Source organism: Ranitomeya variabilis, chromosome 2 (genome assembly GCF_051348905.1).
Source record: "Ranitomeya variabilis isolate aRanVar5 chromosome 2, aRanVar5.hap1, whole genome shotgun sequence".
Taxonomy (NCBI): domain Eukaryota; kingdom Metazoa; phylum Chordata; class Amphibia; order Anura; family Dendrobatidae; genus Ranitomeya; species Ranitomeya variabilis.
Window position 1 is genome coordinate 526,668,490 of NC_135233.1, and position 288,358 is coordinate 526,956,847.

Below are 288,358 nucleotides of genomic sequence, written 5' to 3' on the forward strand. Positions count from 1 at the left end.
TGTACCTCTTCTCCACCTGTTTGTACTGATAACATTTTTGACGTTAAGGATATTGTAGCCCAGAAAAAGGTTCGTGGAAAAGATTTTTTCTTGATTGATTGGAAGGGTTTTGGTCCAGAGGAGAGGTCTTGGGAGCCTATAGAGAATATCAATGCTCCTCGTATCCTAAACAAGTTTCTTTCTAGTCGGGGTAAGGGGAGTAGTAAGGGAGGGGGTACTGTTACTGCTCCTGTCCCTGAGTGCCGCCGCAGCTCCTCCTCCAGGTTCCAGTGCACCAGTCTCTCTTCCTGTGCAGCGTCCCATCCTCCTGCCGCTGCGCGTCCCGGACGCTCCTCTTCCTAGTCACAGTGCGCTCGTCCCCAGATGATTCCGTCACTTCCGGTACCTCGCTCTGTCAGGGGCGTCCGGTGTTTGCGCAGGCGCTCTGGGATCATCAAAGGACGCATGCGTTCCTCTGCTTTTCCTCCTTCCCCGGAACTCTCCAGTGACAGCCAATCCGGGTAAGACTTCTCCCATAAGAGGCCGGTCTTCCAGCTTTGCGATGCCTAATCGTCATATAGCCTCCGCTAGTGCATCTGGCCCGTTCGCTTTACCTTTGCTCTCAGTCTTTTGTGTACTGCGTAGTCCGTGCTCTTGTCCTTGCCTTGCCTGCTTCCTCCCTGTGTTGTTAGTCCTTCCTCAGCTACCCCACCATATTTATTTAGCTCTTCTCTGTTTCCTTTTCCCTGCAGCCTTCTCCTGCCTCGGCTCCTTGGTCTTCCTGGTCTGACGTCCGTCTCCCTGGTCCTGAGGTTTGGTCCTGCCTTCCCAGTTTTCCTTTTGTTTTTTCACCCATCTTCTGCCTTTTCTCCTCAGTCCTTGTTTTCCTCTCTCTAGAGCCGCCCCTCTTGGTATGGCCACTGTGGTTTTGGCTCCTCTGGGCTTGCCCCTGACGGTCCCTGTATAGGGGTCGGTTCCATTAGGTCAGCTCGCCTGGAGGGTAGGTCTCTTCCACGGTCCAGAGGGTCCACTCTCTTTCCAACACCTTCGCGCTACAGATCGCGTCATACCTACAATGATTAGTCGTTTATAGTGTTGAGCATTCCGATACTGCAAGTATCGGGTATCGGCCGATACTTGCTGTATCGCAATTTCCGATACCGAGATCCGATACTTTTGTGGTATCGGGTATCGGGTATCGCAACAACATTAATGTATTAATGTGTAAAAAAGAGAATTAAAATAAAAAATATCGCTATACTCACCTGTCCGACGCAGCCGGGACCTCAGCGAGGGAACCGGCAGCGTTGTTTGTTTAAATTTCGCGCTTTTACTTGGTTACGTGAAGTCCCGGCTTGTGATTGGTCAGGGCGGCCATGTTGCCGGGACGCGGACCAATCACAGCAAGCCGTGACGAAATTACGTCACGGCTTGCTGTGATTGGTCCGCGTCCCGGCAACATGGCCGCCATTAACCAATCACAAGCCGTGACGTCACGGGAGGCTGGACATGCGCGTATTTTGAAAAGCGCGCGTGTCCAGCCTCCAGTGACGTCCCGGCAACATGGCCGCCATTAACCAATCACAAGCCGTGACGTCACGGGAGGCTGGACATGCGCGTATTTTGAAAAGCGCGCGTGTCCAGCCTCCCGTGACGTCACGGCTTGTGATTGGTTAATGGCGGCCATGTTGCCGGGACGCGGACCAATCACAGCAAGCCGTGACGTAATTTCGTCACGGCTTGCTGTGATTGGTCCGCGTCCCGGCAACATGGCGCCGTGACCAATCATAAGCCGGGACGTCACTGGAGGCTGGACACGCGCGCTTTTCAAAATACGCGCATGTCCAGCCTCCCGTGACGTCACGGCTTGTGATTGGTTAATGGCGGCCATGTTGCCGGGACGCGGACCAATCACAGCAAGCCGTGACGTAATTTCGTCACGGCTTGCTGTGATTGGTCCGCGTCCCGGCAACATGGCCGCCCTGACCAATCACAAGCCGGGACCTCACGTAACCAAGTAAAAGCGCGAATTTTAAACAAACAACGCTGCCGGTTCCCTCGCTGAGGTCCAGGCTGCGTCGGACAGGTGAGTATAGCGATATTTTTTATTTTAATTCTTTCTTTTACACATTAATATGGTTCCCAGGGCCTGAAGGAGAGTTTCCTCTCCTTCAGACCCTGGGAACCATCAGGAATACCGTCCGATACCTGAGTCCCATTGACTTGTATTGGTATCGGGTATCGGTATCGGATTGGATCCGATACTTTGCCGGTATCGGCCGATACTTTCCGATACCGATACTTTCAAGTATCGGACGGTATCGCTCAACACTAGACTCGTTTAGCCACCACCAATTACCAGAATGCGTTTCATGCCTGTCAGAAGATCGGTGTAAGAGATGCGCGTGTTTGACTCGGCCAAAAAAATGCCTGTCAAAAATATGTTGCCAAACCAAAGACACACGTGTCTGTCTAAAGGGCAAAGTGCAACATGTTCATGAGATGCTGAATTATAGAAAGCAGATCAGTGTTGGAGGAAAATCAAACAACCGGACGACATAGGAGGGAAGGAGGGAGGGAAAGTGTAGAAAGCTCTCCACGTTGCGAATTTCAAGTCCATATGTCAGCCGGGATCCATCCTGAGGGTACCGCACCCATTGGTGATCACAAGCAAATGAAGAAAAGAGAAAAGGGAAATCCACCGGCACGTCCAACAGGAGAATAAAAGTTACTATTTATTAGAATAAACTTTAAAACATGATAAAAAATGAAACCTCAGAAACCTGCCCCTCAGAAGATCGGTGTAACAGATGCGCGTGTTTGACTCGGCCTAAAAAAATGCCTGTCAAAAATATGTTGCCAAACCAAAGACACACGTGTCTGTCTAAGGCTGGGTTCACACTGCATTAGTGTGACCCGTTTAACGGACTACATTACACCGCTGCATAACGCAGTGTAACGTAGTCCGTTAACGCTGACATTGAATGCAATGGCGGACGCATCGCTAGCGCACACCCACAATGGGCGTGCGCTAGCGATGTGCCGTCATTGAGTGACGGACCCTGAGACGCGGGCTGCAGCGTTTCCGGGTCCGTCACTGCTAGCGCAGATAGAGCTAGCAGAGCTCTATCTGCGCTTGCGGGATGCAAACGCCGGCACTTGCGCTAGCAGCAGCCCGTTAGCGTATGTGCTGAACGGGCTGCTGCTAACGCAGTGTGAACCCAGCCTAAAGGGCAAAGTGTAACATGTTCATTAGATGCTGAATTATAGAAAGCAGATCAGTGTTGGAGGAAAACCAAACAAACTGATGGATGCTTGTGAAAAACTAAGTTTAAAGAGGTGTGCACCGTCCGTAACTATAAACACACCCGTGTCACAAGCTTCTTCATCTTCACCCATACATATTACCAATAATATCCAAATGTCACAGTCGAAAATTATTTTTTCTAGTGTAACGAATACTGTTAAAGGAATGCCACGAAACGTAGATAACCACGACCCTGGGAAACACCAGATTTCCTCTAGATATGGACGATGATGGTATTGATGACGACTTTGAAATTTACCACATCAACACCAAAAAGATGAAGATCACAGCTGAAAAAATGTGCAAAAAAGGCCGTGAATGTCTGGAAAATCATTTTCTCTTGGGCAAACATTCCCTCTTACTAAAGTGGTACCGAATGATGCTTAACGCAGCTTTCATGTCTATTTAGCATGAGATGGTTGAAAGATGTATTCTGTTTTGTCCATGGCCACTTTTTGAAAGGGAGCATAAAAGAAGGATAAAATATTGGCAAGACGTGATTTTGGTCAGTAAGGAGGTAATGTCAGATACAGATAGGTAGATCTGCATGTCAACGGCGTACTGATGATATTGCAAACCCTGCCATTACATCAGCTGTCCTAGGCCAAAGGTGTAGATGGAGAAGAGTACGGGTCCTACAACTGAGCCTTGGGGAACACCAAAGGACAGTGGTCGAGGTGAGGAGGTGGTGTGGGAGAGGGAGACACTGAATGTCCCCGTAATATCCTGGTTGTTTTTTAAAGACTGTGCCGATAACCCCCAAAAGGCCATTTGCACCAATGGCCATGCCCACATCAGCAGGGGTAGCAAAACTCACATCCTAACCACTAGAGTTGAGCGATTTTTACTTTTTGGGGATCGAGTCGGGTTTCGCGAAATCCGACTTTGTGAAAAGTCTGGTCGGGTGAAATCGGCCGATTATTGCGAAAAGTCGGGGGCTGACTGAAACACGAAACCCAATGCAAGTCAATGGGGATTCAAAGTCGGCAGAGAGTGGAGGACAGGAAAACACCTACAGTGCCCATTTTAATGCCAAAAACATCAATTTTTATTACTGAAGCTTGTCAATGTTAATTTACTTTGTAATAATAGTTAGGCATTGAAAACTGGGGGTCATTTGGCTAAAGTTGTGGGGGGGTAGGGCTGGCTCAAGTTTGTCGTGGGCCCAGGAAACACGGAATACGTCACGGCGGTGGAGCAGGGAGAGGTAAGTATTTCAACTTTGGAAGTGCTGTGATCCTGAGCAAGCAGTGGGGTCCCACTCGTTGGCATTGGCACTGGCACAGGGCCCCTCATAGTACGGCACTGTGTTTGACGGCGGGTGGCGCCTCCCACTGGCAGAGACACTTTTGTGTACTATGAGGGGCCCTGTGCCAGTGACGTCGCCAACGAGTATGCCCCCCCACCTGATGAAGGAACCTGCACTTTCATCTGCACCTTCCTCTTTGTCCCCGTGTAAGGTGGTATAGTATGCGGGAAGGGGAACCTGACTTTCAGCAGGGTCAGATTCTGGCTGTGTAGAGTGCAAGGCGAATGTAGTGGTCTGGGTCAATGTACCAGCAGACTCATCTAGCAGTGGCTGGGCAATGAGCAGGATGAGGAGGAAACACAGATATAGGCCCAAATAATAAAGTGGGCTAAATGCAGTTCAAAATTGGTAACAGGACTAAACGGCCGGCATTGCTTTGTTCAGCAGAGGACAATTGTAAGGAGTGGCTGACACAGTGAGTAGTCCCAAATAACAAAGTAGGCTAAATACAGTTCAAAATTGGTAACAGGACTAACCAGGCAGCATTGCTTTGCTCAGCGGAGGACAACTGTAAGGAGAGGCTGACACAGTGAGTAGGCCCAAATAAGCAAGTAGGCTAAATGCAGTTCAAAATTGGTAACAGGACTAAACTGGCGGCATTGCTTTGTTCAGCGGAGGAAAATTGGAAGGAGTGGCTGACACAGTGAGTAGTCCCAAATAAGTAAGTAGGCTAAAAGCAGTTCAAAATTGGTAACAGGACTAAACTGGCGGCATTGCTTTGTTCAGCGGAGGACAATTGTAAGGAGTGGCTGACACAGTGAGTAGGCCCAAATTAGCAAGTAGGCTAAATGCTGTTCAAAAATGGTAACAGGGCTAACCAGGTGGCATTGCTTTGTTCAGCGGAGGACAACTTTAAGGAGTGGCTGACACAGTGAGTTGGCCCAAATAAGTAAGTAGGCTAAAAGCAGTTCAAAATTGGTAACAGGACTAAACAGGCGGCATTGCTTTGTTCAGCGAAGGACAATTGTAAGGAGTGGCTGACACAGTGAGTAGGCTGTTGTGAATTCCGTTCTTGGGCTCCATCCTGTGGTTGCAAATAGTATTTTTGGGAGTTCTGCTCTTGGGCTCCCTCTGGTGGTTTCAAGTGGAACTTAGCAGCTGCTCTCACTAATCGGTTCCCTGGCCTTGTTATTTAACTGGGCTTTTGGCTGTAGCTGATGCCAGCTGTCAATGTTCTCCTGTGGATTCAGTCCTTTTCTGGAAGTTCTCCGTTGGCCAGTCCATTTCAGCTCAAGATAAGTTCTGCTAGTTTTTGGGTGTTTCCCTGCTTATGACCTTCTGTTCAGTTTAAGTTATGTCTCTTTTGTCCAGCTTGTCATTATGAAATATTCCGGCTAGTTGGAAGCTCTGGGGTTGCAGATTTGCCCCTCCACACCGTGAGTCGGTGTGGGGGTTGTTTTTGTAAACTCTGCGTGGACATTTAGTTTTTATACTGACCGCACAGTAGCCTTTTCTATCTCTGTCTATTTAGATAGTATTGGCCTCCTTTGCTAAAATTCTAGTTTCATTTCTGAGTTTGTCATTTCCCTCTCCACTCACCATCAATATATGTGGGGGCTATCTTTCCTTTGGGGGTTTCTCTGAGGCGAGATAGTTTTCCGTTTCCATCTTCAGGGGTAGCTAGTTCTTAGGCTGTGAAGAGGCGTCTAGGCAGAGATAGGAACGCTCCACGGCTATTTCTAGTGTTGGTGTTAGGAGTAGGGATTGAAGTCAGTAAAGTTACCACCTCCTCAGAGCTAGTTCATTATTTGTTTTTCCCACCAGGTCATTTCAGTGCTGCTCCGTAATCACTAGGTCATTTCAGTGATTTCTGTCTGTGGAGCTGCCACCTCCTCTGAGCTTGTTCATGATTGGTTTTACCCACCAGGTCATCTCAGTACCGCTCCGTAACCACCAGGTCATAACAGTACAGCTGGCCCGCAATGTGTTAAATGCATCTCAAAAGAGGGAAGAGAAAGTTCTGAGTCATTGTTTTTTTGTTTTTTTTTCTCTTGTTGCTTGTTTCGGCCTTTTTTTTTCCCCTTGATTTTTGGATGGTGCAGGAGTTTGGTGCTGATATGGAGGTTCAGGGTCTGTCTGCGCGTGTTGATCATCTTGCTGCAAGGGTACAGAGTATCCAAGACTATGTTGTTCAAACTCCTGTTTCTGAGCCTAGAATTCCTATCCCTGATTTGTTTTCTGGGGATAGATCTAGGTTTTTGAACTTTAAAAATAATTGCAGATTATTTTTTGCTCTGAGACCCCGTTCCTCTGGTGACCCCATTCAGCAGGTGAAGATTGTTATTTCTCTGCTGCGTGGCGACCCGCAGGATTGGGCATTCTCCCTTGAGCCAGGAAATCCTGCATTGCTCAATGTAGATTCATTTTTTCAAGCACTTGGATTGCTTTATGACGAACCCAATTCTATGGATCAGGCAGAAAATTTTTTGCTGGCTCTGTGTCAGGGTCAGGAAGCGGCAGAGATATATTGTCAGAAATTTAGAAAGTGGTCTGTGCTTACAAAATGGAATGAGGATGCCCTGGCGGCTATTTTCAGAAAGGGTCTTTCTGAAGCTCTTAAAGATGTTATGGTGGGGTTTCCCACGCCTGCTGGTTTGAACGAATCATTGTCTCTGGCCATTCAGATTGATCGGCGCCTACGTGAACGCAAGGTTGTGCATCATATGGCGGTGTCCTCTGGGCAGAGTTCTGAGCCTATGCAATGTGATAGAGTTTTGACGAGAGCAGAACGGCAGGAGTTCAGACGTCAGAATGGGCTGTGTTTTTACTGTGGTGACGCTACTCATGCTATCTCTGACTGCCCGAAGCGAACTAAGAAGGTTGCTAGGTCGGTTACCATCAGTACTGTACAGCCTAAATTTCTCTTGTCTATTACCCTGATTTGCTCATTGTCGTCCTTTTCTGTAATGGCATTTGTGGACTCTGGCGCTGCTCTGAACTTAATGGACCTAGAATTTGCCAAGCGCTGTGGTTTTTCCATGGAGCCTTTGCAGAATCCTATTCCCTTGAGGGGGATTGATGCTACGCCATTGGCCAAGAATAAACCTCAGTACTGGACACAGTTAGCCATGAACATGGCTCCAGCACATCAGGAAAATATTCGCTTTTTAGTGTTGCATAATTTGCATGATGTGGTTGTGCTGGGGTTTCCATGGTTACAGGTACAAAATGCAGTGCTGGATTGGAAATCTATGTCTGTGACTAGTTGGGGTTGTCAGGGGATACATAGTGACATTCCTCTGATGTCAATTTCCTCGTCCCCTTCTTCTGAAGTTCCTGAGTTTTTGTCGGATTTCCAGGATATATTTGAGGAGCCTAAATCCAGTCCTCTGCCTCCTCATAGGGACTGTGATTGCGCTATTAATTTGATTCCTGGCTGTAAGTTCCCTAAGGGTCGACTTTTCAATCTGTCTGTGCCAGAGCATGCCGCTATGCGGACTTATGTAAAGGAGTCCTTGGAGAAGGGGCATATTCGCCCGTCTTCGTCACCGTTGGGAGCGGGGTTCTTTTTTGTTGCCAAGAAGGATGGCTCCTTGAGGCCCTGTATAGATTATCGCCTTCTCAATAAGATCACGGTCAAATTCCAGTTCCCTTTGCCTTTGCTCTCTGATTTGTTTGCTCGGATTAAAGGGGCTAGCTGGTTTACCAAGATTGACCTTCGAGGGGTGTATAATCTGGTCCGCATCAAACAGGGTGATGAATGGAAAACAGCATTTAATACGCCCGAAGGCCATTTTGAATATCTTGTGATGCCTTTCGGGCTCTCTAATGCTCCATCTGTGTTTCAGTCCTTTATGCATGATATTTTCCGGGAGTATCTGGATAATTTTATGATTGTATATTTGGATGATATTTTGGTTTTTTCCGATGATTGGGAGTCTCATGTGAAGCAGGTCAGGATGGCATTTCAGATTCTTCGTGCTAATACACTGTTTGTGAAGGGGTCTAAGTGCCTTTTCGGAGTCCAGAAGGTTTCTTTTCTGGGGTTCATTTTTTCTCCCTCGGCTATTGAAATGGATCCTGTTAAGGTCCAGGCTATTTATGATTGGACTCAGCCCACATCTGTGAAGAGCCTGCAGAAATTTTTGGGCTTTGCTAATTTTTATCGCCGCTTCATTGCTAATTTTTCTACTGTGGTTAAACCTCTGACCGATTTGACCAAGAAAGGTGCAGATGTGGTGAATTGGTCCTCTGCGGCTGTGGAGGCCTTTCAGGAGCTTAAGCGTCATTTTACTTCTGCCCCTGTGTTGCGTCAGCCAGATATTTCTCTCCCTTTTCAGGTTGAGGTTGATGCTTCTGAGATTGGGGCAGGAGCTGTTCTGTCTCAGAGAAGTTCTGATGGCTCTGTGTTGAAGCCGTGTGCTTTCTTCTCCAGAAAGTTTTCGCCTGCTGAGCGTAATTATGATGTCGGCAATCGGGAGTTGTTGGCTATGAAGTGGGCGTTCGAGGAGTGGCGACATTGGCTTGAGGGAGCCAAGCATCGTGTTGTGGTCTTGACCGATCATAAGAATCTGATCTACCTTGAGTCGGCCAAGCAGATGAATCCTAGACAGGCTCAGTGGTCTTTGTTTTTCTCCCATTTTGATTTTGTGGTCTCGTATCTTCCGGGATCTAAGAATGTGAAGGCTGATGCCCTGTCTAGGAGTTTTTTGCCTGATTCTCCTGGAGTCCGTGAGCCGACTGGTATTCTCAAGGAGGGGGTGATTCTTTCTGCTATCTCCCCTGATTTGTGGCAGGTGCTTCAGAAGTTTCAGGCTGACAGGCCCGACCGCTGTCCTGTGGGGAAATTGTTTGTTCCTGATGGATGGACTAGTAAGGTGATTTCTGAGATTCATTGTTCGGTGTTGGCTGGTCATCCTGGGATCTTTGGTACCAGAGATTTGGTTGCCAGGTCCTTTTGGTGGCCTTCTTTGTCACGGGATGTGCGTTCCTTCTTGCAGTCCTGTGGGATCTGTGCCCGGGCTAAGCCCTGCTGTTCTCGTGCTAGTGGGTTGCTTTTGCCTTTGCCTATCCCTGAGAGGCCTTGGACGCATATTTCCATGGATTTTATATCTGATCTTCCTGTTTCTCAGAAGATGTCTGTCATCTGGGTGGTTTGTGACCGGTTTTCTAAAATGGTCCATTTGGTCCCCACAGATATATAGAAAAAAGCTGGCGCACTACACTAATGCACTAATTATGTTGAGGGGGTGCAAGACTGATGGCTGATATACAAAGTTACCAAAACACAAGAAACAGAAGCCACCAAAAATGTCCGCACACCACCAAAATAGTACGTAGAAAATACAAAAGCTTTTTTGGTAACATCATTTAAAAACATTTAAAACCACGTACAACACCCTCCGTACACATTTAGTTATTACCATTGTGTGCCACTAGACAGTTTACATACACTAATAAACCAAGTGCAAGGCGTGTATAAATCCTACAACATATAGCTATATAAAGTGTCTAGACAATGTTAAGCAAGCTGTATTGTATATCAGCATCTGCATACACAGTTCAAAATAATCAAGACCCGGTAGCAAGTGCCGCCCCACCAATATATATAGCCCCCAACACTGTCCCTATAGATCCAAAGGAGCATATATTAGGATAATGCCCTAGAGAAGAGAACAATTGTCTCAATCCTGAATCAACATACCCTGTATGGTTATGAGCCAAGGAAAAAAATGCAGAGGCAAGCAAAAAATATGCTATTAAGGGCACCGAGGAGCAAAAGCTCATGAAGGAGGCCGTGAGGCTGAGCTACCGCAGGACAAATGTGGCCGGAGGGAGAGCCCAACGCGTATCGCTGTACAAAGACAGCTTCGTCAGGGGAAGTAGCTGTGTCATAACCAATGAGGCTTTTAAATACCTGATCATTCTTTAATCCGCCTAATCCGATCTGCAGCTGGCCGGAAGTGGAGACCGGAAAACCGGAAGTGATGCAGAGAAGGGCAAATGAGGATACGTCCTGAATGCAAAGTAGCGCATGCGCCGGCAAGAAGGTAAGAACAGCATAAGGAGCAGGGAGGGACTGGACAAAAGTAAGTGCAGCCCATGCCGAGTTTGGCTAGTTCGGCTACCTTGGTTTCGCCTTTTTTTTGTAATTTCGGTTTTCATCCTCGCTTTTCTTCAGGACAGGTTGAGCCTTCGGACTGTCCTGGGGTAGATTCTGTGGTGGACAGGTTGCAGCAGATTTGGACTCATGTGGTGAACAATTTAACATTGTCTCAGGAAAAGGCTCAACGTTTTGCTAACCGCCGTCGGTGCGTTGGTCTCCGGCTTTGGGTTGGGGATTTGGTCTGGTTGTCTTCTCGTCATGTTCCTATGAAGGTCTCTTCCCCTAAGTTCAAACCTCGTTTTATTGGTCCTTATAGGATTTCGGAAATTATCAATCCGGTGTCTTTTCGTTTGCTCCTTCCAGCTTCGTTTTCCATTCATAATGTGTTCCATAGATCTTTGTTGCGGAGATATGTGGTGCCCATGGTTCCCTCCGTTGACCCTCCTGCTCCGGTGTTGGTTGAGGGGGAGCTGGAATATGTGGTGGAGAAGATTTTGGATTCTCGTCTTTCAAGGCGGAAACTTCAGTATCTGGTCAAGTGGAAGGGTTATGGCCAGGAGGATAACTCTTGGGTTTTTGCCTCCGATGACCATGCTGCCGATTTGGTACGTGCTTTTCATTTGGCTCGTCCCGATCGGCCTGGGGGCTCTGGTGAGGGTTCGGTGACCCCTCCTCAAGGAGGGGGGACTGTTGTGAATTCCGTTCTTGGGCTCCATCCTGTGGTTGCGAATGGTATTTTTGGGAGTTCTGCTCTTGGGCTCCCTCTGGTGGTTTGAAGTGGAACTTAGCAGCTGCTCTCACTAATCGGTTCCCTGGCCTTGTTATTTAACTGGGCTTTTGGCTGTAGCTGATGCCAGCTGTCAATGTTCTCCTGTGGATTCAGTCCTTTTCTGGAAGTTCTCTGTTGGCCAGTCCATTTCAGCTCAAGATAAGTTCTGCTAGTTTTTGGGTGTTTCCCTGCTTATGACCTTCTGTTCAGTTTAAGTTATGTCTCTTTTGTCCAGTTTGTCATTATGAAATATTCTGGCTAGTTGGAAGCTCTGGGGTTGCAGATTTGCCCCTCCACACCGTGAGTCGGTGTGGGGGTTATTTTTGTAAACTCTGCGTGGACATTTAGTTTTTATACTGACCGCACAGTAGCCTTTTCTATCTCTGTCTAATTAGATAGTATTGGCCTCCTTTGCTAAAATTCTAGTTTCATTTCTGAGTTTGTTATTTCCCTCTCCACTCACCGTCAATATATGTGGGGGCTATCTTTCCTTTGGGGGTTTCTCTGAGGCGAGATAGTTTTCCGTTTCCATCTTCAGGGGTAGCTAGTTCTTAGGCTGTGAAGAGGCGTCTAGGCAGAGATAGGAACGCTCCACGGCTATTTCTAGTGTTGGTGTTAGGAGTAGGGATTGCGGTCAGTAAAGTTACCACCTCCTCAGAGCTAGTTCATTATGTGTTTTTCCCACCAGGTCATTTCAGTGCTGCTCCGTAATCACTAGGTCATTTCAGTGATTTCTGTCTGTGGAGCTGCCACCTCCTCTGAGCTTGTTCATGATTGGTTTTACCCACCAGGTCATCTCAGTACCGCTCCGTAACCACCAGGTCATAACAGTAGGCCCAAATTAGCAAGTAGGCTAAATGCTGTTCAAAAATGGTAACAGGACTAACCAGGCGGCATTGCTCTGTTCAGCGGAGGACAACTTTAAGGAGTGGCTGACACAGTGAGTAGGCCTAAATAAGTAAGTAGGCTAAATGTCTGCCAAATTTTTTTTCATAAATTAACAGGTGGCATAGCTAGGTACAGGGGTGGGCTCCGCTGCTGAGTAGCAGACAGTGGTAGTAGGCGCAAAGTATTAACTGGTCTAAATGGAGGCCAGGGCCCCGGTATATTTTAACTATCATCTATCATTTCAACAAATTTGTATTGGCAGTGCCATTGAAGGATTTAACAGCACAGACTACACAGTGGTGGAGCAGGGAGAGGTAAGTATTGCAAGTGGTAGAGCACTGTTCGAGCTGGGGGAGAACACTCTCTCGTGGGCGGCGGTACTGGCACAGGGCCCCTCATATTACGATAGTGTGTCTGACGTTGGTTGTGCACCACCACCATCAGAGACACTTCATTGTACTATGAGGGACCCTGTGCCAGTGCCGTCGCCCAAGAGTGGGCACACCCACCTGTCCAGGCAAACGGCACTCGCACGGGTGCTTGCGCCAGATGATGAACACGGCCCTGTGGGGGGAGTCAGCCCATTTAGGGAGGTATAAAAATGGCCTATGGTGGACATTCAGCAGCTGCAAATGGAGGAATTGGAGCAGTCAGTAAGAGGAGGCCAAAAGCAAGACATTTTTCAGGCAAGCTACGTGTCAGCAGGGGAAGGTGGGGCAAAATAATTTGAAATCCATGATTGGTTCATTTTAATGAAGGTTTGATCATCAACATTTCGGGTAGCCAGACGTGTCCTTTTTTCCGTCAGTATTGAACCAGCAGCACTGAATACTCTTTCTGATAGCACACTAGCAGCAGGGCATGAGAGCTCCTGTAATGCATATTCTGCCAATTCAGGCCAGGTGTCTATTTTAGATGCCCAATAATCAAAGGGGAATGACCTGTGAGGGAGAACATCGATAAGGGCGGAAAAGTAGTTCGTAACCATACTGGAAAAATGCTGTCTCCTGTCACTTTGAATCGATGCAGCAGTACCTGTCGTGTCAGCGGTCGTTGCGAAATCACTCCACAGCCTGGTCATAAAACCCCTCTGTCCAACGCTACTTCGGATTTGTGCACCTCTGACACCTCTGCCATGTTGCCCACTACGGCTCGTGTGAAAACCATCACCGCCGCTGTGTGCTGGGAATGCCTGAACTAAACGGTCTACAAGAGTTGATTGTTTGGTAGCCAATATTTGCTCAAGGTTCTCATGTGGCATGATATTTTGTAATTTTCCTTCATATCGTGGATCCAGGAGGCAGGCCAACCAGTAATCGTCATCGGTCATCATTTTGATAATGCGGGGGTCCCTTTTTAGGATACATAAGGTATACTCAGCCATGTGGGCCAATGTTCCAGGTGTCAATTCACTGCTTGTGCTGGGTTGAGGAGCACTTTCTTGCAAATCAACATCACTTGTGTCCCGCAAAAACCCTGTACCTGACCTTGCAACGCCACCAGTTTCTATTGCCCCTGAGAAGCATCCTCCTCCCATAAATATTCATCCCCATCATCCTCCTCCTCCTCCTCTTCGTCCGCCACCTCATCCAGGAGAGTTCCCTGAGTTGACAATCGCTGACTGTCATCAAGGCTTCCCTTCTCTTCGGCTGCAGATGCCTGCTCCTTAATGTGCGTCAAACTTTGCATCAGCAGACGCATTAGTGGGATGCTCATGCTTATGATGGCGTCGTCTGCACTTACCAGCCGTGGTAAGTACTCGGCCAGTACTTCCGCGGTGTGTCTGTTGTCGCCCAAACACTTCATTTGTAACACAGCCTGCTGACGCTTACCACTAGCTGTTCGATAATGGGACACCTCATGTGCAACACTGGCAGCTGCGGATGGAGTGGTCGTGTGACTGCGCTCTGTGGACGAGCTTTCGCTTCTGGAGGAGGAGGAGGGGTGGCGAACGCCTACAGCCAATTGTTTCCTAGACCGCGGGCTAGGCAGAATTGTCCCACTATGGCTGTCCCCAGTGGACCCTGCATGCACCACATTAACCCAGTGCGCCGTGATGGACACGTAACGTCCCTGGCCATGCCTACAGGTCCATGCATCTGTTGTGAGGTGCACCTTTCCACTGACTGATTGCCTCAGTGCATGGACAATGCGGTCTTTGACATGCTGGTGGAGGGCTGGGATGGCTTTTCTCGCAAAAAAAGTGCAGACTGGATAGGTCATAGCGTGGTACTGCGTAAGCCATCAGGTCTTTGAAAGCTTCGCTTTCAACCAACCGGTAGGGCATCATCTCTAACGAGATTAGTCTAGCAATGTGGGCGTTCAAACCCTGTGTACGCGGATGAGAGGATGAGTACTTTCTTTTCCTAACGAGAGTCTCTTGTAGGGAGAGCTGGACTGGAGAGCTGTATATGGTGGGACTAGCGGTGGTGGTGGACATGGCGGATTGAGAGAGGGTTGGTGATGGTATTCTTGATGTTGGCCTACAGTGTTTCCTACAAATAACCTTGTGATTCCCTGACTGCTTTGGCCTTGCGACGATACCTCCACATTTGCATGCACGTTGTATTTAAATTTTGAAGATTCTTCCCTCTGCTAATGGTCTTTGAGCATTTCTCACAGATAACTTTTGACTGATCATTAGGATCTTAGTTAAAAAATTGCCACACTGCACTCTTCCTACTATCGAATACCTTTTCAGGCATTGCACGCTGTGCTACTTTCACCGGATGGCCACGCTGTCCTAAAACTGTTTTTGTTTTTGACACACGTTTTTGGCCTGATACGGGCCTGCCAGATGACAGTTGTTGCGATATTGATGGCTGCTGCGGATCATCCTCCTCTGCTTCTGAGCTACTGGCAGTGACACCCTCTTCCCCAATGGCTGCCAATCTGGGTCAACAACTGGGTCATCTATCACCTCCTATTCAATGTCATGTGCACCTTCCTCTGTGTCACCGTGTATGGTGCTATAGCATTCGTGACGGGGCACCATAGTCTCATCAGGGTCAGATTCTGGCTCAGTACACTGCGAGGGCAATGTAGTGATCTGAGTCAATGGAACAGCATAATAATCTAGCTGTGGCTGTGTATCAGTGCACTCCATGTCCGATTCATCTTGTAATGGGCAGTTAACAATTTCCCTTTCTAACCCAGGCACGGTAGGTGTAAAGTGCTCCATGGAGTAACCTGTGGTGTCGCCTGACGCATCCTTCACTTTTGGTTTGGGTGAAGGACACAAGGAAACGTTTTGTTCCTGATCGGGAGCATCTGGAGCGCCCCCACGTGTAGGGCAATGGGGTGCTCGGTACCAGGTCTATCTCTCTCAGTTCTGGGGATGTCACGGTGGCCCGACCCCGTCCGTGGCCCTTCTGAGGGGCGTCCAACTAAAAGTGAAGTAGTTTGTACGGTGTTCGTGACGCCGCCTGTGGTATTCGGTCAGGGTGACCGACGCTGCTAGGGGTCCGCTGGGGTGATGGAATGGCAGCTAGATGGTGTACCTTCCCACAGGTGAAGTATGTCCCCAGGGCTTCCCAGATGTATAGGTGGTGGTGGTGGATGTTGTAAGGCGCAATGAAATACGCAGACACAAAGGTTGCAGTCTCTTTACCTTTTACTGAAGACTTCAGCGTCCACAGTCCAGAGCACAGATCACAGGGCAGGTTGAGTCCGGCCTGTCCGAAGTCACATCCAGAGTTCCCTTATCCAGGTGGAAATCAGTAGCCTTCCTACTAGCGCCTGTGTGTTGTAGTACCTCCCTGCTGAGCACCACGGGATAGTCCTCACAACTTTCGTGGATGTTTCTGATGTTCTCTCTCTCTCTGTCCCCCAGATGGTATGGATAGGACAACCCGTATGACGGGGTAGGCCTGGAGCTTATTTATAGGGACCCTAGAGATGCCCCTCTCCCACAATTTGCCTCTGTGTCTTCATAGGTATTAAGGTCGGACAGCCAACTTGGAATCAACTGTCCTGCCGGTCTCTGAAGTAATGCGTAGAGCCTATTACTCCCTCGGTGTTCCGGCCACCGGCTACGCGCCTCAGAAGGAGGCTGCCGATCTTGGGGCAGAACTCCTCCTGGTATTATCTCCTTGTGCTGTGACTTCGTTTCTCACTCTCCACAATACAATTCGCTTTGTGTCCTTTCTTAGGATGCTGCCGCAATGGGTGCAGGCGCAGCTCTGTAACGTTCTATCTCGTGCTTGACCTCTGTCAGGATCCCACCCCTGACAGGGACCCTCTGTCTGCAGCTCAGATGTTCCTCCTTTCCCCCTGTCTGCCTGACAGGTCCTCTCTGGGTCAAACCCAGGTAGCTTCTGACTAACTTCCTATCCAACCCACCAGTTTTACCCGTGTGTGAGGAGTGGCCTAGTAAATAGTACCTTTGCTCCCCCTGGTGGACTGGAGTGTGAAGTGTAGTGTGTGACTGTGATACCTGGCAAGGTGAACTCCTTTAGTACCATCAGACGTAATATCACTCCCCCTGGTGGAAGAGCGACATTACTGCAATGACCAGGACTCTGGGGAGCTGCACATCCACTGACGACTCGCTGCTTTTATATTTTGAACTTTCTGAAGAGGAGGCGAAAGAGCTAGAGGCTGAGTCAGCAAGGAAAGCCAAAACTTTTTCCTGCTGCTCCGGCTTTAAAAGCGGTTTTCCTACTCCAAGATAAGGGAGCTTTCGAGGCCTTGTGTAGCCAGACGATGACGCTGGCTCAACACCTCCAGCCTTAGGTGCTATTTTGCTTTTCCCACTACCACCAGATGCTCCACCACCACCACCACCATCAGTACCAGCTGGCAACGACCGCCCACAGCCTCTTCCACCAGACTTTCTCATTTTTGGGAAAATGTAACCAAAATAACAACCGTTATATGGTACTGTAAAACAAGGTAGAAGGTGTATATAAACTTGTTGAGAATTTAAATCTCCCTTTTTATTTTGGGGAGACTGAACCAAAACTCAGGCCCAGTGTATAAAACATCGCAATGTGAGTGGCAGCAAGTGGCTGGCTGATATATGAAAAAACTAAGAGGACTGAGGTATATCCACTTTGTGAGAATTTGAATCTCACTTTTTTAGGGGGAAGACTGAACCCAAACTCAGGCCCAGTGTATAAAACAACACAATGTGAGTGGCAGCAAGTGGCTGGCTGATATACGACAAACTAAGAGGACTGAGGTATATCCACTTTGTGAGAATTTGAATCTCACTTTTTTTGGGGGGAGACTGAACCCAAACTCAGGCCCAGTGTATAAAACAACGCAAGGTGAGTGGCAGCAAGTGGCTGGCTGATATACGACAAACTAAGAGGACTGAGGTATATCCACTTTGTGAGAATTTGAATCTCACTTTTTTGGGGGGGATAATGAACCCAAACTCAGGCCCAGTGTATAAAACAGTGCAATGTGAGTGGCAGCAAGTGGCTGGCTGACATACGACAAACTAAGAGGACTGAGGTATATCCACTTTGGGAGAATTTGAATCTCACTTTTTTGGGGGGGAGACTGAACCCAAACTCAGGCACAGTGTTTAAAACAACGCAATGTAAGTGGCAGCAAGTGGCTGGAAGATATATGAAAAAATACAAGGACTGCAGTACAATTTCAATCTCCCTGCAATGATCTCAGGACTAAGTATGGCAGCAATAAAAAGAACTGCTGCACACAAAAGTGTGGACAAATAAACAAGATAACTGTGCAGAAAGGAGCAACAGGATTTTTGCTTTTAAAAAAGCAGTTGGTTTGCACAGCAGCGGTGCAAACAGCAATGCAGCTATCAGGGAGCCTTATAAGGCAGCCTAATAAGCTACAGAGCTGATGCACAAAGATATAGCCTCCACTGTCCCTGCAAAAAAAGGTGGTGTTGGACAGTGGAAATCGCTACAGCAAAAGCGGTTTTGGGGTTATTGTTCCCTCCCTAACTATGTCCCTTCTTCTGACGAAGCTGCAGCAACCTCTCCCTATGCTAAGATCGGCAGAAGTAAGATGGCGGTCGGCGTGCACGCCCCTTTATAGCCCCTGTGATGCCGCAGAAAGCAAGCCAATCAGAGTCATGCCCTTCTCTAAGATGGTGGGGACCGAGACCTATGTCATCACGCTGCCCACCCTCTGCGTCCTCCTTCATTGGCTGAGAAATGGCGACTTTGGCGCGAAGATCGCCGACCTCATGGCCGATCCCACACTAGGATCGGGTCGGGTTTCATAAAACCCGACTTTGCAGAAAGTCGGCGATTTTTGAATTTGTCCGATCCTTTTCGCTCAACCCTACTAACCACCACAAGCATGATCAGGCACATGGCAGCATAGCACCCGACTTTGTTGGTTGTACACAAGGCTCCATGAATAGTGTCTGAGGGTGATACCACTGCTTCTTCTGATGTTCCATGCAAAGATGCCTCCTACCCTGCATCTGCAGTTGCACACAAACTCAACTAGCACCATCAACAAGCACGTCCACGTCCTTTTCCCAGTGCAGCATTCAGTTGTCCATACCCAAGTCTTTGGAATGCAAGCGGAAATAAGCAGCCAATGTCACAGTACTAAATTCACACATTTCTTGTCTGCTTGCGCTCGGAATGTTGCATTTTAGGCCCGTGGGAGATGTAATTGCAGCGCCCCAGAGTCCTGGTCGTTGCAGTACTGACTCTCCGCCGCTAAGGGGAGTGATGGTACGTCTAATGGCAGTTAAGGAGTTCACCTGACCAGGTATCACAGTCACACATTACACTTCACATTCTGGCCACCAGGGGGAGCAAAGGGTTCTGTGTATTAGGCCACTCCTCACAATCTGGTAAAACTGGGGGCTGGATTGGAAGTTAGTCAGAAGCTGACTGGGTTGGATCCAGGCAACATCCTGTGGCAGAGGGTGTTGCAGGGGAAGATTCAGGGGGGTCTCTGCCAGGGGTGGGATCCTGACAGTGGCCTAGAGAACAGAACAGAACGTTACGGAGCTGCGCCTGCACCCGTTGCGGCGGCATCCTAAGAAAGGAAACGATGCGAGGTTTATTGTGGAGAAGTGAGAAACGAGATCGCAGCAAAAAGGAGATAAAGCCAGTAGGAGTCGTGCCGTAAGATCGAGGCAACATCCTACTGAGGTGCGTAGCCGGTGGCCGGAACGCCGAGGAAGTATTAGGCTCCAAGCAGTACTTCAAACAGCGGCAGGACAGTTAATTTTAGGTTGGCTGTCTCACCTAAATCACCTAAGCAGACATAGGGGGCAATTGTGGGAGAGGGGCGACGCTAGGGTCCCGGAAGAACTCCAGGCCTACCCGTCATACGGGTGCGTCCTATCCATATCATCTGGGGGACGGAGAAAGAACATCAGAACAGATACGAGTTGTGAGAGAAGAACATCAGAAACAGACACAACAGTTGTGAGGACTATCCTGTGGTGCTCAGCAGGGAGGTACTACAACACACAGGCGCTAGAAGGTAGGCACTGATTTCCACCTGCAAAGGAAACTCTGGATGTGCCTTCGGACCGGCCGGTCTCAGCCAGCCCTGTTAGCAGTACTCTGGATTGTGGATCCTGAAGCCTTCAGTAAAGAGGTAAAGAGACTGCAACCCTGTGTCCTCGTTATTCATCGCGACTTGCACCACGCACCACCATCACACCTTTCATTGGACGCCCCTTAGCAGGGTCACGGACCGGGTCTAGCCACCGTGACAACCTCAGGACTGAGACAGAGAGGCCCGGTACAGAGTACCCCGCGGCCCTGCATTTGGGGGCGCTCCAACTTGGCGTCACGAACAGGATCTACTTAAGCCTGAAGAATCAGGTCATGTGTGCCTTGGAACAGTGTCTGAATCGTGCTTGAACTGGGACTTATTGCAAAGACTGTGTATTGCCACTTCCCGCCAAAATCGCCGCCATTACAGCGCCAAGGGGAGCGCAGGAGAAGAAGAAGGGCGTGGAAGTAGGCGTACGCAAGCTGAAGAGCGTGAAAGACAATGGCCGCCCAGTCTAAGTATTGCTGTATCCTGAGGACGTGTCCGTCAGCGGCTGAGGTCCGCCTTCTTATTCTCTTCGGAGGGTGGAGACCATGGAGACGGGGCCACCCACGAAAGAGAACACAGGAAGACGATCGAGAAGAAGGGACAGATATGGCGGCCTCCAAGCAGCCATGTGGGGATTACCCGACCCGGCACAGCCCGCATCATTGGGGGTGAGCCAGGACCCACCGCTACAGCGGGCGCTGACCGCTGCAGAGCTGCTTGAGAGAGGAGGACCCAGCAGCCGCTCGCCGGATGAATGGGTGGTTGCGCCCGAAGCCCGGCAGGAGGAGCGGTGCTGAGAAGCCCACGCCCAAGTGAGTTCCCGGCTGGTCCACTCTGCAGAGATCCACCTGTCTCCTGCGTTCTTCTCTTCACCCGACCCGACCGTGGAGGACTCACGGACCCCGTCACCGGGCCGTGAACCATGGGAGCGAGATCTGAAGCTGATGCCATGGATGGAGCACCGGCGGCGCCTAGTGGCCGCGTGGCGAAAGGAGAAGGAGAGAGAAGCCTGACCTGTGGCCGTGATCGATCTGAAAGCCGAAATGCAAGATCCTCCGCTGAAGTGGGGTGTAGTGGTCACCTTTAACTCCCAGGAAGGACGGGGAGTTATTCAGGAAATCGGGGAGCTGCTGAAGGTACATGTCGCCCGGGGCGGGGTGGTACCCTGCCATGGAGAAATTGACGCGGACCACGATCTGCAGCCTGGAGATGCCGTAGTCTACACCCGGTGGCAGCGAGGGACTGGTTGGAGGGCTCAGGATGTCCAGCGGTGCGCAGCTCTTCCAGCTGCCCCTGAGGCCCAGGAGACCGGGCCCCTTGTTGAAGGGCCGATTATCACCTGCGTTATGGATCATCCGGCGGTCTCGACCCAACGTGTGACCTTGAGTCCCACCCGTCCTCAGCTGAGAGGGGTGGACTTGGGGCCAAGCCTCCCTAGGCCCCAGAGGGCTACCTGTGAGGTAAGGCCCTGGTGGAAGACACCTCCTGATTTATGAGCCTAAGCTGCTGAAATTGTATATAGTTTGTTAACTGTTCATCTTTCGTGTCTTCTGCTGCTAATACCCGACCAGGGTTATTCTTAAAGGGATCCCCTTGTTTACCCGGGATCCCTATTGCTTTTTGTTTTTGCTTTTGCTTTCATTTTTGCTTTTGTTCCACAATGTTTCAAAGACTGCTGAATCATGGACGGTGAATGGTTCACAAACTGTATTGTAAATAGTTCGCACTTTCTTAAAGGTGCCCTTTACTGGTTTTACAAGAAGGAGAGCTTTGTGAAGAGACTGTTCCTGAGTACAGCATGGAAGCTCTTGCCTTAACCGGACTTGCAGATAGAGAGAGTCTGCATTACCTCAAAGAGACTTGGTTCAATCTTAAAGGGAACGTTCACTAGTTGTACTTAAAGTATAATGTTGCCTTAAAAGAAAGTAGATGGTAATAATGTTTTACATAGGAGTAATATGTAGTTAGCTAGATAGTTATAGAGAATGTTTAATAATGTTACTAGAGAATGAGGACAGGAAAGAGTTGAAAGCCGAGTTTCAATAAAGTAAACCCGTAGGGGTTAGTTAGTGAAGTCCTCCTGAGAGCCATAAAGAGATGGCTCAGTGATCCTGTACTAAGAAAAGAGGCAGTAGACCTGGGCAGATAGACAGGAGGTCCTGCATATGAAAAATCAGAGAGTAAAAAGAAAAATGTCGCACTTAGAAGAGAGAAATAAAGAAAAAGTTAATTTATATTCTAGAGTTTTATAGTAAGCCTTTAGAGGGTTCAGCCTATAGACCCTTAAAAGAAAAGTTAAATTATTGTTCAGAATTTGCACTTAGAATACCCGGCTGGGTAATAGAAGTTATTTATAGTATGTTATTTAAAATATTTAACCATGTTTTGTTTGTAACGTTCAAGAGTCCTCACCTCCCATAAAGGGAAGCACTGTTATAATTACTTGTTCATAGCATTTCAAAATTTGCATGTCTTTTGCTGACATGTATTGTTGTTTTCTTCCCAGTTTGGGAGTACTGCATTTAACCGGGGGGGAGTGCAGCGCCCCAGAGTCCTGGTCGTTGCAGTACTGATGCTCCGCCGCTAAGGGGAGTGATGGTACGTCTGATGGCACTTAAGGAGTTCACCTGACCAGGTATCACAGTCACACATTACACTTCACATTCTGGCCACCAGGGGGAGCAAAGGGTTCTATGTATTAGGCCACTCCTCACAATCTGGTAAAACTGGGGGCTGGATAGGAAGTTAGTCAGAAGCTGACTGGGTTGGATCCAGGCAACATCCTGTGGCAGAGGGTGTTGCAGGGAAAGATTCAGGGGGGTTTCTGTCAGGGGTGGGATCCTGACAGTGGCCTAGCGAACAGAACGTTATGGAGCCGCGCCTGCACGCGTTGCGGCGGCATCCTAAGAAAGGAAACAAAGCGAGGTTTATTGTGGAGAAGTGAGAAACGAGATCGCAGCAAAAAGGAGATAAAGCCAGTAGGAGTCGTGCCGTAAGATCGAGGCAACATCCTATTGAGGCGCGTAGCCGGTGGCCGGAACACCGAGGAAGTATTAGGCTCCAAGCAGTACTTCAAACAGCGGCAGGACAGTTAATTTTAGGTTGGCTGTCTCACCTAAATCACCTAAGCAGACATAGGGGGCAATTGTGGGAGAGGGGCGACGCTAGGGTCCCGGAAGAACTCCAGGCCTACCCGTCATACGGGTGCGTCCTATCCATATCATCTGGGGGACGGAGAAAGAACGTCAGAACAGATACGAGTTGTGAGAGAAGAACATTAGAAACAGACACAACAGTTGTGAGGACTATCCCATGGTGCCCAGCAGGGAGGTACTACTACACACAGGCGCTAGAAGATAGGCACTGATTTCCACCTGCAAAGGAAACTCTGGATGTGCCTTCGGACCGGCCGGTCTCAGCCAGCCCTGTTAGCAGTACTCTGGATTGCGGATCCTGAAGCCTTCAGTAAAGAGGTAAAGAGACTGCAACTCTGTGTCCTCGTTATTCATCTCGCCTTGCACCACGCACCACCATCACACCTTTCATTGGACGCCCCTTAGCAGGGTCACGGACCAGGTCTAGCCACCGTGACAACCCCAGGACTGAGACAGAGAGGCCCGGTACCGAGTACCCCACGGCCCTGCGTTTGGGGGCGCGCCATAATATTTCCGCAACCTGATGCCGGTGACCATCACAAGGTACTCGTTACTCAGCTGCCACAACTTTTACCGGTCTGCCATCACGACATTACCGAAGCAAGTACATGTCTCACAACATTACCCAGGCCCTCTACAATGCTGTTACAGGGAAAGTGCACCTAAACACGGACACTTGGACAAGTGCATGTGGGCAGGGATGATACATCTTGCTGACGGCACACCGGGTTAGCGTAGACGAAGCCATGACCCAGTCAGACATTGGGAGACCATGTTGCACATGTATGGAGACAGGTTGTGGAAGACTTTGTCAGTCATAGGTAGGGTTTTGAACTGTAGCCTCTGGGCAATTGGAAGGCACTGAAGGGCCTGGCAGAGAGGAGAGGCTGGGGAATAACAGAAGGACAGTTGGATTACTCGGGCATCAGACTTTAGGATAGATTGGAGTGGTGCAAGAGTGGTAGAAAGGAGGCCAGAGAGTAGAAGGTTGCAATAGTGGAGGCGGGGATCATGAGGGCGTGCGCAAAAATATTTGCAGTTTCTTGGAATGTACAGATCCTGGAAATGTTTTTGAGTTGCAGTGGGCAGGAGGAGGCAAGGGCTTGGATATGTATCTTGAAAGAGAGGGCAGAGTCAAGGATCACCCCGAGGCCCTGAACATGCGGGACTATTTGTACCGGTGTGCCATCGCGGTATTACACAGGCACGTGTCCCACAACATTTCTTGTGCCCTCCACAATGCTGTTATTGGGAAAGTCCACCTAACCACAGACACGTGGACACGTGCTTGTGGTCAGGGATGGTACATCTCACTATCGGCACACTGTGTTAACATAGTGGTAGCCGGGACCCAGTCCGACCTTGGGATGGTGCATGTCCTCCCAACCCCGAGTATTGCGGGCCCTACGTCAATCTGGGTTGCCACCACAGACTACATCTCCTGCACCTCCTCCTTCGCATCCTCTTCGTCCTCCATCTCCGAAAGTAACACATCAGTCACAAGCTGGAAGCACTGCAGCACTGCCTCAGGCAAGCGGCAACAGGCTGTGCTGAAGCTAATATGCTTAGGTAATAAACTGCCCAATGATGAATAGTTGAGGACAGCTCTGAAAGAGCAGGCAGATCTGTGGCTGACACCACTGAACCTACAGCCAGGCATGGTCATGTGTGGCAATGGCTGGAACCTGGTGGTCGCTCTGTGTTGAGGCGAGCTCACACACTTGCCATGCCTGGCCCATGTGCTTAACGTCATTGCTCAATGTTTTCTGAAAAGCAACACGGAGATGCCAGATCTGCTAGGAAAAGTACGAGGCTCTGTGTACCCATTTTAGAAAGTCAGCTAGAGCTTCATCCGCCCTTGCCATGCTTCTGCAGCGCTTGCAGCTTCTGGCTCACCGACTGGTTTGTGATGTCCTCCCCATGCATTGGAACTATACACTGCATATTTTGGAAAAGATTTTTGAGCAGAAGAGGGCAGTTGTTGACTACCAGCATCAACAAGGCCGTTGGTATTCAGTTCGGATTTCACACATAAGATCTCAAGAGTGTACATGGATGTCAGACATATATACCATCCTCCAAAACTTTGAGGATTTCACCAAGATGATGAGCGGCAATGATACCATAATTAACATCTCCATCCTACTACTGTTTGTTCAATATTAATATTTATAGTTATTTATTAGTGATGGGCGAGCACTAAAATGCTTGGGTGCTCATTGCTCGGATCGAGCAAATTGGAATACTCGGGTACTCGGCGAGCACAACGAACCCATTGTAAGTCTATGGGAGACCCGAGTATTTTTACCGCAATCCCATCAAGGAGACCACTTAATGTCTAAAAACATCTGAAAATGATGGAAACACTGCTCAAACCACACAGGGACATCATGGGGATCACCCCTGGAAGCATTTCTGACTCCTAGTTCACAGTTTAGTTTAGTTTAATTATTTTTTTCCGAGATTCATGCCATTTTTCCCAGTGCCAAAAAAAACACATGGAAACGAAACCAAAACGGGTTTTCCTTGGAAATATGTCAAGGTACATCCTTTGCAGGTTAATGACTTGCCTGTAAGGCCAAATATTTAACCCCAGACTGAAAATGTTCTCTCCCACTTAGGCTTAGTTCAGACGAATCGTTTTTGAAGCGTTTTTCAACTTTAACATTGCTTTCAACCACTACAAATGCATTCACTGGGAAATGCCATTGTAACATTTACCAACCCTAGCTGGCCATGTGGTGTGTGACACATAAGCAGACCCATCTTGTTTCATTTACGAAGGAGGGACTCTTAAAGTCACAAAGCCTATTTTTACTGTTGTATCAGGCGGCTTTAATCTTCTTAAAGGGCCATTATTAAACTGTGGGTCTCCTAAACTGTTGTAGCCTTCGCTGTGAGTGGATGGGCTGCCAACAATTACTATGCACCACAATAACCCTTTAATAAGATGTCCAGGATGGCCTCCTGAAAAAATGTTGCATTGAATGCAAGGCCTGCCCTGCTACCAATTCATATACCCCCCTTATGCCTTGGAACCCACATACTGGATGGGCCCATGAAAATCCGCTTCAGAATATGCATTTAGTGCTCCATAGTCCTTTGTTTTATACATTAGAAGCAAGACAAGCTTTGCTGCATAGTCAGTCATATGCACCCCATTAGGCCTTGGAACCCACATATTGTATGGGCCCATGAAAATCCACTTCACTATATGCATTTTGTGCTGCATACTCCTTTGTTTTACACATTGGAAGCAAGGGGAGCCCTGCTGCATTGTCAGTCATATGCACCCCATTAAGCCTTGGATCTTACATACTATATGGGCCCATGAAAATCCACTTCACTATATGCATTTTGTGCTCCATACTCCTTTGTTTTACACATTGGAAGCAAGGCGAGCCTTGCTGCATAGTCAGTTATATGCACCCCATTAGGCCTTGGATCCCACATATTGTATGGGCACATGAAAATCCACTTCAAAATATGCATTTAGTGCTCCATACTCCTTTGTTTTACACAATGGAAGCAACGCAAGCCCTGCTGCATAGTCAGTCATATGCACCCCATTAGGCCTTGGAACCCATATACTGGATGGGCCCATGAAAATCCACTCGCATTTTGTAATGGTATGATGTTCCCTCTTTGCTCAATTATTTACAGGAGAATTTGGCAATTTTAAGTTTTAGATACGGCTTTAAAAAAGGCGAATAATTGCAATACAACGCAATTTTATTGCTAACAACAAAATTCTAGGAATAGTATGATTGAATAGTGTGAATGCGTAAATTTTTGTATATGTTAATATACATAGGTTAATAAGTACATATAAGGATTTACTAAATATAGTGATTATACGTATATATGAAGATTAACTCCATACAGTACACTTTGATCATCACCAAGAGGTTTTTAAACATCAACCGTCTGGAATATCAGAGAAGCAACACCAAGACAGAAAACCCCTGGGAGATTACCTACACTGCATGGGCGTCCCCAATTATGCAGGTATCAGCACTCTGTACATGTACAGGTACCCCAGTTTTGGCATCTGTCTTCGTCATGTTTCTCTGGTTTTATATAGTGATTTACACTATGTAGTTACTCTAGTTTCACCCAGACCTTCAAGTGGCCACTTTTCAAGGTTGGATGAAACTGAGATATCATGGACTTATCAGACGAGGGGCCATAAACCCCTAGAAAATAAAAGCCACAAGGATTTAGATCAAACCACCACCGGCATAGTTTCAGTAAACCATAATGTTTTACAATGACAAACAGCAAACATATAGAGCCTTAAAACTGTTTGTGAAGTGAACAAACATTTATCAAGATTGTGTCAATATGATCATTGTCTGTCACATCTGTAAATGTTTTACAAGAAATACAGCTATATGATTGTCTGAATGCACTCGGTATACAGTATTTAAATCTTGGTTACAAATCACCATTTGTATATTTGCCATTTGTACATTTGAGGCAGCCAAAGTAATGGCTCTCAAGGAGAGAAACTAATGTCGTCGACAAAGAAATATTTGTAATGACCTACTGAGCCAAACTAACAGCATTGCTTTACCAAATTTATATGAAGTGTTTTGTGTCCAATGTGAGCAATCAGGCAATACAAAAAGGAGCTTTTTAAGGGAGCTCTTTAAGGTACAGAAATGTTATGAAGTCTTTGCCAATAAGGATGTGGTTTCACCAATGTGGGGTACCTTTTTGAAAAATATACTAGTGCCATCGCAGGCTCCTTGCCAAAAATTCACCGGCCTATAACAGTACAGAGCACGTTGACCCTGGTGATCTAGCGGCAGTTGAAGGACACATTGCAGGAGACAGAGTTAAGAATTAGGCCCAATGTAGTGGTGTGTGTCTCTGAGACTTGTAATGCAGTGCATGATCTGCCAAACAATTCCCCAATGGGGTTACCTTTTTTAAAACTAGACTAGTGCCATCACAGGCCACTTGCCCAAACTTCACCGGCCTATAACAGTACAAAGCACATTCACCCTGCTGATCTAGTGGCAGTTAAACAAGAGACATTGCAGGAGACAGAGTTAAGAATTAGGCCCGATGTAGTGGTGTGTGTCTCTGAGACTTGTAATGCAGTGCATGATCTGCCAAACAATTCCCCAATGGGGTTACCTTTTTTAAAAGTATACTATTGCCATCGCAGGCCCCTTGCCCAAACTTCACCGGCCTATAAAAGTACAAAGCACGTTCATCCTGGTGATCTAGTGGCAGTTAAACAAGAGACATTGCAGGAGACAGAGTTAAGAAGTAGGCCCAATGGAATGCCATGCCCAATTCCCCAATTTGGGGTCCTTTTTGGACTGATTAATATAGTGCCATCACAGGCCACTAGCCCTAAATGCACCGTACAGAGCACGTTCACCCTGGTGATCTAGTGGCAGTTAAATTACACATTGCAGGAGACCAAGTTAAGAAATAGGCCCAATGGAATGCCATGCCCAATTTCCCAATGTGGTGTCCTTTTTGGACTGATTACAATAGTGCCATCACAGCCCCCTAGCCCAAAATGCACCATGCAGAGCACGTTCACCCTGGTGATCTAGTGGCAGGTACATGACAGATTGCAGGAGACCAAGTTAAGAAGTAGGCCCAAAGAAAAGTCATGCCCAAATCCCCAATGTGCTGTCCTTTTTGGACTTAAAAATCTAGTGCCATCACAACCCACTTGCCCAAAATTAACTGGCCTATAAGAGTACAGACCACGTTCACCATGGTGATCTAGTGGCAGGTACAGGACACATTGCAGGAGACCGAGTTAAGAAGTAGGCCCAAAGTAATGTTATGCCCAATTCCCCAATGTAAATCCTTTTTTAATAAAATAATAGTGGTATGACAGCCCCCTTGGCCTAAATGCACCGTACAGAGTACATTCACCCTGTGATCTAGTGGCAGGTACAGTACAGATTGCAGGAGACCGAGTTAAGAAGTAGGCCCAAAGAAATGTCATGCCCAATTCCCCTATGTGTTGTCCTTTTTGGACTTAAAAATATAGTGCCATCACAGCCCACTTGCCCAAAATTCACTGGCCTATAACAGTACAGACCACGTTCACCCTGGTGATCTAGTGGCAGGTACAGGACAGATTGCAGGAGACCGAGTTAAGAAGTAGGCCCAAAGTAATGTCATGCCCAATTCCCCAAGGTGTTGTCCTTTTTGGACTTTAAAATATAGTGCCATCACAGCCCACTTGCCCACAATTCACTGGCCTATAACAGTGCAGACCACGTTCACACTGGTGATCTAGTGGCAGTTAAACAAGAGACATTGCAGGAGACAGGGTTAAGAAGTAGGCCCAATGGAATGCCATGCCCAATTCCCCAATGTGGTGTCCTTTTTTTGGACTGATTAAAATAGTGCCATCACAGCCCCCTAGCCCAAAATGCACCGTACAGAGCACGTTCACCCTGGTGATCTAGTGGAAGGTACAGGACAGATTGCAGGAGACCAAGTTAATAAGTAGGCCCAAAGTAATGTAATGTCCAATTCCACAATGTAAAATTATTTTTTTTTTACGTAAAAGAGTGCCATGACAGCCTCCTTGGCCAAAATGCACCGTACAGAGCACGTTCACCCTGGTGATCTACTGGCAGGAACAGGACAGATTGCAGGAGACAGAGTTAAGAATTAGGCCCAATGTGGTGGTGTGTGTCAATTAACCCCTTTACCCCCAAGGGTGGTTTGCATGTTAATGACTGGGCCAATTTTTACAATTCTGACCACTATCCCTTTATGAGGTTATAACTCTGGAATGCTTCAATGGATCCTGGTGATTCTGACAAAGTTTTCTCGTGACATATTTTACTTCATGATCGTGGTAAAATTTCCTTGATATTACCTGCGTTTATTTGTCAAAAAAACAGAAATTTTACGAAAATTTTGAAAATTTTGCAATTTTCCAACTTTGAATTTTTATACTATTAAATCACAGAGATATGTCACACAAAATACTTAATAAGTAACATTTCCCACATGTCTACTTTAAATCAGCACAATTTTGGAACCAAATTTTTTTTTGTTAGGGAGTTATAAGGGTTAAAAGTTGACCAGCAAATTCTCATTTTTACAACACCATTTTTTTTTAGGGACCACATCTCATTTGAAGTCATTTTGAGGGGTCTATATGATAGAAAATACCCAAGTGTGACACCATTCTAAAAACTGCACCCCTCAAGGTGCTCAAAACCACATTCAAGAAGTTTATTAACCCTTCAGGTGTTTCACAGGAATTTTTGGAATGTTTAAATAAAAATGAACATTTAACTTTTTTACACAAAAAGTTTACTTCAGCTCCAATTTGTTTTATTTTACCAAGGGTAACAGGAGAAAATGGACCCCAAAAGTTGTTGTACAATTTGTCCTGAGTACGCCGATACCCCATATGTGGGGGTAAACCACTGTTTGGGCACATGGCAGAGCTCGGAAGCGAAGGAGCGCCGTTTGACTTTTCAATGCAAAATTGACTGGAATTGAGATGGGACGCCATGTTGTGTTTGGAGAGCCCCTGATGTGCCTAAACATTGAAACCCTCCACAAGTGACACCATTTTGGAAATTAGACCCCTTAAGGAACTTATCTAGATGTGTGGTGAGCACTTTGACCTACCAAGTGCTTCACTACAGTTTATAAAGCGGAGCCGTGAAAATAAAAATTATTTTTTTTCCACAAAAATGATTTTTTAGCCCCCAGTTGTGTATTTTTCCAAGGGAAACAGTGTAAATTGAACCCCAAAAGTTGTTGTCCAATTTGTCCTGAGTACGCAGATACCCAATATGTGGGGGGAACTACCGTTTGGGCGCATGGGAGAGCTCGGAAGGGAAGGAGTGCCATTTGGAATGCAGACTTAGATGGAATGGTCTGCAGGCGTCACGTTGCATTTGCAGAGCCCCTAATGTACCTAAACCATAGAAACCCCCCACAAGTGACTGCATATTGGAAACTAGACCCCCGAAGGAACTTATGTAGATGTGTTGTGAGAACTTTGAACCCCCAAGTGTTTCACAACAGTTTATAACGCAGAGCCGTGAAAATAAAAAATCCTTTTTTTTCCACAAAAATGATTTTTTAGCCCCCAGTTGTGTATTTTTCCAAGGGAAACAGTGTAATTGAACCTCAAAAGTTGTTGTCCAATTTGTCCTGAGTACGCTGATACCCAATATGTGGGGGGAACCACTGTTTGGGCGCATGGGAGAGCTCGGAAGGGAAGGAGCGCCATTTGGAATGCAGACTTAGATGGATTGGTCTGCAGGCGTCACGTTGCATTTGCAGAGCCCCTGATGTAACTAAACAGTAGAAACCCCCCATAAGTGACCCCATATTGGAAACTAGTCCTCCCAAGGAACTTATGTAGATGTGTTGTGAGAACTTTGAACCCCCAAGTGTTTCACTACAGTTTATAACGCAGAGCCGCGAAAATAAAAAATATTTTTTTTACAGAAAAACTATTTTTTAGCCCCCAGTTTTGTATTTTCCCAAGGATAACAGGAGAAATTGGACCCCAAAAGTTGTTGTCCAATGTGTCCTGAGTACGCTGATACCCCATATGTTGGGGTAAACCCCTGTTTGTGCGCACGGGAAAGCTCGGAAGGGAAGGAGCACTGTTTTACTTTTTCAACGCAGAATTGGCTGGAATTGAGATCGGACGCAATGTTGCGTTTGGAGAGCCCCTGATGTGCCTAAACAGTGGAACCCCCCCAATTATAACTGAAACCCTAATCCAAAAACACCCCTAACCCTAATCTCAACTGTAACCCTAACCACACCCCTAACCCTGACACACCCCTAACCCTAATCCCAACCCTATTCCAAACCATAAATGTAATCCAAACCCTAAACCTAACTTTAGCACCAACCCTAACCCTAACTGTAGCCCTAACCCTAGCCCCAAACCTAACCCTAGCCCTAACCCTAACCCTAACCCTAGCAATAACCCTAACCCTAGCCCTAACCCTAGCCCTAACCCTAGCCCTAACCCTAGCCCTAGCCCTAACCCTAACCCTAACCCTAGCTCTAACCCTAGCCCTAACCCTAATGGGAAAATGGAAATAAATACATTTTTTTAATTTTTCGTAACTAAGGGGGTGGTGAAGGGGGGTTTGATTTACTATTTATAGAGCGTTTTCTAGCGGATTTTTGATTGGCAGCCGTCACACACTAAAAGACGCTTTTTATTGCAAAAAATGTTTTTTGCGTTACCACATTTTGAGTGCTATAATTTTTCCATATTTTGGTCCACAGAGTCATGTGAGGTTTTGTTTTTTGTGGGATGAGCTGACGTTTTTATTGGTAACATTTCCGGGCACGTGACATTTTTGATCGCTTTTTATTCCGATTTTTGTGAGGCAGAATGACCAAAAACCAGCTATTCATGAATTTCTTTTTGGGGGGGGGGGCGTTTATACTGTTCTGCGTTTGGTAAAATGGATAAAGCAGTTTTATTCTTCGGGTCAGTACGATTACAGCGATACCTCATTTATATAATTTTTTATGTTTTGGCGCTTTTATACGATAAAAACTATTTTATAGAAAAAATAATTAATTTTGCATTGCTTTATTCTGAGGACTATAACTTTTTTATTTTTTTGCTGATGATGCTGTATGGCAGCTCATTTTTTGTGGGACAAGATAACATTTTCAGCGGTACCATATTTATTTATTTCCGTCTTTTTGATCGCATGTTATCCCACTTTTTGTTCGGCGGTATGATAATAAAGTGTTGTTTTTTGCCTCTTTTTTTTTTTTACGGTGTTCACTGAAGGGGTTAACTAGTGGGACAGTTTTATAGTCGGGTGGTTACGGACACGGCGATACTAAATATGTGTACTTTTATTATTTTTTTTATTATTTAGCTAAAGGAATGTGTTTATTGGAACAATATTTTTTTTATTATTATTTATTTAGGATTTTTATTCTTTTTTACACATGCAATTTTTTTTTTTTTTTTACATTTTTACTTTGCCCCTGGGGGGTGCAGATCACCGATCTGACACTTTGCTGTGCATTGTGTCAGATCGGCGATCTGACGTGCACAGCTCCAGGCTTCCCGGCGCCTGCTCTGAGCAGGTGCTGTTAAGCCACCTCCCTGCAGGACCCGGATGCAGCCCCGCGGCCATTTTGGATCCGGGGCCTGAAAGGAGGAGATGCTCGGTACAAGGTGAGCACATCGCCTTATACCGATCGTCTCAGGGAAGCACGCAGGGTGCCCCCTCCTTGTGCGATGCTTCCCTATACCGCCGGAACACTGCAATCATGTTTGATCGCAGTGTGCCGGGGGTTAATGTGCCGGCGGCAGTCCGTGACCACTCCTGGTACATAGTGCCGGATGTCAGCTGCGATAGTCAGCTGATACCCGTCCGCGATTGGCCGCGCTCCCCCCGTGAGCGAGGCTGATCTCGCTGGACGTACTATTCCATCCTTGGGAAGTAGGGCCCTCCCCACATGGACGGAATAGTACGCCCAATGACAGAAAGGGGTTAAACTTGCAATGCAATGCATGAGCTGCCAAACAATTCCCCAATGGGGGTACCTTTTTTAAAATAGACTAGTGCCATTGCAGGCCCCTTGCCCAAAATTCACAGGCCTATAACAGTACTGAGCACGTGCACCCTGGTCATCTAGTGACAGTTAAAGGACACATTACATTAGACAGACTTAAGAAATAGGCCCAATGCAATGTAATGCCCAATTCCCCAATGTGGGGTCCTGTTTTTACAAAATAAAATAGTGCCTTCACAGTCCCCGTGCCCAAATATCACCGGCCTTTAACAGTACAGAGCTCGTTCACCCTGGTCATCTAGTGGTTCTGGATGATGAGGATAAGGAGGAGGAGTAAAGAGGTAAAGAGACTGCAACCCTGTGTCCTCGTTATTCATCGCGCCTTGCACCACGCACCACCATCACACCTTTCATTGGACGCCCCTTAGCAGGGTCACGGACCGGGTCTAGTCACCGTGACAACCCCAGGACTGAGACAGAGAGGCCCGGTACCGAGTACCCCGCCGCCCTGCGTTTGGGGGCACTCCAACTTGGCGTCACGAACAGGATCTACTTAAGCCTGAAGAATCAGGTCATGTGTGCCTTGGAACAGTGTCTCAATCGTGCTTGAACTGCGACTTATTGCAAAGACTGTGTATTGCCACTTCCCGCCAAAACCACCGCCATTACAGCGCCAAGGGGAGCGCAAGAGAAGAAGAAGGGAATGGAAGTAGGCGTACGCAAGCTGAAGAGCGCGAAAGACAATGGCCGCCCAGTCTAAGTATTGCTGTATCCTGAGGACGTGTCCATCAGCGGCTGAGGTCCGCCTTCTCATTCTCTTCGGAGGGTGGAGACCATGGAGACGGGGCCGCCAACGAAAGAGAACACAGGAAGACGATCGAGAAGAAGGGACAGATATGGCGGCCTCCAAGCAGCCATGTGGGGACGATCCGACCCGGCGCAGCCCGCATCATTGGGGGTGAGCCAGGACCCACCGCTACAGCGGGCGCTGACCGCTGCAGAGCTGCTTGAGAGAGGAGGACCCAGCAGCCGCTCGCCGGACGAATGGGTGGTTGCGCCCGAAGCCCGGCAGGAGGAGCGGTGCTGAGAAGCCCACGCCCAAGTGAGTTCCCGGCTGGTCCACTCTGCAGAGATCCACCTGTCCCCTGCGTTCTTCTCTTCACCCGACCCGACCGTGGAGGACTCACGGACCCCGTCACCGGGCCGTGAACCATGGGAGCGAGATCTGAAGCTGATGCCATGGATGGAGCACCGGCAGCGCCTAGTGGCCGCGTGGCGAAAGGAGAAGGAGAGAGAAGCCTGACCTGTGGCCGTGATCGATCTGAAAGCCGAAGTGCAAGATCCTCCGCTGAAGTGGGGTGTAGTGGTCACCTTTAACTCCCAGGAAGGACGGGGAGTTATTCAGGAGATCGGGGAGCCGCTGAAGGTACATGTCGCCCGGGGCGGGGTGGTACCCTGCCATGGAGAAATTGACGCGGACCACGATCTGCAGCCTGGAGATGCCGTAGTCTACACCCGGTGGCAGCGAGGGACTGGTTGGAGGGCTCAGGATGTCCAGCGGTGCGCAGCTCTTCCAGCCGTCCCTGAGGCCCAGGAGACCGGGCCCCTTGTTGAAGGGCCAATTATCACCTGCGTTATGGATCATCCGGCGGTCTCGACCCAACGTGTGACCTTGAGTCCCACCCGTCCTCGGCTGAGAGGGGTGGACTTAGGGCCAAGCCTCCATAGGCCCCAGAGGGCTACCTGTGAGGTAAGGCCCTGGTGGAAGACACCTCCAGATTTATGAGCCTAAGCTGCTGAAATTGTATATAGTTTGTTAACTGTTCGTCTTTCGTGTCTTCTGCTGCTAATACCTGACCAGGGTTATTCTTAAAGGGATCCCCTTGATAACCCGGGATCCCTATTGCTTTTTGTTTTTGCTTTTGTTTTCATTTTTGCTTTTGTTCCACAATGTTTCAAAGACTGCTGAATCATGGACGGTGAATGGTTCACAAACTGTATTGTAAATAGTTCGCATTTTCTTAAAGGTGCCCTTTACTGGTTTTACAAGAAGGAGAGCTTTGTGAATAGACTGTTCCTGAGTACAGCATGGAAGCTCTTGCCTTAACCGGACTTGCAGATAGAGAGAGTCTGCATTACCTCAAAGAGACTTGGTTCAATCTTAAAGGGAACGTTCACTAGTTGTACTTAAAGTATAATGTTGCCTTAAAAGAAAGTAGATGGTAATAATGTTTTACATAGGAGTAATATGTAGTTAGCTAGATAGTTATAGAGAATGTTTAATAATGTTACTAGAGAATGAGGACAGGAAAGAGTTGAAAGCCGAGTTTCAATAAAGTAAACCCGTAGGGGTTAGTTAGTGAAGTCCTCCTGAGAGCCATAGAGAGATGGCTCAGTGATCCTGTACTAAGAAAAGAGGCAGTAGGCCTGGGCAGATAGACAGGAGGTCCTGCATATGAAAAATCAGAGAGTAAAAAGAAAAATGTCGCACTTAGAAGAGAGAAATAAAGAAAAAGTTAATTTATATTCTAGAGTTTTATAGTAAGCCTTTAGAGGGTTCAGCCTATACGCCCTTAAAAGAAAAGTTAAATTATTGTTCAGAATTTGCACTTAGAATACCCGGCTGGGTAATAGAAGTTATTTATAGTATGTTATTTAAAATATTTAACCATGTTTTGTTTGTAACATTCAAGAGTCCTCACCTCCCATAAAGGGAAGCACTGTTATAATTACTTGTTCATAGCATTTCAAAATTTGTATGTCTTTTGCTGACATGTATTGTTGTTTTCTTCCCAGTTTGGGAGTACTGGATTTAACCGGGGGGGAGTGCAGCACCCCAGAGTCCTGGTCGTTGCAGTACTGACGCTCCGCCGCTAAGGGGAGTGATGGTACGTCTGATGGCACTTAAGGAGTTCACCTGACCAGGTATCACAGTCACACATTACACTTCACATTCTGGCCACCAGGGGGAGCAAAGGGTTCTATGTATTAGGCCACTCCTCACAATCTGGTAAAACTGGGGGCTGGATAGGAAGTTAGTCAGAAGCTGACTGGGTTGGATCCAGGCAACATCCTGTGGCAGAGGGTGTTGCAGGGAAAGATTCAGGGGGGTTTCTGTCAGGGGTGGGATCCTGACAGTGGCCTAGCGAACAGAACGTTATGGAGCCGCGCCTGCACGCGTTGCGGCGGCATCCTAAGAAAGGAAACAAAGCGAGGTTTATTGTGGAGAAGTGAGAAACGAGATCGCAGCAAAAAGGAGATAAAGCCAGTAGGAGTCGTGCCGTAAGATCGAGGCAACATCCTATTGAGGCGCGTAGCCGGTGGCCGGAACACCGAGGAAGTATTAGGCTCCAAGCAGTACTTCAAACAGCGGCAGGACAGTTAATTTTAGGTTGGCTGTCTCACCTAAATCACCTAAGCAGACATAGGGGGCAATTGTGGGAGAGGGGCGACGCTAGGGTCCCGGAAGAACTCCAGGCCTACCCGTCATACGGGTGCATCCTATCCATATGATCTGGGGGACGGAGAAAGAACATCAGAACAGATACGAGTTGTGAGAGAAGAACATCAGAAACAGACACGACAGTTGTGAGGACTATCCCGTGGTTCTCAGCAGGGAGGTACTACAACACACAGGCGCTAGAAGGTAGGCACTGATTTCCACCTGCAAAGGAAACTCTGGATGTGCCTTCGGACCGGCCGGTCTCAGCCAGCCCTGTTAGCAGTACTCTGGATTGCGGATCCTGAAGCCTTCAGTAAAGAGGTAAAGAGACTACAACTCTGTGTCCTCATTATTCATCGCGCCTTGCACAACGCACCACCATCACACCTTTCATTGGACGCCCCTTAGCAGGGTCACGGACCAGGTCTAGCCACCGTGACAACCCCAGGACTGAGACAGAGAGGCCCGGTACCGAGTACCCCGCGGCCCTGCGTTTGGGGGCGCGCCATAATATTTCCGCAACCTGATGCCGGTGACCATCACAAGGTACTCGTTACCCAGCTGCCACAACTTTTACCGGTCTGCCATCACGACATTACCGAAGCAAGTACATGTCTCACAACATTACCCAGGCCCTCTACAATGCTGTTACAGGGAAAGTGCACCTAAACACGGACACTTGGACAAGTGCATGTGGGCAGGGATGATACATCTTGCTGACGGCACACCGGGTTAGCGTAGACGAAGCCATGACCCAGTCAGACATTGGGAGACCATGTTGCACATGTATGGAGACAGGTTGTGGAAGACTTTGTCAGTCATAGGTAGGGTTTTGAACTGTAGCCTCTGGGCAATTGGAAGGCACTGAAGGGCCTGGCAGAGAGGAGAGGCTGGGGAATAACAGAAGGACAGTTGGATTACTCGGGCATCAGACTTTAGGATAGATTGGAGTGGTGCAAGAGTGGTAGAAAGGAGGCCAGAGAGTAGAAGGTTGCAATAGTGGAGGCGGGGATCATGAGGGCGTGCGCAAACATTTTTGCAGTTTCTTGGAATGTACAGATCCTGGAAATGTTTTTGAGTTGCAGTGGGCAGGAGGAGGCAAGGGCTTGGATATGTATCTTGAAAGAGAGGGCAGAGTCGAGGATCACCCCGAGGCCCTGAACATGCGGGACTATTTGTACCGGTGTGCCGTCGTGGTATTACACAGGCACGTGTCCCACAACATTTCTTGTGCCCTCCACAATGCTGTTATTGGGAAAGTCCACCTAACCACAGACACGTGGACACGTGCTTGTGGTCAGGGACGGTACATCTCACTATCGGCACACTGTGTTAACATAGTGGTAGCCGGGACCCAGTCCGACCTTGGGATGGTGCATGTCCTCCCAACCCCGAGTATTGCGGGCCCTACGTCAATCTGGGTTGCCACCACAGACTACATCTCCTGCACCTCCTCCTTCGCATCCTCTTCGTCCTCCATCTCCGAAAGTAACACATCAGTCACAAGCTGGAAGCACTGCAGCACTGCCTCAGGCAAGCGGCAACAGGCTGTGCTGAAGCTAATATGCTTAGGTAATAAACTGCCCAATGATGAATAGTTGAGGACAGCTCTGAAAGAGCAGGCAGATCTGTGGCTGACACCACTGAACCTACAGCCAGGCATGGTCGTGTGTGGCAATGGCTGGAACCTGGTGGTCGCTCTGTGTTGAGGCGAGCTCACACACTTGCCATGCCTGGCCCATGTGCTTAACGTCATTGCTCAATGTTTTCTGAAAAGCAACATGGAGATGCCAGATCTGCTAGGAAAAGTACGAGGCTCTGTGTACCCAATTTAGAAAGTCAGCTAGAGCTTCATCCGCCCTTGCCATGCTTCTGCAGCGCTTGCAGCTTCTGGCTTACCGACTGGTGTGTGATGTCCTCCCCATGCATTGGAACTATACACTGCATATTTTGGAAAATATTTTTGAGCAGAAGAGGGCAGTTGTTAACTACCAGCATCAACAAGGCCGTTGGTATTCAGTTCGGATTTCACACATAAGATCTCAAGAGTGTACATGGATGTCAGACATATGTACCATCCTCCAAAACTTTGAGGATTTCACCAAGATGATGAGCGACAATGATGCCATAATTAACATCTCCATCCTGCTACTGTTTGTTCAATATTAATATTTATAGTTATTTATTAGTGATGGGCGAGCACTAAAATGCTTGGGGGCTCATTGCTCGGATCGAGCAAATTGGAATACTCGGGTACTCGGCGAGCACAACGAACCCAATGTAAGTCTATGGGAGACCCGAGTATTTTTACCGCAATCCCATCAAGGAGACCACTTAATGTCTAAAAACGTCTGAAAATGATGGAAACACTGCTCAAACCACACAGGGACATCATGGGGATCACCCCTGGAAGCATTACGGCTTTAAAAAAGGCAAATAATTGCAATACAACACAATTTTATTGCTAACAACAAAATTCTAGGAATAGTATGATTGAATAGTGTGAATGCGTAAATTTTTGTATATGTTAATATACATAGGTTAATAAGTACATATAAGGATTTACTAAATATAATGATTATACGTATATATGAAGATTAACTCCATACAGTACACTTTGATCATCACCAAGAGGTTTTTAAACATCAACCGTCTGGAATATCAGAGAAGCAACACCAAGACAGAGAACCCCTGGGAGATTACCTACACTGCATGGGCGTCCCCAATTATGCAGGTATCAGCACTCTGTACATGTACAGGTACCCCAGTTTTGGCATCTGTCTTCGTCATGTTTCTCTGGTTTTATATAGTGATTTACACTATGTAGTTACTCTAGTTTCACCCAGACCTTCAAGTGGCCACTTTTCAAGGTTGGATGAAACTGAGATATCATGGACTTATCAGACGAGGGGCCATAAACCCCTAGAAAATAAAAGCCACAAGGATTTAGATCAAACCACCACCGGCATAGTTTCAGTAAACCTTAATGTTTTACAATGACAAACAGCAAACATATAGAGCCTTAAAACTGTTTGTGAAGTGAACAAACATTTATCAAGATTGTGTCAATATGATCATTGTCTGTCACATCTGTAAATGTTTTACAAGAAATGCAGCTATATGATTGTCTGAATGCACTCGGAATACAGTATTTAAATCTTGGTTACAAATCACCATTTGTATATTTGCCATTTGTACATTTGAGGCAGCCAAAGTTATGGCTCTCAAGGAGAGAAACTAATGTCGTCGACAAAGAAATATTTGTAATGACCTACTGAGCCAAACTAACAGCATTGCTTTACCAAATTTATATGAAGTGTTTTGTGTCCAATGTGAGCAATCAGGCAACACAAAAAGGAGCTTTTTAAGGGAGCTCTTTAAGATACAGAAATGTTATGAAGTCTTTGCCAATAAGGATGTGGTTTCACCAATGTGGGGTACCTTTTTGAAAAATATACTAGTGCCATCGCAGGCTCCTTGCCAAAAATTCACCGGCCTATAACAGTACAGAGCACGTTGACCCTGGTGATCTAGCGGCAGTTGAAGGACACATTGCAGGAGACAGAGTTAAGAATTAGGCCCAATGTAGTGGTGTGTGTCTCTGAGACTTGTAATGCAGTGCATGATCTGCCAAACAATTCCCCAATGGGGTTACCTTTTTTAAAAGCATACTATTGCCATCGCAGGCCCCTTGCCCAAACTTCACCGGCCTATAACAGTACAAAGCACGTTCACCCTGGTGATCTAGTGGCAGTTAAACAAGAGACATTGCAGGAGACAGAGTTAAGAAGTAGGCCCAATGGAATGCCATGCCCAATTCCCCAATTTGGGGTCCTTTTTGGACTGATTAATATAGTGCCATCACATGCCACTAGCCCTAAATGCACCGTACAGAGCACGTTCACCCTGGTGATCTAGTGGCAGTTAAATGACACATTGCAGGAGACCAAGTTAAGAAATAGGCCCAATGGAATGCCATGCCCAATTCCCCAATGTGGTGTCCTTTTTGGACTGATTACAATAGTGCCATCACAGCCCCCTAGCCCAAAATGCACCATGCAGAGCACGTTCACCCTGGTGATCTAGTGGCAGGTACATGACAGATTGCAGGAGACCAAGTTAAGAAGTAGGCCCAAAGAAATGTCATGCCCAAATCCCCAATGTGCTGTCCTTTTTGGACTTAAAAATCTAGTGCCATCACAACCCACTTGCCCAAAATTAACTGGCCTATAACAGTACAGACCACGTTCACCATGGTGATCTAGTGGCAGGTACAGGACACATTGCAGGAGACCGAGTTAAGAAGTAGGCCCAAAGTAATGTTATGCCCAATTCCCCAATGTAAATCCTTTTTAAAAAAAATAATAGTGGTATGACAGCCCCCTTGGCCAAAATGCACCGTACAGAGTACATTCACCCTGTGATCTAGTGGCAGGTACAGTACAGATTGCAGGAGACCGAGTTAAGAAGTAGGCCCAAAGAAATGTCATGCCCAATTCCCCTATGTGTTGTCCTTTTTGGACTTAAAAATATAGTGCCATCACAGCCCACTTGCCCAAAATTCACTGGCCTATAACAGTGCAGACCACGTTCACACTGGTGATCTAGTGGCAGTTAAACAAGAGACATTGCAGGAGACAGGGTTAAGAAGTAGGCCCAATGGAATGCCATGCCCAATTCCCCAATGTGGTGTCCTTTTTTTGGACTGATTAAAATAGTGCCATCACAGCCCCCTAGCCCAAAATGCACCGTACAGAGCACGTTCACCCTGGTGATCTAGTGGCAGGTACAGGACAGATTGCAGGAGACCAAGTTATGAAGTAGGCCCAAAGTAATGTAATGTCCAATTCCACAATGTAAAATTCTTTTTTTTTTAAATAAAAGAGTGCCATGACAGCCTCCTTGGCCAAAATGCACCGTACAGAGCACGTTCACCCTGGTGATCTACTGGCAGGAACAGGACAGATTGCAGGAGACAGAGTTAAGAATTAGGCCCAATGTGGTGGTGTGTGTCAATTAACCCCTTTACCCCCAAGGGTGGTTTGCATGTTAATGACTGGGCCAATTTTTACAATTCTGACCACTGTCCCTTTATGAGGTTTTAACTCTGGAATGCTTCAATGGATCCCGGTGATTCTGACAATGTTTTCTGACATATTGTACTTCATGATTGTGGTAAAATTTCCTTGATATTACCTGCGTTTATTTGTGAAAAAAACTGAAATTTTACGAAAATTTTGAAAATTTTGCAATTTTCCAACTTTGAATTTTTATACTATTAAATCACAGAGATATGTCACACAAAATACTTAATAAGTAACATTTCCCACATGTCTACTTTAAATCAGCACAATTTTGGAACCAAAATTTTTTTTGCTAGGGAGTTATAAGGGTTAAAAGTTGACCAGCAATTTCTCATTTTTACAACACCATTTTTTTTTAGGGACCACATCTCATTTGAAGTCATTTTGAGGGGTCTATATGATAGAAAATACCCAAGTGTGACACCATTCTAAAAACTGCACCCCTCAAGGTGCTCAAAACCACATTCAAGAAGTTTATTAACCCTTCAGGTGTTTCACAGGAATTTTTGGAATGTTTAAATAAAAATGAACATTTAACTTTTTTACACAAAAAATTTACTTCAGCTCCAATTTGTTTTATTTTACCAAGGGTAACAGGAGAAAATGGACCCCAAAAGTTGTTGTACAATTTGTCCTGAGTACGCCGATACCCCATATGTGGGGGTAAACCACTGTTTGGGCACATGGCAGAGCTCGGAAGCAAAGGAGTGCCGTTTGACTTTTCAATGCAAAATTGACTGGAATTGAGATGGGACGCCATGTTGTGTTTGGAGAGCCCCTGATGTGCCTAAACATTGAAACCCTCCACAAGTGACACCATTTTGGAAATTAGACCCCTTAAGGAACTTATCTAGATGTGTGGTGAGCACTTTGACCTACCAAGTGCTTCACTACAGTTTATAAAGCGGAGCCGTGAAAATAAAAATTATTTTTTTTCCCACAAAAATTATTTTTTAGCCCCCAGTTTTGTATTTTCCCAAGGGTAACAGGAGAAATTGGACCCAAAAAGTTGTTGTGCAATTTATCCTGAGTACGCTGATACCCCATATGTGGGGGGGAACCACCGTTTGGGCGCATGGGAGAGCTCGGAAGGGAAGGAGCGCCATTTGGAATGCAGACTTAGATGGAATGGTCTGCAGGCGTCACGTTGCATTTGCAGAGCCCCTAATGTACCTAAACCATAGAAACCCCCCACAAGTGACCGCATATTGGAAACTGGACCCCCGAAGGAACTTATGTAGATGTGTTGTGAGAACTTTGAACCCCCAAGTGTTTCACAACAGTTTATAACGCAGAGCCGTGAAAATAAAAAATCATTTTTTTTCCACAAAAATAATTTTTTAGCCCCCAGTTGTGTATTTTTCCAAGGGAAACAGTGTAAATTGAACCCCAAAAGTTGTTGTCCAATTTGTCCTGAGTACGCAGATACCCAATATGTGGGGGGAACCACCGTTTGGGCGCATGGGAGAGCTCGGAAGGGAAGGAGCGCCATTTGGAATGCAGACTTAGATGGAATGGTCTGCAGGCGTCACGTTGCATTTGCAGAGCCCCTAATGTACCTAAACCATAGAAACCCCCCACAAGTGACTGCATATTGGAAACTAGACCCCGAAGGAACTTATGTAGATGTGTTGTGAGAACTTTGAACCCCCAAGTGTTTCACAACAGTTTATAACGCAGAGCCGTGAAAATAAAAAATCCTTTTTTTTCCACAAAAATGATTTTTTAGCCCCCAGTTGTGTATTTTTCCAAGGAAAACAGTGTAAATTGAACCTCAAAAGTTGTTGTCCAATTTGTCCTGAGTACGCTGATACCCAATATGTGGGGGGAACCACCGTTTGGGCGCATGGGAGAGCTCGGAAGGGAAGGAGCGCCATTTGGAATGCAGACTTAGATGGATTGGTCTGCAGGCGTCACATTGCATTTGCAGAGCCCCTGATGTAACTAAACAGTAGAAACCCCCCATAAGTGACCCCATATTGGAAACTAGTCCCCCCAAGGAACTTATGTAGATGTGTTGTGAGAACTTTGAACCCCCAAGTGTTTCACTACAGTTTATAACGCAGAGCCGCGAAAATAAAAAATATTTTTTTTACAGAAAAACCATTTTTTAGCCCCCAGTTTTGTATTTTCCCAAGGATAACAGGAGAAATTGGACCCAAAAAGTTGTTGTCCAATGTGTCCTGAGTACGCTGATACCCCATATGTTGGGGTAAACCCCTGTTTGTGCGCACGGGAAAGCTCGGAAGGGAAGGAGCACTGTTTTACTTTTTCAACGCAGAATTGGCTGGAATTGAGATCGGACGCAATGTTGCGTTTGGAGAGCCCCTGATGTGCCTAAACAGTGGAACCCCCCAATTATAACTGAAACCCTAATCCAAACACACCCCTAACCCTAATCTCAACTGTATCCCTAACCACACCCCTAACCCTGACACACCCCTAACCCTAATCCCAACCCTATTCCAAACCATAAATGTAATCCAAACCCTAAACCTAACTTTAGCCCCAACCCTAACCCTAACTGTAGCCCCAAACCTAACCCTAGCCCGAACCCTAACCCTAACCCTAGCAATAACCCTAACCCTAGCCCTAACCCTAGCCCTAACCCTAGCCCTAACCCTAGCCCTAACCCTAACCCTAGCTCTAACCCTAGCCCTAACCCTAATGGGAAAATGGAAATAAATACATTTTTTTAATTTTTCGTAACTAAGGGGGTGGTGAAGGGGGGTTTGATTTACTATTTATAGAGCGTTTTCTAGCGGATTTTTGATTGGCAGCCGTCACACACTAAAAGATGCTTTTTATTGCAAAAAATGTTTTTTGCGTTACCACATTTTGAGAGCTATAATTTTTCCATATTTTGGTCCACAGAGTCATGTGAGGTTTTGTTTTTTGCGGGATGAGTTGACGTTTTTATTGGTAACATTTCCGGGCACGTGACATTTTTGATCGCTTTTTATTCCGATTTTTGTGAGGCAGAATGACCAAAAACCAGCTATTCATGAATTTCTTTTTTTTGGGGGGGGGCGTTTATACTGTTTTGCGTTTGGTAAAATGGATAAAGCAGTTTTATTCTTCGGGTCAGTACGATTACAGCGATACCTCATTTATATAATTTTTTATGTTTTGGCGCTTTTATACGATAAAAACTATTTTATAGAAAAAATAATTAATTTTGCATTGCTTTATTCTGAGGACTATAACTTTTTTATTTTTTTGCTGATGATGCTGTATGGCAGCTCATTTTTTGTGGGACAAGATAACATTTTCAGCGGTACCATATTTATTTATTTCCGTCTTTTTGATCGCATGTTATCCCACTTTTTGTTCGGCGGTATGATAATAAAGTGTTGTTTTTTGCCTCTTTTTTTTTTTTACGGTGTTCACTGAAGGGGTTAACTAGTGGGACAGTTTTATAGTCGGGTGGTTACGGACACGGCGATACTAAATATGTGTACTTTTATTATTTTTTTTATTATTTAGCTAAAGGAATGTGTTTATTGGAACAATATTTTTTTTATTATTATTTATTTAGGATTTTTTTTTTTTTTTACACATGCAATTTTTTTTTTTTTTTTACATTTTTACTTTGCCCCTGGGGGGTGCAGATCACCGATCTGACACTTTGCTGTGCACTGTGTCAGATCGGCGATCTGACGTGCACAGCTCCAGGCTTCCCGGCGCCTGCTCTGAGCAGGTGCTGTTAAGCCACCTCCCTGCAGGACCCGGATGCAGCCCCGCGGCCATTTTGGATCCGGGGCCTGAAAGGAGGAGATGCTCGGTACAAGGTGAGCACATCGCCTTATACCGATCGTCTCAGGGAAGCACGCAGGGTGCCCCCTCCTTGTGCGATGCTTCCCTATACCGCCGGAACACTGCAATCATGTTTGATCGCAGTGTGCCAGGGGTTAATGTGCCGGCGGCAGTCCGTGACCACTCCTGGTACATAGTGCCGGATGTCAGCTGCGATAGTCAGCTGACACCCGTCTGCGATTGGCCGCGCTCCCCCCGTGAGCGAGGCTGATCTCGCTGGACGTACTATTCCATCCTTGGGAAGTAGGGCCCTCCCCACATGGACGGGATAGTACGCCCAATGACAGAAAGGGGTTAAACTTGCAATGCAATGCATGAGCTGCCAAACAATTCCCCAATGGGGGTACCTTTTTTAAAATAGACTAGTGCCATTGCAGGCCCCTTGCCCAAAATTCAAGGGCCTATAACAGTACTGAGCACGTGCACCCTGGTCATCTAGTGACAGTTAAAGGACACATTGCATTAGACAGACTTAAGAAATAGGCCCAATGCAATGTAATGCCCAATTCCCCAATGTGGGGTCCTGTTTTTACAAAATAAAATAGTGCCTTCACAGTCCCCGTGCCCAAATATCACCGGCCTTTAACAGTACAGAGCTCGTTCACCCTGGTCATCTAGTGGTTCTGGATGATGAGGATAAGGAGGAGGAGTAAAGAGGTAAAGAGACTGCAACCCTGTGTCCTCGTTATTCATCGCGCCTTGCACCACGCACCACCATCACACCTTTCATTGGACGCCCCTTAGCAGGGTCACGGACCGGGTCTAGTCACCGTGACAACCCCAGGACTGAGACAGAGAGGCCCGGTACCGAGTACCCCGCGGCCCTGCGTTTGGGGGCGCTCCAACTTGGCGTCACGAACAGGATCTACTTAAGCCTGAAGAATCAGGTCATGTGTGCCTTGGAACAGTGTCTGAATTGTGCTTGAATTGCGACTTATTGCAAAGACTGTGTATTGCCACTTCCCGCCAATACCGCTGCCATTACAGCGCCAAGGGGAGCGCAGGAGAAGAAGAAGGGCGTGGAAGTAGGCGTACGCAAGCTGAAGAGCGCGAAAGACAATGGCCGCCCAGTCTAAGTATTGCTGTATCCTGAGGACGTGTCCGTCAGCGGCTGAGGTCCGCCTTCTCATTCTCTTTGGAGGGTGGAGACCATGGAGACGGGGCCGCCCACGAAAGAGAACACAGGAAGACGATCGAGAAGAAGGGATAGATATGGCGGCCTCCAAGCAGCCATGTGGGGACGACCCGACCCGGCGCAGCCCGCATCATTGGGGGCAAGCCAGGACCCACCGCTGCAGCGGGCGCTGACCGCTACAGAGCTGCTTGAGAGAGGAGGACCCAGCAGCCGCTCGCCGGACGAATGGGTGGTTGCGCCCGAAGCCCGGCAGGAGGAGCGGTGCTGAGAAGCCCACGCCCAAGTGAGTTCCCGGCTGGTCCACTCTGCAGAGATCCACCTGTCCCCTGCGTTCTTCTCTTCACCCGACCCGACCGTGGAGGACTCACGGACCCCGTCACGGGCCGTGAACCATGGGAGCGAGATCTGAAGCTGATGCCATGGATGGAGCACCGGCGGCGCCTAGTGGCAGCGTGGCGAAAGGAGAAGGAGAGAGAAGCCTGACCTGTGGCCGTGATCGATCTGAAAGCCGAAGTGCAAGATCCTCCGCTGAAGTGGGGTGTAGTGGTCACCTTTAACTCCCAGGAAGGACGGGGAGTTATTCAGGAGATCAGGCTGCACTAATTGGGAAACAGACAATGGAACGGTATGAGGCACTGATACACCTTGAGCTGACTACAACCGGCTGTGGCTGCAGACAGACTACAGAGCGATGTGCACTCACACAGAGACCGTGCAGACAGCCATAAATGGCGCTGCAAGGCCAAAAAAAGCTGCTCTATGTAATCCTATGTAGTGTTTTTCCACAATTTAGCTGGATACGGATGGAAAGCCACTAATAGGAAATATTTGAAAAAATGTGCAGCAGGCTGCACTAATTGCAAAAAAGGACAATGGATAGAACAGTATGAGGCAGTGACACACTCTGAGCTGACTACAACCGGCTGTGGCTGCGGACAGACTACAGAGTGAGCTGCACTCACACACACAGAGACCTTTCAGACAGCTGTGAACTGCGCTGCAAGGCAAAAGCAAGGATCTCACACAGCGGTTGCTAAATTAGCCTTGGTAAAGCACAATGAAGCAAATCGCTATCTCTAAACTGGCCCTCAGTCAGAACACAGCTTCCTGTCCCTAACTGAATTCACAGCAGAGTGAGCCCTAAATGGCGGCAGCGACTTTTATAGTGCATCATGACAATTTCTGCAGCCAATCACAGCCATGCCAGTACTTACATGCCCACAATGCAGAACAGGATGTGCCCACACTTCTAATCATTCCTCATTGGCTGAATTCGGGCACTTTGAATTGTGGGAACTTCCGATTCCGGTATCCGATATACTGAAAATATCGGAACTTGGTATCGGAATTCACTCAACACTAATAACAAGCTGAATGCTCTGAACACAAAGCCGAACCAATGAGAAAGTGACAGGGAATAATTAGAAAAATCAATTTTATTTAATAGCAATAGTGACAGACCATTTTAAAATATAAGGTAAAAATGTAAATATATATATAATATCCAAATGTGCACACATCAGGTTGCACATAATAGGGCAAGCCAAATTCCAGTTGTATCTCAGAGAAAGGGGCAATCTATCGCATATGCTATCCAAGGGTTAAAATTATAATTAACCCTGGGGTGCACACTATCAAGCCGCTGGCAGTCTGGGAATATTCCCCTTATAAATTGTAAGTAATTGGCATATCTATTGCGATTGCACATAGCACTTTACTTCCTTTCCCGCATGTTTTTTGCACTATATGCTCTTTTAGTGGCAATTAGTATTTGGCTTACAGCACATGGCACTTTTTTGGTACTTTTTCACCATGATTTTTTCTTGAGATATTGTCGGATTTGCCTTTACTGTTTGTACACACGTATTCTTATAATTTTAACCCTTGGATAGCATATGCGATAGATTGCCCCTTTCTCTGAGATACAACTGGAATTTGGCTTGCCCTATTATATGCAACCTGATGTGTGCACATTTGGATATTATATATATATTTACATTTTTAACTTATATTTTAAAATGGTCTGTCACTATTGCTATTAAATAAAATTGATTTTTCTAATTATTCCCTGTCACTTTGTCATTGGTTCGGCTTTGTGTTCAGAGCATTCTTCTTCCTTTTAGTGGTTTTTCACTATAACTTTGGCACATGTGGTGACTCATTGATTATTTTAGAATTTTTGGCTATAATTTTGGACTTGCTACATTTATCATCTAGGTGTTATTATTGTGTGCTTTTTACTAATAACAAGCTGTATAGCGTTAGTCACAAAAAAAAATAATTCTTTGATTTTGGATAAGGCCTGTATGACAAAGATGATATGCTACAAACAATTTGAAAGTGAAATGTCCCCTACTGTATGATGATAGAACACAAGATTTTTTTTGTGGCCTCTGGATCAGGCCTCTATAACACACTAGATGCTACAAACTATTTTAAAGTCAGGTGCTCTACTGTATGACGTTAGGAACACAAGCATTTTTTTGTGTCCTCTGGATCAGGCCTCTATAGCACACTAGATGCTGCAAACTATTTTAAATTCAGGTCCCCTACTGTATGACACTAGGAGCAGAATAATTTTTTGTGGCCTCTGGATCAGACCTCTGTAACACAGTAGATTCTACAAACTATTTTAAAGTCAGGTCCCCTGCCGTATGACAAATTGCTTTGTTATGTGCATGAGATCCGCAGACAGCTTAATTTCAACACAAAATGACAAAGTGTGGCCAGCTGCAATATGCAAACATAAAGTTAGTAAAAAAATGTTTACAAGAACGATGCACCACTGAGCTCTGCAAACCCCCTCCTCTTATCAAACACATGCAAAATGCTCATGATACACCACCATTATCATTGCAAAAGTACTGAAAATCCTGTGGCAACGCAAATATTTCCCAACACTTTTTACCAAATGTTACCAAATTTTACTGATTTTATATAATTTTGTTTGTGCTTCTGATTATGAATCCGAATGTGCCATATTCGTGTCGAATTTATGTTTGGCGATCATTTTTCAAACAAATTCGCTCATCACTAGTCAGGACCACCCAGCCAACATGTTGTTCTCCAGAGTAGAAACTAAAGAGGGTAAAAAGACTGTAGTCACACCCAGGCCTGGACCCTTAGGGTATGTCTCCACGTTCAGGATTGCATTGCATTATGCAAGTAAAATCCTGACCAAAACTGCACCTGAGGTCACTGGCAGGTCACCTGTGGTGTACCTGCGTGTTTTGCTCATAGTAGCAACATGCAGCGTTTTGAAAAAACGCACAACGCATGCGTTTTCGCGGCAAAAACGCATGCATTTTTAAACGCATAGTGGAGTCTGGATTTCATAAAATCCCATCCACTATGCTGTAACATCTGGACGCTGCGTTTTTGACGCAGCAGAAAAACGCAGCGTCAAAAACGCAGCGTTTCCTGAACGTGGAAACATACCCTTAGGGGGTATCAAATGTCCATCTGCCACTTAGGGTATGTGCACACGTTGCGGATATTGCTGCGGATCCGCAGCGGATTGGCCGCTGCTGATTCACCTCAGTTTTCCATGCGTTGTACAGTACCATGTAAACCTATGGAAAACAAAATCCACAGTGCCCATGCTGCGGAAAAAAATTATTTGTGTGGATTCCGCAGCGGTTTACACCTGCTTCATAATAGGAATCCACAGGTGTAAAACAGCAGGTGGAATCCGCACAAAATCCACATAAAAAAGCGGTAAATCTGCGGTAATTCTGCACATAATCCGCAGTGCGGTTTACCTGCGGATTTACCAAAATCAGTCTGGAATAAACAGCACCACTTTCCGCAACGTGTGCATGTGGTCTTATAGTGACACCGAGACTATAAGCAATGTGTGATAATTGAGGACCCTTTGCATTGGACCCAAGATCTTCAAGCTACTCCTCAAATAAATTGGAAAATGAAGGGATGCACTAGACAATCAGGTCCCAGGCAATGAAGCAGCAATGAACCCAATTAAGGTGTTAGATGAATGGGAATAGATTTTCCAAATTATTTTTCTGCTCAGAGCTTGCAGCACATAAACAAATTCAGTCGAGACTTGTCTCACTAACAAACCACTGCATTTTAAACATCACTCATACAAAATAATGGGAGGGAAAATCTGGAAGGAGTTATGGAGGTGCTTCTTCAAATCACATTTGCAAGGTTGGAAAAAATCCTGGAGGAAGGAACAGAGTTGCTGGACCACTACCAAATTTTCCCCACCAGAGACAGGAGTCCATCTGCTAAGCCTTGCATCATAACATAAACTACCATTCCACTCATGTCTCTGCAGAGTCAGTCTGTGGAACTGGCAGATGGACCGATGTTTCCCTGTGTTCCTGCCTTATTTGTTTAATAAATTTAATTAATATCCACACTGCTCAGGATTGTGCCCAGAGAGTGGTTGATGCCATGGGTCTTCTTTTTTTCCGGTGGTTACTTGATGAGCAATTTTACCAGAAAGCACAACCCTTAGGTGTTGAGGACATAACAAATAACATGTGGATACATTAACATGTGTGTATTAATTATATCTGTCCTCATCGACATAGAATTTTTTTTATTCACGCTTTTTCAGCCGTACATGCTAAGCCAGCGGGACTAAACTTCTTAGCTGAAAACGAAGGAGACAAATGGATTTACTTGTAAGGAAATGATTGCAGCAATGTACATTAATTTAAACTGTCATGTACAAAGTTGAATTAAGAGGGACATTGAGTCTTTAATGGAGTTGACCCGGATGAGAAAAAGGTCTATTTTTTTAAGATACACTATTGTCCTTGGACTCTGACTGGTAGTACAGTTTTATTCTATTCACTTGAATGTGGAATAGCTGTAATACCATATGCTGCCTCAGGACAAGAGTGGCACTATTCCTGAAAACAGAGCAGACCCTTCTTTTCTAATCCTCAATAACCCCCTTTTTCACAGAGGGACATTCACATCACTTAATGGGGTTATTGGGATTATTGTTAAAAATCACTTAAGGTACAGTTATTACCGTAAATTTATCGTAATTACTTTACTAATGTAGCCATATAAATCTCATTCTACAACCACATGATTATCAGCAGTTTTGGCTAATTTTCATTTAAAGATTTATTCTCTTGTTATGGATTAATATAGCTATCTAGACAGCAATCAAGCTTACAATTCATTTTCTCTTTCAGTTGTCATTTTTCTGCTATGAGATCTTTGGTCTTACAATGTTTATAACTTGTTACCCAGGAGACTGACCACCAGAGTGTGGTTGAACTTGAGCAGTAGCTACATTCCAGGCAGTGGAGTTAAAATATAACTGTACGGCCAACAAATTTTGTCTACATTAAGACTATAGGGGATTAAAAAACAACAACTTTGTAATATATCTTATCAGTGAAATCAGCTTCCTTCTCCTGGTTTCAAACACTTCTTCCTTTCCTCCCTTCTGCTCCCATAAGTTTTTATCCTCTCTGAAAAAAGGCGCAAATTTGTCTTGCTCATACTAGATGGATTGCATGTTCAATATGGTATAATATAACACAGCCCATTATATTCATTTTACTCTATGGTGAGGGTAGAAAGGAGAAGGGGTGAGGAGCAGGGAAAGGAAACAGCCAGAGGAAAAAATAGAAAGATTGTGGTGAGCTTTCTAACAACTTTTTTACCTCTCCCCAGAGCCGATTCACATCCACACAGCTGAGTACCGATGTATCATTTCCTACATACTGCTGCAGCAGCTTGTATCTGTGTGATAAAACAGCAGGCATTCCTCTCTGTGTAATGACAAAACCAGAAAACATCTTGAAAACATGGAAATTTAAACTCTAAATAGTGCAAAAAAGACCCAAACCCACAAGCAAAAGGGCAACAAACTCCATATCTAGATCAGAAGAGGAGGACACAGGAGTGTATAGGTTAGAAAGTAATAAATATATTATTTCACATACTAGATATTAATACATAATGCATACAAATTTATACAAAAAAAATTAAAGTGCATTTAGGATAGTTAAAAAAGAGCGGACATTCCCCGGTGTATAAAGTCAGTTATACCAATACAAATCCTGGCAGTGAGCTGCTAAAGTCTTTTGTAGAAGTCACCCCCCAAAAAATCAAATATGCAGGCAGCACTTACCAATAGATAAGACAATAAAACACCGGGTAGGATCCAGAAGGAAAGACCCCCGATGCGTGTTTCGCTTCTTATCAATAGCTTTCTCAAGGGGAAGTGGATACACAGTGTTAAAAGGACCTTCAAATACGATTGGTCAGCATACATGTGACTTAGTCACATGCTCGGCCGCAGCCAAAGAGTTCGGGACTCCCGGCGCACGCACGCGCGGAACACCAGACCCCACATCGGGAGACGGCGTCAAGCATCACCACACGCGAGCAGGGAAAGAGATGCCCCAGTCACATGTGAGAGGCAAAAAGACACCACCCCCGATGCGGGGTGAGGAGACCGCATGCTGCATGCGCACGGCCAATCAGATATAGCAAGGTGAGGCCAGGATAAGACCGTCACAAACATAATGGGTATCATTATAATGAACAGTTCACAGACAAGAAAAAGGCAGAAAAGGGCACAATACCATGTAAACATCTATATATCTATAGCAAATATAAGCCTAATACAAGGGGTCCTCTTCAGTCCAGGAGAGTGAATACCAAATGCACGATTAGTGGTCATATGAATGCTTATATTAAAATATGTAATCCAGTCCAGCCGCAGAAGGTAAATGCGGAGCAGGTCCAATGTAACTTGAATAATGAATAAGCCCATAGGGGCTTAGATGAACGGTAAGGGGGAGAACAAGCAGAGAGAACACCATACTGACAAAAGACTGCTTCCATCAGCCTCTGCCTGTTGCCGCTAATAAAAGCGAGAGCAGGAACGGCTGATGGGAGTATTCAATTTAATGAATTGAATGAAAAATACCAAACATACAAATATATATGCAGCGCCCCAGAGTCCTGGTTGTTGCAGTACTGTTGCTCCGCCACTAAGGGGGGCTATGGTACGTCTGATGGCACTGAAGGAGTTCACCTGACCAGGTATCACAGACACCAATACACTTCATAGTCTGGCCTCAAGGGGGAGCTAACGGTGCTATGTATTAGGCCACTCCTCACAATCTGGTAAAACTGAGGGTTAGATAGGAAGTGAGACAGAAAGCTGACTGGGTTGGAACCAGGCAACATCCTGTGGCAGAGGGTGTTGCAGGGGAAAATTCAGGGGGGTCCCTGTTATGATCTGGTGACCTTGGAGCCGCATGAAAACATTCTCTGGAGTCGGTGGAACCTGTACTGACCGCAAATCCTGAACTAACACCGCAACTAGAAGTAGCCATGGGGTGTGCCTAACAAACCCTAGACACCTCGACACAGCCGAAGGACTAAATACCCCTATAGATGGAAATAGGAATGCTATCTTGCCTCAGAGCAGACCCCCAAAGGATAGGCAGCCCCCCACGAATAATGACTGTGAGTAGGAGAAGAATAGACACACGCAGGTAGAAAACAGGATTTAGCAAAAGAGGCCACTCTAGCTAAATAGGAAAGGATAGGACAGATTACTAGGAGGTCAGTATTAAAACCCTTCCAAAAATATCCACAACAGATAATACAAAAAGTTCCACAATCTAACTAAAGACATGAAATGTATATCTGCCACTCCAGAGAATCCAACAAGACGGAGAAAATACTGACACAATCTAAGCTGGACAAGAAAACACAAAGAATAGCACTGAATTGTGAAGCACACAGCATGTGTGCCACAGGAAAAAAAAAACAGACACTTATCTTTGCTGATTTGGCAGAAAGGCAGGAGGAACCAGGCAGAGGTCCTACACCTCCCAACAACAATTGACAACTGGCAAGGACTAATGAATCCAGCACACCTAAATACCCCAGACAGAACTGAAATCAGCAGAGACACCTGACCAGGACTGCAACCCAGGTACAACTGCATTGCCACCTACTACCACCGGAGGGAACCCAAAAGCAGAATTCACAACAGTACCCTCCCCTTGAGGAGGGGTCACCGAACCTTCACCAGCACCCCCAGGCCAATCAGGACGAGCCAGATGAAAGGCACGGACCAGATCAGCAGCATGGACATCAGAAGCAAAAACCCAAGAATTATCCTCCTGGCCATAACCCTTCCATTTGTCAAGGTACCGAAGCCTCCGCCTCGAAAAACGAGAATCCAAAACCTTCTAAACCACATACTCCAACTCCCCATCAACCAAAACAGGGGACAGAGGATCAACAGAGGGAACAACGGGCACCACATATTTCCGCAATAAAGATCTATGGAAGACATTATGGATAGCAAAAGAGGCTGGAAGCGCCAATCAAAAAGACACCGGATTAATAACCTCAGAAATCCTATAAGGACCAATAAACCGAGGCTTAAACTTAGGGGAAGAGACCTTCATAGGAACATGACAGGAAGACAACCAAACCAAATCCCCAACCCGAAGCCGGGAACCAACACACCGACGACGGTTAGCAAAACGTTGAGCCTCCTCCTGAGACAACACCAAATTGTCCACCACATGAGCCCAAATCTGCTGCAACCTGTCAACCACAGAATCCACACCAGGACAGTCAGAAGGCTCAACCTGCCCAGAAGAAAAACGAGGATGAAAACCAAAATTACAAAAAAAAGGCGAAACCAAAGTAGCCGAGGCCACCCAATCATCCTGATCAGCAGACACAAAGCATCTCAAATAAGTCTCCAAAGTCTGATTAGTTCGCTCGGTCTGGCCATTTGTCTGAGGATGAAATGCAGAAGAAAAAGACAAATCAATGCCCAGCCTAGCACAAAAGGCCCGCCAAAACCTAGAAACAAACTGGGAACCTCTGTCGGACACAATATTCTCCAGGATACCATGCAAACAAACCACATGCTGAAAAAACAACGGAACCAACTCTGAAGAGGAAGGCAATTTAGGCAAAGGCACCAAATGAACCATCTTAGAAAACCGGTCACAAACAACCCAGATAACCGACATCCTCTGGGAAACCGGAAGATCAGAAATAAAATCCATAGAAATATGCGTCCAGGGCCTCTCAGGGACCGGCAATGGCAAAAGTAACCCACTAGCATGGGAACAACAAGGCTTGGCTCGCGCACAAGTCCCACAGGACTGCACAAAAGAACGCACATCATGTGACAACGAAGGCCACCAAAAGGACCTACCAACCAAATCTCTGGTACCAAAAATACCAGGATGACCAGCCAACACAGAACAGTGAACCTCAGAAATCACTCTACTAGTCCATCTGTCAGGAACAAACAATTTACCCACTGGACAGCGGTCAGGTCTATCAGCCTGAAATTCCTGAAGAACCCGCCGTAAATCAGGGGAAATGGCAGAAAGGACCACCCCTTCTTTTAGAATGCCGACCGGTTCAAGGACCTCAGGAGAATCAGGCAAAAAACTCCTAGAAAGGGCATCAGCCTTAATATTCTTAGAACCCGGAAGATACGAAACCACGAAATCAAAATGGGAAAAAAAACAAGGACCATCGAGCCTGTCTAGGACTCAGCCGTTTGGCAGACTCAAGGTAAATCAAATTCTTATGATCGGTCAGGACCACAATACGGTGCTTAGCTCCCTCAAGCCAATATCGCCACTCCTCAAACGCCCACTTCATAGCCAACAACTCCCGATTGCCGACATCATAATTGCGTTCAGCAGGCGAAAACTTGCGGGAGAAGAAGGCACACGGTTTCATCAAGAACCAACAGAATCCCTCTGAGATAAAACGGCCCCTGCCCCAATCTCAGAAGCATCAATCTCAACCTGAAACGGAAGAGAAACATCTGGTTGGCGCAACACCGGAGCAGAAGTAAATCGGCGTTTAAGCTCCTGAAAGGCAGAGACAGCCGCAGAGGACTAATTCGCCACATCAGCGCCTTTTTTCGTCAAATCAGTCAAGGGTTTAACCACGCTGGAGAAGTTAGCAATGAACCGGCGATAAAAATTTGCAAAACCCAAAAATTTCTGAAGGCTCTTCACGAATGTGGGTTGAATCCAATCATGAATGGCCTGAACCTTAACCGGATCCATCTCCATAGATGAGGGAGAAAAAATAAAGCCCAAAAGAGAAACCTTCTGCACCCCAAAGAGACACTTAGACCCCTTCACAAACAAAGCATTGTCACGAAGGATCTGAAATACCATCCTGACCTGTTCCACATGAGACTTCCAATCATCGGAAAAAATCAAAATATCGTCCAAATATACAATCAAAAATTTATCAATATAAGTCCGGAAGATATCATGCATGAAGGATTGAAAAACAGATGGAGCGTTAGTGAGCCCGAATGGCATCACAAGGTATTCAAAATGGCCTTCGGGCGTATTAAACGCAGTTTTCCATTCATCACCCTGCTTAATACGAACAAGATTATATGCCCCCCGAAGGTCAATCTTCGTAAACCAACTAGCCCCCTTAATCCTAGCAAATTGGAAAGCAAAGGTAAAGGGTATTGAAACTTGACCGTGATCTTATTCAAGAGGCGATAATCAATACAAGGGCTCAAGGAGCCATCCTTCTTAGCAACAACAAAAAAACCTGCTCCCAACGGTGAAGAAGATGGCCGAATATGCCCTTTCTCCAAAGACTCCTTAACATAACTCCGAATGGCGGTATGTTCAGGCACAGACAGGTTGAAAAGTCGGCCTTAAGGAAACTTACTGCCTGGAATCAAGTCAATCGCACAATCACAGTCCCTGTGCGGTGGAAGGGAACTGGACTTGGGCTCATCGAATACATCCTGAAAATCAGACAAAAACTCTGGAATTTCAGAAGAGGAAGAAGAGGAGATTGACATCAAAGGAACATCATTATGAACCCCCTGACAACCCCAACTAGTCACAGACATAGATTTCCTATCCAACACAGGATTATGTACCTGCAACCACGGGAAACCCAGCACGATAACATCATGCAAATTATGCAACACCAGAAATCGACAATCTTCCTGATGGGCTGGCGCCATGTGCATGGTCACCTGTGTCCAAAACTGGGGCTTATTTTTAGCCAAAGGTGTAGCATCAATCCCCCTTAAAGGAATAGGGTTCTGCAAAAGCTGCAAGGGAAAACCACAACGCCTGGCAAACTTAAAATCCATTAAGTTCAAGGCGGCGCCTGAATCCACAAACGCCATGACAGAAAATGATGACAATGAGCAGATCAAGGACACCGATAACAGAAATTTAGGTTGTACAGTACTGATAGTAAATGAACTAGCGATCCTTTTTGTCCGCTTAGGGCAGACTGAAATGACATGAGAAGCGTCGCCACAATAATAACACAACCTATTCTGACGTCTGAATCCTTGTCGTTCCGTTCTAGACAAAATCCTATCACACTGCATTGGCTCAGGACTTTGCTCTAAGGGCGACGCCACAGCGCGCACAGTTTGACGCTCCCGCAAGCGCCGATCAATCTGAATGGCCAGAGACATAGAATCACTCAGACCGGAAGGCGTGGGAAACTCCACCATAACATCTTTAACGGATTCAGAAAGACCCTTTCTGAAAATTGCCGCCAAAGCATCATCATTCCATTTAGTCAACACAGACCATTTTCTAAATTTCTGACAATACAATTCTGCCGCCTCTTGACCCTGAGACAGGGCCAACAAGGTTTTCTCCACTTGATCCACAGAATTAGGTTCATCATATAATAATCCTAAAGCCTGAAAAAAGGAATCTACATTAAGCAAGGCTGGATTCCCAGATTCCAGGGAAAATGCCCAATCCTGTGCATCGCCACGCAGCAGGGAGATGACAATTTTAACCTGCTGAATGGAATCACCGGAGGATCGTGGGCTCAGAGCAAAAAACAGTTTACAATTGTTTTTAAAACCCCAAAATTTGGACCTATCACCAAAAAACAAATCAGGAGTAGGAATCTTCGGCTCTAAAGCAGGAGTCTGAACAATATAATCAGAAATACCCTGTACCCTAGCAGCAAGCTGGTCTACACGAGAAGCTAATTCCTGAACATCCATGCTGGCACAAGACTTCACAGCCACCCATAAATAAAGAGGGAAGAAAAGACAGAACAGACTGCAGAAAAAAAATGGCTCAACACCTTTCTTCCCTTCTTCTGAGATGCATTTAACTCATTATGGGCCAGTTGTACTGTTATGATCTGGTGACCTTGGAGCCGCATGAAAACTTTCTCTGGAGTCGGTGGAACCTGTACTGACCGCAAATCCTGAACCAACACCGCAACTAGAAGTAGCCGTGGGGTGTGCCTTAACAAACCCTAGACACCTCGACACAGCCGGAAGACTAAATACCCCTATAGATGGAAATAGGAATGCTATCTTGCCTCAGAGCAGACCCCCAAAGGATAGGCAGCCCCCCACGAATAAAGACTGTGAGTAGGAGAAGAATAGACACACGCAGGTAGAAAACAGGATTTAGCAAAAGAGGCCACTCTAGCTAAATAGGAAAGGATAGGACAGATTACTAGGCGGTCAGAATTAAAACCCTTCCAAAAATATCCACAACAGATAATACAAAAAGTTCCACAATCTAACTAAAGACATGAAATGTATATCTGCCACTCCAGAGAATCCAACAAGACTGAGAAAATACTGACACAATCTAAGCTGGACAAGAAAACACAAAGAATAGCACTGAATTGTGAAGCACACAGCATGTGTGCCACAGGAAAATAAAACCAGACACTTATCTTTGATGATTTGGCAGAAAGGCAGGAGGAACCAGGCTGAGGTCCTACACCTCCCAACAACAATTGACAACTGGCAAGGACTAATCAATCCTGCACACCTAAATACCCCAGTCAGAACTGCAATCAGCAGACACACCTGACCAGGACTGCAACCCAGGGACAACTGCATTACCACCTACTACCACCGAGGGAACCCAAAAGCAGAATTCACAACAGGTCCCTGTCAGGGGTGGGATCCTGACAGAGGCCTAGCGAACAGAAAGAACGTTACGGGACCGCGCCTGCACCTCATTGCGGCAGTACCCCAAGAAAGGACAAGAAGCGAGGTTTATTGTGAAGAGTGAGAAACGAGATCAACGCAACAAGGAGAAAACACCAGTAGGAGTCATGCTGTAAGATCGAGGCAACATCCTACTGAGGCGCGTAGCCGGTGGCCGGAAACGCCGAGGAAATACTGGCTCCAAGCCTTACTTCAAACCTACGGCAGGACAGTCAGTTATAGGCGGGCTGTCTCACCTAAATCACCTAAGCAGACATAGGGGGCAACAGTGGGAGAGGGGCGACTCTAGGGTCCCGGAAGAACTCCAGGCCTACCCGTCATACGGGTGCGTCCTAGCCATATCATCTGGGGGATGGAGAAGAACATCAGAATCAGTTGTGAGGACTATCCCGTGGTGCTCAGCAGGGAAGGACCACAACACACAAGCGCTAGAAGGAAGGCACAGATTTCCACCTGCAAAGGGAACTCTGGAGGTGCCATCGGACCGGCCGGTCTCAGACAGCCCTGTTAACCGTACTCTGGACTGAGGATCCTGAAGCCTTCAGTAAAGAGGCAAAGAGACTGCAACCCTGTGTCCTCATTATTCATCGCACCCTGCACCACACATCATCACTAGTGTTGAGCATTCCGATACCGCAAGTATCGGGTATCGGACGATATTTGCTGTATTGGAATTCCGATACCAAGATCCGATACTTTTGTGGTATCGGGTATCGGTATCGAAACAACATTAATGTGTAAAATACCACATTAATGTGTAAAATAAAGAATTAAAATAAAAAATATTGCTATACTCACCTCTCCGACGCAGCCTGGACCTCACCGAGGGAACCGGCAGCGTTCTTTGCTTAAAATGCGCGCTTTTCCTTCCTTCTGTGACGTCACGGCTTCTGATTGGTCGCGTGCCGCCCATGTGGCCACGACGCGACCAATCACAGCAAGCCGTGACGTAATTTTCAGGTCCTTCTAGGCATTCAGTATTTTAAAATTACGTTCCGGCTTTGTGATTGGTCGCGTCGCGGTCACATGGGCGACGCGACCAATCACAAACGCCGTGACGTCACGGGAGGCAGGAAACGCGCGCATTTTTAAAATTACGTTGCGGCTTGTGATTGGTTGCGTGCCGCCCATGTGACCGCGACGCGACCAATCACAACAAGCTGTGACGTAATTTCAGGTCCTGAATACAGAAATAGGCATCAGGACCTGAAATTACGTCACGGCTTGCTGTGATTGGTCGCGTCGCGGTCACATGGGCGGCACGCAACCAATCACAAGCCGTGACGTAATTTTAAAAATGCGCGCGTCTCCTGCCTCCCGTGACGTCATGGCTTGTAATTGGTCGCGTCGCCCATGTGACCGCGACGCGACCAATCACAAAGCCGGAACGTAATTTTAAAATACTGAATGCCTAGAAGGACCTGAAAATTACGTCACGGCTTGCTGTGATTGGTCGCGTCGCGGCCACATGGGGGGCACGCGACCAATCAGAAGCCGTGACGTCACGGAAGGAAGGAAAAGCGCGCATTTTAAGCAAAGAACGCTGCCGGTTCCCTCGGTGAGGTGAGTATAGCAATATTTTTTATTTTAATTCTTTATTTTACACATTAATATGGTTCCCAGGGCCAGAAGGAGAGTTTCCTCTCCTTCAGACCCTGGGAACCATCAGGAATACCGTCCGATACATGAGTCCCATTGACTTGTATTGGTATCGGGTATCGGTATCGGATTAGATCCGATACTTTGCCGGTATCGGCCGATACTTTCCGATACCGATACTTTCAAGTATCGGACGGTATCGCTCAACACTAATCATCACTCTCAACTTTTACTGGACGCCCCTTAGCAGGGTCACGGACCGAGTCTAGCCACCGTGACAATCCCAGAACCGAGACAGAGAGGCCCGGTACCGGGTACCCCTCGGCCCTGCGACAGTGGGGGCGCTCCAATTTGGCGTCACGAACAGGATCTACTTAAGCCTGAAGAATCAGGTCATGTGTGCCTTGGAACTGTGATTTATTGTGCTTGGACTGTGACTTATTACAAAGACTGTGTATTGCCACTTGAGTTCCCGCCAAAACCGCCGCCATTACAGCGCTAAGGAGAGCGCAGGAGAAGGAAAAGGGAGTGGAAGTGGGCGTGAACAAGCTGAAGAGCGCGGAAGACAATGGCCGCCCAGTCTAAATATTTCGGCTCCTTGAGGACGTGTCCATCAGCAGCCGAGATCCGCCTCCTGATCCTCAATGGTGGGCAGAGACAAAGAAAACGAAACCGCCCACGGAGTAGAGAGCGGGAAAAGGACAAAGAGGAAGTCAGTCACGTGGAGGACGCCATGGCGAGCCACCCGGAGCCAGAGCGTGGGGTCGGAGCAGAGGACTCCCCCAGCTACCCAGAGGGGCACCGTAACCAGGCCTCCACCGCTGATGCTAATTTCCTGCAGGCCGGCGTGGAAGAGCTCAGCGACCAACTCCGATGGACGCCACTGAGCACCGAGGCCGGGTGGAAGAAGATCTTCATTGGGAGCCTCACCAGACGCCTGTCGGCAGCCTCGTTTGGTCCAAAGCCGGAAAGCAAGGCCCTGCCGGAAAGCGGGATGCTGCAAGCAGAGATGACGACGTCGCAGCACAAGGCCCCGCAACCTGCGTTCCAGACCCCAGCGGAGACGGAGCAGACCGGCACCGGAGGGACCACGTCTGAAGCAGGTATGAAGGACGACCCTGCCCTGATGACCGACATTACTCCAGTGACTGCTAGTGCCACAGCTGCTGACTCCGTTCCAGTGACTGATCTTGCAGCAGGCGATACCTCTGCTGCAGCAAATGCCCATACTCAAGTTGCGCAGACCGCCATCGCTGCGCATGATTTAACCATACATGAAAGACGGATTAACAGCGTTTGTCCAGCACTGGGTGTAACCCTGGACCTCACTTTTCCCAGGCCAAGAAGGGTTAAGTGCCAGGTGCAGCCCTGGAAGCCGTCCAACTAAACCTCGGAACCACGAGTATGTAAATAGTTAACTGTTTGTTTCCCTGCTTTTTGCTGCTAATACCCGACCTGGGTTATTCTTAAAGGGATCCCTTTGTTTACCCGGGATCCCTATTGCTTTTATTTTTGCTTTTATTTTCCTTTTTGCTCCCTGTTCACCCATGTTGAAAAGAACTACTGGATCATGAACACTGCATGATTACAAACTTATTGTAAATAGTTTGCACCTTCTTAAAGGTGCCCCCTACTGGTTTTACAAGGAAAAGGACTCTTTGCGAAGAAACTGTTCCTAGAAACAGTACAGGAGTCCCTGCCTTACACGAACTTGCAGCTTGAGAAGTTGCACTACCTCCAAGAGACTTGGTTCTCTCTTAAAGGGAACGTTCACCAATAGCACTTAAAGTATAATGATGCCTTAAAAGAAGTAGTAATAAAGCTTATATGTAAAAGTTATATGTAGTCAGTTAGTTGATTGTAGGAAATGTTTAATAATGTGTTAGAGAATGAGGACAGGAAGTGAACCCGTACGGGGTTAGTTGGTGACTCCTACTAGGAGCCATACAGAGATGGCTCAGTGATCTTCTGCTGAGAGAAGGTTGATAAGTCCTATACTGTGTATAGAAAGAGAAAGGCAGTAGGCCCAGACGAGGAACGAGGCGGTCCTGCAAAAGAGCGAGAAGCAGTAGGCCTGGGGCAGATAGACAGGCGGTCCTGCGAATGTAAAGTTGGAAAAATGAAGAAAAGTTGATTAGCATTGTAGTGTTTTATAGTAAGCCTTTAGTGGATTCAGCTTATACGTCCTTAAAGGCAATGTTAAATTATTGTTCAGAAATTGCACTAAGTAGACTACCCGGTTGGGTAAGAGAAGTTATCTATAGGATGTTATTTAAAATATTTAACCATGTTTGTAACGTTCAAGTGTTCTCACCTCCCATAAAGGGAAGCTCTGTTCAAATTTACTTGTTTTTGCATTTCTAGAAATTGTATGTCTTTTTGCTGACATGTATTGTTGTTTTCTTCCCAGTCCGGGAGTACTGGATTTAACCGGGGGGAGTGCAGCGCCCCAGAGTCCTGGTCGTTGCAGTACTGTTGCTCCGCCACTTAGGGGGGCTATGGTACGTCTGATGGCACTGAAGGAGTTCACCTGACCAGGTATCACAGACACCAATACACTTCACAGTCTGGCCTCCAGGGGGAGCTAAGGGTGCTATGTATTAGGCCACTCCTCACAATCTGGTAAAACTGGGGGTTAGATAGGAAGTGAGACAGAAAGCTGACTGGGTTGGAACCAGGCAACATCCTGTGGCAGAGGGTGTTGCAGGGGAAGATTCAGGGGGGTCCCTGTCAGGGGTGGGATCCTGATAGAGGCCTAGCGAACAGAAAGAACGTTACGGGACCGCGCCTGCACTTCATTGCGGCGGTACCCCAAGAAAGGACAAGAAGCGAGGTTTATTGTGAAGAGTGAGAAACGAGATCAACGCAACAAGGAGAAAACACCAGTAGGAGTCGTGCTGTAAGATCGAGGCAACATCCTACTGAGGCGCGTAGCCGGTGGCCGGAAACGCCAAGGAAGTACTGGCTCCAAGCCTTACTTCAAACCTTCGGCAGGACAGCCAGTTATAGGCGGGCTGTCTCACCTAAATCACCTAAGCAGTCATAGGGGGCAACAGTTGGAGAGGGGCGACTCTAGGGTCCCGGAAGAACTCCAGGCCTACCCATCATACGGGTGCATTCTAGCCATATCATCTGGGGGATGGAGAAGAACATCAGAATCAGTTGTGAGGGAACATCAGAAACAGACACAACAGTTGTGAGGACTATCCCGTGGTGCTCAGCAGGGAAGGACTACAACACACAAGCGCTAGAAGGAAGGCACAGATTTCCACCTGCAAAGGGAACTCTGGAGGTGCCATCGGACCGGCCGGTCTCAGACAGCCCTGTTAACCGTACTCTGGACTGAGGATCTTGAAGCCTTCAGTAAAGAGGTAAAGAGACTGCAACCCTGTGTCCTCGTTATTCATCGCACCCTGCACAACACATCATCACTCTCAACTTTTACTGGATGCCCCTTAGCAGGGTCACAGACCGGGTCTAGCCACCGTGACAATCCCAGAACCGAGACAGAGAGGCCCGGTACCGGGTACCCCTCGGCCCTGCGACAGTGGGGGCGCTCCATATACACACAAATAACAGAGGGATGCACTGGGGAGTGGGGAATGGGGTTAAACCAAAGTAAGAGAAGAAAGGGAATTATCACACATTCAAAGCCTAAGGCTAAGTGCACATGTTGCAGAATTGCCACGGAAATTTCAGTGGCAATTCTGCAGCTCCTGCAGCGAGTATATCGCATGCGAAATTGGCATGCATATTCCTGCAGAAAACTAGCATTTTGCAAGCACAATTAGCTTGCAGAATGCTAGCGTTTTCCAAGCGATCTGAAGCATCGCTTGGAAAACTGATTGACAGGTTGGTCACACTTGTCAAACATAGCGTTTGAGTGACCAAGTTTTTACTATTGATGCTGCCTATGCAGCATCAATAGTTAAAGATAGAATGTTAAAAATAACTAGATGGGTATTTCCTGAAGGAACTACAGATAGTGCTTTGGAATGGTGCCCAGGCTGCCCCTGCAAGACTTTCACACTTGGGTGCCCCTCAGGCGCTGGTTTGGTAGTTGTAGCCCCTCAGGGTTGAGGCTTGGTGGGCCGGGTCACTCTGGGTCCGATTTGGTGGGCCGGGTCACTCTGGGTCCGATTTGGTGGGCCGGGTCACTCTGGGTCCGATTTGGTGGCCCGGGTCACTCTGGGTCTGATTTGGTGGGCCGGGTCACTCTGGGTCCGATTTGGTGGCCCGGGTCACTCTGGGTCCGATTTGGTGGCCCGGGTCACTCTGGGTCCGATTTGGTGGCCGGGGTCACTCTGGGTCCGATTTGGTGGCCCGGGTCGCTCTGGGTCCGATTTGGTGGCTCGGGTCGCTCTGGGTCCGATTTGGTGGCCCGGGTCGCTCTGGGTCCGATTTGGTGGCCCGGGTCGCTCTGGGTCCGATTTGGTGGCCCGGGTCACTGTGGGTCCGATTTGGTGGCCCGGGTCGCTCTGGGTCCGATTTGGTGGCCCGGGTCACTATGGGTCCGATTTGGTGGGCCGGGTCGCTCTGGTTCCGATTTGGTGGCCGGGGTCACTCTGGGTCCGATTTGGTGGCCCGGGTCACTCTGGGTCCGATTTGGTGGCTCGGGTCGCTCTGGGTCCGATTTGGTGGCCCGGGTCACTCTGGGTCCGATTTGGTGGCCCGGGTCGCTCTGGGTCCGATTTGGTGGCCCGGGTCACTGTGGGTCCGATTTGGTGGCCCGGGTCGCTCTGGGTCCGATTTGGTGGCCCGGGTCACTATGGGTCCGATTTGGTGGGCCGGGTCGCTCTGGTTCCGATTTGGTGGGCCGGGTCACTCTGGGACCGATTTGGTGGGCGGGGTCACTCTGGGACCGATTTGGTGGGCGGGGTCACTCTGGGTCCGATTTAGTGGGCGGAGACACTCTGGGTCTGATTTGGTGGGCGGGGCACCTCAGGGTCCGATTTGGTGGGCGGGGTCACTCTGGGTCCGATTTGGTGGGCGGAGCCACTCTGGGTCTGATTTGGTGGGCGTGGCACCTCAGGGTCCGATTTGGTGGGCAGGGTCACTCGGGGTCCGAATTGGTGAGCGGGGCAATAATTATAATATGACTACAGATAGTGCTTTGGAATTGTGCTGTGCTATCACTTTAAGAGCTGATATTATCTGACAAAACTTGTGTGCTGGGCTCATGTAGAGTTCATAGGCGTTGGCATAGTAACTGGGTCTGACTGCGCTGTATACTGTGCGGCTCTGCGCTGTATATTGCGCGGCTCTGCGCTGTATACTGCGCGGCTCTGCGCTGTATACTGCGCGGCTCTGCGCTGTATACTGCGGGGCTCTGCACTGTATACTGCGCGGCTCTGCGCTGTATACTGCGGGGCTCTGCGCTGTATACTGCGGGGCTCTGCGCTGTATACTGCGGGGCTCTGCGCTGTATACTGCGGGGGTCTGCGCTGTATACTGCGGGGCTCTGCGCTGTATGCTGCGGGGCTCTGCGCTGTATGCTGCGCGGCTCTGCGCTGTATTCTGCGCAGCTCTGCGCTGTATAATGTGCGGCTCTGCGCTGTATACTGCGCGGCTCTGCGCTGTATACTGCGAGGCTCTGCGCTGTATACTGCGCGGCTGTGCAATATACTTCGTGGACATACATATTCTAGAATACCCGATGCGTTAGAATCAGGCCACCATCTGGTAATAATAATAATAATAAGACTACAGTTAGTGCTTTGGATTTGTGCTGTACTGTCACTTTAAGAGCTGATATTATCTGACAAAACTTGTGACCTGGTGGGCTGATGTAGGGTTCATAGGAGTTGGCATAGTAACTGTGTCTGACTGCGCATATCAATGAGCTAATCAGCCAGCTGGCAGGTGGCAGTTATTTTTAGAAATTGCCTCAGAAACCAGCCCATTATAAACGTATAGGAAAATTTCCCTATTGAAACGCATTGAGACACTTTTTTCAAACGCAAATTGCGCCAAAACTACAAATCCGATCGACACGAAAAATACTTAGCACATCTCTCAGGAACGCTGGCTTCGAAATGACACCTCACTGGAGTCTGTGAGTTTAGCGGTTCGGGCCGCATTACGTGCGGACTGAATAATAAGAAGAACTAGATGGGTATTTCCTGAAGGAACTACAGATAGTGCTTTGGAATGGTGCCCGGGTTGCCCCAGCAAGACTTTCACACTTGGGTGCCCCTCAGGCGCTGTTTTGGTAGTTGTAGCCACACTGGGTCCAATTTGGCGGGCGGCGCCACACCGGGTCCGATTTGGCAGGCGGCGCCACTCCGGGTCCGATTTGGCGGGCGGCGCCACTCCGGGTCCGATTTGGCAGGCGGCGCCACTCCGGGTCCGATTTGGCGGGCTGCGTCACTCCGGGTCCGATTTGGCGGGCGGCGCCACTCCGGGTCCGATTTGGCGGGCGGCGCCACTCCAGGTCCGATTTGGCGGGCGGCGCCACTCCGGGTCCGATTTGGCGGGCGGCGCCACTCCGGGTCCGATTTGGCGGGTGGCGCCACTCTGGGTCCGATTTGGCGGGTGGCGCCACTCCATGTCCGATTTGGCGGGCGGCGCCACTCTGGGTCCGATTTGGCAGGCGGCGCCACTCTGGGTCCGATTTGGCGGGCGGCGCCACTCTGGGTCCGATTTGGCGGGCGGCGCCACTCTGGGTCCGATTTGGCGGGCGGCGCCACTCTGGGTCCGATTTGGCGGGCGGCGCCACTCTGGGTCCGATTTGGCGAGCGGCGCCACTCTGGGTCCGATTTGGCGGGCGGCGCCACTCTGGGTCCGATTTGGCGGGCGGCGCCACTCTGGGTCCGATTTGGCGGGCGGCGCCACTCTGGGTCCGATTTGGCAGGCGGCGCCACTCTGGGTTCGATTTGGCGGGCGGCGCCACTCTGGGTCCGATTTGGCCGAACGGCGCCACTCTGGGTCCGATTTGGCGGGCGGCGCCACTCTGGGTCCGATTTGGCGGGCGGCGCCACTCTGGGTCCGATTTGGCGGGCGGCGCCACTCTGGGTCCGATTTGGCGGGCGGCGCCACTCTGGGTCCGATTTGGCAGGCGGCGCCACTCTGGGTCCGATTTGGCGGGCTGGGTCCGATTTGGTGAGCGGGGCAATAATTATAATAAGACTATAGATAGTGCTTTGAAATTGTGCTGTGCTATCACTTTAAGAGCTGATATTATCTGCCAAAACTGTCCTGCTAGGGTCATGTACAGTTCGCAGGCGTTGGCATAGTAACTGGGCCTGACTGAGCATATCAATGAGCTAATCAGCCAGGTGGCAGGTACATTTCAAATTGCCTCAGAAACCCGGCCATTATAACCTATGTGAAAATTTCCCTATTGAAATGCATTACAATGAGGGGAAAAAACATTTTCAAACGCAAATTGCGCCAAAACTACAAATCCGATCGACACGAAAAATACTTAGCACACCTCTTGGGGACGCTGGCTTCGAAATGACACCTCACTGGAGTCTGTGAGTGAAGCGGTTCGGGCCGCATTACGTGCGGACTGAATAATAATAAGAAGAAGAAGAAGAAGAAGAAGAAGTTATCCACGGTGGAATAACAGTATAGTGCTTTGTTCCAAAGCACTATAACTAGATGGGTATTTCCTGAAGGAACTACAGATAGTGCTTTGGAATGGTGCCCGGGCTGCCCCTGCAAGACTTTCACACTTGGGTGCCCCTCAGGGTTGAGGATTTGGTGGGCGGGGACCCTCAGGGACCGATTTGGTGGGCGGGGTCACTCTGGGACAGATTTGGTGGGCGGGGTCACTCTGGGTCTGATTTGGTGGGCGGGGTCACTCTGGGTCCGGTTTGGTGGGTGGGGTCACTCTGGGGCCGATTTGGTGGGCGGGGCCCCTCAGGGGCCAATTTGGTGGGCGGGGTCCCTCAGGGGCCGATTTGGTGGGCGGGGATACTCGGGCCGATTTGGTGGGCGGGGTCACTCTGTGTCCGATTTGGTGGGCGGGGTCATTCTGGGTCCGATTTGGTGGGCGGGGTCACGCAGTGGCCGATTTGGTGGGCGGGGCCACTCTGGGGCCGATTTGGTGGGCGGGGCACCTCAGGGGCCGATTTGGTGGACGGGGCCCCTCAGGGGCCGATTTGTTGGGTGGGGTCCCTCAGGGGCTGATTTGGTGGGTGGGGATATTCTGGGGCCGATTTGGTGGGCGGGGCCACTCTGGGGCCGATTTGGTGGGCGGGGCCCCTCAGGGTCCAATTTGGTGGGCGGGGCCCCTCAGGGGCCGATTTGGTGGGCGGGGCCACTCTGGGTCTTATTTGGTGGGCGGGGCCCCTCAGGGTCCGATTTGGTGGGCGGGGCCCCTCAGGGTCCGATTTGATGGGCGGTGCCACTCTGGGTCCGATTTGGTGGGCGGGGCCACTTTGGGTCCGATTTGGTGGGCGGGGCCCCTCAGGAGCCAATTTGGTGGGCGGGGACCCTCAGGGGTCGATTTGGTGGGCGGGGACCCTCAGGGGCCGATTTGGTGGGTGGGACCCCTCAGGGTCCGAATTGGTGGGTGGGGCCCCTCAGGGGCCGATTTGGTGGGCGGGGCCCCTTAGGGCACCACTCTGCGCTGTATACTGCGCGGCTCTGCCCTGTATACTGCGCGGCTCTGCCCTGTATACAGCGGGGCTCTGCGCTGTATACTGCGGGGCTCTGCGCTGTAGACTGCGCGGCTCTGCGCTGTAGACTGCGCGGCTCTGCGCTGTAGACTGCGCGGCTCTGTGCTGTATACTGCGCGGCTGTGCAATATACTTCGTGGACATACATATTCTAGAATACCCGATGCGTTAGAATCAGGCCACCATCTAGTAATAATAATAATAAGACTACAGATAGTGCTTTGGAATTGTGCTGTACTGTCACTTTAAGAGCTGATATTATCTGACAAAGCTTGTGACCTGGTGGGCTGATGTAGAGTTCATAGGCGTTGGCATAGTAACTGTGTCTGACTGCGCATATCAATGAGCTAATCAGCCAGCTGGCAGGTGGCAGTTATTTTTAGAAATTGCCTCAGAAACCAGCCCTGTTGTGAATTAGACTTTTTGGCTCCCTCTTGTGGTCACTAGTGGTATGACTCTGGGATTGTCTTTTTTCTGTTTGGCACTCACCTGGGTCGTTAGTCCAGGGGTGTCGCTATATTAACTTCCTGGATCCTTAGTCCAGTGCCTGGCATCGTTGTAATCAGATCCTTCTGTTGCTCCTGTCTGCTGGTCCTGGCTCTTGCAAAATTAAGCTAAGTCTTGCTCCTTTGTTTTTTGAGTTACTTGCTTTGCTACTATTTTTGTCCAGCTTGTACTAAATGTGATTTCTGACCTTGCTGGAAGCTCTAGGGGGCTGGTGTTCTCCCCCCGGCCGTTAGACGGTTTGAGGGTTCTTGAATATCCAGTGTGGATATTTTAATAGGGTTTTTGCTGACCATATAAGTCATCTTACTATATTCTGCTATTAGCTAGTGGGCCTCTCTTTGCTAAATACCTAGCTCATTCTTATGTTTGTCTTTTCCTCTTACCTCACCGTTATTATTTGTTGGGGGCTTGTATCCAACTTTTGGGGTCTTTTCTCTGGAGGCAAGAAAGGTCTATCTTTTCCCTTCTAGGGTTAGTTAGTTCTCCGGCTGGCGCGAGACGTCTAGAACCAACGTAGGCACGTTCCCCGGCTACTTCTATTTGTGGTGCTAGGATTAGATATATGGTCAGCCCAGTTACCACTGCCCTATGAGCTGGTTTTTTGTGTTTGCAGACTTGGTATTTATTCCTGAGACCCTCTGCCATTGGGGTCATAACAGTATGCCAGGCCTACATTGAATGTTTAATGCATTGCAGAAGTGGGATATAAGAAAGGAAATTCTGAATTTTTTTTTTTTTTTCCTCTCTTCCTCCCCTTTACCTCTGAGTGGCTTGAGCTTGCTGCAGACATGAATGTCCAGACCTTGATTACAAGTGTGGACCAGCTTGCTGCTCGTGTGCAAAGCATACAAGATTTTGTTACCAGTAGTCCTATGTCTGAACCTAAAATACCTATTCCTGAACTGTTTTCTGGAGATCGATTTAAGTTTAGGAATTTCAGGGATAATTGTAAATTGTTTCTATCCCTGAGACCCCGATCATCTGGAGACTCAGTTCAGCAAGTTAAAATTGTTATCTCTTTTTTACAGGGCGACCCTCAGGGTTGGGCCTTCTTGCTAGCGCCAGGAGATCCGGCATTGGCAAATATTGATGCGTTTTTTCTGGCGCTCGGATTGCTTTACGAGGAACCCAATCTTGAGGTTCAGGCAGAAAAAGCCTTGCTGGCTATTTCTCAGGGCCAGGATGAAGCTGAAGTGTATTGCCAAAAATTTCAGAAATGGTCCGTGCTTACTCAGTGGAATGAGTGTGCTCTGGCCGCAAACTTCAGAAATGGCCTTTCTGAAGCCATTAAGAATGTGATGGTGTCCATTCCTACAAGTCTGAATGATTCCATGGCGCTGGCTATTCAAATTGACCGGCGTTTGCGGGAGCGCAAAACCGCTAATCCTCTGGTGGTGTTGTCTAAACAAACACCTGATTTGATGCAATGTGATAGAATTCAGACCAGAAATGAGCGGAAAAATCATAGACGTCAGAATGGGTTGTGTTTTTACTGTGGTGATTCTACACATGTTATATCAGCATGCTCTAAACGCCTAACAAGGGTTGTTAGTCCTGTCGCCATTGGTAATTTGCAACCTAAATTTATTTTGTCTGTGACTTTAATTTGCTCATTGTCCTCCTACCCTGTTATGGCGTTTGTGGATTCAGGTGCTGCCCTGAGTCTTATGGATCTGTCATTTGCCAAGCGCTGTGGTTTTGTTCTTGAGCCGTTGGTTAATCCTATCCCTCTGAGGGGTATTGATGCTACGCCATTGGCGGAAAATAAACCGCAGTTTTGGACACAGGTAACCATGTGCATGATTCCTGAACATCGGGAGGTGATTCGTTTTCTTGTTCTGCATAAAATGCATGATTTGGTCGTTTTGGGGTTGCCATGTTTACAGACTCATAATCCAGTCTTGGATTGGAAGGCAATGTCTGTGTCAAGTTGGGGCTGTCAGGGTATTCATGGTGATTCCCCGCCGGTGTCTATTGCTTCCTCTACTCCTTCGGAAGTTCCTGAGTATTTGTCTGATTATCAGGATGTGTTCAGCGAGTCCAGGTCCAGTGTTCTGCCTCCTCATAGGGACTGTGACTGTGCCATAGATTTGATTCCAGGTAGCAAATTTCCTAAGGGAAGACTATTTAATCTGTCTGTACCTGAGCATACCGCAATGCGTTCGTATATCAAGGAATCTCTGGAGAAGGGGCATATCTGTCCTTCCTCTTCCCCTCTTGGTGCGGGATTCTTTTTTGTGGCCAAGAAGGACGGATCTTTGAGACCTTGTATTGACTATCGGCTTTTGAATAAAATCACTGTTAAATTTCAGTATCCTTTGCCTCTGTTGTCAGACTTGTTTGCCCGAATTAAAGGTGCCAAGTGGTTCACCAAGATAGATCTTCGTGGTGCGTACAACCTTGTGCGCATTAAGCGAGGAGATGAATGGAAAACCGCGTTTAATACGCCCGAAGGTCATTTTGAGTACTTGGTGATGCCTTTTGGGCTCTCTAATGCTCCTTCAGTGTTTCAGTCCTTTATGCATGATATTTTCCGGAAGTATCTGGATAAATTTATGATCGTTTATCTGGATGATATTCTGGTTTTTTCTGATGACTGGGACTCGCATGTAGAGCAGGTCAGGATGGTGTTTCAGGTTTTGCGTGAGAATGCTTTATTTGTTAAGGGCTCAAAGTGTCTCTTTGGAGTACAGAAGGTTCCCTTTTTGGGGTTTATTTTTTCCCCTTCTGCGGTGGAGATGGACCCAGTCAAGGTCCGTGCTATTCATGATTGGACTCAACCCACGTCAGTTAAGAGTCTTCAGAAGTTCTTGGGTTTTGCTAACTTCTACCGTCGTTTTATTGCTAATTTTTCTAGCATTGCTAAACCTTTGACGGATATGACCAAGAAAGGTTCTGATGTTGCTAACTGGGCTCCTGCAGCCGTGGAGGCTTTCCAGGAGTTGAAGCGCCGGTTTACTTCGGCGCCTGTTTTGTGCCAGCCTGATGTCTCACTTCCCTTTCAGGTTGAAGTGGATGCTTCTGAGATTGGGGCAGGGGCCGTTTTGTCGCAGAGAGGCCCTGGTTGCTCTGTGATGAGACCTTGTGCCTTTTTCTCTAGGAAGTTTTCGCCTGCTGAGCGGAATTATGATGTTGGCAATCGGGAGTTGTTGGCCATGAAGTGGGCATTTGAGGAGTGGCGTCATTGGCTCGAGGGTGCTAAACATCGTGTGGTGGTGGCTGATCACAAAAATTTGATGTATCTCGAGTCTGCTAAACGCCTGAATCCTAGACAGGCCCGCTGGTCATTGTTTTTCTCCCGTTTTGACTTTGTGGTCTCATATTTACCAGGTTCAAAGAATGTGAAGGCTGATGCTCTTTCAAGGAGCTTTGTGCCTGACTCTCCGGGAGTCGCAGAACCAGTTGGTATTCTTAAAGAGGGAGTTATCTTGTCAGCCATTTCTCCGGATTTGCGACGTGTGTTGCAGAGATTTCAGGCTGGTAGACCTGACTCTTGTCTGTTGTGGATTCTGTTTGCGGGCTCCCTCTGGTGGTTACTGCTGGTACTGGGTGACTTTGGTGGGTTGCGGCCTTTGGTTTCCATCTGTCCATCAGAGGCTGGGTGTTTCCTATTTTACCTGGCCTTTCTGTCATTTCCCTTGCCGGCTATCAATGTGTTCAGATGTGCTCTGTTTGGTTCCTGCCTACCTGCTCCCAGATCTTTCAGGATAAGCTAAGTGCTGATTTTCAGTTGTTTGGTTTTTTGTCCAGCTTGCTTAGGATGTCTCTTTGTTAGCTGGTTGCTCTAGTGGACTGAGGTTCTCCCCATGTGCCATGAGTTGGCACATGGGTTCTTGTAATCTCAGGATGGTTTTTTTGATTAGGGTTTTTTGCTGACCGCTCAGTCCCCTTTTGTGTCATTCTGCTTTCTAGTTTTCAGCGGGCCTCTATTTGCTAAAGCTATATACATCATCTCTATGTGTGTGCCTTCCTCTCATTTCACCATCAATACATGTGGGGGGCAACTATATCTTTGGGGTTAATTCCTCTGGAGGCAAGTGAGGTCTTTGTTTTCTCTGCAGTACTAGTTAGCTCTTAGGCTGGTGCGTGGCGTCTAGAACCAACGTAGGCACGCTCCCTGGCTATCTCTAGTTGCGTTTGTCAGGCGTAGGGCAGCGGTCAGCCCAGGTTCCATCACCCTAGAGCTCGTCCGATATTTATTATACTTTGCTTATCCTGTGCTATCCCTAGCCATTGGGGATTCATGACAGTATAGCCGGCCCACAAAGTGTTAATTGTTTGGGCTGAAGCAGGAGAAAAAGAAGTGTTCAAGGGAAATTTTTTTTTTTTTTCCTTCAGAGTTTTGCTGCCTAGCCCTTAATTGCTGTCTAGCTGCTTCTTACCTCCTCTTAACCCTTGAATGGCTCTGATCTTAGCTGTTTATCATGGATGTCCAGAGTTTGGCTTCCAGCCTGAGTAATCTCGCGGCAAAGGTTCAAAACATACAGGATTTCGTTGTTCACACTCCCATATCTGAACCTAGAATTCCTATTCCAGAGTTTTTTTCTGGAGATAGATCTACCTTCCTGAATTTCAGGAACAATTGTAAATTGTTTCTCTCTTTGAAATCTCGCTCCTCTGGAGACCCTGCTCAACAGGTCAGGATTGTTATATCGTTCCTACGGGGCGACCCTCAGAATTGGGCATTTGCATTGGCACCAGGGGATCCTGCATTGCTCAGTGTGGATGCGTTTTTTCTGGCATTGGGATTGCTCTATGAGGAACCTAACCTAGAGATTCAGGCTGAAAAGGCTTTATTAGCCCTCTCTCAGGGGCATGATGAAGCGGAAATATATTGTCAGAAATTTCGGAAATGGTCTTTCTGAGGCCATTAAGGATATTATGGTGGGGTTCCCTGCGCCTACAGGTCTGAATGAGTCTATGGCTATGGCCATTCAGATTGATCGGCGTTTACGGGAGCGCAAACCCGTGCACCAGTTGGCGGTGTCTTCTGAACAGGCACCTGAGACTATGCAATGTGATAGAATTCAGTCCAGAAGTGAACGCCAAAATTATAGGCGGAAAAATGGTTTGTGTTTTTATTGTGGTGATTCAGTTCATGTTATATCAGCATGCTCTAAACGCACAAAAAGGGTTGATAAATCTTTTGCCATTGATACTCTGCAGTCTAAGTTCATTTTGTCTGTGACTCTGATTTTTTCACTGTCTTCCATTTCCGTCGATGCCTATGTGGATTCAGGCGCTGCCCTGAGTCTTATGGATTGGTCATTTGCTAAACGCTGCGGTTTTAGTCTAGAGCCTCTGGAAGTTCCTATTCCTCTGAAAGGAATTGATTCTACACCATTGGCTATGAATAAACCGCAGTATTGGACACAAGTGACCATGCGCATGACTCCCGTTCATCAGGAGGTGATTCGCTTCCTTGTACTGTATAATTTACATGATGTACTAGTGCTTGGTCTGCCATGGTTACAAACTCATAATCCTGTCCTGGACTGGAAAACAATGTCTGTGCTAAGCTGGGGATGTCAGGGGGTTCATGATGATGCACCTCCGATTTCTATCGCTTCATCTACTCCTTCGGAGATCCCTGCGTTTTTGTCGGATTATAGGGATGTTTTTGAGGAGCCTAAGCTCAATTCGCTCCCTCCCCATAGAGAGTGTGACTGTGCTATAGAATTGATTCCTGGCAGTAAGTTCCCTAAGGGTCGTTTATTTAATCTGTCACTGCCAGAGCATACTGCTATGCGGAATTATATTAAGGAGTCCTTGGAAAAGGGACATATTCGTCCATCTTCGTCCCCTCTGGGAGCAGGTTTTTTTTTCGTGGCAAAAAAAGATGGTTCCCTGAGGCCTTGTATAGATTATCGCCTTCTGAATAAGATTACAGTCAAATACCAGTATCCATTGCCATTATTTACTGATTTGTTTGCTCGCATTAAGGGGGCTAGGTGGTTCACTAAAATAGATCTTCGTGGTGCGTATAATCTGGTGCGGATAAAACAGGGTGATGAGTGGAAAACCGCATTTAATACGCCTGAGGGCCATTTTGAGTATTTGGTAATGCCTTTTGGACTCTCCAATGCTCCGTCAGTCTTTCAGTCCTTTATGCACAATATTTTCCGTGAATATCTGGATAAGTTTATGATTGTGTATTTGGATGATATTTTGGTGTTTTCTGATGACTGGGAGTCTCATGTTCTACAGGTCAGGAAGGTGTTTCAGGTTTTGCGGGCCAATTCTCTGTTTGTGAAGGGCTCAAAGTGTCTCTTCGGAGTCCAGAAGATTTCTTTTTTGGGGTACATTTTTTCTCCTTCTACTATTGAGATGGATCCCGTTAAGGTTCAGGCTATTTGTGACTGGACACAACCTACATCTGTTAAGAGCCTTCAGAAGTTCTTGGGGTTTGCTAATTTTTATCGTCGGTTCATTGCAAATTTTTCCAGTATTGTTAAACCTTTGACTGATTTGACTAAAAAGGGTGCTGATGTTGCTGATTGGTCTCCTGCGGCCGTGGAGGCCTTTCGGGAACTTAAGTGCCGGTTTTCTTCTGCTCCTGTGTTGTGTCAACCAGATGTTTCACTTCCTTTCCAGGTGGAGGTTGATGCTTCCGAGATTGGAGCGGGGGCGATTTTGTCACAGAGAAGTTCTAATGGCTCGGTGATGAAGCCATGTGCTTTCTTCTCTAGAAAATTCTCGCCCGCCGAGCGCAATTATGATGTGGGTAATCGGGAGCTTTTGGCCATGAAGTGGGCATTTGAGGAGTGGCGTCATTGGCTTGAGGGTGCTAAACATCGCGTAGTGGTCTTGACTGATCACAAGAATCTCATTTACCTTGAGTCTGCCAGGCGTTTGAATCCTAGACAGGCTCGTTGGTCGTTATTTTTTTCTCGTTTCAATTTCGTGGTTTCATACCTGCCAGGTTCAAAGAATGTGAAGGCAGATGCTCTTTCCAGGAGTTTTGTGCCTGACTCTCCTGGAGACACTGAGCCTGCTGGTATCCTTAGGGATGGGGTAATATTGTCTGCCGTATCCCCAGACTTGCGACGCGCATTGCAGGAGTTTCAGGTGGATAAACTGGATCGATGTCCACCAGAAAGACTGTTTGTTCCGGATGATTGGACCAGTAGAGTCATCTCCGAGGTCCATTCTTCTGTGTTGGCTGGTCATCCTGGAATATTTGGTACAAGAGACTTGGTGGCCAGGTCTTTTTGGTGGCCTTCCTTGTCTAGGGATGTGCGTACCTTTGTGCAGTCTTGTGAAGTGTGTGCTCGAGCTAAGCCTTGCTGTTCACGGGCTAGTGGGTTGTTGTTATCCTTGCCCATCCCGAAGAGGCCTTGGACGCACATTTCCATGGATTTTATTTCTGATCTCCCGGTTTCACAGAAAATGTCCGTTATCTGGGTTGTGTGTGACCGCTTTTCTAAGATGGTTCATTTGGTGCCTTTGCCTAAGTTGCCCTCCTCCTCTGAGTTGGTTCCTTTGTTTTTTCAGAACGTGGTTCGTTTGCATGGGATTCCGGAGAATATCGTTTCTGACAGGGGATCCCAGTTTGTGTCTAGATTTTGGCGGACGTTTTGTGCCAAGATGGGCATTGATTTGTCTTTCTCGTCTGCATTCCATCCTCAGACGAATGGCCAGACGGAGCGAACTAATCAGACATTGGAAACTTATTTGAGGTGTTTTGTTTCTGCTGATCAGGATGACTGGGTTGCTTTTTTGCCACTGGCCGAATTTGCTCTTAATAATCGGGCTAGTTCGGCCACGTTGGTCTCTCCTTTTTTTTGTAATTCGGAGTTTCATCCTCGTTTTTCCTCTGGTCAGGTGGAGTCTTCGGATTGTCCTGGAGTGGACGTGGTGGTGGACAGGCTACATCACATTTGGAATCAGGTGGTGGACAATTTGAAGTTATCTCAGGAGAAGACTCAGCAGTTTGCTAATCGCCGTCGCCGCGTGGGTCCCCGACTTCTTGTTGGGGACTTGGTGTGGTTGTCTTCTCGTTTTGTCCCTATGAAGGTCTCTTCTCCTAAGTTCAAGCCTCGGTTCATCGGTCCTTATAGGATCTCGGAGATTCTTAACCCTGTATCTTTCCGTTTGGATCTCCCAGCATCGTTCGCTATTTATAATGTGTTCCATCGGTCGTTGTTGCGGAGGTATGAGGTGCCTGTTGTTCCTTCGGTCGAGTCTCCTGCTCCGGTGCTGGTGGAGGGAGAATTGGAGTATGTTGTTGAAAAGATCTTGGATTCTCGTGTTTCCAGACGCAAACTCCAGTATTTGGTTAAGTGGAAGGGTTATGGTCAGGAGGACAATTCCTGGGTGGTCGCCTCCGATGTTCATGCGACTGACTTGGTCCGCGCCTTCCATAGAGCTCACCCTGATCGCCCTGGGGGTTCTCGTGAGGGTTCGGTGACCCCTCCTCAAGGGGGGGGTACTGTTGTGGATTCTGTTTGCGGGCTCCCTCTGGTGGTTACTGCTGGTACTGGGTGACTTTGGTGGGTTGCGGCCTTTGGTTTCCATCTGTCCATCAGAGGCTGGGTGTTTCCTATTTTACCTGGCCTTTCTGTCATTTCCCTTGCCGGCTATCAATGTGTTCAGATGTGCTCTGTTTGGTTCCTGCCTACCTGCTCCCAGATCTTTCAGGATAAGCTAAGTGCTGATTTTCAGTTGTTTGGTTATTTGTCCAGCTTGCTTAGGATGTCTCTTTGTTAGCTGGTTGCTCTAGTGGACCGAGGTTCTCCCCATGTGCCATGAGTTGGCACATGGGTTCTTGTAATCTCAGGATGGTTTTTTTGATTAGGGTTTTTTGCTGACCGCTCAGTCCCCTTTTGTGTCATTCTGCTTTCTAGTTTTCAGCGGGCCTCTATTTGCTAAAGCTATATACATCATCTCTATGTGTGTGCCTTCCTCTCATTTCACCGTCAATACATGTGGGGGGCAACTATATCTTTGGGGTTAATTCCTCTGGAGGCAAGTGAGGTCTTTGTTTTCTCTGCAGTACTAGTAAGCTCTTAGGCTGGTGCGTGGCGTCTAGAACCAACGTAGGCACGCTCCCTGGCTATCTCTAGTTGCGTTTGTCAGGCGTAGGGCAGCGGTCAGCCCAGGTTCCATCACCTTAGAGCTCGTCCGATATTTATTATACTTTGCTTATCCTGTGCTATCCCTAGCCATTGGGGATTCATGACACTTGTCCACCTGACAGACTGTTTGTTCCTGATAAGTGGACCAGCAGAGTCATTTCCGAGGTTCATTCCTCGGTGTTGGCAGGGCATCCGGGAATTTTTGGCACCAGAGATCTGGTGGCTAGGTCCTTTTGGTGGCCTTCCTTGTCACGGGATGTGCGGTCGTTTGTGCAGTCCTGTGGGACTTGTGCTCGAGCTAAGCCTTGCTGTTCGCGTGCCAGCGGGTTGCTCTTGCCCTTGCCTGTCCCGAAGAGGCCTTGGACACACATTTCCATGGATTTCATTTCAGATCTCCCGGTGTCTCAGGGCATGTCTGTCATCTGGGTGGTATGTGATCGCTTTTCTAAGATGGTCCATTTGGTACCTTTGCCTAAGCTGCCTTCCTCTTCCGATCTGGTTCCTGTGTTCTTTCAGAATGTGGTTCGTTTACACGGCATTCCTGAGAATATTGTGTCTGACAGAGGATCCCAGTTTGTTTCCAGGTTCTGGCGATCCTTTTGTGCTAGGATGGGCATTGAGTTGTCGTTTTTGTCTGCCTTTCATCCTCAGACTAATGGACAAACGGAGCGAACTAATCAGACTCTGGAGGCTTATTTGAGGTGTTTTGTTTCTGCGGATCAGGATGATTGGGTGACCTTCTTGCCGTTGGCTGAGTTTGCCCTTAATAATCGGGCTAGTTCCGCTACATTGGTTTCGACATTTTTCTGCAACTCTGGTTTCCATCCTCGTTTTTCCTCGGGATATGTGGAGCCTTCTGACTGTCCTGGGGTAGATTCTGTGGTGGATAGGTTGCAGCAGATCTGGAATCATGTGGTGGACAACTTAAAGTTGTCACAAGAGAAGGCTCAGCGTTTTGCCAAACGCCGCCGTGGTGTGGGTCCCCGACTTCGTGTTGGGGATTTGGTATGGCTGTCTCCTGTGTCCTTTCGCTTGGATCTTCCTGTGTCGTTTGCCATTCACAACGTGTTCCATAGGTCTTTGTTGCGGCGGTACGTTGTACCTGTGGTTCCTTCTGTTGAGCCTCCTGCTCCGATGTTGGTTGAGGGCGAGTTGGAGTACGTGGTGGAGAAGATCTTGGATTCTCGTCTCTCCAGGCGGAGGCTTCAGTATCTGGTCAAGTGGAAGGGCTATGGTCAGGAGGATAATTCCTGGGTGGTTGCCTCTGATGTGCATGCGGCCGATTTAGTTCGTGCCTTTCACGCTGCTGATCCTGATTGCCCTGGTGGTCTTGGTGAGGGTTCGGTGACCCCTCCTTAAGGGGGGGTACTGTTGTGAATTAGACTCTTTGGCTCCCTCTTGTGGTCACTAGTGGTATGACTCTGGGATTGTCTTTTTTCTGTTTGGCACTCACCTGGGTCGTTAGTCCAGGGGAGTCGCTATATTAACTTCCTGGATCCTTAGTCCAGTGCCTGGCATCGTTGTAATCAGATCCTTCTGTTGCTCCTGTCTGCTGGTCCTGGCTCTTGCAAAATTAAGCTAAGTCTTGCTTCTTTGTTTTTTGAGTTACTTGCTTTGCTACTATTTTTGTCCAGCTTGTACTAAATGTGATTTCTGACCTTGCTGGAAGCTCTAGGGGGCTGGTGTTCTCCCCCCGGCCGTTAGACAGTTCGGGGGTTCTTGAATATCCAGTGTGGATATTTTAATAGGGTTTTTGCTGACCATATAAGTCATCTTACTATATTCTGCTATTAGCTAGTGGGCCTCTCTTTGCTAAATACCTAGTTCATTCTTACGTTTGTCTTTTCTCCTTACCTCACCGTTATTATTTGTTGGGGGCTTGTATCCAACTTTTGGGGTCTTTTCTCTGGAGGCAAGAAAGGTCTTTCTTTTCCCTTCTAGGGTTAGTTAGTTCTCCGGCTGGCGCGAGACATCTAGAACCAACGTAGGCACGTTCCCCGGCTACTTCTATTTGTGGTGCTAGGATTAGATATATGGTCAGCCCAGTTACCACTGCCCTATGAGCTGGTTTTTTGTGTTTGCAGACTTGGTATTTATTCCTGAGACCCTCTGCCATTGGGGTCATAACACAGCCCATTATAAACGTATGGGAAAATTTCCCTATTGAAACGCATTGAGACACTTTTTTCAAACGCAAATTGCGCCAAAACTACAAATCCGATCGACACGAAAAATACTTAACACACCTCTCAGGAACGCTGGCTTCGAAATGACACCTCACTGGAGTCCGTGAGTTTAGCGGTTCGGGCCGCATTACGTGCGGACTGAATAATAATAAGAATAATAAGAAGAAGTTTACCACGATGGAATAACAATATAGTGCTTTGTGCCAAAGCACTATAATAATAATAAGAAGTTTACCACGATGGAATAACAGTATAGTGCTTTGTTCCAAAGCACTATAACTAGATGGGTATTTCCTGAAGGAACTACAGATAGTGCTTTGGAATGGTGCCCGGGCTGCCCTTGCAAGACTTTCACACTTGGGTGCCCCTCAGACGCTGGTTTGGTAGTTGAGGATTTGGTGGGCGGGGCCACTCTGGGTCCGATTTGGTGGCCCGGGTCACTCTGGGTCCGATTTGGTGGCCCGGGTCACTCTGGGTCCGATTTGGTGGCCCGGGTCACTCTGGGTCCGATTTGGTGGCCTGGGTCCGATTTGGTGGCCCGGGTCACTCTGGGTCCGATTTGGTGGCCCGGGTCACTCTGGGTCCGATTTGGTGGCCCGGATCACTCTGGGTCCAATTTGGTGGCCCGGGTCACTCTGGGTCCAATTTGGTGGCCCGGGTCACTCTGGGTCCAATTTGGTGGCCCGGGTCACTCTGGATCCAATTTGGTGGCCCGGGTCACTCTGGGTCCAATTTGGTGGCCCGGGTCACTCTGGGTCCGATTTGGTGGCCCGGGTCACTCTGGGTTCGATTTGGAGGCCCGGGGCACTCTGGGTCCGATTTGGTGGCCCGGGGCACTCTGGGTCCGATTTGGTGGCCCGGGGCACTCTGGGTCTGATTTGGTGGCCCGGGTCACTCTGGGTCCGATTTGGTGGCCCGGGTCACTCTGGGTCCAATTTGGTGGCCCGGGTCACTCTGGGTCCGATTTGGTGGCCCGGGTCACTCTGGGTCCGATTTGGTGGCCCGGGTCACTCTGGGTCCGATTTGGTGGCCCGGGTCACTCTGGGTCCGATTTGGTGGCCCGGGTCACTCTGGGTCCGATTTGGTGGCCCGGGTCACTCTGGCTCCGATTTGGTGGCCCGGGTCACTCTGGGTCCGATTTGGTGGCCCGGGTCACTCTGGGTCCGATTTGGTGGCCCCGGTCACTCTGGGTCCGATTTGGTGGCCCCGGTCACTCTGGGTCCGATTTGGTGGCCCGGGTCACTCTGGGTCCGATTTGGTGGCCCGGGTCACTCTGGGTCCGATTTGGTGGGCCGGGTCACTCTGGGTCCGATTTGGTGGCCCGGGTCACTCTCCGTCCGATTTGGTGGCCCGGGTCACTCTCCGTCCGATTTGGTGGCCCGGGTCACTCTCCGTCCGATTTGGTGGCCCGGGTCACTCTCCGTCCGATTTGGTGGCCCGGGTCACTCTGGGTCCGATTTGGTGGCCCGGGTTACTCTGGGTCCGATTTGGTGGCCCGGGTCAATCTCGGTCCGATTTGGCGGGCCGGGTCACTCTGGGTCCGATTTGGCGGGCGGCGCCACTCTGGGTCCGTTTTGGCGGGCGGCGCCACTCTGGGTCCGATTTGGCGGGCGGCGCCACTCTGGGTCCGATTTGGCGGGCGGCGCCACTCTGGGTCCGATTTGGTGGGCGGCGCCACTCTGGGTCCGATTTGGCGGGCGGCGCCACTCTGGGTCCGATTTGGCGGGCGGCGCCACTCTGGGTCTGATTTGGCGGGCGCCGCCACTCTGGGTCCGATTTGGCGGGCGCCGCCACTCTGGGTCCGATTTGGCGGGCGCCGCCACCCTGGGTCCGATTTGGTGGGCAGCGCCACCCTGGGTCCGATTTGGCGGGCTGCGCACCTCGGGATCCGATTTGGTGGGCGGGTCACTTTAAGAGTTGATATTATCTGGCAAAACTGTGTCTTGGTACAGTTCGCAGGCATTGGCATAGTAACTGAGTCTGACTGCGCATATCAATGAGCTAATCAGCCAGGTGGCAGTTATTTTTAGAAATTGCCTCAGAAATCAGGCCCATTATAAACGTTTGGGAAAATTTCCCTATTGAAATCCATTGAAACACTTTTTTCAAACGCAAATTGCGCCAAAACTACAAATCCGATCGACACGAAAAATACTTAGCACACCTCTTGGGGACGCTGGCTTCGAAATGACACCTCACTGGAGTCTGTGAGTGAAGCGGTTCGGGCCGCATTAACTGCGGACTGAATAATAATAAGAAGAAGTTAACCACGATGGAATAACAGTATAGTGCTTTGTTCCAAAGCACTATAATAAAAAAAATAAAAAAATGGTTATACTCACCTTCCGCAAACAGCCGATCTCAGCGGCTTCTGTTCCTATAGATGGTGTGTGTGCAGGACCTTCGATGACCGTGTGACCATGACGTCATCGCAGGTCCTTCACACACACCATCTATAGGAACGGAAGCGGCCATGTGCACCGCTGAGAGGCGGGAAGCCTCTGCCATTGGGGTCATAACAGTATGCCAGGCCTACATTGAATGTTTAATGCATTGCAGAAGTGGGATATAAGAAAGGAAATTCTGAATTTTTTTTTTTTTTTCCTCTCTTCCTCCCCTTTACCTCTGAGTGGCTTGAGCTTGCTGCAGACATGAATGTCCAGACCTTGATTACAAGTGTGGACCAGCTTGCTGCTCGTGTGCAAAGCATACAAGATTTTGTTACCAGTAGTCCTATGTCTGAACCTAAAATACCTATTCCTGAACTGTTTTCTGGAGACCGATTTAAGTTTAGGAATTTCAGGGATAATTGTAAATTGTTTCTATCCCTGAGACCCCGATCATCTGGAGACTCAGTTCAGCAAGTTAAAATTGTTATCTCTTTTTTACAGGGCGACCCTCAGGATTGGGCCTTCTCGCTAGCGCCAGGAGATCCGGCATTGGCAAATATTGATGCGTTTTTTCTGGCGCTCGGATTGCTTTACGAGGAACCCAATCTTGAGGTTCAGGCAGAAAAAGCCTTGCTGGCTATTTCTCAGGGCCAGGATGAAGCTGAAGTGTATTGCCAAAAATTTCAGAAATGGTCCGTGCTTACTCAGTGGAATGAGTGTGCTCTGGCCGCAAACTTCAGAAATGGCCTTTCTGAAGCCATTAAGAATGTGATGGTGTCCATTCCTACAAGTCTGAATGATTCCATGGCGCTGGCTATTCAAATTGACCGGCGTTTGAGGGAGCGCAAAACCGCTAATCCTCTGGTGGTGTTGTCTAAACAAACACCTGATTTGATGCAATGTGATAGAATTCAGACCAGAAATGAGCGGAAAAATCATAGACGTCAGAATGGGTTGTGTTTTTACTGTGGTGATTCTACACATGTTATATCAGCATGCTCTAAACGCCTAACAAAGGTTGTTAGTCCTGTCGCCATTGGTAATTTGCAACCTAAATTTATTTTGTCTGTGACTTTAATTTGCTCATTGTCCTCCTACCCTGTTATGGCGTTTGTGGATTCAGGTGCTGCCCTGAGTCTTATGGATCTGTCATTTGCCAAGCGCTGTGGTTTTGTTCTTGAGCCGTTGGTTAATCCTATCCCTCTGAGGGGTATTGATGCTACGCCATTGGCGGAAAATAAACCGCAGTTTTGGACACAGGTAACCATGTGCATGACTCCTGAACATCGGGAGGTGATTCGTTTTCTTGTTCTGCATAAAATGCATGATTTGGTCGTTTTGGGGTTGCCATGGTTACAGACTCATAATCCAGTCTTGGATTGGAAGGCAATGTCTGTGTCAAGTTGGGGCTGTCAGGGTATTCATGGTGATTCCCCGCCGGTGTCTATTGCTTCCTCTACTCCTTCGGAAGTTCCTGAGTATTTGTCTGATTATCAGGATGTGTTCAGCGAGTCCAGGTCCAGTGTTCTGCCTCCTCATAGGGACTGTGACTGTGCCATAGATTTGATTCCAGGTAGCAAATTTCCTAAGGGAAGACTATTTAATCTGTCTGTACCTGAGCATACCGCAATGCGTTCGTATATCAAGGAATCTCTGGAGAAGGGGCATATCCGTCCTTCCTCTTCCCCTCTTGGTGCGGGATTCTTTTTTGTGGCCAAGAAGGACAGATCTTTGAGACCTTGTATTGACTATCGGCTTTTGAATAAAATCACTGTTAAATTTCAGTATCCTTTGCCTCTGTTGTCAGACTTGTTTGCCCGAATTAAAGGTGCCAAGTGGTTCACCAAGATAGATCTTCGTGGTGCGTACAACCTTGTGCGCATTAAGCGAGGAGATGAATGGAAAACCGCGTTTAATACGCCCGAAGGTCATTTTGAGTACTTGGTGATGCCTTTTGGGCTCTCTAATGCTCCTTCAGTGTTTCAGTCCTTTATGCATGATATTTTCCGGAAGTATCTGGATAAATTTATGATCGTTTATCTGGATGATATTCTGGTTTTTTCTGATGACTGGGACTCGCATGTAGAGCAGGTCAGGATGGTGTTTCAGGTTTTGCGTGAGAATGCTTTATTTGTTAAGGGCTCAAAGTGTCTCTTTGGAGTACAGAAGGTTCCCTTTTTGGGGTTTATTTTTTCCCCTTCTGCGGTGGAGATGGACCCAGTCAAGGTCCGTGCTATTCATGATTGGACTCAACCCACGTCAGTTAAGAGTCTTCAGAAGTTCTTGGGTTTTGCTAACTTCTACCGTCGTTTTATTGCTAATTTTTCTAGCATTGCTAAACCTTTGACGGATATGACCAAGAAAGGTTCTGATGTTGCTAACTGGGCTCCTGCAGCCGTGGAGGCTTTCCAGGAGTTGAAGCGCCGGTTTACTTCGGCGCCTGTTTTGTGCCAGCCTGATGTCTCACTTCCCTTTCAGGTTGAAGTGGATGCTTCTGAGATTGGGGCAGGGGCCGTTTTGTCGCAGAGAGGCCCTGGTTGCTCTGTGATGAGACCTTGTGCCTTTTTCTCTAGGAAGTTTTCGCCTGCTGAGCGGAATTATGATGTTGGCAATCGGGAGTTGTTGGCCATGAAGTGGGCATTTGAGGAGTGGCGTCATTGGCTCGAGGGTGCTAAACATCGTGTGGTGGTGGCTGATCACAAAAATTTGATGTATCTCGAGTCTGCTAAACGCCTGAATCCTAGACAGGCCCGCTGGTCATTGTTTTTCTCCCGTTTTGACTTTGTGGTCTCATATTTACCAGGTTCAAAGAATGTGAAGGCTGATGCTCTTTCAAGGAGCTTTGTGCCTGACTCTCCGGGAGTCGCAGAACCAGTTGGTATTCTTAAAGAGGGAGTTATCTTGTCAGCCATTTCTCCGGATTTGCGACGTGTGTTGCAGAGATTTCAGGCTGGTAGACCTAACTCTTGTCCACCTGACAGACTGTTTGTTCCTGATAAGTGGACCAGCAGAGTCATTTCCGAGGTTCATTCCTCGGTGTTGGCAGGGCATCCGGGAATTTTTGGCACCAGAGATCTGGTGGCTAGGTCCTTTTGGTGGCCTTCCTTGTCACGGGATGTGCGGTCGTTTGTGCAGTCCTGTGGGACTTGTGCTCGAGCTAAGCCTTGCTGTTCGCGTGCCAGCGGGTTGCTCTTGCCCTTGCCTGTCCCGAAGAGGCCTTGGACACACATTTCCATGGATTTCATTTCAGATCTCCCGGTGTCTCAGGGCATGTCTGTCATCTGGGTGGTATGTGATCGCTTTTCTAAGATGGTCCATTTGGTACCTTTGCCTAAGCTGCCTTCCTCTTCCGATCTGGTTCCTGTGTTCTTTCAGAATGTGGTTCGTTTACACGGCATTCCTGAGAATATTGTGTCTGACAGAGGATCCCAGTTTGTTTCCAGGTTCTGGCGATCCTTTTGTGCAAGGATGGGCATTGAGTTGTCGTTTTTGTCTGCCTTTCATCCTCAGACTAATGGACAAACGGAGCGAACTAATCAGACTCTGGAGGCTTATTTGAGGTGTTTTGTTTCTGCGGATCAGGATGATTGGGTGACCTTCTTGCCGTTGGCTGAGTTTGCCCTTAATAATCGGGCTAGTTCCGCTACATTGGTTTCGACATTTTTCTGCAACTCTGGTTTCCATCCTCGTTTTTCCTCGGGACATGTGGAGCCTTCTGACTGTCCTGGGGTAGATTCTGTGGTGGATAGGTTGCAGCAGATCTGGAATCATGTGGTGGACAACTTAAAGTTGTCACAAGAGAAGGCTCAGCGCTTTGCCAACCGCCGCCGCGGTGTGGGTCCCCGACTTCGTGTTGGGGATTTGGTATGGCTGTCTCCTGTGTCCTTTCGCTTGGATCTTCCTGTGTCATTTGCCATTCACAACGTGTTCCATAGGTCTTTGTTGCGGCGGTACGTTGTACCTGTGGTTCCTTCTGTTGAGCCTCCTGCTCCGATGTTGGTTGAGGGCGAGTTGGAGTACGTGGTGGAGAAGATCTTGGATTCTCGTCTCTCCAGGCGGAGGCTTCAGTATCTGGTCAAGTGGAAGGGTTATGGTCAGGAGGATAATTCCTGGGTGGTTGCCTCTGATGTGCATGCGGCCGATTTAGTTCGTGCCTTTCACGCTGCTGATCCTGATCGCCCTGGTGGTCTTGGTGAGGGTTTGGTGACCCCTCCTTAAGGGGGGGGTACTGTTGTGAATTAGACTTTTTGGCTCCCTCTTGTGGTCACTAGTGGTATGACTCTGGGATTGTCTTTTTTCTGTTTGGCACTCACCTGGGTCGTTAGTCCAGGGGTGTCGCTATATTAACTTCCTGGATCCTTAGTCCAGTGCCTGGCATCGTTGTAATCAGATCCTTCTGTTGCTCCTGTCTGCTGGTCCTGGCTCTTGCAAAATTAAGCTAAGTCTTGCTTCTTTGTTTTTTGAGTTACTTGCTTTGCTACTATTTTTGTCCAGCTTGTACTAAATGTGATTTCTGACCTTGCTGGAAGCTCTAGGGGGCTGGTGTTCTCCCCCCGGCCGTTAGACGGTTCGGGGGTTCTTGAATATCCAGTGTGGATATTTTAATAGGGTTTTTGCTGACCATATAAGTCATCTTACTATATTCTGCTATTAGCTAGTGGGCCTCTCTTTGCTAAATACATAGTTCATTCTTACGTTTGTCTTTTCTCCTTACCTCACCGTTATTATTTGTTGGGGGCTTGTATCCAACTTTTGGGGTCTTTTCTCTGGAGGCAAGAAAGGTCTTTCTTTTCCCTTCTAGGGTTAGTTAGTTCTCCGGCTGGCGCGAGACATCTAGAACCAACGTAGGCACGTTCCCCGGCTACTTCTATTTGTGGTGCTAGGATTAGATATATGGTCAGCCCAGTTACCACTGCCCTATGAGCTGGTTTTTTGTGTTTGCAGACTTGGTATTTATTCCTGAGACCCTCTGCCATTGGGGTCATAACACAGCCCATTATAAACGTATGGGAAAATTTCCCTATTGAAACGCATTGAGACACTTTTTTCAAACGCAAATTGCGCCAAAACTACAAATCCGATCGACACGAAAAATACTTAACACACCTCTCAGGAACGCTGGCTTCGAAATGACACCTCACTGGAGTCCGTGAGTTTAGCGGTTCGGGCCGCATTACGTGCGGACTGAATAATAATAAGAATAAGAAGAAGAAGTTTACCACGATGGAATAACAATATAGTGCTTTGTGCCAAAGCACTATAATAATAAGAAGTTTACCACGATGGAATAACAGTATAGTGCTTTGTTCCAAAGCACTATAACTAGATGGGTATTTCCTGAAGGAACTACAGATAGTGCTTTGGAATGGTGCCCGGGCTGCCCCTGCAAGACTTTCACACTTGGGTGCCCCTCAGACGCTGGTTTGGTAGTTGAGGATTTGGTGGGCGGGGCCACTCTGGGTCCGATTTGGTGGCCCGGGTCACTCTGGGTCCGATTTGGTGGCCCGGGTCACTCTGGGTCCCATTTGGTGGCCCGGATCACTCTGGGTCCAATTTGGTGGCCCGGGTCACTCTGGGTCCAATTTGGTGGCCCGGGTCACTCTGGATCCAATTTGGTGGCCCGGGTCACTCTGGGTCCAATTTGGTGGCCCGGGTCACTCTGGGTCCGATTTGGTGGCCCGGGTCACTCTGGGTTCGATTTAGAGGCCCGGGGCACTCTGGGTCCGATTTGGTGGCCCGGGGCACTCTGGGTCCGATTTGGTGGCCCGGGGCACTCTGGGTCCGATTTGGTGGCCCGGGTCACTCTGGGTCCGATTTGGTGGCCCGGGTCACTCTGAATCCGATTTGGTGGCCCGGGTCACTCTGGGTCCGATTTGGTGGCCCGGGTCACTCTGGGTCCGATTTGGTGGCCCGGGTCACTCTGGGTCCGATTTGGTGGCCCGGGTCACTCTGGGTCCGATTTGGTGGCCCCGGTCACTCTGGGTCCGATTTGGTGGCCCCGGTCACTCTGGGTCCGATTTGGTGGCCCGGGTCACTCTGGGTCCGATTTGGTGGCCCGGGTCACTCTGGGTCCGATTTGGTGGGCCGGGTCACTCTGGGTCCGATTTGGTGGGCCGGGTCACTCTGGGTCCGATTTGGTGGCCCGGGTCACTCTGGGTCCGATTTGGTGGCCCGGGTCACTCTGGGTCCGATTTGGTGGCCCGGGTCACTCTGGGTCCGATTTGGTGGCCCGGGTCACTCTGGGTCCGATTTGGTGGCCCGGGTCACTCTGGGTCCGATTTGGTGGCCCGGGTCACTCTGGGTCCGATTTGGTGGCCCGGGTCAATCTCGGTCCGATTTGGCGGGCCGGGTCACTCTGGGTCCGATTTGGCGGGCCGGGTCACTCTGGGTCCGATTTGGCGGGCGGCGCCACTCTGGGTCCGTTTTGGCGGGCGGCGCCACTCTGGGTCCGATTTGGCGGGCGGCGCCACTCTGGGTCCGATTTGGTGGGCGGCGACACTCTGGGTCCGATTTGGCGGGCGGCGCCACTCTGGGTCCGATTTGGCGGGCGGCGCCACTCTGGGTCCGATTTGGCGGGCGGCGCCACTCTGGGTCCGATTTGGCGGGCGGCGCCACTCTGGGTCCGATTTGGCGGGCGCCGCCACTCTGGGTCCGATTTGGCGGGCGCCGCCACTCTGGGTCCGATTTGGCGGGCGCCGCCACTCTGGGTCCGATTTGGCGGGCGCCGCCACTCTGGGTCCGATTTGGCGGGCGCCGCCACCCTGGGTCCGATTTGGTGGGCAGCGCCACCCTGGGTCCGATTTGGCGGGCTGCGCACCTCGGGATCCGATTTGGTGGGCGGGTCACTTTAAGAGTTGATATTATCTGGCAAAACTGTGTCTTGGTACAGTTCGCAGGCGTTGGCATAGTAACTGAGTCTGACTGCGCATATCAATGAGCTAATCAGCCAGGTGGCAGTTATTTTTAGAAATTGCCTCAGAAATCAGGCCCATTATAAACGTTTGGGAAAATTTCCCTATTGAAATCCATTGAAACACTTTTTTCAAACGCAAATTGCGCCAAAACTACAAATCCGATCGACACGAAAAATACTTAGCACACCTCTTGGGGACGCTGGCTTCGAAATGACACCTCACTGGAGTCTGTGAGTGAAGCGGTTCGGGCCGCATTAACTGCGGACTGAATAATAATAAGAAGAAGTTAACCATGATGGAATAACAGTATAGTGCTTTGATCCAAAGCACTATAATAAAAAAATAAAAAAAATGGTTATACTCACCTTCCGCAAACAGCCGATCTCAGCGGCTTCTGTTCCTATAGATGGTGTGTGTGCAGGACCTTCGATGACCGTGTGACCATGACGTCATCGCAGGTCCTTCACACACACCATCTATAGGAACGGAAGCGGCCATGTGCACCGCTGAGAGGCGGGAAGGCTCCGGAGCCATCAGAGGGTGAGTATATCACGATTTTTTATTTTAATTCTTTTTTTTTTAACAATTATATGGTGCCCAGTCCGTGGAGGAGAGTCTCATCTCCTCCACCCTGGGTACCAACCGCACATGATCTGCTTACTTCCAGCATGGTGGGCATAGCCCCATGCGGGAAGTAAGCAGATCAATGCATTCCTAGGTGTGCGGAATCCCCGCGATTCCGCAAATTTAATGAACATGCTGCATTTTTTCCTGGAATGCGATTCCGCTCAGGAAAAAAATGCAGCATGTGCACAAAAAATGCGGATTGCATTTTATTAAATAGGATGCTTAATGTGAGCGTTTTTTTCGCGGTTTTATAGCGTTTTTACAGCAAAAAAAGGCGAAAAAAATGCGAAAAATCTGCTACGTGTGCACATAGCCTAATAGCCACCAACAACAACCTCCAGCCATGTGGCAAAAGCTATATCTGACAATGGGTGCTAGAGAGGACTGATGTATGCAGTCGGGGAAAAAAAGTTTTAGTCAGACACCAATTGTGCAAGTTCTCCCACTTAAAAAGATGAGAGAGGACTGTAATTGACATCATAGGTAGACCACAACTATGAGAGTCAAAATGAGAAAACAAATCCAGAAAATCACCTTGTCAAATTTGGCAAGATTTATTTTGCAAATTATGGTGGAAAATAAGTATTTGGTCATCTAAAAACATGCAAGATTTCTGGCTCTCACAGACCTGTAACTTCTTGTTTAAGAGACTCCTCCCAGGCCCAGGAGGGGGGACCTAGTGAATGACCTGCATAAAGTTGGGTCCACTGTAACAAAAGCTAGCATCAGTAACACACTATGCCTCGAGGGACTCAGATACTGTAGTACCAGACTTGGTCCCCTGCTTAAGCCAGTACATGTTCAGGCCCGTCTGAAGTTTGCTAGACAGCATTTGGATTATCCAGAAGAGTATTGCAAGAATGTCATATGTCATATTTTGATGAAATCAAAGTAGAACTGTTTGGTAGAAATAAAACTCATTGTGTTTGGAGGAGACAAAATGTTGAGTTGCATCCAAAGAACACCATACCTACTGAGAAGCATGTGGGTGGCAACATTATGCTTTGTGGCTGTTTCTGTGCAAAAGGACTAGGATGACTGATCCAAGTACATGAAAGAATGATTGGGGCCATGTATCATAAGATTTTGAGTGCAAACCTGCTTCCATCAGCAAGGGCATTGAACATGAAACGTGAATGGGTCTTTCAGCATGATAATGATCCCAAGCATACCACTAGGGCAACGAAGGAGTGGCTTCAAAATAAGTAAATGAAGTTCCTGGAGTGGCCTAGCCAGTCTCCAGATTTCAACCCCATAGAAAATCTTTGGAGGGAGTTTTGTTGCCGAGCGACAGGCCCAAAACATCACTGCTCTAGAGGTGATTTGCACAGAAGAATGGACCAACATACCACCAACAGTGTGTGCCAACCTTGTAAAGACTTACAGAAAACGTTTGACCTCTGTCATTGCCAACAAAGATTATATAACAAAATATTGACATGAACTTTTGTTAATGACCAAACACATATTTCCCACCATAATTTGCAAAATATATCTTGCCAAATCAGACAAGATGATTTTCTAGATTTGTTTTCTCATTTAGACTCTCATAGTTGTGGTCTACCTATGATGTCTATTACAGGCCTCTCTCATCTTTTTAAGTGGGAAAACTTGCACAATTGGTGGCTGACTAAATACTTTTTTTCCCCACTGTATAGGAGATGGGAGTGACTAACAGTGCACAGCTGAGAGCCTAAACTCTCCAGGTGCTCTCAGCTGAGCAGATTAACCCCTTACACTGTTTAATATGAAGGTGAAGTGCTTCTAACCAGTATAGGAGTGGGAGAAATCAGACGCTACAGTCTTCTGGCTCTTCTCTGTCATGGTAAACCCTTGACAGCACATCTATTCTGGCACTTTGCCTGCCTCCTCCCATTTGACCTATAGCAGTGGCATGTGGAGCAATATTTGTGGGGTTGATGTCACCATTGTATTGTCTGGTGACATCAAGCCCATGGGTTAGTAACAGAAAGACTCCTATAAGACACCTATCTATTACTAATCCTATAGATATATGGTAAATAAAGACACAGCAAGTATAAAGTCCTATATTTGAAATAAAAAAACACACTTTTCCAGTTTTACTTAAAAATAACAAACACAGTTATACTCCCCCAATGCCCATTCCATTGAAGCCCTCATCTCCTGCAATTAAATAAAAATAAAAAACAACCATATCCCTCACCTGTCCATCGTTCTTTTCCACATCGTAATCCATGTCTTGGGATAAATAGTTTCAACCTGGACGGCTGAGAACCACTGATGAATGAGCTGCTGAGAGCACAGCCTCAGTGATCAGCAGTGATCTCATTGAGGTTACCACTGGTCACTGAGATAGCGTTCCCAGGTGGGCTGAACAACAGTGACCTCAGCACGGTGTGAAAAAGTCACTGAGTTCACTGCAGTTCAACTCAATGAGTTCACAGCAGATCTTTGAAACCACTCCTTTTTTTTATTTATCATTCATAGTGCAGGCGGTGGCTGATGAATACTCCCATCAGCCAGGCACCTGATCTCGCTGTTATTAGCGGCAGCAGGTGTAGGCTGATGTAAGTAATAGTCGCATCAGCTGCTGCCTGCTGTCGTTATCAATTGAATATAACTCTCAACATTTTTCCCGCGGTCCATGGAAACACAGTGACCTGTGCAAAGACCCATTCACTTGAATGGGTCTACATGTATAAGTGTCTTAGGTACATGAGAAAACTGTCACCACACGTAACGGACAGACTGTCGTGTGAAAGAGGCCTAGCAAAAATGCTCATAGCAGTTTGGCAATGACAACCACAGGGGTCTCCTGCAGACCCTGGGTTGTCATGCCTACCTGTCGGCGCTCAGCATTCATAGGAAAGGGGCAACGATGGGTGAAGCCAAGGTGCGCATTCGGTTTGCGCAAGTTAAATGCCACTGTCAGAAATTGACAGCGGCGTTAAAGTAGTAAACAGCCGCGAATGGATCGCGATTCCACCTGCAGCAGTTAGAGGTACATGACAGCTGATCAGATCAGCTATCATGTGCCAGAAAAGGTGTGGGCTCCAAAGGGGGAAGTGACCTTTGAGGGATATACACATTATAGGTTGTTAAGGGGTTAATTGGAAGTATTTACTAATTTTATTATTATTATTAATAATAATAATAATAATAATAATAATACTAATAATAAACCTACTACATATTCCGATAAGATCGTGGAGATGGAAACATCTTTATAAGCTCAATGGCTCATGCTGACTAACGCAGCATCAGTGCTGAGCTCAGTGGTCTGCTGTAGAAGTCCCATGCATCACATGACATTACCAAGGCTGCTTTTATCGCAAGACACAAATAATATAAAAATTTGAATCACCCCTTTTTTGCATTAATAATAAAAAAATAGATATTTGTTAAAAATACAATCTATAAAAATATAAAATGTATTAAGTAAATGCTGTAAAAACATAAATGGCAGTATTCAGGTTTTTTTTATTTCTACGGCTCCCTAAAATGCAATGAAAAATGTCAAAACTTTGGAAGTACCCATAATTAGTATTAATAAAAGGTCAGCTTACAATGAGAAAAAAAAAAAGCTTTTACTGTCATGATTCGACTACTCAGTGTCCTAAGGACATTTGTGGGGTAAAATTCCTGTTTGGGCACATGGCAGGTCTTGGAACGGAAGTAGCACCATTTAACTTTTTGAACTCAAAATTGGCTGCGATCATTAGGGGATGCCATTTTGTATTTGGAGAGCCCTTGATGTGCCTAAACAGTGAAAACTCCACACAAGTGAACCATTTTGGAAACTAGACCCCTTAACCCCTTTACCCCCAAGGGTGGTTTGCACGTTAATGACCGGGCCAATTTTTGTAATTATGACCACTGTCCCTTTATGAGGTTATAACTTTGGAAAGCTTCAACGGATCCCAGTGATTCTGACACGGTTTTCTCGAGACATATTGTACTTCATGATAGTGGTAAAATTTCTTTGATATTACTTGTGTTTATTTGTGAAAAAAACGGAAATTTGGCGAACATTTTGAAAATTTCGCAATTTTCCAAATCTGAATTTTTATACAATTAAGTCACAGAGATATGTCACACAAAATACTTAATAAGTAACATTTACCACATGTCTACTTTACATCAGCACAATTTTGGAACCAACATTTTTTTTTGTTAGGGAGTTATAAGGGTTAAAAGTTGACCAGCAATTTCTCATTTTTACAACACCATTTTTTTTAAGGACCACATCTCATTTGAAGTCATTTTGAGGGGTCTATATGATAGAAAATACCCAAGTGTGACACCATTCTAAAAACTGCACCCCTAAACGTGCTCAAAACCACATTCAAGAAGTTTATTAACCCTTCAGGTGTTTCACAAGAATTTTTGGAATGTTTAAATAAAAATGAACATTTAACTTTTTTACACAAAAAATTTAATTCAGCTCCAATTTGTTTTATTTTCACAAGGGTAACAGGAGAAAATGGACCACAAAAGTTGTTGTACAATTTGTCCTGAGTATGGTGATACCCCATATGTAGGGGTAAACCACTGTTTGGGCACATGGCAGAGCTCGGAAGGGAAGGAGCGCCATTTGACTTTTCAATGCAAAATTGACTGGAATTCAGATTGGAAGCCATGCTGCGTTTGGAGAGCCCCTGATGTGCCTAAACATTGAAACCCCCCACAAGTGACACCAATTTGGAAAGCAGACCCCCTAAGGAACTTATCTAGATGTGTGGTGAGCACTTTGACCCATTAAGTGATTCACAGAAGTTTATAATGCATAGCCGTAAAAATAAAAAATCATATTTTTTCACAAAAATGATATTTTCGCCCCCAATTTTTTATTGTCCCAAGGGTAAGAGAAGAAATTGGACCACAAAAGTTGTTGTCCAATTCGTCCTGAGTACGCTGATACCTCATATGGGGGGGTAAACCACTGTTTGGGAGCATGGCAGAGCTCGGAAGGGATGGAGCGCCATTTGACTTTTCTATGCAAAATTGACTGGAATTGAGATGGGACGCCATGTTGCGTTTGGAGAGCCCCTGATGTGCCTAAACATTGAAACCCCCACAAGTGACACCATTTTGGAAAGTAGACCCCCTAAGGAACTCATCTAGATGTGTTGTGAGAGCTTTGAACCCCCAAGTGTTTCATTACAGTTTATAACGCAGAGCCGTGAAAATAAAAATTCTTTTTTTCCAACAAAAAAATTATTTTTTAGCGCCCAATTTTGTATTTTCCCAAGGGTAACAGGAGAAATTGGATGCCAAAAGTTGTTGTCCAATTTGTCCTGAGTACGCTTATACTCCATATGTGGAGGGGAACCATTGTTTGGGCGCATGGGAGAGCTTGGAAGGGAAGGAGCGCCATTTGGAATGCAGACTTAGATGGAATGCTCTGCAGGCATCACGTTGCATTTGCAGAGCCCCTGATGTAACTAAACAGTAGAAACCCCCCATAAGTGACCCCATATTGGAAACTAGACCCCCAAAGGAACTTATCTAGATGTGTTGTGAGAACTTTGAACCCCCAAGTGTTTCACTACAGTTTATAATGCAGAGCCGTGAAAATAAAAAATATTTTTTTTTACACAAAAAGTATATTTTAGCCCCCAGTTTTGCATTTTCCCAAGGGTAACAGGAGAAATTAGACACCAAAAGTTGTTGTCCAATGTGTCCTGAGTACGCTGATACACCATATGTTTGGGTAAACCCCTGTTTGTGCGCACGGGAGAGCTCGGAAGGGAAGGAGCACTGTTTTACTTTTTCAACGCAGAATTGGCTGGAATTGAGATCGGACGCAATGTCACGTTTGGAGAGCCCCTGATGTGCCTAAACAGTGGAAACCCCCCAATTATAACTGAAACCCTAATCCAAACACACCCCTAACCCTAATCTCAACTGTAACCCTAACCACACCCCTAATACTAATCCCAACCCTATTCCCAACCGTAAATGTAATTCAAGCCCTAACCCTAACTTTAGCCCCAACCCTAACTTTAGCCCCCAACCCTAACTTTAGCCCCAACCCTAACCCTAACTGTAGCCCTAAGCCTAGCCCCAACCCTAACCCTAACCCTAGCCCTAACCCTATCCCTAACCCTAGCCCTAACCCTAACCCTAGCCCTAGCCGGAAAATGGAAATAAATACATTTTTTAAATTTTTTAATTTTTCGTAACTAAGGTGGTGATGAAGGGGGGTTTGATTTACTATTTATAGCGCATTTTCTAGCGGATTTTTGATTGGCAGCCGTCACACACTAAAAGACGCTTTTTATTGCAGAAAATGTTTTTTTTGCGTTACCACATTTTGAGTGCTATAATTTTTCCATATTTTGGTCCACAGAGTCATGTGAGGTCTTGTTTTTTGCAGGATGAGTTGACGTTTTTATTGGTAACATTTTTGGGCACATGACATTTTTTGATCGCTTTTTATTCCGATTTTTGTGAGGCAGAATGACCAAAAACCAGCTATTCATGAATTTCTTTTTGTGGGGGCGTTTATACCGTTCCGCGTTTGGTAAAATGGATAAAGCAGTTTTATTCTTTGGGTCAGCACGATTACAGCGATACCTCATTTATATCATGTTTTTTGCGGGACAAGATGACGTTTTCAGCAGTACCATGATTATTTATTTCTGTCTTTTTGATCATATGTTATTCCACTTTTTGTTCGGCGGTATGATAATAAAGCGTTGTTTTTTGCCTCTTTTTTTTTTTACGGTGTTCACTGAAGGGGTTAACTAGTGGGACAGTTTTATAGGTCGGGTCGTTACGGACACGGCGATACTAAATATGTGTACTTTTATTGTTTTTTTTTATTTAGCTAAAGGAATGTATTTATTGGAACAATATTTTTTATTATTTTTATTTAGGATTTTTTTTTTTTTTTTACACATGCAATTTTTTTTTTTTACATTTTTACTTTGCCCCAGGGGGTGACATCACAGTAAAGTGACAGATCGCTGATCTGACACTGCTGTGCACTGTGTCAGATCGGCGATCTGACGTGCACTGCTGGAGGCTTCCCGGCGTCTGCTCTGAGCAGGCACTGTGAAGCCACCTCCCTGCAGGACCCGGATGCAGCCCCGCGGCCATCTTGGATCCGGAGCTAGCAGGGAGGAGACGCTCGGTACAAGGTGAGCACATCGCCTTGTACCGATCGTCTCAGGGAAGCCCGCAGGGAGCCCCCTCCATGCGCGATGTTTCCCTGTACCACCGGAACACTGCGATCATGTTTGATCTCAGTGTGCCGGGGGTTAATGTGCCGGGGCGGTCCGTGACTGCTCCTGGCACATAGTGCCGGATGTCAGCTGCGATAGTCAGCTGACACCCGGCCGCGATCGGGCTGGACGTACTATTCCATCCTTGGGAAGTAGGGCCCACCCCACATGGACGGAATAGTATGTCCAATGGCAGAAAGGGGTTAAGGAATGTATCTAGATGTGTGGTAAGCACCTTGAAACCCCAGGTGCTTCACAGAAGTTTATAACTTTGAACTGTTAAAATGAAAAATCACATTTTTACAAGGGTAACAAAAGAATGTGCACTATAATATTTGTTGTGCAATTTCTCCTGAGTATGACAATACCCCATATGTGGGGGAAAACTATTGTTTGGGTGCACGGCAGGATCACTATTTGACTTTTTGAACACAAAATTTGCTAGAATAATTAGTGGGTGCCATGTCCCATTTGCAGAGCCCCTTATATTCCTAATCAGTGAAAAATCCCCACAAGTGACCCTCTTTTGGAAATTACACCCTTAAGGAATGTATCTAGATGTATATTAAGCAGCTTGAACCCCCAGGTGCTTCACAGAAGTTTATAAGGTCGATCTTAAAATGAAAAATTCACATTTTTCACACAAAAATGTTATTTCAGTCCCATTTTTTTTATTTTCGCAAGGGTAACCAGAAAAAAATGGAATGCAAAATTTGTTGTTGTAATCCTCCTGAGTCCGCAAATACCCAATATGTGGTGTAAAACTATAATTTGGTGCATGGCTGGGATCAGAAAGGAAGGAATGGCATTTTGGAATGCAGATTTTGATAAAATGGTATTCATGTGTTATGTCGCATTTGGAGAGCCCCTGATGTGCCTATACAGTGGAATTCCCCCCAAAATTACCCCATTTTGGAAACTAGATCCCTCAGACAATTTATGTAGATGTTTGATGATCACCTTGATCCCCCAGGTGCTTCACAGAATTTTACAACGTTGATCTGTGAAAATGAAAAAAATATATTTTTCCTACAAAAATGTTGTTTTAGCCCCAATTTTTTTAATTTTCACAAGAATAGCAGGAGAAACTTGACCCAAAAGTTTGATGTGCAATTTCTCCTGAGTAAACCAATACCCCATATGTCAGTTAAAAGTACTTCTGATGCTCAATGCAAAGCTCAGAAGGGAAGAAGTGCCATGCTGGTTGAATGGTTTGAGAGTGCCATGTCACAGTAACTGCTGAGAGGAAAGCAGCTTGTGGTCACGCAGTCAAGGAGGCAAACATAAAATCTCCTCACCGGAGGAGCCAGTATTCTAGGTGGCTTATTTCAGCCAGGTCCCTGAATCTACACAAGCGTGACCACATAGGCGCAAAACACATAACTTGCATTGATACTAGCGCATGGCCGTGAGGCCATGCGAACCTTATATAGCTGCAACAAGTACAAGACCTTCCTAGAAGGACCAATGAGAGGCTGCCACAGAGCCTGAGCACCTTTAGGACCTTCCTGCAGAACCAATGGGCTTTTCTGCAGTATCCAAGCATGTGACCCTCGATCTCCAATGAGAGATCTTACCCTGGGCATGCTCAGAAGGAGAAAAGCAGGACTTAGTCCCAAAAGCGTCTGCTCGCCGCTGCCCAGCACTGGCTTCAATGACAGAAGCTGGAAAAGCAGCAGTAACCCTCTGCACAAAGTCAGACTGAGCGAGACGCTGGGACCAACATCTCCGCTGAGCAGGCTCCACAGTGGTAGGAGAAGAATGGGAGACCCCTAACACATGTGACCTCATTTTACAAACTATAGCCCCAATGAATTGATATAGAGGTACAGTGATCATATTGACACCACATGTGCCTGACAGAATTTTATAGCATTGGTCGGTGAAGAAATAATATTTAAATTTCCAAGTTTTCAAATTTTTCTAAGGAGTAATAGGAAGAAATGGACTTCAGTTTTGTTGTAAAAATTCTCCTAACTGTGCTAATACCTTACATCTAATGGGGTAATACTTTTCAGGCACAGTGCAAAGCTCAGAAGGGAAAGAGCGCCATAATGTAGTGCAGATTTTACTGTTATGGTTTGCGGGTGCCATGACTCACTGGGAGAGCCACTGAGAAGCCAGAACATCAGAGCCCCTCATAAGTAAATTTTACAAACTACACCTTTCAGTGAATTCATCTAGGGGTCCGTTGATCATATTGACACCACAGAGTGAGAGCTGAGCAGAGCCGCAGAGCGGAGCTGCAGAGTGCAGAGCAGAGCAAAGCCACAGAGTGCAGAGCTGAGAGCAGAGCAAAACTGCAGAGTGCCTAGCCGAGAGCAGAGCAAGGCCGCAGACTGCAGAGATGAGAGCAGAGCAAAGCCACAGAGTGCGGAGCCAGAAGCAGAGCAAAGTCACAGGATGCAGAGCATAATGCAGAGCAAAGTCACAGGAGGCGGAGCAGAACCACAAGAGGCGGGGCTGAGAGTAGAAGGAGTGAACACAAGGAAACACACAGAGAGATAGGTAAGGCTTAAGACTGGGATAAAAAAGGACACAGGAATAGGACTAGGCTAAGACAGGGTCAGGACGGGACAAGGCACAGAAACAAGGACACAGGCCAGGGTACAAGTCCCCACTGGGTGGCAGACATGGGAGTAACAGAACACAGGTTCAGACAAGGGTAGGATGCCTCACTGGGTGGCTAACACAAGAGATAGAGACGGGACCTGGCACCTCAGCAGCGAGAAACTGACTGAGGAAGTAAGTTACTCAAGCCTTCCCCTAGGGTTGGAAATGCCTTAAGTACTTGAAGCCTCTTTGCAATTGGCTGGGGACACCTTAGGAAGGTGCACACTGACACTACAAAAATCAGGAAGAGCCGGGGCCGCCGCCCTAAGCACCCAGCCAGGAAGAAAGCAAAGAGCAGGCAGGAATAATGAGGCACCCGGCATGGAGCCAGTAGCAGACAGAATACACAGCATGGTCCGGAGTAGTGAGCAAGTAGGTGTGTAAGGCAGGTGGGGGATGGGAGGCCATGCAGTCATGCCAGCAGAGTTGTTACAACTGGCCTGTCTCCTGGTAGCGCCTCCAGCCTCTGGACACTATGCTGACTGACACAGCACACCTTCTTGCCACAGCTCGCATCGATGTGCCATCCTGGATGAGCTGCACTACCTTAGCCACTTGTGTGGGTTGTAGAGTCCGTCTCATGCTACCACAAGTGTGAAAGCACAACCAACATTCAAATGTGACCAAAACATCAGCCAGAAAGCATTGGTACTGAGATGTGGTCTGTGGTCCCCACCTGCAGAACCAATCCTTTATTGAGTGTGTATTGATAATTGTCAATTTCCATCTGTTGTCTATTCCATTTGCACAACAGCGTGTGAAATTGATTGTCAGTGTTGCTTCCTAAGTGGACATTTTGATTTCACAGAAGTTTGATTTACAAGGATTTTTATTCTGTTATTTAAGTGTTCCCTTTATTTTTTTGAGCAGTGTATATACTGTATATACATATATATGTGTGTGTGTCACTGATATCTATATATACTAGAAATAGGCCAGATGCTATCGCATCGGGAGTGTGGTGAAATTAACATACTGCGCGGGTACACTGGGTACAGCATGCAGTTGTGGCTGTTACTACGCATGCGCGGGAATAGCGGTGAAGTGAATGTTTCTTGCGCAGGTGCAAGTGACACTGCTGCAGTGCCTTATGGGATTCGGGAAGAGTGGACGGAAGTCCCAACTGGCGATTATTATATTAGATGTATTCCATGTATATATATCTATTCTATTGACAGCTTTTCAAAGGACATTGGTGCATAAAAATCAGACAGCACTTGCATGGTAAGAGTGCTGTGCGATTTTCTTCTCTCACCTATAGACTTGCATTGGGGAGTCTCGGCCAAGTCTTGGTGACAATTGCAACAATTTTACATGCACTCTGAATACAGCTGAATAAATAAACACTGATGTGAGCTGCCCAATAGATTAACTCTGGGCCGAGTGATATGCGATGTTTTCTCACATAGCATTTGCCCGTATTCTATGGTAGTGTGATGCCGGCCTTCATCAGCCGCTCCATCTCTGTAAATAAATAATTAAAAAAAAAATACCTGCATGGGTTCCCCTGTATTTTTGATAACCAGCCAGGCAAAACCCCATTTGGGGGCAGCAACCATCAGCTGTCAGCTTGAGCAAGGTTGGTTAACAAGAATAGAAGGGTCCCCACGCCTTATTTTTTAATTATTTAAATAAATAATTTAAAAAAATGGCATGAGGTCCCCCCCATTTTTTACAACCAGCCTTGCTAAAGCAAACAGCTGGGGGCTGGTATTCTCAGGCTGGTAAGGGGCCATGGATTTTGCCACTCCCCCAGCCTAAAAATAGCAACCCACAACAGCCTAGAAAAGGCATATCTATTATATGCGCCAATTCTGGCACTTTGCCCAACTCTTCTCACTTACCCTGTAGATGTGGCAATTGAAGTTCATATTTGTGGGGTTGATGTCACCTTTGTATTGTCAGGTGACCTCAAGCCCACGGATTACTAAAGGAGAGGTGTCTATAAGACACTTATCCATTGCTAATCCTCTAGTTACATGGTAATTAAAGACACAGGCAGAATAAAAGTCCTTTATTACAAATAAGACTAAACATAGTTTTCCATTTTATTTAAAATTAACAAACACAGTTATACTCACTTAATGCCTAATTCCATCGAAGCCCTCATTCTCCTGTAATAAAACTAAAATAATAAAACAACAATATCCATCACCTGTTGTTTTTTCTGTCCCACGCCGTAATCCATGTCTGGGGGATTAATAGTTTTCAACCTGGATGGTGCCAAGATGCGACCGTCCATGCTGAGAACCACTGGTGAATGAGCTGCTGCGAGCGCAATATCCAGTCTTGGAGGATGCATTCCCAGCAGGGGTGAACTGCCATGACCTCAGCACTGTGGGAAAAAGTCAGTGATGAGGTCACCGCAGTTCAAGCTCAGGGACTTCACCGCACATTACAGAGAGAATTTCTCACCCCTCTATTTCTAATAACCAGACTTGCTAACAACTGAGGGTTGCAGCCCCTAGCTGTGAGCTATGCCTGACTGGTTATCAATAATATAGGGGAACCCACGCAGGTTTTTTTTAAATTATTTATGAATACATCCATCAGCCGCTCCTGCACTTGCTGTTATTAGCAGCATCAGGTGTCGGATGATGGGGCCTGTGGATTAGGCCTGTATGACAGACTAAATACTACAAACATAAAACCGAAAAAAAGTTCCCGATTGGGTCTGGGCAGAGTAATAAATATAATACAAAAGGATTAATGAATAAAAATAATTATATATAGCTACCCAGAAATACCAATAAGGAAAAAGACGGGGTATAATTAAACATATATAATTTTATTGCATGAATATCAAGTATATTTTACAGACAAACAGGTAGTACGGTACATAGACAGCTGAAGAGAGTCGGCAATATAAAGATGGATAAATGCCGATCGGAGAAAAAAATGAAACACTGCGTGACCACCGGCATAACAGCATAAGGTGCAGGAAAAACCTATGTATGCACCTAGAACACTGCACATATACACGTCTGCCGTCAGGAGTAAATGGGGAAATAAGGTCCTCGTATAATGAGAGTAACAATGGTAAATATCCAGTCACAGAAACCCAAATTCAGCTAGCCCAGTTAGCATAATAGACCTAAGGGCCACTAGATAAGGTACTCTAGGGTAACTTGTAGTGAACGTGCAGTGGAATAAGCGCTGAATAAAGCAATTGCACAGATCATTTACCTTCAGACATGGTGCTAGCTGTATGCTGGAACGCCGGTGAGCCACGCAGAAGCCTCGACGCGCGTTTCACCGTCCTCGGCTTCGTCAGGAGGCCTTATTACTCTGCCCAGACCCAATCGGGAACTTTTTTTCGGTTTTATGTATCTAGCTTCAGGGGTACGGTCCCAAGTAGCTATGGTGACCACTTTGTAGGTTTAAATACTACAAACAATTTGAAAGTGAGATGTCCCCTACTGTGCGACATTAGTAACAGAATAATTTTTTGAGGCCTGTATATTAGGTAGATATATATATATATATATATATATATATATATATATATATTCAAAAAAGAGGCAGCACTCCATTGTAAGGTGAAAACATGTGGCAGGTTTAATCGACCCACATAGCCGGGCGACGTTTCAGCTCTATCTGAGCCTTTATCAAGCTTGATAAAGGCTCAGATAGAGCTGAAACGTCGCCCGGCTATGTGGGTCGATTAAACCTGCCACATGTTTTCACCTTACAATGGAGTGCTGCCTCTTTTTTGAATCTCTGTGAACCTAGTGCAATCGTTGGACTGGTTGCTTGGGGCCTTGCACCCGAAGATAAGTATAAGTAGTGCTGTTCCTTTTTCTTTTATTATATATATATATATATATATATATATATATATATATATATAACAGACAAGATACTACAAACAATTAGAAAGTGTGATGTCCCTTACTGTACAACGTTATTAACAGAATAATTTTTTGGTGCCTGTGGATTAGACCTCTATAACAGACTAGATGCTACAAACAATTTGAAAGTCCGATGTCCACTACTGTATGAAGTTATTAACATAATCATTTTTTTGAGGCCTGTAGATTAGGCATCTATGACAGACTAGAAACTGCAAATAATTAAAAAGTGTGATGTCCTCTGCTGTATGATGTTAGTAACAAAGTAAATTTGGGGGGCCTGTGGATAAAGCCTCTATAACAGACTAGATGTTACAAACAATTTGAAAGTGAGATGTCCCCTACTGTACAACGTTAGTAACAGAAGAATTTTTTGGTGCCTGTGGATTAGACCTCTATAACAGACTAGATACTACAAACAATTTGAAAGTGAGATGTCCCCTACTGTAAGACATTAATAACAGAATAATTTTTGAGGGGCTTGTGGATCAGGCCCCTGTAACAGACTAGATGCTACAAAAAAATTGAAAGTGAGATGGAACAATGTTAATAACAGAAGAATGTTTTTGTGTGTGTGTGTCCATGACGCCTATATAACTTAGAAGATATGCTCCAAACAATTCCAAATTCGAGATTTAGACTGCTGTATCACGTTTGTAAAACCTGAAAAATGTTGTTTTTCTCTATTTGCAACAGCTATGCACACACAACAATTTCACCACCACGAAATTACAATGTGGGATATGGCGGGCTATATCACGTTTAGCAACAGAAACATTTTTTTGTCATGTGTGTAAGGTCTGCAGACAGCTTAATTTCAACCCAACACAATGACATCATGGGGTACATCAGGCTGTGTCACGTTTTGTAACAGAAAAAAATATAATTTTTTTTAATGTGCATTATGTCTGCAGACAGCTCCATATCACAGCCACAAAATTACAACATGGAATACGGCAGGCTGTATCACAATTAGCAACAGAAACAAAATAATATATTTTTTTAATGTGCATCAGCTATGCACACTGTGGAATTTCACCACCACTAAATAACAAGGTGAGATATGGCATGGTGAATCATAGTAGCCACTGCCCCTAAAAAATATTTCTTCATGCACAACAGCTGAAATCACAAAACAATGTCACCACAGCACTAAATGACAAGGTGGGCTAAGGCATGCTGTTCCACATTTAGCTAGTGAAAAAAGATTTAGAACTCTATACTCGTGCATGGAGTACAATAGAAACAGTGCACAACATACTTGTAGTACATGTTTCCTGCTGTCTTTGTCTGTGGACCTCAGTAATGGCAAAAAAAAAAATTGCTAGAAGGTTGCTTTCACAGCCACATAGGACAATACCTGGCTTAACTATCTGAGTAAGAAGCAACCACCTGGCTGAACTATCTGAGTAAGAAACAACCACCTAGCTATCAAGCTAAAATCTAGCTGCTAACACTGCCAGCATCAAAAGCAGCCTCTCTGGGCTGTTACAGTGTCAAAATGGCGCTAAAACAAGATGTCCACTTTTTATATGGAGAGGGACTGGGGATTTCAGCAAACAATGACACAAGCCATTGTGTCAGGACATTGTGAATGTTTCCTGCGCCCTGATTGGCTAGCCGCAATGTGCACACGTAAAGTTAGGGGAAAAAAATGACAATTTGCAAGCACCTTCTTCCCTCATCAATCAAGTGCCCCACCATTATTGTTGCTAAAGTGATGAAAATACTTTTGTGGCAACACAAATATTGTCACACACTTTCTACCGATTTTTACTTTTATTTCTGATCATGAATCCAAACGTACCATGTGTTAGGTGTCCATTTCCTGCCACTGCACAGGGGGAATCTCAAACCATGTCCGCTGTGGTCTCCCATTACTTCTCCAGCCACAGTAGAACCTGCTCAGCAGAGACGTCGGTCCCAGCACCTGGCTCAGACAGATACTGTACATTTGGTTACTGCTGCCCTTCCAGGTTCTGCTGTTATAACTAGTGTTGAGCATTCCGATACCGCAAGTATCGGCTATCAGCCGATACTTGCGGTATCGGAATTCCGATACCGAGTTCCGATATTTTTGTGATATCGGAAATCGGAATCGGAAGTTCTCAGTGCATGGTTCCCAGGGTCTGGAGGAGAGGAGACTCTCCTTCAGGCCCTGGGATCCATATTCATGTAAAAAATAAAGAATTAAAATAAAAAATATGGATATACTCACCCGTCCGGCGGCCCCTGGACCTTTCCGATGTAACCGGCAGCCTCCGTTCCTAAGAATGAGGAGTTTAGGACCTGCGATGACGTTGCGGCTTGTGATTGGTCGCGTGAGCGTCATCGAAGGTCCTAAACTCCTCATTCTTAGGAACGGAGGCTGCCGGTTACATCGGTAAGGTCCAGGGGCCACCGGACGGGTGAGTATATCCATATTTTTTATTTTAATTCTTTATTTTTTACATGAATATGGATCCCAGGGCCTGAAGGAGAGTTTCCTCTCCTTCAGACCCTGGGAACCATCCAGGATAGCTTCCGATACTTGTGTCCCATTGACTTGTATTGGTATCGGGTATCGGTATCGGCGATATCCGATATTTTTCGGGTATCGGCCGATACTATCCGATACTTTCAAGTATCGGAAGGTATCGCTCAACACTAGTTATAACCAGTACTGTTCGACAGCGAGCAGGTGCTCCTGGGACTAAGTCCTGCTTTTCTCCTTCTGAGCATGCCCAAGGGAAGAACTCTTATTGGAGGTCGGGGGTCACACGCTCAGGTCCTGTAGCAGCTCCTATTGGTCCACTAGGATGGTCTTGGAGAGCTACAACTATAAAAGGTTTGCATGGCCACACGGCCATGCGCTAGTAACATTTGTGTTTGGCTGTTGCCAGTTGCCAGTGGATACTCTACCACTCAGTCTATATGTGGTGTGAGTCTGTTTAGCTTTGGGGCTGTACACTCAGGCAGGCAGCTAGCATCAGTGGGGGCAATTAGCCTTGGCTTAGCATCTGGTTCCTTCATGTGTGTGTGCGGTTAGCACAGAAGAGTTCCAGAGCAAGCACAACCCTAGTTAGGGTATTATTCCCTGTGTACAGCGCAACTCTGTGAGGCAACAGAGCTCGCTTTCATTTCACACAGGGTGAAATTTAACCCACATGTGAGCTCAGTATTCATCCGAAAAATCACCAGTACATAAGCAGAGATGCTTACCTGTCCAGGGCCTCCAAACAATTGCACTAACTAAGGTGCAATGGACCCAAATAAAGATGGCAAATACACAGGTGCAATAATACCAATAAGGCAGCCAGCCTACAATCAAGAATTGACCGCTTGGTACACCTGTGCAAAAAAATAATCTGTATGTGGCATGTTCACACAGAAATGCAGAGCATATGGCTCAAAGCCTATTAATGACTCTATATTAGTTCCAGAGCAAGCACAACCCTAGTTAGGGTATTATTCCCTGTGTACAGCGCAACTCTTTGAGGCAACAGAGCTCGCTTTCATTTCACACGGGGCGAAGTTTAACCCACGTGTGAGCTCAGTGTCCATCCGCCATTACTTGGCAGCAGGTATCTCTGCACAGTGGACCCTGGGCTGCGAACGCACCTTGTACCAATCTCTCTATTACTTGGTGCGTTCCGCCAGCCCTAACAGTATACTAGCGTCAGGGTCTGGCTAGTAATGGCGGACAAACAGCAACTGCTGCGGTACATCCAGCAGCTGGAGGACAGGTTGGCGGCTCTTGAGCGCACAACCTCAGCTGTGGATGTTACCGCCATAGCTGTTCAGGCTGCTAGCGTGGCTGCAGCAAGTTTGTCCACTGCCACCCCTGCTCTGACCGCTTCCAAGGTTACCTTCTGCATAGGCCTTGGCGGCATTGTTCATTAAACATGTTTTCTGTCTACAGGGCATGCCTGACAAAATTGTCAGTGACCGGGGTCCCCAGTTTGGATCTCGATTTTGGAGAGAGCTCTGTCGTTTACTCAGCATTGAAGTTAATCTCTCTTCTGCGTACCATCCCGAGATGAATGGGTTGGTAGAGAGGGCCAACCAGACTCTGGTCACATACCTGCGACATTTTGTCTGCGCCAGGCAGGATGACTGGGCATCTTTATTACCTTGGGCAGAATTTGCTTTGAACAATGCCGTAGCCGACTCCACCGGGCAGACTCCATTTCTCCTTAATTACGGCGAGCATCCATGTGTCCCTGTGCCCATGCCCATGTCATCCACCGATTCTAGGGTAGCAGACTGGGCGGTGGAGGCTCAGGACATTTGGGACCGCACACAGGATGCCATCTGGGCCTCCAAGGAGAGAATGAGGGTTTCTGCCTATGCACACCGGCGCCCTGCTCCGACCTTTGCTCCTGGCAACTTAGTGTGACTCTCCGCCGGTAACATCAGGCTGCGAGTTGAGTCCACTAAGTTTGTGCCTCGCTACATAGGCCCTTTCAAGGTTCTGGAACAGGCTAAACCTGTGGTCTACCGTTTGGCTATTCCTCCGCGCCTAGGTATCACCGACACCTTTCACGTATCCCTCTTAAAGCCCATCTATATTTCCCAGTTTTCCGAGTCACCTGCCGGGACATCGGGTTCGTCCACGGATGAGTACGAGGTGAACTCTATCTTGGAGTGTTAGGTGGTATGTGGCAAAAGATACTATCTGGTGGGCTGGAAGGGCCACGGCCCAGAGGACAGAACCTGGGAACCTGTGGAGCACATTCTGGCTCCCTGCTCATTGCAGCCTTTGAACACAGTGAGGCCCAAGGAGGGGGGCCCTACGAGGGGGGTAATGTTAGGTGTCAACTTCCAACCACTGCACAGGGGGAATCTTGAACCATGTCCGCTGCAGTCTCCCATTCTTCTCCAGCCGCAGTGGAACCTGGTCAGCGGAGACGTCAGTCCCAGTGCCTAGCACGGACAGATACTGCATGTTTGGTTACTGCTGCCCTTCCAGGTTCTGCTGTTAAAACCAGTACTGTTCAGCGGCGAGCAGGCGCTCCTGGGACTAAGTCCTGCTTTTCTTCTTCTGAGCATGCCCAAGGGAAGACCTCATTGGAGGTCAAGGGTCACATGCTCAGGTCCTGTAGCAGCTCCTATTGGTCCACTAGGAAGGTCCTGGAGAGATACAACTATAAAGTATCATTTGAGTTTGGCCGTTGCCAGTGGATACTCTACCACTCAGTCTATATGTGGTGTGAGTCTATTTAGCTTTGGGGCTGTACACTCAGGCAGGCAGCTAGCGTCAGTGGGGGCAATTAGCCGTTTCTCAGCATCTGGTTCCTTCATTTGTGCGGTTAGCACAGAAGAGTTCCAGAGCAAGCACAACCCTAGTTAGGGTATTATTCCCTGTGTACAGCGTGACTCTGTGAGGCAACAGAGCTCGCTTTCATTTCACATGGTGTGAAGTTTAACCCACGTCTGAGCTCAGTGTCCATCCGCCATTACTTTGCAGCAGGTATCTCTGCACAGTGGACCCTGGGCTGCGAACGCACATAGTACCATCTCTATTACTTGGTGCGTTCCGATAGCCCTAACACCATATTTGTGCCAAATTTATGTTTGGCAATCGGTTTCTGAACAAATTCTCTCATCACTAATCATGAGACTTGAACTTGAAATCTGTAATGAACGAAATCAAGAAGCGATTAGTTTTCATCTTATTTCCTATCCAAAATTACCACTTATTTTAGGAATTCACAGGGTTTCAATCCATAATCCTTCTATCAACTGGCCATCAAGGACCATTACCTTTCCCTATGAGTACTGTAAGAACAATTGCCAAGAAAGCCGATCAACTGCCTCCTCATCGTTCTTACAACTGTCCCATTGAATTGCTTCCTGGAGTAGCCATTCCGTGTGGGTGAATTTAGATGTATGATAGCAGGAAGCTGAAGAGGGGGAGAGAGAAAACAATAGAGCAATATCTAAGCTCAGTAAAAACTTTAAAATGACAAGGGTAAAGTGTTTGTATATGCTCACAACTCTATGAATGATTTTGTTAAGCGTTGGATTCCAACTTCGTGGCTTGCTGCCCATCCAAATAGATTGGAGAAGTGTTGGTCCTGTTTCGTTCATGGCTCCAAATTGAAATACAGTGGAAAATGCTTTTTAGGAGGTGCTTCCCTCTAGTAGCTGGAATCCCAAAATGACCTTCATTATGGTCCTGGTCTTGATTTTCTGTGGGACTTTTTCCTGCAACTACTTTTCCTCTATGTTTATGCAAGTTTTCAATCTTTCTGAACCAGAATTGTAAAGACTAAAAGAATTTCTAAACAAAAATGTAGAGCAAGGCTTCATTCAATCCTCTTTTTCGCCAGCTGAAGTACCCTTGTTTTTTAAGAAAAGAAGGACTCAACCCTGCAGCCATGTATTGATTACATAGAAATAAATAAGATTATAATTAAAACTCGCTACCCACTCCCCTTAATTCCTGAGTTTACTGGAGAGTCTGTGTTCTGACAAGATTTTTACCAAACGCCATCTAAGAGGGGCTTATTATCGCATAAGGAGTGGATGAGTGGAAAACCAACCGCCTTTAGAACTAGATAGGGTCATTTTGAATTCCTGGTTATGCCTTTCAGCATTACCAGCACCAATGCCACATTTCAGCACTTCATTAATGATGTTTCTTGAGATTTCTTTGATCAATTTGTTGTTGTTTATCTCCATGACATTCTTATATTGCAGATACCTTGGAGGAGCATCGCAGACATATCCAGTTAGCAATGAAATGTCTACTGGAAAACCATCTATATAACTCGAAAAATGTGAATTTGAAAAAACCAGGATTCAATGCTTTTGAAATCAGTGGCGTATCTAGGGGGGCGCAGCCGGCAGGGGGGCTCAGTCAGGCCGCCTAATTTGGCGGTCCGCAGTGTCTCCCCTGGCGGCTGCATTCTGCCGCCCCCGGTAAGGGAGTCAGCTGTTCTCTGTGCCGACTGTCAAGCTGACAGCCGGCACAGAGAAGCTGCAGAGTGCCGGCTCCCAATGTGTGCAGAGGTGGAGGGGGGCCCCTGCAGAGTGGCTGCGGCGGGCAGGGAGAAATCCCTGCAGCTCCGCTGCCCAGCGATCTGTCTTCCTGCTTCCTCTCACACAGACGCGCCGCTGGATGACGTCATCATTCAGCGGCCGGCTGTGTCAGAGGAAGGCAATGGAGATGCTGCGGCAGACCGCGAGGAGAGGTGAGAGGTGTGAGTGAATGTGTGTGTGTGTGAGTGAATGTGTGTGTATGTGAGTGTGTGTGTGTGTGTATGTGTGTGTATGTGTGTGAGTGTGTGTATGTGTGTGTGAATGTGTGTATGTGAGTGTGTGTGTATGTGTGTATGTGTGTGTATGTGTGTGAGTGTATGTGTGTGTGTGTATGTGTGTGTATGTGTGAGTGTGTGTGAGTGTGTGTGTGTGAGTTTGTGTATGTGTGTGTGTGAGTGTGTGTGTGAATGTGTGTGTGTGTATGTGTGTGAGTGTGTGAGTGTGTATGTGTGTGAGTGTGTGTGTATGTGAGTGTGTGTGAATGTGTGTGTGTGTGTGTGTGTGTGTGCGTGTGTGTGTGTGTGAATGTGTGTATGTGTGTGTGTACTGTATGTGAGTGTGTGTGTATGTGTGTGTGTGTGGCTCAGTATTGGGTGTGTGTGTGTGTGTATCGTGCTGCAGGGGAATGTGCAGAGAAGTGAATGGTGTGTGTGGGGGGAGGAGAGGGCAAAGATGGGGCTGACGGGGAGAGAGCAATGATGGGGATGGTGGAGGAGGAGAGGGCAATGATGGGGCTGATGGGGGGCATATGTCCTTGGGGGGGCACCAAAATGAATTCTTGCCCCGGGTGCCAGAAACGCTAGATACACCTCTGTTCGAAATGTTATCTTCCCAGAAGATCTGAGCATGGATTCCAGTAAAATCAGAGCGGTAGTTCACTGGCCTGTTTAAAGTCATTAAAAACTTTTCAAAAATCATTTTACCAATTATTTCATTCACTAAGAAAAACAAAGCAAACTAAAGACTCTTTTTACTTCGGCACCATTACTAGTCCATTCAAATCCTGAACTACTGTTTGTTGTCAAAGCAGACGCCTCAGACTCTGTAGTGGGAGCCGTGTTGTCACAGCGTGTTGGAGACAAGATGCAGCCTCATCAGTATGCACTCCTTCCTCATACCATGTCATCTGTACTATGACATGGAAAATGTAGAGCTATGAGGCTGTGTGCACACGTTGCTGATTTTTCACGTTTTTTTCGTGTTTTTTCGCTATAAAAACGCTATAAAACTGCAAAAAAACAGCATACAATATGCATCCCATCATTTAGAATGAATTCCGCATGTTTTGGGCACATGATGCGTTTTTTTCAGCGAAAAAAATGCATCGCCGTAAAAAACGCAGCATGTTCATTAATTTTGCGTTTTTGTGCAGATTTCCCACTATAAAATGCATTGGGAAATGTCCGGAAAAAAACGCACCAAAAACGTGGCAAAAACGTGTCAAAACCGCGGCAAAACCGTGGCAAAAACGCATGCAGATTTCTTGCAGATTTCTTGCCGAAAATTTCAGGTTTTTCTCAGGAATTTTCTGCAAGAATAATAATAATAATAATAATAATTTTATTTATATAGCGCCAACATATTCCGCAGCGCTTTACAACTTATAGAGGGGACTTATACAGACAATAGACATTACAGCATAACAGAAATCACAGTTCAAAACAGATACCAGTAGGAATGAGGGCCCTGCTCGCAAGCTTACAATCCATGAGGAAAAGGGGAGACACGAGAGGTGGATGGTAACAATTGCTTTAGTTATTTGGACCAGCCATAGTGTAAGGCTCGGGTGTTCATGTAAAGCTGCATGAACCAGTTAACTGCCTAAGTATGTAACAGTACAGACACAGAGGCTATTAACTGCATAAAGTGTATGAGAACATGATGGAGGAACGTGATTATGTTGTTGTTTTTTTATTAATAGGCCACACAGGGATAATTAGGTTAATGCGTTGAGGCGGTAGGCCAATCTGAACAAATGAGTTTTTAGGGCACGCTTAAAACTGTGGGGATTGGGGATTAATTGTATTAACCTAGGTAGTGCATTCCAAAGAATCGGCGCCGCACGTGTAAAGTCTTGGAGACGGGAGTGGGAGGTTCTGATATCCTGACGTGTGCACATAGCCTTAAAGTCACCTTCTCAGAATGGAGACATCTTTTGGAAAGGGACAATCATTGGTAGACTGTCATTTCTTACCACAAAAATTTAGAATTCATCCGTACCACTGAGAGGTTGTCTGCAAGACAAGCATGTTGGGCCTCATTTTTCTCCAGGTTTAATTTTATAATTTCTTATCAGCCTTGTTCAAGAAACAGCAATGCTGATGCTCTGTCCAGAATATTTATTGAACCGCAGGAGAGGTCTAAAACTGACTGTACCAATCTATGCCTTCAAAATATCTTGGGGCTACTAGATACTAAAGAATTTTTTAACAAAGATTAAAGATGGATACCAAACTGACCTTTTCCTTAACGATTCTTCTAAAGATGTTGATGATCTTTCTTTTAAGGAGGGGTTTTGGATCCTGAACCTCCAAATATATGTCACGGAATTTGCTCGACTTGAAGTCCTCAAACTTGTCCATGATTCTTAACTTGTAGGACACCCTGGAATCATGAAAACTCAAGAACTACTTATTCGTTCTTTTTGATGGCCTAATTGTAGTAAGGATGTGAGAAAATATGTTTCCTCCTTTTTAACATGCACACAGAACATTGATACCTTGGGTATCAATCTCAATGGATTTTATAGTAGATCTACCTCCCTCTAAAGAAATTACTGTTATCCTTGTGGTGGTGAATCAGCTCACAAAGATGACTCATTTTATTCCAACTAAAGGGATTCCTACCGCTGAACTAACCACAGAATTAAAGGTCAGAGAGATATTTAAACTGCATGAAATTTCTGACAATGTAATTTCTGATAGACGTGTTCAGGTTACATCAAGATTTTGAAAAATCTTCTGTACAGCTTTAGGAGTAAATGTTAATTTGTCTACTGCCTTTCATCCACAATCCAATGGCTAAACTGAAAGAATTAACCAATCTCTCCAACAATACCTTCGCTGTTTTATTTTTTACCTGCAGGATGACTGGGTGGACTATGTACTAACAGCAGAATTTGCCTATAATAACTCCAAACACAGTTCTACATCCCAAAGTCCATTTTTTAAAAATTATGGCTTGCATCCAGTATTTAATCCTACTTTTCCATTTAATACTTTGGTTCCTGCTGTTACTAACAGACTTGCAAAATTGCAGAAAGCTCAGATAGAACTAACCGAGATGTTACAAAAGGCCTAGGAAGATGATAAAAAACAGCAGATAAACATCGCAAAGCCCCTCCTATCTTTCAGGTCAGTGACAAGGTTTGGCTATCTACAAAAAATCTGAAAACGAACGTACCATCTTCTAGATTGGGTCAAAAATTCCTAGGACCTTTTCACATTTCTGCACAAATTAACCAAGTTGCTTTCCGTTGAAAACTTATTAACAGCCTGAAAATTCACCCTGTGTTCGATGTATCCTTGCTCCAACCGTTCAGTGAGGACTAGTGTTGAGCATTCCGATACCGCAAGTATCGGGTATCGGCCGATACTTGCGGTATCGGAATTCCGATACCGGGATTCCGATACTTGGCGCGTATCGGATACCGGAATCGGAAGTTCCATGATTCAAAATTCAGAAATTCAGCCAATGAGAAAGATTCCAAGTGTGGGCACATCCTGTTTAGCATGGAGGGCATGAAACTACTGGCAAGGCTGTGATTGGCTGCTTAAATGATGTCATGATGCAGTTTAAAAGTCGCTGGCGCCATTTTGCGATCACTCTGCTGTGAATTCAGTTAGTGACAGGACGCTGTTTGCTGACTGAGGGACAGTTTAGAGATAGCGATTTGCTTCTTTGTGCTTTCCAAAGGCTAATTTAGCAACCGCTGTGTTCACCTACTAATCACCTTCCTTTTGCCTTGTAGCGCTGTTTTCACAGCGATCTGCAAGGTCTCTCTGTGTGTGTGTGTGAGTGCAGCCCACTCTCTAGTCTGAGTGCAGCCACATAGGCCATCCATAGCTGGTTGTATTCAGTTCAGGGAGGGTGGTTCATTGCCTCATACTGTCCTTTTTTTTTTTTTTTTTGAAGTAGTGCAGGCTGCTGCACATTTTTTCCAAAAATTCCTATTAGTGTCTTTCCACCCGTCTCCAGCTAATTTGTGGAAAAACACTACATAGGATAAAGTAGAGGAGGGTTTTTGGGCCTTGCAGCGCCGTTTACGGCTGTCTGCACGGTCTCCGTGTGACTGCAGCTCGCCCTGTAGTCTGTGAGCAGCCGTAGCTTGGTTGTCTCCAGCTCAGGGTTGTTCACTGCGTCATACCGCCAAATCAATTTTCATTTTGTTTTCAAGTAGTGTAGTCTGCTGCTAATTAATTTAAAAAAATCCTATTAGTGTCTTTCCACCCGTCTCCAGCTAATTTGTGGAAAAACACTACATAGGATAAAGTAGAGGAGGGTTTTTGGGCCTTGCAGCGCCGTTTACGGCTGTCTGCACGGTCTCCGTGTGACTGCAGCTCGCCCTGTAGTCTGTGAGCAGCCGTAGCTTGGTTGTCTCCAGCTCAGGGTTGTTCACTGCGTCATACCGACAAATCAATTTTCATTTTGTTTTCAAGTAGTGTAGTCTGCTGCTAATTAATTTAAAAAAATCCTATTAGTGTCTTTCCACCCGTCTCCAGCTAATTTGTGGAAAAACACTACATAGGATAAAGTAGAGGAGGGTTTTTGGGCCTTGCAGCGCCGTTTACGGCTGTCTGCACGGTCTCCGTGTGACTGCAGCTCTATCCGTTGTCAGTTCAGCCCCAAAAAAATAAATAAATAATAAAGTTCACCAAACACACCAGTTACACCACTTTACATTTGTGTAGGCCACATTAGCTCATATTCAAGTCTAGTCCACACTTTAGAAAATTAGTGTGTCTTATACCTGTTAGGAGGAGTTGCTCAGGAATAAGCACACAAAGCCGTTAGTACTTTTCTGCTTATCTTTATCAGTCAACCAAGATGAAGAAGGCAGTGAGTAAGGCACGTGGGCGTGGGCGTGGGCGCGGAGCAGGGAGGGGACGTGGGGATTCTGTGCCTGCTGCGGGCACCGGTGAGTCATCAGCACCCACTTTCACAAGGGAACAGTCGTTCATGCGCAGCTTTGTCGCCGAGCGCCGTACACCGCTGCTGCGTCAAGACCAAATTGAAGCCGTTGTGGGATGGATGGCAGCTAATGCATCAACTTCCATTAGTGCCACATCCTCTCAGACACAGAGCACTGGAGAGCAGCCATCTGTCTCTTCACCACCTGCAAAATTGCCCAGGCAGACAGAGATCCCAGGACAGGAGCAGTCTCTACTTCTGTTCTCTGAATCATCTCTTGGCTTGGAAACAGGGGGCCAGCCAAGCAGCATTGGAGAAATGGAAGAAGAGGCAGGGTGCAGTGATGCCCAACCGCTTTTTCTGTCTTCCTCTGAAGAGGCGGGTGGGCCAGTGGCTCCGGTCACCACCTCGCAGGCCGCATCAGCTGATGATGACACTCAGGTGCCACTTACTGGTGCGTGCTCTGCTGCTGAGACTACCCAGGAGGAGCAGTTGGGGGCAGAGGGTAGTGTAGATGATGAGGTCCTTGACCCATCTTGGCGTCAGGGACAGGAAGGTGGTGGGAGCAGCTCTGAGGAAGAGATTCCCCGTACGGCCCAAAGAGGGAGAGGGAGGGGGAAGACTGCGGATCCTGCAGCCTCCGCTTTGGCACCCGTAAGGAGCATGTCTCTTCCAAAAGTCAAAAGGGGGGCTCCCAAGACTTGCAGTGCCTGGTCCTTTTTTGACACAGTTGCAGATGACATTTGCTATGTCAGATGCAAGGTGTGTCATCAAAAAATCAAAAGAGGTCAAAAAGTCGCCAACCTCAATACCTCCAACATGTGGAAACATGTGCGCAACAGGCACCCGGCGGAGTTAGACAAACACACTGAAGAGCTAGGCCAACCAACAGCGGCAGCTACCACCTCTTCAGCTCGTGTTGCCTCTTCCTCTAGCTCACACGCAGCTGGTTCGGCTTCCTCCCAGGATCGCCGTGGAAGAACCTCTGGCCCTGTTGTCCAGAGACCCGCTGTCATTCCACCCGCAGCACCACTTTCCCAGTCAACCACACACTCCCAGCCCAGTCTACAGCCATCGGTAGTACAGGCATGGGAGAAAAGGCGGCCTTTCTCGTCAAACCAGCCACGAGCACAGGCTCTGACTGCAGGCATTGCCAAACTTCTGTCACTGGAAATGCTGTCATTCAGGCTGGTGGAGACTGACAGCTTCCGTGACTTGATGTCATTGGCAGTCCCACAGTACAGTGTGCCCAGCCGCTTTTACTTCAGCAGGCAAGCCGTCCCTGCCCTGCACAAGCATGTTGAGGGACACATAAAACACGCGCTACTGAACGCCGTCAGTAGCAAGGTCCACCTCACCACCGATGCGTGGACCAGTCAACATGGACAGGGGCGATACCTTTCCCTCACTGCCCATTGGGTTAATGTAGTTGAGCCGGGTACAGACCGTGCGAGTGGCGCAGGACGTGTCCTGCCCACTCCAAGGATTGCAGGAATCCATTCTGTACGCATTGACTCCTCCTCTTACACCAGTTCCTCAGAATCATCGCTGCAGGAGCCGTCACAGTCCACCTCCACATGGACCCGTGATGAACGTGTACCTGTTACGACCGACATGAGCACAGCCGTGGCCAAACGTCAACAGGCCGTCTTGAAATTAATTTTTTTGGGGAATCGTAGCCACACAGCGCAGGAGCTCTGGAATGCCATCAAGCAGGAGAGCGATGTGTGGTTTGAGCCAGCGAATCTCCAGCCAGGCATGGTAGTGTGTGATAATGGCCGAAATCTGGTGGCAGCCCTGGGCCTCGGCAACCTCACTCACATCCCATGTCTGGCACATGTGCTCAATTTGGTCGTGCAGAGTTTTTTGAGGGACTATCCGGATCTTGATGCACTGCTGCACAAGGTCCGCCTAGAGTGTGCTCACTTGCGGCGTTCCAGCACGGCAAAAGCGCGCATTGCGGCTCTGCAGCGCCGACACCGCCTGCCGGAACATCGCATCATATGTGACCTACCTACCAGGTGGAATTCCACGTTACATATGTTGGAGCGGTTGTGTGAGCAGCAGCAAGCTGTAATGGAGTACCAGCTGTATCAGGCGCAAAAAAGTCGCAGTCAGCGCCGTACAGACTTCACAACCACAGAGTGGGCCACTATGAAGGATGTCTGCCAGGTTTTGCGTCCCTTTGATTATTCCACGCGGATGGCGAGTGCAGATGATGCACTAGTCAGCATGACTGTCCCCCTTATCTGCCTGCTTGAAAAATCACTGCAAGCGCTAAGGGATGATGTTGTGGAAGAGGTGGAGGATGAGGATTCACCACTTCCATCATCTTCTGGACAGTCAGCGCCACGTGGTTCCTCACAAACGCGTAGGCAGGGGACAGTTTGTGAGGAGGATGAGGAGGAGTCAATGGAGGAGGAAGACATCCGTCCAGAGGAGGGAGTTCCCGAATTGTCCAGTACTCAGTGTGTACAGCGAGGGTGGGGTGATGACGAGCGGGCAGAGATCACGCCTCCAGCTGGGGACAGCGTTTCTTGGGCAGTTGGCAGTCTGCAGCACATGGTGGATTACATGCTGCAGTGCCTGAGAAACGACCGCCGCATCGACCACATTCTCAACATGTCTGATTATTGGGTGTTCACCCTCCTCGATCCTCGCTACCGGGACAACGTAGAAAGCCTCATCACACCGTTGAACCGGGAGCGAAAAATGCGGGAGTACCAAGACACACTGGTCAGTTCCATCATCTTCTCCATTCCAACTGAGAGAAGTGCTGCTACTGCATTCCAAAGCAGCTCAGTGCGTCCAGGCAGTGGTGGAGGCTCTGCACAAAGAGGGAGCAGAAGCAGTGCCTCTGCCCAAGGCAAGACCAGTATGGCCCAACTGTGGCACAGTTTTGTGTGCCCCCCACAAAAGTCTACACCATCACAGACGGCTCCAGTCAGCAGGAGGCAACGGTTCCGTCAGATGGTGACAGACTACATGTCTTGCCCTCTTGCTGTACTCCCAGACGGCTCTTCCCCTTTCAAGTTTTGGGTCTCAAAGCTGGATACATGGCCAGAGCTAAGCCAGTATGCATTGGAGGTGCTGTCTTGCCCTGCGGCCAGTGTATTATCGGAACGTGTCTTTAGTGCTGCAGGTGGTGTACTAACTGACCGTCGCATGCGACTATCCTCCGATAACGTTGACCGGCTTACTTTCCTGAAAATGAACAAGGCCTGGATCTCGCAGGAATTTGCCACTCCTCCTCCTGATTAAATAATTAGGTCACTGTATACGTTATCCAGGTCTCCTGTTGTGTTCATCTTTCTACCACCTGAACTTAAATTCCTGGGCTCCAACACCGCCAGTTGAGGCTCAGACGTGCCGTCTGCACAGTCAAAACATACGACCCAGTGTTATTGGGTTTCAGTAACGTCAGCTGATCCCCAGCTGTGTAGCCGGCAATGTGTCATGCGACCGCCACGCTGACACAACAACTGAAATGTAAGGGAATCTGTCCCCCCCCCCCCCCAAGGCGTTTGTTACTGAAAGAGCCACCTTGTGCAGCAGTAATGCTGCACAAGGAAAAAGGTAGCTATTTTGGTTTTGCTCCTTGCACACGCAAAACTTAACACTTATAAAATGTGTCCACTGATACCGTAAAACCGTCCCGGAGGTGGGACTTTCCTTCGTAATATGACGCAGCACAGCCGTCATTCCTACCCCCCCGGCGCCGCGCCCCGGCTCCTCAGCGTTGTTTGATTCCGTCCCGGAGCCTGCGCTGTTATGTTATCCCGTGGCCAGGCACACTTAGCGCTGCCCGTCTTCTGGCATCATTTGGTGTCAGGCTGGCTGCGCCTGTGCGGCCACGCTGGCCGAGAGCCCGCCTCGCAGTGTCTTCTGATTTAATCCCACTGGGGGCCTGGGATCTATGGACATGCGCAGTGCATATCTGAACCTCCACCTCTCACTCATCTCCCTATGGCTTCTTCAGACTGTTCGGTGTCAGCTGGTCCCTAATAGCATGCCACGGCCGTGACACCGCACAGTCTGGAAAAGAAGCCGTAGGGAGGGGAGTGAGAGGCGAGGATATGCACTGCGCATGGCCATGGATCCCAGGCCCCCAGTGGGATTACATCAGAAGACACTGCGAGGCGGGCTCTCGGCCAGCGCGGCCGCACAGGCGCAGCCAGCCTGACACCAAATGATGTCAGAAGATGGGCAGCGCTAAGTGTGCCTGGCCACGGGATAACATAACAGCGCAGGCTCCGGGACGGAATCAAACAACGCTGAGGAGCCGGGGCACGGCGGCGGGGGGGTAGTAATGATGGCTGTGCTGCGTCATATTACGAAGGAAAGTCCCACCTCCGGGACGGTTTCACGGCTTCAGGGGACACATTTTATAAGTGTTTAGTTCTGTGTTTGCAAGGAGCATGATGAAAAGAGCCACCTTTTCCTTTTGCATCTTTTGTGCTGCACAAGCTGGCTCTTTCAGCTACAAACGCCTTGGGGGGGGGGGTTAAAGGTTCCCTTTCGACTTTCTCAGGCTTCGGCCTACATTGTGTTCCTCTGCTTTTCCACCTGCCCCTGGGCTCCAACACCGCTAGTTGCCGTCCAGAAGTGCTGTACGCACAGTCAACAGTCGCTCCTCTGTTATTGGGGTTCAGTAACGTCAGCTGTTCCCCTGCTGTGTGTGTGGCAATCCCTCCTACCTCCTCCAACCTCCTCCTCCTCCACCTGTCCCTGGGCTCCAACACCGCCAGTTGCCGTCCAGAAGTGCTGTACGCACAGTCAACAGTCCCTCCTCTGTTATTGGGGTTCAGTAACGTCAGCTGTTCCCCTGCTGTGTGTGTGGCAATCCCTCCTACCTCCTCCAACCTCCTCCTCCTCCACCTGTCCCTGGGCTCCAACACCGCCAGTTGCCGTCCAGAAGTGCTGTACGCACAGTCAACAGTCCCTCCTCTGTTATTGGGGTTCAGTAACGTCAGCTGTTCCCCTGCTGTGTGTGTGGCAATCCCTCCTACCTCCTCCAACCTCCTCCTCCTCCACCTGTCCCTGGGCTCCAACACCGCCAGTTGCCGTCCAGAAGTGCTGTACGCACAGTCAACAGTCCCTCCTCTGTTATTGGGGTTCAGTAACGTCAGCTGTTCCCCTGCTGTGTGTGTGGCAATCCCTCCTACCTCCTCCAACCTCCTCCAACCTCCTCCTCCTCCACCTGTCCCTGGGCTCCAACACCGCCAGTTGCCGTCCAGAAGTGCTGTACGCACAGTCAACAGTCCCTCCTCTGTTATTGGGGTTCAGTAACGTCAGCTGTTCCCCTGCTGTGTGTGTGGCAATCCCTCCTACCTCCTCCAACCTCCTCCAACCACCTCCTCCTCCACCTGTCCCTGGGCTCCAACACCGCTAGTTGTTGCCTGGTAGTGCTGTACGCACAGTCCCAACAGTCCCTCCTCTGTTATTGGGGTTCAGTAACGTCAGCTGTTCCCCTGCTGTGTGTGTGGCAATCCCTCCTACCTCCTCCAACCTCCTCCAACCTCCTCCTCCTCCACCTGTCCCTGGGCTCCAACACCGCCAGTTGCCGTCCAGAAGTGCTGTACGCACAGTCAACAGTCCCTCCTCTGTTATTGGGGTTCAGTAACGTCAGCTGTTCCCCTGCTGTGTGTGTGGCAATCCCTCCTATCTCCTCCACCTCCTCCTCCACCTGTCCCTGGGCTCCAACACCGCTAGTTGTTGCCTGGTAGTGCTGTACGCACAGTCCCAACAGTCCCTCCTCTGTTATTGGGGTTCAGTAACGTCAGCTGTTCCCCTGCTGTGTGTGTGGCAATCCCTCCTACCTCCTCCAACCTCCTCCAACCTCCTCCTCCTCCACCTGTCCCTGGGCTCCAACACCGCCAGTTGCCGTCCAGAAGTGCTGTACGCACAGTCAACAGTCCCTCCTCTGTTATTGGGGTTCAGTAACGTCAGCTGTTCCCCTGCTGTGTGTGTGGCAATCCCTCCTATCCCCTCCACCTCCTCCTCCACCTGTCCCTGGGATCCAACACCGCTAGTTGTTGCCTGGTAGTGCTGTACGCACAGTCCCAACAGTCCCTCCTCTGTTATTGGGGTTCAGTAACGTCAGCTGTTCCCCTGCTGTGTGTGTGGCAATCCCTCCTACCTCCTCCAACCTCCTCCAACCTCCTCCTCCTCCACCTGTCCCTGGGCTCCAACACCGCCAGTTGCCGTCCAGAAGTGCTGTACGCACAGTCAACAGTCCCTCCTCTGTTATTGGGGTTCAGTAACGTCAGCTGTTCCCCTGCTGTGTGTGTGGCAATCCCTCCTACCTCCTCCAACCTCCTCCTCCTCCACATGTCCCTGGGCTCCAACACCGCCAGTTGCCGTCCAGAAGTGCTGTACGCACAGTCAACAGTCCCTCCTCTGTTATTGGGGTTCAGTAACGTCAGCTGTTCCCCTGCTGTGTGTGTGGCAATCCCTCCTACCTCCTCCAACCTCCTCCTCCTCCACCTGTCCCTGGGCTCCAACACCGCCAGTTGCCGTCCAGAAGTGCTGTACGCACAGTCAACAGTCCCTCCTCTGTTATTGGGGTTCAGTAACGTCAGCTGTTCCCCTGCTGTGTGTGTGGCAATCCCTCCTACCTCCTCCAACCTCCTCCAACCTCCTCCTCCTCCACCTGTCCCTGGGCTCCAACACCGCCAGTTGCCGTCCAGAAGTGCTGTACGCACAGTCAACAGTCCCTCCTCTGTTATTGGGGTTCAGTAACGTCAGCTGTTCCCCTGCTGTGTGTGTGGCAATCCCTCCTACCTCCTCCAACCTCCTCCAACCTCCTCCTCCTCCACCTGTCCCTGGGCTCCAACACCGCCAGTTGCCGTCCAGAAGTGCTGTACGCACAGTCAACAGTCCCTCCTCTGTTATTGGGGTTCAGTAACGTCAGCTGTTCCCCTGCTGTGTGTGTGGCAATCCCTCCTACCTCCTCCAACCTCCTCCTCCTCCACCTGTCCCTGGGCTCCAACACCGCCAGTTGCCGTCCAGAAGTGCTGTACGCACAGTCAACAGTCCCTCCTCTGTTATTGGGGTTCAGTAACGTCAGCTGTTCCCCTGCTGTGTGTGTGGCAATCCCTCCTACCTCCTCCAACCTCCTCCTCCTCCACCTGTCCCTGGGCTCCAACACCGCCAGTTGCCGTCCAGAAGTGCTGTACGCACAGTCAACAGTCCCTCCTCTGTTATTGGGGTTCAGTAACGTCAGCTGTTCCCCTGCTGTGTGTGTGGCAATCCCTCCTACCTCCTCCAACCTCCTCCAACCTCCTCCTCCTCCACCTGTCCCTGGGCTCCAACACCGCCAGTTGCCGTCCAGAAGTGCTGTACGCACAGTCAACAGTCCCTCCTCTGTTATTGGGGTTCAGTAACGTCAGCTGTTCCCCTGCTGTGTGTGTGGCAATCCCTCCTACCTCCTCCAACCTCCTCCAACCACCTCCTCCTCCACCTGTCCCTGGGCTCCAACACCGCTAGTTGTTGCCTGGTAGTGCTGTACGCACAGTCCCAACAGTCCCTCCTCTGTTATTGGGGTTCAGTAACGTCAGCTGTTCCCCTGCTGTGTGTGTGGCAATCCCTCCTACCTCCTCCAACCTCCTCCAACCTCCTCCTCCTCCACCTGTCCCTGGGCTCCAACACCGCCAGTTGCCGTCCAGAAGTGCTGTACGCACAGTCAACAGTCCCTCCTCTGTTATTGGGGTTCAGTAACGTCAGCTGTTCCCCTGCTGTGTGTGTGGCAATCCCTCCTACCTCCTCCAACCTCCTCCAACCTCCTCCTCCTCCACCTGTCCCTGGGCTCCAACACCGCCAGTTGCCGTCCAGAAGTGCTGTACGCACAGTCAACAGTCCCTCCTCTGTTATTGGGGTTCAGTAACGTCAGCTGTTCCCCTGCTGTGTGTGTGGCAATCCCTCCTACCTCCTCCAACCTCCTCCAACCTCCTCCTCCTCCACCTGTCCCTGGGCTACAACACCGCCAGTTGCCGTCCAGAAGTGCTGTACGCACAGTCAACAGTCCCTCCTCTGTTATTGGGGTTCAGTAACGTCAGCTGTTCCCCTGCTGTGTGTGTGGCAATCCCTCCTACCTCCTCCAACCTCCTCCAACCTCCTCCTCCTCCACGTGTCCCTGGGCTCCAACACCGCTAGTTGCCGTCCAGAAGTGCTGTACGCACAGAGCCAAACACCTCGCCAATGTGTTAGTGGGGTTCAGCACCGCCAGCTGTTCCCCTGCTGTGTATACGGCAACGTGTACTGCGACCGCCACGCAGACACAACAAGTTAAATGTAAGGGAACCTGACCCCCCCCCCCCCAGGCGTTTGTTACTGAAGGAGCCACCTTGTGCAGCAGTAATGATGCAAAGGGAAAAAGTGCCTCTTTTCGTGATGCTCCTTCCACATGCTGAACCTAACACTTATGAAATGTGTCCCCACACAGCGTTAAACCGTCCGGTAGGTGGAACTTTCCTTTGTCGTGTGACGCAGCACAGCCATCATTTTTACCCCCTTGGCGCCGTGCGCCCCCTCCTCAGCGTTGTTTGAATCTGTCCCGGAGCCTGCGCTGTTAGGTTAGCCCTTGGCCATGCACACATGTTGCGCTGCCCGTCTTCTGACCTCATTTGGTGTCAGGCTGGCTGCGCCTGTGCGGGTGCGCTGGCCGAGATCCCGCCTCGCAGTGTCGTCTAATGTAATCCCACCGCGGGCCTGTGATCCGTGCCCGTGCGCAGTGCATATCCTCTCCTCTCACTCCCCTCCCTACGGCTTCTTCAGACTGTGCGATGTCAGCTGGTCCCTAATAGCATGCCACGGCCGTGACACCGCACAGTCTGAAAAAGCCGTAGGGAGGGGAGTGAGAGGAGAGGATATGCACTGCGCACGGGCACGGATCACAGGCCCGCGGTGGGATTACATTAGACGACACTGCGAGGCGGGATCTCGGCCAGCGCACCCGCACAGGCGCAGCCAGCCTGACACCAAATGAGGTCAGAAGACGGGCAACGCAACATGTGTGCATGGCCAAGGGCTAACCTAACAGCGCAGGCTCCGGGACAGATTCAAACAACGCTGAGGAGGCGGCGCACGGCGCCAAGGGGGTAAAAATGATGGCTGTGCTGCATCACACGACAAAGGAAAGTTCCACCTACCGGACGGTTTAACGCTGTGAGGAGACACATTTCATAAATGTTAGGTTCCGCATGTACAAGGACCATAATTAAAAGAGCTAAGTTTACCTTTTCCAGCATTAGTGCTGTACACAATGGCTCTTTCAGCTACAAACGCCTGGGGGGGGGGGGTTAAAGGTTTCCTTTCAACTTGCTCGAGTGCAGGCTTCGGCCTACACTCCGCTCCCCCTGCTCCTCCTGCTGACCCTGGGCTCTAACACCGCCAGTTTTTGCCCAGATGTGCTAGCTGCACAGAGAAAAACACCAGCCAATGTGTCAGTGGGGTTCAGCACCGCCAGCTGTTCCCCTGCTGTGTAGCCGACAACGTGTCCTGCGACCGCCACGCAGACACAAGAACTGAAATTGAAGGGAACCTGTCCCCCCTCCCCCAGGTGTTTCTATGTTTTACAGCTACCTTGAACAGCAGTAATGCTGCATGTGTTCAAGGTGGCTCAGAAACTTATTCTCCTTGCCCATGTTGAAGTGAACACGTCTAAAATGTGTCCTCTGTGACCATTAAAACGTCCCTCAGGTGTGATTTGACTTTGTATTGACACACGCAACAAGCTCCTTGGTAACGCTGCCCGTCTTCTGGCATCATTGTTTGGCTGGCTGCGCCTCTGCGGCCGCCCTGACCCACACAACGCCCCTCGTTGTCTTATTTAATGGGACTGCGAGGGTGTGATTGATGGGCAGGATCAGTGCATCAGTTCGCCTGTCCCTCCTCTCCTTCCGCCTTCTTCGGACTGTGCGGCTTCATGGCCGTGGCATGCGATAAGGGATCAGATGACGCCGCACAGTCTGAAGCGGGTGTAAGGACCCGAGTGTGAGAGGCGAACATATGTGCTGCGCCAGGCCCTGAATCCCAGCCCCGCAGTGTTTTAACAATGTTAAGACACTGCGGGGCTGGGATTCATGGGCATCGCGAACCGCACCGGCCGACATTACATGATGCCAGATGGGCAGCGCTAACGGCGCTAGGCCAGGGGATAACACGACAGCGCAGACTCCTGTACAGCAAATAACAACGCTCGGGAGGCTGCACCCAGCACCAAGGTGGGATTCTTGACACCTGTGCTGCGTCTCATTACAAAGGGAACTCTCTCCTCCATTACACAGTTTGACTGTATAAAGGGCTGAATGTTATACGTGTTCCATTCAGCGTGTGCAAGGAGAAAAATTACAAGAGCAACCTTTGACTTGCGCAGCACTGCTGCTGCATAAGCTGTGGCTCTTCTACTTTGTAACCCCTGAGGGGGGGTTAAAGGTGACTTTTGAAATCGGTTCAATTAGGCTTCGGCCTACACTCTGCTCCACCTGCAGAGCCCGGGCTCCAACAACGCTAGTTGCTGTCCGGAAGTGCTGGCTGCACAGAGCCAAACACCTCGCCAATGTGTCAGTGGGGTCCAGCACCGCCAGCTGTTCCCCTGCTGTGTAGCCGGCAACGTGTCCTGCAAAAGCCACGCAGACACAACAGACCCAAAGCTGCCGCCAGTGCAGGCTTCGGCCTACACTCCCCTCCCCCTGCTCCTCCTCCTCCTGCTCCTCCTCCTGCTGTCCCTGGGCTCTAACACACCGCCAGTTGGGGCCCAGATGTGCTAGCTGCACAGAGAAAAACACCAGCCAATGTGTCAGTGGGGTCCAGCACCGCCAGCTGTTCCCCTGCTGTGCAGCCGGCAACGTGTCCTGCAAAAGCCACGCAGACACAAGAACTGAAATTGAAGGGAACCTGTCCCCCCTCCCCCAGGCGTTTTTACGTTATCCAGCCACCTTGTACAGCGGTAATGCTGCATGTGTGCAAGGTGGCTCAGAAACGTATTCTCCTCGCACATGTGGAACTGAAAACACGTCTGAAATGTGTCCTCTGTGTGACCATTTAACCGTCCCGGTGGTGTGACTTTCCTTTGTAATGACACGCTGCAACCCCCTTGGTAGCGCTGCCCGTCTTCTGGCATCATTGTTTGGCTGCCTGCGCCTCTGCGGCCGCCCTGACCCACACAACGCCCCTCGGTGTCTTATTTATTGGGACTGCGAGGGTGTGATTCATGGGCAGGATCAGTGCATCAGTTCGCCTGTCCCTCCTCTCCTTCCGCCTTCTTCGGACTGTGCGGCTTCATGGCCGTGGCATGCGATAAGGGATCAGATGACGCCGCACAGTCTGAAGCGGGTGTAAGGACCCGAGTGTGAGAGGCCAACATATGTGCTGCGCCAGGCCCTGAATCCCAGCCCCGCAGTGTTTTAACAATGTTAAGACACTGCGGGGCTGGGATTCATGGGCATCGCGAACCGCACCGGCCGACATTACATGATGCCAGAAGATGGGCAGCGCTAACGGCGCTAGGCCAGGGGATAACACGACAGCGCAGACTCCTGTACAGCAAATAACAACGCTCGGGAGGCTGCACCCAGCACCAAGGTGGGATTCTTGACACCTGTGCTGCGTCTCATTACAAAGGGAACTCTCGCCTCCATTACACAGTTTGACTGTATAAAGGGCTGAATGTTATACGTGTTCCATTCAGCGTGTGCAAGGAGAAAAATTACAAGAGCAACCTTTGATTTGCGCAGCACTGCTGCTGCATAAGCTGTGGCTCTTCTACTTTGTAACCCCTGAGGGGGGGTTAAAGGTGACTTTTGAAATCGGTTCAATTAGGCTTCGGCCTACACTCTGCTCCACCTGCAGAGCCCGGGCTCCAACAACGCTAGTTGCTGTCCGGAAGTGCTGGCTGCACAGAGCCAAACACCTCGCCAATGTGTCAGTGGGGTCCAGCACCGCCAGCTGTTCCCCTGCTGTGTAGCCGGCAACGTGTCCTGCAAAAGCCACGCAGACACAACAGACCCAAAGCTGCCGCCAGTGCAGGCTTCGGCCTACACTCCCCTCCCCCTGCTCCTCCTCCTCCTGCTCCTCCTCCTGCTGTCCCTGGGCTCTAACACACCGCCAGTTGGGGCCCAGATGTGCTAGCTGCACAGAGAAAAACACCAGCCAATGTGTCAGTGGGGTCCAGCACCGCCAGCTGTTCCCCTGCTGTGCAGCCGGCAACGTGTCCTGCAAAAGCCACGCAGACACAAGAACTGAAATTGAAGGGAACCTGTCCCCCCTCCCCCAGGCGTTTTTACGTTATCCAGCCACCTTGTACAGCGGTAATGCTGCATGTGTGCAAGGTGGCTCAGAAACGTATTCTCCTCGCACATGTGGAACTGAAAACACGTCTGAAATGTGTCCTCTGTGTGACCATTTAACCGTCCCGGTGGTGTGACTTTCCTTTGTAATGACACGCTGCAACCCCCTTGGTAGCGCTGCCCGTCTTCTGGCATCATTGTTTGGCTGCCTGCGCCTCTGCGGCCGCCCTGACCCACACAACGCCCCTCGGTGTCTTATTTATTGGGACTGCGAGGGTGTGATTCATGGGCAGGATCAGTGCATCAGTTCGCCTGTCCCTCCTCTCCTTCCGCCTTCTTCGGACTGTGCGGCTTCATGGCCGTGGCATGCGATAAGGGATCAGATGACGCCGCACAGTCTGAAGCGGGTGTAAGGACCCGAGTGTGAGAGGCCAACATATGTGCTGCGCCAGGCCCTGAATCCCAGCCCCGCAGTGTTTTAACAATGTTAAGACACTGCGGGGCTGGGATTCATGGGCATCGCGAACCGCACCGGCCGACATTACATGATGCCAGAAGATGGGCAGCGCTAACGGCGCTAGGCCAGGGGATAACACGACAGCGCAGACTCCTGTACAGCAAATAACAACGCTCGGGAGGCTGCACCCAGCACCAAGGTGGGATTCTTGACACCTGTGCTGCGTCTCATTACAAAGGGAACTCTCTCCTCCATTACACAGTTTGACTGTATAAAGGGCTGAATGTTATACGTGTTCCATTCAGCGTGTGCAAGGAGAAAAATTACAAGAGCAACCTTTGACTTGCGCAGCACTGCTGCTGCATAAGCTGTGGCTCTTCTACTTTGTAACCCCTGAGGGGGGGTTAAAGGTGACTTTTGAAATCGGTTCAATTAGGCTTCGGCCTACACTCTGCTCCACCTGCAGAGCCCGGGCTCCAACAACGCTAGTTGCTGTCCGGAAGTGCTGGCTGCACAGAGCCAAACACCTCGCCAATGTGTCAGTGGGGTCCAGCACCGCCAGCTGTTCCCCTGCTGTGTAGCCGGCAACGTGTCCTGCAAAAGCCACGCAGACACAACAGACCCAAAGCTGCCGCCAGTGCAGGCTTCGGCCTACACTCCCCTCCCCCTGCTCCTCCTCCTCCTGCTCCTCCTCCTGCTGTCCCTGGGCTCTAACACACCGCCAGTTGGGGCCCAGATGTGCTAGCTGCACAGAGAAAAACACCAGCCAATGTGTCAGTGGGGTCCAGCACCGCCAGCTGTTCCCCTGCTGTGCAGCCGGCAACGTGTCCTGCAAAAGCCACGCAGACACAAGAACTGAAATTGAAGGGAACCTGTCCCCCCTCCCCCAGGCGTTTTTACGTTATCCAGCCACCTTGTACAGCGGTAATGCTGCATGTGTGCAAGGTGGCTCAGAAACGTATTCTCCTCGCACATGTGGAACTGAAAACACGTCTGAAATGTGTCCTCTGTGTGACCATTTAACCGTCCCGGTGGTGTGACTTTCCTTTGTAATGACACGCTGCAACCCCCTTGGTAGCGCTGCCCGTCTTCTGGCATCATTGTTTGGCTGCCTGCGCCTCTGCGGCCGCCCTGACCCACACAACGCCCCTCGGTGTCTTATTTATTGGGACTGCGAGGGTGTGATTCATGGGCAGGATCAGTGCATCAGTTCGCCTGTCCCTCCTCTCCTTCCGCCTTCTTCGGACTGTGCGGCTTCATGGCCGTGGCATGCGATAAGGGATCAGATGACGCCGCACAGTCTGAAGCGGGTGTAAGGACCCGAGTGTGAGAGGCCAACATATGTGCTGCGCCAGGCCCTGAATCCCAGCCCCGCAGTGTTTTAACAATGTTAAGACACTGCGGGGCTGGGATTCATGGGCATCGCGAACCGCACCGGCCGACATTACATGATGCCAGAAGATGGGCAGCGCTAACGGCGCTAGGCCAGGGGATAACACGACAGCGCAGACTCCTGTACAGCAAATAACAACGCTCGGGAGGCTGCACCCAGCACCAAGGTGGGATTCTTGACATCTGTGCTGCGTCTCATTACAAAGGGAACTCGCGCCTCCAACACAGTTTGACTGTATAAAGGGCTGAATGTTATACGTGTTCCATTCAGCGTGTGCAAGGAGAAAAATTACAAGAGCAACCTTTGACTTGCGCAGCACTGCTGCTGCATAAGCTGTGGCTCTTCTACTTTGTAACCCCTGAGGGGGGGTTAAAGGTGACTTTTGAAATCGGTTCAATTAGGCTTCGGCCTACACTCTGCTCCACCTGCAGAGCCCGGGCTACAACAACGCTAGTTGCTGTCCGGAAGTGCTGGCTGCACAGAGCCAAACACCTCGCCAATGTGTCAGTGGGGTCCAGCACCGCCAGCTGTTCCCCTGCTGTGTAGCCGGCAACGTGTCCTGCAAAAGCCACGCAGACACAACAGACCCAAAGCTGCCGCCAGTGCAGGCTTCGGCCTACACTCCCCTCCCCCTGCTCCTCCTCCTCCTGCTCCTCCTCCTGCTGTCCCTGGGCTCTAACACACCGCCAGTTGGGGCCCAGATGTGCTAGCTGCACAGAGAAAAACACCAGCCAATGTGTCAGTGGGGTCCAGCACCGCCAGCTGTTCCCCTGCTGTGCAGCCGGCAACGTGTCCTGCAAAAGCCACGCAGACACAAGAACTGAAATTGAAGGGAACCTGTCCCCCCTCCCCCAGGCGTTTTTACGTTATCCAGCCACCTTGTACAGCGGTAATGCTGCATGTGTGCAAGGTGGCTCAGAAACGTATTCTCCTCGCACATGTGGAACTGAAAACACGTCTGAAATGTGTCCTCTGTGTGACCATTTAACCGTCCCGGTGGTGTGACTTTCCTTTGTAATGACACGCTGCAACCCCCTTGGTAGCGCTGCCCGTCTTCTGGCATCATTGTTTGGCTGCCTGCGCCTCTGCGGCCGCCCTGACCCACACAACGCCCCTCGGTGTCTTATTTATTGGGACTGCGAGGGTGTGATTCATGGGCAGGATCAGTGCATCAGTTCGCCTGTCCCTCCTCTCCTTCCGCCTTCTTCGGACTGTGCGGCTTCATGGCCGTGGCATGCGATAAGGGATCAGATGACGCCGCACAGTCTGAAGCGGGTGTAAGGACCCGAGTGTGAGAGGCCAACATATGTGCTGCGCCAGGCCCTGAATCCCAGCCCCGCAGTGTTTTAACAATGTTAAGACACTGCGGGGCTGGGATTCATGGGCATCACGAACCGCACCGGCCGACATTACATGATGCCAGAAGATGGGCAGCGCTAACGGCGCTAGGCCAGGGGATAACACGACAGCGCAGACTCCTGTACAGCAAATAACAACGCTCGGGAGGCTGCACCCAGCACCAAGGTGGGATTCTTGACATCTGTGCTGCGTCTCATTACAAAGGGAACTCGCGCCTCCAACACAGTTTGACTGTATAAAGGGCTAAATGTTATACGTGTTTCATTCAGCGTGTGCAAGGAGAAAAATTAAAAGAGCAACCTTTGACTTGTGCAGCACTACTGCTGCATAAGCTGTGGCTCTTCTCCTTTCTAACCCCTGAGGGGGGGTTAAAGGTGACCTTTGAAATCGGTTCAAGTAGGCTTCGGCCTACACTCTGCTCCCCCTGCAGAGCCCGGGCTCCAACACCGATCGTTGCTGTCCGGAAGTGCTGGCTGCACAGAGCCAAACACCTCGCCAATGTGTCAGTGGGGTCCAGCACCGCCAGCTGTTCCCCTGCTGTGTAGCCGGCAACGTGTCCTGCAAAAGCCACGCAGACACAACAGACCCAAAGCTGCCGCCAGTGCAGGCTTCGGCCTACACTCCCCTCCCCCTGCTCCTCCTCCTCCTGCTCCTCCTCCTGCTGACCCTGGGCTCTAGCAAACCACCAGTTGGGGCCCAGATGTGCTAGCTGCACAGAGAAAAACACCTCGCCAATGTGTCAGTGGGGTCCAGCACCGCCAGCTGTTCCCCTGCTGTGCAGCCGGCATCGTGTCCTGCAAAAGCCACGCAGACACTTGCTCTTGTACCTTCTGCTCCCCATCCTGGTTCCAGTACCGTCAGCTGGTTCCGGGCAGAGCCTTTGGCTTAGGTGCCTCCCTTTGGTATCCGAGTTCCACCAACGTCAGGTGGTCCTTGGTAGTGCTTTCAGGCACGGGTACCTCCTGCTTAGTAACCGGGTTCCAGTAACGTCAGCTGGTCCTCGGTAGTTCCATTGGCTCTTGGACCTTCGGCTACCCATCCGGGTTCCAGCACCGTCAGCTGGTTCTCGGCAGTGTCTTTTGCTCTTGTACCTTCTGCTCCCCATCCTGGTTCCAGTACCGTCAGCTGGTTCCGGGCAGAGCCTTTGGCTTAGGTGCCTCCCTCTGGGTATCCGAGTTCCACCAACGTCAGGTGGTCCTTGGTAGTGCTTTCAGCACAGGTACCTCCTGCTTAGTAACCGGGTTCCAGTAACGTCAGCTGGTCCTCGGTAGTTCCATTGGCTCTTGGACCTTCGGGTAGCCATCCGAGTTCCAGTTCCATCAGCTGGTTCTCGGCATTTTCTCAGCCTTCTTGTACCTTCTGCTACATTTCCAAGTTCAAGAGACTAAACACAATGACCCAGAAGACCACCCCTAAGATGACGACGACACCAGAGACGACAACCACCGTGATGACGACGACCCTGGAGACGATGACCCCGAAGACCACCCCGATGACGACGACCCCGGAGACGACGACCCTGAAGACCACCCCGATGACGACGACCCCGGAGACGACGACCCTGGAGACGACGACGACCTGGAAGACCGAGAAGCAGAAGAACAAGAGGCTGCAGAACAAAGAGCAGAAGGACATTAAGCATAACACAAAATATCAGAGCAAAAAATATTATGTAAATTATAAGCAGAAGAAGACTAAGCAGTGTATGGGGGTGAGTCCGTTCCTCCTCGTGGTGCCCCTGGATAAAGCCTGATGCTGCAGGCCAAACTGAACGCGGACAAATGTAACTGTTTTGTGACAGGCAGAACGGAAGGTGTAATCTTCAAACTTTTATAGATAACAACTACGGGAATGCCTGTCACAAATAAGAATATGATGAAGAAGTTGAATATGATGAAGATAATAGTAAAATAAAAAGAATATGAACAATGTAACCCAAAAAATAATAGGTAGAAGATGAAGAAGAAGATGAATAAGGTGAAGAAGTTGATGTCAAAGAAGCTGATGATGAGGATAATTAAGAAGAAAGCGTGGGAGAAGTAAAAAAGAAGGTGAAGGGCGTGGAAGTAGTGAAACATCAATATCTGACATAAAAAAAAAAAAAAAAACATAGTCAAATTCTTTCTAACGCCGAACTTCATAAAAAAAAATAAAAAATCCTGCTATTCTATTACATTGGGCTAAACCTCTGTCCCTTTAATATCTCCGCCACGTCCCCCAATACATCCTACAATATTCTTAGTTGTTTTCCTTCATGTAGAATGAACCTACAAGTGTATAAAGGGTTTATTTTAATTCCGATATTTTCGTCCCATTGACTTGCATTGGGATCGGGTATCGGTATCGGATTGGATTCCGATACTGTGACGGTATCGGCCGATACTTTCCGATACCGATACTTTCCGATATCGGAAAGTATCGCTCAACACTAGTGAGGACCTGTCTCCAGGAAGAATTCAGCCACCCCCTCCACCAGAAAAAGTCCATGAGGAAGAAGAGTACATTGTCGATAAGATTCTGGAGTCTGACAGATTTAGAGTAAGATTACAATATTTGGTGCAATTATAAGCAGGTTACAGGATGCAGTACGGACAAAGAGGCAGATCAAGGGTCAACAAGGAGAATTATTTAACAAACAGTAACTCCTCACAGGGAAATATATATAACCAAGGGTATGAAGTAATTTCTTAACACAGAATATACTAAAAGGGAAAAAAATGTAAACTATGCTCTTACCACTTTGGGCTCCTGTCACAGATGTGCTCCTGTCCGCGACTGAGACCGTTAGATTATGCTAAAAGAGGATTTATCACAGTACTGGGGAGAATGGGAAAAAATTTCCCTGATGTTGATGGTGTGCTAAAATGGTCCTGACAATGTCGGTGCTCTCTGGTGGTGCTGACGATGGCATTGTCCTGTTGTGGTCCCGGCGATGGCAGTGTTCTCCCTCAATCCTGATGATGGCGACGATAGTCTAGGGCTCCAGCATGGGCACTGGCCTCAACGGATGAAGGAAGAAAGGGAAATAATCTCTTCTCTCAGCGGTGAGAGCCCTTACACTAGCGGGGCCACTGACACTGTCCTGACTCTGTTTAAAATGGTCAACCCGGTCCGCTGCGCTGTACTGTTCAGCACCTGTATCCCGCAGACAGACCTTGCCTCTCACGGTCACCGGCCAGGAAGGATTTAGTAACGTAGTCAGTCATGTCAGCAGTCTCATAAATGTCTGTGATGTTAGCGGGGACAGCGATGTTAGTCTTGGCAACGGTGTCTCTGGTGTGTCAGTGGCACCCCGTCTGTTGACTCCTGTCAGCGCATCCTCTCGCCCTTGGCTCCAGTCAGTGCCGCCCCGTCACCTCACAGCTGATCTTTTCTGACAGGACTCCTGCACGCACGCCATTCCCGCCTGAACTGTTTGAATTTCGGCACGCGCATTAACTGTCTGATTAGCCACACCCCCTTCTCTCGAGCACAGGGATCTGTATCCTAGGTGAATGACACGACGGTTCTGGACCCGTTATGGATGAGGCAAACATGGTTAGTTTCTCCCCCTTACATTCCCCCTCTGTTTGTGCTCGCCATTCCACGGGCGAGAGTTCCTGCAAGAGGTGTTGACATTCTTTTATGTTTCGAACAACTTATTGCTAAACAAAATTTTCCTAGTCAAACCGGTTAGCGGGTTTTCCTGCTGTTGAATGTTCAGAATGTCGTAAACTAGGAATTTCAGCTGGTTCTGCTTGAGTGCTTAAATCAGGCTGTATAGACAAAGGTGTGGGTTCGCTCTGCACTGGAGAAACAACCCTTGTAGGAATTTCCGGAGTCTCTGGAGTTTCAGATTTTTGTTCTTTTTCTGATTCTACCCCTGTACGTACAGCGTACTCATCATCTTCTTCATCACTTGCAATGGGTAGAGGATCCTGAAGGGCATCGTGCTTTTCTTTCTCTATTCACATGGGATCTCTAGACACACAAGGGTGTAATTTGTCTTGGTGTACAACACCAAGTAGAAGTATCGTCATCATCTTCAGGCTGGACTTCATAAACAGGTCCTTCTCAATTGACTCGTCGCTGTAAATGGTACGATGTCTTGTCCCATCGATGATCTAATTTGTTTTGAGGATGCTTCTCTCTGATTAACACCCAATCACTGGCCTGTAGAGATGTCCCCCATAGAGGAGCTGTCTCTGGATGTTCCAACTCTCGAAAATGGGTCTGCACCAGATGATATAGAGTCTGTAGTCAATGACAATGCTCTCTGACCCAGCTTGACACCCACATCCTTGGGTAGTCCTCCTCAGGGTCCAGTTCCAACTCAGTGATCTATTTTCCTGGCCGGCTGAAAAGCAGAGTATAGGGTGTGTATCCGGTGGTGCAATGTACCCGATTGTTATACACCCACACTAGTTCTGCTACATAGTCCGGCCAATGGGCCTTACAATCCTCTTCTAGGGTTCTCAACAATTGTAGGGGAGTTCAATTGAACCGTTAACATGCTCCATTGCCCTGAGGATGATAAGGAGTCATCCGAGATTTCTCAATTCTATACAATTGACGTAGTTTGGTCCCGAGTCAGGGTCACTACCGTCAACTTAGTAAAGTGATCGACCATTACTAAACAATGTTCTTACCCTTGATGGGCTAGGCCTATTGTTAAATAATCAATCATTAATACTTCCAACGGAGCGGAGGTTATGATGGTTTGTGTGGGGGCCCTCTGCTCAGGGGGTTTTACCAGCTAACAGTTCCTACAGAGTCAGCAGACTTCTGCCGCTTTTATTTTTAACAGTGGATGATACACTAGTCTTTGCAGCCAATGAAAGTTTTTTTCTGCACTGAAGTGAGCCCCTTTTTCATGTGCTTCTGTGGCCACTTTGTGTAATAGATTTTCAGGAATCACAACATGCCCCAGGTACTCAAGTGTTGTGAATTCTGCTTTTGGGCTCCCCCCGGTGGTTGTAGGTGGTAATGCAGTTGCCCCTGAGTTGCAGCCCTGGTCAGGTGTATCTGCTGATTGCAGATCTGACTGGGGTATTTAGGCGTGCAGGATTCATTAGTCCTTGCCAGTTGTCAATTGTTGTTGGGAGGTGTAGGACCTCTGCCTGGTTCCTCCTGCCTTTCTGCCAAATCAGCAAAGATAAGTGTCTGGTTCTTTTTCCCTGTGGCACACATGTTGTGTGCTTCACAATTCAGTGCTATTCTTTGTGTTTTCTTGTCCAGCTTAGATTGTGTCAGTATTTTCTCAGTCTTGCTGGATTCTCTGGAGTGGCAGATATACATTCCATGTCTTTAGTTAGATTGTGGAACTTTTTGTATTATCTGCTGTGGATATTTTTGGAAGGGTTTTAATACTGACCGCCTAGTTATCTGTCCTATCCTTGCCTATTTAGCTAGAGTGGCCTCTTCTGCTAAATCCTGTTTTCTACCTGCGTGTGTCTATTCTTCTCCTACTCACAGTCATTATTTGTGGGGGGCTGCCTATCCTTTGGGGGTCTGCTCTGAGGCAAGATAGCATTCCCATTTCCATCTATAGGGGTATTTAGTCCTCCGGCTGTGTCGAGGTGTCTAGGGAGTGTTAGGCACACCCCACGGCTACTTCTAGTTGCGGTGTTAGTTCAGGATTGCGGTCAGTACAGGTTCCACCATCTCCAGAGAAAGTTTCATGCGGCTCCAAGGTCACCAGATCATAACACTCAAGGTACTGCCCCAGACCACATGCCCCAAGTACTCAATCTGGGTGCGGAACAGGTGACATTTAGATGGTTTCACTCGAAGCCCATGCTTGTGTAGCTGGCTAAGTACTTGCTCCAGATGCTGTAGGTGTTCTTCGAAAGTGGAGGCAAATACAATTATGTCATCTAGATAGATGAGGGTGGCTTCAAAGTTGAAATTCCCCAAACACCTCTCCATGAGTCACTGAAATGTACCGGGAGCATTAGCCAATCCAAACGGCATTCTGTTGAACTCGTACAGGTCCATGGGTAGTATAAAGGCTGTCTTTGCTCGGTTGTGTTCTGCCTTTGGCAATTGCCAATACCCACTAGCCAGGTCTAGAGTGGAGAAGTATTTTGCGTTCCCCAGAGCGGACAACGATTCTTCAATCCGGGGCAGTGGGTATGAATCTCGCACTGTACAGGCGTTTAACAAGCAATTGTCCACACAGAACCGTAGGGTGCCATCTTTTTTGCGTACGAGAACAATGGGTGCAGCTCCAACTCTCTCGGATAACTCCATTATGTAACATTTGTGCTAACATGCCTTTTACCTCCTGGTACATTTGTGTGGGAATCTGCCTTTAACGTTCTCTCACAGGTGCAGCGTTACCGTCATCCTTGTATCTAGCGAACGCTTCTTGATAATGTTCCAACACAGTCTCCACTTGTTTCACCTGTTGTGTTGTGAACTTTGCCAGCTCAGCCAGGTTTGTTCTAGGATGTGACTCCCTTTCTTTTGTAATTGAGGTTCGAATACAGGGGTTGTCTCTACAGCTACAGTCCAAGGATCTTCCATGTTTGCCTTTAATTGAACCGCCTGTGTTGATATAAGGTCTTCTGGCATGCCTACAATTTTTCCAATTTCGCTTCTGGGGGTGAGTGTCAAAGTATCTTCTCTTAGGTTTCCACACCGCACGGGTATCTTTCCATCACACATGGTAGCTAATGTCCTAGCTATTAAGAGCCCCAATGGTAAACTTTCCACAGTTGCTGGGGCATGCGGGCTCCTTTGTTTCAGGAATGCGTTCGGAGATTTGCTAATCAGAAGATTTCCAAACTCTCTGAGTACATTCATTCCAAGCATAACAGTATGTCCCTGCACGGAGTCATCTGCGGTAAACACCACTCCCTTACGGCCCCAGGTCTTTGCTGCAGATTTTAATCTGCATCCACGTCACCCCTGCGACCGGGATGGGTAGTTGATTGGCGGCTGTCAACTTGATCACTGGCTCACACTCTGGCCTCAAGGCTTCAGGAAAGTGTCTGTTAAAATATGTCTCAGGCATTGTGGTTACTTGAGAACCTGTATCTACAAAGCAGTGTACGGCCCGTACATCTATTTCGGCCCATACCAAGGGACTCACTGACACTAAATTTGTGGGACTATCGGTATTCCTTTCAGTCTGTTCTGGCTCAGGGCGGCGTCCCCCAGCCTTAGAGCCCTTTAGTTTAACAGATGATGTCTTCATCTGCCATGTCCGTATGTGTAGACTGCATCCTGCCGACTATGCCAAGTATAAGCAGGTTACAGGATGCAGTACGGACAAAGAGGCAGATCAACAAGGGGATTTATTTAACAAACAGTAACTCCTTGCAGGGATATATTTATAACCAAGGGTATGAAGTAATTTCCTGACACAGAATATACTAAAAGGGAAAAAAATGTAAACTATGCACTTAACACTTTGGGCTCCTGTCATGGATGTGCTCCTGTCCGCGACTGAGAGTGTTATATTATCCTAAAAGGGGATTTATCACAGTTCTGGGGAGAATGGGAGAAAACTTCCCTGAAGTTGACGGTGTGCTCCAATGGTCCTGATGATGTCGGTGCTCTCTGGTGATCCTGACGATGGTGTTGTCCTGTTGTGGTCCCGGCGATGGCGGTGTCCTCCGCCAATCCTGATGATCGCGGCGATAGCCTGGGGATCCAGCACGGGCACTGGCCTCACCGGATGAAGGAAGGAAGGGGAATAATCTCTTCTCTCAGCGGTGAGAGCCCTTACACTAGCCGGGCCTATGACACTGTCTCGACACTGTTTATAATGGCCAGCCCGGTCCGATGCACTCTACTTTTCAGTGCCTGTATCCTGCACACAGACCTTGCCTCTCACGGTCACCGGCCAGGATGGATTTGTTAACATAGTCAGCCACGTCAGCAGTCTCGTAAATATCATATGATGTAATCGGGGACAGCGATGTCAGCATGGACAGTGCTATCTCCAGTGTGTCAGTGGGACCCCGTCTGTCGACTCCTGTCAGCGCGTCCTCTTGTCCCCGGCTCCAGTCAGCGCCACCCCATTGCCTCACAGCTGATCTTTTCTGACAGGACTCCCACACTCGCCGTTTCCGCCTGAACTATTTGAATTTCTGCAAGCGCAACTGTCTACTTAGCCACGCCCCCTTCTCTCGAGCACAGGGAACACTCTGACACCCCAAGCTCTCCCTCCTGTATCCTAGGTGACAGACCCAACGGTTCTGGACCCTGTTGTGAATTCTGCTCTTGGGCTCCCTCCGGTGGTTGTAAGTGGTAGTGCTGCTGTCTCTGAATCGCAGCATTTATCAGGTGTGTTCACTTTTTGCAATTTTGACTGGGCTATTTAGTCTTGCTTCACCCTTTAGTCAGTGCCAGTTGTCCATTGTTCTTGGAGGATTCACATCCCTGCCTGGTCTCTTCTGCTTTGCAGTTCATTTCAACAAAGATAAGTTCTGGCCTTGATTTTTGCTGTCCACATGCTGTGGCCTTATTGTTCAATTCTTTTCCATGTTTTTGTCTTGTCCAGCTTGGTCTGTATAAGGATTTGTTTAGCCAAGCTGGTATCTCTGGAGATGCAGATATACCCTCCATATCTTTAGTTAGCTGTGGAGATTTAGTATTTTCTGTGGTGGATATTTTCTAGTGTTTTAATACTGACCGCATAGTACTCTGTCCTATCCTTTCTATTTAGCTAGAAGTGGCCTCCTTTGCTAAATTCTCATTTCAGTCTGTGTATGTTTTTTCCCTCTCCTCTCACAGTCAATATTTGTGGGGGGCTGTCTATCCTTTGGGGATTTTCTCTGAGGCAAGATAGTTTTCCCTTTTCTATCTCTAGGGGTAATTAGTCCTCCGGCTGTGTCGAGATGTCTAGGGAGTGCTAGGTACATTCCACGGCTACTTCTAGTTGCGGTGTTAAGTTCAGGGTCTGCGGTCAGTACAGGTACCACCTTCTCCAGAGTACGTCTCATGCTGCTCTTAGGCCACCAGATCATAACAGTACAACTGGCCAACAATGAGTTAACTGCATCTCAGAAGAAGGGAAGGAAAGTGCTGAGCCATTTTTTTTCTGTAGTCTGTTGTGTTTTTTTTTTCTTCCCTCTTTACCTCTGGGTGGCTCAGGAGTTCGGCGCTGGTATGGATGTTCAGGGATTGGCTTCTCGTGTGGATCAACTTGCTGTTAGAGTACAGGGTATTTCCAATTATATCATTCAGACTCCGGTTTTAGAGCCTAGAATTCCAACTCCTGATTTGTTTTTTGGGGATAGGTCCAAATTTCTGAGCTTTAAAAATAACTGTAAACTGTTTTTTGCTCTGAAACCCCGTTCCTCTGGTGATCCCATCCAGCAGGTTAAAATTGTTATATCTTTGCTGCGTGGTGACCCCCAGGATTGGGCATTTGCCCTGGAACCTGGGAATCTGGCGTTGTTTAATGTAGACACCTTTTTTCAGTCGCTTGGGTTATTGTATGACGAACCTAATTCAGTGGATCATGCTGAGAAGACCTTATTGGCCCTGTCTCAGGGTCAAGAAGCGGCAGAATCATATTGCCAGAAGTTTAGAAAATGGTCTGTACTGACTAAATGGAATGAGGATGCCTTGGTGGCAACCTTCAGAAAGGGTCTTTCTGAATCCGTTAAAGATGTTATGGTGGGATTCCCCACGCCTGCTGGTCTGAGTGATTCTATGTCTCTGGCCATTCAGATTGATTGGCGCTTGCGCGAGCACAGAGTTGTGCACACTATGGCATTGTCTTCCGAGCGGAGTCCTGAGCCTATGCAGTGTGATAGGATTGTGTCTAGAGCTGGACGACAAGGATTCAGATGTCAGAATAGGTCGTGTTTTTACTGCGGCGATTCTGCTCATGTTATTTCTGATTGCCCTAAGCGTACCAAGAGAATCGCTAGTTCTGTTACCATCAGTACTGTACAACCTAAATTTCTGTTATCTGTGACCCTGATCTGCTCATTATCGTCATTTTCTGTCATGGCATTTGTGGATTCAGGCGCCACTCTAAACTTAATGGACTTAGAATTTGCCAGACGTTGTGGTTTCCCCTTGCAGCCTTTGCAGCCTATTCCTTTGAGGGTCCTTGATGCTACACCGTTGGCTAAAAATAAACCTCAGTTTTGGACACAGCTGACCATGTGCATGGCGCCAGCCCATCAGGAAGATTGTCGTTTTCTGGTGTTGCATAATTTGCATGATGCTATTGTGCTGGGTTTCCCATGGTTACAGGTGCATAATCCGGTATTAGATTGGAAATCTATGTCTGTGATTAGTTGGGGTTGTCAGGGGGTTCATGGTGACGTTCCTTTGATGTCATTGGCCTCCTCCCCCTCTTCTGAAATTCCTGAGTTTTTGTCAGATTTCCAGGATGTATTCAATGAGCCCAAGTCCAGTTCCCTTCCACCGCATAGGGACTGTGATTGTGCTATTGACTTTATTCCAGGCTGTAAGTTCCCTAAGGGCCGACTTTTCAACCTGTCTGTGCCAGAACATACCGCCATGCGGAGCTATGTTAAGGAGTCCTTGGAGAAGGGGCATATTCGGCCATCTTCTTCACCATTGGGAGCAGGTTTTTTTTTTGTTGCCAAAAAAGATGGCTCCTTGAGACCCTGTATTGATTATCGCCTCTTGAATAAGATCACGGTCAAATTCCAATACCCTTTGCCTTTGCTTTCTGATCTGTTTGCTAGGATTAAGGGGGCTAGTTGGTTTACTAAGATTGACCTTCGAGGGGCATATAATCTTGTTCGTATTAAGCAGGGTGACGAATGGAAAACTGCATTTAATATGGCCGAAGGCCATTTTGAATACCTTGTGATGCCATTCGGACTCTCTAATGCTCCATCTGTGTTTCAGTCTTTCATGCATGATATATTTAGGAATTATCTTGATAAATTCATGATTGTATATTTGGATGATATTTTGATTTTTTCAGATGATTGGGAGTCTCATGTGAAACAAGTCAGGATGGTATTTCAGATCCTTCGTGATAATGCCTTGTTTGTGAAGGGGTCTAAGTGCCTCTTTGGAGTACAGAAGATTTCTTTTTTGGGCTTCATTTTTTCTCCCTCATCTATAGAAATGGATCCGGTTAAGGTTCAGGCCATTCATGATTGGATCCAGCCCACATCCGTGAAGAGCCTTCAAAAATTTTTGGGCTTTGCTAATTTTTATCGCCATTTCATTGCCAACTTCTCCAGTGTGGTTAAACCCCTGACCGATTTGACGAAGAAAGGCGCTGATGTGCCGAATTGGTCCTCTGCGGCTGTTTCTGCCTTTCAGGAGCTTAAACGCCGATTTACTTCTGCCCCTGTGTTGCGTCAGCCGGATGTTTCTCTTCCTTTTCAGGTTGAGGTTGACGCTTCTGAGATTGGGGCAGGGGCCGTTTTGTCTCAGAATTCTGATGGTTCCTTGATGAAACCGTGTGCCTTCTTTTCTCGAAAGTTTTCGCCTGCGGAATGCAATTATGATGTCGGCAATCGTGAGTTGTTGGCTATGAAATGGGTATTTGAGGAGTGGCGACATTGGCTTGAGGGGGCCAAGCACCGTATTGTGGTCTTGACCGATCATAAGAATCTGATTTACCTCGAGTCTGCCAAACGGCTGAATCCTAGACAGGCCCGATGGTCCCTGTTTTTCTCCCGTTTTGATTTTCTGGTCTCGTATCTTCCAGGTTCTAAGAATGTTAAGGCTGATGCCCTCTCTAGGAGCTTTTTGCCTGATTCTCCTGGGGTCCTTGAGCCGGTCGGTATTCTGAAGGAAGGGGTGATTCTTTCTGCCATCTCCCCTGATTTACGACGGGTTCTTCAGGAATTTCAGGCTGATAAACCTGACCGCTGTCCAGTGGGGAAATTATTTGTTCCTGACAGATGGACTAGTAAAGTGATTTCGGAGGTTCATTGTTCTGTGTTAGCTGGTCATCCTGGGATTTTTGGTACCAGAGATTTGGTTGGTAGGTCCTTTTGGTGGCCTTCTTTGTCACGGGTAGTGTTGAGCATTCCGATACCGCAAGTATCGGGTATCGGCCAATACTTGCGGTATCGGAATTCCAATACCGGGATTCCGATACTTGCCGCGTATCGGATACCGGAATCGGAAGTTCCCAGATTCAAAATGCACAAATTCAGCCAATGAGAATGATTCCAAGTGTGGGCACATCCTGTTCAGCATGGAGGGCATGAAACTACTGGCATGGCTGTGATTGGCTGCTGAAATGATGTCATGATGCAGTTTAAAAGTCGCTGGCGCCATTTTGCGCTCACTCTGCTGTGAATTCAGTTAGTGACAGGACGCTGTTTGCTGACTGAGGGCCAGTTTAGAGATAGCGATTTGCTTCTTTGTGCTTTTCAAAGGCTAATTTAGCAACCGCTGTGTTCACCTACTAATCACCTTGCTTTTGCCTTGTAGCACTGTTTTCACAGCGATCTGCAAGGTCTGTGTGTGTGTGTGTGTGTGTGAGTGCAGCCCACTCTCTAGTCTGAGTGCAGCCATAGGCCATCCATAGCTGGTTGTATTCAGTTCAGGAAGGTGGTTCATTGCCTCATACTGTTTTTTTTTTTTTTTTTCAAGTAGTGTAGTCTGCTGCTCATTTTTTCAAAAAATTCCTATTAGTGTCTTTCCACCCGTCTCCAGCTAACTTGTGGAAAAACACTACATAGGATAAAGTAGAGGAGGGTTTTTGGGCCTTGCAGCGCCGTTTACGGCTGTCTGCACGGTCTCCGTGTGACTGCAGCTCGCCCTGTAGTCTGTGAGCAGCCATAGCCTGGTTGTCTCCAGCTCAGGGTTGTTCACTGCGTCATACCGTAAAATCAATTTTCCTTTTGTTTTAAGTAATGCAGGCTGCTACACATTTTTTCAAAAAATTCCTATTAGTGTCTTTCCACCCGTCTCCAGCTAACTTGTGGAAAAACACTACATAGGATAAAGTAGAGGAGGGTTTTTGAGCCTTGCAGCGCCGTTTACGGCTGTCTGCACGGTCTCCGTGTGACTGCAGCTCGCCCTGTAGTCTGTGAGCAGCCATAGCCTGGTTGTCTCCAGCTCAGGGTTGTTCACTGCGTCATACCGTAAAATCAATTTTCCTTTTGTTTTAAGTAGTGCAGGCTGCTGCACATTTTTTCAAAAAATTCCTATTAGTGTCTTTCCACCCGTCTCCAGCTAACTTGTGGAAAAACACTAATAGGATAACGTAGAGGAGGGTTTTTGGGCCTTGCAGCGCCGTTTACGGCTGTCTGCACGGTCTCCGTGTGACTGCAGCTCGCCCTGTAGTCTGTGAGCAGCCATAGCCTGGTTGTCTCCAGCTCAGGGTTGTTCACTGCGTCATACCGTAAAATCAATTTTCCTTTTGTTTTAAGTAGTGCAGGCTGCTGCACATTTTTTCAAAAAATTCCTATTAGTGTCTTTCCACCCGTCTCCAGCTAACTTGTGGAAAAACACTACATAGGATAATGTAGAGGAGGGTTTTTGGGCCTTGCAGCACCGTTTACGGCTGTCTGCACGGTCTCCGTGTGACTGCAGCTCTCTCTGTTGTCAGTTCAGCCCCAAAAAAATAAATAAATAATAAAGTTCACCAAACACACCAGTGACACCACTTTACATTTGTGTAGGCCACATTAGCTCATATTAAAGTCTAGTCCACACTTTAGAAAATTAGTGTTTCTTATACCTGTTAGGAGTTGTTCAGGAATAAGCACACAAAGCCGTTAGTACTTTTCTGCTTATCTTTATCAGTCAACCAAGATGAAGAAGGCAGTGAGTAAGGCACGTGGGCGTGGGCGCGGAGCAGGGAGGGGACGTGGGGATTCTGTGCCTGCTGCGGGCACCGGTGACTCATCAGCACCCACTTTCACCAGGGAACAGTCATTCATGCGCAGCTTTGTCGCAGAGCGCCGTACACCGCTGCTGCGTGAAGAACAAATTGAAGCCGTTGTCGGATGGATGGCAGCTAATGCATCAACTTCAATTAGTGCCACATCCTCTCAGACACAGAGCACTGGAGAGCAGCCATCTGTCTCTTCACCACCTGCCAAATTGCCCAGGCAGACAGAGAGCCCAGGACAGGAGCCGTCTCTACTTCTGATCTCTGAATCTATTGGCTTGGAAACAGGGGGCCAGCCAAGCAGCATTGGAGAAATGGAAGAAGAGGCAGGGTGCAGTGATGCCCAACAGCTTTTTCTCTCTTCCTCTGAAGAGGCGGGTGGGCCAGTGCTTCCGGTCACCACATCGCAGGCTGCATCCGCTGATGATGACACTCAGGTGCCACTTTCTGGTGCGTGCTCTGCTGCTGAGACTACCCAGGAGGAGCAGTTGGGGGCAGAGGGTAGTGTAGATGATGAGGTCCTTGACCCATCTTGGCGTGAGGGACAGGAAGGTGGTGGGAGCAGCTCTGAGGAAGAGATTCCCCGTACGGCCCAAAGAGGGAGAGGGAGGGGGAAGACTGCGGATCCTGCAGCCTCCGCTTTGGCACCCATTAGGAGCATGTCTCTTCCAAATGCCAAAAATGGCGATCCCAAGACTTGCAGTGCCTGGTCCTTTTTTGACACAGTTGCAGATGACATTTGCTATGTCAAATGCAAGGTGTGTCATCACAAAGTAAAAAGAGGTCGAAATGTCAGCAACCTCAATACCTCCAACATGTGGAAACATGTGCGCAACAGGCACGCGGCGGAGTTACAAAAACACACTGAAGAGCTAGGCCAAACAACAGCGGCAGCTACCACCTCTTCAGCTCATGTTGCCTCTTCCTCCAGCTCACACGCAGCTGGTTCGGCTTCCTCCCAGGATCGCCGTGGAAGAACCTCTGGCCCTGTTGTCCAGAGACCCGCTGTAATTCCACCCGCAGCACCACGTTCCTAGTCATCCACACACTCCCAGCCCAGTGTACAGCCATCGGTAGTACAGGCATGGGAGAAAAGGCGGCCTTTCTCGTCAAACCACCCACGAGCACAGGCTCTGACTGCAGGCATTGCCAAACTTCTGTCACTGGAAATGCTGTCATTCAGGCTGGTGGAGACTGACAGCTTCCGTGACTTGATGCCATTGGCATTAACAGAAAAACGGCTCGCACATCCTTACCAGTGTGAATAGGTGCATACCAGGAGCAGCTACCTCCATACATAAATATACAAAAAAGGTTGCACTCTATCGTGCCAAAGCATGTCTAATATGGAATACATGAAATTTGAATAGCAAAATGGCTTTTGAACATTAGAAAAATATTTAAGAGACGCTTTGCACAGAATTTGATATAAATCAAATAGTGTGAGCCCATCAACTTCGTCAAAGTGGTCTCAGACTGATGGGTCCCTGACCTCCCTGTCCAAATGTGAACACTTACCAAAGGCCAATATCTGTATGCCTGGGTGAATGTGGACACCTCTATTCAGCAAAGCCTACATATGAGTTAGCCGGGACCAAGTGTGATGAGATGCAATTAAAAACTACATGGTGATGGGAGGAGTGCACAGCCAGTAAGCTAACATGGAATTAACAGAAAAACGGCTCACACATCCTTACCAGTGTGAATAGGTGCATACCAGGAGCAGCTACCTCCATACATAAAAATCTCCAGCCAGGCATGGTAGTGTGTGATAATGGCCAAAATCTGGTGGCAGCTCTGGGCCTCGGCAACCTCACTCACATCCCATGTCTGGCACATGTGCTCAATTTGGTCGTGCAGAGTTTTTTGAGGGACTATCCGGATCTTGATGCACTGCTGCACAAGGTCCGCCTAGAGTGTGCTCACTTGCGGCGTTCCAGCATGGCAAAAGCGCGCATTGCGGCTCTGCAGCGCCGACACCGCCTGCCGGAACATCGCATCATATGTGACCTACCTACCAGGTGGAATTCCACGTTACATATGTTGGAGCGGTTGTGTGAGCAGCAGCAAGCTGTAATGGAGTACCAGCTGCATCAGGCGCAAAGAAGTCGCACTCCGCGCCGTTCAGACTTCACAACCACAGAGTGGGCAACTATGAATGACGTCTGCCAGGTTTTGCGTCCCTTCGATTATTCCACGCGGATGGCGAGTGCAGATGATGCACTAGTCAGCATGACTGTCCCCCTTATCTGCCTGCTTGAAAAATCACTGCAAGCGCTAAGGGATGATGTTGTGGAAGAGGTGGAGGATGAGGATTCAACATTTCCATCATCTTCTGGACAGTCAGCGCCACGTGGTTCCTCACAAACGCGTAGGCAGGGGACAGTTTGTGAGGAGGATGAGGAGGAGTCAATGGAGGAGGAAGACATCCGTCCAGAGGAGGGAGTTACACAATTGTCCAGTACTCAGTGTGTACAGCGAGGGTGGGGTGATGACGAGCGGGCAGAGATCATGCCTCCAGCAGGGGACAGCGTTTCTTGGGCAGTTGGCAGTCTGCAGCACATGGTGGATTACATGCTGCAGTGCATGAGAAACGACCGCCGCATCGCCCACATTCTCAACATGTCTGAATATTGGGTGTTCACCCTCCTCGATCCTCGCTACCGGGACAACGTAGAAAGCCTCATCACACCGTTGAACCGGGAGTGAAAAATGCGGGAGTACCAAGACACACTGGTGAATTCCATCATCTTCTCCATTCCAAGTGAGAGAAGTGCTGCTAGTGCATTACAAAGCAGCTCAGTGCGTCCAGGCAGTGGTGGAGGCTCTGCACAAAGAGGGAGCAGAAGCAGTGCCTCTGCCCAAGGCAAGAGCAATATGGCCCAACTGTGGCACAGTTTTCTGTGCCCGCCACAAAAGTCAACACCATCACAGACGGCTCCAGTCAGCAGGAGGCAATGGTTCCGTCAGATGGTGACAGACTACATGTCTTGCCCTCTTGCTGTACTCCCAGACGGCTCTTCACCTTTCAAGTTTTGGGTCTCAAAGCTGGATACATGGCCCGAGCTAAGCCAGTATGCATTGGAGGTGCTGGCTTGCCCTGTGGCTAGTGTATTATCGCAACTAGGGTTGAGCGACTTTCATTTTTTTAAGATCGAGTAGGGTTTTGGGAAACCCGATTTTGTCCAGAGTCGAGTCGAGTGCAGTCGGCCGATTATCGCTAAAAGTCGGGGATCGACCGAAACACGAAACCCAATGCAAGTCAATGGGGAAGCATAGTCGGCAGTGAGTGGAGGCCAGGAAAACACCTACAGTGCCCATTTTAATGCCAAAAACATCCATTCTTGTTTCTGAAGCTTGCCAATCTTAATTAACTGTATAATAATAGTTGGGCATAAGGAATTGGGGGAAAGTTGTGGGGGGAGTAGGGCTGGCTCAAGTTTTTCGTGGGCCCAGGAAATGCGGACTACGTCACGGCGGTGTTGCAGGGAAAGGTAAGTATTTAAAAGTTGCAAGTGCTGTGATCCTGAGCAAGCAGGGGGGGCCCACTCGTTCGCATTGCCACTGGCACAGGGCCCCTCAAAGTACGGCGGTGTGTTTGCATGGCGGGGGCGCCTCCCACCAGCAGCGACACTTTTGCGTACTCTGAGGGGCCCTGTGCCAGTGACGTCGCCAACGAGTATGCCCCCCCACCTGATGAAGGAACCTGCACTTTCATCTGCACCTTCCTCTTTGTCCCTGTGTAAGGTGGTATAACATGCGGGAAGGGGAACCTTACTTTCAGCAGGGTCAGATTCTGGCTGTGTAGAGTACAAGGGGAATGTAGTGGTCTAGGTCAATGTACCAGCAGACTCATTTAGCAGTGGCTGGGCAATGGGCAGGATGAGGAGGAAACAGATATAGGGCCAAAGAATAAAGTAGGCTACATGCAGTTCAAAATTGGTAACAGGACTAAACAGGCGGCATTGCTTTGTTCAGTGGAGTAGCAAACCCAAGAGCAGCAGACACTGTTTCAAGGGCCTAACCACACTAGTAGGCCAAATGCAGTTTAATATCTGATAGTATAGGGCGAAAGCCAGAATGTGGAAGCTCAGCTTTGTTCAGTTGAGGACAACACCAGGGAGGGGCAGACACCTTTAGTAGGCCGGAAAAGCCTATTGCATTTTTTAAAATGGTAATTTGGAGCAGAAGGTTGAAGCTCAGCTTTATTTAGTTGAGGGCAACACCAGGGAGGGGCAGAAGCCGTTAGTAGGCCCTAACCACCATTTTTTTTTTAAAACCACTTAATGAGAGCCGGAAGGTTGAAGCTCAGCTTTATTTAGTTGAGGACAACACCAGGGAGGGGCAGAAGCCGTTAGTAGGCCCTAACCACCATTTTTTTTTTTTAAACCACATAATGAGAGCCGGAAGGTTGAAGCTCAGCTTTATTTAGTTGAGGACAACACCAGGGAGGGGCAGAAGCCGTTAGTAGGCCCTAACCACCAATTTTTTTTTTTTTAAAACCACTTAATGAGAGCCGGAAGGTTGAAGCTCAGCTTTATTTAGTTGAGGACAACACCAGGGAGGGGCAGAAGCCGTTAGTAGGCCCTAACCACCATTTTTTTTTAAAAACCACTTAATGAGAGCCGGAAGGTTGAAGCTCAGCTTTATTTAGTTGAGGACAACACCAGGGAGGGGCAGAAGCCGTTAGTAGGCCCTAACCACCATTTTTTTTTTTAAAACCACATAATGAGAGCCGGAAGGTTGAAGCTCAGCTTTATTTAGTTGAGGACAACACCAGGGAGGGGCAGAAGCCGTTAGTAGGCCCTAACCACCATTTTTTTTTTTTTTAAAACCACTTAATGAGAGCCGGAAGGTTGAAGCTCAGCTTTATTTAGTTGAGGACAACACCAGGGAGGGGCAGAAGCCGTTAGTAGGCCCTAACCACCATTTTTTTTTAAAAACCACTTAATGAGAGCCGGAAGGTTGAAGCTCAGCTTTATTTAGTTGAGGACAACACCAGGGAGGGGCAGAAGCCGTTAGTAGGCCCTAACCACCATTTTTTTTTTAAAACCACTTAATGAGAGCCGGAAGGTTGAAGCTCAGCTTTATTTAGTTGAGGACAACACCAGGGAGGGGCAGAAGCCGTTAGTAGGCCCTAACCACCATTTTTTTTTTTTAAACCACATAATGAGAGCCGGAAGGTTGAAGCTCAGCTTTATTTAGTTGAGGACAACACCAGGGAGGGGCAGAAGCCGTTAGTAGGCCCTAACCACCAATTTTTTTTTTTTTAAAACCACTTAATGAGAGCCGGAAGGTTGAAGCTCAGCTTTATTTAGTTGAGGACAACACCAGGGAGGGGCAGAAGCCGTTAGTAGGCCCTAACCAAAGTTGAAGGCCAAATGCAGTTTAATTTCTGATACTATAGGCCGAAAGCCAGAAGGTGGAAGTTCCGATTTAGACAGTGGAGGACAATTTGAATTAGGGACTGCAGACAGACTTAGTAGGCTGTCCCCTGTGGACCATGCATCCACCACATTAACCCATTGCGCCGTAATGGACACGTAATCTTCCGTGGCCATGCCTACAGGTCCATGCGTCTGTTGTCAGGTGCACCTTTGTACTCACAGATTGCCAGAGTGCATGGACAATGCGGTCTTCTACATGCTGGTGGAGGGTTGGGATGGCTTTTCTCGCAAAAGAAGTGTCGACTGGTTAGCTTGTAGCGTGGTACAGCGTAGTCCATCATGGCCTTATTAATAGTAAATAAAATATATAACTAGGCTCTATGAACTTTTAAATAGGTTCCAGGGGTACACGGGCAGCATTGGTGTGGTCAGTGGAGGAGTATTGCAAGTAGGGGCTGCAGACAGGCTATCAAAGGCCTAAAATAACAAACAGTAGGCAGTCATGGCAGTTTTACATCGGTTACATGGATACACAGGCAGGCACTCCAGGCAGCATTGTGCTCAGTGGAGGAGTATTGCAAGTAGGGGCCGCAGACAGGCTATCAAAGGCCTAAAATAACAAACAGTAGGCAGTCATGGCAGTTTTACATCGGTTACATGGATACACAGGCAGGCACTCCAGGCAGCATTGTGGTCAGTGGAGGAGTATTGCAAGTAGGGGCCGCAGACAGGCTATCAAAGGCCTAAAATAACAAACAGTAGGCAGTCATGGCAGTTTTACATCGGTTACATGGATACACAGGCAGCTAGGTGGTGAGTGGAGGAGTATTTAAAGTAAGGACCGCAGACAGGCTATCAAAGGCCTAACATAACAAACAATAGGCTCATGGCAGTTTTACAGCGGTTACATGGATACACGGGCAGGCAGCTTGGTGGTGAGTGGAGGAGTATTTAAAGTATGGACCGCAGACAGGCTTCGAAGGCCTAACACAATAAAATGGGCTGGCTGTAGGCACTTTAAAATTGGTTCCAGGGGTACACGGGCAGCAGTGGTCTGGTCAGTGGAGGACTAGTGGAAGTATGGACCGCAGACAGGCTTCGAAGGCCTAACACAATAAAATGGGCTGGCTGTAGGCACTTTAAAATTGGTTCCAGGGGTACACGGGCAGCAGTGGTCTGGTCAGTGGAGGCCTAGTGGAAGTATGGACCGCAGACAGGCTTCGAAGGCCTAACACAATAAAATGGGCTGGCTGTAGGCACTTTAAAATTGGTTCCAGGGGTACACGGGCAGCAGTGGTCTGGTCAGTGGAGGCCTAGTGGAAGTATGGACCGCAGACAGGCTTCGAAGGCCTAACACAATAAAATGGGCTGGCTGTAGGCACTTTAAAATTGGTTCCAGGGGTACACGGGCAGCAGTGGTCTGGTCAGTGGAGGCCTAGTGGAAGGAGGGACCGCAGACAGGCTTCGAAGGCCTAACACAATAAAATGGGCTGGCTGTAGGCACTTTAAAATTGGTTCCAGGGGTACACGGGCAGCAGTGGTCTGGTCAGTGGAGGCCTAGTGGAAGGAGGGACCGCAGACAGGCTTCGAAGGCCTAACACAATAAAATGGGCTGGCTGTAGGCACTTTAAAATTGGTTCCAGGGGTACACGGGCAGCAGTGGTCTGGTCAGTGGAGGCCTAGTGGAAGTATGGACCGCAGACAGGCTTCGAAGGCCTAACACAATAAAATGGGCTGGCTGTAGGCACTTTAAAATTGGTTCCAGGGGTACACGGGCAGCAGTGGTCTGGTCAGTGGAGGCCTAGTGGAAGGAGGGACCGCAGACAGGCTTCGAAGGCCTAACACAATAAAATGGGCTGGCTGTAGGCACTTTAAAATTGGTTCCAGGGGTACACGGGCAGCAGTGGTCTGGTCAGTGGAGGCCTAGTGGAAGGAGGGACCGCAGACAGGCTTCGAAGGCCTAACACAATAAAATGGGCTGGCTGTAGGCACTTTAAAATTGGTTCCAGGGGTACACGGGCAGCAGTGGTCTGGTCAGTGGAGGCCTAGTGGAAGTATGGACCGCAGACAGGCTTCGAAGGCCTAACACAATAAAATGGGCTGGCTGTAGGCACTTTAAAATTGGTTCCAGGGGTACACGGGCAGCAGTGGTCTGGTCAGTGGAGGCCTAGTGGAAGTATGGACCGCAGACAGGCTTCGAAGGCCTAACACAATAAAATGGGCTGGCTGTAGGCACTTTAAAATTGGTTCCAGGGGTACACGGGCAGCAGTGGTCTGGTCAGTGGAGGCCTAGTGGAAGGAGGGACCGCAGACAGGCTTCGAAGGCCTAACACAATAAAATGGGCTGGCTGTAGGCACTTTAAAATTGGTTCCAGGGGTACACGGGCAGCAGTGGTCTGGTCAGTGGAGGCCTAGTGGAAGGAGGGACCGCAGACAGGCTTCGAAGGCCTAACACAATAAAATGGGCTGGCTGTAGGCACTTTAAAATTGGTTCCAGGGGTACACGGGCAGCAGTGGTCTGGTCAGTGGAGGCCTAGTGGAAGTATGGACCGCAGACAGGCTTCGAAGGCCTAACACAATAAAATGGGCTGGCTGTAGGCACTTTAAAATTGGTTCCAGGGGTACACGGGCAGCAGTGGTCTGGTCAGTGGAGGACTAGTGGAAGTATGGACCGCAGACAGGCTTCGAAGGCCTAACACAATAAAATGGGCTGGCTGTAGGCACTTTAAAATTGGTTCCAGGGGTACACGGGCAGCAGTGGTCTGGTCAGTGGAGGACTAGTGGAAGGAGGGAGCGCAGAAAGGCTTCAAAGGCCTAAAATAACAAACAATAGGCTCATGGCAGTTTTACAGCGGTTACATGGATACACGGGCAGGCAGCTTGGTGGTCAGTGGAGGAGTAGGGACCGCAGACAGGCTATCAAAGGCCTAAAATAACAAACAATAGGCTCATGGCAGTTTTACAGCGGTTACATGGATACACGGGCAGGCAGCTTGGTGCTGAGTGGAGGAGTAGTGCAAGGAGTGTCTGTCCCAGTACTCCCAAAATATAAATAGATGTTAATGTCTCGCAAAACAACCAAAACAAAAAAAAAGATGGCATACTTAGGTACAGGGGTGGGCTCATCTGCTGTGTTTCTGACATAGTAATTTGGCAGTAACTATTTAATGGTGCCAATATAGGACACAGACACAGACTACTTTAAGTTGCATCATAGATGTCTACAAATTTGTATTGTCAGTGCCAGACATTGAATGATGTCAGCGAATAGACTAAAGATTGGTGGAGCTGTGCGACATAATTTTGCACGTAGTACAGCCCAGTTTGAGCTGGGGTAGGGGGGAACTCTCTTGAGGCCGGCGGGACCGCCCCAGGGCCACTCATGTTACAACGGTGTGTCTGACGTTGGGTGCGCACCACCACCGCCAGAGACACTACATTGTACTATGAGGGACCCAGTAGCAATGCCGTCAACCAAAAGCGAGCACACCCACCTCTTCAGACAAACAGCAGTCTCACGGGTGCTTGCGCCAAGTCGCGATACCACGGCCCCGTGTGGGGAGTTTGGCCATTTAGGGAGGTGTAAACATGTCGTATGCTGTACAATCTGCAGCAGCAAATTAGACATTAGAAAAGTAATTCACAGGCAAGAGCTTTTCATAGGAAAGCTAGGTGTCGGCCGGGCAAGGTGGGGCAAAAGATTTTGAAATCCAGTTGTGGTTCATTTTAATGAATGTTAGATCGTCAACATTTTGGGTAGCCAGACGAGTCCTTTTTTCGGTTAATATTGACCCTGCAGCACTGAATACTCTTTCTGATAGGACACTTGCTGCCGGGCAAGCAAGCTCCTGCAATGCATATTCTGCCAATTCTGGCCAGGTGTCTAATTTGGAGGCCCAGTAATCAAATGGGAATGACGGTTGAGGGAGAACATCGATAAGGGATGAAAAATAGTTAGTAACCATACTGGACAAATGTTGTCTCCTGTCACTTTCAATTGATGCAGCAGTACCTGTCCTGTCTGCGGTCATAGCAAAATCACTCCACAACCTGGTCAGAAAACCCCTCTGTCCAACGCCACTTCTGATGTGTGCACCCCTAACACTCCTAGTCTGCTGCCCCCTGGAGCTCGTGTGAGAACGATCACGTGCGCTGTGTGCTGGGAATGCCTGAAGCAAACGGTCAACAAGAGTTGATTGTTTGGTTGCTAATATTAGTTCCAAGTTCTCATGTGGCATAACATTTTGCAATTTGCCTTTATAGCGTGGATCAAGGAGGCAGGCCAACCAGTAATCGTCATCGTTCATCATTTTCGTAATGCGTGTGTCCCTTTGTAGGATACGTAAGGCATAATCCGCCATGTGGGCCAAAGTTCCACTTGTCAAATCTCCGGTTGTGATTGGTTGAGGGGCAGTTGCAGGCAAATCTACGTCACTTGTGTCCCTCAAAAAACCAGAACCCGGCCGTGACACGCAACCAATTTCCTGTGCCCCCGTGAAAGTTTCCGCATTAAAAATATACTCATCCCCATCATCCTCCTCGTCCTCCACCTCCTCTTCGCCCGCTACCTCGTCCTGTACACTGCCCTGACCAGACAATGGCTGACTGTCATCAAGGCTTCCCTCTTCCTCTGGTGCAGACGCCTGCTCCTTTATGTGCGTCAAACTTTGCATCAGCAGACGCATTAGGGGGATGCTCATGCTTATTACGGCGTTGTCTGCACTAACCAGCCGTGTGCATTCCTCAAAACACTGAAGGACTTGACACATGTCTTGTATCTTCGACCACTGCACACCTGACAACTCCATGTCTGCCATCCTACTGCCTGCCCGTGTATCCTCCCACAAATAAATAACAGCACGCCTCTGTTCGCACAGTCTCTGAAGCATGTGCAGTGTTGAGTTCCACCTTGTTGCAACGTCTATGATTAGGCGATGCTGGGGAAGGTTCAAAGACCGCTGATAGGTCTGCATACGGCTGGCGTGTACAGGCGAACGTCGGATATGTGAGCAAAGTGCACGCACTTTGAGGAGCAGGTCGGAGAACCCAGGATAAGTTTTCAATAAGCACTGCACCACCAGGTTTAAGGTGTGAGCCAGGCAAGGAATGTGTTTCAGTTGGGAAAGGGAGATGGCAGCCATGAAATTCCTTCCGTTATCACTCACTACCTTGCCTGCCTCAAGATCTACTGTGCCCAGCCACGACTGCGTTTCTTGTTGCAAGAACTCGGACAGAACTTCCGCGGTGTGTCTGTTGTCGCCCAAACACTTCATAGCCAATACAGCCTGCTGACGCTTGGCAGTAGCTGGCCCATAATGGGACAACTGGTGTGCAACAGTGTCATCTGCCGATGGAGTGGTTGGCCGACTGCGTTCTGTGGAAGAGCTGTAGCTTCTGCAGGAGGACGAGGAGGAGGAGGAGGGGGTGCGAACGCCTACAGCCAACTGTTTCCTAGACCGTGGGCTAGGCACAACTGTCCCTAAATTGATGTCGCCTGTGGACCCTGCATCCACCACATTCACCCAGTGTGCCGTGATGGACACATAACGTCCCTGGCCATGCCTACTGGTCCATGCATCTGTAGTCAGGTGCACCTTTGTACTCACAGATTGCCTGAGTGCATGGACGATGCGCTGTTTAACATGCTGGTGCAGGGCTGGGATGGCTTTTCTGGAAAAAAAGTGTCGACTGGGTAGCTCGTATCGTGGTTCAGCGTACTCCATCAGGGCTTTGAAAGCTTCGCTTTCAACTAACCGGTAGGGCATCATCTCTAACGAGATTAGTCTAGCTATGTGGGCGTTAAAACCCTGTGTACGCGGATGCGAGGATAAGTACTTCCTTTTTCTAACCAGAGTCTCATGTAGGGTGAGCTGGACTGGAGAGCTGTAGATCGTGGAACTTTCGGGTGTGCCGGTGGACATGGCAGACTGAGAGACGGTTGGAGACGGTATTGTTTCCGCCGGTGCCCTACATGCAATATTTCCTCCTACAAAACTGGTGATTCCCTGACCCTGACTGCTTTTGGCTGGCAAAGAAACCTGCACAGATACTGCCGGTGGTGCGGAAAATGGTGGCCTTACAGTGACGGAAGGGATGTTGCGTTGCTGACTAGCTTCATTGGCCGAGGGTGCTACAACCTTGAGGGACGTTTGGTAGTTAGTCCAGGCTTGAGAATGCATGGTGGTTAAGTGTCTATGCATGCAACTAGTATTTAGACTTTTCAGATTCTGACCTCTGCTTAAGCTAGTTGAACATTTTTGACAGATGACTTTGCGCTGATCAGTTGGATGTTGTTTAAAAAAATGCCAGACTGCACTCTTCCTAGACTCTGATCCCTTTTCAGGGATTGCAGACTGAGCTTTAACCGGATGGCAACGCTGTGCTCCAACAGGTTTTGGCTTTGACACGCGTTTTGGTCCAGATACGGGCCCGGCAGATGGAACCTGTTGCGATGTTGATGCCTGCTGCGGCCCCTCCTCCACCTCCGCTTCTGAACTACTGCCGCCTGCACCCTGTTCCCCCAATGGCTGCCAATCGGGGTCAATAACTGGGTCATCTATTACCTCCTCTTCGAGCTCGTGTGCAACTTCGTCTGTGTCACTGTGTCGGTCGGTGGTATAGCGTTCGTGGCGGGGCAACATAGTCTCATCAGGGTCTGATTGTGGATCTGTACCCTGAGAGGGCAATGTGGTGGTCTGAGTCAAAGGAGCAGCATAGTACTCTGGCTGTGGCTGTGCATCAGTGCACTCCATGTCAGAATATACTTGTAATGGGCATGGCCTGTTAAATGTTTCACTTTCTAAGCCAGGGACGGTATGTGTAAAGAGCTCCATGGAGTGACCCGTTGTGTCGCCTGCTGCATCCTTCTCTCTTGTTGTAGTTTTTGCTGAGGAGGACAAGGAAGCGACTTGTCCCTGACCGTGAACATCCACAAGCGACGCGCTGCTTTTACATTTACCAGTTTCGGAAGAGGAGGCAAAAGAGCTAGAGGCTGAGTCTGCAATGTAAGCCAAAACTTGCTGTTGCTGCTCCGCCTTTAAAAGCGGTTTTCCTACTCCCAGAAAAGAGAGCGTTCGAGGCCTTGTGTAGCCTGACGACGAAACTGGCTCCACAGCTCCAGACTTAGGTGGAATATTTTTATCCCCACGACCACCTGATGCTCCACTACCACTACCATCATTACCAGCTGACAATGAACGCCCACGACGACCTCTTGCACCAGACTTCCTCATTGTTTTAAAATCTTAACCAAAGTAACTTTATTTGTTGCTATCAAACAACTTACACGGTGAGCTATAACTTCAGTATGATTTCAATATCCCTTAACAGGTTGGTGAGACCACAAGGAAAATCAGGCACAATGTTACACACTCTGTTTTCTGTGGCACAAAATCACAGAGATGACACACACGCAGGACTGTCACTCAAGCACTAATGTCAATATTAATCTCCCACCTAATTTATTTATTTTTTTTTCTCAGGGAGACTTTAGAAACCAAATAATATTAAAAAAAAAAAAAAAAAGGCTTTCTATGGCCCACAATTAGAGAGAGAGAGGTGGCACAACCAGGAGTCAAGACTGGCGCACAAGCTGAAAGGGCAATATTACTCTCCCACTGTTTTTTATGTTTTTTTTGTTTTTTTCAGGGAGACTTTAGAAACCAAATAATATTAAAAAAACCAAATAAATAGGCTTTCTATGGCCCACTGAATGAGAGGGAGAGAGGTGGCACACCCAGGAGTCAAGACTGGCACACAAGCTGAAAGGGCAATATTACTCTCCCACTGTTTTTTTATGTATTTTTTGTTTTTTTCAGGGAGACTTTAGAAACCCAATAATATTTAAAAAAAAAAATAAATAGGCTTTCTATGGCCCACTGAATGAGAGGGAGAGAGGTGGCACACCCAGGAGTCAAGACTGGCACACAAGCTGAAAGGGCAATATTACTCTCCCACTGTTTTTTTAGGTTTTTTTTTTTTTTCAGGGAGACTTTAGAAACCAAATAATATTAAAAAAAAAAAAAAAAAAAAAAAATAGGCTTGCTATAGCCCACTGAATGAGAGATAGCACACACAGCAGTGGCACACAAGCCCTTACTGAGGCCAATATTTTTCTCCCACTGATTGATGTAGTGTTTTTGTGTTGAGGTAGAATTTAGAACACAAATCACGGAAAAAATAAATAGGCTTTCTATGGCCCACTGAATGAAAGGGAGAGAGGTGGCACACCCAGGAGTCAAGACTGGCACACAAGCTGAAAGGGCAATATTACTCTCCCACTGTTTTTTTATGTATTTTTTGTTTTTTCAGGGAGACTTTAGAAACCCAATAATATTTAAAAAAAAAAATAAATAGGCTTTCTATGGCCCACTGAATGAGAGGGAGAGAGGTGGCACACCCAGGAGTCAAGACTGGCACACAAGCTGAAAGGGCAATATTACTCTCCCACTGTTTTTTTAGGTTTTTTTTTTTTTTTCAGGGAGAATTAGAAACCAAATAATATTAAAAAAAAAAAAATAGGCTTTCTATGGCCCACTGAATGAAAGGGAGAGAGGTGGCACACCCAGGAGTCAAGACTGGCACACAAGCTGAAAGGGCAATATTACTCTCCCACTGTTTTTTTATGTATTTTTTGTTTTTTTCAGGGAGACTTTAGAAACCCAATAATATTTAAAAAAAAAAATAAATAGGCTTTCTATGGCCCACTGAATGAGAGGGAGAGAGGTGGCACACCCAGGAGTCAAGACTGGCACACAAGCTGAAAGGGCAATATTACTCTCCCACTGTTTTTTTAGGTTTTTTTTTTTTTTCAGGGAGACTTTTGAAACCAAATAATATTAAAAAAAAAAAAAAAAAAAAAATATAGGCTTGCTATAGCCCACTGAATGATAGCGCACACACAGCAGTGGCACACAAGCCCTGACTGAGGCCAATATTTTTCTCCCACTGATTGATGTAGTGTTTCTGTGTTGAGGTAGATTTTAGAACACAAATCACGGAAAAAATAAATAGGCTTTCTATGGCCCACTCAGTGAGAGATGGCACACACAGGGATGGCACTGTAGCAGAAATGCCAATCTTAATCTCCCACAAAAAAAAAACAAAAAAAAAAAAAAACTGTCCTACAATTACTATCTCCCTGCAGTAATGTAAGCCAGGTATGGCAGGCAGCAATAGGAGTGGACTGATGCACAAATTAAATAAAAAGTGTGGACAAACAAAAAAGATAGCTGTGCAGAAAGGAAGGAACAAGAGGATATGTGCTTTGAAAAAAGCAGTTGGTTTCCACAGTGGCGTACACACAGCAATACAGCTATCACGGAGCCTTCTAGGGCAGCCCAATGAGCTACAGCGCTGAGGGGAAAAAAAAAAAAAAATAGCTTCCACTGTTCCTGCACACCGAAGGTGGTGTTGGACAGTGGAAATCGCTGCAGCACAAGCGGTTTGGTGGTTAGTGGACCCTGCCTAACGCTCTCCCTGCTTCTGACGAAGCGGCAGCAACCTGTCCCTAAGCTCAGATCAGCAGCAGTAAGATGGCGGTCGGCGGGAACGCCCCTTTATAGCCCCTGTGACGCCGCAGACAGCAAGCCAATCACTGCAATGCCCTTCTCTAAGATGGTGGGGACCAGGATCTATGTCATCACGCTGCCCACACTCTGCGTTCACCTTCATTGGCTGAGAAATGGCGCTTTTCGCGTCATTGAAACGCGACTTTGGCGCGAAAGTCGCGTACCGCATGGCCGACAAGCACAGGGGTCGGATCGGGTTTCATGAGACGCCGACTTAGCCAAAAGTCGGCGACTTTTGAAAATGATCGACCCGTTTCGCTCAACCCTAATCGCAACGCGTCTTTAGTGCTGCAGGTGGTGTACTAACTGACCGTCGCATGCGACTATCCTCCGATAACGTTGACCGGCTTACTTTCCTGAAAATGAACAAGGCCTGGATCTTGCCGGAATTTGCCACTCCTCTTCCTGATTAAATAATTAGGTGACTGTCTACGTTATCCAGGTCTCCTGTTGTGTTCATCTTTCTACCACCTGAACTTAAATTCCTGGGCTCCAACACCGCCAGTTGAGGCTCAGAAGTGCCATCTGCACAGTCAAAACATACGACCCAGTGTTATTGGGTTTCAGTAACGTCAGCTGATCCCCAGCTGTGTAGCCGGCAATGTGTCCTGCGACCGCCACGCTGACACAACAACTGAAATGTAAGGGAACCTGTCCCCCCCCCAAGGCGTTTGTTACTGAAGGAGCCACCTTGTGCAGCAGTAATGCTGCACAAGGAAAAGGTAGCTATTTTTGTTTAGCTCCTTGCACACGCAGAACTTAACACTTATAAAATGTGTCCACCGATACCGTAAAACCGTCCCGGAGGTGGGACTTTCCTTCGTAATGTGACGCAGCACAGCTGTCATTCTTACCCCCCCGGCGCGGTGCGCCGGCTGCTCAGCGTTGTTTGATTCCGTCCCAGAGCCTGCTCTGTTATGTTATCCCTTGGCCAGGCACACTTAGCGCTGCCCATCTTCTGACATCATTTGTGTCAGGCTGGCTGCGCCTGTGCGGCCGCGCTGGCCGAGAGCCCGCCTCGCAGTGTCTTCTGATTTAATCCCACTGGGGGCCTGAGATCCATGGACATGCGCAGTGCATATCTGAACCTCCACCTCTCACTCATCTCCCTACGGCTTCTTCAGACTGTGCGGTGTCAGCTGGTCCCTAATAGCATGCCACGGCCGTGACACCGCACAGTCTGAAGAAGCCGTAGGGAGGGGAGTGAGAGGCGAGGATATGCACTGCGCATGGCCATGGATCCCAGGCCCGCGGTGGGATTACATTAGACGACACTGCGAGGCGGGCTCTCGGCCAGCACGTCCGCACAGGCGCATCCAGCCTGACACCAAATGATGCCAGAAGATGGGCAGCGCTAAGTGTGCCTGGCCAAGGGATAACATAACAGCGCTGGCTCCGGGAAGGAATCAAACAACGCTGAGCAGCCGGCGCACGGCGCCAAGGGAGTAGGAATGACGGCTGTGCTGCGTCATATTACGAAGGAAAGTCCCACCTCCGGGAAGGTCTCACGGTATCAGGGGACACATTTTATAAGTGTTCAGTTCTGTGTTTGCAAGGAGCATAATGAAAAGAGCCACCTTTTCCTTTTGCATCCTTTGTGCTGCACAAGCTGGCTCTTTCAGCTACAAACGCCTTGGGGGGGTTAAAGGTTCCCTTTAGACTTTCTCCAATCAGGCTTCGGCCTACACTGTGTTCCTCTCCTCCTCCTCCTGTCCCTGGGCTCCAACACCGCTAGCTGTTGCCTGGTAGTGCTGTACGCACAGTCAACAGTCGCTCCTCTGTTATTGGGGTTCAGTAACGTCAGCTGTTCCCCAGATGTGTGTGTGGCAATCCCTCCTATCTCCTCCACCTCCTCCTCCTCCTCCTGTCCCTGGGCTCCAACACCGCTAGTTGTTGCCTGGTAGTGCTGTACGCACAGTCAACAGTCCCTCCTCTGTTATTGGGGTTCAGTAACGTCAGCTGTTCCCCTGCTGTGTGTGTGGCAATCCCTCCTATCTCCTCCACCTCCTCCTCCTCCTCCTGTCCCTGGGCTCCAACACCGCTAGTTGCCGTCCAGAAGTGCTGTCCGCACAGTCCCAACAGTCCCTCCTCTGTTATTGGGGTTCAGTAACGTCAGCTGTTCCCCTGCTGTGTGTGTAGCAATCCCTCCTATCTCCTCCACCTCCTCCTCCTCCTCCTGTCCCTGGGCTACAAAACCCCGAGTTGTTGCCTGGTAGTGCTGTCCGCACAGTCCCAACAGTCCCTCCTCTGTTATTGGGGTTCAGTAACGTCAGCTGTTCCCCAGCTGTGTGTGTGGCAATCCCTCCTATCTCCTCCACCTCCTCCTCCTCCTCCTCCTGTCCCTGGGCTCCAACACCGCTAGTTGTTGCCTGGTAGTGCTGTACGCACAGTCAACAGTCCCTCCTCTGTTATTGGGGTTCAGTAACGTCAGCTGTTCCCCTGCTGTGTGTGTGGCAATCCCTCCTATCTCCTCCACCTCCTCCTCCTCCTCCTGTCCCTGGGCTCCAACACCGCTAGTTGCTGTCCAGAAGTGCTGTCCGCACAGTCCCAACAGTCCCTCCTCTGTTATTGGGGTTCAGTAACGTCAGCTGTTCCCCTGCTGTGTGTGTGGCAATCCCTCCTATCTCCTCCACCTCCTCCTCCTCCTCCTGTCCCTGGGCTCCAACACTGCTAGTTGTTGCCTGGTAGTGCTGTACGCACAGTCAACAGTCCCTCCTCTGTTATTGGGGTTCAGTAACGTCAGCTGTTCCCCTGCTGTGTGTGTGGCAATCCCTCCTATCTCCTCCACCTCCTCCTCCTCCTCCTGTCCCTGGGCTCCAACACCGCTAGTTGTTGCCTGGTAGTGCTGTACGCACAGTCAACAGTCCCTCCTCTGTTATTGGGGTTCAGTAACGTCAGCTGTTCCCCTGCTGTGTGTGTGGCAATCCCTCCTATCTCCTCCACCTCCTCCTCCTCCTCCTGTGCCTGGGCTCCAACACCGCTAGTTGCCGTCCAGAAGTTCTGTCCGCACAGTCCCAACAGTCCCTCCTCTGTTATTGGGGTTCAGTAACGTCAGCTGTTCCCCTGCTGTGTGTAAGCAATCCCTCCTATCTCCTCCACCTCCTCCTCCTCCTCCTGTCCCTGGGCTCCAACACCGCTAGTTGCCGTCCAGAAGTGCTGTCCGCACAGTCCCAACAGTCCCTCCTCTGTTATTGGGGTTCAGTAACATCAGCTGTTCCCCTGCTGTGTGTGTGGCAATCCCTCCTATCTCCTCCACCTCCTCCTCCTCCTCCTGTCCCTAGGCTCCAACACCGCTAGTTGTTGCCTGGTAGTGCTGTACGCACAGTCAACAGTCCCTCCTCTGTTATTGGGGTTCAGTAACGTCAGCTGTTCCCCAGCTGTGTGTGTGGCAATCCCTCCTATCTCCTCCACCTCCTCCTCCTGTCCCTGGGCTCCAACACCGCTAGTTGCCGTCCAGAAGTGCTGTCCGCACAGTCCCAACAGTCCCTCCTCTGTTATTGGGGTTCAGTAACGTCAGCTGTTCCCCTGCTGTGTGTGTGGCAATCCCTCCTATCTCCTCCACCTCCTCCTCCTCCTCCTGTCCCTGGGCTCCAACACCGCTAGTTGTTGCCTGGTAGTGCTGTACGCACAGTCAACAGTCCCTCCTCTGTTATTGGGGTTCAGTAACATCAGCTGTTCCCCAGCTGTGTGTGTGGCAATCCCTCCTATCTCCTCCACCTCCTCCTCCTGTCCCTGGGCTCCAACACCGCTAGTTGCCGTCCAGAAGTGCTGTCCGCACAGTCCCAACAGTCCCTCCTCTGTTATTGGGGTTCAGTAACGTCAGCTGTTCCCCAGCTGTGTGTGTGGCAATCCCTCCTATCTCCTCCACCTCCTCCTCCTGTCCCTGGGCTCCAACACCGCTAGTTGCCATCCAGAAGTGCTGTCCGCACAGAGCCAAACACCTCGCCAATGTGTTGGTGGGGTTCAGCACCGCCAGCTGTTCCCCTGCTGTGTATACGGCAATGTGTACTGCGACCGCCACGCAGGCACAACAAGTTCAATTTAAGGGAACCTGTTCCCCCCCCCCAGGCGTTTGTTACTGAAGGAGCCACCTTGTGCAGCAGTAATGATGCAAAGGGAAAAAGTGCCTCTTTTCGTGGTGCTCCTTGCACATGCTGAACCTAACACTTATGAAATGTGTCCCCTCCTACCGTGATACCGTCCGGTAGGTGGAACTTTCCTTTGTGATGTGACGCAGCACAGCCGTCATTCTTACCCCCTTGGCGCCGTGCGCCGCCTCCTCAGCGTTGTTTGAATCAGTCCCGGAGCCTGCGCTGTTAGGTTAGCCCTTGGCCATGCACACATTCTGCGCTGCCCGTCTTCTGACATCATTTGGTGTCAGGCTGGCTGCGCCTGTGCGGCCGCGCTGGACGAGATCCCGCCTCGCAGTGTCTTCTGATTTAATCCCACTGGGGGCCTGAGATCCACGGACATGCACAGTGCATATCTGAACCTCCACCTCTCACTCATCTCCCTACGGCTTCTTCAGACTGTGCGGTGTCAGCTGGTCCCTAATAGCATGCCACGGCCGTGACACCACACAGTCTGAAGAAGCCGTAGGGAGGGGAGTGAGAGGCGAGGATATGCACTGCCCATGGCCATGGATCCCAGGCCCGCGGTGGGATTACATTAGACGACACTGCGAGGCGGGATCTCGGCCAGCGCAGCCGCACAGGCGCAGCCAGTCTGACACCAAATGATGTCAGAAGACGGGCAGCGCAAAATGTGTGCATGGCCAAGGGCTAACCTAACAGCGCAGGCTCCGGGACTGATTCAAACAACGCTGAGGAGGCGGCGCACAGCGCCAAGGGGGTAAGAATGATGGCTTTGCTGCGTCACATCACAAAGGAAAGTTCCACCAACCGGACGGTATCACGATAGGAGGGGACACTTTTCATAAGTGTTAGGTTCAGCATGTGCAAGGACCATAATTAAAAGAGCTAAGTTTACCTTTTCCAGCATTAGTGCTGTACACGATGGCTCTTTCAGCTACAAACGCCTGGGGGGGGGGGGTTAAAGTTTCCCTTTCAACTTGCTCCAGTGCAGGCTTCGGCCTACACTCTGCTCCCTCTCCTCCTCCTGCTGACCCTGGGCTCTAACACCGCCAGTTGGGGCCCAGATGTGCTAGCTGCACAGAGCCAAACACCAGCCAATGTGTCAGTGGGGTTCAGCACCGCCAGCTGTTCCCCTGCTGTGTAGCCGGCAACGTGTCCTGCAACAGCCACGCAGACACAAGAACTGAAATTGAAGGAAACCTGTCCCCCCTCCCCCAGGTTTTACAGCCATCTTGTACGACAGTAATGCTGCATGTGTGCAAGGTGGCTCAGAAACTTATTCTCCTTGCCCATGTTGAACTGAACACGTCTAAAATGAGTCCTCTGCGACCATTAAAACGTCCCTCAGGTGTGATTTTCCTTTGTATTGACACGCAACAAGCTCCTTGGTAGCGCTGCCCGTCTTCTGGCATCATTGTTTGGCTGCCTGTGCCTCTGCGGCCGCCTTGCCCCACACAACGCCCCTCGGTGTCTTATTTATTTGGACTGCGAGGGTGTGATTGATGGGCATGAACGGTGCATTTCTTCGCCTGTCACTCAGCTCCTTCCGCCTTCTTCGGACTGTGCGTCTTCATGGCCGTGGCATGCGATAAGGGATCAGCTGACGCCGCATAGTCTGAAGCGGGTGTAAGAACCCAAGCGAGAGGCGAACATATGTACTGCGCCAGGCCATGAATCCCAGCCCCGCAGTGTTTTAACTATGTAAAGACACTGCGGGGCTGGCATTCATGGGCATCGCGAACCGCACCAGCCGACATGAAATGATGTCAGAGGATGGGCAGCGCTAACAGCGCAAGGCCAAGGGAGAACACGAAAGCGCCGCAGACTCCTGTACAACAAATAACGATGCTCAGGAGGCCGCGCAAAGAACCAATGTGGCATTTTTGCCAGCTGTACTGCGTCTCTTTACGAAGGGAACTCACGCCTCAAAATCAGTTTGACTGTGTAAGGGCCTAAATGTTATACGTGTTCCTTTCAGCGTGTGCAAGGAGCAAAATTAAAAGAGCAACCTTTGACTTGTGCAGCATTACTGCTGCATAAGCTGTGGCTCTTCTAGTTTGTAACACCTGAGGGGGGTTAAAGGTTACCTTTGAAATTGGTTCAATTAGGCTTCGGCCTACACTCCGCTCCCTCTCCTCCTCCTGCTGACCCTGGGCTCTAACACCGCCAGTTGGGGCCCAGATGTGCTGGCTGCACAGAGCCAAACACCTCGCCAATGTGTCAGTGGGGTTCAGCACCGCCAGCTGTTCCCCTGCTGTGTAGCCGGCAACGTGTCCTGCAACTGCCACGCAGACACAACAGACCCAAAGCTGCCGCCAGTGCAGGCTTCGGCCTACACTCTGCTCCCTCTCCTCCTGCTGACCCTGGGCTCTAACACCGCCAGTTGGTGCCCGGTACTGCTAGCTGCACAGAGAAAAACACCAGCCAATGTGTCAGTGGGGTTCAGCACCGCCAGCTGTTCCCCTGCTGTGCAGCCGGCAACGTGTCCTGCAACAGCCACGCAGACACAAGAACTGAAATTGCCACCTCTTGTGTCTCCCCTTTTCCTCATAGATTGTAAGCTTGCGAGCAGCAGGGCCCTCATTCCTCCTGGTATCTGTTTTGAACTGTGATTTCTGTTATGCTGTAATGTCTGTTGTCTGTATAAGTCCCCTCTATAAGTTGTAAAGCGCTGCGGAATATGTTGGCGCTATATAAATAAAATTATTATTATTATTAAGGGATCCTGTCGCCCCACCCCCAGGTGTTTGTATGTTTTACAGCCACCTTGTACAGCGGTAATGCTGCATGTGTACAAGGTGGCTCAGAAACTTATTCTCCTTGCACATGTGGAACTGAAAACACGTCTAAAATGTGTCCTCTGTGTGACCATTTAACCGTCCCGGAGGTGTGACTTTCCTTTGTAATGACACGCTGCAACCCCCTTGGTAGCGCTGCCCGTCTTCTGGCATCATTGTTTGGCTGCCTGCGCCTCTGCGGCCGCCCTGACCCACACAACGCCCCTCGGTGTCTTATTTATTTGGACTGCGAGGGTGTGATTGATGGGCATGAGCAGTGCATAAGTTCGCCTGTCCCTCATCTCCTTCCGCCTTCTTCAGACTGTGCGGCTTCATGGCCGTGGCATGCGATAAGGGATCAGCTGATGCCCGTCTGAAGCGGGTGTAAGGACCCGAGTGTGAGAGGCGAACCTATGTACTGCGCCAGGCCATGAATCCCAGCCCCGCAGTGTTTTAACTATGTAAAGACACTGCGTGGCTCGGATTCATGGTCATCGCAAACCGCAACAGCCGACATGAAATGATGTCAGAAGATGGGCAGCGCTAACAGTGCAAGGCCAAGGGATAACACGTCAGCGCAGACTCCTGTACAGCAAATAAAAACGCTCAGGAGGCTGCGCCCAGCACCAAGGTGGGATTCTTGACATCTGTGCTGCATCTCATTACGAAGGGAACTCTCGACTCCAACACATTTTGACTGTGTAAGGGCCTAAATGTTATACGTGTTCCTTTCAGCGTGTGCAAGGAGAAAAATTAAAAGAGCAACCTTTGACTTGTGCAGCACTACTGCTGCATAAGCTGTGGCTCTTCTAGTTTGTAACACCTGAGGGGGGGTTAAAGGTTACCTTTAAAATTGGTTCAATTAGGCTTCGGCCTACACTCTGCTCCCCCTGCAGAGCCTGGGCTCTAACACCGCCAGTTGGGGCCCGGTACTGCTAGCTGCACAGAGAAAAACACCAGCCAATGAGTCAGTGGGGTTCAGCACCGCCAGCTGTTCCCCTGCTGTGTAGCCGGCATCGTGTCCTGCAACAGCCACGCAGACACAAAGCTGCCACCAGTGCAGGCTTCGGCCTACACTCTGCTCCCTCTCCTCCTGCTGACCCTGGGCTCTAACACCGCCAGTTGGTGCCCGGTACTGCTAGCTGCACAGAGAAAAACACCAGCCAATGTGTCAGTGGGGTTCAGCACCGCCAGCTGTTCCCCTGCTGTGTAGCCGGCATCGTGTCCTGCAAAAGCCACGCAGACACAAGAACTGAAATTGAAGGGATCCTGTCGCCCCACCCCCAGGTGTTTGTATGTTTTACAGCCACCTTGTACAGCGGTAATGCTGCATGTGTGCAAGGTGGCTCAGAAACTTATTCTCCTTGCACATGTGGAACTGAAAACACGTCTAAAATGTGTCCTCTGTGTGACCATTTAACCGTCCCGGAGGTGTGACTTTCCTTTGTAATGACACGCAGCAACCCCCTTGGTAGCGCTGCCCGTCTTCTCACATCATTGTTTGGCTGGCTGCGCCTCTGCGGCAGCCCTGCCTGACACAACGCCCCTCGGTGTCTAATTTATTTTGACTGCGAGGGTGTGATTGACGGGCATGAGCAGTGCATATCTTCGCCAGGCTGTCACTCATCTCCTTCCGCCTTCTTCAGACTGTGCGGCTTCATGGCCGTGGCATGCGATAAGGGATCAGCTGATGCCGCACAGTCTGTAGCAGGTGTAAGGACACGAGCGAGAGGCGAACCTATGTACTGCGCCAGGCCATGAATCCCAGCCCCGCAGTGTAAAACACTGTAAAGACACTGCGGGGCTGGGATTCATGGGCATCGCGAACCGCACTAGCCGACATGAAATGATGTCAGAAGATGGGCAGCGCATGGCCAAGGGATAACACAACAACGCAGACTCCTGTACATCAAAATGCGATGCTCAGGAGGCCGCGCCAAGAACCAAGGTGGTATTTTTGCCAGCTGTGCTGTGTCTCATTACGAAGGGAACTCCCGCCTCCAAGACAGATTGACTGTATAAGGGCCAAAATGTTGTACGTGTTTCATTCAGCTTGTGCAAGGAACAAAATTAAAAGAGCAATCTTTTAATCGTGCAGCACTACTGCTGCATAAGGCGTGGCTCTTCTACTTTGTAACACCTGAGGGGGGTTTAAAGGTTACCTTTAAAATTGGTTCAATTAGGCTTCGGCCTACACTCTGCTCCCCCTGCAGATCCTGGGCTCTAACACCGCCAGTTGGTGCCCGATACTGCTAGCTGCACAGAGAAAAACACCAGCCAATGTGTCAGTGGGGTTCAGCACCGCTAGCTGTTCCCCTGCTGTGTAGCCGGCAATGTGTCCTGCAAATGTCACGCAGACACAAAGCTGCCGCCAGTGCAGGCTTCGGCCTACACTCTGCTCCCTCTCCTCCTGCTGACCCTGGGCTCTAACACCGCCAGTTGGGGCCCGGTACTGCTAGCTGCACAGAGAAAAACACCAGCCAATGTGTCAGTGGGGTTCAGCACCGCCAGCTGTTCCCCTGCTGTGCAGCCGGCAACGTGTCCTGCAACAGCCACGCAGACACAAGAACTGAAATTGAAGGGAACCTGTCCCCCCTCCCCCAGGCGTTTGTATGTTTTACAGCCACCTTGTACAGCGGTAATGCTGCATGTGTGCAAGGTGGCTCATAAACTTATTCTCCTTGCACATGCCGAACGTAACACGTCTACAATGTGTCCCCTGAGACCATTAAACCGTCCCTGAGGTGTGACTTTCCTTTGTAATGACACGCTGCAACCCCCTTGGTAGCGCTGCCCGTCTTCTGACATCATTGTTTGGCTGGCTGCGCCTCTGCGGCCGCCCTGCCCGACACAACGCCCCTCGGTGTCTCATTTATTTGGACTGCGAGGGTGTGATTGATGGGCATGAGCAGTGCATAAGTTCGCCTGTCCCTCATCTCCTTCCGCCTTCTTCAGACTGTGCGGCTTCATGGCCGTGGCATGCGATAAGGGATCAGCTGACGCCGCACAGTCTGTAGCAGGTGTAAGGACCCGAGCGAGAGGCGAACATATGTACTACGCCAGGCCATGAATCCCAGCACCGCAGTGTTTTAACAATGTTAAGACACTGCGGGGCTGGGATTCATGGTCATCGCGAACCGGACCGGCCGACATTAAATGATGTCAGGAGACGGGCAGCGCTAACAGCGCAAGGCCAAGGGATAACACGACAGCGCAGACTCCTGTACAGCAAATAACATCGCTCAGGAGGCTGCACCCAGCAACAAGGTGGGATTTTTGACATCTGTGCTGTGTCTCATTACGAAGGGAACTCTCGCCTCCAACACAGTTTGACTGTATAAAGGGCTAAATGTTATACGTGTTTCATTCAGCGTGTGCAAGGAGAAAAATTAAAAGAGCAACCTTTGACTTGTGCAGCACTACTGCTGCATAAGGTGTGGCTCTTCTAGTTTGTAACCCCTGAGGGGGGGTTAAAGGTTACCTTTGAAATTGGTTCAATTAGGCTTCGGCCTACACTCTGCTCCCCCTGCAGAGCCTGGGCTCTAACACCGCCAGTTGGGGCCCGGTACTGCTAGCTGCACAGAGAAAAACACCAGCCAATGAGTCAGTGGGGTTCAGCACCGCCAGCTGTTCCCCTGCTGTGTAGCCGGCATCGTGTCCTGCAACAGCCACGCAGACACAAAGCTGCCACCAGTGCAGGCTTCGGCCTACACTCTGCTCCCTCTCCTCCTCCTGCTGACCCTGGGCTCTAACACCGCCAGTTGGTGCCCGGTACTGCTAGCTGCACAGAGAAAAACACCAGCCAATGTGTCAGTGGGGTTCAGCACCGCCAGCTGTTCCCCTGCTGTGTAGCCGGCATCGTGTCCTGCAAAAGCCACGCAGACACAAGAACTGAAATTGAAGGGATCCTGTCGCCCCACCCCCAGGTGTTTGTATGTTTTACAGCCACCTTGTACAGCGGTAATGCTGCATGTGTGCAAGGTGGCTCAGAAACTTATTCTCCTTGCACATGTGGAACTGAAAACACGTCTAAAATGTGTCCTCTGTGTGACCATTTAACCGTCCCGGAGGTGTGACTTTCCTTTGTAATGACACGCTGCAACCCCCTTGGTAGCGCTGCCCGTCTTCTGGCATCATTGTTTGGCTGGCTGCGCCTCTGCGGCCGCCCTGACCCACACAACGCCCCTCGGTGTCTTATTTATTTGGACTGTGAGGGTGTGATTGATGGGCATGAGCAGTGCATAAGTTCGCCTGTCCCTCATCTCCTTCCGCCTTCTTCAGACTGTGCGGCTTCATGGCCGTGGCATGCGATAAGGGATCAGCTGACGCCGCACAGTCTGTAGCAGGTGTAAGGACACGAGCGAGAGGCGAACATATGTACTGCGCCAGGCCATGAATCCCAGCCCCGCAGTGTGAAACACTGTAAAGACACTGCGGGGCTGGGATTCATGGGCATCGCGAACCGCACCAGCCGACATGAAATGATGTCAGAAGACGGGCAGCGCATGGCCAAGGGATAACACAACAACACAGACTCCTGTACAGCAAAATGCGATGCTCAGGAGGCCGCGCCAAGCACCACGTTGGTATTTTTGCCAGCTGTGCTGCGTCTCATTACAAAGGGAACTCCCGCCTCCAAGACAGATTGACTGTATAAGGGCTAAATGTTATACGTGTTTCATTCAGCGTGTGCAAGGAGAAAAATTAAAACAGCAACCTTTGACTTGTGCAGCACTACTGCTGCATAAGGTGTGGCTCTTCTAGTTTGTAACCCCTGAGGGGGGGTTAAAGGTTACCTTTAAAATTGGTTCAATTAGGCTTCGGCCTACACTCTGCTCACCCTGCAGAGCCTGGGCTCTAACACCGCCAGTTGGGGCCCAGTACTGCTAGCTGCACAGAGAAAAACACCAGCCAATGTGTCAGTGGGGTTCAGCACCGCCAGCTGTTCCCCTGCTGTGTAGCCGGCAACGTGTCCTGCAACAGCCACGCAGACACAACAGACCTACAAATGCCTCCAGTGCAGGCTTCGGCCTACACTCTTCTCCCCCTGCTGACCCTTTGCTCCAACACCGCTAGTTGGGGCTCTAGGAAGACAAGCTTGAATAGGTCCCCATCCTGGTTCCAGCACCGTCAGCTGGTTCCGGGCAGAGCCTTTGGCTTAGGTGCCTCCCTCTGGGTATCCGAGTTCCACCAACGTCAGGTGGTCCTTGGTAGTGCTTTCAGGCACGGGTACCTCCTGTTTAGTAACCGGGTTCCAGTAACGTCAGCTGGTCCTCGGTAGTTCCATTGGCTCTTGGACCTTCGGCTACCCATCCGGGTTCCAGTACCGTCAGCTGGTTCTCGGCAGTGTCTTTTGCTCTTGTACCTTCTGCTCCCCATCCTGGTTCCAGTACCGTCAGCTGGTTCCGGGCAGAGCCTTTGGCTTAGGTGCCTCCCTCTGGGTATCTGAGTTCCACCAACGTCAGGTGGTCCTTGGTAGTGCTTTCAGCACGGGTACCTCCTGCTTAGTAACCGGGTTCCAGTAACGTCAGCTGGTCCTCGGTAGTTCCATTGGCTCTTGGACCTTCGGCTACCCATCCGGGTTCCAGTACCGTCAGCTGGTTCTCGGCAGTGTCTTTTGCTCTTGTACCTTCTGCTCCCCATCCTGGTTCCAGTACTGTCAGCTGGTTCCGGGCAGAGCCTTTGGCTTAGGTGCCTCCCTCTGGGTATCCGAGTTCCACCAACGTCAGGTGGTCCTTGGTAGTGCTTTCAGGCACGGGTACCTCCTGCTTAGTAACCGGGTTCCAGTAACGTCAGCTGGTCCTCGGTAGTTCCATTGGCTCTTGGACCTTCGGGTAGCCATCCGAGTTCCAGTTCCATCAGCTGTTTCTCGGCATTTTCTCAGCCTTCTTGTACCTTCTGCTACATTTCCAAGTTCAAGACCCTAAAGACGACGACCCGGAAGACCACCCCTAAGATGACGACGACACCAGAGACAACGACCACTGAGATGACGACGACCCTGGAGACGATGACCCTGAAGACCACCCCGATGACGACGACCCCGGAGACGACGACCCTGGAGACGACGACCCTGGAGACGACGACGACATGGGAGACCGAGAAGCAGAAGAACAAGAGGCTGCAGAACAAAGAGCAGAAGAACATTAAGCATAAGACTAAATATCAGAGCAAAAGATATTATCTAAATTATAAGCAGAAGAAGACTAAGCAGTGTATGGGGGTGAGTCCGTTCCTCCTCGTGGTGCCCCTGGATAAAGCCTGATGCTGCAGGCCAAACTGAACGCGGACAAATGTAACTCTTTTGTGACAGGCAGAACAGAAGGTGTAATCTTCAAACTTTTATAGATGACAACTACGGGAATGCCTGTCACAAATAAGAATATGATGAAGAAGTTGAATATGAAAAAGATAATAGTTAAATAAAAAGAATATGAACAATGTAAAAAAAAAATATATAGGTAGAAGAAGATGAAGATGAATAAGGTGAAGATAGTTGATGTCAAAGAAGCTGATGATGAGGATAATGAAGAAGAAAGTGTGGGAGAGGCAAAAAAGAAGGTGAAGGACGTGGAAGTAGTGAAACATCAATATCTGACAAAATTAAAAAAAAAATAACATAGTCAAAATCTTTCTAACGCCGAACATCATAAAAAAAAAAAAACCTGCTATTCTATTTGTTTGGGCTAAACCTCTGTGCCTTTAATGTCTCCGCCACCTCCCCCAATACATCCTACATTATTCTTAGTTGTTTTCCTTCATGTAGAATGAACCTACAAGGAAAGAAAGGGTTTATTTTAATTCCGATATTTTCGTCCCATTGACTTGCATTGGGATCGGGTATCGGTATCGGATTAGATCCGATACTTTGACGGTATCGGCCGATACTTTCCGATACCGATACTTTCCGATATCGGAAGGTATCGCTCAACACTAGTCACGGGATGTGCGTTCTTTTGTGCAGTCCTGTGGGACTTGTGCGCGGGTCAAGCCTTGCTGTTCCCGCGCTAGTGGGTTGCTTTTGCCTTTGCCGGTCCCTGAGAGGCCTTGGACGCATATTTCTATGGATTTTATTTCGGATCTTCCGGTTTCCCAGAGGATGTCAGTTATCTGGGTGGTTTGTCACCGGTTTTCTAAGATGGTTCATTTGGTACCTTTGCCTAAGTTGCCTTCCTCTTCTGATTTGGTTCCGTTGTTTTTTCAGCATGTGGTTCGATTGCATGGCATTCCGGAGAATATTGTGTCCGATAGAGGTTCCCAGTTTGTTTCTAGGTTTTGGCGGGCCTTTTGTGCTAGGCTGGGCATTGATTTGTCTTTTTCTTCCGCATTTCATCCTCAGACAAATGGCCAAACCGAGCGAACTAATCAGACTTTGGAAACTTATTTGAGATGCTTTGTGTCTGCTGATCAGGATGATTGGGTGGCTTTCTTGCCATTGGCCGAGTTTGCCCTTAATAATCGGGCTAGTTCTGCTACCTTGGTTTCACCCTTCTTTTGTAACTCTGGTTTTCATCCTCGTTTTTCTTCGGGGCAGGTTGAGCCTTCTGATTGTCCTGGGGTGGACTCTGTGGTTGACAGGTTGCAGCAAATTTGGGCTCATGTTGTTGACAATTTGGTGTTGTCTCAGGAGGGGGCTCAGCATTTTGCTAACCGTCGTCGGTGTGTTGGTTCCCGGCTTTGGGTTGGGGATTTGGTCTGGTTGTCTTCCCGTCATGTCCCTATGAAGGTTTCTTCCCCTAAGTTTAAGCCTCGGTTTATTGGCCCTTATAGGATTTCTGAGATTATCAATCCAGTGTCTTTTCGTTTGGCCCTTCCAGCCTCTTTTTCCATCCATAATGTTTTTCATAGATCTTTGTTGCGGAAATATGTGGTGCCCGTTGTACTCTCTGTTGATCCTCCTGCCCCGGTGTTGATTGATGGGGAGTTGGAGTATGTGAGAAGATTTTGGATTCTCGTTTTTCGAGGCGGAAGCTTCAGTATCTTGTCAAATGGAAGGGTTATGGCCAGGAGGATAATTCTTGGGTTGTTGCCTCCGATGTTCATGCTGATGATTTGGTTCGTGCCTTTCATTTGGCTTGTCCGGATCGACCTGGGGGCTCTGGTGAGGGTTCGGTGACCCCTCCTCAAGGGGGGGGGGTACTGTTGTGAATTCTGCTCTTGGGCTCCCTCCGGTGGTTGTAAGTGGTAGTGCTGCTGTCTCTGAATCGCAGCATTTATCAGGTGTGTTCACTTTTTGCAATTTTGACTGGGCTATTTAGTCTTGCTTCACCCTTTAGTCAATGCCAGTTGTCCATTGTTCCTGGAGGATTCACATCCCTGCCTGGTCTCTTCTGCTTTGCAGTTCATTTCAACAAAGATAAGTTCTGGCCTTGATTTTTGCTGTCCACATGCTGTGGCCTTATTGTTCAGTTCTTTCCCATGTTTTTGTCTTGTCCAGTTTGGTCTGTATAAGGATTTGTTTAGCCAAGCTGGTATCTCTGGAGATGCAGATATACCCTCCATATCTTTAGTTAGCTGGAGATTTAGTATTTTCTGTGGTGGATATTTTCTAGTGTTTTAATACTGACCGCATAGTACTCTGTCCTATCCTTTCTATTTAGCTAGAAGTGGCCTCCTTTGCTAAATTCTCATTTCAGTCTGTGTATGTTTTTTCCCTCTCCTCTCACAGTCAATATTTGTGGGGGGCTGTCTATCCTTTGGGGATTTTCTCTGAGGCAAGATAGTTTTCCCTTTTCTATCTCTAGGGGTAATTAGTCCTCCGGCTGTGTCAAGATGTCTAGGGAGCGCTAGGTACATTCCACGGCTACTTCTAGTTGCGGTGTTAAGTTCAGGGTCTGCGGTCAGTACAGGTACCACCTTCTCCAGAGTACGTCTCATGCTGCTCTTAGGCCACCAGATCATAACAGGACCCTTTACGGATGAGGCAAACGTGGTTAGTTTCTCCCCCTTACACAATGGAGGGGTTACGTACCAGGAGATAATTCATGAGAGCCGGAGTGCAACGTCCATGCACCAGGCTTACAAGAGCCTATCATCAGAGGCATCTAGAGAAGCCAGCACTTGGGATGTTCAGAGGTCATCCTGGAAGGAGTGGAATCCTGTCAGAACTCAAACCCAGCAGCTCTGGTGCACCATACTAGTACCTGTGTAATTTCCGAGTGTCTCCATCCTGTAAGTTCCTGATTAGCTCCACCTTGTAATATCTCATGATTGAACACCCTAATTAAAATTGGCATTGCACTTCCTTCCTTGTGAGATTATTGTTGTCTAAGTCATTAGTCAAGCTCTCCTTTCACCTGTTGCTTCATAAAAGACTATACTGCTGCTGCCATGTACCGACCCCTGGTTATTCCTGACTACACAACTTGCTGATCCTTCAACTATAATGCTGCTACCATGTACCACCCTCTGGCTATTCCTGACTACTCTACCTGCCAGTGCTGCACCTAGTGGGTGCAATACCACTACTTCAACCCAGGTCAGTTTTATAACATCCCCTGTGTTGTCTATGCTGCAGCCCATTGTCTTCTGTGATGTCTATGCCTCAGGTTCATTTGTCCTGTGATGTTTCTGCTGCAGCCCTATATTTCTTGTGATGTTCATACCATAGCCCCATGTCTCTTGTGATATCTATGTCGCAGCACCATTTTTTCTGTGATGAATGTACTGCAGCCCTCATTTCTGCTATGACATATATGTCAAAGCCCCATGTCACCTGTGATTTATACTGACAAGCAGAAGGGTAACATGCTTTGAACTTTTGACTTTCATGCTCCATAATTCACCATCCACTACTGCTTCAAATGTGATGCTAAATTTGTATTTATTTTTTATTATTGTGTTAGTATTTTGTAAATCCACCTTTGGTTTTCAACACTTCCTGTATACTTCTGGGCATGCTAAATTGATCAGATTCAAGCATGTTTCGACCAAAATCTGACCCAAGGTCTCCTCTACACGTTCCCAAGGTTGGTGCATACTGGTCGACTCACTTGGACTGAGGTCTGGGGACTATGGGGGTCAATCAAGCACCTCTACTTCATTGTCATTGATCCATTTTTTCACCAATCTCGACGTACGCTTCGGGTCATTGTCCTGCTGGAACACTATGTCATCCTTTTCATACCCATAATACTCGAATGTACCGAGTAACTCATGTTGTAGGATACTCACAAATAGCTCAGCATTGAGAACACCATAGGTCCTGGTCAGATATCCAATGCCTTTGGCTGTGAAACATCCCATATCATCAGGCTTCCTTCGCCAAACTTGACAGTTCCTTCAATTTCTTGATCGGTTGGCCTTTTTTTCCCATGTTTCTTCCAGATCCATTTGCACCAATCAGAGCATAGTCTATTGGCATTCATCTCATTGCTCCAAATCACCCTTTCCAAACTTCTAATGTCCACGTTTCATATTTTTTTGCAAACTCACGCCAATGCTTCTTATGATGATATTAAAGGCTGCTTTGCCTTTTTTCAAGCCAACATTCCAGAATTGTGTAACGTGAGTCGCACGGAGCTTGTATAGACGGCTATGATCTCAATTCAAAGGCACAATGTTACCCAGAGCTTCAAAACAATGGAATTTTGATGCTTTCAAGGCAGGAACTATGGGAATGTACAGGTCGCTGGAGACCAGAACAATAGAACAATAGCATATTGGGGATACTGGCCAGAAAACAATGGCAAACTGACAGTTTGCAAAATCAGAATGACGCAAATAAAAGAAAGCTAAAACTGAAGCATCACCATAAAAGAGGGTGAGCAGTGCACAAGAAGACAATGGCAAGTGGATTAAATGTGATTAAAAGTGTATTTATCTGCATATGTTATTTATATATAAAAATGTATTTTATTCAAATGGCTGGCTTGGTTTCCTGGAGGTCTAACCTCAAGGCCATCCTCAGGGAGAGGGGAGGGTTTTTCAATTGGGGGAACCATTTGAGGGCTATAGGCAGTGTCGGACTGGTGTGCTAAGGGCCCACCAGTAGCATTGACTGTGGGGACCCACTTTTCGCCTGTATACAAATATTATACTCGTTCACAAATTTGCCTATATCTCTATATAATAATAAACTGGGTAATTTGGTTAATGATTGATGATATGCCGTTTTTTTATGACCAGAGAGAATCAATTGAATTACGCCAAATAATGCCCATATAATGGGGTTGGGGGCCCAGATCCGAACAGGGGCCCACCGGGGGATTCCCCTGTTATCCTATGGGCCAGTCCTAGCCTGGCTACAGGAATATAGTTAGTACACACTGGGTAAAATACGATTAAATGTTTGGGAATAGGTCACATACTGTGAGGGGTTTTTGCACACAAAAAGTGGAAGCACTTCCTGGATAGGTGGTGGGAGTCTTCGACTAAGTGCAAAGTTCAAGCTCACATACAAGCTGTGATGGGCCCTAACAGTACCAAGCTTCCAAACAGCAGGAGGGTGCCTGTGGCCTGGAAGAAGCATTGAAGTCTATGTCTCATTCTCTCCTAAGAGAAAGAGGTCGGTCGGGGAAGAGAAAGAGGAAACGTCAGTGGGCCTCAAGAAAGCTGGGTTGTCAGACAGGAGCTGTTGAGGTGGGGACAGTTGGGGCAGACTGGAGGCAGGATCTTGAATTGTACTGTCTTATGGGAACATCAGCCGGAGGGGGTTCTGCCACATACTATATGCTGCAGTTGAATGTATCTGAACTGTAAGTAAAAACCGGACCCAAGGTCTCCTGGTGTGTGTGTTACTAATCCAGATCTCAAGGACAAAGATGTAACAGAGGCTTCCAGCCCACAAGTAAAGGTACCTTCACACGAAATGACTTTGTAACGATAACGATAGCGATCCGTGACATTGCAGCGTCCTCGCTAGCGATATCATTTAGTTTGACACGCAGCAGCGATCAGGATCCTGCTGTGATGTCGCTGGTCGCTGAATAAAGTCCAGAACTTTATTTGGTCGTCCGATCGCCGTGTATCGTTGTGTTTGAAAGCAAAAGCAACGATACCAGCGATGTTTTACACTGGTAACCAGGGTAAACATCGGGTTACCAAGCGCAGGGCCGCGCTTAGTAACCCGATGTTTACCCTGGTTACCAGCGTAAAAGTAAAAAAAACAAACAGTACATACTCACCTGCGCGTCCCCCAGCGTCTGCTTCCTGACACTTACTGAGCGTCGGCCCTAAAGTGAAAGTGAAAGCACAGCGGTGACGTCACCGCTGTGCTGTTAGGGCCGGAGCTCAGTCAGTGTCAGGAAGCAGACGCTGGGGGACGCGCAGGTGAGCATGTACTGTTTGTTTTTTTTACTTTTACGCTGGTAACCAGGGTAAACATCGGGTTACTAAGCGCGGCCCTGCGCTTAGCAACACAATGTTTACCCTGGTTACCCGGGGACCTCGGCATCGTTGGTCGCTGGAGAGCGGTCTGTGTGACAGCTCCCCAGCGATCAAACAGCGACGCTGCAGCGATCGGCATCGTTGTCGCTATCGCTGCAGCGTCGCTTCGTGTGAAGGTACCTTAAGTGTAGAGAGAGCACAGCAGGACGGCACACATGGGAAAATTATCTGTTTACAAGAAGAGTTTCAGGGTGAAGAGACGTGAGAACCGGCCCAGATCACCAGACCCGAGCCCCCCTTTTCAACCACTAGATGTTTAGAAGTCAATGTTACTGATTATTACTATATATCTGCGAATGAATTTCAACTTGCGTCTTTAAAATATAAATCACAACTAAATTCCAATATAGAGTATTCAAACATTGTTCATGAACAAGATAACCAAATGTTTTACCCTGCACAAAAAGGAGAAAATGCTATTCCTAAATAGGGTTTATTTTCTTTTTTCACTGTGAGATGACTGTGAACATCTATCATGTCCCTCTAATTTTCCCCCTTTCAGCCGCTTTCCTCTCACTGCTGCTTTAAGATGCTACTTTAGAAAATCAGCCAAGAACTGTCATTTTAAATATACTCATTATCTTCTGTGCATTAAGAAGGCACAAAATTGGAAAGACTGCTCAACTCCTCCAAAAGAGAACTCCATTCTAAGAGAGAAAAGGTTCTATTCAGCATTTGGCACTAATCACCGCATTGTTCTAGTTATGGATTAGCACAACACATTGCCTGTTTGTAGTTTTTTGTCTCCCTTAATATACATTTAGTGGTATGAAGAGAAAATTATAGCTAATGCTCAATGTTTACATGAGGAAGAACTTTTATGACACTGACTTCGGAAGACTCTGGACGATGTGGTAACAATGACAAATGCTTTAATACCATGGAAATTCACTGACATCTAAATAGAAACTCCTACTTCATAAAGGGTCTATGACCCATGACCTGAAACTTATGCTCCTGTTTGTACTGAACCCACAGGAAGAACAAGGTCCCCGCATATATTAGGGGAATCCTACAAAGCCCACAATGTCCCATTTAGATGTGCAATCCATCTGCAGGATATTCACTCATGGATCCCTTACCATAGATCTGAGGAACTATGTGGAGATATAACATTGAAAAACTGACATGTCTAAAATTTGAAGATTGACATGTGGGTCAATAAGTATCTTGGAACATGTCATTTATTATATGTCTTCTATTCAAAGCATGAATGATGTATCAGATTTTTGTTTGAACACATATATACAATGTTATTTTTTCCTTGTTGCTTTGTATATATAAATGCTTAGACTATCCTATAAGCCCATTGTGGTGAGTTATATATTGCTGTCTGTAGTGTAGTGAACTTTTATCTTCCTTTATAATTATACCTTATATTTTTATCAATTATGTCAGTCCTTTAGTAACCTTTCTCTAAATGGAAATACATCATCAAAGGATTAACAGGAAATTCTAGGGACAGACTACATGTGAGTGGGGGCCCAATGGTGTGCTGTTTTAGGGTGCCAACTCCTGCAACGGGAAGGGTGACTCTAGGGAACATTAGGAGGAGACCAGTTGTTTAATACGTATTTTTATGCACATTTTCACAGCAGTTTTTGTTGGGAGTTTTTGTGTTTGGATATTTTTAATATTCTTAACAACGTATATATTTTAGAGGATGCCTATGTGATACTAATAATACACAGCTCCTTCAAGACCTTACAAGGTACAGGTAGTAAAGCAAAACAGAATTAGAAGATGAATATGAAGCTTTGCACCTTTGTTCTCCTCCGCCAAAGATTTTTGTACATGATGGACAAAATGTAATACAAGGGAAATATAGGGAACAAAAGGAAAGCAAAGATGGCAGTAGTAAACATAGTCTGTAAAAGAAAGTCTAATGGTACGTGCACAAGTTGCGGAAAGGTGTGCGGAGTTTTCCACATTGATTTTGGTAAATCCGCAGGAAGTCCACACTGCGGATTTACTGTGGAATTACAGTGGATTTACTGCGGTTTTTTGCGGATTTTGTGCGGATTCCACCTGCGGTTTTACACCTGCGGATTCCTCTTATGGAGCAGGTGTAAACCACTGCGGAATCCGCACAAAGAATTGACATGCTGCAGAATAAACAATGCAGCATTTCCACATGTTTTTTTTCCGCAGCATGTGCACTGTGGATTTTGTTTTCCATAGGTTTACATGGTACTGTAAACTCATGGAAAACTGCCGTGAATCCGCAGTGGCCAATCCGTGTGCACATACCCTAAAGCATTTCCTGGTAACCATGGTGCCAAAGGATCACAAGTAAAACCTGACTATCAACTAAGAGATGTCCATGTGGGAGTTCATAGACAATTCAAAATGTATGGAGAAATCTAGGTTGAACAATGGGAGTATAGTTATTAAACTAAATGTATTGAAAATGTATCCACATTTTCTCAAAAAAATGGCTTTTATTGCTTGCACCAAATTGATTATGTGATTTAGACAAAGATGAAGGATTAGATGTAGGGCAGTGCACAACTGTGGAGAGCTTTGTGGGTGATAGTGATAAGTTTATTGTAAATTGTACTCTGTAGTAATTGGGCAACCAGTGCAATGACTGGCACAGGGCGGAAGTCATCAGTGTAGCTGTTGGACAGGAATATGAACCTGGATGGCGCATTCCACATAGATTGGATAGAGTTTTAATAAGAGGGAGACCGATTAGTAGAGAATTGCAGTAGTCCAGACAAAAATGTATAAGAGCAACAGTAAGAGTTTTTGAAGATAAAAAAGGTAAAAAGATTAAATTCTAGAGATGTTTTTGAGGTGCAGGTGGCATGAGCAAGAGATACAAATACAAATAAATTTGACCATCACTTATTGGAGAGATCAGTGCTTGAGAAATCCAATTAGCATGCCTGTAACAATACATACATCAGTCATTTATTGTAGCTGACTCTCTTAAATAAAGAAAGGCATACTGAGAAGCTAAATATGCTCGCTTTAATGTTATTATTTGTGTCTTTGTAACTCTAACATCACTGACATATAATCTAAAGATCACAAATGTCAATTACCCTCCACATATGACAGCAAATCCTCTATTGTAATATCAGGTTCCAGTTTCTAAAAGCCCTTGTGTCATATAATTATGTGAGAGTACAATGTTCTAGCCAGGTGCTAAACCTTTGACCATTGCCAGCTCATCCACCTCCACCAGTGGGAAGACAGGGACGCTGCGTGAAAATGACACATTACAAAACATTTACCTTAGAATCCAAATTACTATCTACTGAAAGATGCTATAATTTGACCAGAGGGAGTTGAAATTCAGCCTCTTAGCACCATCCCAGTCATTTGCAGCTGAAATTGACAGCGACCGCCATAATTTTAGTACAGCAGGGCGATTAATTCTGATATAACAGCATCAGGGCGCATCCTATGTAGAATATGCCATAAAAGTCTGAGATGGGTTCTCTGGGACTACAATATTTAACCCTTGGACCCCCTGTCCAGAGGACTTAGGACATTAATACGCATAACTGGCTGTGAACACCTAATATATATTATATATAAGCCCTATTGTTGGTACACTTGGAGGCAGGTGATATCTTTCATTTCTAGCCTATTAGATGCATCACTTTAAATTTCCAATAAGACGATTAGAGCAAACAGCAAATAATCTATTTTCATTATGAAATATAAATGTATATTTTTGTATTTACACTTTTACAAATTAAACTTGACCCTGGTCATCAATAGTTACTTTAAGTTTGCACTATGGCTGTTATTGCATCATGGTTCTGCGAGCCCAATTAAAGGAATTAGGTAATTTGCTGTCAATAATCCACCATAATTAACATTAAAAACAAACTAATATACAGAAGAGACCTGGATGACCATCTTTTTTGTTTTGTGCATCTTAAAGGATATGGAGATATAATAAAGACCAAATTAAAATGAAAGCTAATCATAAAGCTCCACCTAGTGGAGACTTTGGAAAACACAGCGTGTTCATTATAATTTGATATCTATGTTGTTGAAACTTTTAATTTGCTTGTTTTAGTAATGAAAGAGGTTATCTTTCTTAACTTTATATTTTTGTACCCCAAGGGAGCTTTTACTCATGATTTACTTTTTTTAAGTAATTAATTGGAATAGCTTTGTAATTCACTGGACAGACTTGTTGGTACTCTTTTGGTAAAGTAAGACAAATCCACAATGGTCACTGAATTAACTTGAAACTCACAAATATAATTTTCAATTTAAATTTGCTGAATTTCAGCTAATGAAAATTAGAAATTTATTTTCAATTGTGGTTCAGCAGAAAAAAAAAAGTAATAATGAAAATGTCATGGAAAAAAATGATGGTCCCCATAGCAAAGATTGAAAATAGTTTGACCACAGAAACATGCTAAACTAAGGTATGTCTTGTAATTAGCATCACTGGTAAAAAACAAAAAAACTGGTAGTCAAAATGACTATCTACAGGGAAAAAGTAGTCACTGTGCTGTTTGGTTTCATGGTGTGTACCACACAGAACGTGGGCCAAAGAAAGCTATGGAGAGAGATGTCTCAGGAGATTAGCAAGAAATCAAGAACATCACAGTCTAATTGCACCATCCATAAGTCTTGGCCAGGGAGGAATTTATGGAAGATGACAGAGTAGAAAATCATTGTTGTAAGCAAATAATTGAAAAGCGAGACTGGAATTTTCCAAAAAATTACATGCCACAAGGCTTTTGAGACAATGTCCTTTGCACAGATGAGACAAAATTGGAGCTTTTTAGCAAGTCACATCAGCTCTATGTTCACAGACACAAAAATGAAGCAAATAAAAGAACATGGTACCTATTATAAAACATGGACGAGGCTTCGTTATGGTTAGCAGCTGCTTTGCTGCATTTATCACAGGGAGTCTTGAATTTGTGCAGGGTACAATGAATTCTCAAGACTGTTCAGTAGTGTTGAGCGATACCTTCCGATATCAGGAAATATCGGATCTAATTGGATCGGACCGATACCCCAAGAATATCAGGAGGGGGGGGAAAGTGTGGTCGGTGCGTGGGTGGAGACTGTGCGTGTCTGTGTGTGCGGGCGGTGTCTGTGCGGGCCTGCCTGGGATCTGTACGGGCCTCTCGGTGGTCTGTGTGGGTCTCCCAGGGGTCTGTACGGGCCTCTCGGGGGTCTGTGCGGGCCTGCCGAGGCCTGTACGGGCCTCTCAGGGGTCTGTGCGGGCTGTCGGGGCCTGTATGGGCCTCTCGGCGGTCTGTGGGGGCCTGCCAGGGCCTGTACGGACCTCTCGGGGGTCTGTGCGGGCCTGCCAGGGCCTGTATTGGCCTCTCGGGGGTCTGTGCGGGCCTGCCCGGGTCTGTACGGGCCTCTCGGTGGTCTGTATGGGCCTGCCAGAGGTCGGTACGGGCCTGCCGGGGGTCTTTCTGTCTGTGTCAGGCATCGTCCGATGGGACTACAAGTCCCATTGGGCTATGCCTGCTACAATGACAGTGATTGACACATTAGCCAATGATGGGACAGTAGTAGTCCCATCATCCGGCTAATGTGTTGAATGTAAAAAAAAACAAACATACATACAACATACATACATACTACATGCATACTATATACAACATACTACATACATACAACATACATACATACAACATACATACAACATACTATATACAACATACTACATACATACTACATACAACATACTACATACATACATACCACACACTACATACATACATACTACATACTACATACATACTGCATACAAACATACTACATACATACTACATACATATATACACCATACTATATACTACATACATACATTCAACATACTACATACATACTACATACATACATACCACACACTACATACATACATACTACATACATACTGCATACAAGCATACTACATACTGTAGCATTTCACCCGCTACGGGTCTTGGGGATACTCACTTGGCAGCAGGATAAACACTTCAGGCACGATATCTCACACATATCAGTCCATATGGTTTATTCAAACTCCGCATAAACCAGACAGGGTACAGTCCATTTCATTACAGCCATGAAACATTAGACAGTTCACTTAGCAGATAGGCTTCTCGGCTGTATATTATAATACCGTTGTCCGGGGTTACCTCTCAGAAGTTTCACTCCTTACACTGACTTCAGGTCAGTCCCAGGTCCTCAACACAGACCGTCCAGTCTACAGTCTCCAGGTGCTTCCAGAACGACTCCACTCCCAGGAGTCTCCAACACCAACCGTCCGTGCTATGTCCAGCATGCAGGCTCTCCAGCCTGGAATGGTCTCTGTGTGCTTCCAGGATGTCCCGACTTGGAACCGTCCAACACACAGGCCATTTTGCAGTGTCCTGCCAGGACACACGGAAGTGTGTCCACCCTGACAGACACTCACTCAATCTCTCTCTTACCATGTGCTACACACACCTCCTTTACATAGGTGTAACCACACCCAGGTACCTGTCACATGGCTAGTCAGTAGTGTTGAGCATTCCGATACCGCAAGTGTTGTGAGTTTGGTTTTTGGGCTCCCCCGGTGGTCACTGGTGGTACTGGACTTGTGTGCTTCACTTTCTCTGTTCACCTGTTTCCATTAGGATATGGGTGTATCCTATTTAGCCTTGCTGCTCAGTTATTCTAGTGCCGGCCATCAATGTAACCAGAGCCTTTCTGTTGCATGTTCCTGCTTCTAGACTACTATCAGCTAAGTTGGACTCTTAGTCCTAAGTTTGTTTTGCATTTTTGTTCCAGTTCACAGTTATGTTATTTTTCTGTAGCTGGAAGCTCTTGTGGGCCGAAATTGCCACTCCGGTGTCATGAGTTGACACATGAGTCTTAAAGTAATTTCGGGATGGTACTTTAATAGGGTTTTCAGCTGACCGTGAAGTTCCCTATTGTATCTTCTTGCTATCTAGTAAGCGGACCTCGCTTTGCTGAACCTACCTTCATACTGCGTATGTCTTTTCCTCTGAACTCACCGTCAATATATGTGGGGGGCTTCTGTCTCCTTTTTGGGGGAATTTCCCTAGAGGTAAGCCAGGTCTGTCTTTTCCTCTATTAGGGTTAGTTAGTCCTCCGGCTGGCGCTAGGCGTCTAGGGATAAAACGTAGGTACGCCACCCGGCCACTGTTAGTTGTGTGGTAGGTTTAGCTCACGGTCAGCTCGAGATTCCATCACCCAAGAGCTGTTCTGTTATTTATGTTCTCTGACGTTTCCTTGCCATTGGGAACCATGACAGTATGGCCGGCCCAGTGTTAAAACCGTTGGCAGAAGAAAGGAGAGAAAAAGAAGTCTGCAGATTTTTTTTTTTTTTTTTTTTTCCCACTGAGCTTGCTCTTTAGTTGACTTAGTTGCATTTCTGCTCTAATTGCAGCCTTTGTCTCTCTCTCTCCTTCTAATCCTTGAATGGCTCTGATCTCACCTGAGTAAAATGGATCCTCAGAGTTCGGCTACAGGTTTGAATAATCTTGCTACGAAGGTTCAAAATTTACAGGATTTTGTTATTCATGCTCCTATATCTGAACCTAGAATTCCTATACCAGAATTTTTCTCCGGGGATAGATCTCGTTTCCTGAATTTCAAAAATAATTGTAAATTATTTCTTTCCCTGAGATCTCGCTCCGCTGGAGATCCCACACAGCAGGTTAGGATAGTAATTTCCTTGCTGCGGGGTGACCCTCAAGACTGGGCATTTGCATTGGCACCCGGGGATCCTGCGTTGCTCAATGTGGATGCGTTTTTTCTGGCTTTGGGGTTGCTTTATGAGGAACCTAACTTAGAGATTCAGGCTGAAAAAGCCTTGATGGCCCTATCTCAAGGGCAAGATGAAGCTGAAATATACTGCCAAAAATTTCGTAAATGGTCTGTGCTTACTCAGTGGAATGAGTGCGCCCTGGCGGCGAATTTCAGAGAGGGTCTCTCTGATGCCATTAAAGATGTTATGGTGGGGTTCCCTGCACCTACAGGTCTGAATGAGTCCATGACAATGGCTATTCAGATTGATCGGCGTTTGCGGGAGCGCAAACCTGTGCACCATTTGGCGGTGTCTTCTGAGAAGGCTCCAGAAAATATGCAATGTGATAGAATTCTGTCCAGAAGCGAACGGCAGAATTTTAGGCGAAAAAATGGGTTGTGCTTCTATTGTGGTGATTCAACTCATGTTATATCAGCATGCTCTAAACGTACAAAAAAGGTTGATAAGTCTATTTCAATTGGCACTTTACAGTCTAAGTTTATTCTGTCTGTGACCTTGATTTGTTCATTATCGTCAATTACCGCGGATGCCTATGTCGACTCTGGCGCCGCTTTGAGTCTAATGGATTGGTCCTTTGCCAGGCGCTGTGGGTTTGATCTAGAGCCTCTGGAAGTTCCTATACCTCTGAAGGGTATTGACTCTACACCATTGGCTAGTAATAAACCACAATACTGGACACAAGTGACTATGCGTATGAATCCAGACCATCAGGAGAGGATTCGCTTCCTTGTGTTGTACAATCTACATGACGTTTTGGTGCTCGGATTACCATGGTTACAATCTCATAACCCAGTCCTTGACTGGAAAGCAATGTCTGTGTTAAGCTGGGGATGTCAGGGGGCTCATGGGGACGTACCTTTGGTTTCCATTTCGTCATCTATTCCCTCTGAGATTCCGGAATTTTTATCTGATTATCGTGATGTTTTTGAGGAGCCTAAGCTTGGTTCACTACCTCCTCACAGAGATTGCGATTGTACCATAGATCTGATTCCGGGCAGTAAATTTCCAAAGGGTCGTTTATTTAATCTATCTGTACCTGAACATGCTGCTATGCGAGAATATTTTAAGGAGTCCCTGGAAAAGGGACATATTCGTCCTTCTTCATCTCCCTTAGGAGCCGGTTTTTTCTTTGTATCTAAAAAAGATGGCTCTTTGAGGCCGTGTATTGATTATCGACTCTTGAATAAAATTACAGTCAAATATCAGTATCCTCTGCCACTGCTGACTGATTTGTTTGCTCGAATAAAAGGGGCTAAGTGGTTCTCTAAGATTGATCTCCGTGGGGCGTATAATTTGGTGCGAATTAAGCAGGGGGATGAGTGGAAAACCGCATTTAATACGCCCGAGGGCCATTTTGAGTATTTAGTAATGCCTTTTGGTCTTTCAAATGCCCCTTCAGTCTTTCAGTCCTTTATGCATGACATTTTCCGTGAATATTTGGATAAATTTATGATCGTGTATCTGGATGATATTTTGATTTTTTCGGATGACTGGGATTCTCATGTCCAACAGGTCAGGAGGGTTTTTCAGGTTTTGCGGGCTAATTCCTTGTGTGTGAAGGGTTCTAAGTGTATTTTTGGGGTTCAAAAGATTTCTTTTTTGGGGTACATTTTTTCCCCCTCTTCCATTGAGATGGATCCTGTCAAGGTTCGGGCTATTTGTGATTGGACGCAACCTTCTTCTCTTAAGAGCCTTCAGAAATTTTTGGGCTTTGCTAATTTTTATCGTCGATTTATAACTGGTTTTTCTGATGTTGCTAAACCTTTGACTGATTTGACCAAAAAGGGTGCTGATGTTGCTGATTGGTCCCCTGCTGCTGTGGAGGCCTTTCGGGAGCTTAAGCGCCACTTTTCTTCCGCCCCTGTGTTGCGTCAGCCTGATGTTACTCTTCCTTTTCAGGTTGAGGTCGATGCTTCCGAGATCGGAGCTGGGGCGGTCTTGTCGCAGAAAAGTTCTGACTGCTCCGTGATGAGACCTTGTGCGTTCTTTTCTCGAAAATTTTCGCCCGCCGAGCGAAATTATGATATTGGTAATCGGGAGCTTTTGGCTATGAAGTGGGCTTTTGAGGAGTGGCGTCATTGGCTTGAGGGGGCTAGACATCAGGTGGTGGTATTGACCGATCACAAGAATTTGATTTATTTTGAGTCTGCCAGGCGCCTGAATCCTAGACAGGCGCGCTGGTCGTTGTTTTTCTCTCGGTTTAATTTTGTGGTCTCATACTTACCAGGTTCTAAAAATGTGAAGGCGGATGCCCTTTCTAGGAGTTTTGAGCCTGATTCCCCTGGTGATTCTGAACCTACAGGTATCCTTAAGGATGGGGTGATATTATCTGCTGTTTCCCCAGACCTGCGACGGGCTTTGCAGGAGTTTCAGGCGGATAGACCTGATCGTTGCCCGCCTGGTAGACTGTTTGTTCCTGATGATTGGACCAGTAGAGTCATCTCGGAGGTTCATTCTTCTGTGTTGGCAGGTCATCCCGGGATCTTTGGTACCAGGGATTTGGTGGCTAGGTCCTTCTGGTGGCCTTCCCTGTCTCGAGATGTACGAGTTTTTGTGCAGTCTTGTGATGTTTGTGCTCGGGCCAAACCTTGTTGTTCTCGGGCTAGCGGATTGTTGTTATCTTTGCCTATTCCGAAGAGGCCTTGGACTCACATCTCTATGGATTTTATTTCTGATCTCCCTGTTTCTCAGAAAATGTCTGTCATCTGGGTGGTGTGTGACCGTTTTTCAAAGATGGTTCATTTGGTGCCCTTGCCTAAGTTGCCTTCCTCATCCGAGTTGGTTCCTCTGTTTTTTCAAAATGTGGTTCGCTTGCATGGTATTCCGGAGAATATCGTTTCTGACAGGGGGACCCAGTTCGTGTCTAGATTTTGGCGGGCGTTCTGTGCTAGGATGGGCATTGATTTGTCTTTTTCGTCTGCGTTCCATCCTCAGACTAATGGCCAGACTGAGCGAACTAATCAGACCTTGGAGACTTATTTGAGGTGTTTTGTGTCTGCGGATCAGGATGACTGGGTTGCCTTTTTGCCGTTGGCGGAGTTTGCCCTAAATAATCGGGCTAGTTCTGCCACTTTGGTTTCTCCTTTCTTTTGCAATTCGGGGTTTCATCCTCGTTTTTCTTCCGGTCAGGTGGAGTCTTCGGATTGTCCTGGAGTGGATACTGTGGTGGATAGGTTGCATCGGATTTGGGGACAGGTGGTGGACAATTTGGAGTTGTCCCAGGAGAAGACTTGGCATTTTGCTAACCGCCGTCGTCGTGTTGGTCCTTGTCTTCGTGTTGGGGACTTGGTGTGGTTGTCTTCTCGTTTTGTCCCTATGAGGGTTTCTTCTCCTAAGTTTAAGCCTCGGTTCATCGGCCCGTATAAGATTTTGGAGATTCTTAACCCCGTGTCCTTTCGATTGGACCTCCCAGCATCTTTTTCTATCCATAATGTCTTCCATCGGTCATTATTGCGCAGGTATGAGGTACCAGTTGTGCCTTCCGTTGAGCCTCCCGCTCCGGTGTTGGTTGAGGGTGAATTGGAGTATGTTGTGGAGAAGATCCTGGACTCCCGTGTTTCCAGACGGAAACTTCAGTATCTGGTCAAGTGGAAGGGCTACGGTCAAGAGGATAATTCTTGGGTGACAGCCTCTGATGTTCATGCCTCTGATTTGGTCCGTGCCTTTCATAGGGCTCGTCCTAATCGCCCTGGTGGTTCTTGTGAGGGTTCGGTGCCCCCTCCTTGAGGGGGGGGTACTGTTGTGAGATATTATTATCTAATATATAAAGCTGAATGTGTGTATGTGTGTATGTATGTATGTATGTGTGTGTGTGTATGTCCGGGATTGGCATCTGAACCGTCGCAGCTACAGCCACAAAATTTGGCACAGTCACACATCTGGACCCCGAGAGCGTCATAGGCTATGTTGTGGGGCGAAATTTTAACCCTGCGCGTTCCAATTCACCAAACAATTTTGCCCCTATCTACATAATGGGGAAAAAATGAAAGGAAAACTGTTGGAGGCAAATTAACAGCTGCCAGATGTGAACAAGGGGGACTTAAAGAATGAGAGCGATGGCGCCAAAGAGTATATACTGTACAGTTGCAAAGGTGGGGCCCCGACATGGGATAATCACCACACCACCACGGGGATATGAACACACACACAAAATGCGCCACACACTACCACGTGCTCGAACACATATATCACCCTCAGCACACATTTCACCACACATACACCAACCTCGCCACATAAAAGTCGAAACACAAAAGTCGCCGCTCAAAACTCGCCACGCGCAAAACTCTCCACATGCAAAACTCGCCACACGTGCAAAACTCACCTCATGGAAAACTCGCCACACACAAAACTTGCACACGCAGAAAAATTGCCACATGTACAAAAGTTGCAACACATGCAAAAGTTGCCTCACACAAAACTTGCACATACTCAAAAGGCACCACACATAAAACTCGCCACGCGCAAAACTCGCCATGCGCAAAACTTGCTGCACACAACTTGCTACACTAACCTGTCACATGCAACTCGACACACAAAAAGTTGATACACGCATGTCGCCACACAAAACTCATATCACAAAAGTCGCTACATGCATGTCACCACACGCAACTCAACACACACAACTTGACACATGAAACTCGCCCTAAAACACACACAAGTCTGGTATTATCCTTCAAAAATAAAAATCTGATTTAATAAGCTGACAAACTACAAGAGCAACAAATGTACCATATAGGAAATACGGCAGCTGTCAGTCACATGACCTGTCTATTATGTGTATGTGTGAGCTAATATATACTGCCAGGGGGTGGGCTTCCTGTTGGCTGGGGATTTATCAGGCTGCCAATAGCAACCAATCACAGCTCAGCTTCTATTTTGCTACAGTTAATTAATCTGAGCTCTGATTGGTTAATATAGGCAACAAAGACATTCTCAGTATAACAAATCTAATATATGTTGTGAAATGCTTCTATTAGCTTAGTTTTTGCCTTTTAATAATTACATTTCTATCTATTTGTTTTGTGGTTTTTGCGTGCAGAATAAATTTTTGTTAACACATTCTATTTTGCTAACAGCAGTCATTAACCCGGGCAAAGCCGGGTAGTACAGCTAGTATACTATATACATACATACATACATACTACATACATACTACATAGATACATACATACAACTTACTACATACATACATACAACATACTGCATACATACTACATACATACATACTACATACATACTACATACATACATGCAATATACTGCATACATACTACACACATACATACAGCATACTATATACAACATACATACATACAACATACTACATACATACTACATACATACATACAACATACATACTACATACATACATACGACATACTACATACATAATACATACATACAACATACATACTACATACATACTACATACAACATACATGCATACTACATACATACTACATACATACATACTGCATACATACTACATACATACATACATAAAACATAAATATACTACATACTGTAGCATGGCTAAAGGGTGTGTAGTCGACGGGAGATATGTGTGGAGCTGCCAGCCTCCAGAGTGTGTTAAGGTTCTAGGTCTGAGCCTGAAAGACTGGACACTTTGTTTTTCCTTTTCCTGAACTAAAGCTATTTGTTTGCTGTTATTTTGCCACTTGGTGTATGATGTAATAAACCTATGAACTTTTAAAGGAACGTGCCTCCTGAAGTGTCAGCCATCGCACCTGAGTGAGTGAAATCCCTACAATTGGTGGAGAATGCGGGCAGCGTTCCCAGCGGAGACGAAGAGTCTGTTATTGGATGTCCTGGGTCAAGTCTGTTGTAAGCCAGCAAGCATTGCTGGGGAAAATGGAGGACCTGCTGAAACACTTGGTCCAGTTGCAGTCACAGCAGGAGCAACGGCAGCAAGAGACCAACAGGCTGTTGATGCAGCAGATGCAACAGAACCAGCAGGAGCAACGGCAGCAGATGCAGCTTCTGGCAACCGCCATCCAGGGCAAGACGAGTGCCCCAACCCCAGGTTTGGCTGATGACACCCACGTCCGGAAGACGGTAAGACGCGCATTGCAGAAAATGACTCCCGGGGATGATGTTGAGGCCTTCCGGACGGTGTTTGAGAGGGTCGCTGAGAGGGAAAAACTCCCGCCAGAGCAGTGGGCAGAGGTACTGGCGCCATACCTGATGGGAGAACCCCAGAAGGCGTACTAGGATTTGACCTTGCAGGATGCCAAAGAGTATCACAAATTGAAAGTCGAGATTCTCGCACCTTTGGGGGTGACACTGACTGTCAGGGCACAGCGAGTTCACAGCTGGGCCTATCACCGGGACAAACCGCCTCGCTCTCAAATGTTTGATCTGTTGCACCTGGTCCAGAAATGGCTGCAGCCAGAGTCGTGTACACCTGCACAGATGGTGGAACGGGTGATGATGGATCGGTTTGTGCATTCCCTCCCGAGGTCCATACAGACTTGGGTTGCCCAGGGTGATCCCCAGAATGCCGACGAGCTGATCGGACTGGTTGAGAGATACCAAGGGTTGGAAGGCTCCTCCAGGAGGCAACCCATGCTGTACTGGGGGTCCCAGAAGGGAGCTGAGTCCCAAAAAGGGGTGGCGCGTCCAAGGTCACAAAGGGCGGGGGAGGTGGTGCCCAAGGTCCCTACGGGTGATATTATTTGTTGGAGGTGCCACGGGCCAGGACATATAGCTGCCCGTTGTTCCCAGACCACTGAGCAGATGGACTGCAGCATGGGATGCCGTTTGGCCTACAGGGAGCTCCGGCGGCCTTCCAGAGGGCTATGGATAGAGTCCTTGCACCCCATAAGGCCTACGCTGCTGCGTACCTAGATGACATTGTCATCTTTAGCCCGGACTGGGAGAGTCATCTGGAGAAAGTCCAAGCGGTGTTTGATGCTCTAAGAGAGGCGGGGTTTACAATAAACCCGAAGAAGTGTGCCTTGGGTAAGGAAGAAGCTAAATACCTAGGCTATATAGTGGGTCGTGGAGAAATAAAGCCCCAAATCAGGAAAGTGGAGGCAATCCAAACATGGCCGAAACCACTCTCCAAAAAGCAAGTTAAAGCCTTTCTGGGAATCGTGGGATATTACAGGAGGTTCATCCCGAACTTCGCCACAGTGGCTGCGCCTCTGACTGATCTGCTAAAGGGGACAAAATCGGTGATGGTTAAATGGTCCGAAGAGACAGAGTCAGCCTTCCAAGAGTTGAAAGGGGCTCTATGTAAGCAGCCCGTTCTGATGGCCCCAGACTTTAATAAAGAATTTATTCTTCAGACAGATGCCTCAGATGTTGGGGTAGGAGCAGTCCTTTCCCAAGAGCTACATGGGGAGGAGCATCCTGTTCTCTATCTGAGTAGAAAGCTGTCCTCATCTGAGAAGAACTACTCAGTCGTGGAAAAAGAGTGTTTGGCCATAAAGTGGGCGGTGGACACGTTACGGTTAGTGTTGAGCATTCCGATACTGCAAGTATCGGGTATCGGCCGATATTTGCTGTATCGGAATTTCCGATACCGAGATCCGATACTTTTGTGGTATCGGGTATCGCAACAACATTAATGTAATAATGTGTAAAAGAGAGAATTAAAATAAAAAATATTGCTATACTCACCTCTCCGACGCAGCCTGGACCTCAGCGAGGGAACCGGCAGCGTTGTTTGTTTAAATTTCGCGCTTTTACTTGGTTACGTGAAGTCCCGGCTTGTGATTGGTCAGGGCGGCCATGTTGCCGGGACGCGGACCAATCACAGCAAGCCGTGACGAAATTACGTCACGGCTTGCTGTGATTGGTCCGCGTCCCGGCAACATGGCCGCCATTAACCAATCACAAGCCGTGACGTCACGGGAGGCTGGACATGCGCGTATTTTAAAAAGCACGCGTGTCCAGCCTCCCGTGACGTCACGGCTTGTGATTGGTTAATGGCGGCCATGTTGCCGGGACGCGGACCAATCACAGCAAGCCGTGACGTAATTTCGTCACGGCTTGCTGTGATTGGTCCGCGTCCCGGCAACATGGCCGCCCTGACCAATCACAAGCCGGGACTTCACGTAACCAAGTAAAAGCGCGAATTTTAAACAAACAACGCTGCCGGTTCCCTCGCTGAGGTCCAGGCTGCGTCGGACAGGTGAGTATAGCAATATTTTTTATTTTAATTCTTTCTTTTACACATTAATATGGTTCCCAGGGCCTGAAGGAGAGTTTCCTCTCCTTCAGACCCTGGGATCCATCAGGAATACCGTCCGATACTTGAGTCCCATTGACTTGTATTGGTATCGGGTATCGGTATCGGATTGGATCCGATACTTTGCCGGTATCGGCCGATACTTTCCGATACCGATACTTTCAAGTATCGGACGGTATCGCTCAACACTAGTTACGGTACTATCTGCTGGGTCGTAAATTCAGACTGATATCTGACCATGCCCCACTAAGATGGATGAGGGAAACAAAGGGTAGAAATGCTAGGGTCACCCGTTGGTTCTTAGCCCTGCAGGACTTCAGTTTCCATGTGGAACATAGGGCCGGAAAGCTGCACGGTAATGCGGATGCCCTATCAAGAATCCCTTGTTTAGTGGGGAAAAGTGCCAAGCCCCATGGCTTTCGGCAGAGGGGGGAGGTATGTAGCATGGCTAAAGGGTGTGTAGTCGACGGGAGATATGTGTGGAGCTGCCAGCCTCCAGAGTGTGTTAAGGTTCTAGGTCTGAGCCTGAAAGACTGGACACTTTGTTTTTCCTTTTCCTGAACTAAAGGCTATTTGATTGCTTTTATTTTGTCACTTGGTTTATGATGTAATAAACCTATGAACTTTTAAAGGAACGTGCCTCCTGAAGTGTCAGCCATCGCACCTGAGTGAGTGAAATCCCTACAATACATACATACTACATACTACATACATACATACAACATACTATATACTACATAAATACATAATACATACTGCATACATATATACTACATACATACTACATACATACATACTACATACATACAGTATACATACTACATACATATATACAACATACTACATACATACATACATACTATATACATACTACATACATACAACATACTACATACATACTACATACATACATACTACATACATACTACACACATATAATGTACATACTACATACATACAACACACATACTACATACATACTACATACAATACATTCATACATTACATACAATACATACATATAGACATACAGTACATATAACACAGAGTACATACTCACCATCACTTGTCACTTTGTTCCCCGAAGCCAGTGTCATCTGTAAAAAATATTAAAATAACAAACAAACACTATACTCCCTGATACGCAGAAATCCAGGAGTGTCCCACAACGATCTCCCGTGGAGAATGGCAGCATCAGCTGATGCGACCACTCTCTAGGGGCTCCAGGAATACAATGATGGAAGGAAGAATGTCAACAAACAACCATACCACATATCTGGGAAAGTTTTATGAAATATTTTAAAGATGGAAAGTTATATATAATACTTATAGTCAAACCGCCCCATGTGGAGACATTATAATACGGACACATCCATATACTTAGAAACTAATCCCCTTGGGGAAAAATGATGTACTAGTCCTTTTTATAAAAAGTATAACTTCTTTATTAGAAACATTAAAATACAAACAAAACAAAAAAACATGATCAGGTGTATGGAAGGTTGCACACTGAAACAATACCACCAGGGGCCCCACCCCCCACCAGTTACCCCACTCAGTATATGAAATTGAGCAGCAAATAGTATAACCTTAGGGCTGCCTGACAACTGATATCAATCTGAGCAATCATATAAAGGGCTTCTATAATTAATTAAATCTACTTGCACCAAAAAAAAAATATATATATATAGAAAATATATGTAGCCACAAAATAGTACCATGGGAATATTCACTTAAATAGTCATATCCATACTGTGACCACAGCGCTATATATTAAGGTAGCCTACATGGCAAGAGATAGATTCAAAGAGCCATATAGATTATCCACCCATAAAGGGACAAATAAGATTATCCAGACAGCACAGCCATATATAAGGAGGCCGCTCAATACTTACAATGACACTCAATATTGCAGGGGAAACCAGGGGGGGTGAGTGCCCGCCCCAACGCGCGTTTCGGTCCGTCCTTCGTCAGGGGGCACTCACTTCCCCGGGCCCCGTGCCTTAAATACATAATCCTCTCATAACGCTGCCAATAGTATGTTACGGCGTCAACCGGATGCGACGTCACTACCGGAAGTGACGCGCGTGTCTCCATAGCAGCCGCGACGCCAAGGAGCATCGGCGTCACACAGCACCGCGCATGCGCGATGCTGCCTATTGACACCGAGTGCCCCAAGAAGCCAACGGAAGCCATGGGACCGCGCGTCAGGTAGAGAAATCTACATCAGCACCTGCAGCTTGACCATATTCCCGCCGCATGAAATGCTGTCTTGCTCTACGGATAATGAATCCTTAATCATTCTCATGAACAGAGAAATATAAAGACCACAATAATTATCTCACACCACAAAACCAAAATTAAATATATCAAACACCAACATAGTATACTTTACATAACATGAAAATTTATAGTTTACAATATAAATTTGTTGTAGTGCATCTTTTCTTGCCACTCGCAGAGCACAAATATCCAACCGGGAGCCGATAAAGTACTTCAATCCATCAATTGGATACTAGGAGGACAGCGTGTACTTTTTAACTGGAAGAATTGCACGGAATACCGGAAATAAAAAAATAAAAATTAGTACATAATAAAAACATAATTAAAAACAATGTTATCAGAGTTACACACCACCATAAGGTAAAGATGTTCAGACGGATGGTCAAAGGAAAGCAGCATAGCTCAAATTTTCATTAAGTCCAACCGGATGTAAAGTACCCAGTGTCCAGTGGGAGAATGATAAAACGTGCTTTTAATATAGCGCGGCACTCCTCTAGGGATGACCTTCTATATAAGAACTGTAATAGAGAGAACAGTGATATTGTTCGGTTCATCACCAACTACCATTCCCAGTTCCCCATGCTCAGGAAAATATTTGAGAAATCGTGGCATATTCTTAGAGCCGATCCAGTTTTGGCCAGATTTTTGCCCGAGAGGGCTGCCATCACTGCCAGGAGATCACGTAACCTTCGCGACATGCTAGTTTGTAGCCATTATGTTGATAACACACCAAAAACTTTTTTGGATACAGCGGCTGCGGTAAAGGGTGGATGTGTCCCCTGTGGCCGCTGCGTGGCATGCCCTAATATAGAACGCTGCAACACTTTCTCGGACGCAGGCAATACCCATGTGTATAATATCAAAAGGAGGATTACCTGTGTGAGTAGAAATGTAATCTATTATGCTACGTGCCCTTGCACTAAAATATATGTGGGCCTGACGACCAGGCAACTGAAGGTGCGGGCGAGAGAACACGTTCTGGGCATTGCCGCAGCTGTGGACTGTGAGGACGCATCCACCTTGAAAACGCTACCGCGCCATTTCAAACAATATCATGGGTGTGATGGCAGCCTTCTGAGGGTCAGAGGCATTGACATGGTGGAATTGGGAATTCGTAGGGGGGATATCCCGAAAAAATTAGCCCAGTTAGAGTCCAGATGGATCTGGATGCTGGGTACTTTACATCCGGTTGGACTTAATGAAAATTTGAGCTATGCTCCTTTCCTTTGACCATCCGTCTGAACATCTTTACCTTATGGTGGTGTGTAACTCTGATAACATTGTTTTTAATTATGTTTTTATTATGTACTAATTTTTAATTTTTTATTTCCGGTATTCCGTGCAATTCTTCCAGTTAAAAAGTACACGCTGTCCTCCTAGTATCCAATTGATGGATTGAAGTACTTTATCGGCTCCCGTTGGATATTTGTGCTCTGCGAGTGGCAAGAAAAGATGCACTACAACAAATTTATATTGTAAACTATAAATTTTCATGTTATGTAAAGTATACTATGTTGGTGTTTGATATATTTAATTTTGGTTTTGTGGTGTGAGATAATTATTGTGGTCTTTATATTTCTCTGTTCATGAGAATGATTAAGGATTCATTATCCGTAGAGCAAGACAGCATTTCATGCGGCGGGAATATGGTCAAGCTGCAGGTGCTGATGTAGATTTCTCTACCTGACGCGCGGTCCCATGGCTTCTGTTGGCTTCTTGGGGCACTCGGTGTCAATAGGCAGCATCGCGCATGCGCGGTGCTGTGTGACGCCGATGCTCCTTGGCGTCGCGGCTGCTATGGAGACACGCGCGTCACTTCCGGTAGTGACGTCGCATCCGGTTGACGCCGTAACATACTATTGGCAGCGTTATGAGAGGATTATGTATTTAAGGCACGGGGCCCGGGGAAGTGAGTGCCCCCTGATGAAGGACGGACCGAAACGCGCGTTGGGGCGGGCACTCACCCCCCCTGGTTTCCCCTGCAATATTGAGTGTCATTGTAAGTATTGAGCGGCCTCCTTATATATGGCTGTGCTGTCTGGATAATCTTATTTGTCCCTTTATGGGTGGATAATCTATATGGCTCTTTGAATCTATCTCTTGCCATGTAGGCTACCTTAATATATACACAAGAACAAAGGAAAAGAGGCAGCCATGAAGATCCTATAAATGATTTTATTAAATGACCATTAAAACACCAGACAGGAACAAACAATCAGTGTGAAAGAAGGGGACAGCCGCTGGGACACGACCAAGTAAAATATGGGACCAATCTGTTCCTGGGTCTGTGGGAGAGGGACCTTTTCCTGTCCAACGAACAGGGGTCGATTGAGCGTGTCCTGTTTTGGGTACGCTACATCGACGATATCTTCTTCGTTTGGCAGGGCACCTCCGTCGACCTTACGCAATTTATCTCCGGTTTAAACAACAATGACCTAAACATACGTCTCACCCCGGTGTGGGATATGAGGAAGATTGATTTCCTGGATGTTACTATTTGCAAGGATGCGGAGGGGATGCTTCAAACTGATATCTTCAGGAAGCCTACTGCTACTAATTCCCTCCTGCATGCCTCATCCTGTCATCCCTCCCATATGATTAGGTCTATCCCTGTCGGTCAATTCTTACGTTTAAGACGTATTTGCTCTAATGAACAGGATTTCGAGGCTCGGGCAAAAGAGTTAAGATTGCGTTTCCTCTCCAGAGGATATAGTAGACGCAGCCTGAAAAAAGCCTATCATAGAGCTAAACATTCCGACAGGGATGACCTTCTCTATGGGAGGAACAAGGATAAACCAATGAGAGACAGTCAGATCAGATTTATTACATCTTTTCATCCCCAACATAATTCTATGAGGGCAGCCATGAGGAGAGCATGGCCCATTTTGCAGGCTGATTCGATTTTAAATAAAATTCTCCCGGCCCGTCCGTTACTTACGTTCCGGAGGGCCAGAAATCTCAAAGACCAGCTTACTCGCAGTCACTATTGTGGGCAGCCGGCGACTACATTCCTCAGCAGTGTTGCCTCGCGGAGTGGGTGTTCCCCCTGTGGTAAGTGTGTTGCCTGCCCCAACATCGAGCGGTGCTCCTCGTTCTCTAACTCCAATGGCACTAGGACCTACACTATTAAGAAATATATATCATGTACCTCCAGGTACGTGATATATTATGCTAAGTGTCCTTGTGACCTTATATATATTGGCTTAACTACACGCCAGTTAAAAGTTAGAGTGAGAGAGCACGTTCTTGGTATATTGGCGGCGGCAGAATGTGAAGACATTACCACTCTTAAAACACTACCCAGGCATTTTAGGGACGTCCACTCCTGCGATGCAACACTGCTGAAGGTTAGAGGCATTGACCTCCTTAATATCAACATTAGGGGTGGTGCCCTTTCTAAACGCCTTGCCCAATTAGAAACGAGGTGGATGTGGACTCTACGGACCATCCATCCTGATGGTCTGAATGAGAACATCTCGTTTGCCCCATTCTTGTGATCCACTACCCTGTTGTGCATCCTGTGACGTCCTGGGTTATGTCCCGGTAATTTTACATTACTTGTTTTTAATCTTTTTGTACATGTTTTTATTCCTTGGTGTGTGCTTTGGTTTTTGGTGCTCATTCTTTTGTTATTATTTTGTTTAGTATTTGAATATTATGAACATTCGAATATCAATGGATCCCTCTATCAAGAATTGTTCTGCAGCTACGTGTCAACTTTATTATTATTTATATTCATTTTGTTTGTGTTTACGTCTTATGTGTATGTAAATGTATTTGTATGAGCATGTGTATATATATGCGCAGATATGTATATGTGTATACAAATATATATATGTGTATATTTGTGTAGTGTATATTTCTCATATTTTATTTATTTTTTATTTTTTATTTTTTATTTTTTATTTTTTTGTCTGTATTGGTGGTTATATATCTTCTATTGTTTATCTTTGGCTGCTGATAATATTTGTAATATAACATCCTGTGCATTTTTGTTTTGGGTTCCTTTGGGGTTCCTTGTTATCATATGGATATATATACTGCAATATATGGTGTGTATTGTCAGTGATCATCTTTATCCTGTATAGACGGTATATTGGTTGTATTTGCCCGTAATGGGATGTCCGCAGGATTCTGTCGTTTATAGCACAATATTGTATTGCGGTTATCCACTGGTGATTTCTGCTTTGTATTCCCCCCCTTTTTCCCCCCTCTTTGTTTCATTAATTGCATATTTATATTTTGTTATGTATTATTGTTTGTATATTTTCCCTTATCCTTTCCCTCTTCCAATATGGCACCCGTATTACTCTGTTGCCAGGTGCGCATGCGCCTGCCTCTCTGCGGTGTGAGCGCTCCTGCTTGCCGTCCTGGCACCTAGTCACGTGGGGCCCTGCGTGTTCTGGCTGCCGGCGGACATGTTGGATTCGTTTGTACCGCTGATACGCAGGTGCAGCGTGTTTGCACCTCTGCGATTTGTCTTGAATATGATATATAAAGCACACTTTTCTGATGATTCCTTACCCCCTGAGGAAGGAGCGCTTGTACCGGCTCCGAAACGTGCGTTGGGCTCGGTCCAGCTGTCCCACCAGCATACTGGTCCTGCAGTGCTAGGTATGTAAACCATGATGATCTGGTAATAATCCTTTGATATGATGTACAGCATATACCCAGGATGGAAATATCCACTAAATTAGCATTGCTTTGTACTCTTATGGGTATTTCTGTTATGGTACTTTGTATCATGCTGTATCCCTGCTAGTGACTTGTTTTGCTGGTGAGCACCTGGTCCCATATTTTACTTGGTCGTGTCCCAGCGGCTGTCCCCTTCTTTCACACTGATTGTTTGTTCCTGTCTGGTGTTTTAATGGTCATTTAATAAAATCATTTATAGGATCTTCATGGCTGCCTCTTTTCCTTTGTTCTTGTGTGTCATATTTTTGCAGCTGATCCTCTATAGTCCGCTATGCATATTTATATAGCTCCATATAGGAGATATGATGTCAATTATTGTCTATTCTAATATGCTTGCCTCAATACTTGTGTACCTTAATATATAGCGCTGTGGTCACAGTATGGATATGACTATTTAAGTGAATATTCCCATGGTACTATTTTGTGGCTACATATATTTTCTATATATATATATTTTTTTTTTGGTGCAAGTAGATTTAATTAATTATAGAAGCCCTTTATATGATTGCTCAGATTGATATCAGTTGTCAGGCAGCCCTAAGGTTATACTATTTGCTGCTCAATTTCATATACTGAGTGGAGTAACTGGTGGGGGGTGGGGCCCCTGGTGGTATTGTTTCAGTGTGCAACCTTCCATACACCTGATGATGTTTTTTTGTTTTGTTTGTATTTTAATGTTTCTAATAAAGAAGTTATACTTTTTATAAAAAGGACTAGTACATCATTTTTCCCCAAGGGGATTAGTTTCTAATGATGGAAGGAAGGTATCCTTCCGCACTGTATTCCTCCGCCGCTGTAAAAAAATAGTCCCTAGTCTCGCTTTTGGCATTGCTGTGTGAGAAAGTTCCCACACAACAATTGCCATAAAGTAAGACTCTGAACTATAATAACCTCTCAGTGATGCACTGCAGGAGCCATTGTCTCCTGTCAGTGTGTCACTGAAGGTTCTATAGAGCAGTGACATCACCCGATGTCACTGTTCTATAGGGGAGATCATCGTGGGACACCCGTTATTAATTGGACTACGGCGGACAGGTAGTATACGGTTTATTATTTTATGTTTTTTGCAGGCGCTGAAGTATGGTATGTATGGTTAAATTGAGAATATTAAAATACTTTTTTCTGGCTGTGTCTTTATTTTTTTTAACTCTTTCACTACACTAGGCTTAATAATGGATAGGCGTCTTATTGACGCCTCTCCATTATTAACCCAGCTTAATGTCACCTTACAATAGCAAGGTGATAATGTCACCTTACAATAGCAAGGTGACATTAACTCCTTATTACCCCATATCCCACCGCTACATGGGAGTGGGAAGAGAGGGGCTAAGTGCCGGAATTGGCGCATCTCACAGATGTGCCATTTCTGGGGTGGCTGCGGACTGGTACTTGTAGCCGGGGGGCCAATATCTATGGCCCCTCTCTAGGCTGTGGGTATCAGCCTGCAGCTGTCTGCGTAGCCTTTCTGGCTATAAAATATAGGGGGACCCCACATCATTTTTTTTGGGGGGGTCCCCTTATTTTAATAGCCAGTAAAGGCTACGCAGACAGCTGCGGGCTGATATTCATAGCTTAGAGAGGGGCCATGGGTATTAACTCCTTCCCAGGCTACAAATATTGGCCCCTGGCTTTCCCCATCTATCTATGGATATATCTATCAATAGATACATAGAAGTATCTATCCCTATATCTGGCTGCTTTCACACATTGTTAAGGGTCGAGTTCCTGCCTCTGCACAGGGGGAATCTCGGGCCATCTCCGCTGCGGTCTCCCATTCTTCTCCTGCCGCAGTGGAGTCTGCTCAGCAGAGAAGTCGGTACCAGCATCTCGCTCAGTCTGACTTTGTGCAATGGGTTACTGCTGCCTTTCCTGCTTCTGCCATTGTAGCCAGTACTGGGCAGCGGCAAGCAGACGTTTTTGGGACTAAGTCCTGCTTTTCCCCTTCTGAGCATGCCCAGGGTAAGATCTCTTGTTGGAGATCAAGGGTCACATGCTTAGATACTGCCGCTAGTCCCATTGGTCCTCTAGGAAGGTCTTGAAGGTGCTCAACTTCTGTGGCAGCCTCCCATTGGTCCTTCTGGGAAGGTCCTGTACTTGCTGCAGCTATAAAAGGTTCACATCACCGCACGGCCATGCACTAGTATCAATCCAAGTTATGTGCTTTGCGCCAGTGTGGTTATGTGTGATTGTATTCAAGGACCCGGCTGAAATAAACCCCTAGAATACTGGCACCTCCGGTGAGGAGATTGTGTGATTGTATTCAGGGACCCGGTTGAAATAAGCCCCTAGAATACCGGCACCTCCAGTGAGGAGATTGTATGCTTGCATGACCACTGACTGCTATCAGTTTGGCAGTTAGCTTGTGCTCCTGTGAAGTCTAACAGGGTGCAGTGCTTATCTTTCACTGCTACTCTGTGAAGTAACAGAGCTAGCCTATACCGCCAAATAGTGCCACCATTCACTAGCAGCAGGATCCTCCTGCACGGTGGACCCTGGGCTGCGAACGCACCAATAATAATAAACATCTATATTTACACGGTGCTTTCCGCTAGCCCTAAAACACATCAGGTTTTTGCTGTCAGGCACAATCTGGCGAGTTTTGAAAAAAAAATCTGTTTTTTGCTGCCGGATCCGTTTTTCTCTCATAGAGTTGTATTAGTGCTGGATTGCGCCTGATTGCCGCACGTTTCATCCGTTTTTTGCCGGATTCGTCAAAATAGCTGTTTCCGCCAGACGGAAAACACATACAGAGGAATGTTTTTTCTGTCCGGCGAAAAAACGCACAGCGATGGATCCCACGAAAAACGTATGAAACTGAGATGTGAAATGATGAATGCTGCCTCCGAATCCGTTTTTTCATGCATGTTTCCATTCTAATCATGCACATTTTCCGTTTATTTATTTATTTATTTCCAAAAACTGCATCAAAACCGCACAAAGACTGCACCAAAAACTGCATCAAAACTGCACCGAAAATGCATCAAAAACTGCACCAAAACTGCACCAAAAACTGCACCAAAAACTGCATCAAAACTGCACCAGTTTTTGATACAGGTATTGATGCAGTTTTTGGTGCCGTTTTTGATGCATGGATATTGGCCCCCCAGCTACAAATACCAGTCCGCAGCCGCCCCAGAAATGGCTCATCTGTGAGATGCGCCAATTCCGGCATTTAGCCCCTCTCTTCCCACTCCTGTGTAGCGGTGGGATATGGGGTAATAAGGGGTTAATGTCACCTTGCTATTGTAAGGTGACATCAAGCCGGGTTAATAATGGAGAGGCATCAATAAGACGCCTATCCATTATTAATCCTAGTGTAGTGAAAGTGTTAAAAAAAAAGACACAGCCAGAAAAAAGCATTTTAATATTCTTATTTTAACCATACATACCATACTTCGGCGCTTGCAAAAAACGTAAAATAATAAACCGTATACTACCTGTCTGCCGTAGTCCAATTAATAACGAGTGTCCCACGATGATCTCCCCTATAGAACAGTGACATCGGGTGATGTCACTGCTCTATAGGACCTTCAGTGACACACTGACAGGAGACAATGGCTCCTGCAGTGCATCACTGAGAGGTTACTACAGTTGAGAGTCTCACTTTATGGCATTTGCTGCGTGGGAACTTTCTCACACAGCAATGCCAAAAGTGAGACTAGGAACTATTTTTGTACAGCGGTGGAGGAATACAGTGCAGGAGGATACCTTCCTCACATCATAGTATTCCTGGAGCCCCTAGAGAGTGGTCACATCAGCTGATGCTGCCGTTCTCCACGGGATATCATCATGGGACACTCGTGGATTTTTGCGGATCAGGGAGTATAGTGTTTGTTTGCTATTTTAGTATTGTTTACAGACGACACTGGCTTCGGGGAACAAAGTGACAAGTTATGGTGAGTATGTACTCTATGTTATATGTACTGTATGTCTATATGTATGTAATGTATGAATGTATTGTATGTAGCATGTATGCAGTATGTATGTAGTATGTATGTAGTATGCAGTATGTATGTAGTATGTATGTAGTATGTTGTATGTATGTAGTATGTATGTAGTATGTTGTATGTATGTATGTATGTAGTATGTTGTATGTATGTGGTATGTTGTATGTATGTAGTATGTATGTAATGTGTATTCACCGCCCCCTGACGAAGCCAACGCGAAACGCGTGCTGGGGCTGTGCTGTGTGACCATCCGCTGCCTGCTATATGGGTAAGGAAATGTGCCAGGTGTACTATATCATGCTGATGTTAGATAAATAATGATACTTGATCCTGGGTCTCTTTTCCTTGTCCCATCAAATATGATAATAGCACTAAGCACTTTATTTATGTTATGGCAGTGAGCAGTAGGTCATACAGGTCTGGCACTGTTGGTGCTTTCCCTTGCTGAGCATGTAATGTTAAGTATATGGTATTTTATAATGATTGTTATTAGTATTTAAGATTAATAAAATTGATATTTTTACATACTAATTTTGACCTGAACTCCTTTTTTGTATATGGTTCATGCTTCGAGTATGGAGTGTCCTATTATGACTTGGTGGCCTAGTGTTCATTATTCATCTATGATATGATGAACGAACATAGGAGCTGGATTGTATCCATTATGGGATTTAGTTATGTAATGTGTATGTAGCATGTTGTATGTATGTTGTATGTAGTATGTATGTAGTATGTACGTACTGTATGTATGTAGTATGTATATTGTATGTTGTATGTATGTATGCTGTATGTATGTATTATGTATGTAGTATGTTGTATGTATGTTGCACGTATGTAGTATGTATGTAGTATGTATGTAGTATGTACATGGTATGTTGTATGTATGGTGTATGTATATATGTAGTATGTATGTTGTATGTATGTAGTATGTATGTATGTAGTATGTATGCAGTATGTATGTATGTAGTATGTATGTTGTATGTATGTAGTATGTATGTAGTATGTATGTTGTATGTATGTAGTATGTTGTATATAGTATGTAGTATGTATTTCTGTGTTTTTCTTACATTCAACACATTAGCTGGATGATGGGACTACTACTGTCCCATCATTGGCTAATGTGTCAATCACTGTCATTGTAGCAGGCATAGCCCGATGGGACTTGTAGTACAGGCCCATACAGATCCCCGGCAGACCCGCACAGACCCCCGGTAGCCCGTGCAGACCCCCGGCAGGCCCGCACAGACCCCCCACGGTAACGCACAGACCCTGCCCGCACCCACAGACACGCAGTCTCCGCCCACGCACTCCCCACACTCCATTATAGTGCATCATTGCATGGGAACTTCCAATCCCGGTATTCGATATAGTAAAAGTATCGGAACTCAGTATCGGAACTCCGATACAGCGAATATCAGCCGATATCCGATATTTGCAGTATCGAAATGCTCAACAATACTGTTCAGGCATTCTGGAGCGAAACATGCTGTCCAGTGTGAAAAAGCTTGGTCTGAGTCACAGGTCTTGTGACTTCCAATAGGATAATCAAACAAATAAAGCAGCACTATGTAGCACCGATAGCATGCAAATATGAAATATGAAAATTTAATTGCATTACTGACCTAGAAATATGAAAAATTGAGAATGCTTAGCGCATAAATTGGCCAATTCATGTGTACCTGGCAGCCACTTTAAGAAGTTTGTCATTTCCAGGACTTAACTTAATGCCAATCCTCTCTTAGAATAAAGTTTTCATATGTATTGGAACTAAATGTGAATCCTCTCTTAGAATGAAATCTATATCTCTGTGGAGGGATAGGGTCCTGCTGTGATTAACCCCTTCCCGACCTGTGACGCCACGTAGGCGTCATGAAAGTTGGTGCCAATCCGACCTGTGATGCCTATGTGGCGTCATGGCAGCATCGCGTTCCTGCAGATCGGGTGAAAGGGTTAACTATAATTTCACCCGACCTGCAGGGACAGGGGGAGTGGTACTTCAGCCCAGGGGGGTAGCTTTGCCCCCACATGGCTACGATCGCTCTGATCATCGGTCATGGCTGGAGACTGCGATCTGCCCCCGCCACCAACTGACAGCGGCGATCTGCCGCCGCTGTCAGTCTTTCCTCCCCTCCTTCCTGTCCTCCACTGCCCTCCTCTCCCCTCCGCTGGCCCCGGCCTCCCCTCCGCCCCCCCCCGCTGTCTGATCCCACCCCCCATACACACCGATTGGCACCACAGCAGATTCATCCCTGGCACATTTTGATCATTGTGATAGAACCTATCATAGTGATCAAAATAAAAAAAATAGTAAATAAAGCCCCCCTTATCACCCCCATAGGTAGGGAAAATAATGAAATAAAGAAAATATATTTATTTTTATTTTTCCACTAGGGTTAGGCTTAGGGTTAAGAATAGGGTTAAGATTAGAATTAGGGTTAGGGTAGCAATTAGGGTTATGGTTAGGGTTGCAATTAGGGTTAGGGTTAGAATTAGGGTTAGGGTTAGAATTAGGCTATGTACACACGGTGCGGATTGGATGCTGCGGATTCGTGGCAGTTTTCCATCACGTTTAAAGTACCATGTAAACCTATGGAAAACCAAATCCGCTGTGCCCATGGTGCGGAAAATACCGTGCAGAAACGCTGCGTTGTATTTTCCGCAGCATGTCAATTCTTTGTGCGGATTCCGCAGCGTTTTACACCTGTTCCTCAATAGGAATCCGCAGGTGAAATCCGCACAAAAAACACTGGAAATCCGCAGGAAATCCGCAAGTAAAATGCAGTGCGTTTTACCTGCGGATTTTTCAAAAACGGTGTGGAAAAATCCGCACACGAATTTGCAACATAGGCACGTAGCCTTAGGGTTAGGGTTGGAACTAGAGTTAGGGTTGAAATTGGGGTTAGGGTTGGAATTAGGGTTAAGATTAGGGTTAAGGATGTGTTGGGGTTAGGCTTGTGGCTTGGGTTATGGTTAGGGTTGGGATTAGGGTTGGGGGTGTGTTGGGGTTAGGGTTGTGGTTAGGGTTGGGATTAGGGTAAGGGGTGTGTTCGGGTTAGTGTTGGAGTTAGAATTGAGGGGTTTCCACTGTTTAGGCACATCAGGAGGTCTCCAATCGGTGCCACCATTGATTCCAGCCAATCTTGCATTCATCCTCCCTTCCGAGCCCCGACGTGCGCCCAGTTGTTTACCCAAACATATGAGGCATAAGCGTACTCAGGAAAAATTGTACAACAACTTTGGGGGGCTAATTTCTCCTGGTACCCTTGGAAAAATAAAAAAATGGGGGGCTAAAAAATTATTTTTGTGGGAAAAAAATGATTTTTTATTTTCACGGCTCTGCATTATAAAAATCTGGAAGGACTTGGGGGTTCAAAGTGCTTACCAGTCACCACACATCTAGATAAGTTTCTTGGGGGTCTAATTTCCAAAATGGGGTCACTTGTGTTGGGTTTCTACTGTTTAGGTACATCAAGGGCTCTGCAAATGCAACGTGACGCCCGCAGACCATTCCATCAAAGTCTGCATTTCAAAACGTCACTACTTCCCTTCTGAGCCCCGACGTGTGCCCAAACAGCGGTTTACCTCCAATATCTGGGGTCTCAACGTACTCAGGACAAACTGGACTACAACTATTGGGGTTCAGTTTCTCCTGATACCCTTGTGAAAATAAAAAATTGTGGGCTAAAAAATAATTTTTGAGGAAAAAAATATATTTTTTAATTTCACGGCTCGGCGTTATAAACTTCTGTGAAGCACTTGGGGGTTCAAAGTGCTCACCACTAGGGTTGAGCGACTTTCATTTTTTTAAGGTCGAGTCGGGTTTTGTGAAACCCGACTTTGTCCAGAGTCGAGTCGAGTGCAGTCGGCCGATTATCGCTAAAAGTCGGGGATCGACCGAAACACGAAACCCAATGCAAGTCAATGGGGAAGCATAGTCGGCAGTGAGTGGAGGCCAGGAAAACACCTACAGTGCCCATTTTAATGCCAAAAACATCCACTCTTGTTTCTGAAGCTTGTCAATCTTAATTAACTTTATAATAATAGTTGGGCATTGGAACTTGGGGGTCATTTTGCAAAAGTTGTGGAGGGTAGGGCTGGTTCAAGCTTTTAGTGGGCCCAGGAAACGTGGACTACGTCACGGCGGTGGAGCAGTGAGAGGTAAGTATGTCAAGTTTGCAAGTGCTGTGATCCTAAGCAAGCAGGGAGGCCCCCTCGTTGGCATTGGCACTGGCACAGGGCCCCTCAAAGTACAGCGGTGTGTTTGCACGGCGGGGGCGCCTCCCACCAGCAGCGACACTTTTGCGTACTCTGAGGGGCCCTGTGCCAGTGACGTCGCCAACGAGTATGCCCCCCCCCACCTGATGAAGGAACCTGCACTTTCATCTGCACCTTCCTCTTTGTCCCTGTGTAAGGTGGTATAACATGCGGGAAGGGGAACCTTACTTTCTGCAGGGTCAGATTCTGGCTGTGTAGAGTGCAAGGGGAATGTAGTGGTCTAGGTCAATGTACCAGCAGACTCATCTAGCAGTGGCTGGGGAATGGGCAGGATGAGGAGGAAACAGATATAGGGCCAAAGAATAAAGTAGGCTAAATGCAGTTCAAAATTGGTAACAGGACTAAACAGGCAGCATTGCTTTGTTGAGTGGAGTAGCAAACCCAGGAGCAGCAGACACTGTTTTAAGGGCCCAAACACACTAATAGGCCAAATGCAGTTTAATATTTGCTACTGTAGGCCAAAAGCCAGAAGGTAGAAGCTCAGCTTTATTCAGTTGAGGACAACACCAGGGAGGGGCAGACACCGTTAGTAGGCCGGAACCACCAATTTTTAAAAAAACAGCACTTAATGAGAGCCAGAAGGTAGAAGCTCAGCTTTATTCAGTTGAGGACAACACCAGGCAGGGGCAGACACCGTTAGTAGGCCGGAACCACCAATCTTTTAAAAAACAGCACTTAATGAGAGCCAGAAGGTACAAGCTCAGCTTTATTCAGTTGAGGACAAACACCAGGGAGCAGCAAACAGAGGTATTAGGCCCCATCCAGCAAAAAAAAAAAAAAAAAAAAAAAAAAGCTTAATCAGAGCCAGAAGGTAGAAGCTCAGCTTTGTTCAGTTGAGGACAACACCAGGGAGGGGCAGACACCGTTAGTAGGCCAGAACCACCAATTTTTTTAAAAAACAACACTTAATGAGAGCCAGAAGGTAGAAGCTCAGCTTTATTCAGTTGAGGACAACACCAGGCAGGGGCAGACACCGTTAGTAGGCCGGAACCACCAATTTTGTAAAAAACAGCACTTAATGAGAGCCAGAAGGTAGAAGCTCAGCTTTATTCAGTTGAGGACAACACCAGGCAGGGGCAGACACCGTTAGTAGGCCGGAACCACCAATCTTTTAAAAAACAGCACTTAATGAGAGCCAGAAGGTAGAAGCTCAGCTTTATTCAGTTGAGGACAACACCAGGCAGGGGCAGACACCGTTAGTAGGCCGGAACCACCAATCTTTTAAAAAACAGCACTTAATGAGAGCCAGAAGGTAGAAGCTCAGCTTTATTCAGTTGAGGACAACACCAGGCAGGGGCAGACACCGTTAGTAGGCCGGAACCACCAATCTTTTAAAAAACAGCACTTAATGAGAGCCAGAAGGTAGAAGCTCAGCTTTATTCAGTTGAGGACAACACCAGGCAGGGGCAGACACCGTTAGTAGGCCGGAACCACCAATTTTGTAAAAAACAGCACTTAATGAGAGCCAGAAGGTAGAAGCTCAGCTTTATTCAGTTGAGGACAACACCAGGCAGGGGCAGACACCGTTAGTAGGCCGGAACCACCAATCTTTTAAAAAACAGCACTTAATGAGAGCCAGAAGGTAGAAGCTCAGCTTTATTCAGTTGAGGACAACACCAGGCAGGGACAGACACCGTTAGTAGGCCGGAACCACCAATCTTTTAAAAAACAGCACTTAATGAGAGCCAGAAGGTAGAAGCTCAGCTTTATTCAGTTGAGGACAACACCAGGCAGGGGCAGACACCGTTAGTAGGCCGGAACCACCAATCTTTTAAAAAACAGCACTTAATGAGATCCAGAAGGTACAAGCTCAGCTTTATTCAGTTGAGGACAAACACCAGGGAGCAGCAAACAGAGGTATTAGGCCCCATCCAGCAATTAAAAAAAAAAAAAAAAATTAATCAGAGCCAGAAGGTAGAAGCTCAGCTTTATTCAGTTGAGGGCAAACACCAGGCAGGGGCAGACACCGTTAGTAGGCCGGAGCCAACAATCTTTTAAAAAACAGCACTTAATGAGAGCCAGAAGGTGGAAGCTCAGATTTATTCATTTGAGGACAACTTGAATTAGGGACTGCAGACAGACTTACCAGGCTGTCCCCTGTGTGGACCATGCATCCAATACATTAACCCATTGCGCCACAAAGGACACGTAACCTTCCGTGGCCATGCCTACCGCTCCATGTGTCTGTTGTCAGGTGTACCTTTGGACTCACAGATTGACAGAATGAAAGGACAATGTGGTCTTTAACATGCTGGTGGAGGGGTGGGATGGCTTTTCTCGCAAAAGAATTGTCAACTGGGTAGCTCATAGCGTGGTACAGCGTAGTCCATCATGGCTTTATTAATATTAAATAAAATAAAAAAATAGGCTCTATGCACTGTAAAATAGGTTCCAGGGGTACACGGGCAGCAGTGGTCAGGTCAGTGGAGGCCTAGTGGAAGGAGGGACCGCAGACAGGCTTCCAAGGCCTAACATAATAAAATGGGCTGGCTGTAAGCACTTTATAATTGGTTCCAGGGGTACACGGGCAGCAGTGGTCTGGTCATTGGAGGCCTAGTGGAAGGAGGGACCGCAGACAGGCTTCGAAGGCCTAACATAATAAAATGGGCTGGCTGTAGGCACTTTATAATTGGTTCCAGGGGTACACGGGCAGCAGTGGTCTGGTCATTGGAGGCCTAGTGGAAGGAGGGACCGCAGACAGGCTTCCAAGGCCTAACATAATAAAATGGGCTGGCTGTAGGCACTTTATAATTAGTTCCAGGGGTACACGGGCAGCAGTGGTCTGGTCATTGGAGGCCTAGTGGAAGGAGGGACCGCAGACAGGCTTCGAAGGCCTAACATAATAAAATGGGCTGGCTGTAGGCACTTTATAATTGGTTCCAGGGGTACACGGGCAGCAGTGGTCTGGTCATTGGAGGCCTAGTGGAAGGAGGGACCGCAGACAGGCTTCGAAGGCCTAACATAATAAAATGGGCTGGCTGTATGCACTTTATAATTGGTTCCAGGGGTACACGGGCAGCAGTGGTCAGGTCAGTGGAGGCCTAGTGGAAGGAGGGACCGCAGACAGGCTTCCAAGGCCTAACATAATAAAATGGGCTGGCTGTAGGCACTTTATAATTGGTTCCAGGGGTACACGGGCAGCAGTGGTCTGGTCATTGGAGGCCTAGTGGAAGGAGGGACCGCAGACAGGCTTCCAAGGCCTAACATAATAAAATGGGCTGGCTGTAGGCACTTTATAATTGGTTCCAGGGGTACACGGGCAGCAGTGGTCTGGTCATTGGAGGCCTAGTGGAAGGAGGGACCGCAGACAGGCTTCCAAGGCCTAACATAATAAAATGGGCTGGCTGTAGGCACTTTATAATTGGTTCCAGGGGTACACGGGCAGCAGTGGTCAGGTCAGTGGAGGCCTAGTGGAAGGAGGGACCGCAGACAGGCTTCGAAGGCCTAACATAATAAAATGGGCTGGCTGTAGGCACTTTATAATTGGTTCCAGGGGTACACGGGCAGCAGTGGTCAGGTCAGTGGGCTTCGAAGGCCTAACATAATAAAATGGGCTGGCTGTAGGCACTTTATAATTGGTTCCAGGGGTACACGGGCAGCAGTGGTCAGGTCAGTGGAGGCCTAGTGGAAGGAGGGACCGCAGACAGGCTTCCAAGGCCTAACATAATAAAATGGGCTGGCTGTAGGCACTTTATAATTGGTTCCAGAGGTACACGGGCAGCAGTGGTCTGGTCAACGGAGGCCGACTGTAATGAGTGTCTGCCAGTTAGTAGTCCAAAACAACAAATAAATGTGAATGTCTCGCATTAAAACAAAACAAAAACACTAAAGGGTGCAATCATTAGGTTCAGGGGTGGGATCCTCTGCGTTGTTTCAGACCTACTAATTTAGCGCAAAGTATTTACTGTGGTAAATAGAGGACACTGCCCCTGACTATGTTAAGTACCATCATACATGTCAACACAATGGTATTGTCAGTGGCAGGTATGGAAGGATGTCAGCGCATAGACTAAACATTGGTGGAAGTGTGAGAGATAACTGTGGAAGTGGTAGAGCAATGTTTGACCTGGGGGTGGGTGAACTCTCTTGTGGCCGGCGGTACAGGCCCAGGGCCCCTCATGCTACAACAGTGTGTCTGACGTTGGGTGCGCACCACCACCGCCAGAGACACTTTATTGTACTATGAGGGACCCAGTAGCAATGCCGTCGACCAAAAGCGAGCACACCCACCTCTTCAGACAAACAGCAGTCTCACGGGTGCTTGCGCCAAGTCGCGATACCACGGTCCTGTGTGGGGAGTTTGGCCATTTAGGGAGGTGTAAACATGTCGTATGCTGGACAATCAGCTGCAGCAAATTAGACATTAGAAAAGTAATTCACAGTAGTCCACAGGCAAGAGCTTTTCATAGGAAAGCTAGGTGTCGGCCGGGCAAGGTGGGGCAAAAGATTTCGAAATCCAGTTGTGGTTCATTTTAATGAATGTTAGATCATCAACATTTTGGGTAGCCAGACGAGTCCTTTTTTCGGTTAATATTGAACCTGCAGCACTGAATACTCTTTCTGATAGGACACTAGCTGCCGGGCAAGCAAGCTCCTGCAATGCATATTCTGCCAATTCTGGCCAGGTGTCTAATTTTGATGCCCAGTAATCAAATGGGAATGACGGTTGAGGGAGAACATCGATAAGGGATGAAAAATAGTTAGTAACCATACTGGACAAATGTTGTCTCCTGTCACTTTCAATTGATGCAGCAGTACCTGTCCTGTCTGCGGTCATAGCAAAATCACTCCACAACCTGGTCAGAAAACCCCTCTGTCCAACGCCACTTCTGATGTGTGCACCCCTAACACTCCTAGTCTGTTGCCCCCTTGAGCTCGTGTGAGAACGATCACGTGCGCTGTGTGCTGGGAATGCCTGAAGCAAACGGTCAACAAGAGTGGATTGTTTGGTTGCTAATATTAGTTCCAAGTTCTCATGTGGCATAATATTTTGCAATTTGCCTTTATAGCGTGGATCAAGGAGGCAGGCCAACCAGTAATCGTCATCGTTCATCATTTTCGTAATGCGTGTGTCCCTTTTTAGGATACATAAGGCATAATCCGCCATGTGGGCCAAAGTTCCAGTTGACAAATCGCCGGTTGTGATTGGTTGAGGGGCAGTTTCAGGCAAATCTACGTCCCTTGTGTCCCTCAAAAAACCAGAACCCGGCCTTGCCACGCAACCAATTTCCAGTGCCCCCGGGAAAGCTTCCTCATTAAAAATAAACTCATCCCCATCATCCTCCTCGTCCTCCACCTCCTCTTCGCCCACTACCTCATCCTGTACACTGCCCTGACCAGACAATGGCTGACTGTCATCAAGGCTTTCCTCTTTCTCTGGTGCAGACGCCTGATCCTTTATGTGCGTCAAACTTTGCATCAGCAGACACATTAGGGGGATGCTCATGCTTATTATGGCGTTGTCTGCACTAACCAGCCGTGTGCATTCCTCAAAACACTGAAGGACTTGACACATGTCTTGTATCTTCGACCACTGCACACCAGACAACTCCATGTCTGCCATCCTACTGCCTGCCCGTGTATGTGTATCCTCCCACAAAAACATAACAGCCCGCCTCTGTTGGCACAGTCTCTGAAGCATGTGCAGTGTTGAGTTCCACCTTGTTGCAACGTCTATGATTAGGCGATGCTGGGGAAGGTTCAAAGACCGCTGATAGGTCTGCATACGGCTGGAGTGTACAGGCGAACGTCGGATATGTCAGCAAAGTCCACGCACTTTGAGGAGCAGGTCGGAGAGCCCAGGATAAGTTTTCAATAAGCACTGCACCACCAGGTTTAAGGTGTGAGCCAGGCAAGGAATGAGTTTCAGTTGGAAAAGGGAGATGGCAGCCATGAAATTCCTTCCATTATCACTCACTACCTTGCCTGCCTCAAGATCTACTGTGCCCAGCCACGACTGCGTTTCTTGTTGCAAGAACTCGGACAGAACTTCCGCGATGTGTCTGTTGTCGCCCAAACACTTCATAGCCAATACAGCCTGCTGACGCTTGCCAGTAGCTGGCCCATAATGGGACAACTGGTGTGCAACAGTGTTATCTGCCGATGGAGTGGTTGGCCGACTGCGGTCTGTGGAAGAGCTGTCGCTTCTGCAGGAGGACGAGGAGGAGGGGGTGCGAACGCCTACAGCCAACTGTTTCCTAGACCGTGGGCTAGGCACAACTGTCCCGAAATTGATGTCCCCTGTGGACCCTGTATCCACCACATTCACCCAGTGTGCCGTGATGGACACATAACGTCCCTGGCCATGCCTACTGGTCCATGCATCTGTAGTCAGGTGCACCTTTGTACTCACAGATTGCCTGAGTGCATGGACGATGCGCTGTTTAACATGCTGGTGCAGGGCTGGGATGGCTTTTCTGGAAAAAATGTGTCGACTGGGTAGCTCGTATCGTGGTTCAGCGTACTGCATCAGGGCTTTGAAAGCTTCGCTTTCAACTAAACGGTAGGGCATCATCTCTAACGAGATTAGTCTAGCTATGTGGGCGTTAAAACCCTGTATACGCGGATGCGAGGATAAGTACTTCCTTTTTCTAACCAGAGTCTCATGTAGGGTGAGCTGGACTGGAGAGCTGGAGATCGTGGAACTTTCGGGTGTGCCGGTGGACATGGCAGACTGAGAGACGGTTGGAGACGGTATTGTTTCCGCCGGTGCCCTAGATGCAATATTTCCTCCTACAAAACTGGTGATTCCCTGACCCTGACTGCTTTTGGCTGGCAAAGAAACCTGCACAGATACTGCCGGTGGTGCGGAAAATGGTGGCCTTACAGTGACGGAAGGGATGTTGCGTTGCTGACTAGCTTCATTGGCCGAGGGTGCTACAACCTTAAGGGACGTTTGGTAGTTAGTCCAGGCTTGAAAATGCATGGTGGTTAAGTGTCTATGCATGCAACTAGTATTGAGACTTTACAGATTCTGACCTCTGCTTAAGCTAGTTGAACATTTTTGACAGATGACTTTGCGCTGATCAATTGGATGTTGTTTAAAAAAATGCCAGACTGCACTCTTCCTAGCATCGGATCCCTTTTCAGGGATTGCAGACTGAGCTTTAACCGGATGGCCACGCTGTCCTCCAACAGGTTTTGGCTTTGACACGCGTTTTGGCCCAGATACGGGACCGGCAGATGGAACCTGTTGCGATGTTGATGCCTGCTGCGGCCCCTCCTCCACCTCCGCTTCTGAACTACTGCCGCCTGCACCCTGTTCCCCCAATGGCTGCCAATCGGGGTCAACAACTGGGTCATCTATTACCTCCTCTTCGAGCTCGTGTGCAACTTCGTCTGTGTCACCGTGTCGGTCGGTGGTATAGCGTTCGTGGCGGGGCAACATAGTCTCATCAGGGTCTGATTGTGGATCAGTACCCTGAGAGGGCAATGTTGTGGTCTGAGTCAAAGGAGCAGCATAGTACTCTGGCTGTGGCTGTGCATCAGTGCACTCCATGTCAGAATCTACTTGTAATGGGCATGGCCTGTTAAGTGTTTCACTTTCTAAGCCAGGGACGGTATGTGTAAAGAGCTCCATGGAGTAACCCGTTGTGTTGCCTGCTGCATCCTTCTCTCTTGTTGTTGTTTTTGCTGAAGAGGACAAGGAAGCGACTTGTCCCTGACCGTGAACATCCACAAGCGACACGCTGTTTTTACATTTACCAGTTTCAGAAGAGGAGGCAAAAGAGCTAGAGGCTGAGTCTGCAAGGTAAGCCAAAACTTGCTGTTGCTGCTCCGGCTTTAAAAGCGGTTTTCCTACTCCCAGAAAAGAGAGCGTTCGAGGCCTTGTGTAGCCAGACAACGAACCTGGCTCCACAGCTCCAGACTTAGGTGGAATATTTTTATCCCCACGACCACCTGATGCTCCACTACCACTACCATCATTACCAGCTGACAATGAACGCCCACGGCCACGACCTCTTGCACAAGACTTCCTCATTGTTTTAAAAACTTAACCAAAGTAACTTTATTTGTTGCTGTCAAACAACTTACACGGTGAGCTATAACTTCAGTATGATTTCAATATCCCTTTACAGGTTGGTGAGACCACAAGGAAAATCAGGCCCAATGTTACACACTCTGTTTTCTGTGGCACCAAATCACAGAGATGCCACACACGCAGGACTGTCACTCAAGCACAAATGTCAATATTAATCTCCCACCTATTTTATTTTTATTTTTTTTTCAGGGAGACTTTAGAAACCAAATAAGAAAAAATGATTTTTTCAGGGACAATTTAGAAACCAAATAATAAAAAAAAAGGTTTTCTATGGCCCACTGAGTGAGAGATGGCACACACAGGAGTCAGGAGTGGCACACAAGCCCTGAGGCCAATATTTTTCTCCCACTGATTGATGTAGTGATTTTTTTTTCAGGTAGATTTTAGAACCAAAATCAAGCAAAAACATTAATAGGCTTTCTATGGCCCACTGAGTGAGAGATGGCACACACAGGAGTCAGGAGTGGCACACAAGCCCTGAGGCCAATATTTTTCTCCCACTGATTGATGTAGTGATTTTTTTTCAGGTAGATTTTAGAACCCAAATCAAGCAAAAAAATTAATAGGCTTTCTATGGCCCACTGAGTGAGAGATGGCACACACAGGAGTCAGGAGTGGCACACAAGCCCCGAGGCCAATATTTTTCTCCCACTGATTGATGTAGTGATTTTTTTTCAGGTAGATTTTAGAACCCAAATCAAGCAAAAAAATTAATAGGCTTTCTATGGCCCACTGAGTGAGAGATGGCACACACAGGAGTCAGGAGTGGCACACAAGCCCTGAGGCCAATATTTTTCTCCCACTGATTGATGTAGTGATTTTTTTTCAGGTAGATTTTAGAACCCAAATCAAGCAAAAAAATTAATAGGCTTTCTATGGCCCACAATTTGAGAGAGAGAGATGGCACACCCAGGAGTCAAGACTGGCACACAAGCAGAAAGGGCAATATTAATCTCCCACTGTTTTAATTTTTTTTTTTTTTCAGGGAGACTTTAGAAACCAAATAAGATAAAATGATTTTTTCAGGGACAATTTAGAAACCAAATAATAATTAAAAAAAAGGCTTTCTATGGCCCACTGAGTGAGAGATGGCACACGCAGGAGTCAGGAGTGGCACACAAGCCCTGAGGCCAATATTTTTCTCCCAATGATTGATGTAGTGATTTTTTTTAGGTAGATTTTAGAACACAAATCAAGCAAAAAAATTAATAGGCTTTCTATGGCCCACTGAGTGAGAGATGGCACACACAGGGATGGCACTCTAGCAGAAATGCCAATCTTAATCTCCCACAAAAAAAACAAAAAAAACAGGGACTGTCCTACAATTACTATCTCCCTGCAGTAATCTCAGCCAGGTATGGCAGGCAGCAATAAGGAGTGGACTGATGCACAAATTAAATAAAAAGTGTGGACAAACAAAAAAGATAGCTGTGCAGAAAGGAAGGAACAAGAGGATTTGTGCTTTGAAAAAAGCAGTTGGTTTGCACAGTGGCGTACACACAGCAATGCAGCTATCAGGGAGCCTTCTAGGGCAGCCCAATGAGCTACAGCGCTGAGGAAAAAAAAAAATGTAGCTTCCACTGTCCCTGCACACCGAAGGTGGTGTTGGACAGTGGAAATCGCTACAGCACAAGCGGTTTGGTGGTTAATGGACCCTGCCTAACGCTATCCCTGCTTCTGACGAAGCGGCAGCAACCTCTCCCTAAGCTCAGATCAGCAGCAGTGAGATGGCGGTCGGCTGGAACGCCCCTTTATAGCCCCTGTGACGCCGCAGACAGCAAGCCAATCACTGCAATGCCCTTCTCTAAGATGGTGGGGACCAGGACCTATGTCTTCACGCTGCCGACACTCTGCGTTCACCTTCATTGGCTGAGAAATGGCGCTTTTCGCGTCATTGAAACGCGACTTTGGCGCGAAAGTCGCGTACCGCATGGCTGACCCCGCACAGGGGTCGGATCGGGTTTCATGAAACCCGACTTTGCCAAAAGTCGGCGACTTTTGAAAATGAACGACCCGTTTCGCTCAACCCTACTCACCACACATCTAGATAAGTTCCTTGGGGGTCTAGTTTCCAAAAGGGGGTCATTTGTGGGGGAGCTCCAATGTTTAGGGGCTCCTCAAACTTGACATGGTGTCCGCTAACGATTGGAGCTAATTTTTCATTCAAAAAGTCAAATGGCGCGCCTTCCCTTCCGAGTCTTGCCGTGTGCCCAAACAGTGGTTTACCCCTACATGTGAGGTATCGTTGTACTCAGGACAATTTGCCAAACAAACGTTAGGATCCATTTTATCCTGTTACCCATGTGAAAATGAAGAAATTGAGGCTAAAAATATTTTTTGTGAAAAAAAAGTACTTTTTCATTTTTACGGATCAATTTGTGAAGCACCTGGGGGTTCAAAGTGCTCACTGTGCATCTAGATAAGTTCCTTGGGGGGTATAGTTTCCAAATGGGGTTGGCTTGTGGGGAAGCTCCAATCTTTAGGCACACAAGGGCTCTCCAAACGCGACATGGGTCCGCTAAAGATTGGAGCCAATTTTTCATTCAAAAAGTCAAATGGCGCTCCTTCCCTTCCGAGCCCTGTCGTGCACCCAAAAAGTGATTCCCCCCTACATATGGGGTAGCAGCGTACTCAGGACAATTTGTACAACAACTTTCATAGTTCCGTTTCTCCTTTTACCCTTGGGAAAATAAAAATATTGTTGCTAAAAGTTCATTTTTGTGACTAAAAAGTTAAATGTTCATTTTTTCCTTCCATGTTGCTTCTGCTGCTGTGAAACACCTGAAGGGTTAATAAACTTCTTGAATGTGGTTTTGAGCACATTGAGGGGTGCAGTTTTTAGAATGGTGTCACTTTTGGGTATTTTCAGCCATATAGAGCCCTCAAACTGACTTCAACTGTGAGGTGGTCCCTAAAAAAATGGTTTTGTAAATTTTGTGGTAAAATTGAAAAATGGCTAGTCAAATTTTAACCCTTATAACGTCCTAGCAAAAAAAAAATTTGTTTCCAAAATTGTGCTGTTGTAAAGTAGATATGTGGGTAATGTTATTTATTAACTATTTTGTGTCACATAACTCTCTGGTTTAACAGAATAAAAATTCAAAATTTGAAAATTGCTAAGTTTTCCCCAAATTTCCATTTTTTTTCAAAAATAAACGCAAAAATTATTGACCTAAATTTACCACCAACATGAAGCCCAATATGTCACGAAAAAATCTCAGAATCGCTAGGATCCGTTGAAGCGTTCTTGAGTTATGACATAAAGGGACACTGGTCAGAATTGCAAAAAATGCAAAGGTCATTAAGGTCAAAATAGGCTGGCTCATGAAGGGGTTAAAAACACCTGAGGCTAAAAGGGCAGAGTGCTCAGTCACTCACACTGTGAGTGCTGCTTTGCTTGATTGTATATGAGTTGGTGACTCTAGGTAAGTGAGTCACCCGTCAGGGCAGTGGGGTACTCGGTACCGGGTCCGGTCGCAATTAAAGGGGTGGTCACAGTAGCAGCGACCCAGGCCATGGCCCTGTGCACCCAAGTAAAAGGGATGGTCTTTAAAGGGGTGGTGGAAATAATGAAAGTTTGTGACGCCACCTGTGGTTCTCGGTGAGAGGTGACCGACACTGCTTAAAAGGGTCCTCTGGGTGCGATGGTGCTGCAGCAAAGATGGTGTCACTTCCGACATGTGAAGTGGGGTCCCCAGGGCTCTAAATGTGTTTGGCAGGGATGGTGAATGCCGGCAAATAAATGGAGGACACAGGGTTGCAGTCTTTACCTGGTTTACTGGTGTTAAGCAGCCTCAGTCCAGGGTTCCGGCAACAGGTAAAGATGGGTCAGGTCAGTTTGGGAGGCTTCCACTATGCGCTTGTCTGTGGTCCCTTGTTGCCTGTAGCTCTCTAACGAGGCCCTTTGTCTTCCCTGTCCAGGGACAGTACCTGCACGGTAGGCAACTTGAGCTGTCTCTTTGGGGTCTCTGCCCACGGTGACTCTGGACTCTGATTGCTGCTGTAACTCAGGTATTATTTGGGCAATTCCCTTTTAGTTTCCTGCCCTCCGGTTCTGCCGTGGGACCTGTAGTTCCTCACGACCTCAGGCTCCCAGTGCCCGGTTTTTGCACCCAGCTTAGAGAGGCGTAGTTGCAGGCCTCCTCTAGCTCCTAGGTCCTTCTGTGCTCCTTCACTGTCTGCTACCAACTGTCAACTGTCAGCTTCCAGGGCTGCTGATTGGAGATGGAAAAGATCCCACTCCAACGAGCACTTCATCACATTCAAACAGTCCCTCACTACTTTCAAGACCATACTCGCCACAGCAAAACAAACCTACTTCTCATCTCTCATATCCTCCCTGTCTCACAACCCTAAACAGTTATTCAACACTTTCAATTCTTTCCTCCGTCCCCCAGCACCTCCTTCCTCCCCACTCATCTCAGCTGAAGACTTTGCCTCATCTTTCAAGCAGAAGGTTGAGAACATCAGAGACAGTTTTAGTCAAAAATCAACAGAGCCCTTCCTCCCAACTACCCAGCCCTCCACCTCCAAAACCAACTTCTCCACCATTACAGAAGATCGACTCTCCACTGTACTCTCAAGATCGCATCTCACCACTTGTGCACTTGACCCGATCCCTCCCCACTTCATCCCAAACCTCGCCACAGTCTTCATCCCAACCCTAACCCATCTCTTCAACCTATCACTAACAACTGGTGTTTTCCCCTCAAGCTTTAAACATGCCTCAATCACACCTATCCTCAAAAAGCCCTCTCTTGACCCATCCTCTGTATCTAGCTATCGCCCTATATCACTTCTCTCCTATGCCTCAAAACTACTGGAACAACACGTCCATCTTGAACTGTCCTCCCATCTATCTTCCTGCTCCCTCTTCAACCGCTTACAATCAGTCTTCCGGTCACGCCACTCCACTGAAACTGCCCCAACTAAGGTCACCAATGACTTATTAACCGCCAAGAGCAAGCGACACTACTAGATCCTCCTCCTCCTGGACCTATCCTCTGCCTTTGACACAGTGGACCATTCCCTGTTGCTGCGGACACTCTCATCCCTTGGCATCACAGACTTGGCCCTATCCTGGATCTCGTCATACCTAACTGACCGGACATTCAGCATCTCCCACTCACACACCACCTCCTCACCTCTCCCCCTACCTGTCGGATTCCCGCAATTTTCAGTTCTAGGGCCCCTGCTCTTCTTCACTTTTTGCCTGGGACAGCTCATAGAATCTCATGGTTTTCAGTATCATCTCTATGCTGACGACACACAGATCTACATTTCTGGACCAGATATCACCACCCTACTAACCAGAATCCCTCAAAGTCTATCTGCTATTTCATCCTTCTTCTCCGCTGGATTTCTAAAACTTAACATGGACAAAACAGAATTCATTGTCTTTCCCCCATCTCACGCGACCCCCCAACGAACCTATTTATTACAGTAAACAGCTGCCCACACTCCCCAGTCCCACAAGCTTGCTGTCTCGGTGTAATCCTTGACACTGTTCTCTCCTTCAAACCACATATCCAAGCCCCTTCCACTTCCTGCCACCTTCAACTCAAAAATATTTCACGGATCCATACATTCCTAAACCAAGAATACGCAAAAACCCTAGTCCATGCCCTCATCATCTCCCGCCTCGACTACTGTAACCTCCTGCTCTGTGGCCTCCCCTCTAACACTCTCGCACCCCTTCAATCTATTCTAAACTCAGCTGCTCGACTTATCCACCTGTCCCCCCGCTATTCCCTGGCCTCTACCCTCTGTCAATCCCTTCACTGGCTCCCCATTATTCAGAGACTCCAGTACAAAAGCCTAAACATGACATACAAAGCCATCCACAACCTGTCTCCTCCATACATCTGTGACCTCGTCTCCCGGTACTTTCCTGCATGCAACCTCCGATCCTTACAAGATCTCCTTCTCTACTCCCCTCTTATCTCCTCTTCCCACAATTGCATACAAGATTTCTCTCGCGCATCACCCCTACTCTGGAACTCTCTACCACAACATGTCAGACTCACACCTACCATTGAAACCTTCAAAAAGAACCTGAAGACCCACCTCTTCCGACAAGCCTACAACTAACCACCGATCGACCAAACCACTGCATGACCACCTCTATCCTCACCTACTGTATCCTCACCCATCCCTTGTAGATTGTGAGTCCTCGCGGGCAGGGTCCTCTTTCCTGCTCTACCAGTTGTGACTTGTATTGTTCAAGATTATTGTACTTGTTTTTATTATGTATACCTCTCCTCACATGTAAAGCGCCATGGAATAAATGGCGCTATAATAATAAATAATAATAATAACTGTCTGGTTGTCTGCACCAGACTAACTGACTCCTCCTCCAGACCATGATGTACAGTATATAGGGAAGTTCCCCTTAAACCGGGTTTAGAGCTCCTACACTAAACTAAATAGCAAAGCCACTAGAAACTCAAGGTCTACAAAAATTCAATTTTCTACAGCAGAAAAAAAGGCAGCAACACTTTCCTGCCCAGATCTTGGAACAAATGCACTGCAGGGTGCAGCCAGCCTATAAAGCAAGATGTTAGCAACACAGGTGCAAAATACCAGATCAACAGCCACTCTCCACATACCCACTTCTGGAGGGGGTGACTGCAAAATATACAATTGCACAATAAAGGCCCACATAGGGTGTTGTTCACACAATGGTACTGCATAGTGTCTGGTTCACAGCCTATTAGTCATGCCCTTACTTTTCGATTTGGCGGGCTGGCCAGCACACTCAATGCATCCCAGTGTGAACACCCCTCATGCGAGGCCGAGCGTGTTTGGGCTTGACTGTAGCCCGAAAAATATAGTGCAGAAAATACAAAAATAGTGAGGTATTGGTTGATATTTTGGCCAAAATACGAAAGCTCGTAACCCACGCCAAGGGTCCCCACACTTACGAGTCCTACACTAAACTAAATAGAAAAGACACTAGAGACTCAAGGGCTACAAAAATTCAATTTTCAACAGCAGAAAAAAAGGCAGCTTCACCCTGCAGTGCATTTGCTCCAAGATCTGGGCAGGTATGTGTTGCTGCTTTTTTTTCTGCTGTTGAAAAAAAACAAAAAAAAAAAAAAACGGGTTTAGAGCTCCCTTTCTGGCCTGGAGTCAGAAAATGTTGCATGTAAGATTACATGCCCAAGGGATCCCTCTTGTCTCCTGGCAATACCACAGTGGTACCTGAACTCCTGGGGTGCCACATCTCCCACCATTAAATCCAGTACTCCTGGACTGGGAAAATAAAGCATAAACAAACAGGTTAGGAAGCGTGCAAAACTTTTTGAAAAACATTTCAACAGGTTAAACAGGTACAAACTTTTTCTTCCCTTAGAGGAGGCATTTTGCTTAAATGTTGCAAACTTATTTACAAAAGCACAACTGGTCTTATACCAGGGTGTCTTTGTTCATTAACAACAGTACGGATGCGGGGGACCCATCATAAACCCCCAATGTTGGCTTGGGCAGGCTACAAGGCATACATCCAGACCCCATGTTCAGCCACGCCAGACTGTTTTGCTTCAGGTCTGGGAACAAACAAGGCCCTACCCACGCTGGCAATGTGGGTAGAAACAAGGGTGCACCTAGGAGGTGCCAACTATTTACAGTGACAGTTTTTGGGCAATTCACCGTCCATTACCCTATTGTCCATCTAAAAGGTGTTTTATTTTTTTTTTTAAATATAAGCAAACATGTTAACAACAATTATTGACAGCAGTCCCTTTAACGAGCTGGGATCTGACCTCTGGTACTATGGGTAGATCTACGCAGCTCCTGGTCTAACATGTCTGCTGTTGCTGTTGTGAATTCACTAGTGTCTGTGCTACTTGTAGGCCTGGATTGTATTGACAAATAGAGCAAACGTCTGCGACTTCTTAGACTCACCATGGGTCTGACAAATTCAATTATAGCAGAGGGTGGATTCTCTTGCTCTGCTGCTGCTTTGGCATCTGTTGCTTGAGCCTGCTGATCTAGAGCCTCTTCTGCTTCAGGATGGTTTTGACTCACATTTTGCTCTGGTATTTCCAACTGGGGAAAGTCAAAACAGGTATCACTATGGCTTGATGTACTTGAGTCCAAGACTGGGGAAAATCTCGAAGATCGGTATGGATTCTCTTTTCCTTTTCTTCCATAGGTTGAGAAGTACTTGGGTCTTTTTCCTTGTCCCTCAGTTTGTCAGGGCATATTTTAAGATGATCTCTAGATACCGCAGTCGAGATTTCTCCTCCATCTTTGCTTATTATACACACTTTAGTATTATCAAAGATTGATGGTAAGATGGTATATGGTTCTGCTTCCCACTGGTCATCAAGTTTATGCATTCTCCTTTTTCGCTTTAGAACTTGTTCACCTGGTGACAAGGGAATTGCAGGGACACGTTGATTATAGTTTCTCTCTTGTTTTTGTCTTGCGTGGGACAAGCTTCTTTCTACACACTCTTGTACTTGGTGGTATTTCTGTTGTCGCTCAGTATCCCAATCTGCATCCGGCGATGTTGCTTCTGGTGTGAGGATTCCCATATCAAGATCAACAGGTAATTTGCTAGATCTTCCTCTCATCAGGTATTCTGGAGTGCAGTTGGTGGAATTCACTGGGATGTGATTGTACAGATCTACCAGGTCTGGTAACTTCTCTGGCCATAAGTTTTTCTCTTCTAAAGGCAAGGTTTTCAGTAAGTCAATTACCACTTGGTTCATCATTTCACACATACCATTAGTCTGTGGTTGGTACGGTGTTGTCCTGATGTTCTTACATCCATACAGGTGACAGAACTCCTGGAATACTTCTGCTTCTAACAGGAATCTGGAGGAATGGTCTACAATGGTCAGAGCATTAGACGTAGCCTGACCAGCTTGGAGATAGCTTCACGCACGTGGTCTAAGGCCCAGTTCAAGTGGCTGTTTGGTGACTATGGGCTGTAAGGGAGCTCTTTGGCTGTCACGGTCCTTTCTGCCCAGGTTGCATGGGCCACACTCTCGGCACCACTTTTCAATGGCTTTTCTCATGCCAATCCAGTAGAACCTTCCACGGAGTAGGATCTCTAACTTTTTCCATCCGAAGTGTCCTGCTCCATCGTGGTATGCTTCCAGAACCATTGGCGTATCTGGTCTTGGGACCACTATCTGTCAGACAAACTGGTGAGTGTGTGGTTCGATATTCTTCCAGTACAGCTTACCGTCGTAGATAAACAATTTGCCCTTCTCCTTCCACAGCTGTTGAGTCTCTTGTGGAGCATCTGGACCAGGGTGTGAATCTGCTTGCGATAGCAGCTCTTTTACCAGACGTACTGCTGGGTCACTGTCCTGTGTCTCTGCCCATCCATGGTGGGGCAATGGTTTCAGCATGGCTTCTTGCTTGTTATTGCACTCGTTCCTCACATAATGGGAGTACTGAGTCTCCCTGGGGCGATGGAAAGTTGGTAACTCAATCTCTTCAAGTGCTTCCAGATCTTCTCCCACTTCTGGTAAGTTGGGCATCCTGGACAGCGCATCGGCATTTGCATTCTTGTGGCCTGCACGGTACTTGATGGTGAATTCATAGTTGGACAACTGGGCCATATATCACTGCTCCAAGGCACCTAGTTTTGCCGTCTCCACATGTGTCAGCGGATTGTTGTCCATGAAAACTGTGAATCTTGCGGAGGCCAGGTAGTGCTTGAACCTCTCTTTTACCACCCAGACTATGGCGAGGAACTCCAGCTTGAAGGAACTGTAGTTTTCAGGGTTCCTTTCAGTGGGATGAAGCTTCCTGCTGGCGTAGGCCACGTGAACCTGACAATACCCACTAGTGAGATCCAAGGTGGAGAAATAGTTATCAGATTTTAAAGCAGCTAATGACTCTTCAATTCTGGGCAACGGGCATGCATCCTTATGTGTAATGCGGTTTATCTGCCTGTAATCAACACTAGTGTTGAGCGATACCTTCCGATATCGGAAAGTATCGGTATCGGAAAGTATCGGCCGATACCGTCAAAGTATCGGATCTAATCCGATACCGATACCCGATCCCAATGCAAGTCAATGGGACGAAAATATCGGAATTAAAATAAACCCTTTCTTTCCTTGTAGGTTAATTCTACATGAAGGAAAACAACTAAGAATAATGTAGGATGTATTGGGGGAGGTGGCGGAGACATTAAAGGCACAGAGGTTTAGCCCAATCAAATAGAATAGCAGGATTTTTATTTTTTTTTATGACGTTCGGCGTTAGAAAGATTTTGACTATGTTATTTTTTTTTTTTAATCTTGTCAGATATTGATGTTTTACTACTTCCACGCCCTTCACCTTCTTTTTAACTTCTCCCACACTTTCTTCTTCATTATCCTCATCATCAGCTTCTTTGACATCAACTTCTTCACCTTATTCATCTTCTTCTTCATCTTCTACCTATTATTTTTTTTGTTACATTGTTCATATTCTTTTTATTTTACTATTATCTTCTTCATATTCAACTTCTTCATCATATTCTTATTTGTGACAGGCATTCCCGTAGTTGTTATCTCTAAAAGTTTGAAGATTACACCTTCCGTTCTGCCTGTCACAAAACAGTTACATTTGTCCGCGTTCAGTTTGGCCTGCAGCATCAGGCTTTATCCAGGGGCACCACGAGGAGGAACGGACTCACCCCCATACACTGCTTAGTCTTCTTCTGCTTATAATTTAGATAATATATTTTGCTCTGATATTTAGTCTTATGCTTAATGTTCTTCTGCTCTTTGTTCTGCAGCCTCTTGTTCTTCTGCTTCTCGGTCTTCCAGGTCGTCGTCGTCTCCAGGGTCGTCGTCTCCGGGGTCGTCGTCATCGGGGTGGTCTTCAGGGTCATTGTCTCCAGGGTCGTCGTCATCTCAGTGGTTGTCGTCTCTGGTGTCGTCGTCATCTTAGGGGTGGTCTTCCGGGTCGTCGTCTTTAGGGTCTTGAACTTGGAAATGTAGCAGAAGGTACAAGTAGGCTGAGAAAATGCCGAGAAACAGCTGATGGAACTGGAACTCGGATGGCTACCCGAAGGTCCAAGAGCCAATGGAACTACCGAGGACCAGCTGACGTTACTGGAACCCGGTTAGTAAGCAGGAGTTACCCGTGCTGAAAGCACTACCAAGGACCACCTGACGTTGGTGGAACTCAGATACCCAGAGGGAGGCACCTAAGCCAAAGGCTCTGCCCGGAACCAGCTGACGGTACTGGAACCAGGATGGGGAGCAGAAGGTACAAGAGCAAAAGACACTGCCGAGAACCAGCTGACGGTACTGGAACCCGGATGGGTAGCCGAAGGTCCAAGAGCCAATGGAACTACCGAGGACCAGCTGACGTTACTGGAACCCGGTTACTAAGCAGGAGGTACCCGTGCCTGAAAGCACTACCAAGGACCACCTGACGTTGGTGGAACTCGGATACCCAGAGGGAGGCACCTAAGCCAAAGGCTCTGCCCGGAAACAGCTGACGGTGCTGGAACCAGGATGGGGACCTATTCAAGCTTGTCTTCCTAGAGCCCCAACTAGCGGTGTTGGAGCAAAGGGTCAGCAGGGGAAGCAGAGTGTAGGCCGAAGCCTGCACTGGATGCATTTGTAGGTCTGTTGTGTCTGCATGGCATTTGCAGGACACGTTGCTGGCTACACAGCAGGGGAACAGCTGGCGGTGCTGAACCCCACTGACACATTGGCTGGTGTTTTTCTCTGTGCAGCTAGCAGTACCGGGCCCCAACTGGCTGTGTTAGAGCCCAGGGTCAGCAGGAGGAGGAGAGGGAGCAGAGTGTAGGCTGAAGCCTGCACTGGCGGCAGCTTTGTGTCTGCGTGGCTGTTGCAGGACACGTTGCCGGCTACACAGCAGGGGAACAGCTGGCGGTGCTGAACCCCACTGACACATTGGCGAGGTGTTTTTCTCTGTGCAGCCAGCACTTCGGGGCACCAACTGGTGGTGTTAGAGCCCAGGATCTGCAGGGGGAGCAGAGTGTAGGCCGAAGCCTAATTGAACCAATTTTAAAGGTAACCTTTAACCCCCCCTCAGGGGTTACAAACTAGAAGAGCCACGCCTTATGCAGCAGTAGTGCTGCACAAGTCAAAGGTTGCTCTTTTAATTCTTCTCCTTGCACACGCTGAATGAAACACGTATAACATTTAGCCCTTTATACAGTCAAACTGTGTTGGAGGCGAGAGTTCCCTTCGTAATGAGACGCAGCACAGATGTCAAAAATCCCACCTTGGTGCTGGGCGCAGCCTCCTGAGAGTTGTTATTTGCTGTACAGGAGTCTGCGCTGTCGTGTTATCCCTTGGCCTTGCGCTGTTAGCGCTGCCCATCTTCTGACATCATTTAATGTCGGCCGTTGCGGTTCGCGATGACCATGAATCCCAGCCCCGCAGTGTCTTTACATAGTTAAAACACTGCGGGGCTGGGATTCATGGCCTGGCGCAGTACATAGGTTCGCCTCTCGTTCGTGTCCTTACACCTGCTACAGACTGTGCGGCGTCAGCTGATCCCTTATCGCATGCCACAGCCATGAAGCCGCACAGTCTGAAGAAGGCGGAAGGAGATGAGGGACAGGCGAACATATGCACTGCTCATGCCCATCAATCACACCCTCGCAGTCAAAATAAATAAGACACCGAGGGGCGTTGTGTGGGTCAGGGCGGCCACAGAGGCGCAGCCAGCCAAACAATGATGCCAGAAGATGGGCAGCGCTACCAAGGGGGTTGCAGCGTGTCATTACAAAGGAAAGTCACACCTCCGGGACGGTTAAATGGTCACAGAGGACACATTTTTGACGTGTTCAGTTCCACATGTGCAAGGAGAATAAGTTTATGAGCCACCTTGCACACATGCAGCATTACCGCTGTACAAGGTGGCTGTAAAACATACAAACGCCTGGGGGAGGGGGGACAAGTTCCCTTCAATTTCAGTTCTTGTGTCTGCGTGGCTGTTGCAGGACACGTTGCCGGCTACACAGCAGGGGAACAGCTGGCGGTGCTGAACCCCACTGACACATTGGCTGGTGTTTTTCTCTGTGCAGCTAGCAGTACCGGGCGCCAACTGGCTGTGTTAGAGCCCAGGGTCAGCAGGAGGAGGAGAGGGAGCAGAGTGTAGGCTGAAGCCTGCACTGGCGGCAGCTTTGTGTCTGCGTGGCTGTTGCAGGACACGTTGCCGGCTACACAGCAGGGGAACAGCTGGCGGTGCTGAACCCCACTGACACATTGGCGAGGTGTTTTTCTCTGTGCAGCCAGCACTTCGGGGCACCAACTGGCGGTGTTAGAGCCCAGGATCTGCAGGGGGAGCAGAGTGTAGGCCGAAGCCTAATTGAACCAATTTTAAAGGTAACCTTTAACCCCCCCTCAGGGGTTACAAACTAGAAGAGCCACGCCTTATGCAGCAGTAGTGCTGCACAAGTCAAAGGTTGCTCTTTTAATTTTTCTCCTTGCACACGCTGAATGAAACACGTATAACATTTAGCCCTTTATACAGTCAAACTGTGTTGGAGGTGAGAGTTCCCTTCGTAATGAGACGCAGCACAGATGTCAAAAATCCCACCTTGGTGCTGGGCGCAGCCTCCTGAGAGTTGTTATTTGCTGTACAGGAGTCTGCGCTGTCGTGTTATCCCTTGGCCTTGCGCTGTTAGCGCTGCCCATCTTCTGACATCATTTAATGTCGGCCGTTGCGGTTCGCGATGACCATGAATCCCAGCCCCGCAGTGTCTTTACATAGTTAAAACACTGCGGGGCTGGGATTCATGGCCTGGCGCAGTACATAGGTTCGCCTCTCGGTCGTGTCCTTACACCTGCTACAGACTGTGCGGCGTCAGCTGATCCCTTATCGCATGCCACGGCCATGAAGCCGCACAGTCTGAAGAAGGCGGAAGGAGATGAGGGACAGCCTGGCGAAGATATGCACTGCTCATGCGCGTCAATCACACCCTCGCAGTCAAAATAAATAACACACCGAGGGGCGTTGTGTCGGGCAGGGCAACCGCAGAGGCGCAGCCAGCCAAACAATGATGTCAGAAGACGGGCAGCGCTACCAAGGGGGTTGCAGCGTGTCATTACAAAGGAAAGTCACACCTCAGGGACGGTTTAATGGTCTCAGGGGACACATTGTAGACGTGTTACGTTCGGCGTGTGCAAGGAGAATAACTTAGTGAGCTACCTTGTACAAATGCAGCATTACTGCTGTACAAGGTGGCTGTTATACATACAAACGCCTGGGGGGGGGGACAGGTTCCCTTCAATTTCAGTTCTTGTGTCTGCGTGGTCTTTTGCAGGACACGATGCCGGCTACACAGCAGGGGAACAGCTGGCGGTGCTGAACCCCACTGACACATTGGCTGGTGTTTTTCTCTGTGCAGCTAGCAGTACCGGGCACCAACTGGCGGTGTTAGAGCCCGGGGTCAGCAGGAGGAGAGGGAGCAAGTGTAGGCCGAAGCCTGCACTGGCGGCAGCTTTGTGTCTGCGTGGCTTTTGCAGGACACGTTGCCGGCTACACAGCAGGGGAACAGCTGGCGGTGCTGAACCCCACTGACACATTGGCGGGTGTTTTTCTCTGTGCAGCCAGCACTTCGGGGCACCAACTGGTGGTGTTAGAGCCCAGGCTCTGCAGGGGGAGCAGAGTGTAGGCCGAAGCCTAATTGAACCAATTTTAAAGGTAACCTTTAACCCTCCTCAGGGGTTACAAACTACAAGAGCCACAACTTGGGCAGCAGTAATGCTGCACAAGTCAAAGGTTGCTCTTTTAATTTTGCTCCTTGCACACGCAGAAAGAAACACGTATAACATTTAGGCCCTTAAGCAGTCAAACTGTTTTGGAGGCGTGAGTTCCCTTTGTAATGAGACGCAGCACAGCTGTCAAAAATCCCACCTTGGTGCTGGGCGCGGCCTCCTGAGCGTCGTTATTTGCTGCACAGGAGTCTGCGCTGTCGTGTTATCCCTTGGCCTTGCGCTGTTAGCGCTGCCCATCTTCTGACATCATTTAATGTTGGCCGGTGCGGTTCGCGATGACCATGAATCCCAGCCCCGCAGTGTCTTTACAGTGTTTCACACTGCGGGGCTGGGATTCATGGCCTGGCGCAGTACATATGTTCGCCTCTCGCTCGGGTCCTTACACCTGCTTCAGACTGTGCGGCGCCAGCTGATCCCTTATGGCATGCCACGGCCATGAGGCCGCACAGTGTGAAGAAGGCGGAAGGAGATAAGTGCCATGCGAATATAGGCACTGCTCATGCCCATCAATCACACCCTCGCAGTCTAAAGAAATTAGACACCGAGGGGCGTTGTGTCGGGCAGGGCTGCCGCAGAGGCGCAGCCAGCCAAACAATGATGCCAGAAGACGGGCAGCGCTACCAAGGGGGTTGCAGCGTGTCATTACAAAGGAAAGTCACACCTCAGGGACGGTTTAATGGTCACAGAGGACACATTTTAGACGTGTTCAGTTCCACGTGTGCAAGGGGAATAAGTTTCTGAGCCACCTTGCACACATGCAGCATTACTGCTGTACAAGGTGGCTGTGAAATATACAAACGCCTGGGGGAGGGGGGACAGGTTCCCTTCAATTTCAGTTCTTGTGTCTGCGTGGCTGTTGCAGGACACGATGCCGGCTACAAAGCAGGGGAACAGCTGGCGGTGCTGAACCCCACTGACACATTGGCGAGGTGTTTGGCTCTGTGCAGCTAGCAGTACGGGGCACCAACAGGCGGTGTTAGAGCCCAGGGTCAGCAGGAGGAGAGGGAGCAGAGTGCAGGCCGAAGCCTGCACTGGCGGCAGCTTTGTGTCTGCGTGGCTGTTGCAGGACACGTTGCGGGCTACACAGCAGGGGAACAGCTGGCGGTGCTGAACCCCACTGACACATTGGCGGGTGTTTTTCTCTGTGCAGCCAGCACTTCGGGGCACCAACTGGCGGTGTTAGAGCCCAGGCTCTGCAGGGGGAGCAGAGTGTAGGCCGAAGCCTAATTGAACCAATTTTAAAGGTAACCTTTAACCCCCCCTCAGGTGTTACAAAGTAGAAGAGCCACGCCTTATGCAGCAGTAGTGCTGCACAAGTCAAAGGTTGCTCTTTTAATTTTGTTCCTTGCACAATCTGAACGAAACACGTACAACATTTTGGCCCTTATAGAGTCAATCTGTCTTTGAGGCGGGAGTTCCCTTCGTAATGAGACGCAGCACAGCTGGCAAAAATACCACCTTGGTGCTTGGCGCGGCCTCCTGAGCATCGCATTTTGATGTACAGGAGTCTGCGTTGTTGCGTTATCCCTTGGCCATGCGCTGCCCGTCTTCTGACATCATTTCATGTCGGCTGGTGCGGTTCGCGATGCCCATGAATCCCAGCCCCGCAGTGTCTTTACAGTGTTTCACACTGCGGGGCTGGGATTCATGGCCTGGCGCAGTACATAGGTTCGCCTCTCGCTCGTGTCCTTACACCTGCTACAGACTGTGCGGCGTCAGCTGATCCCTTATCGCATGCCGCGGCCATGAAGCCGCACAGTCTGAAGAAGGCGGAAGGAGCTGAGTGACAGCCTGGCGAAGATATGCACTGCTCATGCCCGTCAATCACAACCTCGCAGTCAAAATAAATAAGACACCGAGGGGCGTTGTGTCGGGCAGGGCGGCCGCAGAGGCGCAGCCAGCCAAACAATGATGTCAGAAGAAGGGCTGTGCTACCAAGGGGGTCGTTGCGTGTCATTACAAAGGAAAGTCACACCTCAGGGACGTTTTAATGGTTTCAGGGGACACATTGTAGACGTGTTCTGTTCCACGGGTGCAAGGAGAATAAGTTTATGAGCCACCTTGCACACATGCAGCATTACTGCTGTACAAGGAGGCTGTAAAACATAGAAACACCTGGGGGAGGGGGGACAGGATCCCTTCAATTTCAGTTCTTGTGTCTGCGTGGCTTTTGCAGGACACGATGCCGGCTACACAGCAGGGGAACAGCTGGCGGTGCTGAACCCCACTGAAACATTGGCTGGTGTATTTCTCTGTGCAGCTAGCAGTACCGGGCACCAACTGGCATTGTTAGAGCCCAGGGTCAGCAGGAGGAGCAGGGGGAGCAGAGTGTAGGCCGAAGCCTGCACTGGCGGCAGCTTTGGGTCTGTTGTGTCTGCGTGGCTGTTGCAGGACACGTTGCTGGCTACACAGCAGGGGAACAGCTGGCGGTGCTGAACCCCACTGACACATTGGCGAGGTGTTTTTCTCTGTGCAGCCAGCACTTCCGGACAGCAACTAGCGGTGTTGGAGCCCGGGCTCTGCAGGTGGAGCAGAGTGTAGTCCGCAGCCTGCACTGGAGCAAGTTGAAAGGGAACCTTTAACCCCCCCCCCAGGCGTTTGTAGCTGAAAGAGCCATCTTGTACAGCACTAATGCTGGAAAAGGTAAACTTAGCTCTTTTAATTATGGTCCTTGCACATGCTGAACCTAACACTTTTGAAATGTGTCCCCTCACACGGTTAAACCGTCCGGTCGGTGGAACTTTCCTTTGTCATGTGACGCAGCACAGCCGTCATTCTTACCCCCTTGGTGCCGTGCGCCTCCTCCTCAGCGTTGTTTGAATCTGTCCCGGAGTCTGCGCTGTTATGTTATCCCTTGGCCAGGCACACTTAGCGCTGCCCGTCTTCTGACACCATTTGGTGTCAGGATGGCTGCGCCTGTGCGGCCGCGCTGGAGGAGATCCCGCCTCGCTGTGTCATCTAATGTAATCACTCTGCGGACCTGTGATCCATGGGCATGAGCAGAGCATATCCTCGCCTCTCACTCCCCTCCCTACGGCTTCTTCAGACTGTGCGGCGTCACGGCCGTGGCATGCTAATAGGGATCAGCTGACAGCGCACAGTCTGAAGAAGGCGTAGGGAGATGAGTGAGAGGCGGAGGTTCAGATATGCACTGCTAATGTCCATGGATCACAGGTCCGCAGTGGGATTAAATCAGAAGACACTACGAGGCGGGATCTCGTCCAGCGCGGCCGCACAGGCGCAGCCATCCTGACACCAAATGATGTCAGAAGACGGGCAGCGCTAAGTGTGCCTGGCCAAGGGATAACATAACAGCACAGACTCCGGGACAGATTCAAACAACGCTGAGGAGGAGGCGCACGGCGCCAAGGGGGTAAGAATGACGGCTGTGCTGCGTCACATGACAAAGGAAAGTTCCACCGACCGGACGGTTTAACCGTGTGAGGGGACACATTTCAAAAGTGTTAGGTTCAGCATGTGCAAGGAGCACCACGAAAAGAGGCACTTTTTCCCTTTGCATCATTACTGCTGCACAAGGTGTCTCCTTCAGTAACAAACGCCTGGGGGGGGACAGGTTCCCTTAAATTTAACTTGTTGTGCCTGCGTGGCGGTCGCAGGACACGTTGAGGTATACACAGCAGGGGAGCAGCAGGCATTACTGAACCCCACTAACACATTGGCGAGGTGTTTGGCTCTGTGCGGACAGCACTTCTGGACGGCAACTAGCGGTGTTGGAGCCCAGGGACAGGAGGAGGAGGAGGTGGAGGAGATAGGAGGGATTGCCACACACACAGCTGGGGAACAGCTGACGTTACTGAACCCCAATAACAGAGGAGGGACTGTTGGGACTGTGTGGGCAGCACTTCTGGACGGCAACTAGCGGTGTTGGAGCCCAGGGACAGGAGGAGGAGGAGGTGGAGGAGATAGGAGGGATTGCCACACACACAGCTGGGGAACAGCTGACGTTACTGAACCCCAATAACAGAGGAGGGACTGTTGGGACTGTGCGGGCAGCACTTCTGGACGGCAACTAGCGGTGTTGGAGCCCAGTGACAGGAGGAGGAGGAGGTGAAGGAGATAGGAGGGATTGCCACACACACAGCTGGGGAACAGCTGACGTTACTGAACCCCAATAACAGAGGAGGGACTGTTGGGACTGTGCGGGCAGCACTTCTGGACGGCAACTAGCGGTGTTGGAGCCCAGGGACAGGAGGAGGAGGAGGTGGAGGAGATAGGAGGGATTGCCACACACACAGCTGGGGAACAGCTGACGTTACTGAACCCCAATAACAGAGGAGGGACTGTTGGGACTGTGCGGGCAGCACTTCTGGACGGCAACTAGCGGTGTTGGAGCCCAGGGACAGGAGGAGGAGGAGGTGGAGGAGATAGGAGGGATTGCCACACACACAGCTGGGGAACAGCTGACGTTACTGAACCCCAATAACAGAGGAGGGACTGTTGGGACTGTGCGGGCAGCACTTCTGGACGGCAACTAGCGGTGTTGGAGCCCAGGGACAGGAGGAGGAGGAGGTGGAGATAGGAGGGATTGCCACACACACACAGCTGGGGAACAGCTGACGTTACTGAACCCCAATAACAGAGGAGGGACTGTTGGGACTGTGCGGGCAGCACTTCTGGATGGCAACTAGCGGTGTTGGAGCCCAGGGACAGGAGGAGGAGGAGGTGGAGGAGATAGGAGGGATTGCCACACACACAGCTGGGGAACAGCTGACGTTACTGAACCCCAATAACAGAGGAGCGACTGTTGACTGTGCGTACAGCACTACCAGGCAACAACTAGCGGTGTTGGAGCCCAGGGACAGCAGGAGAAGCAGAGGAACACAAAGTAGGCCGAAGCCTGATTGGAGAAAGTCGAAAGGGAACCTTTAACTCCCCCCCCAAGGCGTTTGTAGCTGAAAGATCCAGCTTGTGCAGCACAAAAGATGCAAAAGGAAAAGGTGGCTCTTTTCATTATGCTCCTTGCAAACACAGAACTAAACACTTATAAAATGTGTCCCCTGAAACCGTGAGACCGTCCCAGAGGTCGGACTTTATTCGTAATATGATGCAGCACAGCCGTCATTCTTACCCCCCCGGCGCCGTGCCCCGGCTCCTCAGCGTTGTTTGATTCCGTCCCGGAGCCTGCGCTGTTATGTTATCCCTTGGCCAGGCACACTTAGCGCTGCCCATCTTCTGACATCATTTGGTGTCAGGCTGGCTGCGCCTGTGCGGCCGCGCTGGCCGAGAGCCCGCCTAGCAGTGTTGTCTAATGTAATCTCACCGCGGGCCTGGGATCCGTGGCCATGCGCAGTGCATATCCTCGCCTCTCACTCCCCTCCCTACGGCTTCTTCAGACTGTGCGGCGTCACGGCCGTGGCATGCTATTAGGGATCAGCTGACGGCGCACAGTCTGAAGAAGGCGTAGGGAGATGAGTGAGAGGCGGAGGTTCAGATATGCACTGCGCATGTCCATGGATCTCAGGCCCCCAGTGAAATTAAATCAGAAGACAATGCGAGGCGGGCTCTCGGCCAGCGCGGCCGCACAGGCGCAGCCAGCCTGACACCAAATGATGTCAGAAGATGGGCAGCGCTAAAAGTGCCTGGCCAAGGGATAACATAACAGCGCAGGCTCCGGGACGGAATCAAACAATGCTGAGTAGCCGGGGCACGGTGCCAAGGGGGTAGGAATGACAGCTGTGCTGCGTCTTATTATGAAGGAAAGTCCCACCACCGGGACGGTGTTACGGTATCAGTGGACACATTTTATAAGTGTTAAGTTCTGCGTGTGCAAGGAGCTAAACAAAAATAGCTACCTTTTCCTTGTGCAGCATTACTGCTGCACAAGGTGGCTCTTTCAGTAACAAACGCCTTGGGGGGGGGGACAGGTTCCCTTACATTTCAGTTGTTGTGTCAGCGTGGCGGTCGCAGGACACATTGCCGGCTACACAGCTGGGGATCAGCTGACGTTACTGAAACCCAATAACACTGGGTCGTATGTTTTGACTGTGCAGACGGCACTTCAGAGCCTCAACTGGCGGTGTTGGAGCCCAGGAATTTAAGTTCAGGTGGTAGAAAGATGAACACAACAGGAGACCTGGATAACGTAGACAGTCACCTAATTATTTAATCAGGAAGAGGAGTGGCAAATTCCTGCGAGATCCAGGCCTTGTTCATTTTCAGGAAAGTAAGCCGGTCAATGTTATCGGAGGATAGTCGCATGCGACGGTCAGTTAGTACACCACCTGCAGCACTAAAGACGCGTTCCGATAATACACTAGCCGCAGGGCAAGCCAGCACCTCCAATGCATACTGGCTTAGCTCTGGCCATGTATCCAGCTTTGAGACCCAAAACTTGAAAGGTGAAGAGCCGTCTGGGAGTACAGCAAGAGGGCAAGACATGTAGTCTGTCACCATCTGACAGAACCGTTGCCTCCTGCTGACTGGAGCCGTCTGTGATGGTGTAGACTTTTGTGGCGGGCACAGAAAACTGTGCCACAGTTGGGCCATACTGCTCTTGCCTTGGGCAGAGGCACTGCTTCTGCTCCCTCTTTGTGCAGAGCCTCCACCACTGCCTGGACTCACTGAGCTGCTTTGTAATGCACTAGCAGCACTTCTCTCACTTGGAATGGAGAAGATGATGGAATTCACCAGTGTGTCTTGGTACTCCCGCATTTTTCGCTCCCGGTTCAACGGTGTGATGAGGCTTTCTACGTTGTCCCGGTAGCGAGGATCGAGGAGGGTGAACACCCAATAATCAGACATGTTGAGAATGTGGGCGATGCGACGGTCGTTTCTCAGGCACTGCAGCATGTAATCCACCATGTGCTGCAGACTGCCAACTGCCCAAGAAACGCTGTCCCCTGCTGGAGGCGTGATCTCTGCCCGCTCGTCATCACCCCACCCTCGCTGTACACACTGAGTACTGGACAATTGTGTAACTCCCTCCTCTGGATGGATGTCTTCCTCCTCCATTGACTCCTCCTCATCCTCCTCACAAACTGTCCCCTGCCTACGCGTTTGTGAGGAACCACGTGGCGCTGACTGTCCAGAAGATGATGGAAATGGTGAATCCTCATCCTCCACCTCTTCCACAACATCATCCCTTAGCGCTTGCAGTGATTTTTCAAGCAGGCAGATAAGGGGGACAGTCATGCTGACTAGTGCATCATCTGCACTCGCCATCCGCGTGGAATAATCGAAGGGACGCAAAACCTGGCAGACGTCATTCATAGTGGCCCACTCTGTGGTTGTGAAGTCTGAACGGCGCTGAGTGCGACTTCTTTGCGCCTGAAGCAGCTGGTACTCCATTACAGCTTGCTGCTGCTCACACAACCGCTCCAACATATGTAACGTGGAATTCCACCTGGTAGGTAGGTCACATATGATGCGATGTTCCGGCAGGCGGTGTCGGCGCTGCAGAGCCGCAATGCGCGCTTTTGCCGTGCTGGAACGCCGCAAGTGAGCACACTCTAGGCGGACCTTGTGCAGCAGTGCATCAAGATCCGGATAGTCCCTCAAAAAACTCTGCACGACCAAATTGAGCACATGTGCCAGACATGGGATGTGAGTGAGGTTGCCGAGGCCCAGAGCTGCCACCAGATTTCGGCCATTATCACACACTACCATGCCTGGCTGGAGATTCGCTGGCACAAACCACACATCGCTCTCCTGCTTGATGGCATTCCAGAGCTCTTGCGCTGTGTGGCTTCGATTCCCCAAAGAAATTAATTTCAAGACGGCTTGTTGACGTTTGGCCACGGCTGTGCTCATGTCGGTCGTAACAGGTAAACGTTCATCACGGGTCCATGTGGAGGTGGACTGTGACAGCTCCTGCAGCGATGATTCTGAGGAACTGGTATAAGAGGAGGAGTCAATGCGTACAGAATGGATTCCTGCAATCCTTGGAGTGGGCAGGACACGTCCTGTGCCACTCGCACGATCTGTACCCGGCTCAACGACATTAACCCAATGGGCAGTGAGGGAAAGGTATCGCCCCTGTCCATGTTGACTGGTCCACGCATCGGTGGTGAGGTGGACCTTGCTACTGACGGCATTCAGTAGCGCGTGTTTTATGTGTCCCTCCACATGCTTGTGCAAGGCAGGGACGGCTTGCCTGCTGAAGTAAAAGCGGCTGGGCACATTGTACTGTGGGACTGCCAATGACATCAAGTCACGGAAGCTGTCAGTCTCCACCAGCCTGAATGACAGCATTTCCAGTGACAGAAGTTTGGCAATGCCTGCAGTCAGAGCCTGTGCTCGTGGGTGGTTTGACGAGAAAGGCCGCCTTTTCTCCCATGCCTGTGCTACCGATGGCTGTACACTGGGCTGGGAGTGTGTGGATGACTGGGAAAGTGGTGCTGCGGGTGGAATTACAGCGGGTCTCTGGACAACAGGGCCAGAGGTTCTTCCACGGCGATCCTGGGAGGAAGCCGAACCAGCTGCGTGTGAGCTGGAGGAAGAGGCAACACGAGCTGAAGAGGTGGTAGCTGCCGCTGTTGGTTGGCCTAGCTCTTCAGTGTGTCTTTCTAACTCCGCTGCATGCCTGGTGCGCACATGTTTCCACATGTTGGAGGTATTGAGGTTGCTGACATTTCGACCTCTTTTGACTTTGTGATGACACACCTTGCATTTGACATAGCAAATGTCATCTGCAACTGTGTCAAAAAAGGACCAGGCACTGCAAGTCTTGGGAGCGCCCTTTTTGGCTTTTGGAAGAGACATGCTCCTAACGGGTGCCAAAGCAGAGGCTGCAGGATCCGCAGTCTTCCCCCTCCCTCTCCCTCTTTGGGCCGTATGGGGAATCTCTTCCTCAGAGCTGCTCCCACCACCTTCCTGTCCCTCACGCCAAGATGGGTAAAGGACCTTATCATCTACACTACCCTCTGCCCCCAACTGCTCCTCCTGGGTAGTCTCAGCAGCAGAGCACGCACCAGAAAGTGGCACCTGAGTGTCATCAGCGGATGCGCCCTGCGATGTGGTGACCGGAGCCACTGGCCCACCCGCCTCTTCAGAGGAAGAGAGAAAAAGCTGTTGGGCATCACTGCACCATGCCTCTTCTTCCATTTCTCCAATGCTGCTTGGCTGGCCCCCTGTTTCCAAGCCAAGAGATTCAGAGAACAGAAGTAGAGACGGCTCCTGTCCTGGGATCTCTGTCTGCCTGGGCAATTTGGCAGGTGGTGAAGAGACAGATGGCTGCTCTCCAGTGCTCTGTGTCTGAGAGGATGTGGCACTAATTGAAGTTGATGCATTAGCTGCCATCCATCCGACAACGGCTTCAATTTGTTCTTCACGCAGCAGCGGTGTACGGCGCTCTGTGACAAAGCTGCGCATGAAGGACTGTTCCCTGGTGAAAGTGGGTGCTGATGAGTCACCGGTGCCCGCAGCAGGCACAGAATCCCCACGTCCTCTCCCTGCTCCGCGCCCACGCCCACGTGCCTTACTCACTGCCTTCTTCATCTTGGTTGACTGATAAAGATAAGCAGAAAAGTACTAACAGCTTTGTGTGCTTATTCCTGAACAACTAACAGGTATAAGAAACACTAATTTTCTAAAGTGTGGACTAGACTTTAATATGAGCTAATGTGGCCTACACAAATGTAAAGTGGTGTCACTGGTGTGTTTGGTGAACTTTATTATTTATTTATTTTTGGGGGGCTGAACTGACAACAGAGAGAGCTGCAGTCACACGGAGACCGTGCAGACAGCCGTAAACGGCGCTGCAAGGCCCAAAAACCCTCCTCTACGTTATCCTATGTAGTGTTTTTCCACAAGTTAGCTGGAGACGGGTGGAAAGACACTAATAGGAATTTTTTGAAAAAATGTGCAGCAGCCTGCACTACTTAAAACAAAAGGAAAATTGATTTTACGGTATGACGCAGTGAAGAACCCTGAGCTGGAGACAACCAGGCTATGGCTGCTCACAGACTATAGGGCGAGCTGCAGTCACACGGAGACCGTGCAGACAGCTGTAAACGGCGTTGCAAGGCCCAAAAACCCTCCTCTACGTTATCCTATGTAGTGTTTTTCCACAAGTTAGCTGGAGACGGGTGGAAAGACACTAATAGGAATTTTTTGAAAAAATGTGCAGGAGCCTGCACTACTTAAAACAAAAGGAAAATTGATTTTACGGTATGACGCAGTGAAGAACCCTGAGCTGGAGACAACCAGGCTATGGCTGCTCACAGACTACAGGGCGAGCTGCAGTCACACGGAGACCGTGCAGACAGCCATAAACGGCGCTGCAAGGCCCAAAAACCCTCCTCTACGTTATCCTATGTAGTGTTTTTCCACAAGTTAGCTGGAGACGGGTGGAAAGACACTAATAGGAATTTTTTGAAAAAATGAGCAGCAGACTACGCTACTTGAAAAAAAAAAAAAAAAGAACAGTATGAGGCAATGAACCACCCTCCCTGAACTGAATACAACCAGCTATGGATGGCCTATGGCTGCACTCAGACTAGAGAGTGGGCTGCACTCACACACACACACACACACACACACACAGACCTTGCAGATCGCTGTGAAAACAGCGCTACAAGGCAAAAGCAAGGTGATTAGGAGGTGAACACAGCGGTTGCTAAATTAGCCTTTGAAAAGCACAAAGAAGCAAATCGCTATCTCTAAACTGGCTCTCAGTCAGCAAACAGCGTCCTGTCACTAACTGAATTCACAGCAGAGTGAGCGCAAAATGGCGCCAGCGACTTTTAAACTGCATCATGACATCATTTCAGCAGCCAATCACAGCCTTGCTAGTAGTTTCAGGCCCTCCATGCTGAACAGGATGTGCCCACACTTGGAATCATTCTCATTGGCTGATTTCGTACAAATTTGTGCAGTTTGAATCCTGGGAACTTCCGATTCCGGTATCCGATACGCGGCAAGTATCGGATCTCGGTATCGGAGTTCCGATACCGCTAGGTATCGGCCGATACCCGATACTTGCGGTATCGGAATGCTCAACACTAATCAACACACATCCTCATTGTACCATCCTTTTTCCTGATGAGAACTAATGGAGCTGCCCAGGGGCTACAACTATCTCTGATTACCCCAGCCTCCTTCATCTCTCGTAACATACTCTTGGCACACTGGTAGTGAGGTGGAGGTACAGCCCGCTACCTCTCTTTAATGGGTGGATGACTTCCAGTGGAGATGTGATGTTGAACCCCTTTTACTTGCCCAAAATCTAGTGGGTGTTTGCTGAATGCCCGCTCATACTCATAGACCACCTGGTAAGCCCCTTGTTTTTGGTGTGATGGGGTAGAGTCAGTGCCTACGTGTAATTTCTGACACCTGTCCTCCATTTTTCCTGCAGAGCCATTGTCCTCCACCCGGTTGGACGGGACCAAGGGTTCTGTTGCCTGTATTGCATTATTATTAACAGTAAACAGTTTAGCAAGTGTGGCATATCTGGTTAAGTGGACCTCTTTCTCTCCACTGTTAAGGACACGTACTGGTACTCTCCCCTTGCGGACATCAACCACCCCTCTGGCTGTCAGGATGGTGGGCCTACTATCTGAATACACAGGTTCTACCAGGGCCTGGTAGTCTTTATTATTGCCTATTGCTGCCCGACACCATATTAACATTTCACTCCTGGGGGGTATTGCAATGGGGATCGTATCACTCACTGTGACACGTCCAACTTCTCCACCAGACAATTCTACCTGTTGTCTCTGCATCAGGGCTCTGATTTCTTTTTGCAGGACTCTCTGCTCATTGGAACCAGCAGTTTCAGCCACCTCTTGTAATAAGACAATAACCTCTGCAAGACAATTTTCAATTACATTAGTACCTATGGTCATCATGGGGTTACATTCAAGTCGGTCAATATCAACATTCACCAGTCTTTGGGCCTTCAATTCTACTCGCCCAACCTTAATGGTGACCTCTTTGTACCCCACCTGTGGCAAAGGCTGACCATTACTAGCTACTATTGTCAAATCACTATCTGAGCCACGGGTAATGTCTGAGTCGGCCCAATATCGTTTATAGAGTATGTAAGGCATAGTTGTCACCTGAGAGCCGGTGTCCAGTAAAGCGTTCATCGGGATGCCGTCGATCACAATGGGGAGGACCGTTCGTCCTCCGACGTACTTGGCTTGCCAGTTTTTTGGGCCTGGTCATTTTACTCCATGGGGTTGGCCCTCTGCCCCAGGGGTCACTCATTTAAATGACAGTACCTTGCGATGTACCCCGCCTGATTGCAGCGGCGGCAGATGGGTCGTCCGTCTTGATGATAGCGGTCATTGTCTTTTCCTCTGGTCGGCAGGATCCTCTTTTGTCGTCGCCAGGGGACATCCTCCAGTCTGGAAGCCAGCTTGATTTTCTCTTTTGGGGATTCCTGCAGGGACTGCATGGTTTAAGCTAGTTCAGCTACGCTTTTAGTCAGTTCCTGGACCTGGAGGCGCAATTCTGCCGAGGGATCCTCATCCAGGATCTGTGCGTCGGCCTCAACAGGGACCTGAGGAACGGGTGCCACCTCCTGGTGGTACATGAGGGCTGCACACCTAGGGAGCACTGTGCAGCTGGGCTGAGGTTCATGCAGCACTCGGGTGGCCCTGTCTTTAAATTGTGCAAAGTCTAGGTCAGGGTTTTGCAAGGCCAGGATGCGTAATTGAGTCCTGTGGGTGTTGGACAGGAGCCCTTCAATGAACTGTTCCTTTCAGAGCCTGTCCCCATCCTGCATGCTGTTAGGATCAACTTCTTTGATGGCCTGTAGTGCCTCTTGCTGATTAAGGGCATAGTCCCATATGCTATCCTGTGCTCGTTGTTTGCACCCGAAAAACCTCATTTTGATTTCTGCAGCGGTGCGGTGTCAAAAGTGGTTTTAAGTCTGGCATATCTGGGCAGGATTTTACTTCTCTTAGGGCCGTGCCAATTAGTTGGCCAGTTAAGATGCTAACCTTTGATGCTCGGTCAGGGCATATACCTCAAATAGGCTACAGAGCCTTTCCTTAAAGTCACTCAATGTATGGGACTCCCCTGAAAATTGTGGAAGCCAGGCCGCTCCAGGTATGTAAGGCATGGAGAGCGGCATTATGGGTGCTGTTACTGCGGCGGGGCTGGCCTATTTGCAGGAACTGCGGGGACTGGTGGCATTATGGGAACTGTGGCTGCGACCGCCGCTAGTTCTCCTCCCAGGTCCGACATTTCCATTCCCCCGTGCTAACCTTCAGTTTGGCTGACATCTCTCCTACGGAGTCTGCAGTGGTTCCTCCTATGCGCGGTTAGTCACTCTTTCCGGTCCTAAGTCCAGGACTTTGCAGCGTCTTCACTTGCGGTTCTCCTGCACAGTGTACTCACTTGCGGCTCTCACTTCAGGCTCCGCCCACAATGGCACACCCCTCTTTTCCTGCGCTCCTTGCGGTGCTCTCTCTGGCGGCTGTTTTTGGTGGTTATTTTGAAAATAAAGCACGCCCACCGTGTGAGGCATTTATGGTGATGTTTTGATGGCGATGTTTTAAAAGCTCATTAAAGTCTCTCTAGTTTCTCAATAAATCACAGTCTCTTAGACGCACAAGACCCAGTTTGCTGGGTCGGTCTTATTCTGTTGGTGACGCCAAGTTGAGTCACCCGTCAGGGCAGTGGGTTACTGGGTATTGGGTTCGCTCGCAATTAAAGGGTTGGTCACGGTGGCAGCAACCTGGTCTGTGGCCCTAGGCACCCAAGTAAAAGGGACGGTTTTTAAAGGGGTTGTGGAAATAATGAAAGTTTGTTACGCCACCTGTGGTTCTCGGTCAGAGGTGACCGACGCTGCTTAAAGGGGTCCTCTGGGGGCGATGGTGCTGCAGCAAAGATGGTGTCACTTCCCACAGGTGAAGCGGGATCCCCAGGGCTCCCATTGTGTTTGGCAGGGATGGTGAATGATGGAAAATAAACGGAGGACACAGGGTTGCAGTCTTTACCTGGTTTACTCATGTTAAGCAACCTCAGTCCAGGCTACCGGCAACAGGTAAAGATGGAGTCCAGGCAGCCCGAAGACAGGTGGAAATCCCAATGACAGGTCAGTTTGGGAGCCTTCCACTATGCGCTGGTCTGTGGTCCTTTGCTGCCTGTAGCTCTCTAACAAGGCCCTCTTTCTTCCCTGTCCGGGGACAGTACCTGCATGGTAGGCAACTTGAGCAGTCTCTTTGGGGTCTCTGTCCACAGTGACTCTGGACTCTGATTGTTGCTGTACCTCAGGTATTATGTGGGCAATTCCCTTTTAGTTTCCTGCCCTCCGGTTCTGCCGTGGGACCTGTAGTTCCTCACAACCTCAGGCTCCCGGTGCCCAGATTCTACGCTCAGCTTAGAGAGGCCCAGCTGCAGGCCTTCTCTAGCTCCTAAGTCCTTTTGTGCTCCTTCACTGTCTGCTACCAACTGTCAACTGTCTACTTGTCTGCACCAGACTAACTGACTCTTCCTCCAGACCAGGATGTATATATTATTATTATTATTATTATTATTTATTGTTATAGCGCCATTTATTCCATGGCGCTTTACAAGTGAGGAGGTATATAGGGAAGTTCCCCTTAAACCGGGTTTAGAGCTCCCCCTTCTGGCCTGGAGTCAGAAAATGTTGCATGTAAGATTACCTGCCAAAGGCATCTCTCCTGTCTCCAGGCATGGCATTACCTTCCCCGAGCGGAAGGCAATACCACTGTGGTACCTGAACTCCTGGGGTGCCACATTAGCACCTGTTCACACCTAGTTTATGTTCGGATGTGACGGTCCGTTTTTTTAAAATTTGTATTCATTAGCCTTCTGACTCCGCCCTTTAGCAGGGTGAAACATCAGACTGCATAAGAATATCACCCTAGTGCAGTGTGATTCCCACCAATGCTGGCAGCAGAGGAGATGGAGGAATTACTTACTCCGTCTCCTCATGTCATGTGAGAGGTTCAGAGAACAGAGCACTGACACTCAGCTCCAGCTCATAGCAAGGCTAGAGCCAAGTGTCATTAGCATATCACATCCGAAGCTCTCACATCAGATGCTATATGCTGGTGTAAGTCTGACCTAAGAGTCCTGGTCTAAATCCTATTGAAAATATGTGGATTGAGTAGGAACCTGCAGTCTGGAGAAGACACCTTCACACCTGAGACACATGGAGCAGCTTGCTCACAAGGAGAGGGCTAAAATGCCTGTCCACAGGTTCAGAAGTCTCATTGAGAGCTACAGATATCATTAGTTTGAAGTGATTGCCTCAAAAGGTTGAACCACAAATCCAAACCAATGTCTTTACTTTTGTCAGTGTTAAGTTATTTCAGTGACCATTGCGCTGTTTTCTTACTTTAAAAGAAGAGTACCAACAATTTTGTCCACGTGTGTAATTATTAGTGATGAGCGAGCACAAAAATGCTCGGGTGCTCGTTGCTCGGGTCGAGCAAATTGGAATACTCGGGTACTTGATCCAAGCAACGAGCCCAATGTTAGTCTATGGGAAACTTCTAGTGTATTACCTGCAAGGTCTGCCCTGCTATCAAGTCATATGCACCCCAATAAGCCTTTGAACCAAGGTACTGGATGGCCACAGGAAAACCCACTTCACATTCTTCAATTCGTCCTGCCATACTGTTTTCTTGTGTATTACCTGCAAGGCCTGCCCTGTTATCAAGTTATATGCACCCCAATAAGCCTTTGAACCCAGGTACTGGATGGCCATAGGAAAACCTACTTCACATTCTTCAGTTGGTCCTGCCGTACTGTTTCCTTATGCATTGAATGCAAGTTCCGCCTTGACTCAGATTTGCACGCACCCCAATCCCCTTTGGAGGAAACATGGAGGAGGGCCTCCTTTAAAAAAAACTGTCCCATTACAAAAGAGTGTGTCTCCTAGACTTTTAAGACAAACATTTTCCCATGGGGGTTACATTTTTAAAAGATTATTTATGGGGATCATAGACGCCCTTGGCCAAAAATTGAATGGCTGTAGCAGCACAGAACACGTTCACCATGATGTTTTAGTGGTGGAGAATGATGATATGTGGAGGAAGACATTATTAAAAACTAGGCCCAATGTTAAGAAGCATGTCTCCTAGACTTGTAATGCCCATACACTAAGTGTATGGGCTGACAAACATTTTCCTGTGGGGAATACATTTGTAAAAAAATACTTAATTGGGAACACAGAGACTCTTGCCAAAAAAATGACTGTCTGTAGTAGCACGGAACACGTGAAACCTCGTGATCTTGTGGTGGAAAATGATGAGAGGTGGAGGAAGGTTTTATTAGAAACTAGGCCCAATGATAAGGAGTGGGTCTACTAGGCTTGTAACGACCATAGACGAAGTGCTTGGGCTGAGAAACATTTCACCATGGGAGTACCTTTTTTAAAAAAAATTTATGGACAACACAGACAGGCTTGGCAAAAATTGTACTGCTTGTAGCATCACAGAACACGTTAAGCATGGTGATCTAGTGGTGGAGAATGAGGAGACATTGCTGAAGGGCTCATGAAAAACTAGGCCCAATGTAAAAGGAGTGTGTCTCCTAGACTTGTAATGCCCATACACGCAGTGCATGGGCTGACAAACATTTCCCCAAGGAGGATACATTTTTAAAAAATATACTATGGGCATCAAAGACACCCTTGCCAAAAATTGGACTGCATGTAGCGGCACAGAAGACGTTAAGCCTGGTGATTTAGTGGTGGAGAATGAGGAGACATAAAGAAAAATCATACTGAAATTAAAAAAAAAAAAAAAAGATGTGAATCCACCTATGAAAGTAAATAACAAAAGGGAGGGGCGAACACAGGTTCATATATATGATGCCAGATTGTGTCCAACGAGATATGTTTGTCCCTAGCAACAGCTCAGAGACAGGGATATAAAAAAAATATATAATAGTATTTCAATATTTTCATATTGTAGAGGTATACACTGGGTCATAAAAGGACAGTGCAGAGATATTAAAACTGGAATATATAAGAATAAATGGGAAAAATATACGTACATCTCATTTTGATGACAGCTCCCCCTGGGGGAGTTTATTTTGGTTTCTATTTAGTAACGGTCATCTGAAAAACACCCTTGCACAAAAATTGGGTGACTTTTGCATCACGGAATACGTTCACCCTGGTGTTGTACTGGTTGTGGATGATGAGGATGAGGATAAGGAGGATAACACCAAACAGACTAAATAAGGAAGCGGATAACCATGTGTGGTTGGGGAGAGGTGCATGACAATACACCTACGCAAAAAAGACTATGTATTACAGGTTATGTTTTGCTGTTTTCACTTGGTGGTGTACAGAAATCTTGCCCAATCCAGCCCTTGTTCATTTTTTATAAGAGTCAGCCTGTCAGCATTTTCAGTTGACAGGCAGATGCGCTTATCTGTTATAATTCCACCAGCGGCACCTGCTCTGACAGAGCACTAGCAACAGAGCATGCCCGGACCTCCAAGCCGTAGAGAGCCAGTTCATGCCACGTGTCCAGCTTGGATACCCAATAATTAAAAGGCACAGCAGAATCCTGGAGGACTTTTGTACTATCTGCAAGGTACTCCCTCAGCATCTTCCCAAACATTGCACTTCTTGTGACAGCACCCTTTGTCTCTGTGCCAGCAGGATGGGAGGGTCTGAGAAAACTGTCCCAGAACTTTGCCATTGTTCCCCTGCCTGAGCTGGATTGTACTTCTGTCTCTCTCGCTTGGACTCCTTGGTTGTACAACAAACTCTGACGTATGCTGCCAGCATTCTCACATAGGGATTTTCTAAGTAATTTCGCTACAAGGGCCCCCTGGTACTGCAACATTTTAGTACAACTCTCTGCCTCTGGCAGAAGAGATTGAAAGTAATATGGGTCTACAAGTGTCACCAACCAGTAATAAGTGTCAGCAAACATTTTTATAATGCGTGAGTCAAGTGAAACGCAGCGCAACATAAAGTCAGTCATGCTTGCCAGACTGCTAACAGGCAAGACTTCCGTGTCCTCACCAACAGGATGACTGACCATGCTGTGTTCCTCCTCCTCATCCTCCTCCTCCTCATCCCCATCTCTATCTATCATCTATACCGCATGAAAGTAGCTCCTGTTCTTCCTCCTCCTCTTCCTCATTGTCAAATAATCCACATTGGGATGAGATGATGTTTGGCTGTATGTAATCACCCTGCATGGTTCCTTGCTCCATGTCCACCTGCTCCGCCTGCAATGCATCCTCTTTCATTGTGAGCAGAGAGCTTTTCAGAATGCAGGGAAGCAGGATGGTGAGTCATTGCCGCTCACCATTTTGGTGGAGTCCTCAAAGTTTTGGAGGATGGTACATATGTCTGACATCCATGTCCACTCCTGAGGTCTTATGTGTGGAGTCAGAACTGAATAACAATGACCTTATTGATGCTGGTAGTCAACAATAGCCCTTTCTGCTCACAAATCCTTTCCAACATATGCATTGTAGAGTTCCTATGCGTGGGGACATCACACACAGTCGGTGAACCGGAAGCTGTAAACGCTGCTGAAGCACGGAAAGGGCGGCTGAAGCTGAAGCTGACTTTCTAAAATGGACACACAGTCGGCGTACTTTCATAAGCAGATCCAGCAGCTCTGGGTAGGTTTTGAGAAAATGCTGAACCACGGCATTAAGCACATGGGCCAGGCATGGCATGTGTGTGAGCTCGCCTCGCCTCAGAGCTGCCCCTCCAGGTTCACACACAACCATCAGAAACACAAACCTCAGCGCAGAAAACATTTCCTTTATCACTTATTCCCCTTAATTTACATGATAGGGGTGCTTTATTAGCTCAGGACACTCTCAAATAGCCATACAACACAGAAGAAAGAAGAGCATAAGTCCCAAATAAAAACTAGGTATTACTTTATTCAAAAACACAGGTAAACACCACAAAATAACCACAAAGAAATCAAAATAGACAAAGTGAAATAGCTGACATTACAGGTATAAAACCCAGAGACCGCATATATCAAAATGGATGGTGGGACACAAAATGCTATTACCAAAAGCAATATTGATGCATAATGTGTAAAGTATAGGTGCATTCAAAATAAATGTCACTGGTAGGAAATATCAAAGTGCTCAGAGCAATAAATTAATGCAGCTTCTGAGATAGTATATCTAATATCAAAATATAAAGATGCTGTCAAGCCCCCCGAGGAAGCCAACGCGAAACGCGCGTTGGGGCTGCACTACTCAGGTGACCGCAGTGGAGACTATGGGTGAGGATTTGACATTCCCAGTAATGTGTTTGTTTCTTAAAGTGATACATACCCTGGGCTGTATAGTAACTGGTTTGACTGTCTTACTGCTTCTTAACTTTCTTATATTAGCAGCATCTTTATATTTTGATGTCAGCTATTTCACTTTGTCTATTTTGATTTCTTTGTGGTTATTTTGTGGTGTTTACTTGTATTTTTGAATAAAGTAATACCTAGTTTTTATTTGGGACTTCTTGTGCTCTTCTTTCTTCTGTGTTGTATCACACACAACCATGCCTGGCTATAGGTTCAGCGGTGTCAGCCACAGATCTGACTGCTCTTTCACAGCTGTCCTCAGCTCTTCAGCATTGTGCGGTTTGTCACCCAAGCAGATTAGCTTCAGCACATCCTGTTGGCATTTGGCTGAGTCAGTGTTGCAGTGCTTCCAGCTTGTGACTAATGTGCTACTTTTGGAAATGATGTAGGGCCTGCAGTCCTTCACGTTGAGAGGATGTGCACCATCCAAAGGTCTGACTGGGCCCCGACTTCCACCATGTTAACCCAGTGTGCCATCAGTGAGATGTACCATCCCAGCCCACAAGCACTTGTCCACGTGTCCGTGGTTTGGTGGACTTTCCCAGTAACAGCATTGTTGAGGGCACGGCTAATGTTGTGGGACGAGTGCTTGTGTAATGCCAGGATGGCATACCAGTAGAAATAGTGGCGGCTGGGGGACCAAATACCTTGGGACGGCCACCACCATCAGGTTGTGGAAAGCTTCCATCTCCATGAGCCTAAAAGGCAACATTTCGAGCGAAAGCAGACGAGACATTTGTGAATTTAGTACTGTGGCCTGTAGGGTGTTGGAGGCATATGGAGCCAATGACTGTGGTATGGACAACTGAAGACTGCAATGGGACAAGGATGTTGACGTGCTCGATGATGGTGCTAGCTGAGTCTGGGTAATGGTAGGTGCAGGGCAGGAGGCATCTTCACATTCATCGTGGGCAGGGGATTGGCTTTCACGCACAACAGTGGAAGAAGGAGTGGTGTTAACCGCAGACACTGTTCCTGGTGCCTGCGGTCTGGCCCACAAAGTTGGGTGCTTTGCTGCAATGTGCCTGATCATGCTGGTTGTGGTCAGGCTGGTAGTTTTGCTGCTGATGTGGGCATGGCAGGTGTTGCAAATGGCCTGTTTGGGGTTGTCTGCAGAGTCTTTAAAAAACAACCGGACTCAGAAAGATCTTGCAGTTAGACTGGCAACTTCCGTCATGTTGGTGATGCGTAGAACGGTTGCCCGCCTTCTGTCTGCAGATGTCATACTGCATCTTCTTGCCTGTTGGGGTGCTATACTTTCATACCCCTGTGTCATGCTGTCCTCGCTCTGCATGTCCTCCTGCCAGGTTGGGTCAGTTACTATATCATCCACCACCTCTTCTTCCACTTACGCACCTGGGTCATCCTCCGGAGTTTCTGGCAATTGTGTCTCATCATCGTCCACCTCTTGTGACACATTAACATCGTTGCCTTAGTGTGACCCTAACTGCTCAAATATTTGGGAATCTCTACATGGAATCTCATCTTGGTGGAGCGGGAGAGAGGCCCAAATCTATAAATGGAAAAGTGAACAACTCTTCGGAGTGTCCAAGTGTTGGATCGGTTTTCTCAGGGCGCTTAGCACGGTGGGAGGAAGGAGGGTCAGGGTGCTGGTTGTGGTGGCAAAGGGACTGGAAGCATTATCCGCTATCCAACCAACTACCTTTTCATACTGCTCTGGTGTCAAAAGTGCTGTTCTGCCGTGCCCTTTGAATTCTGACAGGAATCTGTTGCGAGAAGATGTGGGTGTTTGTTATGGCCCACTTTCAGATTGCCCACGGCATCGACCTCTGCATGTACCATCACCATCACATCCACTTCCCCACCCCCTGCCACGCACCTTGCCCATTTAATAAAAAGGTGAATGCAAGCCTCAACTCTCTTCTAATGGCACAATTTGTAGGCCACAGATAGATGAGGCGTTGCTGGTATTTTTTTACTTTTTACCCCAAAATAGTGTATAGACCAAGGGTAGCAGACAGTCAAAAAATTGGTATGTAGGCCTGAAAGCAACTATTTGTAGAGCACAGATAGAATAGGCCAGGAGTCTGATGGAGATATCACACTCTTCAATATGTGGCCTGAGTTTTTTGTCTTTTTTTTACCGCAAAGTAATGTATAGACCTAGGGTAGCAGACAGCCCAAAAAGTGGAATGTAGGCCTGAAAAGCAACTGTTTGTAGACCACGGATAGACCAGGAGTCTGACGGAGATATCAGACTCTTCAATAGGTGGCCTGGAGGTTTTTTTTATATTTTTTTACCCCAAAATGCTGTATTCAACTAGGGTAGCAGACAGCCAAAAAAAGTGGAATGTAGGCCTGAAAAGCAACTATTTGTAGAGCACAGATAGACCAGGAGTCTGATGGAGATATCACACTCTTCAATATGTGGCCTGGATTTTTTTTAATTTTTTTTTACCACAAAATACTGTATAGATCTAGGGCAGTGGACAGCCAAAAAAGTGGAATGTAGGCCTGAAAAGCAACTATTTGTAGAGTACAGATAGACCAGGAGTCTGACGGAGATATCACACTCTTCAATATGTGGCCTGGAATTTTTTTCATTTTTTTTACACCAAAATACTGTATAGACCTAGAGTAGCGGACAGCCAAAAAAGTGGAATGTAGGCCTGAAAAGCAACTAATTGTAGAGCACAGATAGACCAGGCGACTGTCGGAGATAACAGATTGTTCAAAACGTGGCCTGTAAATTTTTATTTTTTACCCTCAAATAGTGTATAGACCTAGGGTAGCAGACAGCATAAAAAGTGGAATGTAGGCCTGAAAAACAAATATTTGTAGAGCACAGATAGATCTGGCATCTGACGGAGATAGAACACTGTTAGGCTGGTTTCACACTTGCGTTTTGATCTGCAGCGTTTTTTAAAAAAACGCATGTGGTGAAAAAACGCATGTAAATGCATGCAAACGCTGCGTTATTTAGACGCATGCGTTTTTGCGCCAAAAAAAAAACGTGGGAAAACGCAGCGTTTTCCCGCGTTTACATGCATTTTTTCCCGCGTTTGCGTTTTTGAAACGCATGCTGAGAAGTGTGTGACAGCTGCCAATCATCAAAATCAACTAGAAAACACACTATTAATAGAATTAGCTAGGGTTAGGGTTAGGGTTAGGGATAGAGTTAGGATCCCTAGGGTTAGGGTTAGGGGTAGCTTTTTATTAGAATGTCCTGGTCACCAGGTCACTGATAAGCCACCCCCCACCATCAAGGTGATAAAGGGATCCAAACCCTAACCCTACCCTTACCCCTACCCCTAACCCTAACCCTAGGGATCCAAACCCTAACCCTAACCCTACCCCTAACCCTAACCCTACCCCTAACCCTAGGGATCCAAACCCTAACCCTAACCCTAACCCTACCCCTAACCCTAACCCTAGGGATCCAAACCCTACCCCTAACCCTACCCCTAACCCTAACCATAACCCTTGGGATCCTAACCTTAGGGTTAGGGTTAGGGTTGGGTTTAGGGTTAGGATTAGTGTTGAGCATTCCGATACCGCAAGTATCGGGTATCGGCCGACACTTGCTGGTATCGGAATTCCGATACCGAGATCCGATACTTTTGTGATATCGGGAATCGGTATCGGGATTAATATCAATGTGTAAAAGAAAGAATTAAAATAAAAAATAGGGATATACTCACCTCTCCGACGCAGCCTGGACTTTACCGCCGTAACCGGGAGCCGTTGTACCTAAGAATGCGCGCTTGAAGGGCCTTAGATGAGGTCACTGCGCTCTGATTGGTCCGTAGCGGTCGCGTGACCGCTACGCGACCAATCACAAAGCCGTGACGTCACCTAAGGTCTTTCAAGCGCTTGAAATACCTTAGAAGACGTCCGCAGCTTCTGATTGGTCGCGAAGCGGTCGCGTGACCGCTACGCGACCAATCACAAAGCAGTGACGTCATCTAAGGTCTTTCAAGCACTTGAAAGACCTTAAGTGACGTCACGGCTTTGTGATTGGTCGCGTAGCGGTCACCCGACCGCTACGGACCAATCAGAGCGCAGTGACCTCATCTAAGGCCCTTCAAGCGTGCATTCTTAGGTACAACGGCTCCCGGTTACGGCAGTAAAGTCCAGGGCGCATCAGAGGGTGAGTATATCCCTATTTTTTATTTTAATTCTTTCTTTTACACATTGATATGGATCCCAGGGCCTGAAGGAGAGTTTCCTCTCCTTCAGACCCTGGGAACCATCAGGGATACCGTCCGATACTTGAGTCCCATTGACTTGTATTGGTATCGGGTATCGGTATCGGATTAGATCCGATACTTTGCCGGTATCGGCCGATACTTTCCGATACCGATACTTTCAAGTATCGGACGGTATCGCTCAACACTAGTTAGGATCCCTAGTAACCCTAGGGTTAGGGTTAGGGTTTTCTTGTTTTTTCTTGTGTTTAGGGTTAGGGTTAGGGTTAGGGTTTTCTTGTTTTTTCTTGTGTTTAGGGTTAGGGTTAGGGTTAGGGTTTTCTTGATTTTTCTTGTGTTTTCTTGCGTTTTTCGGTAAAAACGCATGCGTTTTTAATGCAAGCAAACGCATGTGCTTAAAAACGCATGCGTTTACATAGACAGCAATGCATTTTTTTGCCGCGAATAAACGCATGCGTTTTTTTGCGGCAAAAAAACGCCGCTAGAAACTACATGTTGCATTTCTGCAAAAAAACGCATGCGTTGCCAAAAACGCGTCAAAACGCACGCTAAAAAACGCATGCGTTTTTTAATGTTAAGTATAGGAAAAAAAACGCATGCGTTTTTTAGCGCTAAAACGCTGCAGATCAAAACGCAAGTGTGAAACCAGCCTTAAATATGTAGCCTGAATTTTTTTTAGCCCACCAAAATTGTATCGATAAGTAGGCTATGACACTAAAAAAAAAAATGTTGGAGTACTAATATTGTAAAATATTTAGTGCAATGATATGTGATAAATATAAGAACTGTAGCTAAATAATTTTTGGCCAGATAAATATTTTTTGGTCAGCAAAATCGTGTCCAAATATGTTGTAAGACACTCCAAAAATACTGCAGTACCAAAAAAAGGCCAGAATTTTCTGTGCACTCACATCTGATGCCTGGGACAAAAAAAGCAGTTTTAAATTGCTAGATTTTCATGCTATTGTATTAGAATGACCTGGCTGTGGTCTGCAGTGTGACCAAGCAAATAAATGTAGAAAAAAAGGGGGCTCTGGATTGCTTTGTAATAAAATTGTCAGAATTTAGGTGCCAAAAAAATTAATCCTAGCCACAGATACCTGCAGCTAGGTGTATATAAAATAGGCAGCAGCAGACAGTTTTGGAAGTGCATCTGAACAGCAAGGTGGATTGCTGTTGAGTAGGGTTGAGCGACTTTCATTTTTTTAAGATCGAGTAGGGTTTTGGGAAACCCGATTTTGTCCAGAGTCGAGTCGAGTGCAGTCGGCCGATTATCGCTAAAAGTCGGGGATCGACCGAAACACGAAACCCAATGCAAGTCAATGGGGAAGCATAGTCGGCAGTGAGTGGAGGCCAGGAAAACACCTACAGTGCCCATTTTAATGCCAAAAACATCCATTCTTGTTTCTGAAGCTTGCCAATCTTAATTAACTGTATAATAATAGTTGGGCATAGGGAATTGGGGGAAAGTTGTGGGGGGAGTAGGGCTGGCTCAAGTTTTTCGTGGGCCCAGGAAATGCGGACTACGTCACGGCGGTGTTGCAGGGAAAGGTAAGTATTTAAAAGTTGCAAGTGCTGTGATCCTGAGCAAGCAGGGGGGGGCCCACTCGTTCGCATTGCCACTGGCACAGGGCCCCTCAAAGTACGGCGGTGTGTTTGCATGGCGGGGGCGCCTCCCACCAGCAGCGACACTTTTGCGTACTCTGAGGGGCCCTGTGCCAGTGACGTCGCCAACGAGTATGCCCCCCCACCTGATGAAGGAACCTGCACTTTCATCTGCACCTTCCTCTTTGTCCCTGTGTAAGGTGGTATAACATGCGGGAAGGGGAACCTTACTTTCAGCAGGGTCAGATTCTGGCTGTGTAGAGTACAAGGGGAATGTAGTGGTCTAGGTCAATGTACCAGCAGACTCATTTAGCAGTGGCTGGGCAATGGGCAGGATGAGGAGGAAACAGATATAGGGCCAAAGAATAAAGTAGGCTACATGCAGTTCAAAATTGGTAACAGGACTAAACAGGCGGCATTGCTTTGTTCAGTGGAGTAGCAAACCCAAGAGCAGCAGACACTGTTTCAAGGGCCTAACCACACTAGTAGGCCAAATGCAGTTTAATATCTGATAGTATAGGGCGAAAGCCAGAATGTGGAAGCTCAGCTTTGTTCAGTTGAGGACAACACCAGGGAGGGGCAGACACCTTTAGTAGGCCGGAAAAGCCTATTGCATTTTTTAAAATGGTAATTTGGAGCAGAAGGTTGAAGCTCAGCTTTATTTAGTTGAGGGCAACACCAGGGAGGGGCAGAAGCCGTTAGTAGGCCCTAACCACCATTTTTTTTTTTTAAAACCACTTAATGAGAGCCGGAAGGTTGAAGCTCAGCTTTATTTAGTTGAGGACAACACCAGGCAGGGGCACACAGACAGACACCTTTAGTAGGCCGGAAAAGCCTATTGCATTTTTTAAAATGGTAATTTGGAGCAGAAGGTTGAAGCTCAGCTTTATTTAGTTGAGGGCAACACCAGGGAGGGGCAGAAGCCGTTAGTAGGCCCTAACCACCATTTTTTTTTTTTAAAACCACTTAATGAGAGCCGGAAGGTTGAAGCTCAGCTTTATTTAGTTGAGGACAACACCAGGCAGGGGCACACAGACAGACACCTTTAGTAGGCCGGAAAAGCCTATTGCATTTTTTAAAATGGTAATTTGGAGCAGAAGGTTGAAGCTCAGCTTTATTTAGTTGAGGACAACACCAGGCAGGGGCACACAGACAGACACCTTTAGTAGGCCGGAAAAGCCTATTGCATTTTTTAAAATGGTAATTTGGAGCAGAAGGTTGAAGCTCAGCTTTATTTAGTTGAGGGCAACACCAGGGAGGGGCAGAAGCCGTTAGTAGGCCCTAACCACCATTTTTTTTTTTTTAAAACCACTTAATGAGAGCCGGAAGGTTGAAGCTCAGCTTTATTTAGTTGAGGACAACACCAGGCAGGGGCACACAGACAGACACCTTTAGTAGGCCGGAAAAGCCTATTGCATTTTTTAAAATGGTAATTTGGAGCAGAAGGTTGAAGCTCAGCTTTATTTAGTTGAGGACAACACCAGGCAGGGGCACACAGACAGACACCTTTAGTAGGCCGGAAAAGCCTATTGCATTTTTTAAAATGGTAATTTGGAGCAGAAGGTTGAAGCTCAGCTTTATTTAGTTGAGGGCAACACCAGGGAGGGGCAGAAGCCGTTAGTAGGCCCTAACCACCATTTTTTTTTTTTAAAACCACTTAATGAGAGCCGGAAGGTTGAAGCTCAGCTTTATTTAGTTGAGGACAACACCAGGCAGGGGCACACAGACAGACACCTTTAGTAGGCCGGAAAAGCCTATTGCATTTTTTAAAATGGTAATTTGGAGCAGAAGGTTGAAGCTCAGCTTTATTTAGTTGAGGGCAACACCAGGGAGGGGCAGAAGCCGTTAGTAGGCCCTAACCACCATTTTTTTTTTTTAAAACCACTTAATGAGAGCCGGAAGGTTGAAGCTCAGCTTTATTTAGTTGAGGACAACACCAGGCAGGGGCACACAGACAGACACCTTTAGTAGGCCGGAAAAGCCTATTGCATTTTTTAAAATGGTAATTTGGAGCAGAAGGTTGAAGCTCAGCTTTATTTAGTTGAGGGCAACACCAGGGAGGGGCAGAAGCCGTTAGTAGGCCCTAACCACCATTTTTTTTTTTTAAAACCACTTAATGAGAGCCGGAAGGTTGAAGCTCAGCTTTATTTAGTTGAGGACAACACCAGGCAGGGGCACACAGACAGACACCTTTAGTAGGCCGGAAAAGCCTATTGCATTTTTTAAAATGGTAATTTGGAGCAGAAGGTTGAAGCTCAGCTTTATTTAGTTGAGGACAACACCAGGGAGGGGCAGAAGCCGTTAGTAGGCCCTAACCACCATTTTTTTTTTTTAAAACCACTTAATGAGAGCCGGAAGGTTGAAGCTCAGCTTTATTTAGTTGAGGGCAACACCAGGGAGGGGCAGAAGCCGTTAGTAGGCCCTAACCAAAGTTGAAGGCCAAATGCAGTTTAATTTCTGATACTATAGGCCGAAAGCCAGAAGGTGGAAGCTCCGATTTAGACAGTGGAGGACAATTTGAATTAGGGACTGCAGACAGACTTAGTAGGCTGTCCCCTGTGGACCATGCATCCACCACATTAACCCATTGCGCCGTAATGGACACGTAATCTTCCGTGGCCATGCCTACAGGTCCATGCGTCTGTTGTCAGGTGCACCTTTGTACTCACAGATTGCCAGAGTGCATGGACAATGCGGTCTTCTACATGCTGGTGGAGGGTTGGGATGGCTTTTCTCGCAAAAGAAGTGTCGACTGGTTAGCTTGTAGCGTGGTACAGCGTAGTCCATCATGGCCTTATTAATAGTAAATAAAATATATAACTAGGCTCTATGAACTTTTAAATAGGTTCCAGGGGTACACGGGCAGCATTGGTGTGGTCAGTGGAGGAGTATTGCAAGTAGGGGCTGCAGACAGGCTATCAAAGGCCTAAAATAACAAACAGTAGGCAGTCATGGCAGTTTTACATCGGTTACATGGATACACAGGCAGGCACTCCAGGCAGCATTGTGGTCAGTGGAGGAGTATTGCAAGTAGGGGCCGCAGACAGGCTATCAAAGGCCTAAAATAACAAACAATAGGCTCATTGCAGTTTTACAGCGGTTACATGGATAGACGGGCAGGCAGCTTGGTGGTGAGTGGAGGAGTATTTAAAGTAGGGACCGCAGACAGGCTATCAAAGGCCTAACATAACAAACAATAGGTTCATGGCAGTTTTACAGCGGTTACATGGATACACGGGCAGGCAGCTTGGTGGTCAGTGGAGGAGTATTTAAAGTAGGGACCGCAGACAGGCTTCAAAGGCCTAACATAAGAAAATGGGCTGGCTGTAGGCACTTTATAATTGGTTCCAGGGGTACACGGGCAGCAGTGGTCTGGCCAGTGGAGGACTAGTGGAAGGAGGGACCGCAGACAGGCTTCAAAGGCCTAACATAAAAAAATGGGCTGGCTGTAGGCACTTTATAATTGGTTCCAGGGGTACACGGGCAGCAGTGGTCTGGTCAGTGGAGGACTAGTGGAAGGAGGGACCGCAGACAGGCTTCAAAGGCCTAAAATAACAAACAATAGGCTCATGGCAGTTTTACAGCGGTTACATGGATACACGGGCAGGCAGCTTGGTGGTCAGTGGAGGAGTATTTAAAGTAGGGACCGCAGACAGGCTTCAAAGGCCTAACATAAGAAAATGGGCTGGCTGTAGGCACTTTATAATTGGTTCCAGGGGTACACGGGCAGCAGTGGTCTGGTCAGTGGAGGACTAGTGGAAGGAGGGACCGCAGACAGGCTTCAAAGGCCTAACATAAAAAAATGGGCTGGCTGTAGGCACTTTATAATTGGTTCCAGGGGTACACGGGCAGCAGTGGTCTGGTCAGTGGAGGACTAGTGGAAGGAGGGACCGCAGACAGGCTTCAAAGGCCTAAAATAACAAACAATAGGCTCATGGCAGTTTTACAGCGGTTACATGGATACACGGGCAGGCAGCTTGGTGGTCAGTGGAGGAGTATTTAAAGTAGGGACCGCAGACAGGCTTCAAAGGCCTAACATAACAAACAATAGGCTCATGGCAGTTTTACAGCGGTTACATGGATACACGGGCAGGCAGCTTGGTGGTCAGTGGAGGAGTATTTAAAGTAGGGACCGCAGACAGGCTTCAAAGGCCTAACATAAGAAAATGGGCTGGCTGTAGGCACTTTATAATTGGTTCCAGGGGTACACGGGCAGCAGTGGTCTGGTCAGTGGAGGACTAGTGGAAGGAGGGACCGCAGACAGGCTTCAAAGGCCTAACATAAAAAAATGGGCTGGCTGTAGGCACTTTATAATTGGTTCCAGGGGTACACGGGCAGCAGTGGTCTGGTCAGTGGAGGACTAGTGGAAGGAGGGACCGCAGACAGGCTTCAAAGGCCTAAAATAACAAACAATAGGCTCATGGCAGTTTTACAGCGGTTACATGGATACACGGGCAGGCAGCTTGGTGGTCAGTGGAGGAGTATTTAAAGTAGGGACCGCAGACAGGCTTCAAAGGCCTAACATAAGAAAATGGGCTGGCTGTAGGCACTTTATAATTGGTTCCAGGGGTACACGGGCAGCAGTGGTCTGGTCAGTGGAGGACTAGTGGAAGGAGGGACCGCAGACAGGCTTCAAAGGCCTAACATAAAAAAATGGGCTGGCTGTAGGCACTTTATAATTGGTTCCAGGGGTACACGGGCAGCAGTGGTCTGGCCAGTGGAGGACTAGTGGAAGGAGGGACCGCAGACAGGCTTCAAAGGCCTAACATAAAAAAATGGGCTGGCTGTAGGCACTTTATAATTGGTTCCAGGGGTACACGGGCAGCAGTGGTCTGGTCAGTGGAGGACTAGTGGAAGGAGGGACCGCAGACAGGCTTCAAAGGCCTAAAATAACAAACAATAGGCTCATGGCAGTTTTACAGCGGTTACATGGATACACGGGCAGGCAGCTTGGTGGTCAGTGGAGGAGTATTTAAAGTAGGGACCGCAGACAGGCTTCAAAGGCCTAACATAAGAAAATGGGCTGGCTGTAGGCACTTTATAATTGGTTCCAGGGGTACACGGGCAGCAGTGGTCTGGTCAGTGGAGGACTAGTGGAAGGAGGGACCGCAGACAGGCTTCAAAGGCCTAACATAAAAAAATGGGCTGGCTGTAGGCACTTTATAATTGGTTCCAGGGGTACACGGGCAGCAGTGGTCTGGCCAGTGGAGGACTAGTGGAAGGAGGGACCGCAGACAGGCTTCAAAGGCCTAACATAAAAAAATGGGCTGGCTGTAGGCACTTTATAATTGGTTCCAGGGGTACACGGGCAGCAGTGGTCTGGTCAGTGGAGGACTAGTGGAAGGAGGGACCGCAGACAGGCTTCAAAGGCCTAAAATAACAAACAATAGGCTCATGGCAGTTTTACAGCGGTTACATGGATACACGGGCAGCTTGGTGGTGAGTGGAGGAGTAGTGCAAGGAGTGTCTGTCCCAGTACTCCCAAAATATAAATAGATGTTAATGTCTCGCAAAACAACCAAAACAAAAAAAAAGGTGGCATACTTAGGTACAGGGGTGGGCTCATCTGCTGAGTTTCTGACATAGTAATTTGGCAGTAACTATTTAATGGTGCCAATATAGGACACAGACACAGACTACTTTAAGTTGCATCGTAGATGTCTACAAATTTGTATTGTCAGTGCCAGACATTGAATGATGTCAGCGAATAGACTAAAGATTGGTGGAGCTGTGCGACATAATTTTGCATGTGGTAGAGCACATTTTGAGCTGGGGTAGGGGGGAACTCTCTAGAGGCCGGCGGGACCGCCCCAGGGCCCCTCATGTTACAACGGTGTGTCTGACGTTGGGTGCGCACCACCACCGCCAGAGACACTACATTGTACTATGAGGGACCCAGTAGCAATGCCGTCAACCAAAAGCGAGCACACCCACCTCTTCAGACAAACAGCAGTCTCACGGGTGCTTGCGCCAAGTCGCGATACCACGGCCCCGTGTGGGGAGTTTGGCCATTTAAGGAGGTGTAAACATGTCGTATGCTGTACAATCAGCTGCAGCAAATTAGACATTAGAAAAGTAATTCACAGGCAAGAGCCTTTCATAGGAAAGCTAGGTGTCGGCCGGGCAAGGTGGGGCAAAAGATTTCGAAATCCAGTTGTGGTTCATTTTAATGAATGTTAGATCGTCAACATTTTGGGTAGCCAGACGAGTCCTTTTTTCGGTTAATATTGAATCTGCAGCACTGAATACTCTTTCTGATAGGACACTTGCTGCCGGGCAAGCAAGCTCCTGCAATGCATATTCTGCCAATTCTGGCCAGGTGTCTAATTTGGAGGCCCAGTAATCAAATGGGAATGACGGTTGAGGGAGAACATCGATAAGGGATGAAAAATAGTTAGTAACCATACTGGACAAATGTTGTCTCCTGTCACTTTCAATTGATGCAGCAGTACCTGTCCTGTCTGCGGTCATAGCAAAATCACTCCACAACCTGGTCAGAAAACCCCTCTGTCCAACGCCACTTCTGATGTGTGCACCCCTAACACTCCTAGTCTGCTGCCCCCTGGAGCTTGTGTGAGAACGATCACGTGCGCTGTGTGCTGGGAATGCCTGAAGCAAACGGTCAACAAGAGTTGATTGTTTGGTTGCTAATATTAGTTCCAAGTTCTCATGTGGCATAATATTTTGCAATTTGCCTTTATAGCGTGGATCAAGGAGGCAGGCCAACCAGTAATCGTCATCGTTCATCATTTTCGTAATGCGTGTGTCCCTTTTTAGGATACGTAAGGCATAATCCGCCATGTGGGCCAAAGTTCCAGTTGTAAAATCTCCGGTTGTGATTGGTTGAGGGGCAGTTGCAGGCAAATCTACGTCACTTGTGTCCCTCAAAAAACCAGAACCCGGCCGTGACACGCAACCAATTTCCTGTGCCCCCGGGAAAGGTTCGGCATTAAAAATATACTCATCCCCATCATCCTCCTCGTCCTCCACCTCCTCTTCGCCCGCTACCTCGTCCTGTACACTGCCCTGACCAGACAATGGCTGACTGTCATCAAGGCTTTCCTCTTCCTCTGGTGCAGACGCCTGCTCCTTTATGTGCGTCAAACTTTGCATCAGCAGACGCATTAGGGGGATGCTCATGCTTATTACGGCGTTGTCTGCACTAACCAGCCGTGTGCATTCCTCAAAACACTGAAGGACTTGACACATGTCTTGTATCTTAGACCACTGCACACCTGACAACTCCATGTCTGCCATCCTACTGCCTGCCCGTGTATCCTCCCACAAATAAATAACAGCACGCCTCTGTTCGCACAGTCTCTGAAGCATGTGCAGTGTTGAGTTCCACCTTGTTGCAACGTCTATGATTAGGCGATGCTGGGGAAGGTTCAAAGACCGCTGATAGGTCTGCATACGGCTGGCGTGTACAGGCGAACGTCGGATATGTGAGCAAAGTGCACGCACTTTGAGGAGCAGGTCGGAGAACCCAGGATAAGTTTTCAATAAGCACTGCACCACCAGGTTTAAGGTGTGAGCCAGGCAAGGAATGTGTTTCAGTTGGGAAAGGGAGATGGCAGCCATGAAATTCCTTCCGTTATCACTCACTACCTTGCCTGCCTCAAGATCTACTGTGCCCAGCCACGACTGCGTTTCTTGTTGCAAGAACTCGGACAGAACTTCCGCGGTGTGTCTGTTGTCGCCCAAGCACTTCATAGCCAATACAGCCTGCTGACGCTTGGCAGTAGCTGGCCCATAATGGGACAACTGGTGTGCAACAGTGTCATCTGCCGATGGAGTGGTTGGCAGACTGCGTTCTGTGGAAGAGCTGTAGCTTCTGCAGGAGGACGAGGAGGAGGAGGAGGAGGGGGTGCGAACGCCTACAGCCAACTGTTTCCTAGACCGTGGGCTAGGCACAACTGTCCCTAAATTGATGTCGCCTGTGGACCCTGCATCCACCACATTCACCCAGTGTGCCGTGATGGACACATAACGTCCCTGGCCATGCCTACTGGTCCATGCATCTGTAGTCAGGTGCACCTTTGTACTCACAGATTGCCTGATTGCATGGACGATGCGCTGTTTAACATGCTGGTGCAGGGCTGGGATGGCTTTTCTGGAAAAAAAGTGTCGACTGGGTAGCTCGTATCGTGGTTCAGCGTACTCCATCAGGGCTTTGAAAGCTTCGCTTTCAACTAACCGGTAGGGCATCATCTCTAACGAGATTAGTCTAGCTATGTGGGCGTTAAAACACTGTGTACGCGGATGCGAGGATAAGTACTTCCTTTTTCTAACCAGAGTCTCATGTAGGGTGAGCTGGACTGGAGAGCTGGAGATCGTGGAACTTTCGGGTGTGCCGGTGTACATGGCAGACTGAGAGACGGTTGGAGACGGTATTGTTTCCGCCGGTGCCCTAGATGCAATATTTCCTCCTACAAAACTGGTGATTCCCTGACCCTGACTGCTTTTGGCTGGCAAAGAAACCTGCACAGATACTGCCGGTGGTGCGGAAAATGGTGGCCTTACAGTGACGGAAGGGATGTTGCGTTGCTGACTAGCTTCATTGGCCGAGGGTGCTACAACCTTGAGGGACGTTTGGTAGTTAGTCCAGGCTTGAAAATGCATGGTGGTTAAGTGTCTATGCATGCAACTAGTATTTAGACTTTTCAGATTCTGACCTCTGCTTAAGCTAGTTGAACATTTTTGACAGATGACTTTGCGCTGATCAGTTGGATGTTGTTTAAAAAAATGCCAGACTGCACTCTTCCTAGACTCGGATCCCTTTTCAGGGATTGCAGACTGAGCTTTAACTGGATGGCAACGCTGTGCTCCAACAGGTTTTGGCTTTGACACGCGTTTTGGGCCAGATACGGGCCCGGCAGATGGAACCTGTTGCGATGTTGATGCCTGCTGCGGCCCCTCCTCCACCTCCGCTTCTGAACTACTGCCGCCTGCACCCTGTTCCCCCAATGGCTGCCAATCGGGGTCAATAACTGGGTCATCTATTACCTCCTCTTCGAGCTCGTGTGCAACTTCGTCTGTGTCACTGTGTCGGTCGGTGGTATAGCGTTCGTGGCGGGGCAACATAGTCTCATCAGGGTCTGATTGTGGATCTGTACCCTGAGAGGGCAATGTGGTGGTCTGAGTCAAAGGAGCAGCATAGTACTCTGTGGCTGTGGCTGTGCATCAGTGCACTCCATGTCAGAATATACTTGTAATGGGCATGGCCTGTTAAATGTTTCACTTTCTAAGCCAGGGACGGTATGTGTAAAGAGCTCCATGGAGTGACCCGTTGTGTCGCCTGCTGCATCCTTCTCTCTTGTTGTAGTTTTTGCTGAGGAGGACAAGGAAGCGACTTGTCCCTGACCGTGAACATCCACAAGCGACGCGCTGCTTTTACATTTACCAGTTTCGGAAGAGGAGGCAAAAGAGCTAGAGGCTGAGTCTGCAATGTAAGCCAAAACTTGCTGTTGCTGCTCCGCCTTTAAAAGCGGTTTTCCTACTCCCAGAAAAGAGAGCGTTCGAGGCCTTGTGTAGCCTGACGACGAAACTGGCTCCACAGCTCCAGACTTAGGTGGAATATTTTTATCCCCACGACCACCTGATGCTCCACTACCACTACCATCATTACCAGCTGACAATGAACGCCCACGACGACCTCTTGCACCAGACTTCCTCATTGTTTTAAAATCTTAACCAAAGTAACTTTATTTGTTGCTGTCAAACAACTTACACGGTGAGCTATAACTTCAGTATGATTTCAATATCCCTTAACAGGTTGGTGAGACCACAAGGAAAATCAGGCACAATGTTACACACTCTGTTTTCTGTGGCACAAAATCACAGAGATGACACACACGCAGGACTGTCACTCAAGCACTAATGTCAATATTAATCTCCCACCTAATTTATTTTTTTTTTTTTCTCAGGGAGACTTTAGAAACCAAATAATATTAAAAAAAAAAAAAAAAAAAAAAGGCTTTCTATGGCCCACAATTAGAGAGAGAGAGGTGGCACACCCAGGAGTCAAGACTGGCGCACAAGCTGAAAGGGCAATATTACTCTCCCACTGTTTTTTTAAGTTTTTTTTTTATTTCAGGGAGACTTTAGAAACCAAATAATATTAAAAAAAAAAAAAAAATAGGCTTTCTATAGCCCACTGAATGAGAGAGAGAGGTGGCACACCCAGGAGTCAAGACTGGCACACAAGCTGAAAGGGCAATATTACTCTCCCACTGTTTTTTTATGTTTTTGTTTTTTTTTTCAGGGAGACTTTAGAAACCAAATAATAAGAAAAAAAATAAATACCGTAAATAGGCTTTCTATAGCCCACTGAATGAGAGATAGCACACACAGCAGTGGCACACAAGCCCTGACTGAGGCCAATATTTTTCTCCCACTGATTGATGTAGTGTTTTTGTGTTGAGGTAGATTTTAGAACACAAATCAAGGAAAAAAAAAAAAATGCTTTCTATGGCCCACTGAATGAGAGAGAGGTGGCACACCCAGGAGTCAAGACTGGCACACAAGCTGAAAGGGCAATATTACTCTCCCACTGTTTTTTTATGTATTTTTTGTTTTTTAAGGGAGACTTTAGAAACCCAATAATATTTAAAAAAATAAATAAATAGGCTTTCTATGGCCCACTGAATGAGAGGGAGAGAGGTGGCACACCCAGGAGTCAAGACTGGCACACAAGCTGAAAGGGCAATATTACTCTCCCACTGTTTTTTTATGTATTTTTTGTTTTTTAAGGGAGACTTTAGAAACCCAATAATATTTAAAAAAAAAAATAAATAGGCTTTCTATGGCCCACTGAATGAGAGGGAGAGAGGTGGCACACCCAGGAGTCAAGACTGGCACACAAGCTGAAAGGGCAATATTACTCTCCCACTGTTTTTTTTTTTTAGGTATTTTTTTTTTTTTCAGGGAGACTTTAGAAACCAAATATTAAAAAAAAAAAAAAAAAAATAGGCTTTCTATAGCCCACTGAATGAGAGATAGCACACACAGCAGTGGCACACAAGCCCTGACTGAGGCCAATATTTTTCTCCCACTGATTGATGTAGTGTTTTTGTGTTGAGGTAGATTTTAGAACACAAATCAAGGAAAAAAAAAAAATGCTTTCTATGGCCCACTGAATGAGAGAGAGGTGGCACACCCAGGAGTCAAGACTGGCACACAAGCTGAAAGGGCAATATTACTCTCCCACTGTTTTTTTATGTATTTTTTGTTTTTTAAGGGAGACTTTAGAAACCCAATAATATTAAAAAAAAAAAATAAGTAGGCTTTCTATGGCCCACTGAATGAGAGGGAGAGAGGTGGCACACCCAGGAGTCAAGACTGGCACACAAGCTGAAAGGGCAATATTACTCTCCCACTGTTTTTTTATGTATTTTTTGTTTTTTAAGGGAGACTTTAGAAACCCAATAATATTTTTTTAAAAAAATAAATAGGCTTTCTATGGCCCACTGAATGAGAGGGAGAGAGGTGGCACACCCAGGAGTCAAGACTGGCACACAAGCTGAAAGGGCAATATTACTCTCCCACTGTTTTTTTATGTATTTTTTGTTTTTTAAGGGAGACTTTAGAAACCCAATAATATTTAAAAAAAAAAATAAATAGGCTTTCTATGGCCCACTGAATGAGAGGGAGAGAGGTGGCACACCCAGGAGTCAAGACTGGCACACAAGCTGAAAGGGCAATATTACTCTCCCACTGTTTTTTTATGTTTTTTTTTTTTTTTTTTCAGGGAGACTTTAGAAACCAAATAATAAGAAAAAAAATAAATAAATAAATAGGCTTTCTATAGCCCACTGAATGAGAGATAGCACACACAGCAGTGGCACACAAGCCCTGACTGAGGCCAATATTTTTCTCCCACTGATTGATGTAGTGTTTTTGTGTTGAGGTAGATTTTAGAACACAAATCAAGGGAAAAAAAAAAAAATGCTTTCTATGGCCCACTGAATGAGAGAGAGGTGGCACACCCAGGAGTCAAGACTGGCACACAAGCTGAAAGGGCAATATTACTCTCCCACTGTTTTTTTATGTATTTTTTGTTTTTTAAGGGAGACTTTAGAAACCCAATAATATTTAAAAAAATAAATAAATAGGCTTTCTATGGCCCACTGAATGAGAGGGAGAGAGGTGGCACACCCAGGAGTCAAGCCTGGCACACAAGCTGAAAGGGCAATATTACTCTCCCACTGTTTTTTTATGTATTTTTTGTTTTTTAAGGGAGACTTTAGAAACCCAATAATATTTAAAAAAAAAAATAAATAGGCTTTCTATGGCCCACTGAATGAGAGGGAGAGAGGTGGCACACCCAGGAGTCAAGACTGGCACACAAGCTGAAAGGGCAATATTACTCTCCCACTGTTTTTTTATGTATTTTTTGTTTTTTAAGGGAGACTTTAGAAACCCAATAATATTTAAAAAAAAAAATAAATAGGCTTTCTATGGCCCACTGAATGAGAGGGAGAGAGGTGGCACACCCAGGAGTCAAGACTGGCACACAAGCTGAAAGGGCAATATTACTCTCCCACTGTTTTTTTATGTATTTTTTGTTTTTTAAGGGAGACTTTAGAAACCCAATAATATTTTAAAAAAAAAATAAATAGGCTTTCTATGGCCCACTGAATGAGAGGGAGAGAGGTGGCACACCCAGGAGTCAAGCCTGGCACACAAGCTGAAAGGGCAATATTACTCTCCCACTGTTTTTTTATGTATTTTTTGTTTTTTAAGGGAGACTTTAGAAACCCAATAATATTTAAAAAAAAAAATAAATAGGCTTTCTATGGCCCACTGAATGAGAGGGAGAGAGGTGGCACACCCAGGAGTCAAGACTGGCACACAAGCTGAAAGGGCAATATTACTCTCCCACTGTTTTTTTATGTATTTTTTGTTTTTTAAGGGAGACTTTAGAAACCCAATAATATTTAAAAAAAAAAATAAATAGGCTTTCTATGGCCCACTGAATGAGAGGGAGAGAGGTGGCACACCCAGGAGTCAAGACTGGCACACAAGCTGAAAGGGCAATATTACTCTCCCACTGTTTTTTTTTTTTAGGTTTTTTTTTTTTTTTTCAGGGAGACTTTAGAAACCAAATATTAAAAAAAAAAAAAAAAAAATAGGCTTTCTATAGCCCACTGAATGAGAGATAGCACACACAGCAGTGGCACACAAGCCCTGACTGAGGCCAATATTTTTCTCCCACTGATTGATGTAGTGTTTTTGTGTTGAGGTAGATTTTAGAACACAAATCAAGGAAAAAAAAAAAAATGCTTTCTATGGCCCACTGAATGAGAGAGAGGTGGCACACCCAGGAGTCAAGCCTGGCACACAAGCTGAAAGGGCAATATTACTCTCCCACTGTTTTTTTATGTATTTTTTGTTTTTTAAGGGAGACTTTAGAAACCCAATAATATTTAAAAAAAAAATAAATAGGCTTTCTATGGCCCACTGAATGAGAGGGAGAGAGGTGGCACACCCAGGAGTCAAGACTGGCACACAAGCTGAAAGGGCAATATTACTCTCCCACTGTTTTTTTATGTATTTTTTGTTTTTTAAGGGAGACTTTAGAAACCCAATAATATTTAAAAAAAAAAATAAATAGGCTTTCTATGGCCCACTGAATGAGAGGGAGAGAGGTGGCACACCCAGGAGTCAAGACTGGCACACAAGCTGAAAGGGCAATATTACTCTCCCACTGTTTTTTTTTTTTAGGTTTTTTTTTTTTTTTTCAGGGAGACTTTAGAAACCAAATATTAAAAAAAAAAAAAAAAAATAGGCTTTCTATAGCCCACTGAATGAGAGATAGCACACACAGCAGTGGCACACAAGCCCTGACTGAGGCCAATATTTTTCTCCCACTGATTGATGTAGTGTTTTTGTGTTGAGGTAGATTTTAGAACACAAATCAAGGAAAAAAAAAAAAATGCTTTCTATGGCCCACTGAATGAGAGAGAGGTGGCACACCCAGGAGTCAAGACTGGCACACAAGCTGAAAGGGCAATATTACTCTCCCACTGTTTTTTTATGTATTTTTTGTTTTTTAAGGGAGACTTTAGAAACCCAATAATATTTAAAAAAAAAAATAAGTAGGCTTTCTATGGCCCACTGAATGAGAGGGAGAGAGGTGGCACACCCAGGAGTCAAGACTGGCACACAAGCTGAAAGGGCAATATTACTCTCCCACTGTTTTTTTATGTATTTTTTGTTTTTTAAGGGAGACTTTAGAAACCCAATAATATTTTTAAAAAAAAATAAATAGGCTTTCTATGGCCCACTGAATGAGAGGGAGAGAGGTGGCACACCCAGGAGTCAAGACTGGCACACAAGCTGAAAGGGCAATATTACTCTCCCACTGTTTTTTTATGTATTTTTTGTTTTTTAAGGGAGACTTTAGAAACCCAATAATATTTAAAAAAAAAAATAAATAGGCTTTCTATGGCCCACTGAATGAGAGGGAGAGAGGTGGCACACCCAGGAGTCAAGACTGGCACACAAGCTGAAAGGGCAATATTACTCTCCCACTGTTTTTTTATGTTTTTTTTTTTTTTTTTCAGGGAGACTTTAGAAACCAAATAATAAGAAAAAAAATAAATAAATAAATAGGCTTTCTATAGCCCACTGAATGAGAGATAGCACACACAGCAGTGGCACACAAGCCCTGACTGAGGCCAATATTTTTCTCCCACTGATTGATGTAGTGTTTTTGTGTTGAGGTAGATTTTAGAACACAAATCAAGGAAAAAAAAAAAATGCTTTCTATGGCCCACTGAATGAGAGAGAGGTGGCACACCCAGGAGTCAAGACTGGCACACAAGCTGAAAGGGCAATATTACTCTCCCACTGTTTTTTTATGTATTTTTTGTTTTTTAAGGGAGACTTTAGAAACCCAATAATATTTAAAAAAATAAATAAATAGGCTTTCTATGGCCCACTGAATGAGAGGGAGAGAGGTGGCACACCCAGGAGTCAAGCCTGGCACACAAGCTGAAAGGGCAATATTACTCTCCCACTGTTTTTTTATGTATTTTTTGTTTTTTAAGGGAGACTTTAGAAACCCAATAATATTTAAAAAAAAAAATAAATAGGCTTTCTATGGCCCACTGAATGAGAGGGAGAGAGGTGGCACACCCAGGAGTCAAGACTGGCACACAAGCTGAAAGGGCAATATTACTCTCCCACTGTTTTTTTATGTATTTTTTGTTTTTTAAGGGAGACTTTAGAAACCCAATAATATTTAAAAAAAAAAATAAATAGGCTTTCTATGGCCCACTGAATGAGAGGGAGAGAGGTGGCACACCCAGGAGTCAAGACTGGCACACAAGCTGAAAGGGCAATATTACTCTCCCACTGTTTTTTTATGTATTTTTTGTTTTTTAAGGGAGACTTTAGAAACCCAATAATATTTTAAAAAAAAAATAAATAGGCTTTCTATGGCCCACTGAATGAGAGGGAGAGAGGTGGCACACCCAGGAGTCAAGCCTGGCACACAAGCTGAAAGGGCAATATTACTCTCCCACTGTTTTTTTATGTATTTTTTGTTTTTTAAGGGAGACTTTAGAAACCCAATAATATTAAAAAAAAAAAAAATAAAAATAGGCTTGCTATAGCCCACTGAATGAGAGATAGCACACACAGCAGTGGCACACAAGCCCTGACTGAGGCCAATATTTTTCTCCCACTGATTGATGTAGTGTTTTTGTGTTGAGGTAGAATTTAGAACACAAATCACGGAAAAAATAAATAGGCTTTCTATGGCCCACTCAGTGAGAGATGGCACACACAGGGATGGCACTGTAGCAGAAATGCCAATCTTAATCTCCCACAAAAAAAAACAAAAAAAAACAGGGACTGTCCTACAATTACTATCTCCCTGCAGTAATGTAAGCCAGGTATGGCAGGCAGCAATAGGAGTGGACTGATGCACAAATTAAATAAAAAGTGTGGACAAACAAAAAAGATAGCTGTGCAGAAAGGAAGGAACAAGAGGATATGTGCTTTGAAAAAAGCAGTTGGTTTCCACAGTGGCGTACACACAGCAATACAGCTATCACGGAGCCTTCTAGGGCAGCCCAATGAGCTACAGCGCTGAGGGGAAAAAAAAAAAAAAAAGCTTCCACAGTCCCTGCACACCGAAGGTGGTGTTGGACAGTGGAAATCGCTGCAGCACAAGCGGTTTGGTGGTTAGTGGACCCTGCCTAACGCTCTCCCTGCTTCTGACGAAGCGGCAGCAACCTGTCCCTAAGCTCAGATCAGCAGCAGTAAGATGGCGGTCGGCGGGAACGCCCCTTTATAGCCCCTGTGACGCCGCAGACAGCAAGCCAATCACTGCAATGCCCTTCTCTAAGATGGTGGGGACCAGGATCTATGTCATCACGCTGCCCACACTCTGCGTTCACCTTCATTGGCTGAGAAATGGCGCTTTTCGCGTCATTGAAACGCGACTTTGGCGCGAAAGTCGCGTACCGCATGGCCGACAAGCACAGGGGTCGGATCGGGTTTCATGAGACGCCGACTTAGCCAAAAGTCGGCGACTTTTGAAAATGATCGACCCGTTTCGCTCAACCCTACTGTTGAGGGGAGATAGAGAGAAAAAAAAAAATCTATAAATCTTCAGCACAGCGAGTGTGAGCGAGCTGAGTGTGACCTGAGCGTAAGTGTGAACGGCGGTAAGTGTGTGACTTGTGATTCAGTGACTTTGGAATCAGGGAGTTTCCAAGGGAGGAATTGCTTCTGTTTTGTTTTTGTTTTTTTAATTAATACTTTGTATTTATTTTTAATTAACGTTTCTGTGTGGTGCAATCCCCATTAGGAAATGTGCTCCACAATTGTTAATGCCATCCAGTGCACATCTTGCCACATGTATGCAGTCCTTGACCAGCTGGTCGAGGGTGCATACTGCTGTGCGAGATGTGAGCACATTGTGCATTTGGAAACCCAGATACTGGATCTAAATGTGCAGCTGGCAACACTGAGATCCATAGACAATATGGAGAGGAGTCTTCTGCTCACTGAGCAGATGCTCAATGGGATAGATGAGGAGGGGGATGGTATGATGGAGCTGCAGGACAGTGTGGCAGTTAGCTGGGTGACAGATAGAAGGCGGGGTAGAGGGAAGAGTGCCAGGGAGGCTAGTCCTGATCTGGCACACCCCAATAAGTTTGCTAAGTTGGCAGATGAGGGGGGTGCCAGTACAGGGGTAGCACTGCTGCAGCCAGGCATGTCCTCTGAAAGCCGGAGGAGTGACTGCTCCAGTAAGGAGGGAAATAGGAGAGCAGGGCAGGCCAGACAGGTGCTGGTAGTGGGGGACTCAATTATAAGGGGAACAGATAGGGCAATCTGTCACAAAGACAGGGATCGTCGGACGGTGTGCTGCCTACCTGGCGCTCGAGTCCGACACATCGCTGATCGGGTGGACAGATTACTGGGAGGGGCTGGTGAGGACCCAGCGGTCATGGTGCACATTGGCACAAATGACAAAGTTAGAGGTAGGTGGAAGGTCCTTAAATATGATTTCAGGGAATTAGGCTGCAAGCTGAAAGCAAGGACCTCTAACGTGGTATTTTCCGAAATACTGCCTGTACCACGTGCCACGCCAGAGAGGCAACGGGAGATTAGGGAGGTTAATAAGTGGCTCAAGAATTGGTGTAGGAAGGAGGGGTTTGGGTTCCTGCAGAACTGGGCCGACTTCTCAGTTGGCTACAGGCTCTACGCTAGGGACGGGCTGCACCTCAATGGGGAAGGGGCAGCTGTGCTGGGGGAGAAAATGGTTAGAAGGTTGGAGGAGTGTTTAAACTAGGGATTGGGGGGGAGGGTATTCATTTTATAGGAGGGGAAGATAGTGCAGATAGAGACCTGGGCACAAATAAGGAAGTTGGGGGTGGCGGTGGCATGGGGGTGTGGTTAGAACAGTTAGTAATTTAAGAAAGAATAGAGGTACAGAGAGGAACATCAAGTGCATGTATACTAATGCCAGAAGCCTCGCCAACAAAATGGATGAATTAGAACTAATGTTGTTGGAGCATAATTATGACATGGTGGGGATATCTGAGACGTGGCTGGATGAGAGCCATGACTGGGCTGTTAACTTGCAGGGCTATAGCCTGTTCAGAAATGACCGTACAGATAAGCGAGGGGGAGGGGTGTGTCTATATGTAAAATCTTCCTTAAAACCCATCCTGCATGATAATATAGGTGAATTTAATGAAAATGTAAAGTCCCTGTGGGTGGAGATAAGGGGAGGGGGAAAAAATAATAAATTACTGATAGGGATTTGTTATAAATCTCCAAAAATAATGGAAGCAATGGAGAATATCCTCGTAAAGCAAATAGATGAAGCTGCGACTCAAGGAGAAGTCATTATTATGGGGGACTTCAACTACCCTGAAATAGATTGGGGAACAGAAACCTGCAGTTCCAGCAAAGGTAATCGGTTTTTGACAACTATGAGAGACAATTACCTTTCACAACTGGTTCAGGACCCAACAAGGAGGGGGGCACTGCTAGACCTAATATTAACAAACAGGCCAGACCGCATAGCAAATATAAGGGTTGGGGGTCACTTGGGGAATAGTGATCACAAAATAATAAGTTTTCATGTAACCTTTAATAAGATGGGTAGTAGGGGGGTGACAAGGACACTAAACTTCAGGAGGGCAAATTTCCAACGGATGAGAGAGGATCTTGGTGCAATTAACTGGGACGATATCCTGAGACACAAAAATACACAAAGAAAATGGGAGACGTTTATTAGCATCCTGGATAGGACCTGTGCACAGTATATACCGTATGGGAATAAACATACTAGAAATAGGAGGAAACCAATATGGCTAAATAGAGCTGTAAGGGGCGCAATAAGGGACAAAAAGAAAGCATTTAGAGAATTAAAGGAAGTAGGTAGTGAGGAGGCATTAAATAAATACAGAAAATTAAATAAATTCTGTAAAAAGCAAATCAAGGCAGCAAAGATTGAGACAGAGAGACTCATTGCCAGAGAGAGTAAAAATAATCCCAAAATATTCTTTAACTATATAAATAGTAAGAAACTAAAAAATGACAGTGTTGGCCCCCTTAAAAATAATCTGGGGGAAATGGTGGATGAGGATGAGGAAAAAGCCAATATGCTAAATGACTTTTTTGCATCAGTATTTACAAAAGAAAATCCCATGGCAGACAAAATGACTAGTGATAAAAATTCCCCATTAAATGTCACCTGCTTAACCCAGCAGGAAGTACAGCGGCGTCTAAAAATAACTAAAATTGACAAATCTCCGGGCCCGGATGGGATACACCCCCGACTACTGCAGGAACTAAGTACAGTCATTGATAGACCATTATTTTTAATCTTTAAAGACTCCATAATAACAGGGTCTGTACCACAGGACTGGCGTATAGCAAATTTGGTGCCAATATTCAAAAAAGGGGCAAAAACTGAACTCGGTAATTATAGGCCAGTAAGCTTAACCTCTACTGTGGGTAAAATCCTGGAGGGCATTCTAAGGGATACTATACTGGAGTATCTGAAGAGGAATAACCTTATGACCCAGTATCAGCACGGGTTTACTAGGGACCGTTCATGTCAGACTAATTTGATCAGCTTCTATGAAGAGGTAAGTTCCGGACTGGACCAAGGGAACCCAGTGGACGTAGTGTATATGGACTTTTCCAAAGCTTTTGATACGGTGCCACACAAAAGGTTGTTACATAAAATGAGAGTAATGGGGATAGGGGAAAATATGTGTAAGTGGGTTGAGAGCTGGCTCAGGGATAGGAAACAAAGGGTGGTTATTAATGGAGCACACTCAGACTGGGTTGCGGTTAGCAGTGGGGTACCACAGGGGTCAGTATTGGGCCCTCTTCTTTTTAACATATTTATTAATGACCATGTAGGGGGCATTCAGAGTAGAATTTCAATATTTGCAGATGACACTAAACTCTGCAGGGTAATCAATACAGGGGAGGACAATTTTATATTACAGGATGATTTATGTAAACTAGAAGCTTGGGCTGATAAATGGCAAATGAGCTTTAATGGGGATAAATGTAAGGTCATGCACTTGGGTAGAAGTAATAAGATGTATAACTATGTGCTTAATTCTAAAACTCTGGGCAAAACCGTCAATGAAAAAGACCTGGGTATATGGGTGGATGACAAACTCATATTCAGTGGCCAGTGTCAGGCAGCTGCTACAAAGGCAAATAAAATAATGGGATGTATTAAAAGAGGCATAGATGCTCATGAGGAGAACATAATTTTACCTCTATACAAGTCACTAGTTCGACTACACTTAGAATACTGTGCACAGTTCTGGTCTCCGGTGTATAAGAAAGACATAGCTGAACTGGAGCGGGTGCAGAGAAGAGCGACCAAGGTTATTAGAGGACTGGGGGGTCTGCAATACCAAGATAGATTATTACACTTGGGGCTATTTAGTTTGGAAAAACGAAGACTAAGGGGTGATCTTATTTTAATGTATAAATATATGAGGGGACAGTACAAAGACCTTTCTGATGATCTTTTTAATCATAGACCTGAGACAGGGACAAGGGGGCATCCTCTACGTCTGGAGGAAAAAAGGTTTAAGCATAATAACAGACGCGGATTCTTTACTGTAAGAGCAGTGAGACTATGGAACTCTCTGCCGTATGATGTTGTAATGAGTGATACTCGCGATACTTGGGCGAGTAACGAGTAGTGGCGAGCACGTTCGCTCATCAAGAGTGACAACCTTTGTGACCAGCAGTTGTCACACAGTGTTCTCAGATTCTTGACTTTGAAATCTGCCTAATTTGGCAGTGATATAGACCATCGTCCAATTTAACTGCATTTCTAGACAGATATCATGTCCAGGTGTCTGGAAATGCAAAGTAACATGTACTATTATGTAATTGCATCTGTAATGCTTGTCATCCAGGGAGAACTTTTCTCTTTCCCATGTAGAAATATTACAGTTTCCATGTGGATAACGTAGTTCTGAGATTTACCACAATTTTCAAACTTTGGAGCTCTAGTTTCACAGAGACAATTATAGAAACGGTTACTATTCCTATAGAGAACCACATCTGTAGGTCCACATGTAAAATGGCTTATCATGAGTCTTGTATCTGGCCACTGAAGGTTTTTTGTTTGCTAGTCACTTGTAAAATGGTCTCTTACAAGTGACGTCAGTTTAGGAACCTTTCAGATTGAATATTGGAATGAGAGCTGATTCCATCTTCCAGTCTCCTTCATCAGACAAAGTCATTAATTAATAACTGAGATTGTGTGTGATATGCCCTCCTCACAGTTGACCCACTGGGGAAGTGAGCTGTTACAGGCGCCTGGTGATGGACTAAGAAAAACGCTAGGGTCTGCTGGTTAACATCATCAATCTGGGAGCTGGTTCAGTATCTCCCTGAACTCCATGCACACATTCCAGAGAAGCACTGACTGGTGACCAGCGGGAAGAAAATGGCAAATCACGCTTGACCCTTTTCATCAATATAATGCATGAAACATTTTGTCACATTCTTAATCTCACCCTTAATCATGTCTTTCTGGGATGACCTCTAGGTTTTGCATTCCCTTCCTGGACATAAATGAAATAAATGAAGAAAAATCTCAATAAGAAACATCCCATCACACACAAGTTATATCACTTCCCCAGGGAGTAAGAACTGGGCCATTTCTGAGATTCTCCCTAGGATATGTTCAGTTAGATTTTAGTTTGTATCAGATCCATGGCATAATTAATACAAATTATAACGATTTCAAAAGGGAACTATTTTTCTTGCATAAGATATGTCTAGCCTAGAAATATTGTACAATGATACAATACAATGATAATGATGTACATAACCCTCTTATTGTATAGACCCCCCCTTGTACCACAAAGACATCTCTGACCTATCAACGCGATTACAAGATCTAAAGGTGTCCTGTGGTATCCGGAACCAAAATATTAGCAGCAGATCCCATGTAATTTGTGAGACAGGTTCTTTATGGATCCTACTTGTTTGTCCAGCACATCCCAAAGATGCTCAATCACATTGAGATTTGGAGAATTTGGAAGCCAAGTCAACACCTTGAAATTGTTAGAGAGATTCCTCAACCCATTCCTGAAATTTGGTTCAGGTTGGCAAGGTGTGTAATGTTGCTGAAAAAAAAGCACTGCCATTAGTGAATGCCTTTGCCATGATAAGAGGTACTGGGTCACCCATATGTTGATGGGTTTTAGGTGTCAACATAAAATCCACATGATGAAAGGACACAAGATTTTCAAACAGAACATTTCCTAGAGCAGCCTTCTTCCCATACTGCATCTTAGTGACATATCTTTCCCATGTCAGTGACCCCTCACATATAGAGCTGGAGTGACAAAGGCTACAGATAAAAATAGCTCTTCAACCTCATTTGCATATCAATTCAAACTCGGATTTCTCAGTAATGAAGAAACAGACTGGCCATGTAAAGGTATTGCTGGACTTGTATTTGAAAGAGCTACATGCCCATATAAATATTTTAGAGGTGAAATCCTGCTGACAGATTTTCTTTGAAGTACACAATTGAAAGTCCTACTAGCCAGGTTTTAAAGCAAACATAGAAACGTCTTTCACTAGTCTGCATCAATTTTCTTGACTGTAGTAGAACACATGATCTTTATAAATTTTGGCGCTTAATCAAAATATTATGAAATTTGTAATAATTATTCCATATTTCCACTCAAAATGCTAGTCAATTCAGCTTGTGTTGATCGTGTGCAACAAGAGCATCATAGGGCATTGTGGTCACCACATAAAGTGTGCAGAATATGTTTTGGATATCTCAGACAGTAGTCAAAAGTAGGGTTGAGCGAAACGGATTGGACAAATTCAAAAATCGCCGACTTTCGGCAAAATCGGGTTTCATGAAACCCGACCCGATCCTAGTGTGGGCTCGGCCATGAGGTCGCCAATCTGCGCGCAAAAGTCGCGTTTCATATGACGCTTTCAGCACCATTTTTCAGCCAATGAAGGAGGACGCAGAGTGTGGGCAGTGTGATGACATAGGTCTCGGTCCCCACCATCTTAGAGAAGGGCATGACAGTGATTGGCTTGCTTTCTGCGGTGTCACAGGGGCTATAAAGGGTCGTGCACGCCAACCGCCATCTTACTTCTGCCGATCTTAGCATAGGGAGAGGTTGCTGCAGCTTCATCAGAAGAAGGGATATAGTTAGGGAGGGAAGATTAACCCCCAAACTGCTTGTGCTGTAGCGATTTCCACTGTCCAACACCACCTTTTTTTGCAGGGACAGTGGAGACTATATTTTTGTGCATCAGCTCTGTAGCTTATTAGGCTGCCTTATAAGGCTCCCTGATAGCTGCATTGCTGTTTGCACGCTGCTGTGCAAACCAACTGCTTTTTTAAAAGCAAAAATCCTGTTGCTCCTTTCTGCACAGTTATCTCGTTTATTTGTCCACACTTTTGTGTGCAGCAGTCCTTTTTATTGCTGCCATTCTTGTCCTGAGATCATTGTAGGGAGATTGAAATTGTACTACAGTCCTTGTATTTTTTCATATATCTTCCAGCCACTTTCTGCCACTTAGGCCGGCCTCACACTCAGCGTATGTAAATACGGTCCGTTTTTTATGGCCGTAAAACGCAGAAAAGTCCCCAAAATAGTGATCCGTATGTCATCCGTAGGCAGGGTGTGTCAGCGTATTTTGCGCATGGCATCGTCCGTATGTAATCCGTATGGCATCTGTACTGCGATATTTTCTCGCAGGCTTGCAAAACCGACATCTAATGGATTTATGTGCTCAAATGTTCGTTAAAATATATATACAGTATATATATATATATATAGGTCATTGAGACACATATATATATATATATATATATATATTCTGTATTTATATTTAATTCAGCGCGATATATGTGAAAAGCCGGTAATTCAATTGCCGGCTTTTCATTTCTCCTTCCCTAACCCAACAGGATATGAGACATGGTTTACATACAGTAAACCATCTCATATCCCTTTTTTTTTGCATATTCCACACTACTAATGTTAGTAGTGTGTATGTGCAAAATTTGGGCGCTGTAGCTTGTAAAATAAAGGGTTAAATGGCGGAAAAAATTGGCGTGGGCTCCCGCGCAATTTTCTCCCCCAGAGTGGTAAAGCCAATGACTGAGGGCAGATATTAATAGCCTAGAGAGGGTCCGTGGTTATTGGCCCCCCTGGCTACAAACATCTGCCCCCAGCCACCCCAGAAAAGGCACATCTGTAAGATGCGCCTATTCTGGCACTTGGCCACTCTCTTCCCACTCCCGTGTAGTGGTGGGATATGGGGTAATGAAGGGTTAATGTCACCTTGCTATTGTAAGGTGACATTAAGCCAGATTAATAATGGAGAGGCGTCAATTATGACACCTATCCATTATTAATCCAATAGTACTAAATGGTTAATCAAACACACACACATGATTACAAAGTATTTTAATGAAATAAAGACACAGGGTGTTGTAATATTTTATTAGACTCTTAATCCACCTGAAGACCCTCGTTCTGTAACAAAGTTAAAAAAACAAACAACAATATTCCATACCTTCCGTTATTATGTCCCACGATGTAAATCCATCTGAAGGGGTTAAATCATTTTACAGCCAGGAGCTGTGCTAATGCACTCGCTCGTGCCTGTAAACCCCCGGGTACTAAAAGGAAAGCTGGGTGACCTGTAGTTACCTTGAGTTGCGGTGAGGCACCCTCTGCTGGATGTCCTCATATGAACTCGAGCGTGGGAACTTTTCCCAAATTTTGCACATACACACTACTAACATTAGTAGTGTGGAATATGCAAATAAAAAAAGGGATATGAGATGGTTTACTGTATGTAAACCATGTCTCATATCCTGTCGGGTTTGGGAAGGAGAAATGAAAAGCCGGCAATTGAATTACCGGCTTTTCTCTCTAACACCGGTGCGTATTTCTCGCAGGTCACACTGCTGGTCCGTGTGTAATCCATATTTTTCTCGCCCTCATAGACTTTCATTGGCGATTTTTTTGCGCAATACGGTGACAAACGCAGCATGCTGCGATTTTGTACGGCCGTACAAGACCGTATAATACGGATCAATAAAATACGGCTGATAGGAGCTGGGCCATAGAGAATCATTGGGCCGTGTGTTATGCGTATTTTACGGATGTAGTTTATGCGCTCATACATCCGTAAAACTCGCTAGTGTGAGGCCGGCCTTACAATGTGTTGTTTTATACACTGGACCTGAGTTTTGGTTCAGTCTCCCAAAAGAATAAAGTGAGATTCAAATTCTCACAAAGTGGATATACTTTAGTCCTGTTAGTTTGTCGTATGTCAGCCAGCCACTTTCTGCCACTTAGATTGTGTTGTTTTATGCACAGGGCCTGAGTTTTGGTTCAGTCTCCCCCCAAAAAAGGGAGATTTAAATTCTCAACAAGTTTATATACACCTTCTACCTTGTTTTACAGTACCATATAACGGTTGTTATTTTGGTTAGATTTTCCCAAAAATGAGGAAGTTTGGTGGAAGAGCCCATGGGCGGTGGTTGCCAGCTGGTACTGATGGTGGTGGTGCACAACCAACGTCAGACACACCGTCATAATATGAGGGGCCCTGTGCCAGTACCACCGCCCACGAGAGAGTGTTCCCCCCAGCTCGAACAGTGCTCTACCACTTGCAATACTTACCGCTCCCTGCTCCACCACTGTGTAGTCTATGCTGTTAAATCCTTCAATGGAACTGCCAATACAAATTTGTTGAAATGATAGATGATAGTTAAAATATACAGGGGCCCTGGCATCCATTTAGACCAGTTAATACTTTGCGCCTACTACCACTTTTTTGCAGACATTTAGCCCACTTTATTATTTGGGCCTACTAACTTAGTCTGCTACTCATTACAGTTTTCCTCCACTGAACAAAGCAATGCCGCCTGTTTAGTCCTGTTACCACATTTGAATTGCATTTAGCCTACTTTATTATTTAGGCCTACTAACTGTGTCTGCCACTCATTACAGTTTTCCTCCACTGAACAAAGCAATGCCGCCTGTTTAGTCCTGTTACCAATTTTGAACTGCATTTAGCCTACTTTATTATTTGGGCCTATATCTGTGTTTCCTTCTCATCCTGCCCATTGCTCTTGGAAACAAGGATGAATCCTTCTATTTGACCAAAGAAGCCGATGATGATTTCATGGCCTAAGGAGTTGATGTCAGAAAGTGCCAGCCATTCACTGAAGCTGAGTTAAATGATCTTTTATGGGATCAGTATCTACTAAAGTCTTTAGCAGAGTTACTGGGTTCCAGGCTTTAAGAAAATAACCTATTGGTTTCTATTACATCAAGTTGCTGTCAGGCACAGTGAAGGACAGACTAAGTGCAACCCAAAGGGATAAGGGGAAGGGGGACCCAACACTAGGGAAGTAGGGAGTGGAAACCCCTAGACAGACCTAACATCACCCTGTCTGTCCTACCGTCCCTATATATGTTCCGCATCTATCGCTGAGCAGGATACCAAATCCCTGCCTGACCCTAGTGATAAGCCCTGCATTGGGGAGGATAGGATGATCACTAGTCAATCTTCACTACAGCTAAAGACAACTGGGATAGACAAACAAAACATGGGAACAATTATCTTGAGAATACTCAGAGAAACACCAACGTCCTCCAAACTGCAAAAGGACAATAGCCGACTGCTACTGCTCCAAGCCTCAACAGGGAAATGCAAATAGAAAATATCACCTGTACTTGCCAGCAGCAAGCAGGAAGTATATCAACACTCAGGTCCAGGTGTGGCCATAAGCACCCGGAAAGGTGCTAGGTGGCCACTGGGTACTAGCGTCAGAAGGACCAGGCAGAAATCTGCAAAGCAAACTGCTGAGATCTTCTGCAGACAGATGCAGTGCAACGGTCTGCAGCCCCTGATACATGGGAAATAAAGTAATTGAGACATGTCAGTCTGGAAAAGGTTATAAAGCCATTTCTAAAGCTTTTGGACTCCAGTGAATTACAGTGAGAGCCATTATCCACAAATTGCGAAAACATGGAACAGTGAGGAATCTTTCCAGGAGTGGCCAGCTGACCCAAATTACCCTAAGAGTGTAGCGATGACTCATCCAGTAGGTCACAAGAGATCCCAGAACAACATACAAAAAACTGCAGGCCTCAGTTTAAGGTCAGTGTTCATGACTCCACCATAAGAAAGAAAATGGGAAAAAAAAGCCTGCATGGCAGAGTTCCAAGATGAAAACTACTGCTTAGCAATAAGAACATAAAGGTTTGTCTCAGTTTTGCCACAAAACTTATTGATGATCCCCAAGACTTTTGGGAGAATACTCTGCGGACTGACAAGATAACAGTTGAACTTCTTGGAAGGTGTATGTCCCATTACAACTAGCGTAGAAGTAACACAGCATTTCTGAAAAGGTATTTCATACCAACAGTAAAATTGGTGTTGGAAGCGTGATGGCCTGGGTCTGTTTTGCTGCTTCAGGACCTGGAAGACTTCTGAAGCGCACTTGGGTTATGTAGCAGGAAAGCACACCAGCAAGCCCACCTCTGAATGGCTTAAGAAAAACAAAATTAAGACTTTGGAGAGGCCTAGTCAAAGTCCTGACCTTAATCAGATTGAGATGCTGTGGCATGACCTTAAAAAGGCATTGCATGCTTGAAAATCATTCAATGTAGGTGAATTACAAAAATTGTGCAAAGATGAGAGGGCCAAAATTCCTCCAGAGCCTTGTAAAAGACCCATTGCCAGTTATCGCAAATGCTTGCTTGCAGTTGTTGCTGTTAAGGGTGGACCAACCAGTTATTAGGTTGAGGGGGCAATCTCTTTTTCACCCAGGGCCCTGTAGGTTTGGATTTATTTTTCCCTTAATAATAAAGACCTTCATTTAAAAACTGTATTTCATGTTTACTTGGGTTATCTTTGTCTAATATTTAAATTTGTTTAGTGATCTGAAACATTTAAGTGTGTCAAACATGCAAAAGAATATGAAATAAGGAAAGGGGCAAACACTTTTTCACACAACTGTACGTAAACTTATAGTCACCATGTAGGAAACCAGGATTGCCCATTGTTATTAAAAGTTATTTAATAGTAATTGAATAGCAGCTTTTAATTTTACAAGCAAAATGTCTCTGAACTATTTCCAATACATTAAATTTTGGCTGCCTTCTTGTTAATAGTTATATCAAATTATATTAAAGG